This window comes from Quercus robur, chromosome 10 (assembly GCF_932294415.1).
Source record: "Quercus robur chromosome 10, dhQueRobu3.1, whole genome shotgun sequence".
Lineage (NCBI taxonomy): Eukaryota > Viridiplantae > Streptophyta > Magnoliopsida > Fagales > Fagaceae > Quercus > Quercus robur.
The window spans coordinates 17,678,541-17,966,817 of NC_065543.1; the positions used below are offsets into that span (position 1 = coordinate 17,678,541).

General features: G+C 36.2%; 12 protein-coding genes and 3 pseudogenes across 26 annotated transcripts; 6 read left to right on the plus strand and 9 right to left on the minus strand.

The window, feature by feature from the left end:
• Positions 1–17,193: 17,193 nt before the first annotated feature.
• On the minus strand, positions 17,194–24,589 carry LOC126703671 (uncharacterized). Its single transcript, XM_050402721.1, has 2 exons — positions 24,348–24,589; positions 17,194–18,004 (listed from the first exon to the last, which is right to left on the minus strand). The coding sequence occupies exons 1-2, from the start codon at positions 24,495–24,497 to the stop codon at positions 17,372–17,374; spliced, it is 783 nt and encodes a 260-aa protein (XP_050258678.1). The 5' UTR covers positions 24,498–24,589; the 3' UTR covers positions 17,194–17,371.
• Positions 24,590–33,633: 9,044 nt separating this feature from the next.
• LOC126703233 (uncharacterized) lies at positions 33,634–34,983 on the minus strand (annotated as a pseudogene).
• A 14,329-nt stretch (positions 34,984–49,312) lies between these two features.
• Positions 49,313–50,802, minus strand: LOC126703232 (uncharacterized). The gene is made up of 2 exons (XM_050402187.1): positions 50,606–50,802; positions 49,313–50,102 (listed from the first exon to the last, which is right to left on the minus strand). Exons 1-2 carry the CDS (start codon positions 50,753–50,755, stop codon positions 49,470–49,472), a joined length of 783 nt encoding a protein of 260 aa, XP_050258144.1. The 5' UTR covers positions 50,756–50,802; the 3' UTR covers positions 49,313–49,469.
• Positions 50,803–64,659: 13,857 nt separating this feature from the next.
• On the plus strand, positions 64,660–81,648 carry LOC126701801 (uncharacterized). Of its 2 annotated transcripts, none has more exons than XM_050400173.1 (13): positions 64,660–65,035; positions 65,143–65,306; positions 65,972–66,063; positions 70,193–70,306; positions 71,287–71,617; positions 72,160–72,339; positions 73,175–73,255; positions 74,076–74,294; positions 74,504–74,646; positions 77,728–77,894; positions 78,977–79,194; positions 79,356–79,448; positions 80,706–81,648. In XM_050400173.1, exons 1-13 carry the CDS (start codon positions 64,840–64,842, stop codon positions 80,901–80,903), a joined length of 2,196 nt encoding a protein of 731 aa, XP_050256130.1. In that variant the 5' UTR covers positions 64,660–64,839; the 3' UTR covers positions 80,904–81,648. The 2 variants fall into 2 exon arrangements, with proteins under 2 accessions (XP_050256130.1, XP_050256131.1); XM_050400174.1 differs by having other exon boundaries at positions 64,661–65,035; positions 65,155–65,306.
• Positions 81,649–88,972: 7,324 nt separating this feature from the next.
• Positions 88,973–89,554, plus strand: LOC126703912 (uncharacterized). Its single transcript, XM_050402965.1, has one exon. The coding sequence runs from the start codon at positions 88,973–88,975 to the stop codon at positions 89,552–89,554; it is 582 nt and encodes a 193-aa protein (XP_050258922.1).
• A 16,360-nt stretch (positions 89,555–105,914) lies between these two features.
• On the minus strand, positions 105,915–108,948 carry LOC126703197 (G-type lectin S-receptor-like serine/threonine-protein kinase LECRK3). Its single transcript, XM_050402151.1, has one exon. It carries the CDS (start codon positions 108,741–108,743, stop codon positions 106,290–106,292), a length of 2,454 nt encoding a protein of 817 aa, XP_050258108.1. The 5' UTR covers positions 108,744–108,948; the 3' UTR covers positions 105,915–106,289.
• Positions 108,949–112,216: 3,268 nt separating this feature from the next.
• Positions 112,217–113,709, plus strand: LOC126703913 (uncharacterized). The gene is made up of 2 exons (XM_050402966.1): positions 112,217–112,565; positions 112,910–113,709. Exons 1-2 carry the CDS (start codon positions 112,217–112,219, stop codon positions 113,707–113,709), a joined length of 1,149 nt encoding a protein of 382 aa, XP_050258923.1.
• Positions 113,710–123,581: 9,872 nt separating this feature from the next.
• LOC126704402 (uncharacterized) lies at positions 123,582–193,698 on the plus strand. Of its 6 annotated transcripts, none has more exons than XM_050403409.1 (23): positions 123,582–123,703; positions 123,823–123,906; positions 124,008–127,903; positions 128,000–128,130; positions 128,219–128,273; positions 128,641–128,769; positions 130,196–130,303; positions 130,463–130,518; positions 130,597–130,687; positions 132,892–133,029; positions 133,131–133,208; positions 134,520–134,729; positions 134,815–134,886; positions 137,026–137,106; positions 137,195–137,313; positions 138,222–138,333; positions 138,842–138,910; positions 139,018–139,112; positions 140,589–140,632; positions 190,237–190,321; positions 191,175–191,240; positions 191,335–191,467; positions 193,212–193,698. In XM_050403409.1, the coding sequence occupies exons 1-23, from the start codon at positions 123,691–123,693 to the stop codon at positions 193,371–193,373; spliced, it is 6,027 nt and encodes a 2,008-aa protein (XP_050259366.1). In that variant the 5' UTR covers positions 123,582–123,690; the 3' UTR covers positions 193,374–193,698. The 6 variants fall into 6 exon arrangements, with proteins under 6 accessions (XP_050259366.1, XP_050259367.1, XP_050259362.1 ...); XM_050403410.1 differs by lacking the exon at positions 190,237–190,321 and having other exon boundaries at positions 124,008–124,651; positions 124,778–127,903; positions 140,589–140,756; XM_050403405.1 differs by lacking the exon at positions 190,237–190,321 and having other exon boundaries at positions 140,589–140,756.
• Positions 148,820–151,360, minus strand: LOC126704404 (L-type lectin-domain containing receptor kinase IX.1-like; annotated as a pseudogene).
• LOC126704405 (L-type lectin-domain containing receptor kinase IX.1-like) lies at positions 154,377–161,263 on the minus strand (annotated as a pseudogene).
• A 13,461-nt stretch (positions 193,699–207,159) lies between the features above and the next one.
• On the plus strand, positions 207,160–210,490 carry LOC126702775 (pentatricopeptide repeat-containing protein At2g13420, mitochondrial-like). Of its 4 annotated transcripts, none has more exons than XR_007647849.1 (3): positions 207,160–208,860; positions 209,474–209,601; positions 209,781–210,490. XR_007647849.1 is itself a non-coding variant. In XM_050401626.1 (2 exons), the coding sequence occupies exon 1, from the start codon at positions 207,302–207,304 to the stop codon at positions 208,823–208,825; it is 1,524 nt and encodes a 507-aa protein (XP_050257583.1). In that variant the 5' UTR covers positions 207,160–207,301; the 3' UTR covers positions 208,826–208,864; positions 209,781–210,490. The 4 variants fall into 4 exon arrangements, 1 of the variants encoding a protein (XP_050257583.1); XR_007647848.1 differs by having other exon boundaries at positions 207,161–208,864; XR_007647850.1 differs by having other exon boundaries at positions 207,161–208,864; positions 209,998–210,490.
• Positions 210,491–214,224: 3,734 nt separating this feature from the next.
• On the minus strand, positions 214,225–216,481 carry LOC126702873 (uncharacterized). The gene is made up of 2 exons (XM_050401738.1): positions 215,995–216,481; positions 214,225–214,654 (listed from the first exon to the last, which is right to left on the minus strand). The coding sequence occupies exons 1-2, from the start codon at positions 216,225–216,227 to the stop codon at positions 214,354–214,356; spliced, it is 534 nt and encodes a 177-aa protein (XP_050257695.1). The 5' UTR covers positions 216,228–216,481; the 3' UTR covers positions 214,225–214,353.
• A 19,613-nt stretch (positions 216,482–236,094) lies between these two features.
• Positions 236,095–237,102, plus strand: LOC126703915 (uncharacterized). The gene is made up of 2 exons (XM_050402967.1): positions 236,095–236,239; positions 236,417–237,102. Exons 1-2 carry the CDS (start codon positions 236,095–236,097, stop codon positions 237,100–237,102), a joined length of 831 nt encoding a protein of 276 aa, XP_050258924.1.
• A 10,785-nt stretch (positions 237,103–247,887) lies between these two features.
• LOC126702512 (uncharacterized) lies at positions 247,888–252,445 on the minus strand. 6 transcript variants are annotated; one of them, XM_050401220.1, is made up of 3 exons: positions 252,310–252,427; positions 249,927–250,113; positions 247,888–248,737 (listed from the first exon to the last, which is right to left on the minus strand). In XM_050401220.1, exon 3 carries the CDS (start codon positions 248,667–248,669, stop codon positions 248,349–248,351), a length of 321 nt encoding a protein of 106 aa, XP_050257177.1. In that variant the 5' UTR covers positions 248,670–248,737; positions 249,927–250,113; positions 252,310–252,427; the 3' UTR covers positions 247,888–248,348. The 6 variants fall into 6 exon arrangements, with proteins under 6 accessions (XP_050257177.1, XP_050257175.1, XP_050257174.1 ...); XM_050401218.1 differs by having other exon boundaries at positions 249,828–250,113; XM_050401217.1 differs by having other exon boundaries at positions 249,722–250,113.
• Positions 252,446–275,057: 22,612 nt separating this feature from the next.
• On the minus strand, positions 275,058–278,974 carry LOC126701733 (protein kinase STUNTED). The gene is made up of 10 exons (XM_050400073.1): positions 278,553–278,974; positions 278,381–278,463; positions 278,050–278,281; positions 277,111–277,734; positions 276,769–277,017; positions 276,502–276,665; positions 276,342–276,418; positions 276,129–276,261; positions 275,705–275,854; positions 275,058–275,623 (listed from the first exon to the last, which is right to left on the minus strand). The coding sequence occupies exons 1-10, from the start codon at positions 278,719–278,721 to the stop codon at positions 275,387–275,389; spliced, it is 2,118 nt and encodes a 705-aa protein (XP_050256030.1). The 5' UTR covers positions 278,722–278,974; the 3' UTR covers positions 275,058–275,386.
• Between the last annotated feature and the right edge of the window lie 9,303 nt (positions 278,975–288,277).

Below are 288,277 nucleotides of genomic sequence, written 5' to 3' on the forward strand. Positions count from 1 at the left end.
CAATCACTAGTTAAATTCAGATATGTGTCGCATATTCCACACACTGACTATTGCAAACTTACTGTATACACAATATCACCAAGGCTGAATTATGATTTGAAAATACGATTTTACCATTTTAACTGAATGCGATTTTACAAGGAATGTATACAAAGTGTACAACAAGAAGAGTGCAATAAGATTTTTTTTTTTTTTTTTTTTTTTTTTTTTTTGAGAATTGTGCTATTAAATATTTACAATATTTTCAAAATAATACTTAGGTGACAAGTTATTATTAGCTTTAATTTAAACCCACCACTAACGTAACATTTTATTTACCACTTATAGTTAGGGAGACAATATTCCACAACAAAGCCTAGGTATAAGCTATTAATGGTAAATAAATAAATAAATAAAAGTGATGAAGGGGATGCAGATGAGAACTACTAACAGTTTGTCACCTAGGCTTTGTTGTGAAAATATTGTGGATGTAGAACTGTTCTATAGATATAGTACATGATTATTATTATTATTATGGGTTCTAGTCAAGGGAGTCAATACCATACCAGAGACTATTTCGGTTTGATTAAGGAAACAAAATATTTTAGGTATTGGTTGATACCGGTGTACTATTTCGGATTTTACAAGATATATATAAGTTTTTTTTTTTTAATATAAATTATAACATGTATAGGTTTAATATATTAGTCATTATATATTACCCGAGTATATATTAACATAAATAGTATATATTTATATTTAGAAAAAAAAAATTACTATATTTACAATAAACAACAAGTGAAGGAATGAAAGAAAAATGAAAAAAATATAAAAATATAAAAAGAATAAAAAAGAAAAGAAAAAGAAAGATAGATGCACACGTGATGACTCTAGAATGGAAAAAGAAATACTAATTTAGCTCACATTTGAAAGGAGAAAATGAAATGGAATGAAATGAAATGAAATAAAAAGAATATTTTTCCATTCCCTTGTTTGGGAGTTTTAATGGAGAGATGGAAAGTTCATCCTTTTTTTAGGAATTTAAATGAGAGAGAATGAAATGGATAAGAGAGAACACTTATTCCTTTCTATTCCCTTAAAATCTCAAATTTTCATCTCCCCCAAAATTGGGAGGAATTGGAGGGAATGGAATTAGATTTAATGAATTTTTTACTAAAACTCCCAAAATACCCCTATATATTCAACCTTTTATTTTAAAATAAGAATCTAATAGTAATATTGTCATAAAATGATTTCATTCCTTTCCTTCTATGTTACTCCAAACCAAGGTTACTTACATTCCATTCATTTCCATTGCTTTCCATTCATTTATTTTAAAACATCCAAACAATGTTACTTAATTCGATTCCACTCCTTTCCATTCTCTTATGAACTCCCAAATGAAGCTTAAATTGCCACACCACTCCCACTAGTGGTGGATCCAAGAAATTTTTCTAGGGGGCAAGCTAAATGTAACAAAATTCTAAAGAAAAAAGAGAGAAAAAAAAAAAAAAAGTTGACGAGCCCAAATTCCAAGACTTTTTTTTTGCAAAAAAACACCATTTTGCTAACAATTTTGTTAGTTAGCAACATTTCCAAACTATTTAGAAAATTTAGCATCTCAAGTCATTGAGACTTAAGTTAACTGTAGCAACTCGAGTCTCTAAGACTCGAGTTCCATGTGCTTGCAGAGCTGATGTGGATTAAAATCCATGTGGAACTCGAGTTTTAGAGACTCAAGTTCTAGTTCCTGCACTGAGTTTTTGTTCTTCCTTCATTTTTCTTTCTTAAGACTCAAATCAAAGATTAAGAAAATACCTAAAACCCATTGTTCTTCCTTCTTTTTCTTTTCTTAAGACCTAAATCAAAGATTTAGAAAATACCCAAAACCCAAAGGCTCGAGTTCCTGCAAATTTGGTTTAAAGAGAGAGAGAGAGAGAGAGAGAGAGTGTGTGTGTGTGTGTGTGTGTGTGTGTGTGTGTGTGTGTGCGTGTGTGTGTGAGTGTGTGTGTGAGAATCTGAGGTGGAGAAGTCATCATTATGATGGTGGTGGTTTGGGTTTCATCGTTAGATCGAGTCGGCTTAAGAGAAGAGGATTTGGTTTGAGTTTAGAGAGATGAACTTGAGATCGGACCACTGCTGATGGTGGCGATGATGGTCGGAAGAAGAGCCAAGGAGGCTCGGCCATGGAAGTTTCAGAGAGCAAAGGCCGCCACCTGGGTTTAGTCTGAATCATCTCCTGGGTTCAATCCGAACCATGGGGTTGCTTCGCTTGGGGTTCAGTCCCAATCATCGCTTGGTTTCAGTCTGAACCTTGGGGTTGCTCCGTTGTTGCTTCTCTATGTTTGTTGTTTATTGTTGTTTTTGTTTTTGTTGCTTACTTTAGGCTGCAATCTAGTTTAGAGAGAGAGAGAGAATCTGAGGTGGAGAAGTAATCATTATGATGGTGGTGGCTGGGGTTTTGCCGAGAGATTAGGGGTGTCAAATGGATGGGTTTGGGCGAGTTTGGGATGGTCATAATTGGGTTGGGTATATAAAACCCATTCACCCATTAAAACTCATTTAACTAATTGCTGCTAACCCAAACCCAACCCACCTAATTATCAAAATTACTAAAATGTCATAAACACTGTAACAGCACAGAAATAGCAAAATAGAGGAATGTCCACTGTTTGGTTGCCAAGAAAATTTAGAAAAATAAGGAAATGAATTTTGAAAATTGAAATCCAATTATTTATAAACCGAAAACCAACACACACACACACACACACACACACAAAAAAAAAAAAAAAAAAAAAAAAATTCTCCTCCTCTTCCTCTAAAATCCCCAAGCTTATCATCCACCCTAACCCGACCCGAACCTAAATCTACGGCATCGTGTGTCAGGTCAAGTACCTTGTTGACTCGCCGGAGAACATTTGGGGATGCCTCGACGAGTCCATGTTCGTCGTCGTCACCCATCACGAACTAGTGCATGCCTTCGAGCCCAAGACGAAGTGTCTTCGACACGATCCGTAAGATCCGAATTGCAAACTAGTGGCCTTACCGATTCGTGTACGAGAACTTCAAGGTGTCACCGGAGATCGTCATCGGAGGAAGACTCAGATCCTCCTCTTCCTCTGCCTCTTACTCCTCCACCTAATCTCCCTTGTTATCTTTCGTCTTATTCTTCTTCACCATTTGGTCTAGCCAGACTATCCCTCGCATTTCCTTGGGCTCGAACACAATGTTTCGTATCTGGGTAATGTCCACCGTTTGGTTACCAAGAAAGTTAGGGAAACATAAGTAAGAAGAGTCTAATTTTGTAAGGCTGGGTTTTTTATTTTATTTTTATTTTTAAATTAATATCTGGGTAATGTCCACCGTTTGGTTACCGAGAAAGTTAGGGAAACATAAATGGGTAACCCAAACCCAACCCAATCCAATTATAATGGGTAAACCCCAACCCACCCAATTATCAAAATTACTAAAATGCCATAAACACTGTAACAGCACAGAAATAGCAAAATAGAGGAATGTCCACCGTTTGGTTGCCAAGAAAATTTAGAAAAATAAGGAAATGAATTTTGAAAATTGAAATCCAATTATTTATAAACCGAAAACCAACACACACACACACATACACAAAAAAAAAAAAAAAAAAAAAAAAAAAAAAAAAAAAAATCTCCTCCTCTTCCTCTAAAATCCCCAAGCTTATCATCCACCCTAACCCGACCCGAACCTAAATCTACGGCATCGTGTGTCAGGTCAAGTACCTTGTTGACTCGCCGGAGAACATTTGGGGATGCCTCGACGAGTCCATGTTCGTCGTCGTCGCCCATCACGAACTAGTGCACGCCTTCGAGCCCAAGACGAAGTGTCTTCGACACGATCCGTAAGATCCGAATTGCAGACTAGTGGCCTTACCGATTCGTGTACGAGAACTTCAAGGTGTCACCGGAGATCGTCATCGGAGGAAGACTCAGATCCTCCTCTTCCTCTGCCTCTTACTCCTCCACCTAATCTCCCTTGTTATCTTTCGTCTTATTCTTCTTCACCATTTGGTCTAGCCAGACTATCCCTCGCATTTCCCTGGGCTCGAACACAATGTTTCGTATCTGGGTAATGTCCACCGTTTGGTTACCGAGAAAGTTAGGGAAACATAAGTAAGAAGAGTCTAATTTTGTAAGGCTGGGTTTTTTATTTTATTTTTATTTTTAAATTAATATCTGGGTAATGTCCACCGTTTGGTTACCGAGAAAGTTAGGGAAACATAAATAAGAAAATTAGAGTCTAATTTTGTAGGGCTAGGTTTTTTTTTTTTTTTTTTTAAATAATTAATATCTAGGTAATGTCCACCGTTTGGTTACCGAGAAAGTTAGGGAAACATAAATAAGAAAATTAGAGTCTAATTTTGTAGGGTTGGGTTTTTTTTTTTTTTAATAATTAATATATGGAAGGGCTGGGTTGAATTTGGGTATATTATTTTTGGGTTAAATTGGGTTCAATGGGTTTTTAGTTAAAACCCAATAATCATTGGGTCTAATTGGGTTGATGCCCATTCAACCCAACTAATAATTGGGTAGGTTTGGGTTCAATTAGAGTTGGTGGGTTTGGGTGGGCAAATGGGTTTAGGCTTATTTTGCCACCCTTACGAGAGATCGAGTTGGCTTGAGAGAAGAGGATTTGGTTCGGGTTTAGAGAGATGAACTTGAGATCAAACCACTGCCGATGATGGCGATGATGGTCAGAGGAAGAGCCATGGAAGTTTCAGAGAATAGAGGCTATCGCTTGCGTTCAGTCTGAATCATCGCTTGGGTTTAGTCCAAACCGTGGGGTTGCCTTGCCTGGGTTCAATCCAAGTCATCGCTTGGTTTCAATCCGAACCATGGGGTTGCTTCGTTGTTGTTTCTCTAGATTTGTTGCTTCATAGCTGGGGTTAGGAGATTTGAATGGTAGATGTTTTTATTAAAATTACAGAGGTGCTGATTAAGCTATATGCCTACATGGCTCTTGGCACTTCTTTTTGTACTAGTTGGCAATTCGTATGTAATTTGATTGCCTATGGGAAACTCGGTAGTTATCTACATGTAGGATAATATACCCATTTTTCGTATACTTTGTTATCTTGTTGTAATATGATCCTAAAAGAACTAACAACGAGAAACATACTCAAGAATCTTCCAAATGCAACAAAATTTTCTCTTCCAATCTGAATTAATTAATAACCTTCATAATAGTCTGCTTAAAGTTCACAACTTAACTTGTAAATCACAATTGTAGTCATTATATTTTGCATTTTTGATTAGTAACCCTTCGTGATAGCCAACTGAAAGTTTACAACTTAATTTTGGTTAATTACAACTATAGTCACTACATTTTGTATTTGTTAATAATTCAATGACTTCAATCCTTAATGATGAGGAAATAAAGACAAATGAAATATCTTTTGATAATTTAAATTTCAAGGCGAATAATATTAATCAAAAAGCGCAAAGTGCAACCAAAAAGATTTTTGCTCACTATTTTTTGTTCATATTTCAAAAATTATTTTGTATTTCAAGATGAAATTATTTAATGTCAAACTACACATCTAGGCCTTCCTTTAAGCACTTATTTGACCTTCCGCTGAAAAAATAAAAAGAAAAAAGAAAAGAGAAAAAAGAAAAGAGAAATAGTTATTATCTTCAAAGCTGCCATGCCCGAGGTAACCCAAAATCCACAAAGAGCTTGTCTAAGAAATCTAGTTGTGGGAGGATTCTCTGCAGAAATTTCGCTTGAGAATGCTAAAATTGAATCTTGAATTGCTTTTATCCCAAAAAAGTCCAATCTCATCACCTTCTTTTAGTTCCCTCCTTATGACAAATTCCTTGGTCCAATCTTCAATGAAGACATTGCTCCCATTTGTTCTCTGTTTGAAGATCAATTGATGTTCAGACTTGGTATCAAAATCCCAAACAACCACTTGTACCCCATACTTAGTTATGAAATCTTCAATATATTTTTGTTCTAACTCAGTCAAAACATGCTTCTTTACCAAGTCTGTCTCCAAAAAGAGCCTCACCCATTGCTCGTTACTATAGCTTGCCTCAACCCTCTTCCTTACAACGCAAGTATCCTCAAACCCGTCCAATGAAGCACCTCTATGACTTTCTTCCTTTACAACTTCATGGCCATTAACTTTCTTTCTTTTGCTTATTTCACAATCTTGAGACGAAAAAGAGACATTACTAGCAAAGTTTTCAGGTGATTTCCTCTTTTGGTTGATGCAATTAGGAGCATAACCCAACCTCAATTCTGTTGAGACCTCTTCCACTTCATGCTGGTTCTTGGTCTTAGATAGTTTTGCTTCACTAATCTGAGGTTTGCGATCTTTCTTTTCCATTGTAGCAAGAAAATTATAAAAGACAGGTTCTCTTTGTTTCTTTGTAGAAAAAATCAAATTAATCTGATCATTAGTTGGGATATTCTCTGTCATGACCTTGGAAGAAACCGATGGAAGTTCACTCTTTTTGCCATCTCTTAGTTTTTGATTTCGCTGGGCTTGTAACATAGCACTCCTTTGCTTCAACAAGGCTGCAACGGCTGTGTTTCCCTTCTCCAGCGTAGAAGAAAGCAATAAATCCAATGAAAGTTCACTCTTTTCTCCTCCTTTTCTTTGTTGGTTTTTCAGGTCTTGTAGCCTAGCATATTTATGCTTCAAGGCAGCAAGTTTATAGTCAATAGCTTGTCCAGTTCTGGGTTTAGAGAATAAACCCGACTCTGATGGGCACGGTAATGCACATGAACTGGGTATGGAGGACCCTGAAAATCCTTCCATCACGCTGAGAAAAATTTAGAGAGAGAGTTTAACAATTATGGGGGATGGTTTTTGAATGAAAGAGAGAGAGAAGGCAGTGTTGGAGTTAAATAGAAGAAGGGAATAAACGGTGTGGGAGATGTTCAATGCGAACACGGAAAACTAAAACTCAAGAAGTTTGTAATTTGTGTTTCCAAATCCTATTAGGAATTGGCTTAGTCGGTGGTTCTAATTTCTAACGGCTAGAAGAGCTGAACAGATGGGTGTGTGAATTGGGCCTTGATGACTTTTTTTAGCGAAAGAAACCCCACATACCTTCTTCTTAGCATTTGTGATCGTGCCCAGAAACCCCACAAGCCTAAATCACAAAACAAGAAAGACCTAGATGAGGAAACAACTTCTATATCAGAAAACAATAAAGACCCAGATAACAGGTAATAGCCTAAACCAATAAGGAATTTAAAAAAGAAATTGAAAAATGCGAAAATACATTTTTAGTTCTTATATTTTGGTTTGTAAATTGATTTTATGCCTACCTTAGTCCTTGAAATCAAAAAAATGTTTCCATTTTGGTCTCTAACCTCAATCCACCAACAGTAAATACATACTGACAGACGGAATTCCTTGTTTGTACAATAAATATTAATGTTGTTAATAAAATAATAATACTATACTATTTTATTTAACATTTTTTAAATGTCACATTAGCATTTTAATTTTTTTTTTTTAAAGCCAACTCAGAAAATTTAAACAAATAATAAACTAATTAAATTTATTGAAAAAATTAAATCTAATTTAATTAAAAATTGAATATCTGGACGATAGGTGATAGGTCATAAGCAAAAGGTTTAGTGACACTTGGAAACGACGTCGTCTTCCGCGTCCCTGCGGTTGTGCAGTGTCCAAAATCCATTAAACCCTCTGCAATCTGACACGAGGGTTCTAGTTTTATCAGAAAGAACTTTCTACTGGTGCCTGGTGGAGTTCAAAAATTCGCTCTACTCACAGAAGGCATAGGCGAGTTTCTTTCTTTCTCACTCCTTGAATTTCAATATTTCAGAACCCATGTTTTATCATTTTTGCAAAACCATTCTAAATGGTGGTAAACACATTACTATAGCTCAAACACCAATTCACAAACTGGGTTTTCTTCAAAACCCATCTTTATCTTTATCTTTGAAATGCAACTACATTTCAACGACTGCAAATCAATAACCATTTTCAGTCTCATACCACATAAACACACTTGGGTTCTCACAAGAAGCTGCTCTATCAGCTTCCAAGTATGTTCATTTCGAAAGCCCAGAGAAAGCAGATTCTGTGGTTAATTTTTTCAAGAACGGGTTCTCTCAAACCCAGATCTCAAGCCTGGTTAGAGGGGCAAAAATGGCTCACTATCACTGTTTTAGAAATATTTATAGATTTACCGCCTTTTTTAAACTCGTGTTTGCATTGTAACTTGAGTTCTAGAAACTTGAGTTATTTGAAAAAATAAACTTCATATTTGTCGAAAATTTTTTATGGAATTCCAGTACCATAGGAAACTCAATTTCCTTAAAATCGAGTATCCAAAAAGTAGTAGATTCTTACATATTTAGCATTTATTGTGCGAACAAGGCATTATTATTATTATTATTATTATTATGGGTTTTGGGATTGGTTTTGTGGTGTTCTGATGTGGTGGGTTTTCATGTCCCTGATGGTAGGTTGTAGGGGTGGGATGTGAGGGACAGTGCCGAGTTTGTATTTTTTTTTTTTTTTTTGGGTTAATTTTTTAATTTTTTTAAGGACACTTTAGATTATTTTAATATAATCTTAAATAGAACATGTGATATAGGGTGTATTGTTAAATGTTGTCTTAAAATAAATAAAGTAACTTTTAGTGTGTTAAAATGACATATTTTAGAACACCAACATCAGGTGTTTTAAAAAAAATGCTACTTTGACACATCAAAAAGTTATTTTATCTATTTTAATACTATTTTACAATACATCTACATCACATATTTTATTTTAAGATTATAACACATTAAAATAATTTAAAACAAACCTCATCTACATTAACAAAACAAATATATTTATCAAGTAGGGAATAAGAGAGAGAGAGAGAGACTGAGAGGAATAAAAAAATATTGTAGCAATTTAGTTAGCTTTTGATACATCTCATGAAAGTTTTTTTTTTTTGGTATGATATGCTAAATGCTAAAAATTTAGCATTTAGCACACCTTATGCTACTGCTTACACATGATAAGACGGTAGAATTGCAAAACTGTGCTCACACGAACAATAAAATAGAATAATCATACAAGACAATTTTTTTTTTAATTTTTTTATAAGGAATGGCAATTTTATTTCAATAATAAATTTAAAATGGTGGTGAATTATCTAAATTTTCCTCTATTAAAGCCAAAGATAAGACTCCTGTTGCAGTGAAGCGTGATGGGCCAAAGTCTGCAATGCCTTGTTAGAGCACTAGCATCAAAGGTTGCAAAAATATGTCAATTTAACACATCATTTTACAATACACCATACGCCATACATCACATATTTTATTCTTTAATCTCATACATTAAAATAATATTTACAACACATTAAAATAATATTAACTCAAAAGTCAGACCAATACAAAACACAACTAGTGACCACCACCACAACCATTACATAACCACCGCATCCTCCACAACCCAAAACAAACCCATAGTCACCACCACAACCACCGAAATCCTCCAACAAATTTCAAATCTAAAAATTGCAAATAAAAATAAAAATAAAAAACTAAAATCCTCCAACAAGATAGAGATTAAAGAAGAGAGACGAGGGTCATCGTTGCGGTGGTGGGACTCTATCGTGGGTTTCAAGTCACCTCCTCCATTGTGGGACACCCAAAACTCTAATGCAGTGTCTGATATTCGAGAAGAGAGAGAAGAAAGAGAAAGAGATAGTAAGGTTTGAGAAGAAAAAAGAAAAGAGTAAAAAGAGAGAAAGAGAGAGGTCTGAGAAGAAAGAAGAAAAGAGAGAGAGAGAGAGAGAGAGAGAGAGAGAGAGGAAGAAGAAGAAGAAGAAGAAGAAAGAGAGAGGGAGCTTGAGAAGAGAAGAAAGGAGAAAGAAGAGAGAGAGAGATGAGCAAGAGCGAGAAAGAAGAAAGAAAGGCAAAAAGAGAGTAGTGCTGATACCATATTTTGCCTGGCCCCAAAATTGATGGGAATTTTAGATGTCAAATCAAATGTTTCATTAGTTATTTGGGTATAACATTAAAAACTTTTGAATACTATTTATTTTAATATCCAAAAACCAAAATTAGGCTTGAATTGATTGAATTGTTGTGAAAATGGAAAAGTTGCTAGTTAAGAGTTCACCTCTAAAATGAGCTCTGTTATTTAAATTGGTAGTTGATTTCCTTCAAAATGCATATCTAACATGATTACTGAAGTTTGCAAGATTGCTCTGGTGAGCTGCATTTGGAATAGAAATTAATATTGGGCCATGCTCTAGGGATGTAGGCATTTACTTTCCTACTCTATGTGCTAGCATTGTGCATGATGTATGTATATATATACCTGCTCCCCACTTTTCCAGTGTGATTGTCATAGTCCGTGTCACCTAAGGCAAGTGATGCCTGATTTCCGCCGCAAAAGCAATGTGACATGTCACCGGATTTTCGCCGTGGAAATCTGGTACTCTGCCAAATGTCTTAGGAAAGCATAGATTGGGACCACACCCATTCAGAAGCCAAAACCTCAAAGCCCCCGTGCATGCAAACCCCTGAAAGCCAATGCCGAAGTCATGTTTTTACTGCCAATCTCAGAAAATTAAGGTTTTATCAAAACAAAGGACTGTCCTTGGACAGGCGTTGTGGGGTGCCTAACACTTTCCCCACACGTAACCAAACTTCAAGACCTAAGAATCAAGATTTTCTTGCCTTCCATATTAGATTAAGAAAAACGCCCCTTTTTTCTTAACCTAGGATCAATAATAAAATCAACTAGAAACAAGTGAACAATCACACCTTAGAAAAACCCAATGATTGGTGGTGACTCCACTCAACTTAGGTAATCACCTAAAATTTGGCCCAGATTCCTGCCATAAAACCAAAGGTAGACCTACCTAGAGAAAGAGAGAGCACTCAAAGCTCCGCATGCGTGCACCACACCACCAATTCGAGAAGGGCCCTCCAACAGGGCCCCGCACTCGCGGGAGTTGTTGCCACTGTGAGTGGTCGAACGAAGGCCCACAACGGCGGTGGCGGTCTTTCCGCTGCCGCTCCTGACCGAGGCCAAGCGTCGACAAACTGGCGACTCCACTGGGGATCAATAAGAGTTTAGCCTTTAGATATTTTGATAAAACCATAATCTTTGGACATTGGATTTCGAAAACACAGAAATTGGCATTGGCCTTTGAGGCTTTCCTTTTGAAAAAGACTTCTACTATATCCTAGTAGACTATTTTTAAAAGAGCAAAAAAAAATTTCCAAAAAATCTTTTCCAAAAGGGAGGCTTTGAGGTATTTTCAACATGGGGCTTTACCGCTTTCTTCACATGCTTTACCTCTTTCCTCACATGCCTTACAACTTTCCTTCACATGCAAACATAGGATAGCAAAATTTAATTTCCGCTACACCTTTATCTGCTTTCCATATATATATATATATATATCTACTGTGCTTTGAAAAAGTCTTTCCCCTTCATTAAGGATTGCATGACATATACACCCTTTTTGGGCCAAACCCAGGCTCTGCACTACTGGTGTAGTCACATCTCTTTGGGATTTCATCACCCTATCTGCAAATGCCCAGACACACATATCGGTAGTGTTACCCATAGTTAGATTCGGGCTTAATGTCGTAGTTACTTCTGGGTCCATGGGTGGATAGGAGTTGCTGAAAAGGCTCCCTCAATCCTTCCTACCGCGTAACTTCCATGAAGGGAGGGGTATGGCAATTGAGTACCCTAGGACAGGGACAACCTACCAATTAAGCCGTTGCATACAGTTGCCTTAGTTATGTCAAACTCGTGAGGACTAGATCAAGCCCAGAGCCCACTAAGACTAGGTGAAACCTAAAGAGTGAATATCCAAGCCTAGGAAAGGATACCCTTATAGGGCTAGAGGTTAGGGGAAAGTGTCTTGTAACAAGTGCGCCCTTTTTACTTGTGCGAAAGAAATTGTGCTCTATTCCAGGTTCCTTCTATCATGTTTGCACAGCATCCATTATCAAACCCTAGGAAAAGCGACCCCGTTGCTTGTACATGTTAGATCACACCATATCCCTAAAGGTTTACAACCCTACAAGAGCACTAATGCATACACTAATTGGTTTCGTCACCTAATTGTGAAAAGATAAAATTTGTGGCAAGTGACTGAAACTCCGTTCAAGGGGGAGGTGCTTCCAGAAAACTGTCGAGAATCCCAAGACATCATGAGTCCAAGATTTCTCCCAAGAAAAATCCAAAAAAGATTGCTAGGTGGCCAAGGGCTCCCCCAAGAAATCCAAAGGTCCGAGAGATCCATGCTGTCCAAATTATCAAGAGGTTTAAGTGTCCAAGAGCTTCCCCGAGAAGTCCACATCATCAGAAGCCGAGCTTTTCCTCACAGTTACATTTCTTTTATTGTAAAAGGCCCATCATTGGAGCTGGCGAACCCAGCGTTGCAAAAGCAAATATTGTAAAAGCATGTAATCAAAGAATTGGTCCTTCTCGCATTATTGAGCATGTTATGAAAGTTTCTATTACTTGCCAATCTTGTGCATTAATCTTGCATCATAGTAGAAACTCACCATGATAAATACCCAATCAAGAGTGCAAAGCCAATTTTTGAAAATGATAGGAGCATGTCCTTAAGCATTTTGTTTGCAGGGTAGCAATTCTCCAATAAAGGAATGATCTTTACCTGCTTGCATAACATTGAGAAACCCTAGGAGAGACGGTTCTAGAACCGCTTGTGCATTAGAACCCACCTAAGTCCTAAGGGTCCCTGACCCTACAAGGACATGCATGCATTTTTTGATATCTCCCACCTAATTGTGCAGATAATAAATTGGGTGGCAAGCAATCGAGTTTTTCCATAGAAATGTACAAGTGGCTAAGTTTTTCTTCAAAATTGTCAAAAAGATCAAACTTTTTTTTCCTTGTATCAAATGCCTTTGCATCAAAATCCGTTTCTTTGTCCAAGGACCTTTGTGAATATCATTACAAAAACCTTTGCCATACAAATTGTGCCAAAATTTTCCTAAAAGGACAAGGTGTTACACCTAAAAATTTTCATTGTGAAAAAGGGTCTATCCCAAGACTTTTCAAAACCTATGCTAACGCTTAGTTGTTGATACCGTATTTTGTCCGGCCCCAAAATTGATGGGAATTTCAAATGTCAAATCAAAGGTTTCATTAGTTATTTGGGTATGACATTAAACACTTTTGAATACTTTTTTTTTTTTTTAATATCCAAAGACCGAAATCAAGCATGAATTGATTGAATTGTTATGAAAATGGAAAAGTTGCTAGTTAAGAGTTCACCTCTAAAATGAGCTTTGTTATTTAAATTTGCAGTTGATTTCCTTCAAAACGCATATCTAACATGATTACCGAAGTTTGCAGGATTGCTCTAGTGAGCTACATTTGGAATAGAAATTAATCTTGGGCCATGCTCTCGGGATGTAGGCATTTACTTTCCTGCTCTATGCACTAGCATTGTGCATGATGTATATATATATATACCTGCTCCCCCCTTTTTCCAAGGTGATTGTCACAATTCATGTCACCTAAGGCAAGCAATGCCTAATTTCCACCGCGAAAGCAAGGTGACATGTTGCCGGATTTTCGCCGTGGAAATCTGGTACTCTGCCGAATGCCTTAGGAAAACATAGATTGGAACCACACCCATTCAGAAGCCAAAACCTCAAAGCCCCCATGCATGCAAACCCTCGAAAGCTAATGCCTAAGTCACGTTTTAATTGTCAATCTCCGAAAATTAAGATTTATCAAAACAAAGGACTGTCCTTAGACAAGCGTTGTGGGGTGCCTAACACCTTCCCCACACGTAACCAAACTTCTGGACCTAAGAATCAAGATTTTCTTGCCATCTACATTAGATTAGGAAAAACGCCCCTTTTTCTTAACCTAGGATCGGTAATAAAATCAACTAGAAACAGGTGACCAATCACACCTTAAAAAAACCCAATGATTAGTGGCGATTCCACTCACCTTTGGTAATCACCTAAAATTTGGCCTAGATTCGTGCCATTAAACCAAAGGTAGACCTACCTACCTCTACAGAGAGAGAGAGAGCACCTGAAGCTCTGCGCAAAGCACACGCATGTGCACCACACCACCAATTTGAGAAAGGCCCTCCAATGGGGCCCCGCGTGCGAGGGAGTTGTCGCCACAGCGGGTGGTCAAATGAGGGCCTGCAACGGCTGAGAAGGCGGCGGCAGTCTTTCCGCTGCCACTCTCGATCAAGGTTGGACGTCGACAAGGAGAGAGAAATATAATAAATTCTTTTTTTTTAGCATTTGTGTCCATATACTTTTACTAATAGAAGCATACGAATATAAATGGTAAAAAAAAATTAGCATTTGAAATGCGTAATGAAGATGAACTATTGTTTTTGGTGTTTGTTGTGTCAAATGTTAAAACTTTATCATTTGGTACACTTGATACTAATGTTCTAGCTAAAAGCACAACGAGTTGGGCAATCCAAAGTATACACCGATCCAACATTATTTTGAGATCCTAAGTATATAACATGACCCCAAGCACTGAGAGAACAATCATGGCTGCAAATTTCAGAAACTAGCCAACTTGGGTCACCTTTGTAGATAATTTTACTTGAGCTTTCAACAGACACAAACTTGGTGGTGGCTTGTAACAAAGCAATATCTAGGGCATAAGGATTATTCTCCAGTATTTGTTGTGATGTAGATCGGACAACACATGCCTTCTTGGAGTAGTATAAGCGCAGGAAGTCATAACGCAAGATCAAAGGGGGGTGCCAATAGAAGCCATTGGGGTGACAGTATCGGAATTGTATGAAATTAGGCAAATTCTTTCATTAAGGCCCCGAAAACAGTGTTTTTGCTATTTATAGTAATATTTGTTTTTCCTTAATAACTTTTAGTTTAAAAGCCAAAATAAGGCATCGTTTATTTTAGGATGACCCTTAAGGTCAATAGTTTATGATTCTGCATTTAACTCAATTTTGCCATTTTTGGTAAAATTCGGCATTTTATCACCTAACCATGTAATTAGTGTAAATTATGGTTTTTAGATGTTTTTCTCAGTATTTATATGTTTTGTAGCCATCAGAGGCAAGGCAGACTATTATCAATAAACACAGATGTTTTGTCAAATTTTCTTCTGGTAGATTCCAGTTTTATTCTCCTTGTGGATTCCGGGAAACCCCTTCGAGCTTTACTATCAGAAACGAACAATTTTAGTTTCTGTTCCATCAAGAGAGCATCATGTATGCTTTTTTCAGGCTTCCGCAACATCATGTTGGTTACTAAAAGCAGCAATAATTGAACCCAGATGATCACTTGCAAATAAGTTGCAATGATACAACCACAGTAACTGGTGGGACGAAGATTGCACAAGAAAGGCAAGGCACACTTCTACGTAAGCCAAGGCCTAAGAAAGGACCAGGGTTTCAAAGAAAAATTCAAGGCATTCTTTGTTCGGTTTTTTTTTTTTTAGGGAATAGTTCAGTTAATTTAATACAACTTTTTCAAAAGTAAATATAAATAAAAACAAGAAATATGTCATGTCCGAAGAAAGCCAGGTCCAAGTTCAGACATCAGAGCTATGAAGCACGAGTGCAAATTCGGGTTCAGGTGTGGGTACAAATGCGGGTGCGAGACTCGACAATTTTTAAAAAATTAGGGTGTGGGTGCAGTGGGATACGTATACTAATAAATTATTAAATATATTTTTACTTACAAATTATTAAATATATTTTCATATAATAGTAAACATATACCAATTTAAGAGCAATAATAACTACAAATAATTCAGCAATTTCAATTTAAGTTGTTTAACCTACAAATAATTCTGCTCAGGACGTGTGGGCTAGTTATTCATACCATACATTGCAAAAGGGGCTGACTGATCAAGCCACTGTGATGCACCTATTTGAGAACTTAATGCACAAGCTGCCCGGTGATGTACTTTAGCTTTTTCTAGTGCAAAGTTGGCTAATATGGCATCAACGTAATTGGGTTGTGCATGAAGGTATTCTACAGGAACCTAGAACGTTGAATGCACGAGCTAGCAACTTTCTAGAAGAGTATAAGGAGGCCCAATCACAGCTGACGGTCCCTATTTCTATTGGGCTATCACATTTGTGGCAACCACCTGAAGGTCTGATGTATAAACTTAACTTTGATGCTGCGGTTTTCACAAACGTTTCAACCTCTAGTGTTGGAGTGATTATTCGGAATGCAAGGGGGCAAGTCATGGCAGCTTTGTCGTCGAAGGGTCTTGCTGTTACGAATAGTGAAGAGGCAGAGGTTTTGGCATGTCGAAAAGTTTGCTTTAGATGTTGAGTTTTCAGATTTAATTGTGGAAGATGATAATTCAAATGTTATGAGGTCTATTATTTTAGCTCAGCCAGATTGGTCTCGCTTAGGAAATCTCTATGATGATATTCGTTGTTTGGGTGGACAGATGCAACATGTGGAATTTTGGGATATTAGCCGTACTACCAATGGGGTAGCACATTCATTAGCTCGCTTTGCCAAGCACCTTAGTGAGGATATTATTTGGTTGGAGGACTCTCATCCACCGACTTTAGAAGCATTGTATCTAGATTCTATTTCTATTGCTAATTAAATGAAGTTGGTTTAGCTTCCATCAACAACAACAACAAATAAAATAAAATAAAAAACCTACAAATAATTTGACAAATATATAATTGGTAAATAACTAAATAAGAAATCAACTAAAGTTAGTTTTTTTTTTTTTTTTTTTAACATGTACTTTGGCTAGTTTTGGATGATTTTGGCCAGTTTCGGCTCAAAATGGAGCCAAATTGGGGTGAATCGACGCTAAATCAGCCCCCCCCCCCCCCCCCCCCAAAAAAAAAAAAGGGCTAGAGAATCAGCACATCGTTGAGTGTCGGGTGTGGGTGTAGCAATCATAGAGCCGCACCCGTGCTTTCTAGCATCTTCTAGCATCAGAGACAGCAAGTTGAAGATTTGAAGACAAGATTAGGATCAGTGTTAATTAGTTGAATCGAAAGTTACAAGTTTGAATTCAATAATGATTCCGATCAGATCAGAATTGTTTGTTTAGATTAGATTAGTTGTTTTTAATTTCAACTTCAAATTGTTATTATATAAGACTAGTGCCTTGTCTGATATGGCTATTTACACGTATCAGTTGTAATGCAAATCATAAGCAAAAAAAAAAAAAAAAAGAGAGGCAGTCTCTTTTTATCAATGTTCAAGTGATTGGTCTCGAATCGACTAAATTATCATTTTATTTTCCAGTTCATAATAGAATATCAATGGGACATAAAGAGAATAAACTTTTGTATCTTTATTACCGTTACAATATTTTATGCAACAATCATAAACAACCCACTCCCTCTTTTCTCAGTCCCTTACCTGGTTTCTACCCAAAAAGAAATTAAAGCCTAACTTTTCCGGCAAGCATAAAGCCCTTATAGATGATTGATCTGACCAATGTAGGTCCTCCCCAAGCACTCTCAAATTCTTTTACCACGCTTTCTGACAACAAATCAACACCTTGGTCCTTAGCTGTATTTACTGGAGACCATGACCTGAACATATTCAAGAATTTCTCAAGTGACACCTCCTTTGGTATATCTAGTTGTTGTGGTTTCCCCTCACATCCTATACCTACACTTTCAAAAGGAAATGGAAGTATCTTATAATCATCATATACGCCTTTTATTTTTGGGTCCCAATAGGGAAGAAGTGTGTCACGAAAACGCTTCAATATGGGATCAAAAGTGGGGCTAACTTCTATGTCATGATAAGCCCAAACAGCAATTACACCTCCTGGCTTTTTTAGAAGCCGTGTTACTATGGAGTAGAACTTGGGGAGATCAAACCAGTGGACAGCTGCGGCCACAGTAACCAAATCAACTGAATTTTCTCCTCCAATCAAGGCCACTAATTCATCATCTGTCATGGATAATGGAGTGTGGAGATATCGAATGCGAGGGTGTGGCATTGCAAGTTTCAACTGAGCCTCACTCACATCGGTTCCAACTACTTGCTCATAATGCTCAGCAACCTGTCAAGAATAATGTAATGCAATTCTAACAATCTTAGTTTTACTTGATTCTTCACAAACGTCAAGATGCAAGGAGACAATTTTATTTTTGTTAAGAAAGTGTTCAAGAAAATACTGGAAGAAAACCAATTTCTCTGAATTGAAAATAAGAAAAATGAGAAGCAATATTAATTTACACTGTGCCTTTCCCTTATATACACAAAGCAGAAAAAGAGAAAGAAAGAAAGAATCTTAACTACCGAAACTCTAACCACCTAATTAACAAGAGAATGACAGCTGTAAACCACTTAGATTAGTTTATATGTGCCATTAACTACACGTGCTAGCAGATGAGTCTTAAAACTTAAATGCTACGACATCGTTTTAGCTTTCAACTTTACTTTCTTCCTTTTAGTCTCAGCTGTGTCGTTTTGCCCTGCTTTATCTTCAGTGCATTCCTTCAAGTCTTCTTTCTTCTTGACTGCCCCTTCTTGTTTCTTAGCAGAAGTCTCAACACTCCCCCTCAAGTCAGGAACCATAGGTTCAGTGACTTGATTATCAGTAGTCTGAAGCTTTGGTGAGTAAACATCTATTAACCCCAAACAAGTAATTAACCTGCTAAAAGCTGGAAGTCCCAATGCCTTTGTAAAAATATTTGCTGTTTGAAAATGGCTTGAAACATAGAATGTTTTGATCACCCCTTTTGTTATCTTATCTCTCACCAAATGACAATCAACCTCTATATGTTTTGTCCTTTCGTGGAAGACTGAGTTTGCTACAATATGTAATGCAGCCTGATTATCACAAAACAATTGAGCACTACTTAGATGATCAACTCTCAAGTCTCTTAACAATTGAAGAACCCAAACAATTTCACATGTTATGGTGGCCATTGCCCTGTATTCTGCCTCTACTGAAGACCTAGAGACTATACTTTGCTTCTTGGACCTCCAAGAGATTAGGGAATTAGCCAAAAACACACTATAGCCTATTATAGATCTTCTGGTATCTGAGCAGCCTACCCAATCCGCATCACAAAAGGCTTTAACTTGCATACTTGAGCTACTAGAGAAGAACAAACCTCTGCCTAGTGTCCCCTTCAAGTACTAAAGTATCCTATTGACTGCCAACATGTGAGACTCTCTTGGTTCAGATAGAAATTGACTTAACCTATGCAGTGCATAGGTGATATCAGGTCTAGTCAGAGTCAGATATAACAATCTTCCAATTAGCTTCTTGTATTGACTAGCATTTGGAAGAAGTTTACCAACATCCTTTGATAAATGCAAGTTATGTTCCATTGGTGTTCAAACTGGTTTAGACCCTAAAAAACCTATATCTTGCAAAATCTCTAAGCAGTACTTTCTTTGATTCAAACTGATCCCCTTTTCACTTCTGACAACCTCAAGACCTAGAAAATATTTCAGAGAACCCAAATCTTTCAAGCCAAACTTAGTATCAAGTTGGAGCTTCAAAGCACTAATGCAATCAGGATCATTACCAGTGAGCAAAATGTCATCTACATAGACTAGCAGAACTATGAAAGAGGATCCTTTAGTGTAGGTAAAAAGAGAATAGTCAGCCTTGGATTGGACAAAACCAAAATTCAACAATATATAAGAAAACTTGGCAAACCATTGCCTTGAAGCTTGCTTTAAACCATAAAGGAACAGAATGAGGAGAAGTAGAAGGAGGTTGTTTGAAAAGCATTTCATAAGGAGTTTTTTTGTTTAAATGCTTGGAGGGCAACCTATTTATAAGATATACTATAGTGAGAATGCTGTCCCCCCACAGTTTTAAAGGTAAAGAAAAATGGAACCTTAATGCTCTTGCAACATTTAAAATGTGTTGATGCTTTCTCTCAACTATTGCATTTTGTTGAGGAGTATCAACACAAGATAATTGATACAAGATGCCTTTTGATTTGAAAAAATCCTTCATGATAAATTCTGTGCCATTGTCAATCCTAATACAATTAATTTTGGCATTGAATTGAGTTTCAACCATAATAGAAAACTGTTGAATATGAGCTTATGTTTCTAACTTAAATTTAAGCAAATAAACCCAAGTACACCTAGAATAGTCATCCACAATAATAAGAAAGAACATGTAACCCTCGATAGTGGGAACTGAAAAAGGCCCCCAAAGATCGCAATGTACAAGATCAAACATACAATGAGATACATGTTGACTAGTAGGAAAGGATAGTATCTTTTGTTTAGAAAAATGACAAATGTCACAACATACAGTCTTATTAGACGGTAAAACATATACAAGATTATTAAGCAAAGACAACTTGGCATATGAAGGATACCCTAAACGAAAATGCCACAAATTAGCAATGACACTAGTGAATCTGATAGAAGGAATGGAGACAGGAACCTTGGAAGCAACAGCAAGCACACATGGAGGTGGAACTCTATGTTGGAGCAGATATAGGCCTTTTGATGCTTTACCCAGTCCAATCATATTCCAATTGGCTAGGTCTTGGATAAAGCAAAAAGAACCGAGGAACACAAGACAACAAAAAAGGGATTTAGTGAGTTGGCTGACAAATATCAGATTAAATGTGAAGGATGGAACACATAAAACTCCATAGAGTATAAGGTTGTCTGAGATATGAACTGTTCCTATATGAGTAACCAAAGCCTTCTCTCCATTGGGTAAATAGACAAAGGTATTAATGGTGGATGTAATTGTGGTTAGGCAAGAAATTGAATGGACCATATGGTCTGTTGCACTAGTGTCAATAATCCAATCATTAGACTTATAGGCTTGTCTATCTATGATATGGGCAGAAAAAATGGAATGAGAAAGGTTAGGAGGCAACCAAAAAGGATTACTTGAAAAATTGGCAAAGTAAGGCATAGTTGAACTAGTGCTAGCAGTAGAAGCTACATTAGAAAAAGGAGATAGGACTGAGGTAGCCTGATGTGTAGATGTGGGCTGAGATGTGGCAGCTTCCTTGAATGACTGAGAGACAAGGAAGGAAAGTAGCTGCTCACATTGATTCTCAGTAATGGGACACTAAGGAGCACTGAACTGTGATTGTGACAAGTTCAATTAAGACTTTGCTCCTAGAAGTTGTGGTGAGCAATGTGTTATCTTAGACTTGATTAGTAAACCCCAACATGGGTGGAGAAGCAAAATTCCCAAAATTACCATTATTAGAAAAGAAAGTGCTAAGATTTCCATTACCAGACACCTGATGGGCAGAAGCGTTCCCTTTGTGCTTATATCCTGGAGGATAACCATGCAATTTGTAGCATTTATCAGCTACATGACCCACAATTCCACAGTATGTACAGACAGGCCTCTCCTTCTTAGAATTACCACCTTTTGCACCTTGACCTCCATGAGCTCCCCCTTGATTCCAACCTTGATGACCTTGAAATTCTTTAGGATTGGAATTGTTAGCATATAAACTGTTGGTTCAATGACCAAATCGGCTTGACCAATTTACCTACGTTTTTCTTCTTGCAAAATCAAAGAATAGGCCTTATTAGTGCAGGTAAAGGCTCAATGATCAAAATCTGACTAGTGATAGTGGAATAACTGTGATTGAGTCCCATGAGAAAACGAAAAGCTTGATATTTTTGCTGAGCATTCAATTGATTTTGTTGAGAACCACAAGTACAGGTACAAGTGCCAGCAGAAAAAGACTGATAATGCACAAGTTCATCCCACAAAATCTTGAATTTGGGTGAACCTTGTGAAAGCTTTGAAATTTCTTTCTAAACCTCAAAGAATCTTGGAACATTAGGCTCTAAAAACCTATCACGCATGTCAATCTACAAATCCCTCGCAGTGTGAATATACATCACACTAGTAGCAAGATCTTTGCTCAAGGAATTCACCAACCATGAAAGAATGGTGGTGTTTGCTCTGTGCCAAGCATTGTACAAAGGATGAGAGAGATCAGGCATGGAAATCGAACCATCAAGAAAGCCAAACTTATTCCTTCCACTCAATGACAGAAATACAACCCTTGACCAACTGAGATAGTTTTCAGGACCAATCAATGGTTGAGAAACAAGGACAACATCTGTAGGTGGAATGAAGTAAGGGCTTGATGGATTGGTATTTGCATCCTCCATTGGAAGTGCTTGATTGGAAGGTCTTTGGTTTGCAGTATTAGAAGAATTGGTGGGAATTGGATCTGATTCTGAAGTTGTGTTGGTAGCAAAAGCCATGGATGAGCTATTGAAGATTTGATACCATGTTAAGAAAGTGTTCTAGAAAATACTGGAAGAAAACCAATTTCTCTAAATTGAAAATAAGAAAAATGAGAAGCAATATTAATTTACACTGTGCCTTTCCCTTATATACACGAAGCAGTAAAAGAGAAAGAAAGAAAGAATCTTAAGGGGTTGTTTGGTTTTTCTTTTTTTCATCACTCATCACTTCTCACTCAATTTTCGTCACTCATACTCATCACTCATCGCTTTAAATACCCCAATTTCTTATACCCCACCCGTTTGACACATGTTTTCAGCTTCTCATCACTCAAATTTTTCTACTATTTGTGGGACCCATTGCTTGAGCACCATGTCAGTGAGCATAGTTAGCCTACCCGCCTCATAAAGCATTCCCACCAAGCCATTATATGTACCTCTCAAAATGGTTGAAACTTTTCTTTCAATTACTCAAGCACAAATATACATAGAAAACTGTGTCTTAGACAAAAAACCAAAGAAGCAAAAGAGAAAATCTTCAAATTTGAAGAAGTGGGTTTCAAATATACACAGAGAACAACGTGACCTAGAGATATACACAGAGAATGGCATGACCCAGCGGTGCGTGAGAACGGCGCGACCCAGTGGCAACGTGACCTAGCGGCGCAGCCCAGTGGCATGACCCAGCTCTATGTCTTCTTGATTTTTTTTATAGGTCTGAGACTGAGATGATGGTGTCAACGGTGGAAATGGAGAAGAAAAACAGCAATACCCACACACAAACATCCTACCCGGTTTGTTTTTTGTGCAGTTGGGGTTGTGTTTGTTTTGGGTTGAGATTTGTTTTGGAGATTGTTTGAATTGAAAAGTTTGTTTCTTGATTTTGGAAGGATGGAGAAGATGGTGGGTCTGAGCTGATGGTGGCATAGTTTACCAAAAAAGAAGAAGAAGAAGAAGAAGAGAGAAAGAAAGAAAAGTGGAGAAGAAATAAAAAATAAAAAAATAAAAAAAAAAAAGAAAGAAAAGAGAGAGTGACCGGTCAGAATCTAACTTGACAAGACAGTGGGTCCCATTAATGAGTGTTTAATTACGAAAATGTCATTGGAAACTGAGTTTTGGAAACTGAAAAAATCTAAAATGTGTTTTCAGTTTTCATAACTCATCACTTAAAAATCAGAAAATTGAGTGATAGAAACAAAAACCAAACACACTTCTCATCTGTGGGTCCCGTCATTTTTGAGTTATAGTCGATGGAAACAAAGTTATGAGCGATGGAAACACAGAAACCAAACAACCCCTAACTAACTACCAAAACTCTAACCACCTAATTAACAAGAGAATGACAGCTGTAAACCACTTAGATTAGTTCATACACGTCATTAGCTACACGTGTTAATAGATGGGTCTTAAAACTTAAATGCTACGACATTGTTTTAGCTTTTAACTTTACTTTCTTCCTTTTAGTCTCAGCTGTGTCGTTTTGCCCTGCTTTATCTTCAGTGCATTCCTTCAAGTCTTCTTTCTTCTTGACTGCCCCTTCTTCTCCCTTAGCAGAAGTCTCAACAATTTTGCAGAAAAATAACAATAGGTTTTTACTATTTGTGATGCAACCGTACAAAATTCGGACAAGTTCATGAATTTATACCCCATGCAATACCCAAGATGCACTAACTCTTAAATTTCTTTTCTTTTCTTCTTTTTTTTTAAAAAAAAAAATTCTAACTCATGAATTAAAGTTTTTTTTTTTTTTTTTATAATTCTCATTCTTAGCCATTGATCCAAAAATAAAATTTAGCAATATTATCCATCTAAATGAATAACTAAAAAGCACCATCAATTGGAAGCTCAATTGTGATAATCAGACTTCTAAACTTACATTGCAGTTGATAGGAATCTAGGCTAGCTTTAACACTGCAGGTCAAGCATCCTCATTATGCTAGTCAAACTAGCAATTCGGTAAAAGAATAACTAAACACCCATAGAAACAGCACGCATCAAGCAAAATCATCAGCCAATATATTTTTTGTTTATACTTTAACTCGAAATCCTAGCTCTGTTTCTACTTTTGAGAGAATAGTAAGATGCTTCAAGAGAGGTGGGATAGGCATCCTCATTAGAAAAAAGAATTCTAAAAGAAAAATTATAATAAATTGAATTAGAGAGATAGAGGAAGGACAAAAGGGACTAACACCAATAGCAGCTTGACCATTGCCGGTGCCAACATCCCAAGCTAAAGAGTGGTGCGGAGTTAGAGCAGCCAGCATGGAGTACCACTCGGTTGGATAAGTTGGCCTAGCATCCGCGTAAAAACCAGCTTGCTTGTCAAACCTACCGGCCATTCTCTAGATTAAGTTTCGTCTGTGAATTGCTTCTGTTTTCAAACTTTCACTCACTATTCGGATCGAATTGAGAATAATTGGACTGGGTGGTTACCTTCCTGCCACGTGGTATTAACCTAGTCCACACATTTATTCGTTCCGTTTCTAACTTTGTCGGTGACAACTTTTGATCATTATTCATGAATCTATTGATGTGAACCACAAATTTAATTAGCACCTTGTCAAAATTTGTCGGTGGCTATTTTTGATCACCATTCATGAATATATATGTGTAGTTTACCAACAAAAAAAAAATGTGTAGTATATCTCATGTATTGACTATTGCACACTCACCATATATCACGTGGATTGAATCGTGTATATATATGTTGAAAGCATAACTTCATCATTTTTATCTTAAACAGATTTATAAGAGTATGTGATAAGAAGGGTTTCATAAAATTTGGCCAGTGATACATTTATAATATTTTTACAATAAAATATATGTGACAAGTTATTATTGGTTCTAATTTAGGTCTACTACTCACATCACTTTTAAAATTACTACTAATAGTTAATATTAATATTTTCACAACAAAACTTAGATGTCAAGTTGATAATGGTAAATAAAAAGTGATACCAATGGTAGGTCCATATGAGAACCAATAACAGTTTGCCACCTAACTTTTTTGTAAAATTATTATGAAAAGTAAAATGCTAGAGTTACAAACTATTTTACAACATATTTTACAAACTGTGGATGTGATGAGTGGTTATTTGTAATTTGGTAAGAGAAAAAGTGATGGGCCAAATGAGAAATGAGAACAGTAAGAATGATCCCATAAACAATTTGTAAAATAGTTTGTAGTTGTATCATTACTCTTGTGAAAATGTTATAAATGTAACACTATTTTATAGATATATAGTACATGATTATTATCGTGATTCTAATTAGCTTAACTAGTAAAGTCTCCTATCGTCAAATAAGGAATCTAGGATTTGAACCTCGCCTATACTAAAAATAAATGAGAAATGCATGTCCATAGCATTTTTTACAATACTTTCATAACAAATACTAGATGGCAGATTGTTACTGGATGTTATTAGTGAGCGAAAAAATAATTTTGTAGTAGGTTCAAATTAGAACTAGTAACAATCTACCAACTAAAATTTGTTATGAAAGTATTATAAAAATATTGTGAACGTAACAGTTTTCTAAATAAATTGATATTTTATCTAATGATAAAAAGCAATAATTATGAAGTGAAAACTTTAAGTTAAAATTCTATAATAATAATAATAATAATAATAATAATAAAAGGTACATGATTATTATTATTTTTAAGCACAAGAAGATTTTGGAAAATCTTGTGTAAATCAACAAAAATCATATCTTTTAACTTTTCATCCCTTCTTCTCACATCCAACACCCAGTGGTGGAGCCATTTTGTCCACCAAAGTTTTTAATTTATTTTATAACATTTATATGTAATTTTTGAAATTACAATTTAGACATTCAAAAATTTTCCTTGGCTCTCTCTTCAAAAAGTTGAGTTAGCTCCATGGCCCTTCTAAAAAAAAAACAAGAATACTAGCAGGCTAAACCAGTGGCTTTCGAAAGAGGGGTAAAAAAAATGGTCTACATAACCCCTAAAAATATATTTTAACCAAAAAAAAAGGCAGAGTTCGACCACAAAGTTATATTCTTAGAGAATATCAATGGCACAAAAAGAGAAGGCTACTAAATTAGTCTATTACTAGTTACTAGTTACTCTATGATAGAAATAGAAGCAAACAACATTGTACTATGCTGTTGCTAGCTTAAAGAGTTCGACCTCAAGTGATTTTCCATATTGTCTATGTTTACTTTAAACTGATAACTCCAACCTAGGAATCTAATACCGAAATCTCAATTATATTAAATAGTAAACCAAATAATCCTAAAACGAAATTGTAGAAAAGCTCCATTATTTTCTTGAATGGACCAATAGACAATAAGTTTTAGCCCCTAGCTGAAACTCTTAGGTTACTCTAGAACCCAAATTCATCAATGGCTTGTTATCGAATAGAATTATAGAAATAACAAAAACTTCTACAAAATCCTATGTTTACCTTCTCTTTGGACACAAAAATTAATAGAAGGAAGATATTTTTAATTCTTACCCATGCTTTAGATATTTGAAAATCTAATCATGTGTCCTTGCCACTTGATTTGTAGAAAAACAACTTAAGTAGCTCTATACAAACACCAAGACAACTACAGAAACTATCTGCAACTATCTAATCAATACGTTACAATTAAAACCTATACATTACAATTTGAGACTATTAATGCCCATTTTTGACAAAAGGTACCAATGACAGAAGAAGCCCAACAATATGAAAAAAAGGAGGAAAAAAGAAAGCAGTAAAGTAAAAACCATTGGGCCAGAATGATAGAAATAATGGTCCACAGGCCCACAAAATAACAAAGTGGCCCCGAAGAAAGCAAACAAGTCAAAGAAGTCTCAAAGAATGAAGTAGTAAGCCCATGGGAATCGTAAGAAATGGAAAGAAAGCAAAAAGGGGCCGGAGGAGCCCAAAGAAAGGAATTAGTAAATGGGATTGGTTCGAAGGCCAATAAACCCAAAAGCAAATAATGTGGTGATTGGGTCAGGGAAGCCCAAAGGATTTAGCAAAAGCCTATGGGAATGTAAGAAGTAGAAAAGAATGAAATGGGCCAAGGATGTCCAAAGAATGAAATGGACCATGGAAGCCCAAGATGTTGAATGAACTGACCCAATAAGAATGTTGGGCAGTAAAGACTAAAATATGGAATAATATGAGAAACTGGCATGGCAGGCGTTTCAGCTTGCAAGCCCAAAAGTAATAACAAGGTAAACAAAGGTAAATGATATCATAGCAGGAACAATGCAATGGTATGGCAGGAGCACCAGCCTGCCCATGAACAAAGGATGAAAAGAGACATGGGCTGAATTAAAGAAGAGAAAGCCCACACCCAAGCAATGCTCAACCCAAAGAAGAAATGAGATGCAGAGAATGAAGACCCAAGAACTCATTCACATCGCAAGAGTTAAACAAGTACCAAAGCGTGCAGCAAAGTCAAACAAACTTGTAGGCAATGGCAAACGCGTGAGTGCTAAAAAAGCAATGGACTCATATGGAAGTGAAGCACGCACACAAGGCTTAGGCACCATCTACCTGTCCCCAGCCAATATAAGGGAGGTGGGCTATAGGTCAGAGGTAAGAGAGGGTGTGGTTTAGCAATGAAGAGAAAAGGGAGCCTATTTTGGGGTTCCCACTCAAACTCTTTTGGGGAAAATGTCATGCTAGGATGACATCTCACCCAAAAGAGGTAAACATAAGTTGGAATCACTAGGTGCATGCTATAGAGGTTAGTAGGGGAGAAGTCCAGCCCTTATCCAAATGGGAGTGTCAAGGGAAGTAAAAAATAAAACAGAACAAAACAACTTTTGTTTGGGAATGAGGTGTGGCACGACCAACACAGTGTAGTGGTAGTGGCTGGGCAGCTGCCAGACTAATGGACAGTCTTGGAAGGACACCCATAACAGGCCAAAAGCAATTAAGGGGTAAAAATGGTAAATCCTATCACGATAGGCAATATAATAAGGCCATAAATGTGCACAGTAAAAAATAGCAACAACAACGGGAAAAAGAAAGAAAACAAAGAAAAATGAGTAAGAAAAAGAAAGAAAAACAGAAAACCAAGAGTAAGGAGGGAAAGTATGAGTGATAGGAGTAAAAAGATGCACCAATAAGCTACCCACTTCTCTCCCTCTCAATAGCCCACTCTCTAACAAGTCAAGAATCTGAGATTAAGCCACTTAGGTCCATTTTCCAAAGTGAGTAACTTTTACAGCAAAATTCCCTTCTGAGGTTACCCACATTGGAGATTAGTTCCCTTTTTTGGACTAGAATCTGTTGAAAACTCAAGCCCATTCCTTTAGTAAACTAATCTTCTTTTTCTTTTGCCATGGTTAATTAAGGACTGACGTGACTTTTTGCTATTAATCTATTCTTGCTGTAATCACGTTGTGATACTTTTCCTTTGTGGAATTGTTCATGCATTATTGTTGTTAGAAGAAAATACTTTAGTTAACATGTTTTAGTTATCCTGTTGTATTGTGTTTTTCCTGCTATAACATTTTGTAATAGTACTTCCTACTGTGAGCACATGACACACTCAAGACTCTTGCTAGGGCGCGTCGGCACAAGAAAGGCCCAACTTGCACACAAGTTGGCCTAAGGTGTGTTTTAATTAAGTCAGTCCTGACTCTCCTACCCTAGAATCATAGGGTCATAGTACAGCAGGAGCAATCCAGCCCAAGACACAAAAAGGCCCACCACAGAGACAAACCAAACCAAAAATATTATGTTACCCATTGAAATATCTTAAAAAGACACAAACAGATTACTTGGTTACAAACAGATCACTCATATACATGTATCATGTCTAGACAGAGGAGGCAACCTAAGTAGGTTTGAAGAAACATAGGGTTTGAAAGAAAACAGAGCGGATGATTACAGATGTTTACTTTCAACAACCCTATGTAAACATATTAATTGGTCAGGATTGCCCATCGCTTAATCATAAAAATAAACTAATCAAGAAATTCAAGAACCTAAAATCCAAAATCAAAACCCTGAGTAGGACTGTAGGAATGGAAAAGTTAAGAAGTAATTGGAATCTATATATCTACCAAAATTGAAAACCCAAAGAGTTAGAGAGAAAAACCTAAATGGCTATTGTTCCAAAGAGAGAAAGAAAGAGAAAAGATTCAAGCAAAGCCATCGGTGCAAATGGGTGGAAGTGGAGAGTTGTCTCTTGGGTCAATCTGCCACAAATTGGTCATTGTTCAAGTCGTTTTTGGCTCTTGCGTAATCTTCGAATCTCAATGGTTCTATGGAGCCTCTTTGTCGAGTCCTTCTAATGGCATTGTGTAGTCATGGTGAGGGTCTTGGGTTCTACATATTTACAGTGCTACAGGGCTAGATTTTGTAAAGTGGAGATGAATTGGAATAGCAATCTTGTGCTTGATTTCTCATGTTTGTGTTTTTCATGGGAAACAATGGAGAGGCCGAGAGGAAGGAAAAGAAGGAGATGGGACTTATGTTTTGTTTAAGAGTCAAAGAGAGTAGTTTTATCGGGTTTTTGTTTTAGGGGAGAAAGGGAGTGTTTTTTTTTTTTTTTTTTTTTTTTAAATACTATGTTGTCATGGAAAATTATAAAAGCTTCAAATCCTATATGGCAAGCTTTCAGAGAGTCAAAAAAAAGTCAAAGGTTTCAATTTTATAGTATATATAGATTATAAAAATTGTTAAAATACTTTACGCAGCAAATCTTATACAATCACATACAACCCCCACTCCCTCTTTCCCCAAACCTTTACCCTATATTTTACAATAACATTTTAAGAAGTAAAATTAAAGAATAAATTTTCCCACAAGCATAAAAGCCCTTATAGATAATTGATCTGACTAATGTAGGTCCTCCCCAACAAATTCTCAAATTCTTCTTCTTTTTTAATGTTTTCTTTGGTCTTAATGCTTCCTCACACAAGCAAGGCTGGACCCCAACAAGCCCAATAGGTAAGTGTTCTCTAACAAAGGAAATGTTAACAACAAAGAAGTGTGGTGGCTCAAAGAGACAAGCTAGGATGAAGCTAAAGGAGAAATGGTTAAGCCCAAAACGGCGAGTTTAGGTTTTAGGTTTTTTTTTTTTAATTTCTTATTTATTATTATTTTTTTTTAATAGGCAAAATCTAGTACTAGCTAAAATCCTCATCATGGCCGAAATTGGCCACAATGGCCGAAATGACCCAAAATAGGCCGAAATCAGACCCGAGGTGGAACATGAGGTATTCTCGTACCGGTTTGCATACCGTTATGAAATATTTTGGCCAAGAAATCAATAACATTGTTTCAAATATTGCTTTATACATATTTGTTGTCTATTTGGGAACAATTTATTTATCTTAAACTGAAAAAAAAAATTGTAGATGAAGTTAAAAGCTAGCTGAAATAGTACAATGAGACTCATAAATAGTACCAAAAAGTGCAATGGGACCATGAATAGTACTAAAAATAAGCTGAATAGTAGCAAAAATAAACTAAATAATATAATAAAAAATAAAGTTAAAAGAAAAAAAAACTATCTTTTTCAACCAATGCCAACGCAACCTTGATGTGCTATGGTTAATTGGTTAATCACTTACACTTGGACTAATTCTATTAGTTTAGCCTAAAAAAAGTGATTTAGCTATTAAAAAAAAAAAACATGGTTTAAGGTTCAATTATATTGCTAGGATTGCTATAGCATCTTTCAAGCTTTAATCTCCTAAGCATAGTGCAACAGAAATATGTGAATTTAGTCAACTTTTTGATCAAATAATGAGAAAACTAGGCTATCTTAGTCTTATTTTATTATATTTTAATTTGTTGAACAGTTAAGATCGTTGGAACAAGATTGTGAGCTATATGAATCATTATAAAAAAAGATAATTTGGGAGACTTGAATTACAAACACTATAATCTTCACACATGCACACGTTCATATATATTACTTTTAAAAAAATCATGGGCTTTAGGGGCCAATTATGGGCTTTATAGGCCATGGCCCCAAGCCCTTTAGTGGCCTTGCCACTAGATATCATATAGTGCATGATGATGATGATGATGATTATTGTTATTATTTAGCATATTGAAATGGGGTTTTCCTGGCCGGTTAGAGCATTTCCAACCAGTTTTGTCATCTCATCCTATTTTACCATCCCAAAAAACTACTTTATCAATTATACCATACCATTTTACAATACACCCAACATCCTATATTTTATTTTTTCATCCTACATATTAAAATAATATAAATTACACAATAAAATAATATAAAAAATCTCTCTCTTCTCTCTTCATCTCTATTTTTTCATCTCTCTATTTTTCCACCTCTCATCCACCCACCACCAACCCAAACCCAAAACAACCACCCACCAATACACACCTGCAACTTGAAAAAAGTCTTGATTTTTTTTCTCTTCACTGCCAATTCAGCCATACTCACAAAAAAAGAAAGAGCAGAGATAAAATTCAGCCACCATCCATATCAAACCCATACCCAATTTAGCCATACCCACCTCTTTCTTTAGCCATCAATCACAACAAGAGAGAGAGAGAGAGAGAGAGAGAGAGAGAGAGAGAGAGAGAGAGAGAGAGAGAGAGAGAGAGAGAAAAAACAAGATCGCAACTCACTTCGGCAGCAGTTTTTGACACCAGACTCTTCACTTTAGCACCTGCAAACTCGCATTCATCGCTTTCCTCCTATTCACCGCGTTGTTCATTGTCACGCTATCCAATGACGTCATCATAGAGAGATCAATTCGTGTCACAGAGAGATTGACTCGTGTCACTTCGAGCACTGGCAATCTGCATGGACTCAATGGCAGCGACAGACCAAAATCCACGACGTATGGTTTTTGGACCTTGCATCGAAAATGGACCGAAAGTGTTATAGAGAAGAGGGAGAAAGAGAGGAAAGTGTGAGAGACAGAGAGAGAGATGAGCGATGAGAGAGAAAAAAGTTGAAATAAAATATTAATATTATTTTTGGCATAGTGCTACAGTGCCATTTTACATGTAAGATGGTAGTAGCCATCTTACATGTAAAATGGCACTGTAGCACTATGCCAAAAAAATTTACACTTTCCCACTTTTAGCCTTCCAGTTGCTGATCACATTTTGGGCCTAAATGTCAAATGTACCATACATTTGGCATTTGGCCCTCCAGCTGCGGATGCTCTTATGGGTGAAATTTGGTGTTTCAATCTCCCCACCAAGGATTGGGTCTAGCACAAGTCTTGCATGTTTGGGCAGCTTGTGGGTTACTTGTTTGACATTTACTAATGTGTCACTTGTGCTAGTGTGAAATTCTATGTTTCCGTATAATTTAATCCAATTAATTCATTATTTTATTACATATTTAGATGTTTTAATAGTAAGAGTGATAGATAAAGACCCACTTTTTGGATTCTATTTGTAAAAATCACCTAAAAATATCATTTAGTGAATAGATGCTATTTGGTGAATAACACTTTAAAGTAACTCTCAATTGCTGAATAAATACTTCAAAGTAACTATCAACTGAACTCCTTGATGGAAGGAGTGTTAAAGATATCACAAACGTTAAGTTTTTTATTTAAATATTAAAAAAAAAAAAAAAATCTCTAGTTTAACCTTTAAATAGCCTATGTTCTCCATCAAAGGAAATATGAAATTTAGGCCATAGATTAGAAGAATTCCTTTATAACTCAATTATTTTTCATATAAATCATTTAAACAACATGGCTAGAGGTATGTTTTAGTTTCTTCTATAGTTCTAAATTTCTTAGATCCAATTCTTAAAGGCTACAAGTTATAATATTTCACATCCTCTGTCAAGCCTTGTCTTGGAACTGATTTAGGGCTTGTGGTGGTGTTTCTCGATGCCTCTTGTTTGTTAATAGTTATGATGACCTATTGAAAATCCCTTTCAAACTCAACCTGCAAAAAACAAAGTTCCTTCATGAAAGTGATTGCTAGACTTGTTGCCATCGCTTCTGCAAGCTCAACTGAATGTGGATGTTGTATATTTTGGCTTAGAACTGCTATAATATATGCCGTCAGACTCGAAATACCACTTCTAAACCAGCCAATGAAACTTTCGAAAAAAATCAAAGCATCAAAGTTAGCTTTATAAATTCCAACTAGAGGAAAAGACCATCATGTAGGGACCTTGCGATGAATCACCTTAGGAATTCATTGTTGCAACTCAAGAAATTCCGTCAATAGTTCATCTGCTTTCTATACCAATAAAACAAACCTCTCTAATTTTGATCCTCCCTTGCCTCCAAATATGACTTAACCTACATTCCAAAGAAACTTGAAAGAATTATCCATTTACCCACCCACCCCACTCCCTTTTCAAAAAAATTACCAATTTATTTTTTCACCATTTTTTATTTTTTATGGAATCGCCAATTTATTTTCAAGATCAAAGAAAAGTAGGGAATATCAATGGCACGTTAAGAGAAGACTATTAATATATTATACAACAATCAGAAACACATCTCCCCAACCCACCCCCCCCCCCCCCCCCCCACACACAACCTCTTACCCTGTTTTTACATGAAATCTAAAGAAAGAAAACTAAAGTCTAACTTTTCCGGCAAAGCATAAAACCCTTATAAATGACTGATCTAACCAATGTAGGTCCCCCCCAAGCACTCTCAAACTCTTTAACCACACTTTCAGATAACAAATCAACACCTTGATCATTGGCTGTAGTTACTGAAGACCATGACCTTAACATCCTCAAGAATCCCTCAAATGATGTCTCCTTTGGTATATCTAGTGGCTGTGGTTTCCCCTCACATCCTAAACCTACACTTTCAAATGGAAATGGAAGTGTCTTATAAGCATCAAATATGTATTGTATTTTTGGGTTCCAATAGGGAAGAGTGGTGTCATGAAAGTGCTTCATTACAGGATCAAAATTGGGGCTAACTACTATGTCAGAATAGCCCCAAACAACAATTATACCTCCTGGCTTTCTTAGAAGGCGTGTCACAAGAGAGTAGAACTTGGGGAAGTCAAACCAGTGGACAGCTTGGGCCACAGTCACCAAATCAACTGAATTTTATCCTCCAATTAGTGCTACTAATTCATCATCCGTGATGGATAACAGAGTATGGAGATATCGAACACGAGGGTGTGGCATTGCAAGTTTCAACTGTGCCTCACTCACATCAGTTCCAACTACTTGATCATAATGCTCAGCAACCTATCAATAAGAATGTCATCCAATTCTAACAGTCAGTTATTACACAAACTTTTTTTCATTTTTCCTTTTTACTAAAAAGGTAGATATTATACATACTTTAAACAGTTTATTATTATATGCCTAATACTTTTCCTAGTCTTCTTAATAAAAACCAATTAAGATATATTATTAATTGAAATATATATAAAAAATTAAAAAAAACATATACAATTTTTTATGCAGGACCAGACAACATAAAGTTTAACTTCGAAATCCCAAGTTAAAAAAAAATAAATAAATAAAAAAATAAAAACTGTAATGCCAAACACTTATTAGTCAAGTGACCATTTTATTTTTTAAATTGATTAATGAAAACTGGCTAAGGTAGATCAAATTCCAATTTCATAAAAATAAAAAATAAAAAATAAAAAGACCAAACTACAATGTATTAGAGAGAGAGAGAGAGAGAGAGAGAGAGAGGAAGAAGGGAGTCAAGGGACTAACTGCAATAGCAGCTTGACCATTGCCGGTGCCAACATCCCAAGCTAAAGAGCGGTGAGGGGTCAGAGCAGCAACCATAGAGTACAACTTGCTTGGATAAGTTGGCCTAGCATCCAAGTAAATTTCAGCTTGCTTATCAAACAAACCAGCCATTCTCTGAATTAAGCTTGGTGTGGAGCCTATAGACCTTGTGAATATCGAATTTGCTAGTATTTTTTTTTCTTTTGTAGTAGTTGGTAATATATCCGAAATTTCTGACGCATGCGCTTATGCACTTGCATTTATCTCAAAATAAATTAATCAATGACTTTGGACTGGATGGATGACTAGTGAGACTATGGTTTTGACACGAAACTTACATTTGTCGAAGGTAGACAGACAGAGAGGTGTCGCATGCATATGTGAGTCACCGAATATACATTTGTTTATGATATAGAGTTAGCTGACAAAGTTTTTATTCTCCTCTTTTCTAACTTTTTAATTTGGTGACTAAATAATTGTTTCTCATTAATTAAGATCAGTCCAATAAAATAATTAATATAAAAAATTTATTTTGTTTATCGGCTGATATTTGCGCTTAATTAAAACTATTACAATAAAAAAAAATAACTTTATTTGTTAAAATTTAGAAGCCTTTCTACTTGAGGCCTTAGATAACCGTCTCATTTGCCTATATTGTAGAGTCGACCCTACTATCATTTCACCTTGTTTCCCTTAATAAATTCACTACTAAACAATTTGTAGCGTTTTGTTATTACAATGGACAAAGCCAAAGCGGCAAATCCTCAACAGACTAGACCTTGCCTAAGTTTCTTCCAACAGGATAATTATTGGGTATTCCCAAAATACCAAAAATACGTACTCTCACCTCTCACATAATTGTGAGTCCTACTAATTAAATTTATGGTAGGACCCACAATTCATGTGAGAGAGAGGAGTACGTATTTATGGTATTCCCGGAGTATTCAATCATTTTCCCCTCCAACAAATGACCCCATGGATGAACCAATGAAGTCTCATCACCTTGCAAAGCCTTTTAATGACTATTTAAGATCATCATTTATTATTAGAAGATATGTGAAGTATATTTAATGCATTAGCATTATTACTATTGTTGGGTTATCAATATTGACCCTAGTTAATTATCCAATTACCCGAATCGATTAATTAGATCAAATTACATGCAAATCAAATTAGGATACAAACAAATCACTAGTCTAAACTAGAGTGCAACGAAATTAAAATTGACATGGTGATTTGTTAATGAATGAGGAAAACTTTCATGAACAAAAACCTCATCGACTGAATTTCAAGTCATAAGTTTTCTTAATCCCCAATATTTTTTATAGTTTTCTTAGAGAGTTTGCTATTTTCTCCAAATCTAAGAGAGTAAAGACTGGAGAGTGATTGCATGTATGGTTTTTAACCATTACTCCCTAGGTAAACATCATGATTTTTAAACTACTATGCATTTGATGTTAAATAGATAAATATATTATATAACATATAAAGAAAATAAGCTCATTAAATTTATAAAAATATATAATATATTATAAATAAAATAAAATATTTTTAATTAGTTATTTGATTAGGTTTTTTTAACGCATTTCATGATTGGTTGAGACTTAGCTTTTTTATTTAATAAAATGAGTAATGACTGAATTGAGACTTATATAGCTTTGATTTACATATGTTCATGTGATTCCTGAATTTCATGAACATATACTAATTTATTCAAATATTTGTGAAAATTATTCTTTTTTAATGATTAATTACTAAAATGTTTTGAAAAAAAAAAAAAAAAAAAAGACCAAAATTTATTTTTGGGACACCCAAAAATACAATGAACAATTATGGGAGCCTAATACAACTATTTGGCACACCTAACAACAATTTTTGGAGTATGATCATTATCCTCTCATACTAATTTACTCTCAACAATTCAGTTGGGAGCAATTAGCCTGCTTTTTCCTATGAATATTATCACAGTTCACGAAAAACTTTTGTTGGGCACCTATAAAACCTTCAGTAAAGACATGAAATAATGTATGATTTTGAAATGGTAAAGATTTAATACACTCCATAATAACCAATGGGTAAAATATAATAATTTTAATAAATTAAGTAATTTTTATCTTCCAAAGTTGAGTCATTTAACTACATTAAATTTTCTCTCATTTTAAAAGTTGTCATTTATTCATAGAGTTTTTAACAGTATTCTATGTAGTGTGCTCTTTCTTTTTGAAGTATTAATTTTATTTGCAAACATATGCAAGTAATTATCTATGGTAATATTTATATATAGATATGACAATGTAATGTTTTGATTTAGTTAGACATCCTCCAAGATGAGATTGCAAGAAGGATAATCAAGTGTCATACTTTAAAGAGGTTGGGTGATCAATGGAGGAATTGGAAGCGCCCTTTGAAAGCAAAGCACTTTGATGAGTCAAAAACTGCAGCATAAATAATGGCTGAGGCTCCAAATATAGTAACTCACCAAGATTATGTTGAGCTTGTTTACTCTTGGTTTAGAGGAAATACAATAAAAATAATGCACGTGAAAAGATATGTGTTAGGGACATATCTTATGTAATTGACTAATCTTTTGACAAAATGCACTTTACTTGTAATTGGATAGATCTAGGATGGGTTTAAGACTTCAAAAAACATGTTGTTCAAGTCAAGTGTTAAAGTCATGAAGATCTAACCAAGAAACAAGTGAAGAAGAGTTGTTCATTAAAACTCGACAACAATCTCGACAAAAAGACTTCTATCGAGATTTAAAGTCAAAATTTGACAGAAACACAACACAAGCTGTTTCTATCAAGACTTACGAAATCAGAAATTCCAGATCTGATTTTCGGCCCATGCTTATATATTTGTATAGGGTTTCTTTTCTCACAACCCTAAACATATATAAGGCTTATTTTAAAGGCCGTCGCACATGCAGAAAGTGCCCTAGTTCATTATTATCTCTAAAAGAAGCTATTGCGTCTTTACGCCAAAGGTTTTGTAACCAAGGAGCTTCCTGATCTTCATTGTTGATGAAATGAAGAACTTTGTAGACAACAACCTTCTTCAAGTTGCTGGAGTTAGTCACATACTGGATTCGTGCATTGAACTGGAAGATTGCCACTACAATACAAGTCCAATTCGGTATTGGGGTAAGGGTTCGACTATAGGTTGGTATTTTGGGATAGGCCAAAGGGTTTGGTAAGATTCCTTATACTTGTAATCACTTGTGATTGATAATAGTGGATTCCTAAAAGTGGTAACCTAAAAATCACCTGATGAGGTTTTGCCTCGGTGGTTTTCCCATTCGTAAACAAATCACCTATGTTAAATTTATTTTACGCTGTATTTAGATAATTTGGTGATTTGTTTGTGCTGCCACACCATTGCATGTAATTGAACCTAATTAATTAACTTGGGTAATTAATTAATTTGCAAGGGGTCAATACATTTTTACCCTAACAAGTGGTATCAGAGCAAGCACACTCTAATTAGGTTTTAATTTTTGCTGTGTGATCCATTAACCCCTGTTTGTCATGGATAGATGACAGTCTCTTATTATATCTCCTTTATTTTATGGTACTAACTATGTATATTGGAAAGTACGCATGAGAGTTTTCTTGCAGTCTTTAAATGAGAAGGTCTAGCAAGCTGTGGAAATTGGCTGGGTGAAGCTAAAGGAAGTGTCGGCTGATTGGGATGAGGTCAAGATCAAAGCGGCAAACTTTAATAGCAGAGCATTGAATGCCCTATTTAGTGCGGTGACCAATGAGGAGTTTAAGAAAATATCCTTAACTGAAACTGTAAAGTAAGCATGGACCATCCTCCAAACAACCTATGAAGGGACTAAGGCTGTCAAGGATTCAATGCTCCAAAGGCTCACGACTAGCTTTCAAGAGATAAAGAAGGAGGAGGATGAGACGTTCGATAAGTTCTATGCCAAGTTGAAGGACATAGTGAACTCAGCCTTCAATCTTAGTGATCATATTCCTGAGCCCAAGATTATGAGAAAGGTACTCAGATCTCTCCCTGAGAGATTTCATGCCAAGATAACAGCGATTGAAGAATCAAAGGACATTGACACCATTCCTTTGACGGAGCTGATTGGCAACTTGCACGCCTATGAATTGGGTTTGACTAGACTTGGGAAAGGAACCAAAAGTAAGAATATGGCACTGAAGGCCAAAAGTAATGAGATTGATGAGTCTTCAGATGATAAAAATTCCAAGATGAAGTCCTACATCACTAGGCAGTTCAAGAAGTTCATGAAAAATGCCAATGTGAAAGGTTTTGACAAGGACCGTAAGCAATCCAGTTTTTCTCAATTCAAAAGTCAAGACAGGGGGAAGAAAGAGGCTAAGAATGGTGGTCACTATACCATTCCCTCCGGACCAAAGTGTTTTGGATGTTAAGGTTTTGGACACATGAAACAAGAATATCCAACATATCTCAAGTCGATTGGGAAAAGCAAGGCTCTTACTGTTACCTTGAGTGGTACTGAGCCTAAGACTAAGTCAGATGACGGTGATGACGAGGGAATCTTGAGTGCTTTCACTGCCACAGTGGATCCTACTGAAGGGATCGTAGAAGCAGTGGATGAAGAAGAGGACTTAGTGGAATCCAAGATCGAGAAGATGGATGAACAGGATAACATCCATACAGCCTATGCAAAGTAATACAAAGTATCTGAAAAGCATGAGAAGTTCTATAAGCTGTCTACTAAGAAGCTTAGTGAATTTGAGCTAGAATGAGAGGAGCTACCCACAAATGTTGATGAAGCCAATCAAACCATTGGAGCATTGAGGTTTGAGAACAGCTTCTTGGTTGAAAGAACTAAGAAGCTTAAAGCAAAATAGTTCCAAGTTCGAGCTCAGTTGGAGAGGAATTCCAGTGCAAAGCTAGATGAAATGCTGAACCTCCAGAAATCAGCTTCTGACAGAACCAGCTTGGGGTATAAACTCTCTAACTTTTCTCATATTGCCTCCTCTAGTAAGATTGTTTTTGTCTCACCTGCTAATAATGAAAATCTTGAGAAAAATGAAACTAAAACTGAGATAGCTACTGAGTACAATCTAGACAAAGGCAAATCTATTCTAGGAGTACCCCCTAAGATAGAGAAAAAAGAGACTAGAAGCCCAAAAGCAATAAGGCTAAAAATAAGAAGTCTCAACCAAAGAAGCCGCATTTCTGTCATCACTGTGGAGCTTTAGAACACACTCATCCAAATTGCTATAAGTGGTTAGCCACTCAATATAGCAATAGTGTGTTATCATCTAGTAGTCAAGGTCAGATTCCATCATCTTTGGGTCCTCTTGGAGATCTTCTCAAGGCCCCCATGTTTCTTTCGAACTTGAACGTTTCAATTCTTCCCCCTCACCTTTGGAACAAAGGTTCAACTCTAGGAAAGGATCTTCCTCCAAAACCAAAGTATAGAAAGAAAAACGCTTAAAGTGATTTAGTCACTTTTTCTCTCTCCCTTTATGTTTTTGCATTACTTGTTTGTTTTGCTTTCTTGTTTTTGAGTCAATCTAGTTTTATGCTTTGTATATCTACATGCTTTTGTTTGTTTGTTTTCAATTTTGTTTTATTTTTGTTTTACATAAAAATAAAAATAAAAATTTGAAAAATCAGAAAAATACAAAAATAGTATGTGTTTGTGTATATTGGTACTTGTGTACCCTGGATGGCCATTGAAACAAAGTTTTCTTAACTTTGTATCTCTTGTAGCTTAGATGAGCATCTCTGTGCACAACTAAGCAAGTGAGCTTTGTAGCTCATGTTTGTGATGAGTACGATCAAGTGATCTTTCACTCTTTATACTCTAATCACTCTTTTTGAAGGGAAGGACTAGAAAATTCTAAGAGAAAGGCATAAATAACCATCTCACCACTAAAGCCCGCCAATCCTGTATAACATCTGTATGCTCCGGCATAGTAAAATTGTGATGTTTTTGGCTTACATAATTAAGTATTTCTTTTCTCTCTATATATGCCCATGCATGGTATGTTCAAAAAGAAAAATATGCAAAGAACATGAAAAGAAAAAAGATCAAAATGCTTTTAAAAATGGTTGTAAGCGTATTTCTAGGAGATGTGGGAGATATATGATATACCTCAAATATGATAGTCCCCATCAAACGGTTATGATTGTGTGTGAAGTATATTAGATCACCTCATATCTTGAATCTTCATAATATGAGAAACTTTTGTACTCTTGCTATGTTTTCACACACAACACGCATACTTTTTGCTACTTTTGATACATGTGCAAGTACAATGTGTTTTAGTCATCACAAGGGATACATGTGTTAATATATACTTGCTAAACTGCCTTAACTTGTTTTTGAAATATAAAGTTGGTTAGACTTATTTAGTGTGTTTGTGGATCTATGGATGCTTTGCTTATATGTTGAGATATGTTTTTGAGAGCTTAATATGTTGCTTGAATCTTTGGTTGAGTAGCTTGCTTGTTGCATTCATCTTTATGTGTTTTTCCTCCCTTGAAAAACTCCTTTTCTTCAAGCTCGACAGCTTCTCAACAGATCCTTGACAAATTCTCTTTCTATCGAGCCTTCTTTCTCTTTTCTCAATAGATCCTCGATAGATTCTTGATCCATCGAGGAATTTTCCTGTGCTCTCTACCTTCTCAATAGCATTGACAGCTTCTCAATCCATCGAGATTTCTAGGTTCCTGCTCGACACATTCTCGATAGCTTCTTCAATCCATCGAGCCAAATTTCTTTGCTCTCTGTCTGCTCGATAGATTCTCGAAAGATTGTTCGATCCATCGGGGTGATTTTTGCCATCGATAGATCCTCAACAGCACCTCGACAAATTCATTTCTGTCGATATTTAGAGCTCGACAAATCCTCGATCCATCGAGATGCGGTTTCTATATATAGTGAGGCACGATCTGGTTCATTTCATTCTCACTTCTCCTCGATAGAATCTTCCTCTCTCTTGATCCAAACCTCTCTTTCTCATCAAAATCCATCAACCCACTCCTTTCTCGACCTAATCCAAGCTCGAATCACTTGGTAAGACTTCTTAATCCCTCTTTCTACATGCATTCATGCATTCTAGACCTAGGTTTTGAGTTTTGGGGAAATTTTTGGGGTTTTTGAGATTTTTGTGAAATTTATGGGTTGGGGTTTATGATATTGCTATCATATGCTCATGCACTGCATATTCCTTACATTATAACTATGTTTCATGCATTTTAGGAGTGTGTACTTGATTTTTAATGTGAGTGCTGATAGGATTGGATTGGGTTTTTCCCATGATGCTTTTAATTTATGCACGTCACTTGTTCATCCATTCTTCATACATATGTTCTTTCTTTTCTTTCCTATTCTAAGCATGTGTTGTGTTCTCTCTCTCTCTCTCTCTCTCTCTCGGACAGACTATGTCATGGCACCCAAACAACGCAAATCTATTCCGGCTTGGAGTCCTCATGGTTCCGAGTCATCATCTTCTTCTATTTCTCCCGTACCCTCTCTCATATTCGGTTCCGTGATGAGAAGGCCAAGACGGACTTCTTTGAGAACTTCCAGGCCCGTGGTGTTCATTCAAAACGCCAAGTCATTCTGTCAGATTTCTCCGACACTATGCTACCTGAAGTCATTCAGACTCGGGGATGGGAATCTCTATGTGAGAGACCTATGTGTTGTTCCATCATGTTTATTCAGGAGTTTTACTCAAACATACACGACATCGATATCAGTTTGTTACTACATTTAGAGGTACACGTATCGTAGTTACTCTGAATCTTATATCCGAGGTACTACGTGTTCCTAGGGTAGCACATTCTGACTACCCTAGCTGTGATCGTCTATGTACTGTATCCAAAGATAAGCTTATCTCTCACTTTTGTGAGACTCCTTCCTTATGGGATGGTAAGCTAAACACTCCATGCTCGAATTTTGCAAAAGGCTCGAGATTCCTTAACATGGTGATGACATTCACTCTCACACCATTGTCTTATTATAACTCCATCACTAAGCCTCATGCTCGTTTTCTTCTCTCTTTGATGGAGGATCTTACCATCGACCTTCGCTTTCATTTCATCACATCTATTATAGATGTGTATTAGGATACCGTTACTCGTGATAAGCTCATCTTTCCTTTGGCTATCACGCGGATCCTTCAACACTTCTCCATTCCTATTCCTCTCTCTCCTCTCTTCACCATCATGGGTGCCATCAGCACTGGTTCTGTTCGGCGGAGCCAAGCTCAGCTTCAGTCAAAGTGGCCTCGAGTAGAGACGTTCGATCCTGTGACTCCTGCAACTCCACCATCTTCAGCTCCATCTTCTTCCGCTCCTTCTACCTCCGTAACTAGTGGTGTGACCCTCAAAGCCATCATGGCGCAGCTTTAGCAGATGGAGGCTGACTTTGGTGGTCGTCTGGACTATCTCACAGATGAGATGTGTCAGATAAACACCTGAGTTGGTTGCATTGCCTGCAAACAGGCTCGCATGACTAGCTTTGCTCCTTCCCCTCTCTAAAGCATCCCGCGGCCTCTCCTTTAGTAGATGATGAGGATGATAAGGATGGTGTTGGCTTTTTCAGCAATGACAAGACGATGACCTCTTAAAGACTTGCCCTTTGTCATTCGTGACAAAAAAGGGAAGTAGTTTTGGTTTGAGAGTAGTCTTGTACTTAGGGGGAGAGTTAGTATAAGACATTTTTGTTAGGGGGAGTGTGTATATCTTTTTGAGGGATGCAGTGAGGACTTTGTGTACTTTTCCTTCTTTTAGTTTACATTAGCCTCCTATACACCGGTCTTGTGACCATTTTATTACATACATTGTACTTTATTTTCATATATATGATGATAATGTATATTTTTCTTCACCTACCTTTACATGTGTTGTTTCTTTTCTCTCTTTATACACATATCTCTTTATGTATGCAATCCTTATTTCTGTTTCACACATGACGCCTTGATGAGTTTTGTTTAAGTGTTTTAGAAAGACAGATTGTGAAAGTCTATCATGCCGTGAACTCTTTTCTTGCAAAATTTTTCAAGAGTTTGTAATAGGTATAGATTTACTTTGTAATATAACAAGTGGTTTTGAGTTTAGTGATTTAAGACTTCTCTCATGATTATTTGTTTTGTTGTGGTTTTGTTTAAGATTGCCAAAGGAGGAGATTGTTAGGGATATATTTTATGTAATTGGCTAATCTTTTGACAAAATGCACTTTACTTGTAATTGGGTAGATTTAGGATGGGTTTAAGACTTCAAGAAATATGTTGTTCAAGTCAAGTGTTAAAGCCATGAAGATCTGACCAAGAAACAAGTGAAAAAGAGTTGTTCATCAAAGCTCGACAACAATCTCGACAGAAAGACTTCTATCGAGATTTAAAGTTGAAGCTCGACACAAGCTGTTTTTGCTGAGACTTACGAAATTAGAAATTCCAGATTTGATTTTTGGCCCATGCTTGTATATTTGTATAGAGTTTCTTTTCTCACAACCCTAAACATATATAAGGCTTATTTTAAAGGCCTACATGCATGCAGAAAGTGCCCTAGTTCATTATTCTTTTTGAAAGAAGTTATCGCATCTTTATGCCAAGGATTTTGTAACCAGGAGCTTCCTGATCTTCATTGTTGATGAACTGAAGAACTTTGCAGCCAACAACCTTTTTCAAGTTGCTAGAGTTAGTCACGTACTGGGATCCATGCATCATTGGTTAGTCATGTACTAGGATTCGTGCATTAAACTGGAAGATTGTCACTACAATACAAGTCCAATTAGGTATTAAGGTAAGGGTTCAACTGTAGGTTGGTATTTCGGGATAGGCCAAAGGGTTTGGTAAGATTCCTTATACTTGTAACTGCTTGTGATTGATAATAATGGATTCTAGAGAATGGTGACCTAAAAATCACCCAGTGGGGTTTTGTCTTGATGGTTTTCCCCATTCGTAAACAAATCACCTGTGTCAAATTTATTTTCCGTTACATTTATATAATTTGGTGATTTTTTTGTGCTACCACGCCATTGCATAAAATTTGATCTAGTTAATTAATTAATTAACTTGGGTAATTAATTAATTAATTGCAAGAGGTCAATTCATTTTTTAACCCAACAATATGTATTTGTCATCATTTTTTTTCCAAGGGCCATTTGATATTGTTTAGATCATATTTTATGTAATTGGCTAATCTTTTGACAAAATGCACTTTACTTATAATTGGATAGATCTAAGTAGGCCTGTACACGGTGCGGTGCAACCGATTATAGGAGTGTTTTTGGCACCACACCTATAGGGTACGGTTTCCTCTCGTGTTTGATCGCAGCTCACCAGTGGAGGTGTAGAACCGGTCTACACAAGTTGCGGTGCATGATACTGGTTCGGTGCGATTAGTTCGGTGAATTCCTCAATTTTCTCAAGATCCAAAAAATGTAGTTAACATTCCCAAGCCACAACATAATCATTAAATAACCTAAATATTCCCACAAAAAAAAAAAAAAAAAAAAAAAGCAAACAAACAAAAAAAACAAAAACAAACAAACAAACACAAAGGAAAAAAAAAAGCAAAATACAAACAAATTCGCAATCTCAATCTCACTAAGAAAAAGTATTTCATTTCAAATCACAAAAAAATAAATAAATAAACCAAGCCATAAAAGATTTAAAAAAAAAAAAAACTATAAAAAACAAACCTCATAGTAGACTATGGTGACAACAATTGACAGAGGCTGAGGCTTGAGGAGTGAGGGGAGAGAGAGAGTAGAGGCGAAGTGTTGTTGGGACTTGGGAGCTTGGGCGAGAAAAACTAATGAGAAGAGAGAGAGAGAGAGAGAGAGAGAGAGAGAGAGGTGGGAGTAATATAAGGGTTTATAATTGAAATGACGTTGTTTCAAAATTTTTTTTTTTTAATCTGATACGAAAACGACGTCGTTTTGGAATTGACATTAAGATTTATATCATGTTCAAACGACGTCGTTTTGATATTTTAGAGTTAAAATATTAAAACCCTACATTTCTTATATCTCATTCCATCTAGCGCCGTTTGTCCTTCTTTTTTTTTTTTTTTTTTTTTTGTGCAAAGACTTCCTTCTTTATTCTTCTTCCTTCCTTACGTCTCTCAAACTCTCACCTTCAGATCTTTTCTCTACTAAAACCTATGGTAACTCCATATATAAAATTGTGCGGCACGCTAATGTTTTTTGGCTCCCAGTCCTGGATCACGCCATATCTTTTTTTTAAAACAAAATTATGTATATATTAAAAATACTTGGGTCGGTTCGATTCTCGGCGCCGATGGCCACACCGGTCCAACATCGGTACTGAAGAGATGTCACCAACCACCGTGCCGGAAACCTTCGGTGGAGCCCTGAGAGGGGCGGATCAGTGCAATAAAACCGGTTTCAGTCGGTGCTGATAGATCAACGAACAAGCCTAGATCTAAGTTGGGTTTAATACATTAAGAAATATGTTGTTCAAAAATATCAAGTGTTCGTATCAAAGACATGAAGATTAATCCAAGAAACAAGTGAAGAAAAGCTGTTTCATAAATCTCGACAGATAGCTTGACAGATCCTACTATCGAGACTAAATGAGAAGCTCAATAGATGGCTCGATAGAAACTCAATCTATCGAGAATTACAATTTTTAGATTTCCAAATCTGAAATTCGGCCCAAGCTTATATATTTGTTTAGGGTTTCTTTTCTCACAACCCTAGACATATATAAAGCTTATTTTAAGAGCCGTCACACACGGATATAGAGACCAAGAGTTTGTTTTTCTCTATGAGAAGCTACTGCATTTGTACGCTATAGGGTTTTGTAACCAAGTGCTTCCTAATCTTCATTGTTGATGAAGTGAAGAACTTTGCAGCCAATAACATCCATTCAAGTTGCTAGAGTTAGTTACATACTAGAATCCGTGCAAAAGGATTAGTCAGAAATTGGAGATTTGTGCATCAAGAGAAAGAAGGCTACTACAAGATCAAGTCCAACTAGGCATTGGAGCAAGGGTTCAACTATAGATTAGTATTTCGGGATAGGCTAAGGTAGTGGTAAGATTCCTTATACTTGTAACTGCTTGATTGTTAATTAGTGGATTTTTGGGAGTGGTGACCCTTGTAAGGTTGAATTCATTCAATCATGTATTAGCTTTATTCCGTGCTAAATTTGCTTGTATTTTAGCAAATAGATACCCTATATTTAGGTGGCAATCATGTAAGGGTTGTATGTAAGAGAGTGTGAAAAAAACTCAAGATGTGTGCAAATCAAAGGGGTCTTGCGACTGGATCTCACGACTTGCAAGTCGCCAAAGTGGCACACATGTGAAGCATGCAAGAAACTGAAGTGTCACAACAGCTGGAGCACTATAATACAAAAATGTACAGTTTGGCTAGGCAGTTAGCTCGCGACTTGTTCCAGTCACGAGGTTGAGTTGCCAAAATGCCCTGTTTAGATGAAAACTAAATTTTCACATTCCTTACATATACTACTATAAATACCCTTATACCCACGAAATGTAAAGAGTTTCCAGAGAGAATTTTGAGAGAGAAACCCTAGAGAAAAACAAGATTGACTCATCCACAATCTTCATCATTTGATTCTCCAAATTCCTCTACTCTCACCCTCTCCATTAACATATCCTTGAGAGATACATTTTTCCAAATCCTTATCTCACCATACCCATATCAGTGAGGAGGAATTTTGGTGCTTGGGAAGCAATTTGGAGATAACCAATTTACTGGTTGATGCAATGGGCTTATTGCGGGATCCGAGAAACTAAAACAGACAAGGTTAGGCGTAACCTTGTTGGAGATAGAAGCTTGAATAACTTAGGTGCATTGAGTAGATTAAGCTTGGAGGGTCTTCTGCTATTCATATATCCCAACTTTATTCTTTAGTGGATCATTTGACCGTTTGGAGGGCAGCGGAGAGGTTTTTCGCCAAGATCTTCGATTTCCTCTTCGATAACACGTGCCGATGTTATCTTTGTGTTTGCATCTCTCTTTCCTTACTCTTTACCTTTTAATTGCTGTTGTGTTTGTGATTAATTATGGTTTAGAGTGTTTTATCTATTTAGTTATTGCTTATATACATCATTCTGCATATATATTGTTTGTGTATAAACTTGTATTGGTATTGTTAAAATTAGGGGTCTAAACATTCATTAGTGTTTTACACACTAATTGAACTTTAAACTAAAATCACTCAGTGGGATTTTTGCCTTGTGAGAGGTTTTCCTCATTTGTCAACAAATCACCATGTCAAATTTATTTTCCACTGCATTTAGTATTTTTGGTGATTTGTTGGTGCCTCCACAATTTGCATGCAATTTAACCTAATTAATTCAATTACCCAACATATATATTCTATCATATTTGCCCATACAGATAGTTTTTACTAATGCAAATATATGGTTTATTGTACTCTAGGAAACTAAATCAATACATTGGAATATAAAATGAGGCCAAGTTTCATTGTTGGAGTGACTTTTAGCATGCCTCAAAGAGGGAATATTTATAGTCTTAGTTTTTATTGTATGCCATGACTTAAGTACCAAAAAATATGGTTTATACTGTTATTTGGCTATTTGAGATTTCAAACCTCAAATTGTAAGGCTTTATTTATTTAGGATTTCGATCAATATTATTAATTGTTTGCAGTTATTACTTTGTTACTTTGAGTTTTGAAATTGTGGATTTTAATAGCATTTCAAACATGTTATATTACTAATTTTTAGGGAACAAATTAATAACCAAAATTAAATATATTTTTGTAATATTCAATCATTTTTATACCTTCAGTAGCAGCTTTTATAATTGTTCTTATATGAAACCTATAGTAGCAATTCTTTTCTCTACTGCAATAACTAATTTACAACAAAGTGTAAGAACAAATGAACTAGCAATTTTTTAATTTTATAGCAGCGTTCTATAGAAGGTGTTGCCAAAGAATCTCTAATGGCGATTCCCAAAACCGCTATTAAAAATAATTTATGCCAGAAATAATGGAAGAGTATACTACTATTTCTAATTTTTTTTAGTAGTGGTTTACAAAACTACCGCTAAAGAATCTATAGCAATGGTTACATAATCGTTGGTATAAATAATTAATTCCAGAAAAAAGGGATGAGTGTACTAACAGTTTTTAATTCTCTAGCAACAATTCTATGAATTGCTGTAATAGATATTTTCTATACCAACAATTCCTAAAACCGTTGTTATAACTTATAATGACGAAAACTTAACAGCAGTTATTCAAGTTATAGTAGTGGTTCAAAAAACCTTTGACTTTTAGTAGCAGTTTTTAATAGTTTTAGAACCGCTGCTAAAAAAGTCAAGTTTTTTTTTTTTTTTTTGGTAGTGTCTCCATTTCTCTTTCTTACATTTATTTGCTTTACCTTAAATTACCAATTTATTTTCCTTTCAAAAATATTATCAATTTATTTTTCTCACCAATTTATTTTCTCTTTTTTTTCATGGAGTCACCAATTTATTTTCAAGATCAAAGAAAATTAGAAAATACCAACAGCACATAAAGAGAAGGCTATTAATTTATTATGATTGACCATTACAATATATATATATATATATATATATATATATATATATATTATGCAACAATAAGAAACAACATGCCCCTCTTTCCCCAACACATTACCTTGTCTTTACAATGAAATTCGAAGAAAGAAAACTAAAGTTTAACTTTTCCAACAAGCATAAAACCCTTATAAATGACTGATCTGATCAATTTAGGTCCTCCCCAAGCATTTTCAAACTCTTTAACTACACTTTCAGATAACAAATCAATACCTTGATCCTTGGCTGTAATTACTGCAGACCATGACATTAACATTCTCAAGAATCCCTCAAATGTCAACTCTTTTGGCATATCTAGTAGTTGTGGTTTCCCCTCACACCCTAAACCTACACTTTCAAAAGGAAATGGAAGTGCCTTATAAGCATCAAATATGTGTTGTATATTTGGGTTCCAATAGGGAAGAGTGGTGTCATGAAAGCGCTTCATTATGGGATCAAATATGGGGCTAACTACTATGTCATTATAACCCCAAACAGCAATTACACCTCCTGGCTTTCTTAGAAGGTGTGTCACAAGGGAGTAGAACTTGGGGAGGTCAAACCAGTGGACAGCTTGAGCCACAGTCACTAGATCAACTGAATTTTCTCCTCCAATTAGGGCCACTAATTCATCATCTGTGATGGATAATGGAGTATGGAGATATTGAACATGAGGGTGTGGCAGTGCAAGTTTTAACTGTGCCTCACTCACATCGGTTCCAATTACCTGCTCGTAATGCTCAGCAACCTATTAAGAACAAGGTCATGCAACTCTAATAGCCTTAGTGATTATGCATACTCAATACAACATATTATAATATGTCTAATATTCTTCTTACTAAAAACCAATTAAGGTTGTTAATTGAAAAAATAAAAACAAACACAGACAAGAATAAAAATAAAAAGCACTCAACCAATCCTTTATGTGAAATCAAATAACATGACCTCAGTTAAACCCCAATGTTCCTAAAGTTTAACTTTAGATTTTTTAGGTCAATTTTTAATTTTCAATTTTTGGAAATCAAATGCAAATTTTCTGCATCTAAACTTTCACAAGGCCTGCCTACGAATGATTCCATCCCTAACACCCACGTTAACAAAAAATAAATAAAATAAAATAAATGTAAATTGCTCAGTCGAAACTGGCTAAGATGGATCAAACTTCAATTTCCAAAAAAAAAAAAAAAAAAAATTATGGGCCAAACTATAATGTATTAGAGAGAGGGAGAGAGAGAGAACAAAGGGACTAACAGCGATAGCAGCTTGACCATTGCCGGTGCCAACATCCCAAGCTAAAGAATGGTGAGGGGTGAGAGCAGCCAACATGGAGTACCAGTGGGTTGGATAAGTTGGCCTAGCATCCAGGTAAAAATCAGCTTGCTTATCAAACAAACCAGCCATATATTCTCTAGAAATAAGCTCCGTCTGTAGACCTTATGAATGTTGAGTTTACTTCTTATATTTTTTCTTATAGTAGTTGGTAAATATTGGAATCCAAAACTTATGACGCATGCACTTATATATGCACTTGCACTCAGTATCTTTAAATAAATAAACAAGGCTCCTAACGAAACTGAATCAAAACTTACATTAATTTGTTAAAGGTGAGGCAGACAGAGTTGTCGCATGCATATAATATTAAGAATTTACATTTGTTTAAGATATAGAGTTAGCGGACAAAGTTTTATTCTCCTCTTTTCTAACCCCCTTTTTTTGTTGTTGATGATCTCCTCTTTTCTAACTTTTTTTGGTGAGTAAATAACAGCTTTCTCATTAAACTGGGGTAAAGAAAGGAAGGGTTGCTATCAGTCCACCTTGTTTCCCTAGATAAACTCGCAACATGTCTACCTGATCGAACAGTGTGCTGCATGCGCTGTTTGTATTGCGATTTGAGACGGACAAATTAAGCTAAAGAGGCGATACCTCAACAGACTGGAACTTGCACTTGCTTCCTTCAGCAAATGACCCCATGGATGAACCAGTCTCTATAGTCTCTCTCATCAACTTGCAAAGCATCCCTCTTGTTTCGATATTTCAGAAAAAATTAGCTAAAATCAATATCTAAACAATAAATTATATTTTTAATCAAAGATAATTTTCATTTGATATATTTTATTTTCTGCTATCAAACACAAGAAAACACTTAAAATTATTTTCGCAAAAGTTTTATATCAAAACAAACGGTGACAATCTGAGAATCCCCTCGAGCACCACATCTGTTAATGACTATCTTTTTTTTCTTTTTCTTTTTTTCTTTTGAGAAACCTGTTAATTACTATCTAAGATCATCATTTATTATTAGATATGTGAAGTATATTTAATTCATCATTATTGTCATTATTATTATTATTATTATAAGCACAAGAACCTAGAATTTTAGTGAATCAAGGAAAGAAGTCGGAGTTTACTAGGTTACGTTTATTGGTGAAATCTGTTGCTTCACTTTCACCCTCCCAACAGATGCGTCCGATACAAAATAGTGAAAATACAAAGAGCATGCTGCATGCATGTTTGGACCAGCTTGTGGGCCTTTTATATATATATATATATATATATATATATATATATATATATACACATATAAAAAAAAATAACCTTTATTATATACACACCTAAATACAATGACTTATATTTTTCTCTTTCACACTCACGGTAGACTTTATCATGAATTTAATTAATGAGCTCTACTAAGAATGTGAAACAGAGAAAGCACCACATCTCTATAATTTGAAAGTATCAAAGAATTACTCGCCTAGCTCTAGCTCTCCCCTCTCTCTGCCTCTGTGTGGGCCACTTGGTTGATACTCATATATGCCAAGGGCGGCTCCAAGACCAACCCAGGGGTTCAAATGAACCCCCTGACCTGGTCCTAAAAAAAAAGTTATATATAATTTTTTTTTGACCCCACAATAAAAATCTGAAAACCCTAATTTTAAATTTTTTGTTAAACCCAATTGAAATAAGTTTGAACATGATCCTTAGTTTTTCTCTATGTTTAATTTGAATTTATGTTTTCTTAGTTTTTCTCTATGTCCGATCAAGTATTTTGATAAGTGCTTTACACATTTCCATGTCCAAGAAATCTTTTACTGTTTACTCCAATTCCAAGAGAGTGACAGCGTGCATATTTAAAAAACCATACACTTCAAAAGCAAAATTTTATTACTGAAGTATTTTTTTTCTTAGTTTCACACTTACTCTCAGCCCCAGCGCTACTCCTAAGTATGTTACTATTCTTATTTATTTAATATTTTTTATTCAATTGATATAACTTATAAATATAAATATATAATAAGTTATTAATTAGATAAAACTGTATAATTAGTTATTTAATTATATTTGTTTACACATCCAATGATTGTTGTCTTAACGATCTTTCGAATGTTAATATTTTTTAAGATTATTGTACAATATAGTTGTGTTGTATATAACGTGAAAGTTATATATACAGAAAAAAAAATAATAATCATTTTATTTTTTACTCACGCCTCCCCCGCCAATAAATTCATGGCTCCGCCATTATTGACCCCCCTAAATAAAAATCCTGGAGCCGCCACTGATATATGCCACCTTCCAAAGGCGAAAGTCGTTGATCCGATTGATATTATCAGAAGCACATACTGACAATCTCGAGGTACTAGTAGTTCATGAATGAGTTGATAATATTTTTTGAGGTACTTAACACCTTCAATACTGTAGTATCACTTGAGTTTAGATATGTATCAATGAAAAATACCTATTTTAGGTGGAGGGCAATAGATGTAGGCTCGTTGATTATTTCTATTTTTGGAATTTCTTTGGACTTGTTAATTCTTAAAAGGTGATGAAGTGTAATTTGTGGATGCCTAAACTTTAAATTTTAATTTTGTATGATATAAAATAATTTATTATACATACTTAGAGAAAAACTTTCTAAAAAAAAAAAGGCGTAAATGCACTTTTAGTCCCTACATTTTGCATCTTTTCCATTTTCTATATTTTCATTTCACTACTTTTAGTCCCTAAATCAATTAACGCATTCTATTTTGGTCCTTACCGTTACTCATTTAACAGAAATTACTGATGTGACAAACGGAGTGCACTATTAGCTATTAAATGCTGACATGGCCAATAAAATAATATTAAAAATGCCACGTCAGCATCCACATGTCCATTAAAAATAATATTAAAATAAATTATCAATTTTAAAAATTACAAAATTACAAAATTACAAAAAAGAAAAAAACATAATTAAATTTATCAATATTAATTTATCAAATTCTATTAAACTTTTTGGGCAACCAAACACAATAAAAATTATTAAATCTTAAAATCTCAAACAAAATCTCCAAGCTCTCTCTGTGAAAATCTCCAAGCTCTCTCTCCAAGCTATCTCTTTCTACAAAAGTCTCCAAGCTCAAGCTGAAGGTAGAGGTCATTGAAGGTAGGTTTTGGGTGAAGGTAGAGGTGATTGAAGGTGAGTTTTGGGTGAAGGTGGAGGTGACTGAAGGTGGTTTCGGCTGAAGGTGGGTTTTGCCGTTTCCCGGCAACCGTCAATGCCGCCTTTGGGCACCATCCGGAGACAAAATCAGGCCTCAGATTGAGCTCGCACTCCCCGTGGTTAATCAAAAACACCTCCACGACCATCCGATCATCGTCGATCGCATTGGATGAGAAGCTTCTGGAGAAAACCACCGGCGGCATAGAGTGATGCTTCACAATATGGATCTTGAATGGAATTTGCGCCTCCATGAGTGGCTGAGCCAGATCGTTGGCTTGTTTGTGTTTGTATCTTTCTTAGGTTGATTGGTTGGTCTGATCGGTGATCGTTGGTTGGGTTTTTTGTTGGTGTGGGTTTCGACCTTGCTTAAAGTGGGTTTGCTGGGTTTCAACTTACTTGAGATGTGTTTTTCTAGGTTGAGATTTTTTTTGTTTGGGTTGGTCGTGTTGTATTTTTGGATTGATTTGGTACTTTGGGGTTGTGGGATTTGATGATTTTGCTGGGTTTGAGAAAATGGTGCCTTTGAGATTTATGATTTTGTTTTTGAGCTGAAATTTTTTGGATTTTTTGTTTGTTTGTTTCCTAAGAAAATTTATGGGTTTGCTAGTTTGTTATTGGGGAATAACATGATATTCATGTGCTGGGAAAGAAGAAATGTTCTTACAAAAAAAAAAATTAGATTAATGTTCTTTGTGTTTTTAAATTTGAGTTTGTATTTGGTTCTAGGTCTGTGCTCTTATGTTCTTGTGTTGATGTTTAAATTTGTGATCATATTCTTGTGTGTTATTGTTCAAAATGAGTTAGATTTAAATTTATGTATTTTATTGTTTTTAATTCTGTTTTTTCCTTTTTTATTTAGTTCAAATTGATAATTTATTTTAATATTATTTTTAATGGATACGTGGTTGCTAACATGGTATTTTTTAATATTATTTTAATGGCCACGTCAGCAATTAATGGCCAACAGTGCACTCCATTTGCCACATTAGTAATTTCTATTAAATGAGTAACGCACTCCATTTGCCACATTAGTAATTTCTATTAAATGAGTAACGGTAAGACCAAAATGGAAAAAAAATCAAAATATAGGAATTAAAAATGCATTTACGTCAAAAATAAAATTATATATATATATACTTAGAAAGACTTACTATTTTATATATTATTAAGAAAAAAAAATTGTGGGGCTAGTGGGCCATTGCCACCCATGGTCTCACTGTGGTTCCGTCTTTGCATTCCATTCTTCGCACAGTAGAACTACCTTTAATACAACCCCCACCTGGGGCTAAACCCTTCAAACTTGAAAGCTCGAAATGTGTGAAAAACACTAAGTGAGGAATAGTGTAAACACAAGCATACAAACACGAGAGCTACTCTAATCCATTTTTAAAGCAACACAGCAGTAAAATGAAATGAGCAAGAGTAGGGAAGAGAGATGCAAACACAAATAACATCGAGATGTGTTATCGAAGAGGAAATTAAAGAACTCGGCGAAAAACCTCTCCGCCGCCCTCCAAGCGGAAATCGATCCACTAGACAATCAGTTGGGATACATGGGTAAGCAAGAGACCCTCCAAGCCTAATCTACCCTCTGTACCTAAGCCCTCCAAGCTCCTACTCCAACAAGGCTTCTCGGAACCGTGTCTTGTCTAGCTCTCCAGATCCCGCAACAAGTTCCATGTTGCATCTGCCATCCTTGGCTTCTTCCAATGTTTTCCAACAGCACCAAAACCTCACTGGACACTCTCAAAAGGTATGGTAAGTGTTTGGGCTATTAACCTCTCAATGATATGGAAATGGAGAGGTAGGAGATGAGGAAATTCCACAAAACAAATGTGTAGAGAATTGTTGGATAAACAATTTCTAACTCTCAAGTGTTTTAGCTAGAGTTTTCTCTCTGAAGCTCTCTCTTACATTTGTGGGTAATGTATGTATAAATAGTGTAGGCATAGAAAGTGTGTATCAGACTGGACAGGCTGGCAGAACAGAATGTCTCGCGGGTGTCTCACGGGAAGGCCTTACCCGCGAGATACTCGCGAGACACAATTGTCTCCATCTGGCCTGACTCTTCACATTCCAGTCATGTGCAAGGCACATGCTTCCTTTCGCGGGATGTTTAGTCACGATAGCGAAAACTCTTCAGTTTTCAATAACTTGAGTCTTCACACTCTCTCTCACTATCACACAACCCTTACAATAAATTCCCACAACAAATACAGGGTACAAAAGATTAAATAAAATTTACAATCAAATTTAGCATGGAATAAAAGCCAACAAAATATATATTTGTAAATCACAACTTTACAAAACTCTTCACAACAATTTTTATTTTTAAGCCTGTAATTTTATTCTCTAAAAAATTGGAGAAATTATTATGTCCTCCCGGAGTACCATAAATGCGTAATCCTTCTTCTCACATGAATGGTGAGTCCCACTAATTAAATTCATGGTGGGACCCACTATTCATGTGAGAAAAGGAACTACGCATTTATAATACTCCGGAGTATCTAATAATTTTCCCTCTAATGGACAAGCAATATCTAGCTATTTCTTCGTTAAGTAATATTTTTTCCCTTTTATATCAAAGAAATTCCTTACTTGTCCATGGAAAAAACTTTCTTTCCAAACTATAATAAAGGTTGCTACTTTCATCAAAAAAAAAAAAAACAAAAAAAAAACAAAAAAAAAAAAACAAAGGTTGCTACTTACGAGAAAACTTTTTTTATGGACAAGAAAAATTATCGAGAAAAAAAAAAAAAAAAAAAAGCTTCATCAATTCCAAACCTCTGCTATAGGAAATTGTATGTCAAATATTGAAACAATATTTTTTGTTGGAAATACTTATATTTTTTGTTAAAAACCTGATTTGTTTTGGATGGGAGTGTTCCTGCAATACATTTTTTTTGACAGACTTCAAATGTTCATCATTAATAAAATATTATTTACATCAAACAAAAATAAATTGCCAGAAATATTCAAACTAGTGACAGCTTTCTTCTCGTCAAATATAGAAATATACCCTTTTTTTTTTCTAATTGGATTGGCATTTGCAACAAATTTTCTTCCGTCGTAATAGGTAAGTCCTTAAAAAAATTATTATCTACAAATCTAAGAATCCATTGTAATAAATATTATGTTTGATGGTCAAATGGTAATCTTTTGGAGGGAAAATTCTTGCCTTTACTTTTGATATGTTTGATGGCTTTAATATATATATATATATATATATATATATATATATATTAATATTATTGTTATTTATGATACTGATAAATATATTTTAGTTATGTAAATAGTTAAAATTCTCTTAAAAGAAAATAATTAAGATAAATAAAAGACATAACTGTCAAAAATGGTTATTTTTCTTATTGTTTTGTTAGTTTCTACAAGCTTTTTTAGGCGTTAAAATGTTCTATTTTTTTTAATGGTTAGTAGCAACCAAATTTTTGTACCTAACTAAATAAAAAAGATAAAGTAGAAAATGAACTTATATAAATATAGCCTAATCCAACACAATCCAGAATATCTTGGAATAGGCCAAAATTTAGAGACCGGAATTCGTTTGGATGGAACACCAAAATAGTCCAAAACAAACAGGAATTTAGACCGAAACAGAACAAGGGGGTTAGTGCATCGGATTAAGCACCAAAACGGAATATTTTGGTCGGAATGGAACAGAATTTAAAACATTGAGTAGAGGAATATGAAGGAGGCAAGTGGTAATGGGGTTTGCCAAGGGTTTTGATGTGGGTGAAGAAGGTGAGTTAGGATAGTGTTATTGTTTTACGTACCGGTGGGTATTAGGACAAAAGAGGGAGGGTTATTTATTTTTTTGATAGGGAATTGTGGAATTGGATCTCCAAGGTTTTTGTGCTATGGTTATTTCTTTTAATTATTAATTTCATTATATTTTCATAATAAATAAATAATTAATAATAGGAGAAAACATATTTTCTAATGCCATATTTCATTATATATAACTTTGTTATGTTGCAAAATTCTACCTCACATACACACCCATTTTATTTCTCTCATCTATTTCTTTTTCTTTTTCTTTTTTCATTTTCACATTTCTCTTCCTTAATAAACTCTAGCCGATCTTTTTAAGATTTTATTATTATTCTTACTGTATGTACACGTCTAATTTAAGATCCTAAGATGTTTTTATTTTTAGAATGATAAAATTTCAATCATTCTAATAAATAATATATAGTATGTGTAATTATTTTTAACAAAAATTGCATTTTTTCTTTCTTTTTTTTTTTTTATTTAAGGGAAGAAACTATTATCCAATTTAATTGAAATAATTTCGTTTAGCTAATTGCATTTGTCAAATTGCCCAACCCGCTTAACCCGATGACTTAAAACCGTTAAGATTTTCAACCAACCAGCCATATTTATAGATTGGTGGGTTGGTGGTGGATTGGAATTTTCCTAATCCACCATTGATGGGTTGGTTAAAAATATTTCTCTCCACCCACCCAATCTGATCCGCGCACACTTCTACAAGCAACCTTTATGCAAGTAGCAACATCTAATGACATGGCTTAAGCTAATTAGTCCTCACTAGATCCCAAAATCAAGGTCTGATCCAGCATTAAATGCTATTTAATCATGATTGACTAGCAACCAACTACCATAACCAAAGAAGCAAAGATATGTTAAAAGGATCATTTTGGGCCAAAATCAAGGAAAGATATTCTTAAATATCCTTGCTTATTGGACCTAACCCTTTTCCTCTTTTCCTAATCACCCCCTACACACCCACTATAAAAAGAAGGCATTAGAATAAACCCAAAATCAACTATCCATCAACCATTCTATCTACCCATCTATTATTATTATCAAGCAATTATCCTTGCAATCAGAAAATCCCAGCCCATATTATAGCAAGTATCTCACTTATAGTATCATATACCCCTCTCCAAAAATCAAAAGTAGAGCAAAGAAATAAGGATGGCAATTTTGCCCCGCCCCGCTTAACTCGCCCCTCCACATTTCGCCCCATGCAGGTTTTCCCTACCGCACAAAGTTAGTGAGGTAGGGATGGGGCAAGATTTTAGCCCCACACCACGGGGCGGGGTGGGAATGGGTTTAGACTTTTTAGACCCATCCCGCCCCACCCCTCCCTGTCCCCGCCCCACCCCGCCCCACATTGCTAAGGATTATAATTGTAAATTTTTCATATCCTAAAACCCTATTATTTAAACAAACATATCAATATTAGTTTATTTTATTCTACACAAAGTGGTTCTCTGTCTTTATTTTGTTATGTGTTATACTATAAGTTTTTTTTTTTTTTTGGTGATTGTTTTGTTATATGCTTGGATATATTATTTAGTTTTTTCTAAAAATTGATTTGATTTGATGAGATAAATTTAGTTGTAATTTCAAGTATATTTTTATTAATAAAATAGGTTTCATTAAAAAATTGTGCTAGTTGTAGGGAAAATTAACAAAAAGTAGAGTTTTACATGGTGGGGCGAGACTTCACAGGGCCCCAAGGGGCGGGGATGGGGTGAGAAAGTTTTCCCCGTCATGTGGGGCGAGGTGAGGATGGGGAAAGACAAAACCATGCAAGGCAGGGATGAAGACCCCATCCTTCGGTCCCGCCCCACCCCATTCCCATTCCTACAAAGAAACCTTAGCCACCTTATACGGCTAAAAATAGCAAACACTTTACCATTCTCACATACTTATCCATAAATAAGCACTTTTACTCAAAAACAACTCTCATTACAATCTTATGGTATTTTACTCCATATTCATCTCTCTTATAGCCATGTCATGACAAAGAGGGATCCTGCTTGAGACAATGCTATATACAGCTGGACACTTTTTCTCTCCCTTCAACTACACTAAGTTTTCCTCTTCAGTAATTACTAGTCACTAACCCGTGCTATACACGGGAACCTGCCTATTTGTGAGGTAAACTAAAATAAATTTATAAAATCTTAAATTGATTAAGAAACTATACCATTGCATGATTTGCTCTTGTATAGCTTCAATTTGTGTTACAATTCAATGAAGAAGTCGTTGCTTGAACGTGCAATGGCTTACAAAAAATTCAAAAATTAAGATATTAAAAATTCTGAAAGACCAAAAAATATTAAAGAATTAGATGGTTGCTTAGAAATTATTGAAACAAAAAAATATACATATGACTAAACAATAGAGAAATGTAAGAGAAAGATGAGTTACATTCAAAAGAATAATCCATGGCTATAACTATTGAAAGAAATCAAAAGATTCAGAGCTTACAAATTATAGATAATATATATATATATATATATATAGACATTGCATTTTGTAACCCTTACGACTTGGGCCCCCATTCCCCAATGATGCCTAAACTATAAGGCCCAAGGCCAGTTTAAAACCCAATCAGATATTAAATTGACTTGAGGAGTGTTAAAATGTAATATATAACTTTTAAATGAGCAAAAATCTAATTTTGAAAATAAATGACCAAAGTGGCCCTCGGCCCACGTACATGGGCAGCAACCTGCATACATAGGCTAAAGCATGCGTACGCAGGCACACTGCTGCGTACACAGCTAGGGTTTCAGAAACATAAAAAATGCAAGTTTTCTGCAATAATGGCTGAGGTTTGTAATGAATCCCACATCATCTAGGAGCCATTCCAAACTCCATTTTTTCCACTATATAAAGTCTTACACGGTACATTTCCAAAACACACAAAAATCCCATGAGAAAAACCTAAAATTCACTAGAATATAGTAAATCAAAAGGGAGTTTTTCAGAAAACACCTTCAAGTCAATTTTATTTGATTGGGACCTTTTTTGGCCCCCAATCCTTTTAGTTTAATGTTGCTAATCACTTTCTTATTGGTTTATGAATAGATATGATTGAGGAGAACGGTCAAAATCAAGCTTGGAAATCTTTTGTGTGAGGTATCTAGTCTAAATTTTCTTTTTTTCTTTTCTTTTCTTTTCTACCTTTAAATCTTCTTGTTTGCTTTGTTTGGTCGTTAGAATATGTTTTAATATGCTTTTCTAGATTAGGTTTAAGTTTTTGTATGCTTAAAATGCATGTTAGGTTGTTAGAATTTTCATTTTAAAGTTCTGCTCTGTTTCTCTGCTATTAGGTTTTCTGGGCAAGGACTTGCGTACGCATAATTTTGCTTGCACACACATGCTTGATTATGCGTACGCAGGCTTGTTCTTGAGTGCGTCAATTGCTACCTAGAAACCCTAATTTTTATTTGTTTGTTTTGCTTCTGCTTTTACATGTTGTCTTGTTCAGTTTCTTTTTGTGTTTTACGCTTCCAAAATCTCTGTTTCACATGTTTGTTTGTTTATTTGCTATCATATGTTTAGATTAGGGTTTCTTAGTTTTAAGGACATGCCATTCATTCACATGTCCATACATTAATGTCATAAGTGTTGTGTTGCTGAAAGGTAAGTGAAAGTAAGTCATGCATTGGTATGAACATGCATTTGATGATGTATGTCATTTGAATGTTTGTTTTATGTCCAATTGTATGATTTATATGATTTTATAATTGTCATGATGTCTTGCTGCCATGTTTAGGTTGCTGCCTTGTTTTAAGATGTATGATAGGGTTTCACATGCTAAGGTTTCTTATATGCGTTTGGGTTTGGCTCTCTTTCGTTTAAAGGTAGATATGTACGTGGTTAGGGATGAATGATGCCATGTTATACGCTTAGATGTATGCTAGTATGTGTGTGAGTTAGAATACAAGTATTGAATATGTTTTTAATGAGGTTAAGACATAAGACACAATGATGGGATACCAACCTTAGAGTTGGGCAATCTTGGGTGCCTAACACCTTCCCAAGAGCGTATCTAAACTCCAAACCCATATCTCTGGTAGTAAGATCAAAAGGTCTTTTCTCAAGAGAACGCTATATATATATGATTCCTAGACCATTGCAAAAACTAGGTGATGACTCCAAAACCCCCTTATGTCCACAATATGTGTGTGTGTGTGTGTGTGTGACTACACAACAGAGAAATATAAGAGAAAGATGTGTTACCATCAAAAAAAGAATTCAGATGTTAAAACTTTTGAAAAGCCAAAAAATATTAAAGAATCATAATATTTACTTCCTATAAATGTTTGAAACAAAACAAAATGTATATGATTAAACAATAGAGAAATATAAAAGAATAATTGATTACTTTCAAAAGAATAATACATAGAATAATCATTGAAATCTACTAAACATGTTCAAATATTACGAAAACTAACACAAATTCAGATGTTAAAACTTCCAAAATGCCAAAAAAGATATATAATTAAAGAATAAGTTATTGAAACAATTCAAAAAATATATGACTATTCAAAAGAGAAATATAAGAAAAAGAAAAAAATACACGAACCCATAAAGCAATAAGTTTTAAATTTTAATAGGTCTAAACTTTAAACGATGAAAAAAAATCATATACAGTCACAGGTATAGGGTTTGGTGGTTCATGTAGGAAAATCACTTTTTAAAAAATACATGAAAAACCATAAAATATATATATATATATATATATATATAAAGTTAAATAATTTTGTTTTAAAAAAATGATAATGATGTGGCAAGATCTAAAGAGGTTAATAAAAAGTAAAATGTTTTGATTATATATATATATATATATATATATATATCATTGTTGATTGATTTTCTATTTAAGGATATAATGTATTTGTTACTATGTAATTATTCTCTCACATAGAATTGATAATAGAAGAACACATGCTTTGTCAGAAGTGAACACATTTCTAAGTCTGTCTGATATGTGGATGTTTCTCATATTTTACTGCTAGATTGATATTTAAGCACATATTTGTGGTAGATCATCTCTCGTGCTGACTCATTATTTCAGGAGGTATGTTGAGGCCTTATCATAACCCTTGACAAGCATGGTTTGGGCCTTGAGCTTAAGTGCATCTATAACAATACACTGATAGCTATTGGGTTATATTTTAGGCCGAACGTTGAGTTTCAAAGGGCTTCCCAAAATTATCCTTGCAACAAAAACCACCTCAACAATAATTCTACTTTTACCAATGGCGACTCTAAGATTATTTTTGAGGGGGAGTCAATAAGAAACATAAATTATATAAAATTTAAAACAAAAGAGAATTTGAATATATCGATATCAAAAAAAACAAAACCAAAAAAAAAAAAAAAAAACCTAAATACATAAAGTTTTATAATTGTTTTCTATGATGTTTCATATATTAAAATTGTTCAATGATTTTTTCATTATCAATTCTACGAGCTATATCTTTTTTAATGTACACAGCCAAGTAATCATTCATCTATTGATTTCCTATTGATCCATTGGACTCATAAATTTATTTTCCCAGATTTTAAATCAAATAGGTTTGTTATTGAGGGGTTTTTTTTTTTTTTTTTGTGTTAAAAAATGTTAAGATATTGTTAAGAGGATCATATTCAAACTTATTTTAGCTAGGCTTAAAAAAAAAAAAAAAAATCTATGATGAAGGTGTTCAAAATTTTATTTTAGAGAGGAAAAAAAAAATGTATATATATAGTTTTTTTTTTTTTTTTTTTGGGTGGCCAGCAGGGGGTTCATTTGAACCCCTGGGCTCCGAGTGGAGCCGCCCCTGATTTACTCAATAAATTTCAAAACAAAATAAGCCAATGAAACTGAGGACATCCAATAACACTCATTAAGGCTTGTTTGGTAACTTTTATATGAATGCATTTTACATTTTTATAAAGAAAAATGCATTTCATATTTTAGTATAATGGTAAACGAATTAAGTTGTTTTTTAGCAGTTTGGGCTCAGTTTTGGAAAATGCTTATTTATTTTCTTTTATTAAGCAAATGAGCCAAGTCTAAGCCGAAATTTAACCTCAACTATTAAAGGAGCTATGATCAAATACAAAAATGTGTGTGTGAACAAACTCATGATATGTATATATGTATACATATATATAAAAGAGTTAAGTAATTTTACACTACTTAATAACAATTTATTGAATTTAAAATTTAAAATTCTACCATTTGATCACATTTTCAAAATGTTCTTAAGCTTGCATGCCAAATTTCATGCCAATTGAATGTATATACTATATAATCCAAAAACTCATCCTTTTTTGTGTAGTTATAAAATGCAAAGACTTGAAATTAAAACATTTTATAGATAACATAGTTATTGATCTCTAATTATCTATAAATTTTGCACGCGTGTGGGTATAAGAAGAAATGTATTATAACTATGGATTTGTCAAAATTCGCATCTAATAAAAAATATCAAGTAGTTTAACATTGCTTAAAGTTACACTAGGCATAATAGCAAAAAATAGTAAAAAGAGCAATCAATTATCATGGAATGAACACCATAACTTAAAATTATCTATATAAAAATAAATGAATAAAAAGGGTAAAAATACACTAAAGATCTAGGACTTAGAAATAATCCATATGGTCCCTAAACCATATGTTAAATATGACAATTTCATTTTCAAGAGCATATGGTTTAGGGACCAAATTAGTTATTTTTGAAATGTTTTGGACCACTTTAACATTAACTCAAACTTTAGGAATGCTCACTGTATTCTGATTTTTTTTTTCAAAATAATCAAATCCCTCAAATTATTTTATTAGTTAGCCAAGGTTTTAAAACACACTCGAGTTTCAAGTGCAATTTCTCATAGCAAAATCAAGTTCTTTGCACTCGATTTGTTAGATACCAAAATAGTTTCAAAACCTTGGTTAACTAATAAAATAGTTTGGGTTTTATACTTATTCTTGAAAAAAAAAAAAAAAAAAAAAAAAAAAAAAAACCCTGTATTCTATCCTGTATGCCAAAAAGCATTTTGAGAAGGAGACACCAAACACCACCTAAGTCTCATACGGTCTTTACAACGGATAAAATATTGTTTTGGTGCTTACGCCAAGCTACCGTTGGGCCGTTCCTCCACTTAGCCATCTATGATCTATCCATGACCTTCACAACTAATCCGTACACACAGTTTTAGCCTCGTCTTTTTCACAATGGCAGCGACACTCACATTTCATCTTTCCCACCTTGCTCGCCACTTCCCTTTCTCTTCTCCAATTTTTCGTCATCTTCATCCTCCGAAGCCTCACGTCCTCGCCTTCCGCCGTAAGCTTCGCCACCGCTCCCTTTTCTTCAGCTGCCACTTCTCCCGCCGCTGCTTCTCCGTCTCCGCAACTTCGGACTCTGGAGGTATAAGTACAGTTGTTTTCTTTGAGGCATTTTATCAAACATGTTTGTGGCATTGCGGATATTTCAGATATATGCTTCGTTTTGTTGCTGAGAGAAGAAGCGGTAAGTGGGTTTTGCAGATTGGAAGAGTAATGTTGGAGCAGTTGATGAAAGGTTTGATGTGATTGTAGTTGGAGGAGGACATGCTGGGTGTGAAGCTGCACTTGCTTCTGCTCGTTTAGGGGCTAAAACTCTTCTACTCACACTGAATATTGATCGAATTGCTTGGCAGGTTTACATTTCAGCCAATTTAGTTTTATTGTTTTATATAAGTATTGAATATAAGGAATTATGTCACTGCCTCCTATGGTTCCAAAATTTGTTGTTTTCAGTTTGAAAATTTTCTGATAAGTAGCTAGAGAGTGGAAAAAGAATGTGTCAATTAAAGAAGTACCAGAGAGTATGGTTTTGGTAGATTAGGATGTCGAAAAAGAATGCATGTGGCTGACCCAAAAAAAAAAATTGGGATTAAGGCTTGGTTGTTGTTGTTGTAGCTAGGTAGTGAAATTGACAAATTTATAATTTTTAAAGATGTCTTTTAGGCACCAAGGTTCAAGACTTAATTTTTAAGAAGTTTAAGTTTAGATACATGAGATAGAATTTCTGAAATGAATTTATGTACGTAAGTCTTCTTGGTGAAGGGTGAGGATGTGGGTTCAAAACTCACTGAGTGCGTATTTAACTCACTAATGAAAAAAATGGACAAGCTGTTATGATGCAAGGTAACTCTTTCAGTTTGAAACTCAGCCATTGCTACCACAGCTCTCTCTCTCCCCCACACACACATGGGCGCATGCGTGCATGCACACATATAAAATGCACAAAAAATGTCTTTAAATCGTAAGAGTCTTATGTCAAGGCTATAGAAAGAATTTTTGATTGAGAAGTTTGACGCAGCCTTGCAATCCAGCAGTAGGAGGACCTGCAAAATCACAACTTGTGCATGAAGTGGATGCACTCGGTGGTGAAATTGGGAAGCTTGCTGATAGGTAATGCATGTTTCCTTCATTTGTTTGAATGTACTTTGGCCAGTGACATGTGGGAGAGTGCAATTGTTGCTTGCCATTTTTTGTGTCAATAGAGTTACATTTTACCTATGAATACCCTGTTTTCATTATTCCTTCTAGGAATATATACTTCATTGATTAGTGAATATATATATATATATATATGTGTGTGTGTGTATGTTAAACTTTGGTCTTTGGGAAGACCATCATGAAGTTAAGCTTAAGGTGGATTGAAAAATGTAAAAAGAAATTATTAAACATAAGTTTGAACGAAATCTTTTTGAAAACCTATATTTTCTGTGAGAGGCCAAATTCTATGCGTGTAAAGGTGGACAATGAATGGATGAGTAAGAAAGGAAGAGAAGTAGTATGCTTCAATAACTGTTTAGTTGCAAGTATAGTTCAAATTCAAGCCTTTTAAACAAGTGATAATAAATCAATACTAAGGTTAGCATTTGATTAAAATAGTCCAAGTTCAGCCAGGTTTTTGAACTTGGTGCGGTGGCAAGTTCCCTCCACCCAAAGCAGCTAGGCTGGACAGAGTCTTGTTCTCTCCAGATTGGGAGTATAAGTTCCCTACTGTTTGCCAGCGAAGAATGTCAAGGCTCTTATCGGATCATTTTCCGACTTTCTTGGAAGGTGGATCCTTTCATAGGGGCAGGAGGCCATTTAGATTTGAAAATATGTGGCTTAAGGATGAGGGTTTTGTGGAAATGGTGTGATCTTGGTGGGAATCTTATCATTTGCATAGGGCTCTGAGTTTTGTGTTGGCAAACAAACTAAAGCTTTTGAAAAATGATTTGAAAAAATGGAATGTAGAGGTTTTTGGTAATGTAGAAGAACGGGGGAAACAATTGTGGAAGGATCTTAGTGTTCTAGAGACTATTGAGGACAGTCGTGGTCTAACAGAAGAGGAAAAGTTGGAGTAAGAAAGGATCCGAGGAGAGTTAGAAAAAGCTTCTCTTTTGGAAGAAATTTGTTGGAGACAAAAATCTAGAGTTCTTTGTATTAGAGAAGGAGACAGGAATACTAAGTTCTTTCATCGTATAGCCAATTCTCACAGGAGATTTAACTATATTGATAGGCTTATGGTAGATGGAGAATTGTCTTCAAATCTGGAGGCCATAGTAGAATGTATCTCTCGGTTTTATAGGCAACTTTATTCTGAAAATGTGACCCATAGACCTTTCCTAGATGATGTGGAATTCTCTAGAATCTCGGAGGAAGATGCTCTTTGGTTAGATAGGCCTTTTGATGAGGATGAGGTGTTTGGAGTGATTAATGGGTTCAATGGTGATAAGGCTCTTGGTCCAGATGGTTTTTCCATGGCTTTCTTCCAGTCTTGCTGGAGTGTTTTGAAGAAAGAGATTATGGATGTGTTTCAGAATTTCCATACTCAAGCTGTGTTTGAAAAGAGTCTTAATGCTTCATTTCTTGCCCTTATTCCTAAAAAGGTTGATGCTATGGAGATTAAGGATTTCTGGCCAATTAGTTTAATTGGTGGGATTTACAAGATTAGTTCAAAGGTGTTGGCTAATCGGTTTCGAAGGTTTGCACATGGGCTTATTTTAGATTCGCAGAATGCTTTCGTGAAAGGTTGACAAATTTTGGATTCCGTCCTAATTGTTGTTGAATGTATTGATAGTAGACTGAAGATAGGGATTCTAGGGGTGTTGTGTAAGTTGGATGTGGAGAAGGCATATGACCATGTGAATTGGGGTTTCCTAATGTATATGCTCCAGCATTGTGGGTTTTTAGAGAAGTGGAGAAAATGGATAATGTTTTGCATTTCTACAGTTAAATTTTCCATTCTACTTAATGGTAGTCCTTCGGATTTCTTTGGCAGATTTAGGGCAATTCGGCAAGGGGATCCTTTATCTCCGTTGCTATTTGATGTTATCATGGAGGCTTTGAGCCGTACGTTGGATGTGGCTGCAAATACTGGACAGTTGTCAGGATTTTATGTAGGCAATACGGCTAGTATTTCGATGATGGTGACTCACCTCTTATTTGCGGATGACACCCTTATTTTCTGTTATGCTAACCCTAATTAGTTAGTTACTTTGAGGGAGATTCTGACTAGATTTGAGGAGGTTTCAGGTTTAAGATTTAATTTGGGGAAATTAGAGCTGGTTCCAGTTAGACACGTGCACAATCTGGATGATCTGGTGGGATTATTAGGGTGTAGACATTCTTTCCTTCCTTTGAAATATCTGGGCCTTCCTTTAGGTGCAAAATTCAAGGAGCTCTTAATATGGAATCCTATTTTAGAGAAGATGGACCGGAGACTAACAGGTTGGAAGAGGTTTTATTTATCTAAAGGGGGTAAGGTAACTCTTATTAAAAGTACTCTTCCTATTCCTGGAAAGGTGGCTAATCGCATGGAGAAATTACAAAGAGATTTTCTTTGGAGTGGTATTAGTGGTGATTCTAAATTACACCTGGTGAAATGGGCTAAGGTTTGTAGGCCTGTGCAGGTTGGGGGGCTAGGTATAAGACGTTTGAGAAGTTTTAGCTCTGCCTTGTTAGGCAAGTGGTTATGGAGGTATGGCATAGAGACAGATGCTTTATGGAGGAAGGTTATAGAAGCGAAATATGGGAATGTTTGGGGTGGTTGGTGCACGAAAAAGGTGACAAGTGCGTATGGTGTTAGCCTCTAGAGGTTTATTAGAAGTAGCTGGTTGATCTTTTCTAAACTCCTACGGTATGAAGTGGGGGATGGTACTAGAGTGAAGTTTTGGAAGCATGTGTGGTGTGGGGATTGTACCCTCAAAGAGGCTTTTCCAGAACTTTACTGTCTTAGTAAGGCAAGAGATGCTTTGGTGGCAGAGGTGATGGGTTGGTCTGGTGGGAGGATTCATTGGGATGTTTGATTTCGTCATCCACCTCAAGATTGGGAGCAAGAATCTTTTGATCAGTTTATGGGCATTGTCTACTCTTTGACTATGAGAAGGGTTGGCCCTGACAAAGTTTGTTGGAAACCAGCTAGGAGTAGAGGTTTTGTGGTTAGAGGATTCTATCTTTCTTTCTACCCTCCTAGTCTTACTTCTTTCCCTTGGAGAATGGTGTGGCAATCGAAGGTTTCTCCAAGGGTAGCTTTTTTCTCATGGTCTGCTTCCTTAAGTAAAATTCTTACAACAGATAACTTTTGCAAAAGGCGTATTATTGTTCTTGATTGGTGTTATATGTGTAAGAGGTGTGAGGAGTCAGTGGATCGTCTTCTTCTTCATTGCCCCATAGCATTTGAGTTGTGGTCTTTGGTGTTTTGTTTGTTTGGAATTCACTGGGTTATGCCACATAAGGTAATTGAGTTGTTTGAATCTTGGCAAGGTAAGTTTGGGCATCACCGCAATATAGGCCTTTGGAGACTAGTGCCGCATTGTTTGGTGTGGTGTATTTGGAGTGAAAGGAATGCTAGATGTTTTGAGGGATGTGAACGGTCCTTGCTAGAGATTAAGTCTTTTTTTTTTTTGTCACACTCTCCTTGTTTGGAGTGTGGCTTTATCGCATTTTACTTGTTCTTCCATTCCTATTTTATTTGATCATTGTAATTTTGATTCCTGATTTTTGTCCCCATAGTACATCCCCAATGTACTCGGGTTGGCTGCTTTTTTAATAAAATTTTTCGTTATCTATAAAAAATAAAATAAAATAAAAAAGTTCGAGCCTGGAAATCAGCCTCTCCAAAAAAAAAAGGTGTAAGATTGCCTACCAATCACCTCTCCAAGCCCCGCAAAATTAGGAGCTTTATGCACTAGGTATGACCTTGTATAGTGACAACCATGATATTTTGTTCTTGTTATAAAATTTCATTCAGAATCTGGCCGTGGATTTAATCAGATCATCTGTCCAGCTATAATTTTTACTTGGTGAAATGTGCGTTAATACCTTCGCATTCTTGTTTTTATTGTTGATTTTTTTCCAAATTAGTTGGTAATATCTGAAATTCTTTTCATAGTTATATTCCCCATTTATCTCTTTGAGGTTTGTGCATTAATGTGTGTCAAGGGAATTAGGATTTTTTTTTCTACACCATTTTGATATCAATGAGAAATACATTCTTGGATTGTATCATTTGGTACTAACCTTCACTTTTTATTTTTATACTCAGGTGCTATTTACAAAAGCGTGTTCTCAATTCCTCTAGAGGTCCTGCAGTTAGAGCATTGCGTGCTCAAACTGATAAAAGGGAATATGCTATGCAAATGAGAAACATAGTGGAAAGGCAAGTGCATATGTTTAGTTTTTGTGCAGTATTCTTTCTAATGTCTATTTTGTTGCTAAGGTGATGCTTATATGTAATGGTCTAAAAATATTAGTTTTTGGCATGAACAATCTCCTTCATGATACCATATGTGACTGATTTTGAGGTCCATCTTGATTGTTTAGTCAACCACACAAGCATTTCACATCTATTATATTTTCAGCTTTGAACGGCGAAATCTGAAAGGCCATCCCTCATTGCTTGATGTGGTGCCTTTGGCGGGAATGAAATGCTAGGAACTTTGAGGGGTGTGAAAGGATAGTTTTAGACCTGAAATCTCTGTTTCTTAGATCCCTATTTGAGTAGATGACCATGTCAAAATGTATTTTCTTCCTCAAACTTATTAGATTTTATTAATCATTGTAATCTTGGAACTTGTGAGTTGTACACCTAGTATACGCCCCTAGAACTTGGTGCATTTCTTCATCTAACAAAACTCATTATTTATAATAGATATTCAGCTTTGATGCCAATGTGCTCTAGCTCAATTGGCACTTCCTCCCCTTGCGAGTACTAGGTGGAGGGTGAGGTTATGGGTTCAAGACCCATTCGGTGCATGCATAATTTACCAATCAATAGGAAAAAAAAAAATCAGCTTTGATGATCTAGAGGCACTGAGTTTCAATTTGTGATCTATTCTCATAATTTGCTCCAAGATGTTACTTTTCACCTGGAATATTGTGTACAACAGTTCTCCAGTTCTTTTTATATTCTTTTGGAAGAACTTTGAAAACTAGCTCTAACTTGTTTTACCCTGCAACAGACAGAAGTGTGGGATGATGAATCTCTTTTGCCTTTTTTATCTTCTTTAAAACCCTAAACTTTCTTACCTATTTTCCTGCCCAATTTTATTTGCATACTCTTGCACTTGGTTGCGTATATTTGTGGGGATGTGTGTTCTCTTCCTTTTGGTAACTGTTCAGATTTGCTTTCTGTTCCAGCGCTCCAAACCTTTCTATTAGAGAGGCAATGGTGACAGATATCTTATTAGGGAAGAATGACAACGTGGAAGGTGTCCGCACATTTTTTGGGATGGACTTCTATGCTCCTTCTGTTATTCTGACAACGGGCACTTTTATGAGTGGGAAAATTTGGGTTGGTAGGACTTCTATGCCTGCTGGAAGAGCTGGTGAGTCAGCGTCACAGGGACTTACCGAGAACTTGCAGCGCCTTGGATTTGAAACTGATCGGTTAAAGACTGGAACTCCAGCACGTGTGGACTGTCGTACTGTAGACTTTTCTGGATTGGAACCTCAGCATGGAGATGAAGAGGTACTTCCTTTTACTTCCATATGTTCAGTAGATTAAATCATGCTTTGTGCAAGTTTCCAGATCATGCTCCACAAGCTTCTTTCTGCAAACAGATCATAAGTGCATAGTTGATGTACAATCACATTTCATCTAAAGATGTTTTGCCAATACATTCAACAAGTTAATGTAGGTAAGGGTGCCAGGTAATTGGATAGACTGATAACTTTATTACCCTGTCACTGCCTGGGCAGGATCAAGGATGTTTCCTTTACTAGGCAGTCTACCTCTAACTGAGCTTAAGGTCATGATGCAGTATTCTGCATATTAATAGATCCTAGAAATTTAGATCTATCTTATGAGATGATTAATGTGGCCAACCTTGACTATTCTATTGAGGATCCATAGCAAACCCCAAAAATTTAGGACTAAGGCTTGGTTGTTGTTCTTCTTGTTGTTGCATATGAGATGACGAATATCTTACATGTTTGCCTTTTCTTTTAAATGGTGATGAGTGATGAATCTGCTTGATTCCTATGTATTTAATGTGTGTTAATAATTAACAGGTCAGCTGGTTTAGCTTTGATTCTGATTTTCATATTGAGAGGGAGCAAATGTGCTGCTATCTAACACGTACGACAAAGAGCACTCACCAGCTAATCAAAGAGAATTTGCATGAAACTCCCACTTATGGAGGATGGGTTGAAGCTAAGGGACCCAGATACTGCCCTTCCATTGAAGATAAGGTGAGATTGATAGTTTATGTAATAACTTTTTCTTGCATAAAAAATTCTTGTTTTATAATACCCCATTTTCATTGTTCATTTCATGTTCTAACTTATCTTCTTAAGAAAAAGAATGATTGGCAGCTTCAATTGCTGTGGAATAGAACACTTTATCTATACATTTTCTTATGATTATCAACTGACAAATATCCCTTTCAATTGTCACTGCTATTATGTATCTATTGCATTTGGTATTTTGTACGATACATTGTTTTTAATTAGAGTTATTTTTTTTGGTTCCAGATCCCATTATATGAGTTAATAAAAATATGATTTCTTTATTGTATTTGGATTTGGCTTCACCAAGTGACAAGAACTGTTATGGTAGACATGTTCTACTTATTGCACTATTTTCTGATAACAACTTTTGATTGGTATATTCTCAAATTCTGTACAATTTTTGTTAGTTTCTGCATAAAAAGCAAATTAATATAAGGTTATTAATATTTTACTTGCCATCTCATTTATGACAATATTTTGAATATAGTTTCAAAATACCTGAGTTTTTCATATGAAAAATCTCACTGTTTGTTTCTGCAATTTATGTTATAAATATTAGTGAAGAAGAAGTCCTTCTCCCAACTGTTTTGGTGCAGTTGGGAGCATAGACTCTAGGAGCTAAAAAAAGCTACAAGCAGAGACTAATGTTTTTCATAATGTCAGGAGTCTCTTATGGCCTTTCATGACGTAAAACTTGTATTCAATATGATATCGCTCCTCCATCATTTTTCTTGTAAATATGGAATATTTGCTGATGAAATTCACTTTTCTCTTTCTTTTTTCAAATATATGTTAGATTGTGAGGTTTCAAGACAAAGAGTCGCATCAAATATTTCTTGAACCAGAGGGCCGAAATGTGCCAGAGCTTTATGTCCAGGTGTGCCAACATATAACCTTTTTATTTTTTTAAATATTGGCTATTGTTTGGATGGAAAGGTGTGTGTGGTTGAGGTGTGCCCCAGTAAGTGGTTGTGATGTATGTATAACTGTGTGCGTGTGTGCCTGGTTGCTAGAGAGTTATGGTCTTTTGCGGGGTTCGATGGGCAGTACCTCAGTAAGTGGTTGAGGTGTACTTCACTTGGAAAAGTCTCTTTGGAAGGCATAGAAGCAGATTTACTAGGATAGCCACTCCACTTTGCTTTTATGGACAATATGGAGAAAGATAAGAAACCACACATTTAATGACATTGAGTTGTCAATTCTTGAGCTAAAATCTTGATTTTTGCTATCATTGTATGAGTAGTCTACTGGTTTTGGCAGTGTTAATATCCCTTCCTTTGTAGACTTTGTTGATTATTTGAATGTTAGCTTGTAATTATTTAAAGTAAGTCTATATATGCTGCTTGTAAGTATATAAATTTCCTCATTTTCTAATAAAGTTAATATCACCTGTTAAAAAATAAATAAATAAATAATTAAAAAAAAAAAGGCATGAAGGAGGTATTCTTATCATGTATTCTAGTAGTCTGCTTTTTGTTTACGGGAATTTATTATTAAAGAATTTTCTTGGCATTGACCAGATCCATCTTGTTGCATTATCTGCCTTTCTACAGTTGAACTCAACTGTCTTCTAGTCTAGCAAAATATCTGTTAAATGAGTCTTAAAGTGGATTTCTTGTAAACCTTTTTACCTTATATATTGTACAAAAGCATCTAAAAAACATTTTCCCCTTTCCTGGTCTTTTTTTCTTTTACAGGGTTTCTCAACTGGTTTACCAGAGAGGCTACAGTTACCACTCTTAAGAACTTTGCCAGGACTAGAAAACTGTTCAATGCTGAGACCTGCTTATGCTGTAGAATATGATTTTTTGCCTGCTCATCAATGTTCTAGGTCTCTTATGACAAAGAAAATTGATGGACTTTTCTTCTCTGGTCAGATAAATGGAACCACTGGCTATGAAGAGGCTGCAGCACAGGTAATATCTTTTGGAGTAACCTTTGTACTTCTGAAGTATTGCAAGAAACATTATCTGGTGAACTTTTTGATTATTCTGTACTCTTAGGCACATGAAAAGATAGCATCTAATTGGTTTTGCCCTGGTGGAGAAAGAATTTTATGCTATGTGGCCATATTGATATTTACATTATCTAACAAGCCACCTTTCTCATTTTCTCCTTTCTGTAGGGCATCATTTCTGGTATCAATGCTGCCAGACACTCAGATGGTAAGCCCCTCATTGTTCTTGAAAGGGAGAGCAGCTACATAGGGACACTGATTGATGATCTGGTTACTAAAGATCTTCGGGAGCCTTATCGAATGTTGACAAGGTAATTAGCTCAAAATTTCTTGTATCAAATTATAGGTATGACTATTTTCTATGTTTATTTATTGGTTACATGTATTTATAAGATAGTAATTGCTGATGAGTGGAAAACTTAATAATTATTAATTGGGGTTAGTTATTTGGAATTATCAAATAACAAGAAAAAAAAATTCATTTGCTTGAACTGTGTTCCTCATAAGCTCTTACATTTCTCTGTTTATTTGCATCAAGATTGTTGGCTGTTATATGATTAGAACAAGATTTTTTGGTATCCACTTTTCTGTACTCTCCAAAATACTCCTAGCATTTACCAAGAGTCTTATAGCTCAATGACATTGCTCGATTTCCTTTACAAGGAGAGCTAGGGTTCAAATCCCCACCTTGGATTGTTACAATAAGTGAATTAAAAAAAAAAAAAAAAAGAAGACAATTGAAATTTCTTAGAATGAAGCACACTTCATTTTCCTTAAAATCAGCACCCAATCTCTATTAGGAGTGTGATTGATTGCGTTTGTGAGTGGTTTTTTTATGCATGGTTTAATTTCCCCTACTTATTCTTGGGTGGTTATCATATTCTTCAGTTGTCCTCTCTTTGTATTGCAAACTTAATTATTCTTCTTCTTTTTTTTGTCATTTTATTCTTGGAAGAAAAGAGAGGGAGAGACCCTTGATCAAATGGGTAGAGCATGCTCAAGACTAGTAACCTTTTAAGCAATTTGGAATGTGATAGTCCTGATTCTGTTTAACAGACCATTTATCTAATGAAATGTTTCCAACATCAAACTTAAACGAAAAACTGGTGCTTTTATGGTTTTAAGGTGGTATTGACTATCAAGTTACAGGCCAATGATTTTTGGACCTAGTGACATCTTCTCCCCTTGTAAGGCATGGAGATCAATGTCATAGGTTCAATCCTATGTGGACATGTGGACATATCATGGATCTTTTCTACTGATCATATCTAAGAAAATTGACAAATTGATTGAAGGGAAGATGGTTGTGTATTCACCTATCAAGGGGGGGTGGTGGTGTTGGGCTAGGGGGTGGGTGGAGTTGGTTAAAGTATTACCATGTAAATGCAAGTCCTTGCGTGCCCAGAATGAGGCTCGTCTAGTAGCGTGTTTATAAGGGATCCTTAATGCTCTGTGTAGCAAAACATGCCACACGTTTGGCAATTTTGCTAAAGGTCTTTAAGGAGCTCCCCTAAGGCTGAAAAAAAAAACTTTAAGTTAAAACCTAAAGTGTAAGGTTTAGTGTTGAAGCTCTTTAGGGCACTACTCCAGTTTTTGTTAGAAATGATGAGTTGATATAATTGCCCATATTTATTTTTCAAAGTGACACTCAATGCTCACCCATTTTTAGAGAGAGCTAATAATAATTATAAAAAATTGATCATTAATTGAATTATTAGGGCTCAAGTATGAATTTTTTTTTTTTTTTTTGATAATTAAGAAAGAAGTATATTCAAGAAACTACCTCATGAAAACAAAAGGCAGAACAAAGATTACAGAGAAAGAAACAAGCAAAAAAAAAGAAAAGAAACACGAAAAGATACAGAAAACAACAAAGAGCTAATTACAAAGGAGAGAACTAAGAAACAAAGGGAGAGAGTCACTAGAGATGAGTCCTCAAGCCCTAGACCAATCAAAGAGAGAACCACTAAAATAAGCAAGCAACTGGTAATCGGATTTGTCCCTGTCCTCAAAAGTTCGCCAATTTTGCTCCCTCCAAATACACCACATTAGGCACAGCGGAGCTAAATTCCAAATGCTAGAAGAGTGCTTTCCCAACCAATTCCACCAATCGAAAAGCGTATCTGCAACCGATCTTGGCAAGACCCAAGAAATCCCAAAAGATCTAAAAACCAAGCTCCACAAGATCTAAAAACCAAGCTCCACAACTTATAAGCTTTTTCACAATGGAGAAGCAAATAATTCACCGCCTCCCCATTACAATGACAAATAATGCACCAGTCAACAAAATCAAAGCCTCTACATCGCAGAATGTCCCCTGTAAGAATCTTCTCCCAAGTTGCCGTCCAAACAAAGAAAAAGACGTGCGTAGGAGCCTTAACCTTCCAAATACCTTTCCAAGGAAAGAAAATAGGCAAGGGACTTCGAAGCCTATCGTAGAACGAGCGGATGTTAAAATCCCCTTTCTTCGACAATTTCCATATCATACAATCTCCTTGCTCAGATTGAGGTAAATTAGAACCCAAGGTATGAAGGAATTCATCCACTTCTCCCATCTCCCAATCATTTGGATCACTAAGTAACAGAACCTTCCAACTTCTCTGAGTCTCGGTCCCCAACCGTTCGAGAGATGAGGCCACAGATGCCTCTCTATTAGTGGCAATCCCATACACTACCGGGAAGGATAGATGGAGTGGTAGATCCCCACACCACTGATCTGTCCAAAACTTCACTCTATTCCCCACCCCTACCTCAAACCGGATATATTTGCTAAAAACCTCCCAACCTTTTCGGATACTTCTCCATAAACCACAACCATGAACACCCCTACCTAGCTTGGAAGACCATCCCCCCCACTCTTCCCCAAACTTCAAAATACAAAGCTCTTTTGTAATTTCTTACATATAAAAGTTTTTTTTTTATCAATTTGGTTACCAAACGGGAGTAACAACTTCAGAGCACTTTGTCATCGTAGTTTGTCAAACACTCTAAATGCTATAACAGTTTACAGTTAAAAGTTATTTATTGCAAAATTTCTACAATTAAAGCTCTAAAGCTAAAGCTTGACTTCCTAGAGCAATGCCAAATACAATTCTAAAATGTGCTGTCACATCACATGCCATTTTAGAATCTGCAACATTTCTTGTGGATAAGGGGACTAGAAGTCACCTAAAACAGAATGTCGTGATGCATCTTGAGACTTCAGAAATAATATACAACAATGTCACATTACAGAAAAAATAGTGTAGAATGCTTACTCAGAACATGTTGACCTTGCATGTGGCTGACATGATTTTTTATTTTTGAACAGCAACTAGTACATGAGACTGTATGTGCATTGTTATATTCATGAAAATTTTATTATATTAATTTTTTTTTTTTAATCCTCTCAGCCGCTCAGAACACCGATTAGTACTTCGATCTGATAATGCTGATAGTCGTCTCGCACCTTTGGGACATGAAATTGGGTTGATTGATGACAGACGCTGGAAACTATACCAGGATAAGCAAGCTCGCATTTCAGAGGAAAAGAAGCGATTAAAAACTGTCAAGATTTCTGGTTTGAATCATTATTCTTTCTTCTTCTAGTATGTTTGGTGCACCATTGATAAAAGAAAAGAAGGGAAAGTTTAAAAATCTTGATTTCTATTATTTGGTTCATAATAGAAAAGAGAAAATAAAAGAAAGAAGGAAAAGTAAAACTAAATTTTCCACTTGGTCCCACCAATATTCTCTCCAAATTTGGTAATAGGAACCAAAAAGCTACCAAAATTATCCTTTCTTCTTTTTATGTTCCCATTTTCTTTACATAACCATATAGAAAGAAGGATAAATTAATTCTCTGATGATTTTTTTTTTTTTTTTTTTTTTTTTAACATTATAACCAAACAAAGCCTCATTTTTCTTTGGGTTGGTGGATAATTTTGGATGTCTTCCAGCAGAAGATAGAAGGGAACAAAACCCATAGTTTAAAGCAAGGAAACTACTTAGAATCCCATACTTGTTCTAATATTTGTTGCATTTGTTGTACAAGTAGCTCTGGTACCAACAAAATTGTTAAATGAGAATCAACTAAGTTAATGTTCTCTTTCTTCCCTCGCTATTTTTTCTTCAAACAAATAACCAACACAAAGCAGGGGGGCCAAAACTTTGAGCTTTCGTTTGTTAATGATGAACTGCCAGTGTATTCCACCCTCGAATGAATCTTACTCAGACAACAGGGAGATACTTAGCATCCTATGGAAGCTGGGGGTATGAGCTTCTGATCCAATATGATCTTAAATAGGAATACCTACTCCAGCCTCTAATAAAACTTACTTGATACAACAGGGATAAACTTCACATCCTATGGAATCTAGGGGTATTGAACTTCGGATCCAAGACGATCTTAAATAGGAATACCAAAAATGTGGCTGCTAGCTTTTTTTGCACTTATCATAAGACTTGCGTTCAAACATGTCTGAGTATTTACCATCATTCTACTTTGTGTCAAGTTTCAGCCATTGAGCTTTAATTCTTCAACTTTTATTTAAAACATTAACATACATAATCATCATTAGGCAGGGTAACATGTTAGGCTTAGGAGTAAGAAATTAGGCCATATGTTGACTGTGGGGATTTATTATGGAAACCCAATTTTAGGAGGAGATTTGGCTGCTGATGTTACTCGCCTGTCTGGTCAGCCTGTAAAGGACTCTTCAACACTGGAGAGTCTTCTCAAGAAGCCACACATACCATATAGAGTTCTTGATAAGCATGGTCTTGGGAATGAACTTTTATCTAGAGTGGAGAAAGAATGTGTTGAAATTGATATTAAGTATGAAGGCTTCATTACACGCCAGCAAAACCAACTCCAACAGGTGAATAATAAATACAGTGGTTTGTTCAGGATCACCTTAGCTCATGGCATTTTATTTCCTTATTGGATATTTTTTTCTGCATGTTTAGGCATTGAATGTTGAGAATTTCACCAGTTCACTTACTTTATCATGTCACATTGTCCAATTTTTTTTTTTTGTAGATGGTCCATCAACAACATAGACCACTTCCAGAGGACTTGGATTACTATGCAATGACAACTTTATCTCTTGAAGCACGTGAGAAACTCTCCAAGGTGTGTGTAGGATAATTTTTCTTTCTTTCTTCTATGGATTTAGTAGCATATTGGGATTTGGAGGGTAAATGATTTTTCAGAAATTGTGAGAGACTTTTTTTTTTTTTTTGGATAAGTAATAACTTCATTGAAAAAAGAAGAGAAAATACAGAGGGAAAAAAAAACACACACAGACTGTGTTCTGGAAGCAACGGGAAAAAAAACTAACAATGAAAGTACAAAAATCAAGCATATCAAGTAATGAAATAAAAGTAAAAACACTCATAGCATTTGCCTAATCAAAAAAAGTCTGAAAAAAGAGAATCTTCAACTCATGAATCGATCTTTCATTCCCGTCAAAAGTACGTGTATTCCTTACCCTCCAAATGACCCACATAAGACAATGAGTGATCATTCTCCAAAACTCCTTAGATCTGAGTCTATTGAACTTGTTTGACCAACGTGCCAAAAGTTCCGCAACACTACACGGCATGACCCATTGAACCCCAAATAGTGAACACACCATATTCCACAACTCTTGAGATACTGGGCAGCGTAGGAATAAGTGGTCAATAGTCTCCCCATTCTTCTTGCACATACAACACCAATCCATCACCACCACTTTTCGCCTCCTTAAATTATCAATGGTTAAAATTTTCCCCAAAGCCATTGTCCAAATAAGAAAACTAACCTTTGGAGGCACTTTTGGTTTCCACAACGGTTTCCATGGAAAAGAATCTGGATTTGGGGTTGTAAGGCCCTATAATAAGAACGAACATCAAAAACACCCCTAGTAGAGAGTTTTCAACAAATGAGTGAGTGGACGAGAAGTTATCTCATGCATCCTATATCTCACAACTTGTGAGTCCCACTCTAGCGTCCACAGAGGAATCATATATTGGATGTGTAGATAATTATTGGTGAGTGGGTACACATGCACATGTATGTAAGTCTGATTCCAAAAATAATAGAAGTCTACTAGAGGTTGGTGGGGAGAGAGAGAAAGAGAGGCATTTATGTTTGGATTCTGAATTTTTTTTTGTACTGAATATGTTAGGTATTGTACTTTTCAGGAAATCCTCTGGCAATACTGAGGAAGTATTGGATTGTTTCTGTGCCTATTAGAAAATGCATTTTTTTGAACTACATAACCAACAAAAAAAAAAAAAAAAGCGTTTCTTTGAACTAGTGGTCCTCATTGATATCAAACCACTTATTTTTGAAGGATTTTATAACAAATTTTTCTGTTACATTGTTTTTGGTTTCTCCTACTTCCAGGTCAGGCCACAAACTATTGGCCAAGCAAGCAGAGTGGGTGGGGTAAGCCCTGCTGACATTACTGCTCTCCTCATTATTCTTGAAGTCAATCGTAGGAGAGCTCAAGAACAGCGGAGGCACCAGAGATTGAAAGAAGTCATTACAGATACAGATCAACATGTGTCCCAAGTTCCATTGACCGAGACAATCATCTCTTGATATGTCCTGGGTTGGCTACTATTATTATCTGCGTATCAGTTTCCAAATTGAGTTGAATGCAGACTTACACCCCACTCAATTCAAAGAAGCATTAGAGAACTAGGCAAATAAGTGTCAAATTCAACTTCTGAAAATCATGAGACCTATCGGAAAGCTATGTGGTAATTATGTAAAGACGGGTTGTTCAGCAGAATCTACAAAACTAACCACCAAATGCACTTCTGCCCCCATGCAATTCAAGAATTTTGATCATCTTCATCACACTACCACAGCAACAGATGTGAAGGTCAGCTTGGGGCCACTCTCAGACGCAAGTGCAATAGTTGAGTAAAATTTTCTCGGCACTTGATCTATATTTTCAACAATGAATTTGTCTTAAAGCTTCTGCTGTGTCATAGTTTTGTAGTCTCACTGGATCAATGGGTATTGTTTTAGGGAGAATTATTTGGTTTTTCCAAAATACAGGTGTCGTGGTATTCCAAACCAATAAAAGCAAGCCATCTAATATAAATATTAACTTTTTTCATGACTTTTTGAGTTTATATCATATTTTTGTGTTTGGTAACTTGTATTTATTGGTTTGGAGTACTACGTCAATTATACTCTAGGGAGAACTCTTTGTTTAGTATTGTTCTTTGTAATTAGTGTATGTATACAGGTCTTGATTTAAGTGAAACTCTTTATAGTGGCCACAACCTTTGCTTAATAATAATTAATACTCATCAAGAAGATTTCTAGGTTCAAATTCTTTGTACTTGCGGCAAATGAGAAACTGGTGTATGTTCTTTCATTTAGTTTTGGACGTGTTTCATTTGATTCCACTCCATGTAAAGTCAGGTTGCAAACGTGTGGTACACTTATGAATAGTTGTTTCACTACTACTTCCATAATTTGAATATCAAAAATATCAACTAATGTTATGTATTATCATTGACCCAACATACTCTTTAGCCCCTTAGACTTTGATACAACTATCAAAAAATTTTAGTAAAACCTCTTAGCGGTGAAGTAGTGTTTCAGATATCCCTGTTGTATCTGTATGGGTAAGGAGAGTGCTAAGAGAATTCTGTTTCACGTTGAGGAGTTGATATCCAAGCAATAGCATGGTCAGTTTGCGAGAACGGGCAGGGAGGGAGATAGAGTTCTTATTCTACAGTTGGGGCCCAATGCCCATGGCACCTTTTTGTTGTTTTCTGACTTAGATAATGGCCGCCAACGGGGTTCCATTGTCATACCGGAAGGGAAATCGGGGAGTGGTTGGAGAGGTTTTGGAATGCATTTGAGGAAGACAATCCTTCCCATTATTCAACCCATCGGTATTAGGCAAGCGAGAGCCACCTTTAAACCGGTGAGGGTGATGGAGAATTTCCAGCAGAATCCTGGAGGTTTTGGAGACAAAGGAAAAGAGATTTCTTCGGGTTTTCAAAATTTGAAACCGCAGATTTCTTAGGGAGGAAATTCTGGGACTGACAAGGTGGCGGATGTCACGTCGGTCATCAATGGAGCTGCGGATAAAGGTGTGAATACATCCCTGTCCCTGGATATTACCTTGCGTGTGGAACGAGGGGTTGAAGGGAAGTGGATTGTGTAGTCTTCTGATATTAAAGAGGTGGGCCCAGTTACTGTTAAGCCCACTAGAGAGAATAATACACACTTTTAAATCTATGTTGATTAAAGGAAGTGGGCCTAGGCCCCAGGTTGCTTGGAAGCCCAAGCCCAAAGCCCAAAGCATTACTTCTTAAGTCTGATCTTCAGAATCTCAGTCCTAAACACAGCCCCATTACATCGGGTGAAACTCAGCCACATTTTTCAGTCCCTACTGATACAGTGCCAAGTATTTCCTTTCTCGCTTGCAACGCTACCGGCCAAGTGTCTCGGGTTTGTTTCCTAGGTCTAGGTCTTCAGCGCCTCATCCTTTCACTACATGCGACACAGATTTTGGGCCTCCTCCGTTGCTCTCTAGTAAGCTACCAGATCAGCCACCTCTCTTCACATAAAAGGTGGGTATTAACATTCTGACGAGTGACGCAGTAGGAATGGGGTCAGAAGAGGGGAGTAGCAAGACTTCACCACACGATTTTGGTCCTACAATCAGTGATTTTGTTGGTGATTTGAAAACATGGGATAATTCTAAGGATTGGATGCTCGAACTTTAGGACGGGGGGAAATTAGTTATTTCGCTTTCCGCATACCGTTCTTTTGAATCCGTGTTGGATCGGACTGCTTCAGAGGGTGTAGTTAATCCAAGTTTGGCTTCTCTTTTTAATGAGGGACAAATTATTAGTTGGGCTTCTGAGTGTGATGGTGTTGGGAGCTCAGTTGTCTTTGATTTTGGGTCAGAGGGTGAGGCTTGGGACTCTGATGAGAGGCTGTTGGATTGGGAACATTTAGGCAAACCATTAGAAGTAGCACCTCTAGCAATGGATAATTCAGTGGTTACAGAGATTACTAAAGTTGAGGAGATAGGGTGTAAGAGGGATGTAGATAACACCAAGTTGTCACAATGGTAACTAATAGAATTAAAGCTTTCCAGAAATCTGTTGGGACTTCGCTTGAGGGTTTCGAAGAACAAGTTACAGGTTTGCTCTTAGATTTAGAAGCTCGAAGAAATAAGCGAATGCTTGATGTAGCTTCTAAGAGGAAGATAGGTAAGGTTGGGCACAAAGGGCATCATGAATTAAAGAGTTTAATAAGTTCGTGGGGTGATGAGAATGAGTCAAAAAGGAACAGGAGTGCTAGTGCTAGTAGGGATCGAGCTGTTGTAGTGCATCAATGAATTTGAGAATTGTTTCATGGAATGTGAGAGGGTTGAATGAGCTGGATAAGCGGCTTCGAGTCAGAAATTTGATCCGTAAGTGGAAAGCAGATTTTGTTTGTCTGCAAAAAACTAAGATGGAGTTTATTAATAGAGGTGTCGTTTGTAGTTTATGGGGAGGTTAACATGTAAATTGGCTCAACTTAGGCTTTGTGGGTGCTTCAGGTGGGGTTTTATTGATGTGGGACAACAGGGTAGTGGATAAAGTAGAGGAAGCGATGGGCCGTTTCTCTGTCTCTTGTAAATTCAAAAATGCAGTGGATCATTTTGTTTGGGCTTTCACTGGTGTTTATGGTCCCAATAGTGATAGAGATAGAAGTTTCTTATGGGAAGAGTTAGCTAGCCTTCGTAGTTGGTGGGATGTGCCTTGGTGTGTGGGAGGTGATTTTAATGTGGTGCGGTTTCCTTCTGAACGTTCGGGTCCTTCAAATTTCACTTCAACTATGCATCGGTTTTCAGCTTTTATCTCCAAGCAAAGCCTTATTGACTTGCCTTTGGTTGGGGGGAGTTTCACTTGATCTAATTCTAAAAAGGTTGCTTCAAGATCTAGATTGGATAGGTTTCTAGTGTCAGCAGATTGGGAGGAGAAATTTCCATCTATTTGTCAACGCCATCTATCTAGGTTGCTTTTGGATCATTTTCCTATCCTTCTTGAGGGTGGGAATTTACATGGAGGCAAAAAACCTTTTAGGTTTGAGAACATGTGATTAAAGGATGAGGGATTCTTGGAAAGGGTGCGTTCATGGTAGGAGTCCTATTATTTCCAAAGATCTCCTAGTTTTGCTTTGGCTAACAAACTGAAGTTGTTGAAATTGGATTTGAAAAGATGGAATGCGGAGGAGTTCGGCAATATAGGTCTGAGGGTGCAGAATTTATGGGAGTTTAATGCGTTGGAAGTTATTGAAGATGACAGGGTTCTTTCAACAAAGGAAAATAGGGATAAGGATCGAATTCGAGGAGAGCTAGAAAAAACAACTTTGTTGGAAGAAATTTGCTGGAGGTAGAAATCTAGGGCTTTTTTTCTTAGAGAGGGAGATAGGAACACAAAATTTTTCATCGTATTGCAAATTCGTATAGAAGACACAATACTATTGATAGGCTTATGGTGGATGGAGAGCTGGCTACGGATCAGGGGATCATTGAGGGCTACATTACTCATTTCTATAGGCAGTTGTACACAAAGAATGAGGTCCACAGACCTCTTTTGGATGAGGTTATTTTTTCTAGAATTTCTAAGGAAGATGCCACTTGGTTGGACAGACCTTTTGATGAGGAAGAAGTATTTGGAGTGGTCCAAGATTTCAATAGTGATAAAGCGCCAGGTCCGGATGGTTTTACAATGGCATTTTTCTAGTTTTGTTGGTGCTTGGTGAAATAAGATATTATGAAGGTGTTTCATAGTTTTCATGCCCACGCTATGTTTGAAAAGAGCTTTAATGCTACTTTTTTTGCTCTCATTCCTAAGAAAATTGATGTTGTGGATGTCAAAGACTTTCAGCCTATTAGTTTGGTGGGAGGGTTGTACAAGATTATTGCTAAGGTGTTAGCCAATCGAATGCATAGGGTGGTTCACGGCCTTATTTCTAAATCTTAGAATGCCTTTGTGAAAGGTAGACAAATTTTAGATTCTATCCTTATTGCTTCTGAGTGTTTAGACAGTCAATTGAAGGCAAGGGTTTCGAGGGTGCTGTGCAAACTAGATATTGAGAAAGCATATGATAATGTGAATTGGGAGTTTCTCATGTTTCTGTTACAGCAATGTGGCTTTTTTGAGAAGTGGAGAAGGTGGATCAAGTGTTGTATATCAACTGTTAAATTCTCCATTTTTATCAATGGTAGCCCTTTTGACTTTTTAAGGATTTCCAGACGACTTCAGCAAAGTGACCCTTTATCCCCTTTTCTCTTTGATATTGTCATGGAGGCCTTGAGCTGTATGTTGGTTGTAGCTACTGCAGCAGGCAATTTTCGGGCTTCACAGTGGGGAATGTGACTGGTTCCTTGATGACGGTGTCTCACCTTTTGTTCACGGATGACACACTTGTTTTCTGTGATGTTGATAGCAATCATATTACAGCTTTGCGTGGGATTCTCTCTAGATTTGAGGAGATGTCAGGGCTAAAAATTAATTTAGGAAAGTCTGAATTGGTTCAAGTTAGGGATGTGCCTAATCTTCATGAGCTAGTGGAGATTTTGGGCTGTAGGAAGTCGGCTCTTTTGCTAAAATATTTAGGTCTTCCATTGGGTGCTTCTTTTAAAGATAAGACGATTTGGAATCCTATTTTGGAGAAGATGGAGCGAAGGCTAGTTGGTTGGAAGAGGTTGTATTTATCTAAGGGGGGTAAGGTTACCCTTATTAAGAGTACTCTCTCTAGCCTATCTACGTATTTCCTTTCTCTTTTCCCTATCCCAAGCAAGGTGGCTAAGAGGATGGAGAAATTACAAAAGGACTTCCTTTGGACTGGTATGGGGGATGAGCATAAGATTCACTTAGTAAATTGGTCTAAGATATGTAGGCCAGTGAAGTTTGGAGGGATAGGCATTAGGTGTTTGAGAAGGTTTAATTCTGCCTTATTAGCCAAATGGTTGTGGCGCTATGGTTTGGAGAATGATGCCCTTTGGAGAAGGGTCATTGGGGCGAAGTATAGGAATGAGTGGGGTGGTTAGTGCTCAAAATATGTGTCTAGGGCATATGGTGTTTGTTTGTGGAAGTTCATTCGAAGTGGCTAGGGGAATTTTTCCAAGTTCATTCGGAATGAAGTGGGTGATGGAACTCATGTGAAGTTTTGGGATGATGTGTGGTGTAGGGATCGTCCTCTTAAGGAGGCATTTACAGATTTATATAATATTAGTAGGACAAGGGATGCTTCGGTCTTGGAGGTTATGTGCTTTGTAGATGGGAGAGTTTCTTGGGACATTCAGTTTCGTCGTTTAGTGAATGATCAAGAGTCACAATCTCTGGATTTGTTTATGGTTTTGATCTATTCCACAAAGGTGCAGGGTGTTGGTTCTGACAATCTTTGTTGGAAGCTAGCCAGCAGTCGAGGTTTCAAGGTGAGTGGGTATTATCATTCTATTTCTCCTTCTACTGGCATTTCTTTCCCTTGGAAAATGGTGTGGCAATCGAAGGTTCCTCCTCGGGTAGCTGTTTCTCTTGGACCGCGGCTTTAGGCAAGATTCTAACTATAGACAACCTTCGAAAGAGGCATTTTGTTGTCCTTGAGTGGTGTTTTATGTGCAAAAGGTGTGGGAAATCTGTAGATCATCTCCTCCTTCACTATCCTATAGCTTATGAGACGTGGAGTATGATCTTTTGCTTGTTTGGTACTTGTTGGGTGATGCCTCAAAGGGTAGTGGATTTGCTGGATTATTGGACATGCAATTTCAGGCGTCATCGTAATATAGTTATTTGGAGGCTTGTGCCGCACTATTTGATGTGGTGTATCTGGCGGGAACGGAATTCTAGAAGCTTTGAGGGTCGTGAATGGTCCATGATTGAGTTTAAGTCTTTCTTCTTTTTTACTCTTCTCGAATGGTATCTTGTTTTAGCATCTTTTTCTTGTTTTTCCTTCCTGAGTTGCTAGATCTTTGTAATTTGGTTTTTTGATGTTTTTGCCTTTTTGTACAGTTCCTATGTACTGGGCTGTATGTTTTTTATTAAAATTTTTATGTTACTTATCAAAAAAAAAAAAAAAAAAAAAAAACTTTGCTTATACAAAAGTATGTTAACTTTTAGAAAGTAGAAGTTACTTTCAACTTTTTTTTTTTTTTTTTGGTAAAATATTATTTTGGTCCCTATACTTTACAAAAAAGTTTGTTTTTCATCTTTAAACTTTAATAAGTTCATTTTTTTGTCTTTAAACTACTAAAAAGTTTGTCTTTTATCTCAAAACTATTGAAAATGTATTTTTTTCCTTAAACTTTAAAAAAAGATTTTTTTTTCATCCCTAAGCTATTGAAAAAAAGTTCTTTTTTCATCCCTATTTTTGTTCCTAAACTATTGAAAAAACTATTTACAAAGTTTAGGGATGAAAAAAGAATTTTTTTAAGTTTAGGGATGAAAAACAAACTTTTTTTTTTGGTTGAAAAAAGTTGCAGATTTTAGAATGCTTAACCCCTTCCAAGCTGGCTCTTAATTAAGAAGCAGGTGTTTCAAATGCAGTCTGGATGGACTATCGGCCTGACTAAGAGGCATTTTCTTTCTCTTTTTTTTGGCTGGATAAATATGGCTACCAGACGCATCTTTTGGTTGTCAAAAATATAAAGAAAATGAAATGGAAAAAAAAATAATAATAATTGAAGGGAACGAATTAAAAGTGAGCAAGACCAAGTTAATCAAGAATTTGAGGAAAAAAAAGAAAAAAAGAGTAAAATGCAACCTAGCTAGTGCTTCTTATCCTATTCCTCTAAGGCAGAGTGCCCGGAAAGTAAAAAAATTTGACAGATTGTAGATTTTTCTATTTTTATTTTTTAAAGATTTGCTTGGTTCTAGATTTTTTTTTTTTTTTTGATAAGGCTTAGTTCTAGATTTCAAATAAGTGGTTCCCCCAACTTGCACACGCATTTGTACGTCAAATTTATTGGACGTGACACGAGAACAATGGAATCTGTACTGGTCTAACATATATAATAGAAGTTTCAATTAAGTATTATTACGAGTGGTGAACTCAAATTAGAACCAATAAAAATTTACAACTTAAGATTTGTTGTGAATATAGCAATTTTCTTGGATTATCCCAAGAATGTAGGAACTAAGGCTGTAAAGGCTATGATCATTCCAAGTTACCTTCCTAAATTCTATAAATTTCCAAATCATCCGATGTTCTAGAGTCTATATGCGCTGTAAGAACTCAATAAGATTGTAAGGATATAATATAAGATTGTAAGGATATAATAGTCCATGTTTAGTTCTTTTTGCGGCACAAATATTAAGCCATCAACTTTCAATTTGCATTAACTATAAACCGATACCAATTGTCTCTCTCTCTACGGCTTGTGGGCATTGGTTTATTTTGATACAATCCATGTTTTACGTAAACAAACGTTTGAATATGTCCACCATCTGAAAATCCCATCTCAGACCTCAATGCAACAACAGAACCTGGATGATTCGTCTCTCGTGGACCCTGGTCTAACCCTAAGCCAATCTTGATCTTCTTCTCATACAAACGAATATCAATAAAGGAGATGGATGATGAAAAAGACGAATCCTTAATCCAGGGTTAAGATCTTTTTTTGGTTTTCTACATTTACACAAATGCCTGCACCGGATCAAAGGGTCGGAAGCACGTTCATATGGCTTATCACAGTCCTCCTATTTATCTCTATCGCGGCTGGAGGCGGCTGCCTTATACTATACATAATCCAACCGGATGCATCTTATTCATCTTGGCTTCCCTTCGCTGGGGCGGCATTGGTTGGCCTTCCGTGGTTGTTTTGGGTGTTCACGTGCTGCTATCGATGCATGTCCCGTAGATTTGGATTTAGGAGTGGCAGCGCTGCTGGTGGAGGAGTTGGTGTCAGCGGTAGTGCACGTGAAGGAGGCAGCATTACAGGTAGTGTTGGCGGTGGTGGCGGTGGTGGTGGTGGTGGTTCTAATGTTGTGAATGCAGCTGGTAATGTGGCCAATGAGGCTGGTTCCGTAGACCCAATTGTGAGATCTCCAGAAAGTGATGCAAGAAGGCGTGCTCAATTTGAAGCTATCCTAGCATTGGACGATGATGATGATCACGACAGCGAAGAAAGGAAGCCTAAAAAGAGAAGTTCAACGTCGAGCCATGAAATGTCTGTGGCTTCACATGAGAGTGAAATGCCATTGGCCTCATCAATGGCACCTTGATCGCATATGGGTAAGCAATATATATATATATATGGACTCATCGATATCTTCATGCATATGGTTGCATCAGAATGGATCATGATTTGAAAGAGGAGATACTTTGACTGGATCGCACTTTTCACCTTGGAAGCCATTCCATTTCTTGATACAATGCTTGTTTTTGTCTTTATTTTTTTGGGATTTTCCAAGACCTACACATATATTAAAAAAAAAAAAAAATCACGATCTCAGATTACTTGAAGGTACGGCTCTTTCAATACTATAGGTCCTGCCTGAGTCTCGAAGCCTAGACCACACCCACATTGTCGTTGGTGATATAAATGGACTGCAATTTAAACCAAGAGGACCATCAATTCTCACGACCAGCTTTCTTTTGCTCATTGGGAAATTGCATTTGCGTCTGCTCAAACAAAATGGAATTCCTAAGTTTATTGTCATCATGAAGATGATCTTCAAATAGTAGTAGGCACTTTTTGTCTTCATCTATCGCAAAACAACCTTATAGAATCTAATCATTTTTGTTCATTTTTCTGTTCCTTGATTTGTTTATAAGTCATGTAGCAGGACATTTTTAGATATTGTTGATATTTTTTATTGATTGAAGGAAAATAGACAGGTTTATTGTCGTCCTTTTGTATGGTGTGCCACTTCTTTTTACAGTAGATGTTCAGAAAATTCTTAAGCTTCATTTATATCAAATACTCCTATCACGAAATGGGTACATATCAGAGTTGTTTTCCTTAATATATATTATTGATTCTTACTAGTCATAGTCGGAAATAATGTGTACATATGCCCCTCCCTCCCTTTTTTTTTTCCTTCAAGTTTTAATGTGGACAGGATTAACATTAAGAGTATGGATGTGTATTAGACCAATATTAGTGGTAAGGTTATTCAAAAATCTTAAGTGCCTCTCTTGGTATTTCTCTGTCATCCAAAGTTATGGAGTAAGAGATTGGAGGAAGCCCCTCTTGTTCTTGTTGTATGCATGCTATACCAGATCATGTTAAAGCTATCAATAAGTCTAGATCAATCTAAAAACACAACATTTTTGACAAAATTTGCACAATTGCTAACATGGTCTGTTGTGATTGATGCATAATATATAAAGTGATATTAGTGGTGGATCTATGTGAAAATATTGTTGTTCCAATTATTGTTTGCCAATTTTACATGTTCTAAAGCCATATAAGCAAGAGAAGAGATTCTTCGAACTCATCTTATAGGAATTGCTAATTGTTGCATCCCCTTTATTGTTTGCCTCCATCTAAAGCTATGTAGGTTTTCTAATCTCTCGTTATGCCAGGTCAACTACCTATTTTTAACCCTTTCTCTCTCATTTTTAACTCTTCTTCTCCTTTTTATTCTCACCTAACTATTATGCTTCCTCCAACTTTTTTCCTCCCTTTTTTTTTTTTTTTTATCTCTTTTCTTCCCACTATTATCTACCTTATCATTACTCTTCCTTTATTCATTGCTCTTCCTATAATTTTGACTATTCTTCTCCTCATACTCTTTTTTATAAATTTGCCATTCTTTTTCTCATTCTACATATTTTTCTCATGCAAAAAATATGTGATTATTCTCTCTCTCTCTCTCTCTCTCTCTCTCTCTCTCTCTCTTTATTCCTTTTTTTGGTAAATTTTTTTATTCTTTCTTGCAACTCTACTTTAGGTTAATGAAATTGTTTTAATTCTAGAGAGAACGAATTATAAATTATACCACATTACAAAATAATTATATATTCTCACTCATTGTGTAAGTTTGTGACTAGTTAATTTAAACATTTATGCAAAATGATAAAGGGTATATAACGCACTAATATGGATATTAGTTATAGAGTAGTGCTGCAAGTATTATAACTTTTACTACATTGAGCTGTATACAAACCAATGTGTCACCAATTACAAATAGGCAATTCAAATATCATTTATAAGATAATTGAAGCTCACCAATTACATTGATACATTGATTACCACATCAATTTGTAAGTTCAACGTAGTAAAACTTATAATAACGTTATCATTTCCCTTAGTTATATGCTTGGTTAATGAAGATGAAATTTTTTTTTTTTTTTTTAGAATACTAAATATTTTTAACACACACACACACACGGGGAGAAGGGAGAAGGTTTTTAAAGAAACTTACAGTGGTGTATGTCCAAAATGGCCTAACTCTTGAAATTTTGAATGTTGATTGTTGTATTTGTGTTATGGATTTTTGTTGGCATTTAGTTTGGTTGTTGTGAAAATGTGAGAACGGGAAGGGCAAATGTGGAGAATGGTCAATAGTTGAAGTTGGCGATGATTGAGTCGTTCCAAGGTCAACTTGATGCAGTTGAGAGTTTTAGGCGAAAACTAAATTAAGGCATTTTATATATTTAAATATGACTTTAAAAATATAATATTACTTAAACCCTATTCTCTTGTTGTAAATGCAAAATTACTAACTGTTGTGAAAAATGATGTGAAAAATTACTAATGTAGATTTTTTTTTTTTTTTTAGAAAGTCTATAAATACAAAAAGATTTGATAAAAATTTTCACATCTCTGTTGATATACCAGATTGATAGTGGTAAATAAAAAAATGATGTTAGTAGTGGACATAGATGAAAACTAGTAAAATTTTGCCAACCTAACTGTTTTGAAAAATGTTATAAATTTTTTTTGCATATTGCTTTATTTTTTTAGAAGTACTACAATCACAACATTTTCACAACAAATCTTAAATGTTAAGTTGTTATTGGTTCTAATTTGAACCCACCATTAAAATTATTTTTTTGTTCACTAATAACAGCTAATAATAACCTGCAACTTAGGATTTATTGTAATTCTTGAGAAAAATGTTGTGGACATAGAACTTCTCTCTTTTTTTTTCTTGTTTTTCATGTGATAAAAATATTATTTTATATATTGGCTAATATTTGGATTTAATTGGTACTATTACAACGAAAGAAAGAACCCCATTGGACTATTGGTTAAAATTTGAGAACCATTTTTTTACTTAGGAGCCTTAGGCGACCATCGCATTCGCCTATACTATAAAACCGGCTTTGAGTGGCTCTTTTTATACACCTAGAGTAATGATAGGGATGCATTTTTTCATCATTTTTTTACAACGACTGACATGGCTTCTTGTGATTGGAGCAATATCACTTCTACCTAAATTTATCATTAACACTACTTTTATTATACACAAATCACAACAAATTATATTAGCAGAGGAAAAAAAGTTATGTTGATACATCTAAGCTACAAACCTAATATTTTTAGGACAAAATTTAGTTACAAAATTGGTTTTATCTTAAAACTACAATCTTATTCAATATCTTTTTATTGGAAGTGAATTTTGACAAATCCACCATTAAATTACATTTTCTTCTTATATCTTCCATGCTTGCAATTTTTCTAGAAAATTAAAGAACAATAGTTATGTCATCAATAAATTGTTTAAATTGCAAGTTTTTGTAGTTTAAAATTATGTATAAAATATAAGCTTATAGATCATATAGTAAATAATATTCGATTGACACAAAATTTTGACATGTGTATTAAGAACGTAAAGAACATGTAATTTAACAGTTAGATTTTCAAAATATATAGTAAATTTTTTATTTTATTAAGTAAGGTTGTAGCCTTAGGTTACAATTAATTTTGTAACTAAATTTTTTTCATATTTTTATCTCACTTAACTTTTTTTTTATTGCAAGTGTGTGTCACGTAGGCATTCCATTAGGCATTAGGTAAACTTAAGCATTTCCCCTAAGTAAGATGATAGGAAAGGCAAAAATTGAAATAATGTCACAACATGAAGGTGCATAAATTTAAACAAATGAATTTTTAAGGACTAAAATGAAAACACCCTATATTTATGAGGAGAAAATTGATTGTTTACCTATTTTTAAGAGCTTTAATTAAGGACTTAAAGTTGAAAAACAGTTTTAAGCTAAAGTTAGAATTCTGATAAAATAATGAATTAATATAAATTTATGTGTTTTTTTTTTTTTTTCCAAAATGATGCTCAATGCCTACTCATTTTGAGAGAGAGAGAGAGAGAGAGAATAATAATAATAAATGATGATATTAATTGAATTAATTGGGTTTCTTTTTTTCTTTTTTTATACCTACAATAAGATTTAAAACCTATAGCATTTACTTCATGATGCTCTTTGTCACTAGATCAGTATATCAATGGGTTTCTTTTTTGGTGTTGGCATAATTCAAATATTTATTTCACGATAATTAATCTCTAATCATTTGGTCAAGTCACCAATAGTTTTCTTTTCTGGTGTAGGCAAAATCAAACTTATTTCTCTTATTTGATGATAAAAAAAACTTTATCACTTAATAAACTAAAATCCATTCTTTTATCATTTCTCGTATATAAAAGCTATTTCAATCTAGGGTAACATTTTCTTGTTTGCCAAAGGCTCTAAACACTAGAACTTTTAATAGCAAAACCATTACATCTAAAACTTAAATTCCCAGAGCAATACCAAACGGACACACTCTTCAGGCAACTTTTCCTTCACGATCAATATTATATCACATATAAAAGTCTATTTACATATATATAAAGAATCCTTCTATGTTGAGTCAAGTAGTTAGACGTGCAAACCATACCCAATAACAAGATAGAGAAGACAAGACTTAATTTCAATCCAAGCTTTTCATAGTCTACCTTGAATCTCGCCAGACACAATATGTCTGCATCCAATCCAAGGTCTGGATGTGCATCCATATGGCTCCTTTGTTCCGTTTTGTTTATCTCTATAGTGGCCGGAGGCGGCTACCTTATTGTATACATGATCCTACCAAAGTCACAGTCCACCTCTTGGCTTCCCGTTGCTGGGGTGACATTGGTTTGCCTTCCCTGGTTGTTTTGGTTCCTCACCTTCTTATATCAAGTCATTTCATGCGCGTGTCGATTTAGACTTCGTATCCATGGTGTGGATGCTGGAGGAGATGGCGGAGCTCCAAATGTGGTGACAGAGCCTCCTAGCGACTCTCAAGGAAAGCAAGCTGGGCACCTAGGGGTTATGGTTGTGGGAAACCAAAATGGCCATATATGGTGGCATGGAAGGGAAGCTTGGAAAACAAAGTAGGTCGTCAAGCTATGCAAGCAACAATTTGCATGAGAGTGAAATGCCATTAGCCTTATCACTGGTATCTTAATAAAAATATTTGGTGGTTTAGAATATTTGCTTTTTCTTCACATATAGTTGCATGACTTGCTTCAGATCGGATTGCAATTTGAAAGAAGAAATTCCTTGAATGGTTAATGGTTTATTATTTTTCACTAGGGAAGCAATTCTTTATATATTTGTTACAATTTAATTTTCTTTTTAATTTTATACCTCCACAATCCACAAACATCTTCACCATTCTACTGATAATAGAGAAGCTAATAGATGTGCAAATAGCATTAACAAAAATAGGGGTTATTCAAAGAACTGATCTCCTTATTTGAAAGATCCACTGGCTGTTGTGGAAAGTTTGTTAGCTTTTAATAAAGTTGAGCTTTTTTGTAACATACTAGTTATTTCTAGTTAATATTATGTGCTTGTCTAACAAAATAAATAAATAAATAAATAAAAGCTAAAAGCCAAAATGCAGAATTTAATTCCAATACCTAAAAAAATTAAAAATAAAACCCTTCTAGTGCTTTATTTTTTTTTTTTTTTGAGAAATGGATACTTGCTGATATAAATTAAGCCAAGGATGAAGAATCATCCAATACAAAAGATATAATATCTGATGGAACACACTCCAGCCAGATAAGAGAAGAAAAAAATTGTCTCGCTCGCTGGGCTAAGGCGTGGGCGACCACATTACCTTGCCGGCGTACGTGAGCGAAAGAAATACTCCGGAAAGAGTTTGATAGGTATGTAATATCCTGTATGAGATGCCCGCCACGAGAATTCTCCATACCGGTTCGCCTTAAGGAATTTACCACAGACTCAGAATCACCCTCACATATAGCTTGATCAAACCCGGACTTAGTTGTAAAACTTACGGCACGCCTGGCAGCGAGGAGTTCAAGGATTTCCACAGATGGAGGTTTCACAATCTGCTCAGATAAGGCAGCTAACACCCGGCCCTCGCTGTTACGGACTACCACCCCAATACCGGCCATATTAGATTCCGCAAACATGGCACCGTCATAGTTAGTTTTTACTGAACCCGCACCAGGAGGTTGCCAACTGGTAGGAGAAGCTCTGCGTCTGATGGAATGGTGGTTGTCCAGCTCCCTGAACTCACAGAGGTAGTTTTTGGCAAACTCAGCGATATTGCCAATAGGCAGGGGGTTATCACAGAGGCGCGCTTTGTTCCTTTGATACCAGATTGACCACGCCGTAACAGCAAAAAGCGGAAGCAGAAGTGGTTTGGTCTGGATTTTTTGAAGAACTTCCGAGAAAGAAGCAGGGGCCGTTAAACTCCTGTCAACCCAACCGAAATCTGACCCCCAAACCACTTGGATGCCAATGCAACTCCAAAGAGCGTGCACAACAGACTCCGAATCTCCAGAACAGCGAGCACAGACCGATTCCTGAAGGATTTTTCGTTTCATGAGGTTGTCTTTTGTGGGCAGTGAGTTGGAGCAAGCTTTCCAGAGAAAGTGCTTGATCTTCCCAGGCACCTTCAGCTTCCAAATGGATTTCCAGAAGCTTTTCTGGGAGTCTGAAACTTGAGGCCGATTCATATCAACATTATGGAGCTCGCACAGGAGTTTATAACCAGTCTTTACCGAGTAGCATCCCGATTTTTCAGTTTTCCAAACCAAAGAATCGGATTGAGGAGTGGAACACAGGGGAATAGATTTAATGAGACAAGCATCAGGTGGAAAAAAGCACCGGTCAATGAGGTTGGTATTCCACCATCCCGTAGCAGAGTCAATCAAAGAATCAACAGTGGACTCTGGTGTTAGATGAACAGCAGGAGAACAGATTCGCCCATCAGAATTAGGGAGCCAAGCATCTTTAAAAATCCGAACAGATTTACCACTGCCTACTCTCCAGAAGGCTCCCTTGTTAATTAAGTCTCTAGACCACAAAATACTTTTCCATGCAAAAGAGCCCGTAGAATCCTTAGCATCAAAAATTGAGCAACTTGGGAAATACTTTGCCTTGAACACTTTATAAAAAAGAGACTCCTTATCATGAATCAATCTCCACACCTGTTTAGCCAACATGGCTTTATTGAATTTACAAAGGTCTTTGAAACCAAGGCCCCCCTCACTCTTCGGTTGACACAAGACCTCCCACTTTTTCCAATGAATTTTTCTCCTATCACCCCTTTGACCCCACCAGAACTTCCGAATGAGCATCTCAATGTCTTGACAAAGCCCAATAGGAAGTCGAAAACAACTCATTGCAAACGTAGGGATGGCTTGAACCACCGCCTTCAAAAGAACTTCTTTGCCCGCTTGCGACAATAATTTCTCCTTCCACCCTTGGAGTTTACCCCACACCCTATCCTTAATGAAATTTAAGCTCGCCTTTTTTCTTCTCCCAACCACCGTCGGTAAGCCCAAATACCTCTCGTACTCCTTAATTTCGGCCACACCAAGCAAATTTTTTATTTCTTCCCTTGTGTCACTAGATGCATTGTAGCTGAAAAAGAGGGTCGTTTTATCCGAGTTAATTTTTTGACCGGATGCACATTCATATTTCCCCAATATCTCCTGAATTTTTTCCACATCTCCCACCCTAGCTCGGCAGAATAATACACTATCATCCGCAAAAAAAAGATGCGAGATTTTTGGACCATTTCTGCAAAGGGAAACCCCCTCAATATGCTTGTTGTCCACTGCATGCTCAATTAGCCCATTTAAACCTTCAGAACATATTAAAAAAAGGTAAGGGGAAAGAGGGTCACCCTGTCGAATGCCTCGTGTTGGCACAATATGACCTTTAGGTTCGCCATTGACTAAGATCGAATAGGATACAGACTTTATGCACTCCATAATCCATCCTATCCACTTCCAGTCGAAGCCCATTTTTTCCATGATCTTCTGCAGAAACACCCATTCCAACCGATCGTATGCTTTACTCATATCCAATTTTAAAGCCAAATGGCCCATTTTTCCCGTTCTTTTTCTTTTCATGTGGTGCAACGTCTCAAATGCCACCAAGATGTTATCAGATATGGCTTTGTCCGATTGAAAGGCGCTCTGAGATTCTGAGATGATATGGGGTAGCACTTTCTTCAACCTATTTGCCAAAACTTTCGAAACAAGCTTATACAAAATATTACATAAAGCAATAGGACGGAATTCAGTGACAAATTCGGGGCTTTTTACCTTGGGAATTAAAGTAATAAAAGTGTGATTCAAACCTGATTCAATTGAATTCGAATTAAGACAAGAAATCACAGCTTTAACTACATCGTCCCCAATGCTCTCCCAATAATGTTGGAAAAAGATTGGCGGCATTCCATCCGGCCCCGGAGCTTTTAATGGAGCCATTTGCTTCAGAGCTTTCTCCACCTCATCCTTTGAGAAATCTCTGGTAAGACACTTATTCATATCTTCGGACACCACCTTCTTTGTATGTTGGACAACTTCCTCCAAGTCATGCGGATTAGAGGAAGTAAACAATTGGTTATAATGTTCAATAATCATCTCCGAAACTTTTTCTTCACCTGAAACTATTCTACCCCGAGAGTCCCTGAGTTCCGTAATGTTGTTTCTCCTGAAACGTTGAGACGCCCGGTTATGGAAATAGCTCGAATTTTTATCCCCAGAGATCATCCAGTGCACATGACTACGCTGCTGCCACATTTTTTCTTCCACTCTAAGCAATTCTGCCACTTCAGATTTTAATTGAAGAAAAAACTCCACACTCCCTCCTTTCGTTGCATCCTCCTCTGCTTGTTTTAGATTCTTTTTTTTCTCTGCCAACGCACTAACCACATTCCGAAAAGACTTTTTGCTCCAAACACGCAGCTGAGTTCTGCATGTATCGACATTCATCATCACTTTGGGCATAGGTGGTTCCGAGGAAATGGTCTTCCAGGCGTTTTTCACTGTGTCATGGCAGCCTTGCTCTTCTAACCATATATTTTCAAAACGCCAGGGGCGTTGAGGTTTTAAGTTAATCCCATCGGGAAGGACCAAAATAGGGCTGTGGTCCGATGAAGCACACACAAGAGTTTTCACTTTTGTTGCAGGAAAAAGATTAAACCAATCCGTTGTGCATACAGCCCTGTCTAACCTCTCCCAAACAATACCCCCATCCGGATAAGTTTTGTGCCACGTAAATTTACAGCCCACAAAACCAAGATCAAACAACCCACATTCATCTAACGCTTCACAGAACTTCAGCATTTGACCATAAGGTCTCAACCAACCACCCTCCTTTTCCTGCGACTTCAGAAGTTCATTAAAGTCACCTCCAACCAGCCACGGTACTGAGAAACGATTATTTAGCTCACGCAACAAATCCCAAGATTCTATACGAAGCTGAGTTTCAGGAGCACCGTAAAAACCGGTAAAGCGCCATACATTCACTTTTCCACCATTGAACAAGACGTCAATATGATTATGAGATGAGGACATTACCTGCACGTCAACATCCTTCTTCCAAAACAACACCAAGCCACCACCGCGAGTTAACCGAGAAACTCCATGGTGATGACCAAAACGCAGCGAATCGCGTAAACCAGATAGCCTAACCTCATCCAGCCATGTTTCGGCTAAAAACACCGCCGTAGGATCTTGTGCCCGGACTATATCGCCAAGCTCTTGAACTGTCTGCCGGTTCCCAAGCCCGCGACAGTTCCAACATAGAAGATTCATAATTCCCGGCGGAGTTGCTCCGCAACCTCCGCCGATCCTATTGATGAAGTAACCATCGTGCTCTGTTTTTCTGCTACTTCCCCTGTTTTTTGTTTTTTTTCCTTCACTGCATTTGCTTCCTCTCGGGCCTGGTCTTCTCTTATTTTGCGTTTTGGGCCTTCACTCCCATTGGGTGCTTCCTCCATAAACTCAGAACTGATCCTACTTAAAAGTCTAGTCCATTGGCCTTTTTTTCCTTCCTTTTTTGGGCCCAGCCCAACTCCATCTTTATCTGCTCTGCCCGGCCCAGCCAAGCCTTTTTTAATATCAGCTTTTGCTCTTATACTGCTGTCCGTTGCACCCTCCAACCGCACCGTCCCTCTGCTCTGACATCTTTCATCTTTTTGCAGTTGTGAACCTATTTGTCCCTCTAGGCCCCCTACTTTCTCGCAAGGGACACTATCAAACTTTTGAATGTCACTGTCAATTTCCTGCAGTTTTGCCAGGAACGGGTCTCCTTCAGCGTATGTTCCCATGCTGGTTGGAAGAAAAATAGGGTTTAATGTCATGGGTAAGTGTTCCGCAACACCCAACGCGACTCTACCTCCACTAGTATTCACGTCGCTGTCAATGGTTTGGTGTGCGAAAGCTGGTGGTGAGGGAGAGCCAGCTTTACCCTGCCATTCTGTCGTCAAGTCCACATCAGTCTGCGCTCTCGATGCAGCCAGAGGCTCAGTGGCATTTAATGTATCCCCCGTCAGTATCGAGGCTTCCGTTTCAGCTTGTTCTCTAGAGGGAAGATGGCCAGCTTTTTCCGGTGCTGATGAAGTATCCGTTTGGGTTCTTGCGTTCGCCTGTGACCTCTCCCCACTTGATTTCTGACCCCCTCTGTCTTCAAAGAAACCCGATACATGAACAACTGATTTTTTGATGTTACCTATCTGAGAAGCTCGCATAAAAGGTCCAAATTGTTTATCCTGGGATTTAAGAGAACCTTTGCTTTCTATCCACAGGTGGCAATCTTTCTCATCGTGATCCAGTCGCCCACACCAGTAACATATGATGGGTAGTCTTTCATATTTGAAGGAAACCCATACTCGATCGCCTTCTTCCAGATTAACTAATCTTCCCCGGCATAGTGGTTGTGTCACATCCACTTTGACCCTCACTCGCACACAGCATCCTCCAACCTCTGTTGGATGAGTTTCCGAGGAGCACACCTCACCCATCGACCTGCATATATCTTCTGCCACTTCCTTAGATGTGTATCTTATTGGAATGTCGAAAACTTGCACCCAGAGAGATGTCTTGTTAAAACTAATATCTTGTAGAGGAGTGTTTTTCTCATACTTCTGAATCACCACCAGGTGTTTATCAAACGTCCAAGGCTCACTGCTCAGAACCCGGTGGATATCTTCCTGGTTTTCAAAGACAAACAATAGAACATGATTGCCCATATTTTTTATTGTGAACCCCTTCATCGCTCTCCATAAAGGTTTGAAGGTCCTAGCAATAGCATCAACGTTCAATGCTCTTCGGGTTAAGAATTTTGCTGCTATGATGTGTTCCTTGGATCCTTGGCTTTTTCCCAACGTGATCTTGTCTCCCTCTCTGTCCAACAATGAAAATTTGGTCCATTGTTTTGATAGTTCTTCCATAACTAATGAACTCAAATGAGAATGAGTAGAAAAAATGAGAATGAATAAAAAAGATGGTAGTAGGAACTTTCACTATAGAGAAAAGAAAAATAAACTGTTTCCCAGACCCCTTGAAAGGAAGGACCCACTAGCTCTGCAGATAACAGAGTTATCTCAGAGGAAAAACAATCCTTCAGAAGAAGGAACCAACTATTTCACAACCGACGGGAGACTAGGGAGAGCCCAAGTCAAACGCCAGAGGAAAACTAATGCATTGGTAGGACCAAAAGTTATCACTCTCTTTATTTGATATCCTGGTGGAGACACCCTCTTTTGCAATTTGGAGTCAATTAAGGGCAAAATAGTCATTTTAACCACAAAATGGTAAAAATACCATTTGAACCATGGCTGAACATGAAATTAATTCCAAAATACATCAAAGTTCGGAATGATGTGTTTAATAAGAAATTATTTCTATTTCTCATATATAACACTTTTGGGAATTAATTTCAAATATATTATGGGAGATTGAAAATAGAGGAGAATGTAAATTGTCAAATATATAATTATTTTCACAAACTTAAGCACATAGTTTTTTTTTTTTTTTTTTGTATCCGACTAACTATAGTTTTTTTTTTTTTTTTTTTACATAAATAATTAGCACCACCTATACATAATCAATAAGTGAAAAAAAAAAATTCATCAACCCCACTAAACTCTTCTTAAATTTTAAGTACTTTTGTATGTATTTTAAAAGTATGCACAAAAGTTGAGTTTGTAGATCGAAAAGTGAATGAGATAAGACCATCACCCGTTGAATCCTCCAATACCCTCCTAATTTAATTTTTTTAGATGTAAGACATGTGGTGTTTAAAAATCAAATAAATGCCACATGTTGCACATCTAACTAAAAATGGGAGGGAAAATTGTCATACATATCAATTTTTAAAAATCCTTTTTTCTATCATCCAGGGAGATTAGTGTAAATAGTTTGCAATTTTTTAGAAGTGAGAGTTTTGTTCCAAACTAAAAGGGAAGTGTAATAATGGAAAACTACAAGGGAGGCCAGTACAACTTTTCGATGTTAACAATATAGACGACATGTAATCTATTGGTAAGATTTTCAAAATATATTCCATTCAAAATTGACATATACAAAAAGTGGAACTACAAATAAACCATGAAGATTGAGTTGTCAAGATTTCACTTGATCACTAAAAAGTGAATGCAGTCTCTCTCTCTCTCTCTCAAAACTCTTTTCTTTCTCTTGTTGTATTTCTAAAACCCAATTCAGATGGGAAGAGATCCTATTTATACTGGTTGATCCTCCCTTCAGTAGTGGATTATATTAAGAGAGCTCATAAGATACTTGTCCCATTAGGTGTCTCCTCCACTTTTTGAAGAGGTTGAGTAGGTTAATGGGTATGGAGCATTATTCAGACCGGTCATTTAATAATAAACTAATCGATGTCCCGCGCGATGCATGGATACTGTGCAAACCCAAAACAAGACTGTTGGGCTCAACCTCCTTTGGGCTCACAATTTATTTGTAAGGTGGGCCTCAAGATTTCCTACTTTAGGTCGTTCTCGGCACAGAGACTCAAGGTAGTATTCTTTCCTCTCTAAATGACTGTTTTCACTTCTCTCTTTCTGAACCCCTTCATCTTCCCCAACTTCTGCTATTTATAGCTTAGGTTAGTGGGGAGATAATGATTACTACCACCGCTAGTGCAATTGAAGATCCAATATTATCTGTTTTAAGTGGGAGCTTAGGTGAGAGTGGGATGCAACAATTATGGCCTTGGAACTTGGTTCCAGTTCAGGCGAATCTGCTCGGTAATGGTGTTCCCCGAGCATCCCATGACTTGCCCGGACAAGGTTTATATGATTGTTCAGGAGGTACTATGCAGAGCGCATCTCTAGATCCGAGGCCCAAAACTCTCTTTTTTTATGAAGGAAGTTTCAAGAAGGATTTAGGGTGATGGGGCCGTTCCATTGGGCCTGAGCCCAGGGCCCATATGGGTCTTGGGATATAGGTGTCGTACAGATACTTTATATTTTTATTTTGAAATAATTTCTAACTATTCTTTATGGCCCTATAACACTCATCTTATGTTCAATTATATTATACATATCTGTTAGGTTCTAAAGTTTAGGATTTTATGTATTTAGAACTCTAATTTGTATTGTTGGCAAACCATGATCAAAACAATGGGTTTAGAAGTGTTTAAGTCTAGCTCAAAGTTGTGCGTCTATGTAAAGTTGAAATCGAGTTTAAAGCAGGAAAGGATTATGCCTTTCGACCTGGCTCGATCGATCGAAAGACATGCTCGATCGATCGAAACTCGGGCAGAATGTTTTTCTGCAGATTTGTCTAACTCAGCCCTAAGTGTATTAAAACGTTTTTAGGGTTTCTTATTTGTCCTAAGTATAAAAGGCAAACCCTAGCCACGTTTTAGTGTTGCTCATATTTGCGGTTTGTATAAATCTCTTGTGAGATCTAGAGGAGCTTTCCTTTACACAAACTTAGGGTTTTCAAGGAGAAGATTTATCTACGCCTTGATGATCAATTCAGTTGCTGCCATTGAAGCTTAAAGAAAACAAAAGCGGGTGTGCTTGTAGCTAGTGGTGAATCCAAGAAAGAAGGAGTCCGTGGATTCGGAGCTTGCACGTGATCGTGTCAATAAGTTCTACTGGTTGGTAGCAATAAGAAGTCGAGCGTGGGGGCTTGTAAGTCTTATTGTATAAACTTCGATTCTTTCAAGATAGTGGATTCAAGTTTACCTTGAGGATAACTAGGTCAAATCCTCCCTAGGTTTTTACCGGTTTAGTTTCCTGGGTGATCATATCTTGTGTTATTTATTTTCCGCTGCTTTACATGATTTGATCTTTTATATTGTGATAACCTAGACTTGTTTAATTGGACTAAGTAACAACTTGGCTAATTACCTAGGTTTAATCAAGTGTTTAAGGGGTCTAAAAACCAACAATATCATTAATAGGAAGAAAATAAAAAAAGCAAAAATTGTTATAAATATAAATAATTATATATATATAGCCTAAATGAATTCATAATTTGGCTAATTAAAGTGTGCAATTTTCTTTTTCCATTCCTTGAAAGAGAGTGGGCAATTAACTAGACATATAATTTTTTGGCTTTAAGAGTCTTCTACATTAGAAATTAAAACAAAAAACAAATTGAGAGAATTATTGTTTCTATCATATAAACCATTTATTTATTTTTAATAGATTCCACCATATAAAAGAATAGGGGTAGAAATAATCCATTTTTGTGCAAAAATAATATCTGCGATAAAATGATTTATTGAGGTAATTTTAATTATAACATCTTAGGTTGATTCTCTATATATGGATAACATATTTCATTTAAAAAATAGAACCATTTTTTGTTTTTGGCATACAAGTACAGAATAAATTCATAAAATAATGAAAGATCATATTATATACCCCAGAATAAAGCAAAAATTAAAAAGTTTAAATTGTGATTAAAATCCTGATGAAATCACCATCATCCATACCAAAAGTCAAGTTACAACTTTGTTAAAAGAAGCTCTATATTCTCTTCTTCATCACCTGCTATCTTTGCACTAAATCAATTTATCTTTGCCACATCTGAGTGCAAGCTCCGCGTCACTAATTTTTTGGTCCAAGGTCAATAAAATTTGAAAAAAAAAATCTGAAATTGAATTAATTTGTATAGAGAAGATTTTAAATTGCAAACAAACTATAACATTAGGACCAAATTTGATAAGTTCTATCAATCCTAATCTTTACAATTTGATAGCTTCTGTCCTAATTGCAGAAAACAATCCTGATGACTTCCTTGATTTGGAAGGTGTATTTACTGAGGAAGTAATTGCGGAAGAAAGAAGGAATTTCTCAGAAGTGCAGGGAGTCTCCTCAGCAGAGAAGGAATTAGAAGAAGGAGAGATTCTTGAATAATTGAAACTGTAAAAGGAAAGGACCAACTGCCGAGGGTTGTGCTGATATTTATGATTTTTGTTTGTGCTTTGGCATTGAGCTCTGGTTGCTGCAATCATGCCTAAGAAACAAAATTACTTTCTTAGCATGATTGATTGAGAAGCGCATGCTTTCATTCATATCATGTGGAAGGAGGTGTCTCACTAGCTCATAGCGTCTACATTTCCTCTTATACAGATGATGATGCTTTTGGTTGAGACTACAATATCTAGCCTGTCAATTTTCTAGGGAGCATTGCCCACAAGCTAAACAGGACAGAAGCAGATGACATCAATAGTTAAAAGGTGATCTGAATTTGAGGATTTCCCAAGATTTGGATAGCCTGCCTTCCTGATTACAGTTGTGCTTCCTTCAGGGAGCAACTTTAATGCAATGTATTTTGCTACAGCTCACTCAGAACTGCTTATAAAGTCGTCATTAATTGATTCTATTTACTGGTTTAGAGTGTCAAACTCTCGTCTTCTGTCATTTTGGTATAATTTGCTAATATTGATTTCCTTAGATGCTTGGTAAAGTATGATCTACATCTAACGTTTTCTTCTTGTGAAGATATGAAAATTTATCGTAGAGATACGAATGTGTTTTTTACACTGATTCCATGGTCATTTGTTTTTCTTGACTTAAGACCTTGTTGCAAATGAAAAGAAACCCAGAATCTATCCAAAAAGAAATGAAGCATGCTCCCAATCATGTGTAAGGTAAACAGATGCTCACCCAAAATGATTGTCAAATTCCTATATAATTGATTAGTAATAGAATAACCAATTCTTATTTGTCATTATTTGACAGAAACAGCTTCCTGTCAGTTATTACAATTATAAAAGTCAGCATTATGGAAACTGTAGTAGTATTCAGATAATTATTGGATGAGGGAGGAAGTTCAGGATTAGAAAATTCTGGAGCAGAAGGAGATTGATAAATGGAAGCTACGCCCAACATTGAGATAGATGAAGGGAAGTCATCCTCAGACACACTGACAATATTCAATAGAATCAATTTGAAGGACTTACAGTAGTTTAAATTCGTAGATATCCACACTATATATAGACTATAGACAACAACAACCCCCAAAGTTACAACTAAATGTCAAAACACATTTACAAGACAAACATGGTAGTTTACAGTACACAACACAGTTGGTAAGTGGCAGTACTAAGCTTAAATTCAAGACAAGATCTATTGATTAATACAATCTTTCCAAATGACTAAACTTTCAAAGGCAGTCACGAAAATGCTATTTGGAAATTATTTGGCCAATTATGACACTACATCACTTAGACACTACTATTATTTGAAAATCCCATTGATGACTTTTCAGCTTAGGACGTTGAACTGTAGAGGAAAGGACAGGGAGGTGCAGAAATCTCAAGAATTCCTTCTAGCATATGAATGACTTCTCTCATGGAAGGCCTCAATAATGGCACATCCTGTACACACCAAATTGCCACCATTACTAGCCTCTTCACCCACTTCATATCACTAATAGCCTCTTCATCATTTTCCACCAATCTTTCAACTTTCCCTCTACTATAGCATTCATATGCCCAATCTATAAGTATTGCTGCCCTCTCCATCTCAACTTCCACACATCTCCTGCAGCAAACGATCTCCAACAACATGACACCAAAACTATAAACATCCACCTTTACTGAGACAGGTGTGTTCCTAAACCATTCTGGTGCAACATAGCCTTTAGTCCCCCGGATGCCAGTGAGAGTCCGGGCTTGTTGGTTCATCAAAAGCTTTGCCAATCCAAAGTCAGAAATTTTGGCTGTAAAAAAATCATCCAAGAGTATGTTTTGAGGCTTTATGTCGCAGTGAATGATTTGCATGCTGCATTCTTCATGTAAGTACATTAGTCCTCTAGCAATTCCTAATGCAATTTGCATTCTTTGTTGCCAACTTGGTCTTATTACTCCAAATAGGGAACTTGACAATGAGCCATTGTACATAAACTCGTACACCAAAATTCGGTGTTCACCTTCATCACAATAGCCAAGTAACCGTACCAAATTCCTATGATGAGTTTGGCCGATCACAGTTACTTCAGTTTTGAATTCCCTCTCACCTTCCTTTATCATCTTGTCTAGCTTCTTGACAGCAACATATTTGCTATGACTTGATACTAATACCCCTTTATAAACAGCGCCAAAAGAACCCCTACCCAATTCTTCTTTGAATCCACTAGTGGCTTCTTCAAGATCTTTGTATGTAAATGAACGAAGATTCATATCAAGATCTTTTGTATGTAAGGTTCTGTAGAAATGTGGTAGTTTTCCTTGCCACAAACAGAAGAAAACTAGAGAAACTGCAGCTACAGAAAAGAAATTAAAAAATACAGAAGTACCTAGGAGGACTGCAAGGATCAATGTTGCTTGATTCTGTTTTCCTTGGCCTGGATTTGGATTTGTAGGATTTTGTGAAGAGCTGTTCAATTTCAATATCTTGAATAGAGCTTTTCTATCAATGGCACCGCGGTCATACCTCCCATTAGAAAGCGGTAATTTCTTCTTCCAACATCTTCCTGTGCCATTATTATAGTTCGGATCCTGGAAAATGGCAACTGCACAATAACAATCGTGCAGACAAGATTTCTTGCATTCAAATTCTGTTGTGGGTTCTAGTAGTTCATAGGCAGTTAAAGGCCAATCAGCATTCTCCATCTCCAAGATTTCAAATTGATCTTCCGAATTCACAGTACCACCAATCTCGTTACATTCATTTATGTAGCTTACATAGTCTTGTTTGCAGCCACTATACTTGTTATTTACATCCAAAAGAGAAAAGCCTGGAGCGCATTGGCACACTGGCATACCATAAGCTCCTATGATACATATGCTGTTATAACCACAAGGGCCACTTCCAAAAGTGTCAACAATATTCAGACAGATGTTTTTAGGAACATACCGAATTGCAGACCAGGTTTGTTTTCCAGTAAAATTCTTTGGGTGAGTATAGAGTCTGAAAACACCATCAAAGTCAAGTGTTGCCCTGTAGTAGGAGTCTGAGTCTGTCGTCAAGACCTCACCCTCTGATGAAAGGTTGGATATAGCTCCCAGTGAGCTCTTGACTAGAAGGTAGCCTGACTTATCCATGATCAGCTCAGTAACATTAAGTTCAGCATAATAAGCTCCATAAGTATTTTGGGTGTAGACACCTATTTGATTAAGTATCAGATCGTATGAGGAATTTGATATATTTTGTTGTCTGAAACGGAGCTGAAATTTACCCACCCCGTAGCTTTTTTCGGACATGGTAGAGAAAAGGCTGCTCCCAAAACCCAGTACTTGAGTTGGTAACATGGTATTGGTTGGTTCATCGAAGCTATTCCATAAGATGCTTGAGTTTGTGCTTGTTATAGCAAAATTCCCAGTGTCTAGCATAGCCCCATTTGATACTTGAGGATTGTCATTGTTGCTGGACCTCCACAACTCCCATCCACCTGGAACTTTGAGTACAAGCTGTCCAGCTGTGTTAAGCTCAACTTTTGATTCTCTCTCTGCTGGATAGCGTCCGTTTGCAGACCAAACTATAGTTTCATCTGGTATCTTAGCAAACCAGATAGCAAGAAGGAACTGATCTTGTTGACCTGGAAGGCGGCGGAATCCAAACGAAAAATCACCAGATGGTGAAGTCCAAGTGGAGTTATCATCAGTGGCAAAGAGAGCTGAACCCACACTTATGTTGGTATTAACTTGAGCTATTGCAGGAACCAGGAGGGTGATGACAGATACAAGCAAATGAGAGTGAAAAAGAGCAATTATTGAAGCCATTAGAAAAAGATAGAGCTAATACGTAAGTGGTAAATGGTGGTCTTATAAAGAAGAACTTTGTATAGCCATGGTGAATATGATTGAGTTTAGGAGCCTAATTTGATTTTTTTTCAATGGTCAAAATAGTCGGGAAGTCCAGAATGCAGGCAGCAGGAATATTTGCCTAATTGATACGTCTCATATATCACAAAGGCTGCAAAATCTCACTGTTTTGGATTTCCTGTTGGCTGCTTTGCACCGAGGGGTCAAAAGTTAAAAAAAAAAGGTTTTGAAGTTGTTTTGGCTTTGGGCAGTGGCTTAGGCGTGTGGGACACGATCAGTAAAGAAGAGCCAAAATAAAGAAAAGCCATTTGGCCAGTCCCAATGGAATCTCATATACACCTATAAAATGAAATCTCACCTAAAATGAATAATCTTCTCCAAATTTTTATATTACAAATATTTTCAGATAAAGTTTAGTTACAAAATCTTACTCAATAAAATAAACATTACTGTATATTTTGAAAATCTAACCGTTGAATTGCATGTTCTTTACACTCTTATTATGCATGTCAATTTTTTTGTCAATTAGATATTATTTACTATATGATATATAAATTTATATTTTATGCATAATTTTAAACTACAAAAATTACAATTTAAACAATTTATTAATGACATAGCAATTGATCTTTAATTTTCTAGAAATTTTACAAGCTTAAAGGATATAAGAAAAAGATGTAATCCAATTGTGGATTTGTCAAAATTTGGCTTCAATAAAAAGATATTAAGTAAAGTTGTAACCTTAAACTATAAGCAATTTTGTAATTAAACTTTGTCTAATATTTTCTATATTATGTTCATTGCTTAGAAATTTTCTTTCTTCTATTTAATCAGATATTTTGTATTTTGTATTATGTATTGCATGTAGCTTGGAATGTGTTGGTAACGTCGGCTTACAAATAGCCAACTTTGGATTAAGATCTCAAACCAAGGACAAGACTTGACTAATTTAGTGACAGTTTATCACTACTACGTTATGCAGGCTGTGAGTCACTTAAGAATTTGTCTGTGTAAACCTTACGAATTTAGAGAGTCAAACAGCATGGGACATCTTGCAATGTCAAACACAAGTTGACAGCATTGCCATCAGGGTTAAGCTATGCTTTGCACGGGCTAAAACTAATTCAGGTTCATCTCTCTTTCTACATATAGTAGGTATGCAGACTGCCAAAGGCTGTCAAGATGTTTGGAGTTTTTTCGAAATAAATATTGTCATGCTTTGAACCCAAAAGGGTCCAAAGTATGAGGGGGAAAAAAAAAACATCAAGAGAGAAACTGAAGGAGATTTTTTTTTTTTTTTCCCTGAAATGATAAGAATATATAACCATATACTGAAATCTCCACATTACAAATTAGAGCTCTATAACACATTTACAAATGATCATGTGCTTCCATAAAATACATGAATATATTACAAAACTCCAAATGGATTACGCAGTCACAATCTTATCAAGAATAAGCAAGCTCAAGTGCCCAACCTCCAGTAGAATTAATTATGGCCTTGTTGAATGTAGCAAGAATGAGTCACTAATCGTTTACAGCAAAAGTCTCACAATTTAACATAGCACTCCAATCCCCACCAAAAAAAGTAAGCTCCATACCCGAGATATAGTTAATTGATTTGAAAAGCTGTAAGAGGGTGGGATGGGCTAAAGCCTAGTAAGTAGCATAATTAATTGGGGGGAGGGGGGGGGGGATTTAAGTTTCATAATGAGGAATAGTTTACAAAACATGCATAATTGAGAATTTCCATTTAATTTCTGCAAAATCAATTTCATTAACAACATGACAAGAATAATATGAATAATGTAGCACCAAGCTTCCCAAAATAACTATGAAACTACATATTAGTCAATGTGAGCCATAAAAATATCCAATACCATTGCAAAACCCACAATCTCACCCAAGGCTACATGACTAGGTCGTCACACAGACGGGATCGTCACACAAACGGGGACGTCACACAGACAGGTAGTCACATAGATGTGATTGCCACAAAAACAGGGTAATCACCAATATCATGGCACAATGGCAAATATATTGATAGAATTCTACACCAATTTATTTTCCTCATCCTTTCCGGATCAGATTGAGGAAGCTTTAGAAGCCACTCCATTGGTGATCACAAAAGAGATGAATGATGAACTTGCTGCCTCTTTTCAAAGAATTGAAGTGGAATTAGCTATGAAGTAGATGGATCCTCTAAAAGCACCCAGTCCAGATGGGATGCCTCCATTATTCTTCCAACAATTTTGGCCAACCGTAGGGGAGGATATGACAAAGGCAGTCCTAACTTGCCTTAATTCTAGTATGATCCCTCCTTCCATCAATCGAACCTTCATTACACTCATTCCAAAGGTAAAAATCCCGGTAAAAGTTTCTGAATTCCGCCCTATAGCACTTTGTAATACTCTTTACAAGATTATTTCTAAAGTCCTTACAAATAGACTTAAGAAAATATTACCTTGTGTTATTTCGGAATCTCAAACTGCATTTTAGTCTAGTAAAGCTATTTCTGATAATATATTGGTGGCATTTGAAACTCTTCATCATATGAAATCACAAAAATCTAAGAAGACTGGTTTTATGGCTATGAAGTTAGATATGAACAAGGCGTATGATAGAGTTGAATGGAAGTTTTTGATGAAGATTATGGAGAAAATGGGCTTTTGTGAAAAATGGAAGTCTCTTATTTTTTAGTGTATTAGCACTGTGTCTTACTCGATTTTGGTGAATGGTGAGCCTAAGGGAGACATTAGACCTTCTAGAGGGATTAGACAAGGCAATCCTTTGTCACCCTATCTTTTTTTGTTATGCTTGGAGGGGTTAAATAGGTTGCTTCAAGGGGCAGCTTATAATGATAAAATAAGGGGTTTTTCTTTATGCAAAAATGGCCCAAAAATCTCACATTTATTTTTTGTAGATGATAGCTTGGTGTTTTGTCGAGCTACCATGTCTGACTTACATGAAATCCAAGCCATTCTCTCCTTATATGAACATGCTTCAAGTCAAAAGCTCAACTGGGAGAAAACTTCCATATTTTTTAGCAAGGCAATAAATGTAGAAAGAAGGCAAGAGATTTCGGACTTCTTGGGGGTTTCGGAGGTAAAAGAATATGAAAAATATCTTGGCTTGCTGGTGGTGGTTGGAAGGAATAAAATCGAGAGTTTAAGATACATAAAGGAAAGGGTATGGAATAAAATACAAGGGTGGAAGAAAAACTATTATCTCAAGCAGGTAGAGAAATTCTATTGAAGGCAGTGGTGCAAGCAATTCCGTCCTTCGCCATGAGCTGCTTCAAATTACCGGTGAGTCTTTGCAATGAGATCGAGGCTATGATTCGAAAATTCTATTGGGGGCAAAAGGGGGAGCGAAGAAAGATCCATTGGAAAAAATGGGAAACTCTTTGCAAACCAAAGTGGGAGGGAGGCATGGGATTCAAGGACTTGGAAAAATTCAATGATGCTATGCTAGCTAAACAGGTGTGGAGGCTATTAAGGGATCAGAATTCTCTCTTCTTTCATGTCTTCAAGGCCAAATATTTTCCAAAGAGTTCGGTCTTGGAAGCTACAACTTCATCTGGGTCCTATGCATGGCAAAGTATTATGAAAGCTAGGAAGGTAATCTCAAAAGGAATGAGGTGGAGGATTGGAGATGGCAAGAGCATAAATCTTTACTGTGACAATTGGCTTCCAGGTGGGGGGTCCTCAAAAATTATTTCTCCACAGGTACCTAAGTTAGAAGGGGCAAAAGTTTCAACTCTTATATCCCAGGATACAGGTACATGGGACCAGACTCTACTACATCAACATTTTTTCACCTTTGAAGCCCAACGTATCATGGCTATTCCTTTGTGCCTAACAAACCAGAGGGGTGTTTTAATATGGCCGGGTTGCTCCAATGGGGAGTATTCGGTCAAATCAGGTTACAAACAGCTATGTGAGGAGGAAAAAATTTCAGATGCATCGGCCTCGGATGGCTCACTCCAAAAAGCTTTCTGGAAAGGGTGCCAAACAAAATTAAAACATTCCTTTGGCAAGTATGCTCTGATGCACTACCTACAAAAGTGAACTTTAAGAAGAGGAAAATCCTTGAAGACACACGATGTGGCGCTTGCCTTTCAGCTCAAGAGACCACCCTCCATGCTATCTGGAGTTGTGAAGAATTGCAAGAAATTTGGCTCACCTATTTTAGCTGGGTTAGAGCAGAGTACCCGAACATTAGTGAGGTTCAAGAGCTAATTAACCTGGTTGGGATGCAGAAACAAAGGTTGGAATTGTTCGCGGTAGTGGCATGGTTCGTATGGAATCGGAGGAACAAACTACGGCTCAAAGAACCCAGCTTGGATAAGAGTAAAATATTCAGTGCAGCAGCGCAATACCTCTCAGCTTTCCAGTTGAAGTTTCCGATGAAAGTGGCTAAGTCCCCTGCAATTGAGACAAAATGGAGTCCACCGTTGGGCGAGGAGTATAAAACCAACTATGATGGGGCAGTGTTTGAAGACTCAGGTGAGGCAGGGATCGGTGTGGTTGTACGAAATGCTACCAGTGAAGTGCTAGCTACACTTTCAGAGAAAATTCCCTACCCTGGCTCAGTGGATTTGGTGGAGATCCTAGCTGCAAGAAGGGTTGTTCGGTTCATTGTGGAATTGGGCATGTCACAGTCAATATTTGAAGGAGACTCAGAGATAGTTTACAAGGCATTGAAATCAGTTGATGTGGGCCATTCCTCAATCGGTCAATATGTGAAAGACATTATGTCTATTTCCAGTTCGCTTCAAACTTTCTCGTTCTCTCATACTAGGAGGCAGGGTAATTGTGTGGCTCATGCCTTAGCCAAGAGAGCAAGATTTTCTTTTCCGTTGTTAGTCTGGATGGAGCATGTTCCGTCAAACGTGATTCCTATTGTAGTTTCAGATTTATAGTTTTCTAATAATATTTCGTCGTATTGATTCTCAAAAAAATAAAAAAAATAAAAAAAAAGACTATCCAATCAAAAGATCAAGATACATCAAGATCTAACAATTAATGTGCATTCTTGCAATACTGGATCTAGTACATGTGATTATGATTAATTAATTTTAATTGGTTATCAAATAAATTAATTAATTACATGTCAAAATTTCATTGATTTAAATTTTCAAATAAGATTGTAATAAAAGTATTGGATAAATCCTAGGGATAAATAATTATGATTTTTGAAATTTAAATCAATTATCTTTTAAAAAAAACATTCAAATGACTTAATTATTCTCAAACAAATCAGAAAATTGAGCTAAAATCATGCATGAGTTCTTAATATAGAGCCAAAGCAGTATTTTGGTCCAGATAATAAGTGTCAAACGGTACTCAATATTTTGGTCTAGACTCTGGATAATAAGTGTCAAATAGAACTTTGGTCTAGAAACTATAGATTGTTAAACTTTGGCGTCAGTTTTCAAAAACTCCAAAATAGAGGGATGGGAGGGAAAGTTAAACTTCCTAATCCTTTCCCCTTTATAAATACAAGAATAAATAATTAGAAAACAATCTTAAATCTTTGAAGGGGTATCGATGACTAGCATTCAGAATTTCAGATTCAATAGTGTTGTAGAGAGAAATTAGGTTGCATCATATGTTGAATATTCAACATTTGATGACATGGGTTGATGTTTGATTTAATCATGCATATAACATAATGAGCATGCATTCTATGATTAAAATGTGGCTTAAATCTCATGACTATAGGCCTGAGGGGGTCTATGGCCGCACTTTTTAAACGCGGCCTAAAACCAGGACCTATGGCCGCGTTTAAAACGTAGCCTAAAACCAAGACCTATAGTCGCGTTTAAAACGTGGCTATAGGATCGGACCAATGGCCATGTTTAAAACGTGGCTATAGGTCCTCAATCTACAACCGCATTTAAAAAACATGGCTATATACCCTTAAATTTATAAAAAAATAATAAATAAATAAATAAAAACTTTGATTACCAAAAATTAATTTTTGGTAATCAAAAGTTTTTTTTTAAATTAAAATTTTAATTTTTAAAATTAATACTTTCAAACTTTAAAATTTCAATTTTAAATAAATAAAGAAATTCAAAACAAAAATACAAACCCAAAAAATTCAAATTCAAACAAAAACCCAGAAAATTTCAAAATTAATCAACCACAACATGCTCACAATACAAACACAACATGCTCTAAAATATAAGAAAATAGTACAAGAACACAAACAGAACATCTCCTTCAACGAAATCAACCCAAACTGAACACACAAACTATTCAAGGAAAACAAAAGAACAAGCTCAAAAATACAAAAATCCCCATAACAAAAACACAACCAAAAAGAGTCCATATGCTCAAACCAAAAATTAATCAAAACACAATCAAACAAAAGAAAATAATTTTCGGCCATGGGTCAAAGAAAAATAAAGCAAAGAGAGATAATTTTTTGAGGCACTTTAGCTTCATTGATTCAAAATCTTCAGATCTACTGCAAAGAGAGACAGAAAATTAAAGGGAAAAAAAATGAACAAAACTCAAACAACAATGAACAAAACTCCATATTTTCACAAACCCATTCATACAGCATTAGCAAGAAAGAGAGAGATTGAGAGAGTTTTGAGATTAATATGAGTGGTTAAGTCTGTGAGAGAGTTAAAGAGAGAGACTGTGAGGGAGCTTTTTTTTTTTTTTTTTCCTTTTGCTAGGACCATACGAGTGGTTAAGTCTGAGATTTCATATTTTGAAATCTCAGAATTTTTTTTTTATGGAATATTTCTATGGCATATTCCATATTCTCCTTTATGTTGAAGTGCTAAACCCATTCGGTGGGTGTTTTTTTTTTTTTTTTTGTAAGTCTATAGCCACGTTTAAAACGCGGCTATAGACTTAACCTATAGCCGTGTTTTAAACGTGGCTATAGGTCCTCCTTAAATATATAAAATAAAAAATAAAAATAAAAATAAAAAAAAATTGTGTTTACAAGTGCTGAACCCATTCAGTGGGTATTTTTTTTTTTTTTTTTAATTTGTGCTTACAAGTGCTGAACCCATTCGGTGGGTGTTTTTATTTTTTATTTTTAAAGGACCTATAGCCACGTTTAAAACGCGGCTATAGACTTAACCTATAACCGCGTTTTAAACATGGCTATAGACTTACGTAAAAAAATAAAAAAATATAAAAAAAACCCACTGAATGGGTTCAGAACTTGTAAAAACAATTTTTTTTTTTTTTTTTTTTAAGGAGGACCTATAGCCACGTTTTAAATGCGGCTATAGGTTAAGTCTATAGCCGTGTTTTAAACGTGGCTATAGACTTACATAAATAAAATAAAAAACACCCACCGAATGAGTTCAGCACTTGTAAACACAAAATTTTTTTTTTTTTTTTAAAGTAGGACCTATAGCCACGTTTAAAACGCGGCTATAGGTTACGTCTATAGCCGCATTTTAAACGTGGCTATAGGTCCTCCTTAAAAAAAAAAAAAATTGTGTTTACAAGTGCTAAACCCATTCGGTGGGTGCTTTTTTTTTTTTTTTTTTTTTAATGTAAGTCTATAGCCGCCTTTAAAACGCGGCTATAGATTTAACCTATAGCCGCATTTTAAACGTGGCTATAGGTGTATATATATATATATATATATATATATATATATATTTGGCTAGACCTATAGACACGTTAATGAATGCGGCTATAGACTTACTCTATAGCCGCGTTTTTAAAACGCGGCTAAAACCACTTATAAACATGGCTATAGGTTTACTGATAGCCGCGTTTTGAAAACGCAGCTATAGGTTAAGTCAATAGCCGCGTTTTTTAAAAATGCGGCTATAGATTAGATATAGCCGCGTTTTTGAGAAATGCGGCTAAAAAAAACACAACCATAGACCCGTGTGTTTTGTAGTGACTATGCGACATTATTCTCTACAAGGAGCACAACCAGAGATTTATTTTCACTCATTTCCCACCTCCTAAACACCATTTTCTCATCACTCAAGTCAAGTACCACAATCCCAAAACCCTAGAGACAATAGAAGCATCAAATGCCCTAAATACCTGTTGATTAGACTCCAAAAACTTCTTTCGTTGAAGTTCCAGCGAACCATTCTTCACGATTATTATTTCAACCTCAAGATGATAAACTCTTAAAGCCTGTTTCAAGAACACACCATTCATAAACTAGAAGGAGTCAGGTTGCATACCACAAAACAACAACACACAACAACTGTTACTACAAGCACAGCTCCCTCAAACATGCAAGTGAAAGATCCTTGGATTGATCCAAGGGGACCCAGGTAGCAACTCAATCAATATTCTTAAAGGTAATCCACCATCAAATTATTATTTCAACCATCAAATGCATGCAAGTAGGTTTTGGAATTTAGTATACTTTTCATTATAGTTTGATTATTGTAAAGACGCGATTTGTAACGACCCATAATAGTGTTGGGTTCGCACGTAAAAAGGCCCAAACAATATCATTTATAGAGCGTGGGTTTGAAAGGCTAAGCCTTAGTCACCAGACGGTGGGCTTTTCGTGGTGTTCATACATGATTTAAATCATGTTCGCCCTAGGAGTCTTTCTCCTGGAGGCGGGCTGGGAGGCTCTGGTTTTTGGCCATTTTTTCCCATCCTCTTCTTTGGATTGCTTACTTTTCCTTTTATACTAGCATGTGTTCCTTACCCTTCGTCCACGTGTAGGATCGATTTTTCCAAAACTGATACTTGTCCCATCAGCCCATATCCAGAGTGGTTGGGGGTGGTTGTAAAAGCTAGAGAGTATGGCTTTGTCAAGTGCAGAGTATTGAATGGCAGTAAGGACAGCTTTCCCTGGTCGTTTAGACTTTCAGCGTATCTTTCTCTATTGACCTAGATATTTTAGATTTTTTCCAAACTGTTCCTATACCGTTTTTACCCTTCCTTCCAGTGAGACCTCGGACATGCCGAGGACTGAATCATCCTCGGTTGTGTCCCAAGACTATTTTGCACTTGTATTACTGATCCTGGGCTATAACCTTCCTCGGCTCGGGCCTTGGGCCCCAATGAATAAATGGGCCAGGGCCACAAATTACTGGGCCCCACAATAGCCCCTCAAAATCCTACTGTCCGACCCCTTGGTTGGAGAGGAGGGTTTTGGTAATGCCAAGCCTTTATTATGGCTTGTTTAACTCGGTCCTTCATTAATGTTGGTGTCTCTTCATCTACTCAGGAAACATACCGGGCTACGAGACATTCCTCTGAATTCATTCACAATGCGTTCCTGCCGTTTGATTATCCAAAACGCGCCTTTAATGATTTCCCTTTACGAGACCATTTTAATTCGACAGTTATTGACGGTGTGGGGAAGTGGAACGGGTATATTCTCGTTTACAGATTTTCTTGGAAATCTGGACAGATTAAATACCTCCCGTTTTGCCCTTCATATAAGAAGAAAGGCAAGAGGTTATTTTTCTTATACAGAAACCCTTTTAATCCTTCTGGAATCTGAAATCCTTAGCCTCCTCCAGAGTTTACTTTATTCGCTAGTTACACCTTAAATTGTGATACGTTTAAGATAGGAGTGAGTAATGCAGGAACCATACCCTTCCCAGAAATACCACGTTCTTGTGAAGTTCAAATTGGCTCGGTCAGGACAGGGATGGCAGAGGCTTAAGATACTTCTTTCCCTCATTTCAACCAAAATCCGAAGCAGGGACTCGTCGCGTCAATTTTTTGGCGCGGCTGAGCTGGGGTCACCCATTATCAGTACCAGCCGCTCTCTTATGAGCATAGCTAACACGGCACCAGTGTGTTAGGAGTCAGGACTGACGCAGGGACAAAGTATTCCTGCTTCTTCCTCTCTTCCTTCACTGGCGCCTCCTTTTGCCTCTCTTTCTTCTTCTTTCCACCACCAGATCCATCCTAGTGTTTTTCCTTCTTCCTCTTCTTCTCCTCTCCCACCAAGGAAGGTCCTTCTCTCAATATGGATGCTAATGGGACAGAATTTGGAAAGACTTGGGAGCAGAACTTAAAGAGATTTCTGGCTGTTCGCTTGTTTTTTTTTTTTTTTATATATATTGTTTTTGTAACTCGTTTTCTATATAGGCTTGTTTAAGCCCTTCTTTGTGTGCTGTAATACCCCTTTATATTAATAAAAGTCATCATTGCTTTATTTCGTACATTCTATCTCTTCTTTTTGAAGTGGTTATGCCATGAATAGACGTTCTTCTCTTTTTTTTTTCTTTTTTTTTTATACTATGAACGATGCTTAAGGATGAGATCCCAGTTAATAAAAAGACCTTGCTCTGTGCTTATTGAAACTACCCGACTTAATAATACTGAATCGAACAAATGATATTTAGGGCTGAAACCTTTATTAAGAAGAAAGACGTTATCATGCACTTGCGAGAGCTGTTCGGCACAATAATGCCAACTTGAACAACTGACACTTAGGGTTGAGACCCTTGATAAGGAAAAGATATTACTATAAACTTAATAGAGTTGTTTGGCACAATAATGCTGACCTGAGAAAACAACACTTACCCCAAAATAGCCGAGATGATAGCTGAATACTCGGTGCGGCGTAGGAGGTAATCATTCGAGGACATATAACCCAAAAATGAACAGCCCCTACAGGTCGTTGAGTAATAAGGCGTTCCACCATTTTCCTTTCCATAGGTTTGAGTCCGAGGACCATGCAATACCTTGGTTCTGTCCAAAACTTGATTTTGATAAGTAGTTGGTTTCCCCATAGGTTTGAGTCCGAGGACCATGCAATACCTTGGTTCTGTCCAAAACTTGATTTTGATAAGTAGTTGGTTTCCCTATAGGTTTGAGTCCGAGGACCATGCAATACCTTGGTTCTGTCCAAAACTTGATTTTGATAAGTAGTTGGGTACCCTCTCAACTGTGGCGTGGGACCTTGGTTTAAGGGGACTAGCTCCTCGACCAAGCCCCTAGAACCATCTGTGCTACTGACGCTACAAAGCGCAGCCCCTAGTGAAGAAACGTAGCCCCTAGTGGGACTTTACTTCTAAAACACTATATCCGGCTACTGAAAACGATGTGAAAGATTGTCTCCACCCACTGCCTGTGCCAAAATACAAGCCTTCCCCACAGACGGCGCCAATTGTAAGGACACGATTTGTAACGACCCATAATAGTGTTGGGTTCGCACGTAAAAAGGCCCAAACAATATCATTTATAGAGCGTGGATTTGAAAGGCTAAGCCTTAGTCACCAGACGACGGGCTTTTCGTGGTGTTCATACATGATTTAAATCGTGTTCGCCCTGAGAGTCTTTCTCCTGGAGGCGGGCTGGGAGGCTCTGGTTTTTGGCCATTTTTTCCCAGCCTCTTCTTTGGATTGCTTACTTTTCCTTTTATACTAGCATATGTTCCTTATCCTTTGTCCACGTGTAGGATCGATTTTTTCCAAGACTGATACTTGTCCCATCAGCCCATATCCAGAGTGGTTGGGGGTGGTTGTAAAAGCTGGAGAGTATGGCTCTGTCAGGTGCAGAGTATTGAATGGCAGTAAGGACAGCTTTCCCTGGTCGTTTAGACTTTCCAGCGTATCTTTCTCTATTGACCTAGATATTTTAGATTTTTTCCAAACTGTTCCTATACCGTTTTTGCCCTTCCTTCCAATGAGACCTTGGACATGTCGAGGACTGAATCGTCCTCGGCTATGTCCCAAGACTATTTTGCACTTGTATTACCGATCCTGAGCTATAACCTTCCTCGACTCGGGCCTTGGGCCCCAATGAATAAATGGGCCAGGGCCACAAATTACTGGGCCCCACACTTTTTATATCTTATGTTTTAAGTTTGTGAAAAAAAAATTTCCTTTCAATTTAATGAAGAAAAAATAATTTATATATATATATATATATATATATATATTATTAGCCAAAGTTTAGAGAAAAACCAATTAGATTTTAAATATTAGATTCTCAATTTTATGTCACATGTCCAATTTAATTTTTAATTTTGTGTCAAGTGAATTATTGATTGTAAAAATTAAAGAGTCCAAATTCAATTAAATTCAAAATTGGATTTCAATTGAAGTCCAATTTTCTATCATGTGTCCATCTAAGTTTTTAATTTTTATGACAAGTGAATTATTAGTTGCAAAAATCAAAGAGTTTAAAACCAATTACATTATAAATTATATATAATATAATATAAGAAATCATTACATATTTTTGAAATGTATGGTTTTAAAAAATGTAAGCTAATACCATGTATAATTTAAACTTCTTATAAAAAAAAATATAATTTGAATCGTATAATTGTGACTATTTTTAATTGTACCAGACTACCTGCACATATTCACGGAACTACACATTAGTTAATTATAAGTGAAAACACTATTTTAGTCATTACATTTTGGGGTCACCCCTCACGACCAATTTGGTCTCTACATTTTGGTAACAGTCAATTTGGTCACTATTGTTTTTAACTTACAGTCAATTTAATCCTTACCGTTAATTCACTAACGGAAAATGCTTACATGTCAAACAGTTTTCCTTGTTGGCGCACATGTGGCTAACATAATAATATAAAATCAAATAATTAAATAATACAAAAGTCACATAAGCATTTTAACAATAAAGGAAATCCATGTTAGACACAAAATTTCTGAAAAGATTAATTAAAAGAAAAAAATAAACAAAATGATTTTTTTTTTAAGGAAATCCTCACTTTCTTTTATTTTCTTTAGAATTCTTGCAATTTCTTATTGTCCAACACCCAACACCCAGCAACACCACAATATAAAATAAACTCCCAATACCGAGCACTTTCTTAGTTTCCCTCACCTCTCCTTCTCTCTCATTCTCTCACAGACTCACACACAAATCTAAATCTATAATTTCTAATAACCATTGTTGATGGTCAAATTTGTGGAGGTTTTGATAGTTGAATTATTATTATGTGGCTACAAAGAAAATAGAAGAAAAGAAAAGAATTGAAAAGAAAATTGAGTCTTGATATTTGATAAATTATTGTTTGGTTTAAGTTAGATTGTTGTGTTCCTGGGTATTGTGCATAGAAATAGAAACTAAGAAAGTGCAAGAAGTCAAAAGAAAATAAAAGAAATTGAGATTTAAAAAAATTATTTTATTTTATTTTTCTTTTAATTAATCTTTTTAGAATTTTTTTTTTGTCTGACATGGATTTATTTTATTATTAAAATGCTTATGTGGCTTTTTTAATATTTAATTAATTGATTTTATTTTATTATGTTAGCTACATGTGTGTCAACAAGCCAGACCATTTGCCACGCAAGAATTTTTCGTTAGTGAGTTAATGGTAGGGACTAAATTGACTGTAAGTTGAAAATAACAGAGATCAAATTGACTACTATTAAAATGTAAAGACTAAATTAACCGTGACCCTAAAATATAAATACTAAAATGGTGTTTTCACCTACAATTAGGTTTTTTTTTTTTGAGAAACAACTATCATTGGGTTTAGTAATTAGTATTGCTAATAAAGAAGCACAAACTTCTCATAAAAAATATTAAAAAATATAATTTAAAAAAAAAAAAAAAAGAAGAAGAAGATGCAGCACATACTCGTATAAAAGTTTATTTTCTCTGTGATATGAGAGTTACCTAATCATTTACTATAACTTCTCCCAATTGTCATTACCATGATTCATGATAATTAAAATCCTGGAAGTAATAGTTTGAATCAATAACCGCCTACTTGTTTTTTTAAGACTTTCCAAGTCCCAAGAGTATATGATATTACCTACATATTTAGTATTTACAACAAGAGCCATTGCGTGCTTTGACTCCATCTCCAGGTTGCAATTTGTCAAATTGATGTTTCCATTTTCGTGTAAAGATATTATTTTATGAGTGGAATTGGCATATATTATTAAATTCAAAAGCTAAAATTTTAGCTGTAAAATAGAACTATTTTAAATGGAAACAATTACTTTCCTTACAGTGGAGGGGAGGTATTGTGCAAATCAGCTTCCTTCAACCATTCAAATTAGTTAGTTAGGCACGTTTTCAAACAATTTAGAAAACTAACATCTCGAGTTTTTGAAACTCGAGATCCATATTAGAACTCGAGTCTTGAAGACTCGCTTTAGATCTCGAGTCTTTAAAACTCGAGTTTCATGCAAAAAAAATTTAACCTATAGTGGCGTTTTTAAGACTTACAGTGACGTTTTAAAACCCTATAGCGACGTTTTCCTGCAAAAAAATTTTTAGAAGTACAGGTTTAAGGAGTCCTATAGTGGCGTTTTTAAGCCTTATAGTGACGTTTTATAGACCTATAGCGGCGTTTTTTGCAATTTATGAAAATCGAGTCTCTAAAACTCGATTTTCAGCGCAATGTTTTTTCACCAAATCGAGACTTAAAAACTCGAGTTCCATCTGGAACTCGAGTTTTAGATACTCGAGATGTTATTTTTCAAAATTGTTTTGAAATATGACAATTAACTAAATAGTTTAATATTTATTGTTATTTTAAAAAAAAATTCCAGTGGAGGGTGTAAAAATAGACGGCTTTTATAGGAAATCCTTTTAGAATTTAAATTAAGATATATTTTAATTTGAATAATGATGTGAAAAATGTGAGATTCTCAACAACAACAACAAAAAAGGAAAAGATTTTATGCAATATTAGAAAAAGTCAACAAAAACTCAAAGGTTTTCATTTTATATTATACTAATTGAAAACCGGTAAAATGCATGGTAAATTTAACATAATATAATTTTTTTTTCTCTTTTATTTTACTTTTGCTATTACATATCTTAATTAATAATTATATAAAGAGTTTCCTTATATATTTCAAATTCAAATCCTCACACAGCGGCAAAAAATAAAAAAACATGAACCCCAATGACCATTTTTTCTTCACAACTTCTCTACCCTTCACAGCCCAAAAATTGAGAGAGCTTTTCTTCTTATCCTATTCAAAATGGCCTCTTCTGGTATTCCTTCACTTCCTTTTCTCTCTATTAATTTTCACTTTTTCTCTGTACCATTTTTTGTTTTATATATATTTTTGAAAAGTTTGGAGTTTAATATTGTTGATTATTGTTCTATATAGAACTTGAAGTGAAGCCAATCATAGTCATTGACGATGATAATATTCCACGATTCTCAGGAATCACCGATTCCAATTCTCCTCTCGGTAATATATATATATTTTTTCCTCCTGTATCTTGCACGCCATATGTATGTGTAAATTTCTATTTGAGTGTATGAGTGAAAGTATCATTGTTGTCTTTGCAGAGAAAGAGAAACCAACGAAGGTTAAAATCGAACGCAGGCAGTGTCTATGTAAAGTTAGAGATAATGATAGTGATGATAAAAGAGTGGTGGTTGATGAGCCAAATTTTGTTGATATTGCTGATTTTGATTCGCCGCTGAAGGTTAAAATCGAAGGCAGGCGGCGTCTATCTATTGTTTCAACTCAAGATAATGATAGTGATGATAGAAGAGTGGTGGTTGATGAGTCAAATATTGTTGATATTGCTGATTTTGATTTGCCATCGAAGGTTAAAATCGAAGGCAGGCTGAGTCTATCTACTGGTTCAACTCAAGAAAACAATAGTGATGTTAAAAGAGTGGTGCTTGATAAGCCAAATTTTGTTGATATTGCCGAATTTGATTCGCCATTGAAGGTTAAAATTGAAGGCAGGCAGAGTCTATCTATTGTTTCAACTCGAGATAATGATAGTGATGATAGAATAATGGTGCTTGATGAGCCAAATTTTGTTGATATTGCTGAATTTGATTCGTCATTGAAGGTTAAAACTGAAGGCAGGTGGAGTCTATCTATTGTTTCAACCCGAGATGATGATAGTGATGATAGAAGAATGGTGCTTGATGAGCCAAATTTTGTTGATATTGCAGAATTTGATTCGCCATTGAAGGTTAAAACTGAAGGCAGGCGGAGTCTATCTATTGTTTCAACCCGAGATGATGATAGTGATGATAGAAGAATGGTGCTTGATGAGCCAAATTTTGTTGATATTGCAGAATTTGATTCACCATTAAAGGTTAAAACTGAAGGCAAGCGGAGTCTATCTATTGTTTCAACTCGAGATAATGATAGTAATGACAGAAGAATGGTGCTTCATGAGCCAAATTTTGTTGATATTGCTGAATTTGATTTGCCATTGAAGGTTAAAACCGAAGGCAGTCGGAGTCTATCTATCATTTCAACCCGAGATGATTATAGTGATGATAGAAGAATGGTGCTTGATGAGCCAAATTTTGTTGATATTGCTGAATTTGATTTGCCATTGAAGGTTAAAACCGAAGGCAGGCGAAGTCTATCTATTGTTTCAACTCAAGATGATGATAGAAGAGCGGTGCTTGATGAGCCAAATTTTGTTGATATTCCTGAATTTGATTCGCCATTGATGGTTAAAATCAAAGGCAGGCGGCATCTATCTATTGTTTCAACTCGAGATAATGATAGTGATTATAGAAGAGCGGTGCTTGATGAGCCGAATTTTGTTGATATTGCTGAATTTGATTCGCCATTGAAGGTTAAAATTGAAGGTAGGCGGAGTCTATCTATTGTTTCAACTCAAGATAATGATAGTGATGATAGAAGAATGGTGCTTGATGAGCCAAATTTTGTTGATATTGCTGATTTTGATTTGCCACAGCCCAAACATGTTGTTAAGGGTGGTCATGAGAATGGTGGTGGGAATGAGAATAAGGATGTCCTCAATGACTTATTATTGTTTTATTGGATTGTTTTTTTGAATGTCTTTGAAGAGAAAGAGAAGCCAATGAAGGTTAAGACTGAAGGCAGGCAGTGTCTATCTAAAGTTTCAACTCAAGACAATGATAGTGCTGATAATAAACCAGTGCTTAGTGAGCCCAATTTTGTTGATATTGCTGATTTTGATTTGCCACCGCCCAAAAATGTTATTGAGGGTGGTTGTGAGAATGGGGTTGGGGATGAGATTAAGGATATTCTCAATGTCTTATTATTGTTTTATTGGAGTATTTTTTTGAATGTCTTTGTAGAGAAAGAGAAGCTAACGAAGGTTAAAATCGAAGGCAGGCAGTGTCTATGTAAAGTTTTAACTCTTGATAATGATAGTGATGATAAAAGAGTGGTGCTCAATGAGCCAGATTTTGTTGATGTTGCTGATTTAGATTTTCCCCCACCCAAAAATGTTGTTGAGAGTGGTGGTGAGAATGAGATTAAGGATATTCTCAATGACTTAGGTGGTACGTGTGATTTTTTGTCCATTGAGAAGAAGCGTGCTCTGAAGAGGATTGGCCCAAGTGAGGATTGTGTGAAATTGGTGAAAAATAGAAAAATGAGTGAAGTGGAGAAAGCTGATTTGCCAGAATATCCAAGTGTGGGGTCTTTGTTTCTTGCATCTGACATGTTGGATCCCTCCTTGGATGTGATTAAGACGCTCGAGAATGTTGTAGAAGAGCAGGAGGAAAAAAGTGATTTGTGGAATGTTTCTACAGGTAATGGGGTACATAAAGTGAATAACATTGATGAAAGGCTAAATAGAAATGAACCCAAAAATTTATTTTCTAAGGGACTGCCTTTTATGTCTGAAGTCAAAGAAGAGGAGGTTAATTATTTGCATATTGACATGGAGGATGATGATGATGATGAGAATGATTGTGTTGCTTTGAGTGGCAAGAGAATGATTAAGGAGGTGGAGAGGAAAGGCAGTAAGTCCAAAGACGAGTATGATGATTCTGATGGAGTTAATGTATTGGATGATTTTGTTGCAGAGAATGACAATTCTATTACTATGAATTCCCCAAATTCTACTTACAAATTTCCTTATAAGATTGCCAAAATGTTGTATCCGAATCAGTGTGATGGGTTAAGGTTGCCTGAATATGTGAGTGCAGGGTCTTTGTTTCCACATGCATTTGACACATTGGAATCCTCATTTGACTTGATTAAGAGGGCTGAAGGTAGGGTTGAGAATGTTGTAAAAGAACAGGAGAAGAAGAGTGACTTGTGCAATATTTTTGAAGGTAATAAGGTGCATGGAGTGAAGAACGATAGTGAAAGGCTAAATAGAAATGAACCTAAAAAGGTGAGTAAGAAATTAATGTCTAAGGGTTTGCCTTTTGTGTTTGAAGTTACAGAAGAGGATGTTACTCATTTGCATATTGACTTGGGGGATGATGAGGATGAGGATGATTGTGTTGTTTTGAGTGGCAAGAGAATGGTTGAGGAGATCGAGAGACAAGAGACTAAGTCCAAAGACGAGTGTGCTGATTCAGATGGTGTTGATGTGTTGGATGATTATACAGATGGTTTTGTTGAAGAGAATGATGGTAATATTACTTTGAATGGCCCAAAATCTACTTACAAGTTGCCTGGTAAAATTGCCAAAATGCAGTATCCTCATCAGTGTGATGGGTTAAGGATGCGTGAATATGTGAGTGCAGGGTCTTCATTTCTGCCTACATCTGACATGTTGGATTCCTCATCAAACATGATTAAGAAAGTTGGGGGTAGGGTTAGGAATGTTGTAGAAAAGCAGAAGGGAAAGAGTGATTTGTTGAATGTTTTTGAAGTTAATCGGGTACTTGGAGTGAAGAACGAGGGTGAAAGGCTAAAAATAAATGAACCCAAGAAGGTGGATGAGAAATTAATGTCTAAGGGACAGCCTTTTGTGTCTAAAGTTAAGGAAGAGGAGGTTAATTATTTGCATATTGACTCCAAGGGTGATAAGTTTGTAGGTAGGGTACTTGGGACAAAGAAACACGGTGAAGAATATAAGCCTCAACCTGAAAGGGTGGATAAGAAGTTAGTGCCTATTGAACAATCTCTTGTGTCTAAAGTTGAAGAGAGAATGGATGATGATGATGAGGATGCTTGTGTTATTTTAAGTGGCAAGAGAACTGTTAAAGATGTAAAGAGGGAAGGGAGTAAATGCAAAGAGGAGTATGATGATTTGGATGGTGTTGATGTGTTGGATGATTACACAGATGATTCTGTTGCAGAGAATGACTGTTCTATAACTTTGGATGGCCCAAAATCTACTTACAAGTTGCCTGGTAAGATAGCCAAAATGCTGTACCCACATCAGTGTGATGGGTTAAGATGGCTCTGGTCTTTGCATTGTCAGGGTAAGGGTGGAATCTTAGGGGATGACATGGGTCTGGGCAAGACAATGCAGGTAAAGAAATGGATATATAATATTAGGTACTTTTTTTGATATATATATATATATATTATTTATAATTTGTTGATAGTTGTTTGTATCTGATTGCAGATTTGTGGCTTCTTAGCTGGATTATTTCATTCGCGTTTGATTAATAGGGTATTGGTTGTGGCCCCAAAAACATTACTGCCCCATTGGATCAAAGAATTATCAGTTGTGGGGCTCTATGATAACATAAGAGAGTAGGGCTACTTGGCATGTACCTTTGATAGAGATAAAAGATATATATTTATGTTTGAATTATAATTGCCAATGTGTCCTTCCATGCAGATACTATGGGGCTTGTCCAAAAGCTCGACAGTATGAGCTCCAGTATATACTTCAGGTATTAGATATGCTGTTTTTGCTTATTTAATTTGGGTTTCAAACTTGGCATATGAAACCTTTCTGGCAAAATTAATGCTAAGAATGCAACAAGATTTATGCATTAGATTAAATTTGAAGTTTGATGGAGGCTGAAAGAGTTAACACAAGTCTGGAATATGTTAACCTGATTCACAATCTTCCAAAGTTCGAATTTCATTAAATGCTGAACTTGGAAGTTCAAAATTTGTCATCCCTTCCATGTAATGGTTACTTTGCAATTTTGAGAGTTATGGTTTCTAGAGATGTGGTACCATGGGGTTCTGGTGTTCTTCTCCTGGTTTGCTAATTTTTTGTTGGATGTAACATTCTGTGATTGTTACTCTCAGGACAAAGGTGTTCTTCTCACAACTTATGATATTGTACGGAACAACTCAAAATCTTTACGGGGAGGCTATGACTTTGATGATGAGGGAAGTGAAGATAGTGTCACATGGGATTATATGATACTTGATGAGGTATTTTGTTAGATCCTTTCCCTGTAGTTTGACTTTTGAATGGATTGCAAAATTTTTAGAATGCATGATCACTTTACTGTAATGCATACTATGTTTTGTCCCCCCACCCCCAGCATACTCTCTGTACTCGTGGTACATATTTATGTATGTGCTTTTATGTTTGTCTACTTTGATGGAAATATATATATTTGAGTATTTTATCTTTTTGACACAAAGTAAAATTCTTTTGTGAATACCTTATGTCATAGAATGTAATAAATGGGTATAGGAAGAGATTTGTGGAAGCTAGGTAGAAATAAATAATAAATTGGATGCCTGAAGAGGACTAAAAGTCTCAATGGAAGTAAACAATCGTAAATATAAGAAACTCTTTATGCTCTGTTTCACATGTCTTGAGTTAAGCCAATCAGGGAGTCATTATGTTGCCAATGCAAGGGTATTTGATCATTCAGCAGTGCCTATATAATTGAGATTCCATATACGATTAATATGTTATCAATTTCAAGAACAATTAATATTAGGAGTGATTTAACCCTTTAGCATTTCAGGTTGGGATATGAGATAGTTCTTGCAAGCTGTTAACAACTAATTCTGAGTGATTTTTTTGGTATTGCTAGACTTATAGTTAAATGATTAAATTCCTCATTTCCTAATAGCTTAAGCTTTTGGGACAATTGGTAGTTTAACATGGTATTAGAGCAGGAGATCCCGAGTTCGATCCCTGGTTTTACTTTACCTCCCATTTAAAATGTTAAATTCGCATTTGTTGGGCCCCACTTATAAAGGGAAAGTTTAGCCCCACAAGTGAGGGGGAGTGCTAGACTTATAGCTAAATGATTAAATTCACCATTTCCTAATAGCTTAAGCTTTTGGGACAATCGGTAGTTTAACAGGTATCAAAAAAGTTCAAGAAAAACTAGGGAGGTCAGCATTGGAGCTCAGTGATCTTTCTTTGAAAATAAATAACAGTGAAGGAACTTTTGTGACAGTACAGCTGGGGTTAATTTTCAGCTTTGTTGAATGTTTAGAAGGGCTGCACTCATGCCTCTAGGACTGCTGCACGGACTGAATATGAGGTGTATGAATGTCATTTTAAAGTTTCAAATTTGTAGGCTTATACATGGCCGATTGATGGAGAATATACCACTCAGATAAAAGTTCCTCCTGCCTTAACATTGCTTCTTTTCAAGTTGCAGATTGGTTCAGGGAGAGTATTTTTCTCACCGTACAGGATTGCGGAAGGGACCTGTCTTGGCCCGGTTCCATTGCCAATCCTATAATTCTTCATTATATTCAAAATTGGAATTCGCATGAAACTGTTCTCATATTGCCATTGCGCATAATAATATGTTTTACGTGACCTAACAATTCTTTTTTTGTATTTATGACTACTTCATTATTATTTGATCACCCCATTTACTACCAGGGGCATTTTATAAAGAATCCTAGTACACAAAGAGCCAAAAGTTTGCTTGAGATACCAAGTGCTCATCGTATTATCATTAGTGGAACACCATTGCAAAACAATCTGAAGGTAACTTACATGGAATTCATTATGTGATCATTTGTTCTTTTCTAAAATTATACTTCATTAGTTCAATGTTATGTTCATTGATTGGATTTGGATTTTAGTGTGTGATCCTTGTTTAGTTTTCTCTGTGCTTGTGTTTGAATTTTTTTTTCCTTGAATTAGGAGTTGTGGGCCTTGGTCAATTTCTGTTGTCCTGACCTGCTGGGTGACAATAAATGGTAATAATAGTCTTCTTTTTGTGGTCGTCTTGAGTTATGTATGTGCTTCTTGTTTCACTAAAAATTGGAGTTTCCCAGGTTTAAGGAAAAATTTGAGTGTGCCATTCTTCGTGGAAATGAAAAGGAGGCTTCTGATATAGAAAAGCATATTGGTTCTGAAGTTGCAAAGGTAATGATATTTTAGTATGGTTAGATTGTGGCTTGTGCTTTTTGAACCTTGGTTATGTTAGAAATGATTCTGGAGGTCTTTTTTTTTTGGGGGGGGGATAAGTACAATGATTTATTAAAAGAAAGGAAAGCTTGAATGGTGAGCTTACAAACAGACATGGTCCATAAGATCAACTAGAAAACTATGAACAACCCCCCCCCCCCCCCCCCTCCCCCTCCTCCAAAATCACAGTGCAATGTTTAAACTTTAAACAAAGTTTTCAGGAAACTATTCTTAATATCCAGTATTGATTCTCTTCATTATGAAACTTGAAAAGTCCTACGGTTTTGCTCTCTCCTATTGGTCCACATGATGCAATGAGGAGTCAATTGCCAAATAACCCAGTTTCAATGACGTCAAATCTTATGGATCCCCCAAAAAAGGAAAAAGAAGCTGTTAGAATGTTCATTTTGCATTTTCACTTTATGGGTTTCAATAGTTTGATATTGAACACCATATTTGTGTACATTGTATGTATTATATTCCCATCTTTGTGATTACGAATTGCAGTTTTACTGATGGTCAAAGCATCTTACATGCAAAAGGTTCTTAATTTTCTTATAACAATAATCTAAAAAAGGCTATGGCTAATAATAAATGCTGAAATATACTACTTATTGAATAATTTGCAAGTTATGGAAAAGCTCTTGTTCATGTTCCAAATTTTCCCTTATGGGGAGCTTTGAAACATCTAGCTAAGAAGAATTATTCTTATTTGTTTTATGTATGCACGCATACTTATAATCATTGTTGTCAATGCGTATTTTACAATAAGTATTGTATCGTATACAAAAAGTTTTGTATTGTAAGAGCATATCGGAAGTGCTCATGAATCGTATGATACAATAATGCGTATCATATAAATTATATCATATCATACAATTACAAACAAGTGGCTTTAAAATGGGTTTTTCGTATAAATTTATGCTTTTATTTGAATCCAACAAGTTGTTAGATTTGTTTAGTTGTTTTTAACACAAAATTATTAGATTACTTAATTGAGCCCAATAAAATAACATGTCCAGAAGTTTTTTTTTTTCCTCTTTCTCCTACAAAATTTTTACACACTTTGACACTTCACTCTCATATTTGCTAATTTCTTTTCTATACTATGAATAATGTATTAAATAACAATATAATTATTTTTTATTTTGGTCAGTTTTGTTACAAGTCTAAAAGCTAGAATGTCATGAAGAAATTTTTAAAAATTATTAAAATAAAAGAACAAAAAGAGATAATAAATGTTGATAATGATGGAGAAAATTTCAATCAAGAAATAAATATGCAAGATGATGAATATGATGACAACATTGACTTATATGGAGTTGATTAGGAAAGATGATAAATGTGATAAAAATAAATTATTATTTTGGGTCATATGTCATGTATTATCACTTTTGAGTTTAATCAATTTGAATGTGTATGTTATAAACATATGTTAATTTGATTTATTTAGTTAACTTGTTAAATGTTTCTCCAAAAAAAAAGGTTTGATTCTTAAATATTATTACATAAGTGATGATTAATTAGTCATTAGTTGAATATATTCCAAAAAAATGAAAAATTGTTTCATGACACGATTCATGTTTTGACAACTATGCCTATAATATATGACCTACAAATTCCAGATCAGCTGATACTGTTTATTTAAGGTTCTGGCTTAAACTATTATTTAATGCAGGTTGCAGACTTGCAATCTGCTCTGCTATCACAGCAGATGCTTAAATATGAGACCAGAAATTTAATAATTGTGGCCATATCTATCTTTATATAGAAGTTATAATGTTTAAACCTTGAAATTTTTTAACGTTTTTAAATGTTGGCTTTACCTTGTTAATGATGTTTAGGTTTCTAGTGAGGTCCTAAAGTAATGCATAATAGTATAGCCAAGAAGTGTTAGTGATGAACTGCATGGATGGCTGTTTTACAGATCGGTATTCCAAAATCTGTTTAAAAGTGAGGGAAAGAAAAACTGTGTCAAGTCATCCCGTCTTTGATACTTATTGTGTACTATATATTTTGCCCTGTATGCATCTGTTTTATGTCATAAGCTCTTTAACTTGCATCTTATTTTTTATTGCTTTCTCACAGATAGAGGTAGCTGTTAACTTTGTTTCCTTAAATGCCAGACAAGGACAATAATACTGTTCATAATTTTTTGACAGGAGCTCAGAGAACATATTCAACCTTATTTTTTGCGTCGCTTAAAAAATGAGGTATTTGATGAAGAAGATTCCAAAACAATTGCCAAACTTTCTAAGAAGAATGAGGTCATTGTGTGGCTAAGATTAAACAGTTGCCAGGTTTGATCTGCTTTTTCTCAGTGTACTTTTCATTTCATCTCCCATTATGGTTTTATTTAAAATGTCATATTCATTTCCTAGTTTGCACTTATTTGGTGTAGAGACAACTTTATGAAACTTTTCTGAAGAGTGAGCTGGTTCTTTCAGCCTTTGGTGGCTCACCGCTGGCTGCAATTACGGTATCGTTTGTGATCCTTGATCATGCTTCTGCTTCTTCTTTTTTCGGTTAAATTCTTGTTTAAAAAAAAAAAAATCAGTGTCTACTTATATGATTTATTTTTTCTTTTTTGATTGTAATCTAGTAGTGCCTTTGGAAGTTTACTAGATCATGCATCTAGACATATTGTTGCGGACTTCTTTGCTAATTTTGTTCTATTTAAAATAGATGGAGAAGTACCTACTTCTGGAGATTCGCTGTTCTCTAGTACAGTTGAAAAATGTGGGTTTATTTATGTTTAAAAGCGTTGGTTATGACATCCCCAAGGGTAGCAACAGAATTTTAACTTAATATTATTTGTTTTCAAGTTCATCACAATTATTATGTCATTATATATATATATTATATATGAAACTCTTGAATCTTTTTATATGTGTCTTCAGAATTGGCTTAATTGTGGGTTCTAATTAGTTCAATTGATAAACTTTTCGTCAAATAAGGGACTTGGGTTTGAATCCTACCAACACCAAAAACCAATTAGTAACTTGGTTTGATAATAAAGAGTATCATCATGGAATGAATGCCATAAATCAAATCCGATCATATCTATATTAAAATAAATAAATTGGTTGGCTCAGTTGAATCACTTGGTTGATCCAATTTGGACTCGTCTACTAACTTGACCAGATATCAAAACAATTCCATCCCACTTAAAGTACTTTTTATTCTTGCTACTTTTGAATTTCTTAATCTCATTTATTTGAGCTCTAGCTAAAACTGTAGCTCTTCCCCCAATAAGAAAGCGTAGAGGGTAAGTTCGTAGGTTTGAAACCCATTGGATATGTGTGTGACCAATAAAAAATCAGAGGAAGTTCTAATATCTTGTTTAAAAAATCTCGTACATAGTACGCAAAACTTCCACTTTTGTTGGGTTTGGGAGAAGTTATGGTAGGTAGTTTTAACCCCAATTTTGTTTGGAGAGTTCAATTCCCAAAGTTCTGATATCTTGTACGAGAGGAAAAAAATGCCCCCCATTTTTTATTATGATATTTTATGGGTATGAATGAGCTTGTCAGCTTGTGAGTAAGGTTTGAGGTTCAAAACCCATTGGGTGTGCAGGTAGACCTACCAGTCAAAAAAAAAAGGATGTCATTGGATAGTACCATGAATTTGCTATTTTCAATGTGTAGCCAATTTGCACGGACAAAATTGTCATGTACCTGTTTGCTACAATGATCCCCCCACAAAAAATATATATATCAGGAAATTAAAAACTAGTTTATTATTTTTTTTCCTGAAAGGATAACTATAAATATAATTTAATTTGAAACAGATTCTGAAGAAAATATGTGATGATCCACTTCTCTTGACAAAGAGAGCTGCTGCAGCTGTCTTGGAAGGAATGGAATCAATGCTAAAACCAGAAGATGTTAATGTGGCTGAAAAATTGGCAATGCACATAGCTGATGTCGCTGATACAGATGACTTGGAAGAGAAGCATGACAGTGTCTCGTGCAAAATATCTTTCATATTGTCTTTATTGGTGGGAAATGCTGCACATGGATTAATAGATTCCCCGGATATTTAAGTTGATTGCTCAATATGATTTGTTCAATGATTTTTTACAGGATAACTTGATACAAGAAGGCCGTTGTGTTCTTATCTTTTCCCAAACCCGTAAGATGCTTAATCTTATCCAGGTTAGTCTCCTTTTCAAAACTTGTCTTAAATATAGTGGATAGTATGGGGAAGGGGAACAGAAAGTTTTTGTTTATTTAATTATTCCTGTGTAGGGGATAGTCTTAGGACACTCTTCTCAATCAAGGTTTGTCTTTTGAGTCAAGAATTTAATAACGATGGAGTGATGACTCAAAAGACAAACCTTGATCAAGAAAAGTGTCCTAAGACTATCCACTATATTATATGAAGTTTGATGAGGGTCTATTAAGCGTTTAAGTGAGTAGTTGTTTGGCATTGCAGCAAAGTGAAATAAAGATAAATGTCTAGTTTATGTAGGGTTTTTTTTTTTTTTGGTACAGGGTTGTATATATCTGCCACATAATGCTTGTCATAATATGATGCAAGTTGACGTTCAACTCATCATGTGAATTCATCTAGGGGTACATAAGTCTCTCACTAATTGTCTACAATTAGAAGTTTAACCCCTGTCTGATTCATATTATGTGAAAAACAAGCTATTTTTTGTCACTATGCATATGTAGAAGTCGCACAGTTTTTATTCTCATTGAGGCAAGTTGCTGCTTCTATTTTCTTTTAATTCCAAGACATTTATTCGGACACATTTGCACACTCTATCCATAAATGTTAGTGCAATATAGTTATTTGGCATAACATATGACTTTCCTTGTGTGGTATGAATAATTCCTTCACGGTTTCTATGCTAGAGCTAATCTAAAGCTAAATTCCGCTAAGATATATATGCTTGATGTTTGGATAGTTTGTATAAGGTCCCCATGTTAATAGCTAGAGAAACTCATTAGATGTTACATTTACATCCCTGGTTGTACACTAGCTGTAGAACCAACAATTTTGCTTGAATATCGTATAATTGGGAAAGGGATCCTCTCTATTTGAATTCGTTCCATTTCATGGTTGAGATTATATCCCTGGTTGTACCAACCTAAACATGTATAGACTGCCACATCATTTAAATTTTAAATGACACTGCAGTTTGTACATTATTAGATTCGGAATATAAAATTTTGACTGTGAAATGGATGTAATTTAGAGAGGGCTTGAAATGGAGAGGATCATGTTTCCTATTATTAGGGGTAAGATTGCCTACCAATCACCTCTCCTAACCCCGCAAAAGTGGGAGTTTTGTGCACTGAGTATATCTTTTATTTTATAGTGTGTATTTCTACTATAGTATACTTCGACACAAATATTAAGGAAACTACATTTACAGAATTTGAGGTTTATTAGAACTGCCACTTGAAGATGAAACTTCAAATCTTAAGATTTGAAGCTTCTGGTACACTGATTTAACATTATAAATATCTTCTTTATAATGCAGCAGAAAATTCAAGGAGAATTGCAGGAAACGAATAGAGCAGAAAAAAAAAAAACCTAGGAATCAGCACTTAGTGATGAAAATTTGGAATCAACATCTAGGGTTGCCTAGAATCAGCACCAAGCTATTGAAAGAAATCCAGCCTAAAGTTTATCAATCAAGTAAAGCATAACAATACTGAACCTTGGGGCTTTTAAATAAGATTCCTAAAGCAAATAAAATAAAATCTCTAATCTATTAGATCAACAGGTCAGCTAGCAGCGGGCTTCCATCATGCATCCATAGTCACTGGATGGGCCAACTTCTTGTGTCGACATCCATAAACACACATAATTGGAGGCCTATCTAGTGTCTGCACCACCATGAAAATCAAATTTTTTCTTGTTCACCTTGGATGCATGTTTTCACAGTGTTGAAATATAATCGATTGATTATTTTATCGACTTGGTTTTTGTTCTTCAAAGTCACCTTTTTTTTTTTTTTTTTGCCTTTTTTTCAAATGAACTCAATCAAAGTATGATGATTGAACAGATTTAGGAATTGGATATGCTAATGAGCTCTAATTCAAGTGGCATTTTCTCCCCTTGTAAGTTGTAAGAGCAAATTGGCATGTGAGGTTGTGGGTCAAGATCCACCTGCTGCGTGTGTAACTTGCCAATAAAAATATGTATATGAAACCTAAAATGATGAGTTAAGATGGTAATTTGATGTTCTGTTAAGCAACATGTTTTCTTATTGACCTAGAGTTTGTTGTTATATCAGACTTTCCCGTAATTTGACTTATTAGTGATCTTTTGTTTTATAGAATTCAATAGTATCCAAAGGTTACGAGTTCTTGCGCATTGATGGTACCACAAAAGCTGGTGATAGAGTAAAGATTGTTAACGTAAGTGTTGTATATAATCAAAGTGGTTTGATTTTCTTTCAATAATAAAAAAAAAAGTTTGTGATTCTCATGATCCTTCTATCTGTAGGATTTCCAAAAAGGTGTTGGAGCTTCCATATTTCTTTTGACATCTCGAGTTGGTGGTCTAGGCCTTACACTAACAAGAGCAGACCGTGTGATTGTAGTTGATCCTGCTTGGAACCCCAGGTGCTCTTTCTAGTTTTTCTTTCTTTCTTTTTTTCTTTTTAATAAAAAATATGGACGACTTTGACCAACCCACCTTGTTAGTTAGGCAAAACATCATTTTGGATACTTATTTGTCTTTTCTGATGGTCATTCACCAAAAGTTATTACATTTTTGAGTGAATTAGTATGACTCTAAGAACTATACTTTTTCACTGCTTTCATTGGATACTTGCATAATACATTTTTACAACCTTCTCTCCCTCTCTCATAGGGTTCATCATACTTACCAGAAAAGTGGTCAACATCCTGCAACGTCTTTTGTACTGTTTCTATTCTAGTTCTATTTACTTCATCTTTGCTTTATTTTTGTCCCATGAAATAGAAGATGTTTGCTGGTCTGGTCATCAGATTTAGTTGTTTGTTAGGTTACCTATTATATAAAAATTCAATGTGTTCCTCCATAGTGACCAGCACATCCTTTTGGTTTGGCCAAATATGAATCTAATCTTAAAGAAGGGATGGGAGTATTAGCAGCTGTGGAAGTAACAGAGGTCAAGGAAGTTGTTGAGGAATCAGTTTATCAGTTATGAGTTGGGTTGCTGAGTATTTCATGTCTTCCCTTTCACTTCTTTATCTGACTCAAGCTATGGAATTTAATAATATTTGTAAAAAAACCATTTATGTATAGCTGCTTTGTTAATTTACCTTTGCTCGGTAATCTCTTTCTTAAATTTTCAATTCCTCTGTTGTTTGTAGTGGTGTACAATTTATATGGTCTTTGAATTAGTATTCACATATGACTGCTTTCCTCCTTGCTTTCCATTTCTCTGTTTTTTCCCCTGGATTTTTGAGCTTCCCAGTTTGTTAGAGTAATAACCTGTGGATCAAGGTTAGTTAAACTAAATTTTACACCTTTTTTTTTTTTGCAGTACGGATAACCAAAGTGTTGATCGTGCTTATCGAATTGGGCAAACAAAGGATGTCATTGTATATAGATTAATGACGTGTGGAACTGTTGAAGAAAAGATATATAGGAAGCAGGTGAAGTCTATTTCCCCTTTTTCTGTTCAGGATATACAGAGGCAGTATTTGATTATGCCATGGGGCATGAAGTGTGCTGTTGGGACCTACTGTTTGCTAGAAGTTTTAATACCTTGCTGCAAATGGGGAAACATTGCCTTGCTGGGACTATGCTCTAAGTCGTATAAAGCTGTTTAAAGGAAATAGTTAAGATATTTTAGGTTTCAAAATATTTAAAATAAACCTTCCGTGGTTCACATTAAATAAAGATAATATGAGGTGGACATGTGCCTCTTTAAGGTTTGATATGTTTTAACTGGACCGTTTTTCTCTGTTTGTGTATGAAATGCATGCTTCCAGACTAATAGATACATGATCACCCTTTCTTGGGGTTTTTCGATTGTATGACAGGAGATCTTCTTCCTGGCATATCTATTTATTGGTTGAAAGTATGTTCCAACCATACTTTCTAAAATTTGAGGCATTAAATGTAACTGTGTTATTTTGAATAATTGAATATATCATTTAGATATTCAAAGGAGGATTGTTCAAAACTGCAACTGAGCACAAAGAACAAATTCGGTACTTTAGCAAGCAGGTACGCACTTCCAAAAAAAAAAGTGTTGCTTTACTACCTAGATTTCAAGAACGTTACTAATCTAAGGGTTTGATGTTCTTTTCTAAACTTGTGATAATTTTTTGTAGGATCTTCGGGATCTTTTTAGTCTCCCAGAACAGGGGTTTGATGTCTCTGTTACCCAGAAGCAGTTACACAAAGAGCATGATTGCCATCACATAATGTACTTCTGCACATGCTTTTGCATTCTATATCTTCAGTCCTAGAATATGATTCAAATTATATTTTGGGGTTTGTTATTAATCTGAAAACACTTGACTGTAACAAACCCTGTAAAATTCTAACCTCGTGTTTCTTTAGATGCTAGAAAACTCTCAAATTTATTTGAACTTTGACAAGGTATAAAGTTTCGGTCAACCTGATTGAGTTTACTTGTTGCTGATGGTCCTGAACAATGTCATCTTTTTATTGATCTAGGCAGAGTTAAAGGAAGCAAAAGGAGAATGCCAAAGCTAAATTGTTTTCTTTGCTTAACATTTTTTTAGAAATTCTCCTTTTGTTGCTCTTTCTTGGATGCATGTGGAGGCAGGGATAATTATGATACTCTGAAGATAATTTTAGGTGTTTGTTTGTCGTAACATTCTTCTATATGGCATTTTATATGTCTCGAACCCTCATATTATTAGCTTGAGGTACAAAGAAGTTGCATGAAAATTTCCTTATTGGTGATTGGTTTAACTTTTAATACTCTTTCATAAAACAAGTTATATGTGCAGTCCAAATATAATTATGCTTTGAGGAACAAACAAAATGGATAAAAGTCTCCTTATAGGTGTTTGGATTCAGTGTACCTTTTGAGCAGTTGTGTCTTAGCCATACCTAACCCTTTTTTTTTTCCATTCTAAGTAAACAACACTTACTTTCATTTTGATAGTTTCAATAATAAGAGCAAGTGTTATATAATAAATAGCTTGAAGTAGAGCACAAGTGACGTGCATGCTCATACATACCTATCAAATTTTGATGGAGTTGAAGAAATCATCCACACAATGTTCCTTTTCTTGAAAAGACAATATGTCCTTTTTCTTGAAAAGAATGTTGAAATTTCAGGAGTTTTTCTTGAATCAAGGATTGAAATGTCTTAGGGTGAGAGAGAGAAGGTGGAAAGAAAGGTGACTTAGGCTCCGTTTGGTTGGGAGGAGGGAAAATGTTTTAGCTTTCCATCATGTTTGCTTGGTATAGAAGATGGAATAGTGCAAAGGATGGAAAATAAATACAAATTTCCTTTGTTTTGGTTGAGAAGAAAAATGAGAAGATAGAAAAGATAGTTTAAGGAAATATTTAGGTCAAAAGCTTATTTTTTGTTTATGTTCAATTCTTGATTATGATCATGAAGTTTTATTATTATTATTATTATTATTATTATGGACTCCAATATTGGCAATTCCCTTTCTACAGTAGCATAGATGAAGATGGATTATAGAAGTCCATAGAGCTAAGGCTTTGTAGAAGCTTCTAGATATATGAATAGCAGTCTCGCTTAACACCTTTATATAATAATATTTATGCTGCAGAGGCAATATGAAACTTTTATTATGTTGTTTACATGCATTTCATTTGCAGATTTTGTGCAGTTGTAATTCATGAAATCCGCTTCTCTTCTATGTTAAGTCATTAATTATTCTCTTGTTTGTCATAGGGATGACTATTTGAAAGCTCATATAGAGTTCTTGCAAACTCAAGGTATAGCAGGAGTTAGTCACCACAGTTTACTCTTCTCCAAGGCAGAACCTGTACAAGTTGTAAAGGAAGAAGAGGAAGTGACAGCACCTGTACAAGTTGTAAAGGAAGAAGATGAAGAGATTAGGTGATTACCTTTGGTTTGCCGCTTTCTACTTTGGTTGCATTCATTTTAATTTTAAATTTTTTGGTGTCCCCTTTTGGACCATTATGGGACAAAGGTATTTTACATAATATATGAACCCTATCATTTCTTGGGGCTACATCTATGTTTATCTGAAAGATTTACAAATCATGTTACCAGTTCTCTATATTGTAGTGTTTTTGCAATCCCTTTTTTTTGTCTTCCCATTTTTAGGTTTTCTAGTGGATACATGTGTAACCTAACGAGCTTTGGCAAACTATAGAGCTGGTTCAATTAGTTTTGAAGCAATCTTAAAATAAGCTGATGAGCTTTGGCTTAAATTAGATCCCATTCCTTCTTAAAAATGGGATAGAGCATATGGTCCTGGATATAGGACTTAATCTTGAAATAAAAACTAGTTCAACTTTATTCTAGTTTTGGTTTGTTGAAATTATTTTGATTTGTATATAGTTTGTCTAAACCATTTATAACATATATACAAATTTTGGAATAAAAAATGGAAAATTAAGAACTAGTTCTATATTTTACAAAATTTAACAGACATGCACTCGATAAGTCTTGTACCCATGACCTCACCTTTCACTTTACTCTAACACTCCCCCTGAAGTCGGATATAAATCAAACATGTTGAAAGGCAATCATTGTAAGGAGGCACATGCTAATGACTTTGTGAGGATATCACTTTAGCATATATATTTATGTTATAAAAACATGTTGTGATTATAAAAATACTCTTATGCTAAAAAAAAAAAAACTAGAATTAACTGTAGCATTTTACCATGGAAGGATGTGCCATTTGAGTTCATTGGCATTATGTTAAGTTATTCTCGGTTGACACAGTTTATGGTTTGCCAAACACCCCATAAAACTTAAAAGCATGTTTCTATTTGTTTGATTGGTTCCAAAGGAAAGAAAAGAATTAAAAATTGCCACGAGAGCTCATTGCAACTCAAATTGCAGGTATTTTAGCTTGTGTTTGTGCAGGAGAAGGTGTCTTTAGAAGTATATGAAGCACTATGCTTATTTGGTTACCTGTTTGCGTGCAGCAAAAAAGGGACTACGTTTGTAGGATGTTTGCCATCAAGTTCTTCGCTTGAATGTATTGTTGATGGGTATGGTCTATAAGCATATATCATAGTAAGTCTTGTTATTGAAGTTACAAATATACTTGTTCTTGAAGTGAAAACTTGCCTTCTATTTTTATAGTGCTGCATATGATTTCAAGCCAAAGGATGTAAGCATGAACAAGAAACGCTGTTCCCTTGACAGTGGGAGTAATCTGACGAAATTTGAAATTGAAGAGAAAATCAATTGTCTATCTCAAAAGCTTGCAAATAAGGTACATTTTATCTTTCTCTTTCTAGCTAAGTAAATAATTATGATCTTGATGAAACCATGCCAATGTTGGTAAAAGTGCAGGGCACACTTAAGCATAAAGGCTTCCTAGAACTTAAGCACAAAATGCTATTATGTGCCTAATTGAAGTGAAGGGCGCATTTTAAAAATAATAATGTAATAAATTTGAAAATTATCTTGTGCTTGAAAAAATAAACATAACCATAATATTTGATAGCCATGATTAAAATGAAGGCATGAACTACATGGTTGAATAAAAATATACCCTAAAAGCATAGGTCAAAAAGCACTAGAATGTTAAGTAATAATTTCTATGCCTAACAAAAGCAATGCAATTCTAAAGTATCTAATCATCATCCTCATTCAATATACCACTGCCCTCACAAGTTTTGTGACCCTTATAATCTTCTTTTACTTTTTCTAAATTATTAGTCTCTCTCTCAATGGGGAAAAAGGGAAGGTCAATGGGTGTGGGTGGGTTGTGGGTTTTAGGATCAAGCAAAGGAGAGTGTGTGTGAATCAAGGAGAAATAATAAAGAAGAGAGAGAGAGAGAGAGGGAAATATATCTGGTATAAAGGTAAAGTTTGTCTGGCTTGAGTCTCCTTTGGTGAGAATGAGTATGGTCCTGAATGGACTTTTGCATCTAGAATTTGTAACTGGATGGAGGGCTGGGCTTAGATGTATGATATCATACCAGAAAATTGACCTTTGTATAACATTAAGATTTGACAGTTGCATACTTGCATTATACATTTGGTTTTTTTTTTTTTTTTTTTGAAAGAAAAGTAAAAAAGCTCCAGAATTTTTGCAAATGTGCCTCACTTTAGAGGTAAAAAAAGCACTATTTCTGGCACTTTGTGCTTAAGCATGCTTTTTCCAGCAGTGAGCCATGCATATGATTTGTCAAAATTTAGGCCCATTTTGATTGGGCTTTTTCAGCTTTAAGGAACCGAGGCTATCATATTTTCCTGTTTGGTGACAAATGGTGCTTTAGTATGCCACCATTTTTGTGAAGTCGGGTTCAGACTTTCTTTTTTATGATTTTTTTTTTTTTGGCGAAGAAGTCCAGGGATAGATTTAAAAGCAGTTGCATATTGTGAAAATTTACAGCCCTGCCAAACTGATCCTTTATTGATTAATAAATAGCTTCAATTGAAGATAATTCTGCTTGGCTTCTAGTGAAGTTTGCAGGTTGCCTGTAGTTGGAGCTATTCACATAACTGGGTTAATTTAGGATTGTTAACCATCCTAACATTTTGAATATATCGTCATTTTGCTTGCAATCTTCTATATTTTCCTTAACGTCTTAGGCCAGTAATATGTTATTTAGGTTGAACTCTCCAAATTGTAGAAGTGAGCTGTATACCGTCTAAATCCTATAATTCCTTCAAGGGCCTATGTAACCACCCCTCTAAGTAACGATCCTGAGATTTAAATAGACTAGTCTTGACTACGGTATAGCTATCCAACATAAAACACTAAACTGTATTCAAGTGAGTTAGTTTAGTCATTATTCTATAATATCTTTTCTTGATTAAAAAGTAATCTTACTCAGGTTTCTTCTGATTAACTGCTTCATTATTCTCTTTAATAGGGCATGGTTTCCAGATTACCAGACAAGGGAGAAAAATTACAAAAGCAGATTGCTCAACCAAATTTTGGGCTCTTTAAAATTAGAAAAACAGAAAGAACTGAGAACACAGTTATCGATTTAGATGATTAACTGAGGAGCTTAGATCATTTTTGCTGATTAAATAAACATAAACTTTTGAAAAAATTAGTTGTATATGTTTTTTTTGTAGGGTTGATTGATAATATTTGATTTGTGGTATACTTGGTGTAACTCTTTGCAATATTACACCACTCCATAAATTTTTAGTAGATTAATATTTTGAGAATTCTGCCTTTGGATTACATATTTTATGTGTTATGCATATAATATTTTGTATTAGTCGGATCTTGTTTACTTTTTGATTCATAAACTCATGATTTATGAATAATTTTAAATGTCAAAAAAATACTTGACATTGAACATTATATAATGAGATAGTTATTGATCTCCCATCATCTTGATATTTTGCAATCATGGAGAGTATGACAACGCAACATAATTCAACAGTTGCTTTGTCAAATACCCATTCAAAAGAAATTTATGGAGTGATGTAAGTCATGTAAGATAGCAAAAAGTTACACTAAAGTGTTTATAAAGCCTCTGTTTTGTGTTAGAAGTTCTTGCACAATGTTAAGTGACACCATTCATTGTTAGCATAGGCATAGAATTTACATTCTATGAAGTGATTCAAAATAAACGCTGTAAATTTTTGTTTGGCTGCTACATTGGCCTGTGTTTGTTTTTACCTTGTGATAAACGAGAACACAACCAACTGAAGTATGTACTAGGAGTGTGCAATGCCAAAAGGCTACCATAGTGAAGCATTTGTTTTCTCAGTGTCCACCTTGTTTCTTTAACCTTTTCCTTTCAAATTGGATGAATCAAGCCAGTTCGTGTTTTAGAGCCCATATGGGGATTTTATTAACGGTTAAAATTTCTGGTCATACTGCACCTAGATTTGGCCATATGGGACTTTCATTTTTGGTTGTGATTGTTGGAAATATGGACCATAATTGAAATGAGACCAAGATTTTAAATGGTTTCTGAATCTTCTAATGTATTGTAGAAGTAATAACCTTTAGGTCCTGTACATGGCTGTGAGATCATTTTTTTTTTTTTTTTTTCCATGATGGTAGGGTATGTAACTTGTATTAGCTGGTTACAAGTTACACAATTATAATTCTATAGTAGTCCGCTTGTTCCCAAATTCTATATCAACTTCAAGGATAAGCAAGCTTGTATAACGTGTACATAAAGACCCAAATTCTTCCATTATTCACCTAATTAATCGCTAACCCATGCGATACACGGAAAATCCAACAATGAATAAATAGACATTTTGCTAGTTAGTATTTTTTTTTTTTAAATGAAAAAATATTTAATTTCTATACTTTTCCATAGTTTAGAAGTGTTGTTTAACATTGAACGTTATTGAGTTGCAAGTGCATAGTTACCTAAACTTACAAAGTAATTTACAATTCTTAAATTAATAAAGCAAAACTCTCAATAGTTATATATACACACACTCAAAACTAATATAAACTACAAATATATAAACAAAGACCATGATATGAGGAAGACATATCAAGTTTCAAATTTGAGTAGCAATATAATTTTCTTGTAGTAATAACAATATAGACAATTCAAAACATGGAACAATATCAAAATTATAATACTTAATTCCATTATCTTTTATGTTGATGAATCCAAACAAATAATTAATTGAAATTAATCCAAAAAAAAATTAATCAACCAAAAGTCATAGTTTTTAATAAGAAAACAAAAAATCACATGAACTTAAATAAAAAGCATTTAAGGTGAAGAATTAAGATCAACCTATTGAGACGCAAATACCAAAAACTCTTAAGATTTAAAACTTCAAAATTTATAGAATCCCCAAATTCTACTTCAAAACCAAACCAAATTCAACAAATTTATATATAACATACCAAATAAAAATTTATCATTCCTTAGGCTGGAAGATATAGGTTGCAATTTTGATTTTTCTCCAAAAAAAAATAGAGTGCTTTATCTACCATGTACAATATATATAAAAATAAAATTAGTAGAAATTTCAACCTTAAAACCAAACCCACGAAAACAATGTCAATATAAATATGGAGATTAACCCAAATACTAAAAAAAAAAATCAATTCTAAACATAACAAAAGAATAAGATAGAAAGAAAATCTCAGGCACATTTGAAATCAACTCTATCTCTCTCTCTCTTTCTCTCTTTTTCTTAATCTAACGTGAGTCTTCTTTGTTTTTTTTTTTTTTTTTTTGAGTCCTATTTTCAACGTCTCTTTTTTTCCTTTCTTTTTAGTCCTATCAGAATTTTTGTTTTTTATATACATTATCAACGTTTGAGTTTGAGTTTAAGGTGGACTTGTTAAAGAGATAGAGTTTCACTCCTTGTTAAATTTAGACTAAACGAAAAATAATTTTATTTAAATATTGTGCTGACGTGAAAAATTGTGAGAACTTCAGAGGATTCGATTATTTAAATATTATGCTGATGTAAAAAATTGTGAGAGATTCAGAGGTTTCGGTTTTATATATATATATATATATATATATATATATATATTGTGGATGACTAAATTTCTTAGTTCGAAACAAATCAAACAAGTAAACATAGTTTCACAAATGTGAATTTGTATTGATATTGTGGTACAATACTCTGTGATTACAAAAGAGTGATCATCTGATTTGATCTCTTTGAAAGATTTGTTGATTGGAATTGTGGTGATGTGATTTTGATTTGAACACCAAATATACTTCAATTTGGCTGAAGAATGGATCGAAAATCTTTGAAACAGAATTACAATGAATTTCTGGCTATGAACTTGTTAGAAATCCTTTGTTCTTCACGTTCTTTGATTTTGAATGTTTGTGATGAAAGTTATTCGGGACTTTAAAGACATGAATTCATAGCGCTTCACTGATTTGTGGTTTGTTGAGGTTTCTAGAGGCTTTTGACCTTAATTCCAGTGAACTTTGAGATCTAGGAATATGATTTGGATGATTCCTCTTCGAATATTCTTCGTATTTGAAGGTTTGTAGTGGAAGTTCTTCGAGGCTTTGGAGGCTTGAATCTGTTGAGTTTCGCTTGATTTGTGGTTTATTGAGGTTTCTGGAGGCTTTTGAGCTTGATTCCAGTGACTTTTGAGATCTAGGCAGGTAGTTTAGATGATTCTGCTTTGAATGTTCCTTGCATTTGAGGCCGAAGTTCTTGAAGTTCCTGGAGGCTTCAAGGCTTAATTCTAGTAGAGCTTCAATACTTTTGAGTGCTTCTGAATCTTCTCTGATGCTATTTGTGCTCTAGATGGCTTGGTCTGTGTGTTCCAAGATCTCTCCCAAGGTGTCTTGGTCTCTCAAGGATCCTTCCAAATGTCTTAGGAAGGCTTCTATTTATAGGAGTTTGGGGGTGGGTGAGCAACACATGGCGGAGTTTAATTGGTGACATATGTCACAGCCTGATTGGTCTGCTTATGTCATCGTTTACACGCATTGAATTACATATGTCATCGCTTACACATGCTGGACTGTTTATGTCATCGCTTACACGCGCTGATGTGTGATTAGTTTTTGCATGACACTTGGCAAATTTCTGTTGGTTTCTAAGTAGTGATAGCAACACATGGCGGAGTTTAATTGGTGACATATGTCACAGCCTGATTGGTCTGCTTATGTCATCGTTTACACGCATTGAATTACATATGTCATCGCTTACACATGCTGGACTGTTTATGTCATCGCTTACACGCGCTGATGTGTGATTGGTTTTTGCATGACACTTGGCAAATTTCTGTTGGTTTCTAAGTAGTGATAGCAAAACCTAGCAGCAATACGTGGCGCTTTGTAATTGGCTGTATTTTGTAGACTTGGTAGTATGATGTGTCAGCTTGTGATAGGTCAAGAATTTTCCCTCTCTACATATATATATATATATATATATATATAGATTATGAATAAAATCCTTCTTTCAGTTGTCTCCACTTTGTATTTCTCAACATGACAAATTCAGAAGAAGAGGTGAAACAATCACTGCTCATATTTCTTGAGAAATTCGCACCAGCTAATCAAGAAAGATATCCTTATTGCCTTATTGGAGTTTGAATTTGACACTGGACCGGTGGATCCTTTCATGGGAGCAATGGAAGGGTCAAGGGTGTGACATGAATATGCGATGCTCACTCCAACTATGGGATGAAATAGTCCTTGATGCCCCGTTCACTTTACAAGTCACATATGCTTGAGGTAACAAGCTTTAATTATAAAGGAAAATTACATTTTACTTATTAAAATTATACCATTTTTACATTTACTTTTCTAAATTATAAGAATGCACGTTTGCCCCCTAAATTATAAGCTCTTTTACACTTATTCTATAAACTATAAGAATGCACACTTTATGCTCGTAAACTATATCATATTTACACTTATCCCCTAAACTATGAAACTGCACATTTATTTCTCTAAATTATTATCAAGAAAAAAATAAGTTTAAGAAGGGAAAAAGATTAACATTATTGGGCTAATGGATCAGTCTTTTTCAAACTTGGGCTTGGGCGCAATCTAATTGGCTCAATTCTAAGAGCAATCAAGCCTTCTCCGTTTCTATATGTGATTGAAATTTAATTACTCAAAGCCTCTTACATAATACTACAAGTATTTTCACTCTAACTTCAGTGCAAAATTGCAAATGTCATGTTGCCATGTTAAAGTCTCTCATTCTATATATTTAAATATGGTCATTGCCTAGCACGATTATGCAAATTAGTTAGTAACTTAGTATAAGAAATAAATATTTTAATACTTACGTTTCAACATGGTGATACACGGATACAAGTTGATAATTCTACACAAAAACAAAGGGGTAATTAATATTTCACTCTTGAATGTACACTACTTCATACAATGTCTTCTTTTCATACAAGATATTTACATTTGTCAACACTTCGTGCATGATGTAAAGAATAAAGTATAAACACTATTGGATGTGAAACAATCAAGATCCTAAGCAAAGACAAGCAATATAATAGATTTTAGTAGCAAAGATGGTGAACATGTTTAACGACCCTCTCGAAGGCTTGTAGTTAATAAAGGTTGACCCGAGTTGAATAATAGTGGTGTAGGTGCATGATACATTGGAGTAGGCATTTGCATCGGAAGAATCGGCACTTTTACCTCAAACTTAAGAATTTGAATTGCTTGCCTTATCGAGAGCCTTAGATTTCGATCAGGGTGAGCAAACCATAGTCCAACGATCATCAAACACTCTATCTGTTTTTCATCAAAATCTGTTTTTAACTTTCTATCCACAGCCGAAAGAAGATCTCCTCTTCCATAAAGACTCCAAATCCACTCTACCAACCCCATGTCAGAATTTGGTCCCATAAGATTAGATGACCTTCTTCCCGTAGCAATTTCTAAGGCAATTACTCCAAAGCTATACACATTTGAATCTTTACTAGCCCTACCTGTGCTTATATACTCTGGAGCCAAGTATCCTAAAGTTCCAGCCAATCTAGTTGTCTGGAGGCCTAACTCATGATCCATAAGCCAAGCTAATCCAAAATCACCAAGCTTGACGTTGAAATTAGAATCTAGCATGACGTTACTTGATTTGATATCCTGGTGCACCACACATTGCTCCCATTCTTCATGAAGATAGAGCAATTAAGAGGCCAACCCAAGAGATATCTTGTATCTTACTAGCCAAGAGAGAGGACTCCTTGTTCCAAAGAGGTGGGAATCAAGGCTACCATTTGGCATAAACTCATAGACAAGTAAGAACTCAACTCCATCATGATAACATCCTATGAATTGCAACAAATTCCGGTGGCTCAGCTGACTAAAGATCTTCACCTCGGTTATATATTCTTTCTTCCCTTGTTTAGACTCCCTTGAGATTTTCTTCACCGCGACTGGCATGTCTAAGTCAGTTAAGCAACCCTTATAAACGGCACCAAACCCTCCTTGACCTAACTTCATCTCGTTTGAGAAGTTGTTGGTAGCTAAAACAAGATCTCTGTAAGAAAATCTTCTTGGTCCTACTACTTTCTCAAGGTCATCATGAATTGAGGTTACATTCACTATTTCTGCTGTTACCTTTTTATTTCCCTTCCATATCCACAACATTACAAAAACTATAATAATCAACCCAACGACTGCCAGTTCCACTATTAAGCTAATATATTCGGCTTCCTTTCCAGTTGTTTCTTTTATATCCAAGCTTGAACTGAATTCCCAAGACTGAATTGAATTTCGCTCGATTCTCACACCAGTAGCAGCTGAAAATCCAACAGTGACCCTCTCAGGCAGAACCTCCATTAGATCAATTTGATAGGAAAGACTAGTATTCTCCTGAGTATTAGTGGTGTTTTGATAGGTCCAAGAGACGCTCAAATTCTTAGTAGTAGCGTTGTAGATAATCCAAACATCTACCGTATCTCCACTATGGAAGATGGTATTCCAAGGGGTGGAAATGGCAGAAACAATCGAATCGAGTTGTTGTTAATCCCAACATGCGTAAATCGAGGATCCCATTCCTCGTTCACCTTAGAGTCGAACTCAACTAGAACAATATGGTTATGAGGTGAACGCATGGTTGTGACGTTGAAAAAGCCTAGACCTCCCCCTGCTGTATTTGGTGCAATATTGTCAAATCCCGCAGGAGCTAGGAAGAATGCTAGCCCATCACCAAAACCGGAAGTGCCCGATCCAACCGAGCCGATAGTGAAGGAGAAACGTGTACTAAAGTCAGTGAGCTTTCCTGTATTAGAGTCCCAGAGTGGCACCTTCTTAGCCGTGCCGGCTGAACAGTGGAGTAAGAAATGCAGTCGTCTAAGGTCCCAAGTAAAAAAAAGGCCTCCAGATTTTAACCAATAAGGGTATTTATAATCAATAAATAAAATAAAATTTTTTTACCAATTGAAAAACAAATAAAAAAATGGAGAAAAATGCAACATTCACAATATTTTTTACAACACTTTTACAATTATGCTAAGTAATAGGTTGTTACAACCTGTTATTGATGGCAAAAAAATAACTATAGTGATATTTTCAAAGAGAGAGAGAAAAAAAAAAAAAAACTTAAAATCTAGGATTTGTTGTAAAAAAATATTGTGAATGTTGTACTTCTAAAAAAAAATAAGAATAATAATAAGAGTTTAATTAGCAAACTTTTACTAGTTCTCATCTAAGTCTATCACTAACACCATTTTTTTACTTACTATTATCAATTTACCATATCAACAAGTATGGAAAATTTTGTCAAATTTTTTCTGTTTATAAAATTTCTAAAAAAAGAAAAATCTCTATGTAGTTTTTGTTAATTTTAGTAGTAATTTTGCATATAAAACAAGATAATCAATTTTCACCTTAGGCCCCAAATATATTAAGCCGCCCCTGCTTCTTAGCATAGATAACCCAACCAACACGAGCTTGAATATCAACTCTGGTCATGTCAACAACTCCATTAGAAACTACTGCATCACCCAGATATAGTATGTCAGTGTCATTGGGATCAAAGTGAGTTTTTTTGAATTGAACTGAATAAGCAGTAGTAGCGGGAAGAAGTAGTAAAACAAAGAAGAAAAGAGGAAACATAGGTATGTAATATTATTTTAGCTACCAGCTACATTGAAATGTTACTATATCCTTAGTTATATTGTTCGGTTTATATCTTAGTTATATAGATAGTGAAATGAGCTTAATTGAAATGGTACTATATCCTTCAAATAAAATATAAAGATGAAGATTCGTCGCCGGCACAATTGTACGTATACCCACTGGAACAAAAAAAGATTATTGACCCAAAAAAGAAAAGTTTTCGGTTGTGGCGTAGGTGGTAGTGGTACCTGCATGCGACGACCAACAATTGCAGGTTTCAACTGTCTCATACCTCTGCAACAATCACTACAAGAAAATGTCCAGTTTGCTGTTTACGGCACTAGCAATGTGAAAAGAATGTTTCCTTGATCTTAACGGACTTCGTATTTGTCCTCACTGTCTCCTTTTCGATAGGTTTGAGGTTGACCATACTTTTAATTAATTTATATATACAATATGAAATAAAGATATAAAGTTTTTGACTAGGCTTTTGAAGGCATATTCAAGATTTTTCTTTTTCCTTGGATCGGTGTTTGGAGTCTTTTTGTGGCAATTACATGTCTTGTTTTGATGAGTGGCTTACTCACTCCACTGGATTGTCTGATGGCTGCTATCGTCGTGTTTTCTCCTAGAAAATATCATGAGTGGTCAAAATAATGAATTAATTAATGAGGACAATAATTAATACATTTAGTAAGGCTAAACAAATATATTTGCGAGATTTAATAAATATATATATTTGTTAATGCCCAAGTTAATATTCAACATATTTGTTAATTAAATACATTTAGTAAGGAACATTATATAAGATGTGTTACAAATCCTCATTTATATTTACTAGAATCAAGGGTTACAACTTACAACTGCCTTGCATTGCTGCTAATTAATCCTTTATTTATGGAAGAAATGGTGATTTTTTTTTTTTTAGATAAGTAGAAATGCTGATATCGAATGAAGCTCTATTACACAATAGATATAAATTTTTATATTGAGCTCCTATAACACATAGCATCAATCATGGGTCCAATGGTCTCACAAATGTTCGAAGCTCATTTGTCAAACTTTGGGTGTACCCAAGTTGATGTAGAATGACCCTTTTTCTCTCTTTCGGCTGCCTCTCTCTTTAGTGAGCTGTGAACCTGGTTCACATGATAGAGGGAAGCACTTGAATTCTAGTTTGATGTTGTTCCAGCCATGGGCTTTAGTTGGCTGCCACTATTTCTTTATGGGCTGACATTGTGTGCCCGAATCAAATCAATTCCCATTGTTCGTTTGGGCTCTGTGGCAGTGGCTAAATTCACAGACTTTAGGCTTATTTAAATGGGCCTTGGACTGACTTTATGAGCCGTCGTATGTTAATTTGTTGTCCAAACAATTGCCTCTAACAAACTTTTTTTTTTTTTTTTTTTTTGAGGGAATTGCCTCTAACAAACTTAGGAGTTCATTTTTCACGATAAAACTGAAGAAAAGATTATATATAAATAATTTGATATCTATGTACATTGCGAAATTTTTAATCAATCACAAATCGCCACATTATATTTCAAAGTCCACATAGTACATTCAAAACAACCAAATATAAAGTGCCAAGTTTAACACATATGATTGTGTTTTTTATAGTTCTTTTCTAGGCTTATTTCCAACATTGTTTAACATATATGATCGTGTTAGATGGTAATTTAGAATGAAAGCTTTTAACTTCAAATGTTGAAGGGTAATTTTTTATTGGTTCATAATCGATCAGTTACCTAGTATGTGTTAAAATATATATATATATATATATATATATATATATATGCATTTTAGTTAATCTGTTTTATGATGTAATATGGATTATATGTTCTTTAAAAAACATTATGTAGGTTGAGTTACTTTGAGAAGAAGTAAGCAGGGTTATGAAAGTTACATTTTCTTTTAGTAAATAAAACTTTTTGAAATTTGGATAATGGTTAGCTTTTTCTATAGTTCATATCCAAATATTAGATAGGCATATGAATCCACTATTATATAACCATTATTATGGTTTTTCATGCTTACCCAATTTTTCTATTGATGCAAAAAGTAAATTTAGAAGCTATAATTAAAATAAAATAAAAAAAGTTTATTTGCTTATTTTGAAACCAAAAAAAATAAATTATAATTTTATACAAAACTTTAACCTATGCATAGCATGAAAGGGGGAAAAAGAATTTTAGCTTTTTAGCTCCACCAATACTAATGCTCTTATATGTTCCTTATGGATCAGGCTTGTCCATACATTGAGCACAATATAACCGACTCAATTTTAAGAGCAAATATACCTTATACGTTCCTATATGTGTGATAGGGTTTGATTTAGGGTGGATTTCAAGGATAGTTCAATACAGTCAGGCCTCCAAGAAAATTAGAAGAACAAATGAGATTGAGGAGTGAGGAAAAAAAGAATTAGAGAGAAAAACCCTAAATCTAATCTTATTATTTTCATGCTTTGTACAAATTGATCTTATCCTTTTATATCTTCTATATTGATCAACTGATTACCAACTAATTACTAACCATTTAACCAACTCTGGTAGCTCATGTGATGTAATTGCTAACACAAATAAGTCAATAACGACTAAAAACTCACTAAGCACATGGCTGAATTACAACAGACACGTGTCTAATTACAATGCTGACTAAATCTCATTATAATCATACTACAATTCAAGCTACTGAATTAAACTACAGGTGTTGTACGACAATGCAGCAGTTATTGCTACAATGCAAAAATGCTGTCTTGTTCTGCACTGCTGCTGCCAGGTTCTTATCAATGTGTTTCAAATTTAATTGCTAAAGTCTCTTACATAATCTTACAAGTATTTTCACATAATCTTACATAATCTTATAAGTATTACGGTAATACAAAAATACAAGTTGATGATTCTACACACAAACAATTAATGTTTCACATTCCAGAATGTATACTACATACAATTTCTATACTTTGTACATGATGTAAAAGAGTAAGCACTATTGGATGTGAAACAATCAAAACACTAAACAAAGACGAGCAATATAATAAATTTTAGTAGCAAATATGGCAAACATGTTTAACGGCCCTCTTGAAGGCTTGTAGTTAGTACAGGTTCACCAGAGTTGACTACTGGTGGTATGGGTACATGATACATTGGAGTAGGAATTTGCATCGGAAGAGTTGGCACTTTTACCTCAAACTCAAGAACTTGAATTGCTTGCCTTATGGAGAGCCTCAGATTTCGATCAGGGTGAGCACACCAAAGTCCAACGATCATCAAACATTCTACCCGCTTTTCATCAAGATCTACTTGTAACTTCCTATCTACCACCGAAAGAAGATCTCCTTTTCCATAAAGATTCCAAATCCACTCTACCAACCCCATGTCAGAATTTGGTCCCATTGGATCAATTGACTTTCTTCCGGTAGCAATTTATAAGTCAACTACCTCAAAGCTGTACACGTCCGACTCTTTACTAGCCCTACCCGTGCTTATATACTCTGGAGCCAAGTATCTTAAAGTTCCAGCCAATCTAGTTGTCTGAGGACCTAGCCCATGATCCATAAGCCGAGCTAACCCAAAATCACCAAGCATTACATTGAAACTAGAATCTAGCATGATATTACTTGATTTGCTATCCCGATGCACCACACATTGCTCCCACTCTTCATGAAGATAGAACAATGAAGAGGCCAACCCAAGAGATATCTTGTATCTCACTTTCCAAGAAAGAGGACTCATCTTTCCAAAGAGGTGAGAATCAAGGCTACCATTTGGCATAAACTCATAAACAAGTAAGAACTCACCTCCATCATGGCACCATCCTATGAGTTGCACCAAGTTCCGGTGCCTCAACTGGCTAAAAATTTTCACCTCAGTTATATATTCTTTCTTCCCTTGCCTAGACCCCCTTGAGATTCTCTTCACAGCGATAAGCATGTCCAAGTCACTTAAGCAACCCTTGTAAACTGCACCAAATCCTCCTTGACCTAATTTCCTCTCATCTGAGAAGTTATTGGTAGCTGAAACAAGATCTCCATAAGAAAATCTTCTTGGTCCTACCCCTCTCTCAAGGTCATCATTAAATGATGTGAAGTTTTCTCCTTCCACAGTAACTTTTTTCTTTCCTTTCCAACCACAGCATTACAGATACTATAATAATCACCACCCCAGCTGATGCAACTGTCAGTCCCACTATTAAGCTTTCATTTTTTGCTACCTTTCCACTTGTTTCTTTTATATCAGAGCTTGAACTGAATTCCCAGGAATGAAGTAAATGACGCTCTACATTCAAACTAGTAGAAGCCGAAAATCCAACAGTGACCCACTCGGGCAGAACCTTCATTAGATCAATTTGATAGGAAAGACTAGTACTCTCTTGAGTATTAGTGGTCTTTCGATAGGTCCAAGAGATGCTTAGGGGTGTTTGGATTTGCTATTTCCATAACTCATAACTCTGTTTTCATAACTCATAACTTAAAAATGGTGGGACCCATGATGAAAACAAGTTATGAAGCTTGTTTGGATTTTGTTTTCAGTTGTTTCCAGTTTTTGTTTCCATCACTCAATTCTCTAATTTTTGAGTAATAAGTTATGGAAACTGAAAACAGTTAAAAAACTGTTTTCAGTTTCCATAACTCTGTTTTCAATGGCATTTTGATAATTAAACACACATACCTGGACCCACAGTCAAATCACTACACATGAGGCACTGCTTTTTATGGCCTCTTTTTTCTCTCTTCACTCCATTCAGTTCTTTCTCTCTTCACTACACGTGAGGCACTGCTTTTTTTTTTCTTTTTCTTTTTCTTTTTCTTTTTTTTTTTTTTTTGTTTCTTCGCTGCAATTCTTTCTTTCTTTCTTCTTCTTCTTTTTTTTTTTTTTTTTTTTTTTTGTTCTTCATCACAATTTCCATTTGGTCTTTGCTACAATTGTTTCTTTCTTCTTCTTTCTTTCTTTTTTTTTTTTTGTTCTTCATCACAGACCCATTTGGTCTTCACTGCAATTCTTTTTCTTCTTTTTTTTTTGTTTCTTTTTTTCTTTTTTTTCTTTTTTTTCTTTTTTCTTTTTTTGTTCTTCATCACAGAACCCATAAATGGTGCCGCCGCTGGTGACGGTGGAGATCGTCGCAGGTCCGATCTTTCTTTCTTTTTCTTTTTTTCTTCCTTTTCGCTTTTCTCATCTCAGACCCATTTAAAAAAAAAAAAAAAAAAAAAAAAAAAAAAAAAAAAACAACAACAACAACAACAACAACAATTGGGGCAACGAATTGGTTGTTGTGGATTTGTGAATTTTCTGGGTTTGTGCTTCAAGCTCAGAACCAAAGTGGTTGTTGTGGGTATTGGGGGTTGAAGGAAAAAAGAAAAAAAAGGAATGCCTGGGTTGAAGTCTCTGGTTTTGGGAGGAAATAGTGTGATGAAATGGTGTGAGGCGGGTAGGCTAACAGGAATGCCTGACATGGTCTCAGGTATGGGTCCCACAAAAAGTAGAAAAAATTGAGTGATGAGAAGTTAAAAACATGTGCCAAACGGGTAGGGTGTATGGAGTTGGGGTATTTTAAGTGATGAGTGATGGGTGATGAGTGATGAGTAACGAAAATTGAGTGATGAGTGATGAAACAAAAAAGTCCAAACAAGCCCTCAAATTCTTAGTAGCAGCATTGTAGATAATCAATACATCTGCAGTATCTCCACTATGGAAGCTGGTATTCCAATGGGTGTACGTGACAGAAGCAATCGAATTGCTGTTAATCCCCACATGCCAAAATGGAGGATCCCATCCATCGGTCACATTAGAGTCGAACTCAACTAGAACAATTTGGTTCTGAGTTGAAAAATAGTTTGTGTTGTTCAACAGGCCTAGACCTCCCCCTACTATATTTGGTGGGATCAAGGTCGGAGTCAGGACTTGTAGTTAGGGGGGCAAGAAGTATAAACAAAAAAAAATTTGAAACTCTAAATAAACATTCATTTAATAAACCATCAACAAAGAAAAATATACAAAATTATTGTTTTTTAAGATATTACAATGTAGTTATTTATAAAAATGGAACTCGTCGTCTTTTTAAATCTTCAAAATCATCTATGATTAAATTCGTACTAATTGTCGCAGTAATGTCCCATTCAATGAATAACATCATAGCGTCTGACAAAAACTCATCTTCCATTTTGTTATGAAGGTCAGTTTTGATGACATTCATAACTGAAAATGCTCACTCTGTAGTTGCAGTAGAAACAAGAAGAGTAAACACAAACTTGACTACTCTATAAATAAGCAGATAGTATTCTGATTTTCTAGTTCTCACCATCCATTGGCACAATTCAGAAATATTTTTCAAATTCTTGAACCCTGAATGCTAAACTACATCATACTTATAAAGATCAAGTTCCTTTTTCAAATCATTATTTTCATCATTTGTGAAGTCTATTGGATAAAAATTATCTACCAATGAACAAATATCACTGACTCGAAAAGATTCATATGTCTCTCGAGGGTCTAGAGCTGAGCTAAGCGTAAGTAACTTCATGGCATGCTCACTAAACCGATGATTTAGTTCCTATAATTGAGAATCTATTCCTGCATTAAAAATATCTACTTTATAATAATGCTCATTTCTTAAGTCCTCTTGTTGATGACGAGATCAACCAAATCTTGCAACATAACGAGCATTCATATCAGGGACATCTAAACCATGTTCCTTACAAAATGATATCACAATAGCTAGTAAGTCATCCCATTTCTCATCTCTAAACTGTTAAATAAGTTTTTTAGCGGATGAAACTAAATGCATAGCATTTAAAATGTCTTCCGATTGGTTTTGCAAAGCTTGACAAAGTTTATCCATGATCCCCATAGTTTCATTAACAAAATGCAAGATGAAGACAAATTCAAATGAAATTAATACCTCATAAGCGGACCCTGCTTCTACTTTTTGTGAAGAATTTCCTTCATCCATAATTTTCAATAGAATTTCACATGTTGGACTATACAACTTTATCAAGTTAGAAACCGATTTATAATGCGAACCCCAATGAGTATCTCCAGGTCGCTGTAAAGTGACCATTTGATTAAGTCCTTTCCCAGTCTCAAGCTCTTCAATATCAATCAAATATGTAATATCAGAAGCTCTAGCAATTTTTAATAGCTCAATACGTTTGCATGAAGCACGAATATTATTGATAACCAAAATCTATTTAGTGAAAAATCTATTAAGAGGGACAACTGCTTTTGATGCTCCTACTAATGCCAATTGTAAGCGATTCGCAAAACAATGAATGTAGTAAGCATATGGACAATCATTTAAAATCAAAGCTTGTAATCCACTCCACTCACCCCGCATGTTGCTTGCACCATCATATCCTTACCCCCCAAATGTTTTGGATATCTAAGCAATAATTAGAGAACAAATCATATATCTCCTTTTTAAGGGTTACTGCTGCAGTGTCAACAACATGAACAATCCCATAAAATCGTTCTCGCACAAAGCCATTTGTATCAACATATCTTAAAACCACAGCCATTTGCTCTTTCATGGACTCATCACGAGCTTCATCAACCAATATGCAAAACTTTGCATCACCAATTTCTTCCCTAATTGCCTTCTTCACTTTGGTTGAAATAACATGTAGGATTTCTTTTTGAATCTGAGGTGATGTGTAGGTGGCATTTTTTGGAGCTTTTGCCATTATTTCAACAATATTATTATTATAGCCCACCATCAAATCCAATGTCGTAAGAAAGTTTCCCCGATTGGTTGAGGTAGAGCTTTCATCTCGACCTCTAAAAGCAATAGCTTGCAAGGCAAGATGTCGAACAACATCAATTGAAGCCTTCAATCGTACTCGATTATTTGCAATTTGTTCTGAAGTGAAATTGCTCACTACCTTGTCTATGTGTTGAGACTGGTTTATCAAATCTAGACACGCTTTATGGGCAATTTTATGAGTGGAGTTAAGATCTTTCCCCATATGAAGACTAAAAGAACAACTTTCACCATTTCTAACTTTCTTCCAACTCTTAAATTCGTTAACTGTGAATGCATTTTGTCTATCATGCCCAGTTGGCTTATGAAAGAGAAAGCATGGTAGACAAAAAGTGGCATCTTTTTTAGGGGAATATTCAAGCCATGACTTAAAGCGATCATCTTCATACCAAGAACCTTGAAAGCTTCGATCCTTCTCAGATTTTTAAAATTTTTTAAAACGAGGCTGGTATGGACCCAACTTAATGTAACGTCGCCGAATCTTGTCTCATTGATCAACATGATAAGTATATATTTGTCTACGTAATCCAGGATCAAGTTCTAATTGCAACGAACTCATATCAACCTTTTGAAATTTTGTTTGAGAATTTTGCTCAATAGGGACATCAAAATTTTCCTCAACAAGTTCATCAGGATTCCTCAACAGGTTCATCAGGATTTTCCTCAATTGGGACGTCGAGATTTTCCTCAATTGGAACATTAGGATTTTCCTCAACATTAGTGGTTGGCAATGTTGCACCACTAGTATTAGCTTCTAAATCATTTGAAACTTTTCTTTTAAAAAAATCAAATGTGGTAGTTGACTTTTTCATAATCTACAAATAAAATATAATTTGAAATTATTATGTTATTATATGGTCAATAATCTACAATCATTACACACAATAGACAAATACTATGCACACAAACATTCAACAACTAACCAATAAATTTTAAAGTTACAAATAATCTCTTTAATTATTTATCCAACTTTAATGTTTTAAAAGACACTAACTAATAGACAAAAACACTAAAGACAAAACCACCAAAAAAACAAATATCACAAAACATCACAGCCTATTCACTATTGCTAAAGACAAAACTACAAAAAAACAAAAAAAACAAAAAAATATTTACAAAACATCAAATGCAATAAGTGTTGACTGTTACGTGTGGTGTTGTGTTTGTCACTTGTCAGATGCAACTTTTTCATTTATAAAAGAATGCTAAAGACAAAGATGGGTCTTGGATCAGTTTTTTACCTTTCTTTTATCTCTTTCTCTCTAGTATATTCTGTCTTTAAGTCTCAGGTCTCTCCATCCTAGCCCAAGCTCCCAGCCCCAGTGTCCCTGACTGCCATTGCCACTGGCTTTGCTTCTTCAGTTCTTCTGCCACTAGCTGCTGAATTCCTCACGGTGTTCAGCTGTAAGTTAGGTTTTCCTTCTTTTCTTTTCTTTTTTTTTCTTTTTTTTTTCTTTTTTTTTGGTTGAATGGCTTAGAAATCCCCTTCTTTTTTTCCCTTTTATTATATGTGTAAGGTAAGTTGGATGTTTCCTACTCCTAGGCTAGGTAGATATCTAATTAGAACCGACTTTGATTTTTTTTTTTTTTTTTGGGGTGTTGTTTGGGCTTAATTTTTGTTGTTAGGCTAAATTTTTTTATAGCATTTAAAAATATCAATAATATTATTAAGGGGGGCAAAGTGCAATTTTATTGGAACAAATTGCTAAAAATAATATATTATATATATACTAAAAAAATTTTTTGAGAATCTGGGGGGGGGGGGGGGGGCACTGCCTCCCCAGGTCCAAGAATAGCTCTGTCACTAGGTGGGATAATGAATCTCGTAGGAGCCAAGAAGAATGCTAGGCCATCACCAAAATCAGAAGTGCCTGATCCAACGGTGCCAATAGTGAAGGAGAAACGTGTGGTAAAGTCGGAGAGCTTTCCTATGTTAGGGTCCCAGAGTGGCACCTTCTTAGCATAGACAGCCCAACCAACATAGCAGTTTTCAACTCTGTTCATATCAACAAATCCCGTAGAACTTACTGCATCACCCATATATAGTATGTCGATGTCACTAGGATCAAAGTAAGTTTTTTTGAATTGAACTAAATAAGCACTAGTGAGGAGAAGTAAAACAAAGAAGAAAAGGGGAAACATAGAGGTATCTAAATAGTAATCTGTAAAGTTGGTGAACTAGTATTGTGTTGCTTGGAAGTGGTAACTGAATTTTCGGTTTATATCTTGATGATATTGAAGTTTCCTTTCAACTACCAGCTACATAGTTAAATAGTGAAAGAAGTTCATTGAAATGGTACTACATACTTCAAATAAAATATAATGATGAAGATACATCGCCGACAAAATTGCGTCTGACAGGTCAAGAATGTATTGACCCCTTTGGTAACTTAATCAATTAATTAGCCAAGTTAAGTAATTTGATTCAATTTAATGCAATAAGCGCGGTAGCACAAACAAATCACCAACTAAGTTAAATGCAGCGGAAAATAAATTTGACACAAGTGATTTGTTTACGAATAGGGAAAACCACTGAGGCAAAACCCCACCGGGTGAATTTAAGGTCACCACTCTCAAGAATCCACTATTATCAAAACAAACGATTACAAGTAAAGGATTCCCAGTACCTTATACCAACCTACAGTTGAACCATTACCTCAATACACAATTGGACTTGTAATGTAGTGACAATCTCTCCTTTCAATGCACGACTCCAAGTACGTGACTAACCAATTGATGCACGGATCCTAGTACGTGACTAACACACCAACTTGAGAAAGATGTTGGCCGCAAAGTTCTTCAGTTCATCCACATGATGAAGATCAAAAAGCTCATTGGTTACAAAACCCTTGGCACACAAATGCAGCAGCTTCTTCAAGAGAAAGATGAACTAGGGAAAATTGTCTCTAGTCACAATTTGAGTAAATAATCACTTTGCATCAAGTTGCACCACCTTAGACGATAAAATAATCATTATATATATCTAGGGTTGTGAGAAAAGAAACCCTACACAAATAGCTTGGATATGCGTGAAAAACATATCTAGAAATCTGAATTTCGTAATTCTTGAAAGATACAGCTTTTATCGAGAGCTGTCGAGAATCACATATTAAATCTCAATAGATACATCTGTCGAGATATCTGTCGAGTTTTAATAAATAGCACTTCTTCACTTGTTTCTTGGACAAACTTGCATAGCTTCAATACTAGACTTAAACTCTTGTTCCTTGAAATATTAAACACATCATAGATCTACCCAATTACAAGTAAAATGTGTTTTGTCAAAGGATTAGCCAATTCTATATGACAAATGTTCTAACAAGTTCTATATATGTCCAACAATCTCCCCCTTTGGCAATCTGTGACAAAACTACAACAAACAAATGAAGTATGAGAGAAGTCATAAATCACTAAACTCATAATCACTTGTTAAATACAATAAAATCTAATCCTAACACAAACTCTTGAAAAACTTTGCAAGAAGAGAGTTCATGGCATGATAGATTTTGTCTTTCTGAAACACTTTAAACAAAACTCATCAAGACATCTTAGTGTGAAACAAAAATAAAAGATTGCATACATAAAAAACATGTGTATAAAAATAGAAAAGAAACAACACATGGAGAGATAGGTGAAAATGATAACAACATCATAATATATATATATATATATATATATATATATCAAAGATAAGAACAATGTTTGCTATCACTAAGTGGTCACAAGACCGATGTACAAAAAGATAATGTAACTTCATAGAAAGAAAAGAAAAGTACATATATCCTCACTATATCCCTCAAAAGTTATAAACACTCCCCCTATCAAAAAGTCCAATATTAACTCTCCCCCTAAGTACATGACTACTTTCATACCCAAAACTATTTCCCCTTTTTGTCACAATTGACAAAGGGCAAGTTACTAAGAAGTGGTCATCTCCTCAACACTGGAAGAGCTAGCATCCTCATCCTCATCATCATCATCATCATCATCATCACTAGAACCATCATCATCGTCCTCGTCCTCTGAAGCCTGTGGAGATGGAGAGGGAGAAGCAACGAAGCCACCAAGGCGAGCCTGACTGTAACACCCTAGCCTTTATAAAATAAATAAATAAACAAATAAAAATGTTGTTTTGGAAATTATTTGAGTGGGGGCATTTTTGTAATAAGACCTAAGACTAGCCCTAGCCTTATATGTAACCCACGTTGGCTTCCTCCTCTATTTTTCTAAAGTGCTACCTCCCATCACCTTTCCCTCTTTCCTCTAGTATTCTCATTCCCCATGGCCGAAAATCTTCTCTCTCATCCTCATGTGAAGTTTATTTACTTCTGCCTCTTAAATTTCTATCTTGGTTGACTCATGGAAGGTTCTTTTCCAATCAAAATCCGCCACCAAGAGTTCTAGTGGCTATTTTGGCAGACCCATTTGAAAGACCATCCCTCTAAGTATGGTTAATTCAATAGATGAGGTAAAAATCTAAGTTTTTTGTCATTTTCTTCTATGAAATCCTTTGGGCTTTGTTGTTTAATGATGTTTATGACAATTACTTAGTGGGTATTTGAGGTGTTGGGGCATTTAAGACTTTATTTGGAGGCTATGTATTTAATGAGGTGAATTGGATTGATTTTTGAAAGTGAGCTCCTTGCATTTTGGAAAAGATTTTGACATATGTGAAAGTTGATGGTATTGACTATGAAATTGTTTAATTGATATGTACATTATGCTTGTTGTATGCTAAGTGTTTGATGAATTGTCTATATGAGTTATGAGATTGAATTTCTTGCTTGCGTTGTGATGATTGTTATATGAGGTTTTGGGTTGCATTCCTAGTTGTTAATGTGTGCTAACACATGTAGCTTTAAGGTTAACCAAGTCTCAAAGCTTTAGCAATAATATTAAAATCATAGTAATTTTCTTTTGGGACTCTAAATCTGTCCCTAACAGATTTGAGTCAGCTGCGACAGGTGATTTTTAATACATTATAGAAAAATTATTTTGAGCTAAATTTTTTATGGTACATACTACACATATAAGAGCTTATCCCTATTTAATTTCAAGTTAATCGGATGACTTTTCATGGACCAAACAATTTTTACAAAATGGCTGGCCTGCTGTGTATTGAATCTGAAAATGCAATGAAAACGCTGAGATTTTGTGGAATTTACTTCAAATCTTTGTTGAATGGATTGGTTTGTAAATTCATGTACTTTCTTCGACATGTGTTTTACTTAGTTAAGTCTAATAATGGTTTGGTTTAATCATTTATTGCTCTAAAGGGAAACTCATGAGATATGCTACTCATATTATGAATTGATGTGTTTTATGTTATGTTTATATGTGCACATTGCTTGCAGTGGAGAATCAAAATGCTTTGGTTTTGTGCTGTGGCATTATGGGTTTGTATGCTTGTTTGGTTTCCGTTTGGGAATGGGTACTTGTCTTAGGTTGGGCAAGCTAGGCTTTAGTACATTTGATTTGTTTTAGGAGATCCTATTCGATTTTGGAGACAAATGTGATGATAAAATTTACGATAGGCCTTATTATTAATAGGCTTGTTCCTTATATTTCTAGGTTTTGAGATTCTTGGTGATGGACCTAGTGATGGGATTAGTTAATTTTGTGATGCCGGTTGATGTAAAATTGGTTAGCTTTCCGAGGTAAGTAGCTTTTTAATGGGATTTTTGGAAAATAACCATGTTTCATAAATGTTGTTTTTGGGTCAAACCCATTTTGGAAAATTATATATGGATATATGTTTTCTTTAAAAGTGTTGTGTTGTGACCCTATTATATATTATTATATGTGAAAATGCATCATATTTGGTATTGCATTCGGGGAAATACATGAATTTTTTATATGGAAAAATGAGTATCTTTTATTTAATCTTTGATAAGGAAATCACAAATTTTATGCTATATTAGAAAATTTAAAGATGCTTATTTTGTCTTGTTATGTGGGAAATTGATAGAAAATCTTTTGACAATAATGAAGTTAAAAACCTTACAAACTTTTTGGAAGTTAGATTATTTAAGGTTTTTCTAAAATTACCTAGATATAAACTATGTGTTTCAAAGTATATGTAACATGTGAGTTTTATGTGGTTTTAACACCATGTCATGTGTGATTTCCCAGTGATCACCCAATTTGGTTTCCGCAGTCTTTATGACAACAGAATCAGATCCAGGTCATTCCCCTTTCACTTTGGATGATGCATTCTTCCCTGTTACACATAGGGGGAAGAGGTTTCTTGATTGTGTGTGGGTGAGGCTGCTGCCCATGGGGCTAAAAGACCACATGCAAAAGAGGTCCTATTTGACGCACTCCCTTTGCTGCCCATGGGGGGAGAGAAAAACCTTGAGGGTATGGACAAGGCTGCTGTCCATGGGGCGAAGAGTCTGCATACCAAAGATGAAAATATCATGCCAGTTGTGAATGGGTGGATCCCCTGACCGGTCTATGTGATAGTGTGGTATATTTGTAATAAATTACCTTATGTTAGATTTTATGACTTTGGCATAATATTATTAGTACTCACAGATTATAATATATAGTTTCATGGTATTATTTTGAGAAACTTTGTGTTTCATCATTTAATTATTATTGTTACATTATTTTTGAAGCTGGAACCAAAAATTAAGGGAAAAATGAAAACAATCCCAAACGTTATGGGTCAAATGTGAACTTTGGTCTTAGATTTTCTTTTTAAGATGCAATTTTACTAATTAATTATTCTTTCTAATTATGAATTTTATTTGAAAATGTGAAGGAATTATATGAATAACAAATAAATTATTAGGAGTGTACAAAACCAACCGCACCTTAACCAACCAAAACGAACAGCCATATGTGGTCATTGCACTTGTTAACCACGATGGAGGTGTAAAAACTGCACTTGCTAGTGCAGATGCAATGTGGTTTGCAGTTCTATTTTCAAAAACCGGTAACAACTACACCACACCTATTGATAAATAATTTTTATTTTATATTTAATATATGTAATATGAAAAACTATGTTTCTTATATGCCACTTCTTACACATATTTGTATATATAAGTAAGCTAAGCTATATACACATGAAAAATGAACTATTTCCCAAATTTCATTGTTTGCCTCTTTGAATTCTAAATTATTTCCCATTTTCCCTAAGCCAACCCAACAAGTAATTAATTCTTGGCGAAAATGCACTTTTGGTCCCTACATTTTGGGCCTATTCTTGATTTGGTCCCTAAATTGATTTAGCTCCTAGGTTAGTCCATGATTTTTAAAAATCGTTTTTAAAATAATCCCTACCGTCAACCCAGTGACAGACACTTTTGGTCCCTACATTTTGGGCCTATTCTTGATTTGGTCCCTAAATTGATTTAGCTCCTAGGTTAGTCCCTGATTTTTAAAAATCGTTTTTAAAATAGTCCCTACTGTCAACCCAGTGACAGAAAAAGCTAAGGTGGCAAACAGAGGTCCTAAGTGTCAAACTCATTTATTAAAATAATAATTAAAAATTCAGCATGTCCCACTTACACCCACATGACCCCTTACGTGACCCTGCCACCTCATCTCCCGCGGACTTAGCCCTCAGGTGTCCCTGCCCATCAACTACCTTCAACCACCCCTTAGACAGACACAAACAAAGAACCCTAAATCACTCACAGACAAAAACTCTGTCTCACCCACTCATCAAAACCACATTGAAGAGATGGAATCAAGCTCATCATCCTCAGTAAGCCTGAAAAGGAGAGCATCACGCATGTGTTATTGCCCCAGCCCTAGTAAACCAGTTCTAGTGGTGTCCTGGTCGGAGAAAAATCCAGGAAGAAGTTCTATGGGTGTCCTAATTACTGGGTAAGGTCTGAGTTATTTCAAAAAAAATTTCTTTAGTTCTTTTTTTTAGTGGGTTGATTGATTTGGTTTGAATTTCAGGTTGGACGAAAGTGCAAATATTTTCAATGGGTTGATGATGAGATTTTGTCCGCATGGTAAGGTTCTTATCCCAGAATAGAGGCAAACCATTCTCAGACTCGAGGCTGAAGTTTCAACTTGCAAAAAGAGGGAGAAGTGTCTGACAGTGTCTCTGATTTTGGCATTGCTAATGTGTGGGATCTGCCTTTGTGTGATTTTAGTTTTGGTGGTTTAGATGGGTGGGTTAGATGGTGTATGCAGGGTTAACATATGTAGGGTTAAGGTAGATAAATAAAGTGCCTTGTATGAAGCATTTTGTGGAAAACTATATCCCAATTACCTTTGTAATTTCAGTTTGAATGAAATGAAATTATCATGGATTGAACATACAGTGTATATGTTGTTTTAGATAAATTGCTCAATGTTATCTGGTTTTGTAATGAATGAATGAACTTAAGTTGGTCACTGTGTGTAACTTACTGAACTGAAGTTACCAATTCAATCATTGTGTGCAAACTATCCACTGGAAAATACTTGACACTTATCTGGCATGAGTTGCACCTATAAGGTGCCCTGGTCTTACTCAAAGCCAACTAAATGCAGTTATGGTGCTCTATCCAAGCCTTGTCTTATACTAAATCTTGCTCTTGATTTGACAGAAATAACTTACAAAGGGTCATATGGTGAAGAGCCTTTAGACATAAATGATAACCAACAAATAACTAAATACCCGATAAATGTTGGAGTAGGTTGCCATTAGCCATATAATGAACTTAAGTTGGTCACTGTGTGTAACTCACTGAACTGAAGTTACCAATTTAGTCATTGTGGGCAAACAGACTGCACTATATACATGACAGACATGAATCTGTCCAAAATACACAAATCACAATACAGAAAACCCAAGCAATCTTTGCCATATTACATAAATCACAAACCATATAGGCAATCTCTGCCATATTACACAAATCACAATACACAAACCATATAGGCAATCACTGCCATAATACACATATCACAATACACAATTCATTGACAAAACCCAAGCAATCCCTGCCATAATACACAGATCACAATATTACTTGCCAAAAAAAAAAAAAAAAAACTTAGTTGCCATAGTTCAAGCAATCAAGTTACACATTAGCTGCCATACACAAATCACAATACACAAAAACCTTAGTTGCCACAATATTACAATATTATAGGCAATTAAGTTACACCTTAGCTGCCATACACAAATCACAATACAAAACCATTACTGCCACAATATTACAATATTATAGGTAATCAAGTTACACCTTCATTTGCAACTTCTTTTGCATAATTTAGCCCTTGTTCAGGCAACAAAAACTAGTACTTAGCTACCATAGTTCAACACTACCAAAATGTACATAATCCAGCCATAATTCAGCAATAATTACAACCAACAAAAATGATTTTTGCTGCCACTGACAAACTTTCACACTAACTACCACAAAAAAGTTCAAAGAAACAAAAAAAAATGAAATGAAATTTGCCCAATCTCCACCAGCTTATCCCATTGGCCCATGCATAGATGCATTTCTTGATGCATTCAAAGTCTCACTTGTGACACTCCCCTTCTTTCTCTTCTTTGGATTTCCATGTGTGTTCCTGCTTGGATTGGATGTTGTACTATTGAGGGGTGCACTGCTTGTAGCTTGTTTGGTAGGTGGTACCCTTGGTGGATTTGGCTCATTAATGGCCACTCCTCCACTTGCTCCACCAACTCCACTAGCATAAGCCCTATTAAAAATTTGGAACAAGTACAAACAAAAAAAATTCATGCACAAACAAGTATTATACCTATTTTAGCCTAGAACTCCTGCTGTTTGGACCACCACCAGCAGTTGTAGGCAATGAAGAATTCCCTCCAACCTCACATTTGTAACTTCTTTTATTGTGGCCTATCTTCCCACATGACTTGCACCTTTTGGCAATACCCGACCCCTTGCTGTGACCCCTTCTTGGTTCATTGGATTCCCTTGCTCTCTTATTCTTGGGCCTGCTAGGTGGCCTTCTCTTTATTGGAGGCTGCACAAGTGGGAGTCTAGTTGGGGTCCACATATTCTGACCATTAATGGGATCAATGATGGACTCATAGCATGCCTTGTATGTGCTAACTTTGTAGCAGTCATTGGTGTATTTTTCAGCTACCTGGCTGTTGAAGAATATGCATGGAATTGCATGGTAGCATGGAATACCAGTGATGTCCCATTCCCTACAAGTACATGTCCTCTTATCCAAGTCCATAATGAAACTTTGTAGCCCATTCTTAACTTCAAATCTTGTGTGAGAAGACCAACAAGCCAACCATTTACTGCTACTCATCTTCTCCCTATGCAATCTTTTACATACTTTAGGGCACAACTCAGGCTCTACCTTTAAAATACTCAATTTATTTTGTTGGGACCTATTCATCAAATACAACCTAATATCTTCAAGCTGCATACATAAACAACTCACATATTAGTGCATGCTAAAAAATATATAACTCAGACCTACATACATAAAGCATAGGAAATTTGCATACCATGCAATGGGCTTCCCTTTGAATTTTATGATCCTACTGTTGAAGCTTTCACACATATTGTTGAGGACAATATCACTTTAGCCCATCACCCCAGAACATGTGTCTAGCCCATATTGTTGTGGTGTGTCCTTTCAGCCAAATGTATGTACCCTCATCAATATCTTTCATCTCATTCATTACCCTCTCAAATTCCTGTGCATAAGTTGCTTTTGCTGCTCTCCAAAACAATTCTCTGATTAAGAGATCAGGATGTTGCTTCCTTAAGTTGTTGTACAAATGTCTACAACAAATCCTATGTTCATAATGAGACCAGTTCTCTGCAAATGACTGCACTAATCCCTACCAAATGCAGACAACAAGAAGTAAGTATATATACATCACATACAATTGTTGTTCATATTTCTCATGTTATAAACATAAAATATAGAAATACCTTCTGTTGGTCTGATATGAATGTCCACCTCTTGCTATCACCAATGTCAGCTAGCAACAGGTTTATAAACCAAGTCCATGAGTCCTTAGTTTCAGCTTCCATTACTGCCACAACCAAAGAGAAATATTCTTCATTAGGGTCCATTGCCACTGCAACAATTAGCTACCCCCCACCTTGTTTTTAAGATGGTAAGAATCCAATCCAATTATTGGCCTGCAGCCTGCCAAGAATCCCTTCTTACACCCAGCCTAGCAAATGTACAATCTCTCAAAGTAGGGCACTCCTATCTGTAAATCCATTTCAACTGCCAATTCTCCCTCATTATAAGTGTGAGTCTTCATCAGAATTGTACTACCAGGACTAGATCTCCTCAGCTCTACACAATAATCCTAGAGCTGATTGTACTGCTCTGTGTAAGACCCATCAACAAACTCTTGAACCCTTTCCCTAGCCCTTTCCCTAGCCCTTCTGGCCTTCCCAGCACTGATATTCACCACATACTTCTCATGCACTGCTTTTTGAATATCCTTCAGCTTTATATCATGTTGTATCCTTACCTTTTTCATCAACTTCCTTGCAAGGAACTTGGTAGTGCACCTTGGATTTTTGTAACTCCTAGTACATGTGTGCTCCAAGTTTAAGGTCTTAAGTTGGTAACTCATCTTCATTGGCAGCTTTGCTAGGTAAGCTGTAAACTTACAAGGAGGTTGACACTTGGCTCTAACCCTTAATTTATCATTCTTCACAAACTTCACCCCCCATCCACCATTCACTGCATACTCAATGATAGCATCCTTGAACTGTTTAGGGGAAATAAACAACATATTCTTCTCAAACCTCATGTGTTCAAGATTAGAAACTAGTTTAAACACTGGAAACTTCTTCCTCCTAGTGACATTATCCACATGTCCATGAGTAGCATCACCATCAACCTTACTGTCACTATCATCAACCCCTTCATCACCACTAGATGATGACTTAGTCAGACTTAACAGCTCCTCACTGGTGTAATCTGAGTTCATTACACCAGCCCCCATATGATTTGGCAATGTCACCACAACATCATTGTCCCAGCTATCACTACTATCTTCACCCACATACCTTTGGTTGGGTTCATTTCTCTAGTCCTTTCCATTTTAGTATCACTAGAATTCTCATTACTATCAGTGATGATAGCCCCATCCCGTTATGGTTCCTCAACAACTGGTTCCTTACCAAGTCTCCTGCATCCAAGTATTTCAACATCAGAATCACTCTGGATACCATCTCCATTAGTAGGACTAGGACCTTCACCTCTATCATCCCTATCACCCTCATAGAAATACTGATAACCATCAAAATCATCCCTATCATTCTCATCATCCTCATAGAAGTACTGATGACCATCTAAATCATCATCACCATCATAGAAGTCATCTCCATCCTCATAAGCAAGTTCCCCATCACTAGAATTGTACCTTTCAGGCTTAGGCTCAGGCTCTACAACAAGGTCCAATGTCACACCATTACCATTATTAATCAGGATAGGGTTATGTACTGGATGCAGGACATATAGATGAATATGTCCATGACCCCCCACCAAACCAATCATGAACATTACATCCTTGTCATCCTTGATCAAGTGGAACATCCTATCCTCTTGATCATCCCCAGGTCTTGTGTACCACAACCTACTCATACATGTGTACCCAAAATCTTTACAGATGGACTCAATTTCCACCTTAGACCACTTATCAGGATTACAACCATCTACTACCCCCACCTCACCCCCTACATACTCCTGATAATTTTCACTAAAATGTCCACCATGATGCACACACAGAGTAAAAGACTCGTCCATCCTGCATGCATGAAAAATTACTTATTGAATATTTTATTTCAATAAAGACAAAACTAAACTAAACAGTCAAACATGCATTGAAACAATGCCAAAACATATATCATTTACTAATAACAGGGAACACACATGGTCCACCATGATCCTTAAAGGCCAAACAGAAAAATACACCAACCAAACAGGCAACATTATACAAATAAAACCAAATAAAAGCATAATAAAGCACTCAAACTGTGGTCCATAATAGATGAGAGAGACAAAAAGCGTTAAAAGTAAGAGAGAGAGACAAAGACAGATATACACACATTCACACCTTTTTGAAGAGAGTCAGATATACACACATAAATAGATACACACATAGAGAGAAATAGATATGCACCTCTTAGCTTATCAACTGCGGTAAAAGTCTCTATCGTTCTAACTCACTATGATTTCTCAGATTATTAGTTTTCAAGTTTCATGGAAATGGTTTTCTCAAAGGAATATTACGGTTTTCAAGTTGGATGTTAGGGAAGAACACGAGTTGATTTGGGAATGTTAAGGTTTAGTTTCCAGGTGAAATTTGGGGATTTTCAGTGAAGGACTGAAGGTAGTTTATGAGTTAAGTCACGAGAGGGTCAAGCGTGGGCTAAGTCCGCGGGAAAATGACGTGGCAGGGACACGTAAGGGTCACGTGAGGGCTAAGTCTGCGGGAGATGAGGTGGCAGGGTCACGTGGGTGTAAGTGGGACACACTGAATTTTTAATTATTATTTTAATAAATGGGTTTGACACCTAGGACCTCCGTTTGCCACTTTAACTTTTTCTGTCACGGGGTTGAGGATATGGACTATTTTAAAAATGATTTTTAAAAATCAGGGACTGACTTAGGAGTTAAATCAATTTAAGGACCAAATCGAGAATATGCCCAAAATGTAGGAACCAAAAGTGCATTTTCACCTTGATTCTTTTGAAATAAAAGATAAGCTCCTTCACAACCAAGAACCTGCCAGACAATTCTAAATAAACCCAAAACAAAGAGGGAAAAAAAACACATTCATGCTAGCCCAAACCAACCTAAAATTTTTAAAAAAGACCCAACCCAACAGTGACCAAACCACACTACACAATCTAAAACTGCACCGCAATGATGAGGTGACTAAATCAACTAAGGTGAGGTGCTATGTGGTGATAAATATGGCTAAACCTGCACCGCACTAGATCGTGTACATCCACTTACATGAGTATTCTTGCTAAATAATTTACTTGAAATAACCGTTTGATCTTTTTTTATTACACAAGGTAAATTACACGTAGCATATGCGTGGTTAATCCTTAAAATACGGAACTACCTAATAGTTGATTTTGTGACACTTAGCAAATATGTTGTTTCTTTATGCAGCATTTTCTTCCTTGTTGTTTGCTTTATGGGAAATTTCTACTAAGTTCAACTGATTTTGATGATGCAAATAATGTGCCAAGTGCCAATATTACCCAAAAAAAAAAAAAAAAAAAAAAAATTGAAGAAAAAGATAATTTTACTCTTGCATTCTTCTTGTTGGGAAATTTAGATACCGATTATTAGAATAAACAAGTTTTAAACCCAAGTTGTTAACTAGATTTCTTATGAATAAATCTTGTTAAAACAAACAAACATCAATATTATGTCAACATTATGCACAGCGGAATAGTAAATAAGATAAGATATGATGACCAAGGAAAACCAATGAAACAAACTAGTTTCACAGTAAAAAAACCTAGGGGGAAACCTTCCCGAAAAGCAATTCATTATAGTACAGAGAAGTTTCAGATCTAGTACAAAACCTTTGTCCCTAGACTCTACAATCCTCGTAGATGAACTCACAGCAGCAACCTTCTACCGCTTCAAAACCTCTGAGCTCTTCAATATATGAATGCCATCCTTTTGCATGGATCCCATTACGTGACTAACTCCAGCAATTTGAAGATGTTGTTGGCTGCAAAGTTCTTCACTTCATCAACAATGAAGATCAAGAAGTACTTGGTTACAAAACCCTAAGGCGCAAAAGATGCAGTAACTTATTGCAGAGAGAATAAGGCACTAGGTCACTTTCTGTATGTCTTCTCCATGTATAACGGCCTTTAAAATAAGCTTTATATATGTCTCACATATATGTCAGCTAGGGCCAAAAATCAGATCTGGAAATTCTGATTTCGTAGATCTCTACAAATTCAACTTCTATCGAGCGTTGTTCTTAAATCTTAATAGATCATTTTTTCGTCGAGATATCTGTCGAGATTTAATGAACAACTTTTCTTCACTTATTTATTGGTCCAATCTTCATGGCTTTAATACTTGACTTGAACTCTTGTTTCTTGAAGTACTAAACTCATCTTAGATCTACCCAATTACAAGTGAAGTGCATTTTGTCAAAAGATTAGCCAATTACATAAAATATGTCCTTAACACTTCTATCTCTCTCCAGTGTTCTCATTCAAATCTCCATTCGGATTTGTGTATGTTTATGAATTACAAACCTTTAAGATAGAACAATTTTTTTTTAAAAAAAATTATTTTTCAATGGGTATTGTTGGCACTTACCGCATGAAACTACTTTGAAATTAGCAAAAATTTCTTACACTCTATTTCTTTTGATGGAAAACGTTGTGCAAAGACAGTTTTCCAGTGTTTGATAGTATTAAAAAAAATGAGTCAAAGAAAAACTATTTTTGGTCAATATAAAAAGTATGGCTTATTTTTAGAAATTGTTTTCCACTAATTTTGTTTGGAAAACAACTTTATCTCATAGTAAGCTAAATAAGGGAAGTTAAAAAATTGTTTTTCAACTCATTTAGGCCCCGTTTGGTAGAGTGGTTTAACAACATGTTTTCAGTTTTTAAACAACATCACATGCATTTTCATACGCTTTTTCACCCACACGTATTTAAAAAAAAAATACAAACAATGTTACTAGAACAATGTTACCAAACGGTCCCTTAATGTTACAATCAAACATAGGAAAATGAGATAGTTTTTTAGAAAATATTTTTTTGAAAATGGCTAATTTTCTAGAAAATATTATTACCGAAACAAACAGAGCGTTATAAAGCAAAGCACAAGCAAGGTAAATGTCTCCTTAAACAAACTGCAAGAGAGGTAAACGCCATTAAGCAAAACACATGGTAGCTCAGTCTTTTGGAGGGTATTATATGTAATTTGCCCTTCAAATTTTAAAGATATATATATACCAAAAAGGATGTTATCATTTATAAATATTATTATTTTTATTTAAAGAAACCAACTAAAAAGATTGATCTAATGGTTCCCAATGCTTTATAGGATCTATTAAGGTATGAGATTCAAAACTAAATTCAATAATCACTATGTTGTTCGTCTCTATACTATACACACCAGACGAATAGTGGAGTGTTCCAAAATCTCGTACAACAACAATTTCCTTTATTTGGTTTATGCAATAGAAGAGAAAAGAGGAGAAAGCACTCGGGCTCATATTCTACAATCCGCCCATTTTGGGCCGAAAATAGAGAGAAAAACTTCAACCAAAAATAGAGCCTAGCATAATACTCTTTTCATGTACTGGAAATCACATTTTTGCCCATTATTTATTTAATTTTTTTTAACAACTCTCTCAATATCGTGTGGGCATGTAAGTAAAAATATACATTCTTTTTATTATCATTATTTTTGATCTTTCCATTTCTTTTCTCTTTGCAAACCACACATAATAAAGATTTAGACAATGTATTTCAGTTTGATTATTCCGAATAAAATTGGCTTACCTGTTTTTCAAAAAAAAAAAAAAAAAAAGAAAAGAATTATTTATTTATTTTTACTCTTTCCATCCCTATTTCCAAACATACATAAGAGAAATATGTGATTTTTCCCGTTCTTTCTCATTTCCTTTCTAAACTGCATCCACAAACACAGAGGTAATGGAAAATTAACAATAATAAAGCCCACCACTCCATAAGGGATACAAAATTCAAACTTCTCATGAGCGGGAAACAATTTGACCCCCCAAATAACCCCTGAAAGCCCTCAAGAATTACAACAACCCAAAACCCTGCCCCAACCTTTTCTCTCTCCCCTTATGGCTCTGTATATATAAGTAACACTCAGAATGTTCATTTTCAAAAGACAGTCACAGAGATTTGCTTAATATTCCTTCCTTTCTCTTCTCTCTCTGCTTCAAAAATGGCGGACAGAAAGGGCAGCCGGAAGACACCAATGAGCCTCAACGATCGCCATTACCGTCTTCTCCAAGACCTCTCCGCTCCTCCTAAACCCTCCTCCAAGCACTCTTTCGGTACTCATTCCTTCATTTCCCTCTCGCTCTCTCTAAGAAATTATTCAAAATTTACACTGATTATTGAATGTGTCTCTCGCAGACGATGATGGTATTCCCCAATTCTCAGGGATCACCGATTTCGATTCTCCTCCACTCGGTACTCCTCTCTTTCTCTCTCCTCACTTTTTTTTTTTTTTCATGAAATTTTTTGAAATGTTTAAGAGTAATTGTTGATTGATGTACTGTGTAGAAGTAGGAGAAGCGAAGCCAACGATAGTCAATGAAGACGATGATAATATTCCCGATGATTCTGATTCTCAGCTCGGTATTTATTTATTTTCCCCTTTTTATATCTTGTACGCCATGTGTATGTATAAATTTCTGTATGAATAATGTATGAGTGAAAGTGTTTTTGTCGTTTTATTATATGGTTGATTTTTTAATTTTATTTTATTGAATGGGTCTGTAGAGAAAGAGGAGCCAACGAAGGTTAAGATCAAAGGTAGGCGGCGTCTATGTAAAGTTTCAACTCGAGATAACGATAGTGCTGATAAAAGAGCGGTGCTTGATGAGCCTAGTTTTGCTGATTTTGATTCGCCAATGCCCAAAAATGTTGGTCAGGGTGGTGGTGAGAATGGGGGTGGGAATGAGATTAGGGATATTCTCAATGAATTAAGTGCTAAGTTTGATTTTATGTCCATTGAGAAGAAGCAGGCTCCGAAGAGGGTTGGCCTGGGTGAGGAGGAGAAAGTTGGTTTGCCTGAATATGCGAGTGCTGGGTCTTCGTTTTCGTCTGCATCTGACACGTTTGATTCCTCATTGGACGTGATCGAGAGGGATGGAGATGGGGTTGAAAATGTTGTAGAAAAGCATGAAGTGAAAAGTGATTTGGGGAAGGTATATGAAGGAATTAGGGTACATGGAGTGAAGAACGATAGTCAAAGGCTAAATAGAAATGAACCCGAAAGGGTGGGTGAGAGATTAATGTCTAAGGGACAACCTTTTGTGTCTGAAGTTGAGGAAGAGGAGGTAAATGATTTGCATATTGATTCAAAGGGTGACAATTTTGTAGGTAGGGTACATGGGACAGCGAAATATAGTGTAGGGATTGAACCTCAACCTCAGAGGGTGGATAAGAAGTTAGTTCCTGTGGAACAATTTCGAGTGTCTAAAGTTGAAGAGGGAGAAGATGATGATGATTGTGTTGTCTTGAGTGGCAAGGGAATTGCTAAGGAGGTGAAGAGGCAAGGGAGTAAATCCAAAGACAAGTATGATGATTTGGATGGTGTTGATGTGTTGGATGATTATGCAGATGATTCTGTTGTGGAGAATGATGGTTCTATAACTTTGAATGGCCCAAAATCTAGTTACAAGTTGCCTGGTAAGATTGCCAAAATGTTGTACCTGCATCAGTCTGATGGGTTAAGGTGGCTCTGGGCTTTGCATTGTCAGGGTAAGGGTGGAATCTTAGGGGATGACATGGGTTTGGGGAAGACAATGCAGGTAAAGAAAAGGATATATTTTATTAGGAAATTTTGTTTTATATATACACACACGCATATAATATTTGTAATTTGTTGATAGTACTTTTTTTCTTATTTCAGATTTGTGGCTTCTTAGCTGGATTATTTCATTCACATTTGATTAAGAGGGCAATAATTGTGGCCCCAAAAACGCTACTCCCCCATTGGATCAAAGAATTATCAGTTGTGGGGCTCTCTAATAAGATAAGAGAGTAAGGCTACTTGGCTTGTACCTTTGTTAAAGATAAAAAATATTTATTTACGTATGAATCATAAACCAATGAGCTCTAGCTCAATCGGCACCTCCTACCTATATAAGTCCTAGGTGGAGGGTGAGGCTGTCGGTTCAAAACCCATCTTGTACAATTGTAATATACCAATAAAAAAAAATGTAAGAATCATAATCACCAACTTGTCCATGCAGATACTATGGGACTTGTCCAAAAGCTCGACAGTACGAGCTCCAGTATGTACTTCAGGTATATATATTGGTTGGCAACTTGGCATTTAAAATATTTCTAGCAAATCAATACTACACACACAACAAGGTTTATACATTAGATTGAACTTGAAATTTGATGGAGGCTGAAAGAGTTTATGCCAGTCTGGAATACGTTAACCTGATTCACAATCTTCCTAAGTTCAAATTTGGTTAAATGCTGAACTTGGAAGTTCAAAATTTGTCACACCTTCCATGTAATGGTTGCTCTGCAATTTTGATAGTTATGGTTTCTAGAGCTATGGTACCATGGGGCTGGTGTTCTTTTCTTGGTTTGCTCATTGTTGGGTGGGATTATAAGATTCTGTGTTTGCTACTTGCAGGACAAAGGTGTTCTACTCACAACTTATGATATTGTACGGAACAACTCAAAATCTTTACGGGGAGACTATGACTTCGAGGACGAGGACAGTGAAGATAGTGTCACCTGGGATTATATGATACTTGATGAGGTATTTAGTTACATCCTTTCCCTGTAGTTTTGATTTTTAAATGGACTGCTAATTATTTAGAATGCCTGACCGCATTACTGTAATGCATAGTATGTTTTGTTCTCTTCACCCCCCCCCCCCCCCCCTCTAGTTGTACTCACATGTAATATGTTTGCATGTATTGTTTTTATGTTTGTAATTGCTACTTTGATGGGAATATATATATTTGAGTTTTTTTTTTTTTTTTTTAATCTTCTTGACACAAAGCAATCCCTCATGTCATAGAATGTGATAAGTTGGTGCAGGTAGAGATTTGAATCAGTCGTATTGGTTTTGTGGAAGCTAGGTAGAAATAAATGATAAATTGCATGCCTGAAGAGGACTTAAAGTCTCAAATCTCAATGGAAGTATACAATTTTAAATATAAGAAACTTTGATCTGTTTTGCATGTCGTGCATTCAGCCAATCAGGGACTCATTATTTTGCCAATGCAAGGGCATTTGATTATACAGCAGTGCCTATATAATTGAGATTCCCAGTACTATTTATATATTATCAATTGCAAGAATGGGAGGGGTGTAACCCTTTAGCTTTTCAGGTTGGGATATGAGGTACTTCCAAGCTGTCAACAACTAATTTAGAGTGATGTTTTTGCGATTAAAAATGTTCAAGAAAAACAAGGGAGTGAGCATTTGGAGCTTGGCAATCTTTTGTAGAAAACAAATAACCGTGAAGGAACTTGAGTGGGGTTAACATTCTCAGCTTAGTTGAATGTTTAGGCCTGCAAGGACTGCTTTGTGGACTGTACATGAGGTCTATGAATGTCATTTTAAGGTTTCAAATTTGAAGGCTTACACATGGCAGATTGATGGGGAATCTGCCACTCAGATAAAAGTTCTTTCCTGCCCTCACATTGCGCTTTTTCAAGTTGCAGGTTGGTTCAGGAAGAATATTTTTCTCACTGTGCAGGGTTGGGGAAGGGAGAGGCCAGTCTTGACCCTGTTACATTGCGAATCTTATAATCATTTGTTATATTTAAAATTTCACTACTGTTCTCATATTATCATTGCGCATAATAATTTTTTTTTTTGCATGAGCTAACGACCTTTCTGTTGTATTTTATGACTACTACATTATTATCTGACCAACCCATTTACAACCAGGGGCATCTTATAAAGAATCCAAGTACACAAAGAGCCAAAAGTTTGCTTGAGATACCAAGTGCTCATCGTATTATCATCAGTGGCACACCATTACAAAACAATCTGAAGGTATCTTGTATGGCATTTGTTATGTGATCATTAGTTCTTTTCTAAAATTATACTCCTATTTCAATGCTATGTTTTTAGATTTGAATCAAATTCAGATATGTGATCCTTGTATAGTTTTCTGTCTTTTTGTTTTTTTTTTTTTTTTGGAAATAGGAGTTGTGGGCCTTGTTCAACTTCTGTTGTCCTGAGCTGCTGGGTGACAAGAAATGGTAATAATATTCATCTTGCTGCAGTTGTCTTGAGTTATGCTTGTGCTTCTTGTGGCACTAAAAATTGGAGTTTCCCAGGTTTAAGGAAAGATTTGAGTATGCCATTCTTCGTGGAAATGAAAAAAAGGCTACTGATAGGGAAAAGCGTATTGGTTCAGCAGTTGCAAAGGTAGTGATATTTTACTATTTTAGTATGGTTAGATTATGGTTTGTGCTTCTTGAACCTGGGTTCTGGTTGATATAAATTGGATGTCTTTTTATCTTTTTGATATGTATGATGGTTTCTTATGAGAAATGAAAGCTTGAAATGGTTAACTTCCTCAAAGAATTACAAACATAAATTCATATGATTCAACCATAGAACTACTTGACACCGCCCCAATAATGGTGCAATATTAAGATAAAGTTCTCAGAAAACTATTTATAATATCCAGTGTTGATTTCTCTTCATTGTCAAAATTCCTATGGTTATTTTTTCTCTCCAAATGGTCCACATGATGCAATGGGGGATCAATTGCCAAATAACCTGGCTTTGATGATGTCAAATCTGTTGGATCCTCCAAAAAGGGAGAAAAGAAGCTTTTATAATGTTCATTTTGTGTCATTACTTATGGGTTTTAGTAGTTTGATATTAAATGCCATGTTGTTTTGGTTCCTTGTGTACATTGTATATCTTCAATTGCCCTCTTAGCAGTTAAAAACTTCAGTTCTGATGATGCTTAAGGTATCTTACATGTAAAAGGTTTTTAATTTTCTCATAACAATAATCTAAAAATTACTTTGGCAGATAATATTGTGCTTATATAATTTATAAGTAATGGAAATACGTTTGTTCACTAACCAGATATTTCCTTTTGGGGAGCTCTAGCTGGGAAGAATCATTTTTACATGTTTTATATCTGCGCACATACCTATAATATATATTTACAAATCCAGATCCATTGATACTACTGTTCATTTAAGGTTATGGTACAAGTATCAACCAGCTATTTGTTTTATGCTTTTGGATTTTGCTTATTTCAATAATTTTTATCATACATTTTTCATTAGCCTACTAATGAGCGGAGAAATTATTCTTACAAAATTTATGTCCATATCTATCTGTATTTAGAAGTTAGAATGTTTAGCTTTAAATTTTGAATGATGTTTAGGTTTCCAGTGAGGTTCTAAAGTAATGCATTATATAATAGCCAATAAGTGTTAGTGATGAGCTGCAAGTATGGATGGCTATTTTTAAGAATCTGTTTTCCAAATTCTGTTTAAAAGGAATGGAAAGAAAAACTCTATCAATGTCATTTCCTGACTTTGATACTTATGGTGTGCTATATACTTGTAATTGCCCTATGTATATGCATCTGTTGTATGTCATAATCTCTTGCACTTGCATCTTGTTTTTTCTTGCTTTCTAACAGGTAGCTCTCAACTTTTATTATTTGAACAGACAAGGACAATAATAGATTGTTAATATATATATATATATATATATTTTTTTTTTCAGGAACTAAGAGAACGTATTCCCTATGTATATGCATCTGTTGTATGTCATAATCTCTTGCACTTGCATCTTGTTTTTTCTTGCTTTCTAACAGGTAGCTCTCAACTTTTATTATTTGAACAGACAAGGACAATAATAGATTGTTAATATATATATATATATATATATTTTTTTTTTTTCAGGAACTAAGAGAACGTATTCAACCTTACTTTTTGCGTCGCTTAAAGAGTGAGGTATTTAATGAAGAAAATTCCAAAACAACTGCAAAACTTTCTAAGAAGAATGAGGTCATTGTGTGGCTAAGATTAACCAGTTGCCAGGTTTGATCTGCTTTTTCTCAGTCTACATTTCATTTCATCTCCCATTGTGGTTTTATTTTCACTGTCTTGTTGATCTCCTAGTTTTCTCAGTCTACATTTCGTTTCATCTCCCATTGTGGTTTCGTTTAAAATGTCATGTTGATCTCCTAGTTTGCACTTGTATTTTGTAGCGACAACTTTATGAAGCTTTTCTGAAAAGTGAGTTGGTTCTGTCAGCTTTTGATGGTTCACCACTGGCTGCATTAACGGTACTGTTCATGATCCTTAATCATGCTTCTGCTGTTTTTTTTTTTTTTGGTAGTTAAATCATTGTTTTTAAAATAACATTTAATGTCTACTTTTATGATCTAGTAGTGCCTCTACTAGATCATGCATCTGGAGATATCGTCATGGAATTCTTTGTTAATTTTGTTTTATTAAAAATAGCTGGTAATGATAATTGGCAAGAAACAAATTTTAAAGATTCATTTTTCTGTGCTACAGTTATAAAAATTCGGATTATTTATATTTTAAATTGTTGTGTCGATAAATTAGTCATAAGATAATTTACTCATAACATTTGTTGGGGACCACACCTCATGAAGGGGAGGTCACTAGTTTGAATTTCCCTGTCCCCTCCTCTTGGGTGCAAAAATTGCATATAAAAAGCCTTAGGAGATGACAAATGATCCTGTTCTCTTAGTGTCTCATTTTTTTAGTGTTTAAATTCTGTATGCAAACCAAGATACAACAAAATGTTGATCTTAGTCACAATTCATGACCAAGTGGAAAAACTTGAACTTTAAATTAGTTCCAATGTGCTCTTTAAATGTGTGATGAGATTCCAGTAACACATTAAATCTCATACCCTTGTATACTTTTTTGGGTATTTCTATCAAGGAAAATATTTTTTTGGGTATTTGATGCTTGTTATATTTGCGCTGAAAGAAACTACCTAGTCTTTTTGAATAATTACATGATTTTGGCTCCTTTTAATGCATACAAAGAATCTCTTTCTTTTCCTTTTTTGTTTTCAATATTTGGATGGTGGGCATTGTTATATCACTAGCTTTGATAATAATATTTGATCCTCAAGGATGAAGATTTTCTTAATGTTATGTCTGCCATTCTTTTACAAAATAATGCATATTGGTTGCCAAATTCTGTCACCTCTATGTTACCTGGGAGGAAAAATACAAAAATTGCAGGATCATCTAGTAAGCATAGGGATCAAAGATTGAATTTGTGGGAATTGACATTTTAGGTAGTTATGATTAGACTTTGATGTGTTACCTGGTAATTTGACTTCTTGATGTTGGAAAGCTTTCCACCATGGTTGGATACAAAAGCTCCAGTAGATTGATATATTGGCCGATAGTAATGTTCTGAGATGCAGTCTGGTTCCGTTGAATAATTAACTTGGCCTGAACCCAGCCCAGCTACAGGATTGGGTTGTCCATTTAGCCAACTGATCCAAACTGGGTTCTGAACATGAAACTAATAATCTAGTTACAAGGAGATTATTGTATAAAATTCATAAAATTTTGAGTTCATTAAAATGTATTATATGATTCATATGTTAATTACTGGCATGTGTAGACCTACCAATCAACAGAAAATGATTTGTCACTGGACAGTACCATTGATTTGCTATTATTCAATGTGTTGTTCAAACCTTGCCGTTCATTTTTTTCTTTAATAGTTCTTCAATGCTTTTCCCCATTGAGCCAAGTTGCAGGGACAAAATTGTCATGCACCTGTCCAAGCTATTCTATTCTTTAGCCCCAGAAATCAGTAAATTAAACTTTAGTTTACTATTTTTTTTCCCAAAAAGATAACTATAAATATAATTTGATTTGAAACAGATTTTAAAGAAAATATGTGATCATCCACTTCTCTTGACAAAGAGAGCTGCTGAAGATGTATTGGAAGGAATGGAGTCAATGCTAAAACCGGAAGATGTTCATATGGCTGAAAAATTAGCAATGCACATAGCTGATGTCGCTGAGACAGATGATTTGGAAGAGAAGCATGACATTATTTCGTGCAAAATATATTTCATATTATCTTTGTTGGTGAGGAGTGCTGCACATTAATTAATTGATGCTCCAGATATTTAAGATGTTTGCTCAATATAATTTGTGCAATGAATTTTCTTAGGATAACTTGATACAAGAGGGCCATCGTGTTCTTATCTTTTCTCAAACCCGTAAGATGCTTGATCTTATTCAGGTTAGTCTTAACTTTGTTTCCTTTTCAAAATTTCTCTTAAATATAGTTGATAGTATGGGGATATTGGAATGTTTTTATTATTATTTAATTATTACTTTATTGTTTTTGCAAAGATGGATATCTTATTGCATGCATTAGTGTATATTTTAGGACACTTTTCTCTATCAAGGTATCTTTTTTATATTTATTGAATACGCCTGTTTTGTGTGGAATTTATTGCCTCTTCTCATGTATTCTTTCTCAATGATATACTTCATCAACTTGAACCTACAAACCTGCATTCATGTACAGTATAGTTGTTTATATATAGAGCCCACCCCATGCTTGTCATTGCCCTGTTTGCATCTTTGGATGTGTGTATTGGGTGATTGTATTGTTCTAAGGCTCCATTTGGCATTGGATTATAAGCCAATTTTTTTGCTTTTAGCTTTTATGTATGGCTTTTTAAAAGTTCAATTTTTCTTACCTTTTCTCACCTTTTCAAAGTATCAGTATAATTTAGCACACTTTTAGCAAAAATTTTCAACAAAACAAATAGTAGGTAAGACCTTTTGTCCTAAAACTATGTTCATTTGCCAAAAAGAGGGGAAACCAATCTAAAATTATTATTTTGGCTCCATCACCTTGTGTCATGTGCCTTTTGATAGGTTCAACTTCACCCTCTCTCCCCTTCTTCCTATTTCTCCTACATGCCTTAAACGTGATGTGAGTGTGTTGTGTGGGTGTTGATTCCCACATTGGGTGTTTACTAGGTAGATCTTGGGTTTATAAGTGATTATAAGGAATTTTAATTGTAACTTGACTAGTCCTTTTAGAGTGCATGTATGGCTAACGCTTTTCTCGGGAAATTATAAACGGTATCAATCCAAACTTGGTAATGCCATGTGGCTTGGGGGGCATTGCAACAAAACATGGGTCTTGATGAGAACGTCAGTAATTTAAGTGGGGGAGATTGTGACATCCCAAATTGTGGGGATCCAATTAGATTGGATTGGTACTGTGTGTTGTGCAAGCGTGTGTTGCGTCCCATATTGGGTGTTTACTAGGTGGATCTTGAGTTTAGAAGTGATTATGAGGAGCCCCAATTATAACTTGACTAGTCCTTTTGGGGTATAAATCCAGATATGACTAGCGCTTTCTTCGAGTTGTTACATTTAATGTGATTGAAGTCCATTTCCTGTTCTTTATTTAACCTTTAAATGTCTTTCGTCAATTTTTGTCATCTTAGATTCCTGCTTTTCTTGCTTGTCCTCTCTCTCTCTCTCTCTATATATATATATATGTATGTATGTATGTATGTTCTTAGTTCTTACATGTTCCTTGTTTATTCTTTGATTTGTTCTAAACACCTAGTACTTGCCTTCACTAAGAATTGCTTGTTCTGAACTGTCAATGCTGCATTTGCTGCACTTGTATATTGGCTATATTTGCCACATAATGACTTGTCATAATCTGATCCTAGTTGACCTTCAACCCATCATTTGAGCTTGTTTAAGGGTAAATAAGTCTCACACTGATTGTTGAGGAGTAGAAGTTTAACCCGTGTTTGATTGACATCATGTGAGAAACAAGCAATGCCTTGTAACTATGCAATTGTGGAAGTCACTTTTATTCTCATTGAGGCACGTAGCTGCTTCTATTTTCATTTACATCCATAACATTTATTTGGACGCATTTGGACATTTTATCTATTAATGTTAGTATTATATGGTTATTTGGTATAACATAAGATTTTCCTTGTGTGGTAAGAATAATTTCTTCATAGTTTTTATGCTGGAGCTAATCTCAAGGTAGATCTCATTAAGATTGATGGTCCTTATTTTAGGATAGTTTGCATAAGATCTCCTTGGTTTTTAATAATTTTAGCATTAGATTTGTCATTGAAGTTTAGTCCTATGTGGTTATTCATCCATATTGTCATTTGATAAACTCATTAGATGTCAAATTTACATCCTTGGTTGTACACTAGTTGTAGTCAATTCCAATAGAAGTTTTATTGATCAAGTCAAGCATAACAATATAGAAACTTGGGGATTTTAAATAAGATTACCAAAGCAAATAAAATAAATTCCCTAATCTATTAGGTGAACTAGGCCCAACTAGAGGTGAGGTTCCGTCATGCATCCAGAGCCACTGGATGGACCATCTTCTTGCATCAATGCCCATAAACACCCGTGACTGGAGGCCTATCTAGAGTCTTCACCATTGTGAAAATGAAATCTATCCTTGTTCACCTTAGATGCATGTTGGTGCTTGTTCTTTTGCGTCACCCTTTTTTTGAAATGAACTATATCAAAAGTGTGATGATTGAGCAGATTTAGAATTCAGACAAAGCTTTGGTATTTCTTTTAATCATTTAATAAATTTTAGTTTATGGATCATTAAATGCTAGTGATCTCTAATACAAGTGTCACCTTCTTCCCTTGTAAAAGCACTATGGCAAGTTAGGTTTTGGGTTTAAGACCCATTGGCTACGTGTGTAACTACCAATAAAAAAATGTATCTGCAAGTTGAAATGATGAGTTATGATAGTACATTGATGGTTTGTTAAGTGGCATGTTTTCTTATTGACCTGTAATTTGTGCTATATCAGGCTTTCTTGCTAGTTTACTTATTAGTGATTTGTTGTTTTGTAGAATTCAATAATATCCAAAGGATATGAATTCTTGCGCATTGATGGTACCACAAAAGCTAGTGACAGACTTAAGATTGTTAATGTAAGTGTTGTATATAATAAAAATGGTAAGATTTTTTTTTTTTTGGTAAAAATAAATTGATTCTCATGTTCCTATTATCTTTAGGATTTCCAAGAAGGTGTTGGAGCCCCCATATTTCTCTTGACATCTCAAGTTGGTGGTTTAGGCCTTACGCTAACTAAAGCAGATCGTGTGATTGTAGTTGATCCTGCTTGGAATCCCAGGTGCTCTTTATATCCATTTTTTTTCTTTTCTTAAAAAAAAATGGACGACTTTGACAAACCCACCTTGTAAGTTAGACAAAAAAATTAGCTAGAATTTCTTTGTTATATTTTTCACTTGTAACGAACATTGTTTGGTAAACTTCTTTGTCTTGTCCAGTAGTCATTGTCGCCATATAGTTATTCTATTTTTGAGTGAATTAGTATTGTATGAACTGTAATTTTTTGCAGTTTTTGTTGGTTATTTGTATAATAAAGTTTTTTACAACCTCGCTCCCTCTCTTTCTCTCATATGTTTCATCATAGTTGCAAAAAAAGGGTTCATCATGCATCTGTCACATCATTTTACTGTTTCTATTCTAATTCTATTTACTTTACCTTTGCTTTATTTTTGTCTCATAAAATAGAAGTTGTTTACTGTTTATCAGTTTTAGTTGTTTGTCAGGTTACCTATCATTTAAAAATTAAGTGTTTCTGCCTAGAGGGCAGCAGATTTTTTTGGTTTGCCCAAATCTGAATCTAATCTTAAAGAAGTCAATGTAGTCTTGTTAATAATATCATACCATTATTAATGGCAAAATGGAGTGTGAAGAGAAGGGTTGGGGTGTTAGCAATCTGTGGAAGTAATAGAGGTCAAGGAAGTTGTTGAGGGATCAGTTACAAAGTTGCGTTGCTGAATATTTCTTGTCTTCTCTCACTTCTTTATCTGACTCAAGTTGGCATTGAATGATATTTGCAAAAAACCATTTACGCATGGCTGCTTTGTTAATGTAACCTTGCTTGGTAGTCTCTTTGTTAAATTTTAAATTCCTCTGTTGGTTGTAGTGGTGTACAAGTTATATGGTCTTTGAATTATTCACAATTTTCTTCTGTCTTCCTTGATTTTCAATTCACCTGTGGATCAAGATTTGTTAAACTGAATTTAAGTTTGTTTATCCTACAGTACAGATAACCAAAGTGTTGATCGTGCTTATCGAATTGGGCAAACAAAGGATGTCATTGTATATAGATTAATGACATGCGGAACTGTTGAAGAAAAGATATATAGAAAGCAGGTGAAGTTTATTTCCCCTATATGCTCTATTCAGGCTGTACAGATGCAAATATTTGATCATGCCATGGTGCATGAAGCTTGCCGTGGGAACCTCTTGTTTGCTTGAGGTTCAATATGTTGCTGCTAATACGGAAGCATTGCCTTGCCCTTCGCTCTAAGTCATATAAAGCTGCTTGAAGGAAATAGCTAAGACAGTTTAGGTTTCAAAATGTTCAAAAGTAAAAAAAACCCTTGAATGAGTCACATTGAATAAAGATAATATGAGGTCAACATGTTATATTGGACTGTTTTTCTTTGTTTGTGTATAAAATGCATGCTTCCAGACATATATGTTGATCTCTCTTTTTTGGTGTTTTGCAATTATATGGCATGAGATTTGCTTCCTAGCGTATTTATTGGTTGAAAGTATATTCCAACCATACTTTCTAAGGTTTGAGGCATTAAATATAATTGCGTTAATTTGCTGCTTGAATTTATGATTTAGATATATAAAGGAGGATTGTTTAAAACTGCAACTGAGCACAAAGAGCAAATTCGGTACTTCAGCCAGCAGGTATGCACTCAGAAAAAAGTGTTGCTTTACTACCCAGATTTCAAGACCATTACCGACCCAAGGGTTTGATGTTCTGCACTAAACTTATGATAATTTTTTTATAGGATCTTCGGGAGCTTTTTAGTCTCCCAGCACAGGGGTTTGATGTCTCTGTTACCCAGCAGCAGTTACATGAAGAGCATGATTGCCAGCATATAATGTACTGATACTGAGTCTATGGAATTTAAGTTTATATTGTAAAATATTTTTTTTTAAAAGAATAAATTTAATAATGCTTGTCTTAGTAGTCTTTGTGTGCAGAGTTGTGCTTATGAACATGTTTTTGCATTCTATGTCTTCAGTGCTAGGATATGATTCAATTTATATTTTGGGGTTTGTCATAAATCTGAAAACACTAGATCATAATCTACCCTGTAAAATTATAATCGCGTGTTTCTTCATATGCTAGAAAGTCTCATTTTATTTGAACGTTGAGGTGGTATAAAGTTTCAGTCAACCTGTTTGGGTTTATTAGTTGCTGATGATTTTGAACAATGTCAGCTTTGTATTGATCTAGGAAGAATTGAAGGAAGCAAAACGGAAATGCCAAAACGAAATTGTTTTCTTTGTTAAGCATATTCTTAAGAAATTCTCCTTTCATTGTTCTCTCATGGATGCATATGGAAGCTAGAGTAATGGTGATACTCTGAAGATAATTTAGGTGTTTGTCTGTTGTAAGATTCTTCTATATGGCAATTTTATGACTCGAGCCCTTATTACCTTATTATTTACTTATAAAAAAAACCCTGATATTTTTACCTTGAGGAACAAATAAGTTGGATGACAATTTCCTTATTGGTTAAACTAGTAAAATTTGAGCTGTTGTGTCTTTGCCATAACTAACTTTTTTTTCCCTTCTAGGTAAACAACTTGTACTTTCATTTTGACAGTTTCAATCATAAGAGCAAGAGTTATACAATACTAAAGAGCCTGAAATGGGCACCAGTGATATGTGTGCACATTACATACCAATAAATTTGGATGGAGTTGAAGGGATCTTGCACATAAGACTATGCTGATTGCAAGTCGAGTTTTTCTTGAAACTAGGATTGAAATGTCTTAGGGTAACTGGGTGTGTGTGTGTGAGAGAGAGAGACAGAGAGAGGTGTCTTAGGGTGATTGGAGTTCTGGGGTCTGAAAGTTTGAAACAAATATTGAGATGGTGTCTATGTGTAAGTGGGAGACTATTAAGGAAATATCTGTCAAAAAGCCTGTTTTGTGTTTATGTTCTATTCTTGTTATGTTCATGAAATATTATTATTATTAAATAACGGACACCAATAGTGGTGATTCCCTTTTTACAGTATAATTGATGAAGATGAAATATAGAAGTCCATAAAGTTAAGGTTTTGTAGAAGTTTCTAGATATATGCATAGCAGTCTTGCTTAACACCTTTATATAATAAGATTTAGGCCACTGAGGCAATATGAAACTTTTATTATGCTGTTCACATGCATGACATTTTCAGATTTTGTGCGCTTGTTTGGCTTTAGGATCTGTAGTATGATCATGAAATTCACATCTCTTCTATTCTAATTTCAATAATTTTTCTTGTTTGTCATAGGGATGACTATTTGAAAGCTCACATAGAGTTCTTGCACACTCAAGGTATAGCAGGAGTTAGTCACCACAGTTTACTCTTCTCCAAGACAGCACCTGTCCAAGTTGTACAAGAAGAAGATGAAGAGATTAGGTGATTCCCTCTCTTGGCTTGTCACTTTCAACTTTTGCACTCCATTCATTTTAATTTTAAATTTTTGGTGCCCTCATTTGGACCATTATAGGGCAAAGGAATTTACATAAAATCTGTTCCCTATTTTTGCATGGTGCTTTGTCTATGTTTAATTAATAGATTTACAAATCCTAAATTGTCATATAACTAATTCTCTGGACTGGTGCTTTTGCTGCCCCCCCCTCCATTTTGTCTATGTTTTGTTTAATTCCCGTATTTAGCTTTTCTAGTGGGTTACATGTGTAACCTAACAAGCTTTGGCAAACTATCCAACTGGTTCAGTTAGTTTGGAGCAATCTTAAAATAAAGTTGATGAACTCTAGCTTAAATGACATCTCCTTCCTGCATAAGAACATGGTAGAGCATATGGTTGCAGGTTGAAGACTTAATCTTGAAACAAAAACTAGTTCAACTTTTAACTAGCTCCAAATTAACCCCAAATAATGAAGATACCAAATTTTAGCATACGAAAAAACCCAAATTATAGAAATAAAAAAAGAAAAAGAAAGAGTAGCTTCACAAATTAACCAACAACCAAACATAGAGTAGAAATTGCAGCAAAGCACTCCAAAATTTCAAGGCTGGCTAAACTTCTAAAGCCATAAAATAAATCAACAACAAACAGCTCCTCTCGAATCCACAAAACTAGGTACAAAACATTACAAAGTAGCAAATAGCCCTCACCCACGTCCTCATGAGTCCTATTTGGCAGCTATGGAAGTAAACCCAATTGACAAAAACTGCAAGAAAACTGCAGAATTACATATTGAAAAAATGGAGCATCCATGCTTATAGATTTCCTTTTTGGGTGCAGCAAAAAAGCAACTACATTTGTTGGATGTTCATCATCAAGTTCTTCACTCGAACGTACTGTTGACGGGTATGGTCTAAAAGCAACTATCATAGTGAATTTATTTTTTTAAGTTACAAATCTATTTGTTCTTGTGGTGAGAACTTGCCTTATATTTTGGTAGGGCTGCATATGCTTTCAAACCAAAGGATGTAAACATGAACAAGAAAAGTTCTTCCCCTGACAGTGGGGGTAAATTGACGGAATCTGACATTAAAGAGAAAATCAAGCATCTATCTCAAATGCTTGCAAATAAGGTACGTATTCTCTCTCTTTATAGCTAGGTAAATAATTTTGATCTTGATGAAACCATGCTAGTGTTGGTAAAAGCGTGGGTTGCACTTAAGCCCAAAGGCTTCATGGAGTTTAGGTGCAAAATGCAAGTGTGCTCCTAGTTGAAGTGTAGCAAAATTTTTAAAAATAATTTAGTAAATTTGAAAATAATTATTAATGGACAATATAACAATTAAGTGGTCAATTGATCATATAAAATTGAAATATAGCATTTTATATGATTCTCTTATGCTTTACAAAATATACATAACCATGATATTTGATAGTAATGATTAAAATGAAGACATGAAGTACATGGTTGCATCAAATAATACCCCAAAAGCAAAGGCCGAAAAGCACTAGAATGTTAAGTAATAATTTCTATGCCTAACAAAAGCAATGCAATGCAAGCCTAAAGTATTTAATCATGATCCTTATTAAACATAGGACCATCAAAATTGTCATAAAAAGATTTGTAATCTTCATCAATTCTCCACCTACTTTTCTAAATTAATAGCCTCTCCTTAAGGGGGGAAAAAGGAAGAAGAGAAGGTGGTCCTGTCCGTTGTGTTTGTGAATAAAGGAGAATTTAAAAAAGAAGCCAAAGGAAGGAGAGAGAGAGAGAGAGAGAGAGAGAGAGAGAGAGAGAGAAGTAAAAGGTAAAATTTGTCTTGCTTGAGTCTCCTTTGGTGAGATCAATGTTTGGTTTGACTGAGTGGTTTGTGGAATGTGGTCTCAAATCAACTTTTACATATAGAATTGTAACAGAGTGGTGGACGGGTGGGCTTAGGGGTATAAAATTGACTTTTGCATTGTAAATCAACATTATATATCAACAGCATTAAGATCTAACTGGTGAATTTCACATTTAGTTTATATATTATAAAAGGAAATTAAAAAAGCTCCAGAAAGTGTGCCGAAGGTGCTCTTTTGCAAATGTGCCTTGCTTTAGAGATGAAAAGAACTGATCTTCTAGTGCTTTGTACTTGAGCATGATTTTACCAACCGTTAGCCTTGCACAAGATTTGGATCAAATTAGGCCTCTTTTGGAGGGTCTTTTTCAGCTTTATGGAACAGTGGCTATCATATTGGCCTGTTTGGTGGCCAATGGTGCAGTAGTTTGCCATTTTTGTGAAGTTGGCTACAGACTATTTTTATTTTTTATTTTTTGGAGAGGCAGTCGAAGGATAGCTTTTAATAGCAGCTGCAGCTTCTCATATTCTGAAAATTGACAGGCCTGCTATACTGAACCTTGATTGGTTAATAAAAGCTTCAATAGGAGATAATTCTGCTTGACTTCTAGTGAAGGTTGCTAGTTGCACTTTAGTTGGAGATGTTCACATAACTGGGTTAATTTAGGATTGCTAACCATGTTAAACATTCTGAATATCTCATCCTTTTTCTAGCAATATTCTATATTTACGTTAACGTCTTAGGCCAATAATATGGGATTTAGCTCGAACTATCCAAATTGTAGGACTGAGCAGAATATAGTTAAAGTTCAATAATTCCTTCAAGGGCCTAAGTAACTGCACCTCCAAGTAACAGCCCTGAGATTAAACAGACAAATCTTGACCACTGTATAGCTATCCAACATTCATTATGTGTGTTTCATATTAAACCGTATTGAATTGAGTTTGTTTAGTCATTTTTTAGTTATATTTTGTCTTGATTAAAATATAATCTTATTCAGGTTTCTTCTGTTTGTTTCATTATTCTCTTTTTTAGGTTATGGTTTCCAGGTTACCTGATAAGGGAGAAAAATTACAAAAGCAGATTGTTCAACTGAATTCTGAGCTCAATAAAATGAGGAACGAAGAAAGAACTGAAAACCAAGTTATTGATTTGGATGATTTGAGTGGGGAGATTCAAAGGGTTTTGAATGTATAGATTTTTTATGCTGATTAAACAAACGTAATCTTTCGAAAAAGAAATAGTATGTTTATTAGTAGGGTTGATTGATCATATGTTTGTATGATTTGGAGTATACTGCCTCTATTTTGTGTACTTATCCACACAAAAAAGCCTCTGTTTTGTGTCAGAAATTCTTGCGCAATGTAAGTGTCACCATGCATTGATATTATGTGACAGGATTTACGTCCTTTGGAGTATTTATTTAGATTAGATCTGTAATTTTTTGTCTGGCTGCTATGTATTGGCCTGTGCTTGTTGCTACCTTGTGATAAATGAGAATTATGTTTCATTGAGAGTGCCAGTGAACTTGACAATGATTGAGCTACAACCAGTCTCAAATAAGTGCTAGTAGGAGTTTGCAAAAGGGTCATGTTCTGCATCCAACTTCTTTCTTCCCTGCAAATTTGTTAGGTCATGTTCTAGAGCCCATATGGGATTTTATGTTAATCTTTTTGGTCATAGTGCACCTAGATTTGGCCATTCGGAACTTTAATTTTTGCCCGTGATTATGATTGTCAAAATTCCGATTTGGATCTTACGATCCTACGATTTTACTTGCCTAAAATGATCTAGATTTTTCAAGGATCTTAACAATCGTTCAAGATCATACGATTTTGATGATTTTAAACGGTCCTACTTTCTTGTAATCTTCTTTAATTGACAAAAAGCTCAGTTGGACTCAAATGAAAAATAACATCCCAATGGACTAAGTTTTGCTATTCTAATGTAGAGAGATGTGTTAGTTGAACCAAATAAAAATAACATCTCAATAGTGTCATGTTTTGAGATTTTTGGTCTCTTTAAATGATGCTACAAATGGATGTAATAATGTATGATAATTACATCAAATGGTTGCAATTTTTTAGTTTTTTATGAATGTATAATTTATATGATTATTTAACATACTAATTTGTTTTTTGTTTTGTTTTTCTTAAATAATGTAGGATCTTACGATTTACGATCTAATCCTATGATTTACGATCCTTCCTGCCTTCCACGATCTTACGTAGAATCCTAATTTTGACAACCTTTCGTGATCATTGAAATATGGAGTGTACTTGACATGAGACCAAGAAGTTGAATTGTTTCAGATGCTTGGAATTCAACACTAAACTCTTGGCATGAGGCAATCGAAGGGAGAGATGTGCAATGCTCGGTCCAATTGCTCAAGCTACTAAAGCTTTAATGATAATGGTATTAGAGGAAAGATTCCAAAAGAGTTTGTAAATTGCAAATGATAGACCACACAATTATCCTCGTCCAGAAGAGCTAGCTTGGACGAGGATAGAGTGCCATAAAGACGGGTACTTAATGCCCTGACGGTTACATGTAAAGGATGAGACCGTTAGGGCCTCCATTAAGGCCAAATTAAATAGGCCTGAGACGTTACCAAATGAGCCTTCAAGTAACCAATTAAGAAGGACAACGGCTAGTAAGAAGAGCCTATTTATAGGACCTACCAAATCTCAGACAAGGTACATAAACACTAATCATTTTACTCTCATTATTGAATTCCCTCTTCTTTGAGCTCCATTTGCTGACTTTATCATCGGAGACTTTGTGGCCGGCACCACCCTAATGACCACCTGAAAGGATCCCCCTTCTTTCACTAACCTTGCAGGAATCTAGATGAACTTGTATTGGAAGCCATTTGGACGAACCCAACCACTGAAGATCACAGCATCATCAGTTTGGCGCCGTCTATGGGGATGAAAAATTCAAACTTTTGTTTGAAACGCAATCTTGATTGGTTCCAACATCCAGATGAAGTCCAATACCTCACAAGATTCTGCAGTATTAGCTTTGCAAATTTAGACACTTATAGCTAGCGTGGAAGAACTCACCAGGCAAAACCAGGAGATAAAGCTACAATTGCAACAGGAAGAAAATCGTTCACCTATGAGGGTTTGGACTAATAGGAATAACGACGAAGATAGCCATAAAAGAGATGACTACCGACAATTGAACTCTTCGGACAAAGCGAATTTAGACCTCCTCAGAGATATGAGGAAGGAAATGGACGAGCTGAGAAATGCGATGAGGGAAAAAATGGACCAGAATTTGGATGGGATGGTCAAAAGGACGGACTCGCCCTTCACTGCAAAAGTCCTAGAGTGTCCCTTGCTCCCGAAGTTTCGTCTGCCACAACTCGAATCATTTGATGATCTGAAGGACCCATTGGACCATATCATTACCTTTAAAACAACTTTAAGTCTACAGCAACCCCCAGACAAGATATTGTGCCGCTCTTTTCCTACCACCCTTAAGGGAGCAGCGCGAGTGTGGTTCAGTAAACTAACATCATTCATTGACAACTTCAAGCAACTGGGCAATTCCTTCATGCGCCATTTCATAGGTGGGCAACATCAGAAGAGACTAGTGGACCATCTGCTCACCATCAGGCAATGAGAGAAGGAGCCCCTGAGGTCATACGTGAAACGTTTTACCAGAGAAGTCCTAGAAGTTGACGAGGTGGATGACAAGGTGCAGTTAACCACTTTTAAAGCAAGTTTAAAATCCAAGAAGTTCGTAGTTGCCCTCACGTAAAGCCCGCCGAAGGCAATGGCTGAGATGCTGCTGAAAGCCCAGAAGTAAATGAATGCAAAAGACGCCTTAGCTGCAGTAGGGGAAGAAAGCAAGCCTAAAGGGAAGGAAAGTGTTAGGGAAGACCGAAGGGGACATAAGAGGGAAAGGAATGATCGTCAGACTCGCTCTGATGGAAATAAGCGAAGAGACGACAAAATTTCACGGACGGTAAAATTCACTCCTCTAGTGATGCATGTTAGCAAAATTTTAGCGCAAATTAAGGACGATCATCACCTCAAGTGGCCAAAACCACTTCATTCCTCGCTCAATGTACGAGACAAGAGGAAATATTGCTGTTTCCATAACGACCATGACCATTACACCGAGGATTGCAGAGACTTAGAGGAGCAGAGAGAAGAATTGATCTAGAAAGGCAAGTTGCAAAAGTTCGTAAAAAAGGGTGAGTCCAGCCGATCTAGGGACGATTGCAAAGAAAAATCGAAAAACCTGCCCATAGACGAAGACAAGTCATACAATTGTCCGCAAAGCACGATCGAAGAGATAAAGACAATTGCTTGAGGACCATCCACTTGTGGATTTTTCAAATACCTAAGAAGTCCCAACAAAGACTTGTGAACAACGTTCACGGAATGCATCCTTTGAAATAGAGAAGATGAACAAGTATGGACATTCTATTCTCAGAGGAAGATGCTAGAGGCGTGAAACAACCACATGACGACCCCTAGTCATGATGCTTATGATATAGGGATTCAACACCAGACGAATTCTCATCGACAATGGCATCTCTACTGATATTATTTACCTCTCAGCTTTCCAACAGCTGAAGGTGGATCCCAAGAGGTTGCGACCATTCGAATCTCCCCTCGTCAGCTTCAGTGGAAACCAGGTGTACCCCAGAGGAATAGTGACACTAACGGTCACAACAGGATCCTATCCCCGGCAAATCACCAAACAACTTGACTTCTTAGTGGTGGATTGCCCATTATCGTACAACGTGATCATCAGAAGACCCACACTCAACCGTTGGAAAGTAGCAATGTTTACATACTGCTTAAAGGTAAAATTCTCAACTGAACATGGTATAGGTGAAGTCAAAGGAGACCAACTGTTAGCCAGAGAATGCTACTAAGCTGTTCTAGCCGCGAAGGAGAACCACACCTGGATGATTGAGGAGGAAGAGAAAGAGAAGGTGGAAGCCCTAGAAACGGCAAAGTTGGTAGACAAAGAACCAACGAAGACAACGAAAATAGGGACAAACCTGAATGATCGAATGAAGAAATATTGGTGCAGTTTCTTAAGGAGAACCTTGACATTTTCTCATGGAGTCACGAAGACATGCCCCGTATAACGGCAGAGGTTATTCATCATCATCTGAATGTTGATCTAGAAAAGAAACCCATCTAACAAAGACAACGAGTCTTTGCCCCTGAACGTAACAGGGTCATCATGGATGAGGTAGACAAGCTGCTTGCAACTGGCTTCATCCGAGAGGTTTACTACCTTGACTAGCTAGTCAACGTCGTCTTAGTAAAGAAAGCAAACGGGAAGTGGAGGATGTGTGTATGGACTTCACCAACCTGAATAGTGCCTGCCCTAAAGACAGCTTCCCATTGCCAAGGATTGACCAACTGGTAGATTCCACTGCTGGGCATAAGCTCTTCACTTTCATGGACGCCTTTTCAAGCTATAACCAGATCAAGATGTCAGAAGAAGACCAGGAGAAGACTTCCTTCATCACTAGTCAAAGGCTTTACTGTTACAAAGTAATGCCTTTCAGGCTGAAGAATGCAGGAGCCACTTACTAGAGGTTGGTCATTAGAATGTTCAGTAGACAAATCGGAAGGAACATGGAGGTATATGTTAACGATATGCTCGTCAAAAGTAAGGAAGAGAACACAAACCTGGACGACCTTAAAGAGACCTTCATGACCTTTCGTTTGTACCAAATGAGGTTGAACCCTGGTAAATGCACCTTTGGGGTGTCATCAGGAAAATTCCTCGGGTTTATGGTGTCCCAACAAGGAATAGAAACCAACCTGGAGAAGATACGGGCCATATTGGAAATGACCTCTCCAAAGACAGTGAAGGAGGTACAGATGCTAACAAGAAGGATCGCTGCCCTTAACAGGTTCATCTCCAAAGCTACAGACAGATGTCTGCCTTTCTTCAAAACTAGACATGGCAAAACGGGTCAGACCCGTTTGACCCACAACCCGTTTGACCCGTGACTCGTTTTGATCCACGACCCAATTGACCCAACCCGAACCTAACCCGACCCGCCCGTTTTGCCACGTCTACTAACGTTGAGTAGATTGAGATTGAGGTGTAATTTTTATAAAATATTTACTTATTCTTCTTTACTTAATATGTTATTTACTTCATTATAGTTTGTCATTCTTTACTTGCCACTTTCATTTTCTCTTCTTACTTTAAATAGATCGAAGATTATACCAAGATTAGTTTCTAGAAAGCTGGAACAAGAGTTGCACCAAATTTGGGTATCAAGTCAAGTGTTTAGTGGTAATTGGTAATAATATCACTAGTGAGAATCTAATCACAATTAAGAAACTCATAAACAATTGATAGATTGCATCTATTTCAAAAAAAAAATTGTTTGAAAAATACGGGTTAACTTGACTCGACTCGCGACTCGACTCAACCCGCTACCCGATTGACCCGACCCGACCGTTTTGCCACGTCTATTCAAAACCCTGAATTAGGCTTTTGCCTGGACGAGTGAATGTGAAGAGGCCTTCCAAGAGCCGAAACGTTATTTGAGCAGTCCTCCCCTCTTGAGCCCATCAAAGGAGGGGGAGGATTTGTTCTTATACCTCGCAGTGTCAACCACAATCATGAGTGCAGCTTTGATTCGAGAAGAGAATAGGGTACAGCTCCCTGTTTACTACGTGAGTCAAGTGTTCCAAGGAGTCAATGCCAAATGTCCATGCATGGAAAAGATTGTTTTCGCCTTAATTGTAGCCTCGCGAAAGCTTCGTCCTTACTTCCAAGCTAACCCCATTTTGGTGATGACAGACCAACCCATAAAGAAAGCAATGAACAAGCCCGAAACAACAGGGAGGTTAGTACAATGGGCGATTGAGCTAAGTCAATTCAACGTCGAATATCGTCCTAGAACAGCCATCAAAGCTCAAGCATTAGCTGACTTCATTGTCGAGTTTACCCTATTGGACGACGAAAAAGCACAGGACGAATTAGAAAGCTAGACGATATTAACAGATGGATCGTCAGTTTAGAAAAGAGGAGGGGTCGGGGTTATCATCAATACTCCCAAGGGGGAAACCTTCAAATATGGAGTACAGCTTCAATTCCCTGCCACCAACAACGAAGCAGAGTACAAAGTCATACTGACAGGACTCAGTATCGAAAGAGCCTTGGGAGCCAAAAACCTACTCCTCAAAAGCGATTCTAAGCTAGTGATAGGGCAGATAAAAGGAGAATACAAAGAAAAAGAAAATAGGATGCAAAAGTACCTCAAGTTGACGAACCAATTGGTCCAAGAGTTCAACCAAGTGGGCTTCAGGCAAGTCCCCTGAAGCCAGAACTCAGAAGCAGATGAAGTGGTAAGGCAAGCATCATTAAAGGAAGGAATGAGTTCGCCTAATTTGAAAGTGGAAGTGCTAAGACATCCAAGTATTGAAGAACTCCACACTTTCGTGATCCAAAGCCAGAATAGTTGGATGAACCCAATCCTCTCTTTCCTATGAGATGGACGCCTTCCAGCGAGCACAGACGAAGCAAGGAAGGTCAAGAAACGAGTTGCTAGGTTCACAATCCTAAATGACACTCTGTATAAAATGGGCTTTTCCATGCCCTACCTGAGGTGCGTCGAGGAAGATGAAGCCAAATACATCCTGGAGGAGGTCTAGGAAGAAATCTGTGGAGACCACATAGGCTTGAGATCCCTGGTTAGCAAAATCATCAAAACAGGCTACTACTGGCCAAACATGCAAAAGAATGCAAAGGAATATGTGGAGAAATGTTATAAATGCTAGAGATTCGAGAACGTTCAACGTGTCCCGAAGAAAAGATGACGGCCATAACCTCCCCATGGCCCTTTGCTCAATGGGGGATCGACATCAGAGGCCCCCTACCCTAAGGTAAAAAGCAAGTAAAATCTTTGTTAATCGCAATAGATTATTTCACTAAATGGGTAGAAGCAGAAACTTTGTCCTGGATTTGTAGATAAATTGAATATCCAGAACTGCGTAAATTCAATGGGAAATTGTGTACATCAAATGTACGGAATGTTTGGTTTTGAAGAGAAATTGAATATCCAATATTTCGTAAATTCAGCAGGAAATTGTGTACGTTATATATGTACGGAATGTCTGGATTTGCGGAGTAATTGAATATCCAGACCTATGAAAATTCAACGGGAAATTATGTACATTGTACGTACGAAATATCTGCATTTGCAGAGAAATTGAATATCCAGAACTGCGTAAATTCAACGGAAAATAGAGTACATTAAATGTACGGACTTTTTGGATTACGGACTCTTTGGATTTGCGGAGAAATCAAATATCCAAAATTTCCTAAATTCAGCGGGAAATTGTGTACATTATAATTGTACGTAATTTCTTCATTTGCAGAGAAATTGAATATGATCATGGGAGCGAAGGTCTGGAGCTTTGTGTGGAAAAATATAGTTTGCAGGTTCAGCATACCAAGGATGATCATATCAGATAATGGTCGTCAGTTCGACAGCTAGGAATTCATGAGCTTTTGTTCAAAACTCAGAATTTAGAACCAGTTTTCTTCACTAGAACACCCACAAGCCAACGGACATACGGAAGTGACAAATCGAACGTTGCTGAAAATCATCAAAATTCGCCTGGAGGGGGCAAAGGGTGCATGGCCAGAAGAGTTACCAAATGTCTTGTGGGCCTACAGAACCACAGCCAGAACCCTGACTAGAGGAACACCTTTCAAGCTCACCTGTGGTACTGAAGCAGTAATACCAGTTGAAGTATAAATCACCAACATAAGAAGAGAATTCTTTCAAGGAGGCAGCAATGACGTTCAGCTAAAGGTCAACCTGGATTGTCTGGACGAGACAAGAGAGGACGCATCCAAAAGAATGATAAAGTACCAGCAAAAGATGGCCGAATAATACAACAGAAGAGTAAAGCTCAGAAGACTAAACATAGGAGATCTCATTTTACGCAGAATCACACCAGCAATAAAGGACTCAACACAAGGAAAGTTTAGACCAACTTGGGAAGGACCCTACAAGATCATCCACTACTCAAGATAAGGAAGCTATCACTTGGAATCGATGGACGGGAAGAGATTGCCACGATCATGGAACATCGAGCATTTGAAGAGGTATCATCATTAGAGACAAACCACTGTTGTAATTGTAAAAGATTTCCTTTATTGAAGGAAATAGAGCAATAAAAGTATTATTCAGCAAATATTCTCGAAAGTCGCATACAAACAAATCATGGACAATCTTATTATCAAGATAGTAAACCAAAAAAAAAAAAAACCAAGTGATAAGATTCCTTAAATGGATGTAAATCATTAAAAATGGCTAAGTGATAAAATTTCTTAAATGGATGTAAATCATTGAAGAAGCCAAGTGATAAAATTCCTTGATAAAATTCCTTAAACGGATGCAGATCACCTAAAAATGGCTAAGTGATAAGATTCCTTAAATTGATGTAAAACACTGATGAAGCAAAGTGATAAGATTCTTTAAACGAATGTAAATCACCTAAAAACAGCTAAGTGATAAGATTCCTTAAATGGATGTAAATTACTGACGAAGCCAAGTGATAAGATTCCTTAAATAGATGTAAATCACCTAAAAATGGCTAAGTGATAAGATTCCTTAAATGGATGTAAATCACTAACAAAGCCAAGTGATAGAATTCATTAAACGGATGTAAATCACCTAAAAATAGCTAAGTGGTAAGATTCCCTAGATGGGTGTAAATCACTGACGACACCAAGTGAGCTGTAAGCCGCCAAAGAAGAAAAACAAATGATGCAACCCCAGGCGAAGACAAAAGTCATCTAAACAAGGCTAAAAGATTGCCACCTCACAACAAAAGGCAAAAAAGAAAAAAAAGTTCATGCAATAGGAAAAGAACATACTGGGCACCACCACAATAAATAAATAAATAAATAAATAAAAATTATATATATATAAATATATATATATATATATATATACACACACAACAGGAGCAAATAAAAGAAAAAGTGTTTCAGGTTGTGGCCTCGTCCCCACCAACAACATCAACAAAAGCGTCCTTAGGTTCAAGATCGTTGCTTTCTAAAGCGTTCTCTTCGAGAGCAACAGTAGCTTGGGTAGCCTCATCAGCCTCCATCTCCTTGTCCACCTCCTCGAAGTCTAATTCCTCCAAGTTAACTCCAAATGGGTGCTTTACCATGTACCGCCTAAGGAGCTTAGAGGCTTTATAATACCAACTAAAGAGCAGTGTTGTACTCTTCAGTCAGTTGGAAAGCATGAACAACCTTGGCAGCCATGTATTTAACCTTTTGGTTCGCGGCTTGGAACTGTTCATCCTTTTGCACCGTTAATTGCTTCTCGACCCTAAGCTCGTCAACCAACGCCTTGGCGAGCTGTGTTGGCATTGTCCATGGCAGTAATGAGGTCTCTCCTCAGTTTTGTGACTTCAGCTTCCAAAGCCTCCACTTTGGACCCTGCCACCACAACCTTCTCCACCTGGCCAAGGTACTCAGTAGATATGTGGCTTGAAAACCATAAGGGGGGAAGAGTTATGAAGCAACGAGAACCATTCCACGTTGTAAGTTATGCAAAGTGAAAAGAGGTTTACTTGGACGAGCTTATGGATATGGTGGTTCACAAGCTCATAAGAAGGAACGCTAGAAAGTGCCTTAAGGTCTTCAGTAGTAATAGCAGAATGGGCCCTCACCAAGGCAATTCCAGCATCGTCCTAAACATTGGATGCCTGGGAGCCCACTTTCTCCTTCCCCTTTGCCAGAGTCCTCTGTCTCTTTGGTTGAGGAGTGAGCTCTTCCAGGGAAGTTGTAGGAGAGGCTATCCTCGTGGCTTCAGGGATGGAGATAGCCGGGGTGATCAAGGTCCCCTTCTCAACGACCTGAACCACTTTCTTTCCCAGACTTGAAAAAGGCTTGTTCTTCTTGGCCTTCATCCTGGCGTATATCTCCTGATAAAACTTGGTCATCATCTCTGCATAACAAAAAAGGAGATATATATATATATATATATATATTAAAAAAAGGAAAAAACTCAAAACTAAACTTACTTTTTTCTTCAATCTCGATAATGTGTAGGATGAAGGGGGAAGGCTCCGGACCAAGGAAATGATGAGCCAAAGTTAGGGAATCGACAAGGTCATCAAAGCCCTCAATATTCAATTGCCACTTGGACGCGTTCCTTATATCTACTCTTGAGCCTGAGGCGCTCCTTAACTGCGAATGCACAATCAAAGGTCAATATTGAATCAAATTGAAAAAAGAAAGAACTGTCAAATATATATATATATATATATATATAAAAATAAGCAAAGGACAACGCACCTAGCCTCAAGGACCTCCACCGACAAAGCAATCTAGGAACCTCACCCCAAAAGTCATCAGAAAGGGTTTCCCATCCATCTCCAGACACGAAATATTTGGACTTCTAATATCGGAAAGATGAGGGAAGATCCCTGATGATCCCCACCTTCCTGACCCAGGGCACAAGCTCATAGTACCCATACTCCTTGGACTCCTTCAAACGATACAGGTGAACAAACTTGTCTAACCTGATCATGTCACCTTTAGTGATGACCATCCAAATCTCCATACAGCTAATCACTATCCTCCACGAGTTTGGCATAAGTTGCCCTGGAGCGATGTTAAAGTGGTTTAAGAGTTCTGTGATGAACGAATGGATGGGGGACCTAAGGCCACACTAGAAAGCAGCCTCGTAGAAGCACACTTCTCCAGGAGAGAAATGACAAGCTTTTTCCCCTTCACGAGGAAGCCAAACCCTAACCTCCTCAGGGAATTGAAACTTATTTATAAACTTAAAAAGGGTATCAGCATCCAAGGCACACTCCTCCCTAAGGGCATCAAATGGCCTAATCTTCCTTCGTCCAGGCGACGAAAGGTCAGATGCAGCGATATCTCCCTCCGCCTCAACGGGGTCATCACTAGACAACAACCCCGTCTTAAGCTCACTAGACCCCACCTTAGACACTACTTCCCTCTCACCCACCATTTCCTTAAACCAATTGAGAGACTGATGTAGCAAAAGGTGCAAATCAGCCACCACAAAACCTAAACTACTACCACTAGGTACAAAACCCTCATTTGGGAGGCAATGAGTGCTAAAGGAACCTAGAGATGCCCCTAAACAAGCAAAGAAAAATGAAACAGAGGGACAGAGTTGCCTAACCTTGGAGCTATCAACCATGGAAATCAAAAGAAAAGGTGTGAATTTCTATCCCTAAACCAAAAAGGAAAAGCCGAAAAAATTTTGCTATAAAAGGAAAAAGGAAAAAGGAGAGAAACCGTACCTTCAAAAACCAAGCTTAGAAGAGAAAAAGTTGATGGAATTCAAAAAAGCTCAGAGAGGAAAATGCAGAGCAACAATGGCGAGAGAAAGAAGAAAAGTAAAGAAAGAGAAAAGAAGCTAAGTGGTTTAAAGAGCTAGACTTAGAAAACTAAAAATCGGCAGGAAACCCAAAAGTCCCTCGAACAAAGCGTTGCAATCCACCACACAGAGAGCGCCATGTGGCCACGACACGTATGGCGCCGCCACTCCGCATTAAATACGGACACAACAGAAATCTCAAGAGTCACATTTAACCAAATGACCTTTCATATTCTTGAGATCGTTATCACAATTAAGGACGAACTCAGAATAGGGGGGGCAACTGATAGACCAGACTTGTAAAATTACACTGACACTATTTATTTTGTATTTAATTTTTTATTATTTCTTTATGTATCTTGATGATGAAGAAAGAGAGTAAATGGTGGTTGTGTGTGAAGAAAGATGAACAATTAAAAAAAATCAAGAAAATTTGATATTTGAATAAATTACTATGTAAAATAAATAATCTAATGTGTGATGGTTTGAAAAGTAAGTAAAATAGAAAAAAATATGTTCTTATGCTAAAATAAACATAAATTTTATGAATGCTTTAACCATCATTAGGAAGATGACATGTATCCTATCATGTGCAATGTGCATAACTCATTTAATCCAACCAACCAAGTGAGTTATGTGTTGCATATGACAAAGACTAATGTTATCTTACAATTGGGGGTTAGAGCCCAAGGCTGCAGATGTGTTCGGAGTCAAAATCTTTCCATGTGTAAATAACTAAATACCACTACTCATTCCAAATTATGTGGGAAACAACTCCAAACTTGTGCCTTCTATCTACGCATGTTATGTGTCTAGTGTACAAAATACCTACTTTTCCAAGGTTTGAGAGAAATAAAAAAATATGCATCCTCTAATATGTTACACAACAATTTATAAAATCGTGAGCATGGATTATTTAAAGAAGTCATATTACTTATTAAATATATCATTTAATTTTTTAAATAATACTCAAATAATTTATCAATAACTGCCTAGTATGTTAGAGGAAATAGGAAATATCCTTCAAAGTTTAAACTTTTTTTTCCTTAATGTTTTGTTTGAATTGCATCTATTTTATCGTTTGCACTTTGCACAATGCACTGCCATACGCACACAGATATATCACAAATATCAAAGTGTACATTATTTTAAAATTTTAAATGAAATAACATTTTATTGATAATTAAATCCAACAATATTTTTTAGGGGTGTAATCAGTTCAGTTTCGGTCAATTTTCTAAGTGTTGGCTAACCGAAACCGAAATTTTTGGTGTGTGAAATTCTCAACCAAAACAGAACCAAAGTAATTGGAAATCAATCGGTTTCGGTTGTATTTTGGTTTTGGTGGGTTTTTTTGGTTTCCTTATCATTTATTTTCTAAGAAAGCAAACAAAGAAAAAAAACCCATAATATAAAAAAGAGAGAGGAAATTGAAAAAAATAAACAAACCCAGAATATAAACAACCAAGCACATGGGACAATCACAAATTCAAAACCCATTATTATTTTAGCTTCGACAATCATCTAAACCGATCCAAATGCGCCTAGAAAACAAGCATATACGCAAAAATCCGATCTGAGATCCAATCTTTTCAAAAAACAAACAAAACCCAGAAACAAATCTGATTCCACATACCAAAAATATAAAGCTTCGATCTTTTGTAACAATTAGAAATACAATACAGAATCCAAAAAAAAAAAAAAAAGAATTGAAACCAAAGTTTCTTTGATATAAACAGATCGGTGTGTGGAGGCTGGCGTAGGAAGGCCGACGTGTGGAGGCAGCATGTGGAGCAATGAGAGAAGAGGAGGGCTGAATAGTGAACTTTGAAGAGTGAAGGTTGTGAGAATTGAGAATGAAAGTGGGTTGTAGGTAGGGATTTTAACTTTTGTTTTTATAGTTAAATTAGATTAAGTTTAATTAGGTTAATTAGATATCTAATTAGTAATTAGTTTAATTATACTTATTGTAAAAGTAAAATGAATACATGGAAAAGGGGAAAGGGCCGGATCTATTCCTATAATTCATTGATTCCTATCAAACAAGAAAGGGCCAAATTCTATAACCAAAAAAAAAAAAAGAAAAAAAAGAAAGAAAGAAAGAAAGGGCCAAATCATATAGAAGAAAAGAAAGAAGGGCCTAAATGGTTTTAAAAAAATGAAAAGGCCAAACATGTATGGCAGGCCCAAATATGTATAGGAGGCCTCATGCCCAAATATTATATATTATATATTTTATGTAAAATATATTATAATATGTTTGTTCGGTTTCGGTTGGTTTGGTATATTAAAATTGGAAACCAAAATCAAATAGAAATTTTCGGTTTTTAAAAATTAAAAACCGAAATCGAACCAAAACTGAAACCGAACCGAAATTTTGTAACAATTTGGTCGGTTATATATTTTATGTAAAATATATTATAATATGTTTGGTTCGGTTTCGGTTGGTTTGGTGTATTAAAATTGGAAACCAAAATCAAATAGAAATTTTCGGTTTTTAAAAATTAAAAACCGAAACTGAACCAAAATTTTGCAACAATTTGATCCATTTCGGCCAGTTTTTTCAGTTCGTCGGTTTTATACACACACCTAATATTTTTCTCCCAAAAAAAAAAAAAAAAAGTCCAAGAATAAAATTCCATTGTACTTTCTCCTCTTGGAATTTCAATGTATGATTGTACCGGTCGTTCGCTTCATATACATGAGATGAGAGAGTGAAAGAGAGAGAGAGAGACAATCAATGGCGTTAAGAAAACTCCCAACTCATTTCTTCCCTTCCCTCCAACACCAACTCCGACCCTTCTCTTCACTCAACCTCCCGACCTTAGAGCCATCAAACGATGCCGAACTAGTATCCAAAATGCTCCTCCTCCACCACAACCCATTCCACGCCATGGAGTCCTCACTCCAACTCCATGGCATCACATTCACTCCTCATCTCCTCCATCAAACTCTCCTCCGCATCAAACACTCTACCAAAATCGCCCTCGCTCTTTTCAACTATTCCAAATCTCTCCCTTCCCCTCCTCTCACCTCCACTTCCTTTCACATCCTCATTGACCTCTTAGCCAAAGTTCGCCAATTCGACCTGGCTTGGCAACTCATTGTCGAAATGGACCAACTTTCACTCTCTCCCACACCCACCACTTTCTTTATATTGATCCGTAGGCTCATCTCTGCTGGACTTACTCGCCAAGCTATTCGAGCTTTTGATGATATTCAAGGTTATACTCAGACTAAGACTAATAGTGATGATTTTTGTTTTTTGTTGGATACCCTTTGTAAGTATGGCTATGTTAAGGTTGCAACCGAGGTTTTTAACAAAAAGAGAGATGGGCTTTTGCCGGATGCGAAAATGTTTACCGTTTTGATATATGGGTGGTGTAAGATTGGTAGGATTGATATGGGGGAGAGGTTTTTGAATGACATGATAGGGAGAGGGATTGAGCCAAATGTGGTTACGTATAATGTGTTGTTGAATGGGATATGTAGGCGGGCGAGTTTGCATCCAGAAGGGAGGTTTGAGAGGACGATAAGGAATGCAGAGAAGGTGTTCGATGAAATGAGGGAGAGAGGGATTGAGCCGGATGTGACTAGTTTTTCGATCGTGCTTCATGTGTATAGTCGGGCACATAAGCCCGAGTTGTCGCTTGATAAGTTGAGGTTGATGAAAGAGAAGGGGATTTGTCCGAGTGTGGCAACGTATACTTCAGTTGTTAAGTGTCTGTGTTCGTGTGGGAGCCTTGAGGACGCAGAGGAGTTACTCAGTGAAATGGTGAGGAATGGGGTTACTCCATGTGCAGCAACTTATAATTGTTTTTTTAAGGAATATAGGGGGAGAAAGGATGCTGATAGTGCTTTAAAGTTGTATAAAAAGATGAAGGAGGAGGGTTTGTTTGTGCCTAGCCTGCACACATATAACATATTGGTGGGGATGTTTTTGAAGTTAAATCGTTTGGGGATTGTGAAGGAGATATGGGATGATATGAAAGAGAGTGGAGTGGGACCTGATTTGGATTCGTATACAATGTTGATTCATGGTTTATGTGAGAAACAGAAGTGGAGGGAGGCTTGCCAATTTTTTGTGGAGATGATAGAGAAGGGGTTTCTTCCTCAGAAGGTTACTTTTGAGACGCTTTACAAGGGCCTAATACAATCTGATATGTTGAGAACGTGGAGAAGATTAAAGAAGAAACTTGATGAAGAGTCTATAACATTTGGTTCAGAGTTTCAAAATTATCATTTGAAGCCGTATAGGAGATGATACACCCTTGATCTGCAGATGTAATGTGTTCTTCAGTAGGTACTGAACTTTTTGGCTTATTTGTTATTCAAAATTTGGTTTTGACTGGTTGTAGAATTATAAGTGATTTATCTTCTGAAATTGATTAGAGATGTAAAAATGATTCTCGACAAGTGTGTTGATGGCTATTTGAAAATTTATCTGTCCCATATTTTCCATGATTTCAACGAGAATAATTGCATTAAGTCTTCAATCAGCACACTTAGTTTAGAGTTTATTTCATTTCCATTGCTGTAAATTTATAGTAGAATTAGGAAACTGAGATCGACGAGTTGGCCAAATCAGCGATACTATCCATGACGAACTAATATTTCTTTTAAATGAAGTTTTAACTTTTGACATTGAAAAGGGGGGGAAGGGAGAAGAAAAAAGAAACACATGCACAGACAATTTGTATAACTTAGCGAAAATTGCAGTGAGGTAATCATAAATTTCCTACTATTTGACAGATAGAATAGATATCCCTTTCTCTGGTTCATTGTTTTGTTGGCTCCCACATACTTGGACTACTGCTTCTTTATATTCTCTTTTTCCCTTTTCTCTTTTATTTTTTTGGGGGTGGGGGGGAGAGCAAATTATTTTTGAAACTGAGAACTGTTTTCTTTTCAGAAAGTTCTCATCAATTTCACTCTTACTGGTGAGTGGAATGGAAGCTGGAAATGGAAGATTTTCATATTTCTGTTGCCTACAAGTAGATTTCATATACTCAGAGCTCAAGGTTTTTATAATAGATGGAGGTATTTTGAATTTATCTTTTCTGTTTTGCTTAATTGTTGCTTATAGCAGAAATTTTGGTGTGTCACCACTTATTATATGCTTATCATGTGAATTTGTTTGCGAAGGTTGAGTTTTTTTTTTCTTCCCCTTTGCTATTTTTAAGACAAATTGTAAGCTTAATTTGTCATGATTATAACAGGATGATGCTTACTTGGCCAAAACTTCAGCTTTATAATCCACTGTATCAATAATTGGGTGGCCTTGCCCTTGGATTAATTGTGCTGTTGTCCGAGGATTGGACCCCAAAGAAAGAGATCCTAATAGTAGTGGAATCATAACCACATAGGTTGTGCAGGGTGGCAATCTACTAAAAGAATTCTTTTAGTACGTTCTTATTTCAGTTTATTCACTTGCAGAAAAGATTGCAACTCTTGTAATGATAAGGATCGTTTCAAATGAAATAGATAAGACGATATGTGACAGGACATCGGCGTTGGTATCAGATCATAAACAAGTTTCAAGTGGAAGCCCTTGCATGGCCAACTTATCATGACTGGCTTACACCATCAAGAGTACTTGATTTAATTGAAAAGTACAGGAGGAGCGGGGTAGAGCTAAAATGATATGCTGAGAGAGAAGTCATTACGGCACCTTGGTTCAGCAACTGATAGGCCTTAGATGAAGTTTAATAACAAAAGAATGTTCATGTAAGCAACTGTGAATACTATAGATTTAGTAAATGTATTTTTGTTTTTTTTTAAAAATAGGCCTTTAGGTTAGGCAGTGGATTTTGATTTATAGTTTTAACTTCACTATACATTTATGTACTTCCATGTGTCATCATTGGATATTTATTTAGAATCATACAAATCACCATGAAGCCTTGGGTAATGCTTCTCCATTTTTGTTGCCTTAGTTTGTAACAAATACAAATTTATTACACTTATAATACTTGGTGAAAATAGTGCAAGTACCTAACTAATCATGAAATTAATAAGTATTTAAGCTCATAAACCACCTTAGAGAAAATTCTAGTTATTTTGATGTCAAACACCTGATTTGAAAACCAATTACCTACAGCTTGAGTTTGCAAAGTTCGTTCATGCATCTTAAGTGGGACTTTGATTCTCAGTTCCATCAAACTTTTTCTTGATAGGCATCTTAAATTTACATTATGTTTAAGCACTAATGAAATTGGAAATTCTAGACTTTTGATTGTAACACCCCATAATTTATCATTTTAATAATTTATGTCATATTGACTTGGGCACATTATAAGGAGATATTAAAATTTTATGAAAGTGGGAGTGTGCACAATGACAAAAAAAGAAGGGGATTTGTGTGTGTGTCTATATATATATATATATATATATAAAAAGGGAGGCCCACTGGTCCATTGCTTGGGTGAAAATTTGAGTTCAAGGAGTTTAGATGAAGTAGTTAGTTTCTTCTAAAATATATAAATATATATAATAATAATTAGTTTTCGAACAAGAGAAAGTAAATAATTAATTGAGTCTCGATAGACTAAAAACCCTAGCCCAAAATCTAATTAAACGAGAAAATTTATACAATTCTCCCCTATTTAGGCTGCATTTGTTTTTACTGAAATTGATAGCAAGAAAATATTTTTCGCAATTACAGATATTTGGGGTGACTAAAATTGCTGGTCATACAGAAATTATTTTTAAATTGACCTTAAAATAGAGACTTTGGGCGCAAAAAGTTTTATGCTTTTATTTGTGGCATGATGTAAGTAGGGATTGTATCCTCTTTTATATGTTTGGTAAGACCACAAACTCTAATTTCAACTTTTTTTAGAACTGTTTTAGCTTTTTAAAGAGGAGTTCGGGATTTGTGGCTTTCGTAAGTTGGATTATCTTGAGATGGGATTGGGAAACCAAAGACTCAGCGGTGAATTTGGAGTCCAATTAATAGTTTGGCTTTGCCAAAGGAATTGGGATAAAAGGAAAATTGTAGGGATCAGCTTAAGATATAATCTTGATTTTTGTTTATAACTGAAAAATCAGCACAATGGTGCTTTAGTTACCAGCAAACAATACTTAATGGTATAGAAAACCTACATTTGACATTGAGAGTCTTGTTATTGTAAATCTTAAAGGCTAAAGAGTATAGAAAATTTCACCCAACCCATCTCATTATGATATATTTATCAACTCAATTGTGCACAATAGAGGACGAAAGACAATTCAATCTTATACAAACTATACTACTCTGAACAGATTCTCTGACTAGTTTGTATTTTAATAATCTCATTAATTGTTTAAATAGTTTTTTCAATGGAGCATGAGATCACCATGTGGGACATAAGAAAGTTCATATGCAACTTCATGAAAGACAATAAAGGGAAGAAGGGGCTATATGTATTTGGGGTCTAGATGCGCTATCATGTATATATTGCTATCATGTGATATTTACATCAAAACCAAAACTGGGGTCTGTACGTGAACTACAATATGTGGAGGCCAGTAACATTTAGTCACGATCCCCATATTGAAAATAAAGATCATTTATGATAAATGATAATCCTGACATAACTTGTTTATGCAGTTGTATAAGAAAAACATACATATTTCAACACGAATGATACGTATAAACTTTTAATCATTATGAAAACAAAGTGGAATTGTTTAGCTCAGTTGCATACAGATGCAATCAAAATAAACCAAATACAACAAAACCAAAGAAATGCCACCTGCAATTAATACACCAGCAAGTTGATAAAAGTTAATCACCATTTGTATTATTAGTAAGATAATGATAAGGCAGAAACTTTCTAAGTAATAAATTTCTTCATAAAAATTCAAAAAAAAATTTACATTTACTTTAAAGTGTGTGCTAAGGAACCAGTTTTTACAATGACCTTCTGAATCTGTTGACAGTATAAAGGAATAGGGTAATTGACATATACATAAATCAAGAAGGTTGGCCAGTTGGATTCAGACAGTGTTTCTATTCAGTGTGGCATCTTACTCTGTTTAGAAATATGTTCCTCCAAAATTTAAGGTGAAAAGCTTGGTTACAACAGCCATTAACCTGCAGGGAGTGCTTTGGAGGTGCAATCACCTGATCTGCTCAGTTTTTAAGAAAGATATATGTAATTGAATTGAAGTGATGAGGTTGCAAAGGGACATACATACAACATTGACACAAGTTAAGAACCAAACATTAGAATTTATGTATTCTTAATGTTGGCAGTCCTGCTCAGTACAAATGGTTCAGCCACTAAGGAAAAATGGTCATAAAATGAGGGTAGATATGGAGTGGGTATAATGGAAAGACAGAATTAAGTTAATGTTTCTTCTTTTGTCATCATTATTTTGAGAACAGAAGATAGCATTGCCAACATAGGAGACTTTTGATCCAAGTTGAAAGTGGAAATGGGCAAGAGCAATGCCAAAACAAAATTTGAAGTAGCAAGGGAAGACAACAAAGCCAACAAGTTAATAAAGCTTATATCACTAGATACAGTTGACTGTAGAAGAAGGTATTTTGTAGCAGAACTCAACCATTTTGGACAAAACGCTGCAGAATTGATAACCATGTATTTAGATAGGACAAACGAGATATAACTCCATACAGCCTCATCACAACACTTAGACTTGGCTACATAAACCCTAATCCATTATTAAACTCAAGTTAAGGTGTTTTCCAATGTCAAACATAGGCCATCATGTCTTTCCCACAACCTCAATAACAAGTTTTCATTCGGTTTGACATGCCCTCCTACTGCTAGTGCCCCTAACTTGAATCAAACACTCATTTTTCCTAATGCAGTCCTTCACCCTTGCTGCATAGCAATCAAATTGTACTTTGAAATGATTCTGGGATTAAACATTAAGATGTCTTTGTATTACATTGTACTATCATAAAGAAAATGCCTAAATAACTTTGAGGATAAGTTTTCAAAATAAGAAACCCATGAACTAATTTAAATACCAAACACACCCAAAAAATGCCAAAAATGTAAGCGCATCATGGGTAGTTCAATTTTCTTATCAAATATAGAGTTTTAATGGCTTTTTGACTTGAATAAATGAATTACAAAATAAAAATGAGTACGTGATTGTGGGGTGCAGTAAAATTCTTCACAATACAAATTGCATAAATTCTTTTTCTTTCTTTTTTAATCTAAAATATTCAAATAAACTTGCATATTTACATTTGCATTAACCCAGTATGCTGAAAAAAATATTGGAGACAAAAGCCAAAATAAAATTAGAGACGGACCAAAATTAAATATAACTCATAGTTATGGGAGTGGGACTTTAAGAACACAACATTGATGCTTAAACCAAAAATGTGACTCTTGCCATTCCCCTCAACAATAGTGAAGCAAGATAGAACAGAGCATAAAATGCATAGCTTAACTGTAAGGCAGGAAAGCACAGTTTGCTGATGTTGATCTATCATGACAAAAAATAAACAAAGCACAAACCTTGATTGTCCAACATAATGGATTAATGATAATAGGGGATAAGAATACATCATTGAAAGAGAAAAAGTATTAAAAAAGAACAATATATTTTTTACAATCATTCAAAGCCTCAGGGAGAGCAATTGAGAAAAAATTAAGGTCCATGACCCACTGACCTGAGGAAAGTTTACAGTATACACCTTGATTATTTTTTTTTTTATATCAATAGTTTTATTTTAAAAGAAAGATGGTGAACACATGGAGAGTATATAAGAGTACCACCAAAGAATTAACATCTCAAATTATAAATATATATAATTAATTAATTATAGGCTTAATCCCAATATCTTTTTGAAAAGTAGGCTAAATCCCCAATATCCATTAACCATTGAAACAAAGATCTTAAGAATAAAAGTTTCATACAAAGCAAGGAGTCCTCGACCACATCATAGGTTCTAGCATTATGCTCCTTCCAAATACACCACATCAAATACAATGGAATAGTATGCCACAAATCTGAACTTTGATGTTTCATAGTGCCACTGCTCCAACACGCTGAAACCTTCACTGCTCTAATTAATGCAAAAACACTATAGCAGAACACAAGAAAAGATGATTTATTGTCTCCCCAGTCTCTGCACATGCAACACAAATCAATAATAACTATGGTTTGCATACACGCAGTTGATGATTTTACCATGAGATGCTGTTCAAAAATAAAGGCTACTTTCTTATGAGATTTTGTGTTCCAAATTGCTTTCCAAGGGAATCCAATCTAGAGTCTCTTCATAAAGCCAGGTGGTAAGATCTCACATCAAATTTCACATTCTTAGATAAAGACCAACTCATCCTATCCAAGTCTCTACCAGTGCTTTGAATCTTATAGAGAAAATCAAAACAGATTTGAGTTCCCAATCATTCAGAGCCCAAGAAAAAACTTGACACCTTTGAAGAACATTATTTACTTTGACCCTTTCACAGTAACCACTTTTGCATCCACATGTTCACACTATATGTCATGCCAAAAGCGACCACAAGGTCCACAACTTCCATCCCCAACAAAATATCTAACATACTTCAAAAACCTCGACCAACAACTCCTACATGTTTCCACATGCTCACACCATGGACGCCCCAAACCTAAACAAGACACCATTGACCCCTATCTCACCAAATTTACGCCCCACAACCCTAATCCATAAAAGGTTCCTTTCTGTGCCATAATGCCATAGCTATTTCCCCAAGAGAGCTTGATTGAAAAATCCAAGCTTCCGAAGCCTAGCACCCCCTCAACCCCATGTTCCTTAAATTGAGTTGTAGAGCTAACTGTGTCTCAATTCACCTAATAAAATTACCTTTCATCCCCTAAGCCACTCAACAAGAAGTCTCTTTAAACCCCTCCTAACATTTTACAAGAGAAACACAAGCGAAAAGAAAGTGAATTTATAAAATCCACAATAGATCACTAGATGCAAAAGTACAAGACCACTCGAACAAAGATCGTAAAACATGGAGTTGTTCAGTTCAACTTCAAAAATAATAAAAACTTGAGTCTAAAACCCTCTTAGGCATCATGCATTGGACCCGGAAATAATAAAAACTAAAGACCATGGGACCGTTTGGTTAGGCACTTTAGGAGCTTAAAAGAGCGTTTTTTAAAACCCAAAACTCTGTTTTGCAAGCGCAACTCCGCATACCTTTTTTTACTAAAACTCACTTTAAACTCAAAACACAGCTTATACAAACGCAACCCATAACTCATAAGCAATAGCACAATTGAATAACAAAAGCAGTTCATGATAAAATCATACCTCTTCTATTACAAATCTGGATATAGTTATTTTCTGTTGACAGGTTTTTAGCAATCACAATAATAGCAAAAGCAGTTAAAAGTAAAAAAAACTCTCTCACATGGAAATGGAAATGGAAATAATAATGTTGATAGTAGTGGAGAAAAGAAGTTATACATAATTACTGATTATTTATTGGGTATTGGGTTTTGGGTTTTGGCTTTGGCTTCAGCTTCTTGGGGTGTGTTAGCGACAATAGAAAGAGCGTGTAGACCAGAGTGAAGCTCGTCGGCAAGAGCATCATAGACCAAACGATGGCGTTTGAGGAGGCTCTGCCCGTCGAACTTTGGGGAGACGATCTTGACGTTGAAGTGAGTCTCACTCTGGCCTTCTGCAGTGCTGGCTCTGACGGCGGCATGTCCAGCGTGCTGGTACGACACGTCGTCGATCTCCAAAGCGGTGGCTTCCAGTGCCGATTGCAACTTTGCCTTTATTCTATTCGCCCTTGTTACCACTACTCGAGAACCCATTCCTTCCTTCCTTTCTTTTTCTCTTTTTTTTAATATCAATTCAATTTTCAAACCCTCCCTTTTAATTTTGGTTTTGCTATATATCACAGAGAGATGAGGGAGAATGAGATGCTGAGACGAGAGATTTGGAATAAAAGAATAAAGAATAAAATATAATATAATAAATACAGCTAGTAGCAGTTCACTGCATCAAGGTGGTAAATTGCTGGTTTTGTTTTGTGTGTATGTATATATATATATATATATATTTTTTTTTTCAGAGTGTAATTGGTAAAGTATTCGAGCTTGAATAAGAGATTTGGATTTGATTTCTGTTTACACCAAAAACTTATTGGTCTCTTAATCCAATGATAAAGAGTTATCATTAGGAGTTAATATAATTGGTTAAAATTCTCTAAATAAAAAAAAAAAATGTGGTAAATTGTTTTACAATCATCAATGTGAATAATCTAAAACCACCAGGTAAAGTGTGACAAACTTGGGGAAATTTTGAAATCAAACCTACTCTAATCTTTATTTGTTGACCTTGCAACTCAACCCCTCTTTCTCAAGAAATTAATCAATCCTCATGGAGGACCATTAGGTAATAGTGGCATGGTCTTTAGGGAGAATTGAATAATTCCCCACACCCTACTTGAGCATAATTTGAAGAGAAACCTTGTTTGTAAGTAAGAAAATGTTTATTTCCAAACTAGTTTGAAGATAAACCTATTAAACTCCTCTCATTTCTTTTTATTAAATGTGAATTTTGAAAATCTAATGGTTAGATTCACCTCTAATAAAAAGATATTGAGTAAGTTTGTAGCCTTAAACTACAACTAATTTTGTAACTAAATTTTGTCATTTTCTTATTATATTCTCCAGGTAAAATTTCAAAAAGATAAAGAATCAATAATTATATTATCAATCGAATACTTAAATTTCAAGTTTTTGTGGTCTAAAATTATACATAAAAATAAATTTATTACTCGAATAGTAAAAATCATCCTATTTGAATGAAATTTTACATTTATGTTAAGAATATAAAGAACACGCAATAAATCGGTTAAAATTTCAAATTTCACATCTAATAAAAAAATATAGAAGCAGTTTGAAGAATTTCTCTCTAAACTAGCTTAGAGGTTTAAAGAGAAACCTTGTCCTTGTAAGTATTGTACGTATCGTTATAGTCAAAATATTTTGTATCGTAAATGTGTATTCGTAGGGCTTATAAATCGTACAATATATAAGTGTGTATCATATGAGTTTAAGTTGAGTATTTTCCATTAAAATTGAGGCTTTGGATTGTCCAAAAGTTGTTCTACTTGTTTTTAAACAAGATTTTGGGTTAGTATGGTTTAATATAGCAAAGTGACTTATAAAAAAAAAGTTATATGTGTGTGTGTGTGTGTGTGTGTGTGTGTTATTTTAATATTAATATCGTGGCTCTTAGAAAATTTCTGTCATTTGTGTGTTATACAAATGATAAAGTTTGGCAACAAACTTAGTTATAATCTAAGATTACAATTCCACTCAATATCTTTTTATTAGATGTGAATTGTGACAAATTCACCATTGAATTACATTTTCTTCTTATATCTTCTATACTGACAAAATTTACAAAAATTAAAAATTAATAACCATGTCATCAATCAAATATTTAAATTTCATGTTTTTGTGGTTCAAAATTATACATAAAAAATAAGTTATGGATTGAATAGTAAATAGCATTTGATTGGCACAAAATTTGACAGGTTTATTAAGAACATGCAATCTAACGATTAGATTTTCAAAATGACAAAGTTTAGCTACAAATATGGTTGTAGCCTAAGGCCACAACCTTATTTAATATCTTTTTATTATATGTAAATCTTGATAAATCCACCATTAGATTACATTTTCTTCTTATATTCTCTATACTTACAAAATTTTCAGAAGATAAAAAATCAATAGTTATGTCTTTTAGTTGTTTAAATTGCAAGTTTTTATAGTTTAAAATTGTTGGGGGATCACAATTTGACTCTCTACAACTACTTTAAAAATATATAGGTCCGCATGGCGTGATGTCGAATGCCGTAAGAGATTTGAGTGCGTCTTCCTCATCACTAATTGGTTTTAAGGTGGAATGACACAGCTCACGATTCGACAAAAGTTATTCATAAAAAATAAGTTTATGGATCATATAGTAAATAACATTCGATTGACACAAAATTTGACATATATTTAAAATCATAAAGAACATGCAATTCAATAATTAGATTTTCAAAATATGTAACAATGTTAATTTTTTTAAAGGAAGTTGTAATCATAGGCTACAACTAAGTTTCTAGTCAAACTCTATCTTTTACAAAATATGTAGTCATGTTAATTATTTTAGTGGGAGTTGTAGCCTTAGAGTATAGACAAGTTTTTAGCCAAACTTTGTCCTAGCTTTCCTAATTTTCTAGGTACATAGATTGATTATACAAATTCATGTGTTCCTATATGTTTTTGATGCCTAAAAAAAAGTGATAAGAGAAAATGAATTAGGGAAAAGGATTCCAATTGGGATCATTGTATCTGTATTACTGATAGACAAGTAGGCTAAAACTTAAATGTAATTTTTTGTGAAACAAATATTTGAACAGAGTTATATGAATGAGAAACCGCCTGGCAAAAACTTAGAAGGATGTTAAATCATGATTGAAGGTGTCAAAATGATGTTAAAAATTAATTTTCCAAACTTTTGTAAAAAAATTAAGAGGAGAAATGAGTAGCTTGATGGTGATTTTGATGTTGAATGTCTTCAAAAAATAATTACAAAATATTAATGGTGATAATTAAATTTGTCATTAATTGATTATGTATCATGTTTATAATAATAAATAAATAAATCATTTCATATATGTATATTTATAAATTTTTTTCATAAGTTTTATAAAATGTTTGTGTATCTTATAATACACGATACATAAAAATAAAATTAAGAAAACAATTCAGAATGCAATTCACGTTTTGATACTTACAAGAGCGGATGACACTCTAATCTAATCTAAAGAAAGTAGACATTAATGTTTGGCATCATAAAAGGACTTCATTTTCTCCTCTTCTTTTGATTTATGCAAGCAGTATTTAGAGGGTGAGGGGGAAGAGTTCTTCTACAAGCACAACAAAATTTAACAAGTTTAAGTGTCAACCCATCATATGTCAAAATAAAATAAAATAAGATTATACTCAGATCCACCACAACTCAAAACAAGTGTTGTAAAAATGTTGAGAGATTTTATTGTGTTTGACACTTTCTAAAAAATAATTGTTAGCTAAAAATTTCTTAATTAGTTATAATTGTTTTTAGTTTGATTTTTTTTTAAATCATTTAATATTGTACTAGTTATATTTGTTGATGACGTCGAAATTTATCACCAATGGGTCACACCGTACTCGCGACTCGAATCGCACCTGCACGACAAGAACAATCGACGGAAGTCCTTCAGAGAGCACCGGTGTGGTGCCGGCCAAAGGTTCTCCGACGGTCAAATTAGAATTGTTCTTTTTACTTAGAGCGTTAGAGAGGGTCAATTAAAGCGTACCTCGATTCCTGAGGGTGGCAGGCCTTTTATAGTGATAAAGGGTTGACTTTTCTCCTTGGTTTCCAAACCTTTTCAATGTGGGATTCTCATACAAATTCCCTTGAGCGTAGTGAGTCAAGATTTCCGTTTTCGGATCATGGGCCCTTACTGAGCCTGTCAGCGATGGGCCTTCAAAGCACGTGGGATAGCCCTTGCACAGGCCCAACAGTCCCAACCCGTCAGGCCCGTTCAGATGGGCCCGTCAAGCAGGGCCGTCAGGCCCGTTCAGGTAGGTCCGTTGGGACCATCAGATGGGCCCGTCAGGTATACCGTATTTCTAACCGTCTTCAGTTGCCCCCTTCACCCCAATGGTCCGTCAGTTTTTAGGATAAAGGATCAATGGGGTGACGATTCGAATGTGAGGGTATGACGGGTATTTTTACGACGGAAGAAGGCTCATGTGATGGAGAATTTAAAGTTGTCATAACGGGTTTGACGGATCAACGCAAGACAGGATGACGGTTCAAATGAGGAGTCCGTCGATCACATCAATTACAGACAGGCTGTACGAAGGTAATTAATGCCGATGACACGTGTTACAAGCTGATTGGACCTTGTCTCGGATCGAAGCGACGCTTCGACTTCCGTGCATCTCTCTTATAAATAATGGAGTGATTCCTCTCATTTCTTCAGTTTCAGTAGAAATCAAGCTGTCAGAGCACACCCGTCACCCTTGTCAGAGCGCATCCGTCATAACTTGCTGATCCGTTCATTTACCTTAGACGTCAACGCCGTCCTCCGTCACTTCGTTGGCAAAACTGGTAAGTGCTCTTCTTAGAACTTATACTAGTTTTAATTTTCCTTACAATCCACATCCGTTATAGACACATAGACCGTCAGAGTCTTAGGCTCTTGTCGTTTCGTGTAGGAAATGTCTAGTGCGTCGAGTAATCAGTCAGTTATTCGTGACGGGGTGGATTACGAGGAAGTATATCCGTCCAGTCAACGAGAACAAGGTAGTCCAGATGATAGTAGTCCGTCCACATCCTCCTCGTCCTCAACATATGAGGATCTGGAGGTGGTTGATCCAGACGAGGGACATGGTGTTGGTGAGGATCAAGTTGTCAGATCCGTCATTGGTGCTGATGGGCTTAGGAAGTTCGTCATGCTACCAGAGTGGACGGTGAATTTCTTCACGTCCGTTATCAAGGAAAAGCACTTTAAGACATTTAGAGATAACTACCAACTTCCAGAGAATGTTACGATCCGTCTACCATACAAATCAGAGAGGTGTTACTATGACGGGGTAGAGGGAGTCGGGGTTTACGAGCAAATGTTGAAGGCCGGACTTAGATTTCCATTGAGTTCGCTTCACCGTTTGCTCCTCCGTCAGCTGGGGTTATCTGTGAACCAGATTTCCCCTAACGCTTGGAGAGTTTTTATAGCGATGGAGGTACTGTACGGTGCCATGTCCAACGGAGAAAGGAGGCTGACGGTTAGGGAGTTTTTCCACTACTACCGTCCGGACGAGATTGACAAATCCAGGGGGATTTATAGCTTCGTCCCTAGGAGTCCGTTGCTGAAAGTCATCTATGATACGCCGGACTCAAATAGGGATTGGAAGAGTCGGTTCTTCTTCCTAGAAGGCGACGGTTGGATGGGTCGTCCTGGGGAGACAGATTTCATGCCCGTCGACACTACTTGGGGCATATTGGATCCGTCTAGTATGGACTATCCTCCAAACTCTAACATTACTAAGTTTCTCTTTTTTTTTTTTTTTTTTTTTGAATATAATCTAACCGTCCTCTTTCTTCTTTTGCAGTTAGACGACGGCCCCAAATTGACCTTGAGGAGTTTGCTTTCATTGAGAAAATCCTTAAGAAGACCAAGCCGGAGGAAAGGACTTGGGCGAAGCTGGTAACACTAAATACCATTCACTGGTATTGCGACGGACCGGAACCTACAGCGGCTGCCGTCAAGTACGAAACACAGATAAGGAGACGTAAGTTCGTCACCCTTTAGTTAAAGAAATTGTGCATCTTATTTTTTGTTAATTAACTCCCCCGTCCACGTTTCAGAGATGGACAATGCCAAGAGAAGAGCCTTGATTCGGTCAAAGGCTGCAAAGAAGACTGCTGACGACACTCCTCCTGCGACGGGCCCAAGCAATCCGTCTGCTAAGCGGAAGACTCAGCCCAAAGCGGACCGTCAGGCCAAGAAGGCCAAAGTGTCTTTAGATCCCGTCGTGGGACTCATGGCGGAGCCTCCGAAGACGGTCACTCCAACCAAGCACGGGGTTGGCAAGGGTTTGATGAAAGGCCCGTCGAAGGTTGACGATAAGCCGCCCGTCCTTCTTCGAGAGGATTCTAAGCATGCCTTAGAACAGATTTCCTCCATCATCTCGGCGGAGGATTATGAAGACTTAGGCAACCACTCGACGGAGGCCATGGGGGAGACGGGCCTGTTTGCCATCACACAGGTAAGATAGTCCGTCTACTACTCAAATGCAACTTAAATCATCTGTCGAAAGTTTGTTTTATAACTGTGTTGTTATTTTTCAAGCAATGGTCATGATGAAGGGGCTGATGGGACGGTGCCTCAGCCAAGAGACGGCCTTGGATCGTGTACGGGCCAAGGCGGAGAAGACGGAGGAAGAACTCCTCCAACTGCGAAACTGGAGACCTAAAATAGAGAAAAAGCTTGAGCTGTCGGAGAAGGCAAGGAAGAGCCTTGAACAGACGACGGAGGAGGCAAAGAAGGCTCTAGAGAGCAAGGACAAAGAGATAGCCGAGCTAAAGAACGAAATCCGTCAGGCTAAGGACGCGGCGGTCCGTGAATACCGTGACTCCGACGCCCTAATCACTGAGCTGGGCGATTCTTTCCATCAGGGCTTCATGGATGCCCTCCGTCAAGTCAAGCAAGCTTATCCAGACGTGGACCCTTCCAAGTTCAAAGTTGAAGACCCGGTCCAGTCATCCGTCGTGCCTGTTGCCTCTGAGGATACAGACGACCTCTTTGATGTCGACGACGCCGTTGTTGACGGGGCGCCTGCACCAGCAAAAGATGACCAAGCTGAGGCTGACACGGAGACAGTTCCACAGCCCGTCGATAATGCGGACAAGGCTCAGTAGAAGGATTTTTATTTTTATTTTATTATTTTTCTTTTTGGAACAATTCTCATCTGTTGTTGATGATGTGTAAACATTGCCGTTTAATGGCCTATTTTGTTAAATGAATCCGTGCACTTCATTTTATAAGTATGTTTTTGATCTTAAAAACTTATTCTTTGCAAGACCTGTGGAATGCTCCGTCCATCTTTTTGATACTACTTTGTTATCTAAGATGATTAGTCCGTCTTCTTTGCTTCATCTTAATTCCGTCCACGTTGTGGACGATCCGTCCAACCTGTGAACTTTAGGTGGTCATTTTGTGGACTAAGTTATCCCCATTTAGTATAGTCCGTCCATATTTTTAATTTAAGGTTATCATCCGTGTAGGATGATCCGTCCACCTTGTGGACTTAAGGTTGTCATCCCTGTAGGATGATCCGTCTACCTTGTAGACTTAGTGTGATCGTCCTTGTAGGACGATCCGTCCATCTTATGGATTTCTGTTGTGTCCGTCCATCTAGTGGGCTTATATTTTTCATCCGTCCATCTTGTGGACTTAAGGTTATCATCCGTGTAGGATGATCCGTCCACCTTGTGGACTTAAGGTTGTCATCCCTGTAGGATGATCCGTCCACCTTGTGGACTTAGGGTGATCGTCCTTGTAGGACGATCCGTCCATATTGTGGAGTTCATATTGTATCCGTCCATCTTGTGGACTTTAAGGTTATCATCCCTGTAGGATGCTCCGTCCATTTTGTGGACTTAGGGTGATCGTCCTTGTTGGACGATCCGTCCATATTGTGGACTCCATATTGTATCCGTCCATCTTGTGGACTTTAAGGTTATCATCCCTGTAGGATGCTCCGTCCATTTTGTGGACTTAGGGTGATCATCCTTGTAGGACGATCCGTCCATATTGTGGACTTCATATTGTATCCGTCCATCTTGTGGACTTTAAGGTTATCATCCCTGTAGGATGCTCCGTCCATTTTGTGGACTTAGGGTGATCGTCCTTGTTGGACGATCCGTCCATATTGTGGACTCCATATTGTATCCGTCCATCTTGTGGACTTTAAGGTTATCATCCCTGTAGGATGCTCCGTCCATTTTGTGGACTTAGGGTGATCGTCCCTGTAGGACGATCCGTCCATCTCGTGGACTTCATATTGTATCCGTCCATCTTGTGGACTTTAAGGTTATCATCCCTGTAGGATGCTCCGTCCGTCTTGCGGACTTCTATTGTTTCCGTTAACTTTGTGGACCATTGCAATGACATACATACATTCAAGTAGAAGATCAAAATTGCATCTGATTATAGAAATGCGTAAAGGAAAAGTGCCTGCCCCCTTGGGCTTAAAAAAGGCACGACAATATTGTAGCAAAAATAGTTAAACAGTGCCAAAAAAAGTTAAAAGTTAATAATGCCAAAAAGTCTTAAAAGCGAAACTGGTCGTCGTGTCGCTATTACTGGTAGTATTTCCTCAAGTGCTCGGCATTCCACGGATGCGGTAGCTTTTCTCCATCTATCGTTTCCAGGTGGTATGTTCCTTTCCTTTTCCACGACATAACTCTGTAGGGTCCTTCCCAGTTGGGGCCGAGTTTTCCCTGTGTAGGGTCTCTAGTTGTACCCATGACCCTCCTGAGTACGAGGTCTCCTACTTGGAAGCTTCTTTGTCGGACCCGGGAGTTGAAATGTCTGGACATGCGATCCTGGTATCTAGCGATCCTCTGTTCTGCTGTCGACCTGACCTCATCTATAAGGTCCAGCTGTAGCCTCATGGACTCGTCATTCCTTCCCTCGTCGTGGTTGTGAACCCTGTAGCTTATGAGCCCAATTTCTGCTGGGATGACTGCCTCGCTCCCGTATGCCAGTCGAAACGGTGTCTCTCCTGTCGGAGTCCTCGCCGTTGTCCTATACGCCCACAATATGCTTGGCAATTCTTCCGGCCATATGCCCTTTGCCCCCTCGAGCCGAGTCTTGATAATCTTTAGCAGGGATCGGTTTGTGACCTCAACCTGACCGTTAGCCTGAGGATGGGTAGGCGATGAGTAGTGGTTTTTTATTCCTAGCTGTGTACAGAAATCACGGAAGGGGCCGTTATCGAACTGCCTCCCGTTATCTGAGACAAGGACTCTAGGAATACCAAACCTACATACTATGCTCCGCCAGACAAAACTCCTAATGTTCTTTTCTGTAATGGTGGCCAAGGCTTCCGCTTCTACCCATTTTGTGAAGTAGTCAATACCCACTACCAAGAACTTTAGCTGCCTTATCGCCGTTGGGAAAGGTCCCATGATGTCCAGTCCCCACTGAGCGAACGGCCATGGAGCCGTTATGGGGGTTAGCTCTTCTGCTGGCTGTCCGATAAAATTGCTGAACCTCTGGCATTTGTCGCATCTTTTAACGTAGGACTCAGCATCCTTTTGCATGGTCGGCCAGTAATACCCAGCTCGTAACAGCTTGTGTACCAACGACCGCGATCCAGAATGATTCCCGCATATTCCTTCGTGTACTTCCCTCATCACGTAGTCTGCCTCTTCAATCCCGAGACATCTTAGGTAAGGACGGGAGAAACCTCTCTTGTAAAGAACGTCTTTTATCAAGACGAACCTTGCCGCTCGGACTTTTAGCTTTCTCGCTGCCTCCTTCTCTTCAGGCAATATCCCGTCCTTTAAGTATGAAGTTATCTGGGTAGTCCAGTTTCTTTCGGAGCGTATCTCCTGCATGTTGTCGGGGTCTATTAGCGGAAAGATTTGAACAAAGGAAAGTACATTATCCGGTGTTATCATATGTTCTGCTGAAGCGGCTTTGGCTAGCCGATCGGCAGGCTCATTGTCTCCCCTGGGGATCTGGACGAATACTGCTTTTAGCCCGTCGACTCTAGCCCTCACTTGATCAAGATATCTCTTCAACCTTTCCCCTTTGCATTCATAATCTCCGTTTACTTGATTGGTTACGACTTGAGAGTCGCAATGCACGACCACACTTTCAGCTCCGGCGGCTTTGGCTAGGTCGAGTCCTGCTGCTACCGCTTCGTATTCTGCTTCATTGTTGGTAATGGGGAAGTCGAGACGGACCATACATTCAATCTCGTCTCCTTGAGGTGACAGCAATACTATGCCGGCTCCTCCAACTCGCCTATTGGATGATCCGTCGGTGTAGATGTTCCACTGGGGGGTTTCTTCTGCCCCCTTGTCCGCGTCATGCGTAAACTCTGCTATGAAGTCGGCTACAGCTTGTCCTTTAATGGCCACACGTGGACGGTACTTGATGTCAAACTCACTCAATTCTATTGCCCACAGCGTCAGTCGACCTGCGGCCTCAGGATTACTTAGTGCCCTTCGCAAGGGCTTGTCGGTCATTACGTTCACGGTATGGGCTTGAAAGTAGGGCTTGAGCTTGCGAGCCGCCGTGACCAACGCAAAAGCGAGTTTCTCCATAGGTTGGTATCTTTCCTCGGCACCGTGGAGCGCCCGGCTGGCGTAGTACACGGGCTTCTGTGCCCTGTCCTCCTCTCTGATTAAGGCCGCGCTGACGGCCACAGTGGAGACGGCCAAATAGAGGAAGAGCTCTTCACCTGGTTGCGAGGGGCTCAGTAGAGGTGGTGAAGATAGATAGGTTTTTAACTCCTCGAATGCTCGTTGACACTCGTCCGTCCACTCGAATGACTTTTTCAATGTTCGGAAGAAAGGTAAACATTTGTCCGTCGCTCTCGACACGAACCTATTCAATGCCGCTACCTTGCCGTTAAGGCTCTGTACTTCCTTCACGTTTCTCGGGGGGGCCATCTCCATTATGGCTCGGATTTTGTCCGGGTTAGCTTCAATCCCCCTTTGAGATACCATGAATCCTAGGAATTTGCCTGCCGTTACACCGAACGCGCACTTTCCTGGATTGAGTTTCATGTTGTAGGATCGAAGTGTGCCGAATGTTTCCTTGAGATCTTCCAAGTGGTCTTCCTCCTTCCGGCTCTTCACCAGCATGTCGTCGACATAAACTTGGACATTCCTCCCGATTTGCTGTGCGAACATCTTGTTCATTAGTCTCTGGTATGTTGCCCCTGCATTCTTCAGACCGAATGGCATTACTTTGTAACAGAAGAGACCTTGACTGGTTACAAACGAAGTCTTCTCCTGGTCGTCCTCGTGCATGCGGATCTGGTTATAACCCGAGAAAGCATCCATGAAGCTTTGCAATTGGTGTTGAGCCGTCGAGTCCACTAGGATGTCGACCCTTGGAAGGGGATAGCTATCTTTGGGGCATGCTTTGTTAAGATCGGTGAAGTCCACGCACATCCGCCATTTGCCACTCGTTTTCTTCACCATTACCACATTCGCCAGCCAATCGGGGTAGTAAACTTCCCTGATGAAGCTTGCCTCTTGGAGTTTGCGGACCTCTTCCGCTATTGCTTGGTCTCGTTCCGGGGCGAATACTCTCTTCTTTTGTCGGACGGGTGAAAACGAGGGCAACACATTCAACCTATGTACCATGACCGAGGGATCGATTCCTGGCATATCGTCATGGCTCCAGGCGAACACATCCTTATTGCTTCTCAAGAAAGCCACGAGCTCTTGACGGATTGCGGGTTTGGCAAGCGTTCCGATCCTGGTGGTTCGGTCTGGATTGGAACTGTCGAGAGTTATCTCCTCTAGCTTTTCTGTTGGTTCTGCCGTCGTTCGGTGTTCTTCTATGTTCAAGGCCTGGATCTGGTCTTCCACCTCCATCATAGCTACGTAGCATTCTCGTGCGGCAATTTGACTTCCGCGTAGCTCTCCTACCCCATACTCTGTTGGGAACTTGATCATCAGGTGGTAAGTTGATGTTGCCGCCTTCCATGAGTTGAGCGTGGGTCGCCCAATAATAGCATTGTAGGCTGACGAGCAATCGACCACCAAGAATGTTACGTCCTTGGTGATTTGTTGTGGGTAATCTCCTACCGTCACCGATAACGTGACTGCGCCCAAAGGGAATATTCTACTCCCTCCGAAACCAACTAGCGGGGCGTTTGTTGGTATCAGCAGCTCCCTATCAATCCTCATTTGTTGGAACGCCGGATAATACAAGATGTCGGCCGAACTACCGTTGTCGACCAACACTCGGTGGATGTTGTAGTCGCCTGCCCGCAAGGTGACGACGAGGGCATCGTCGTGTGGATGGTGTAATCGCCTTGCATCCTCTTCCGAGAACCCGATAATGGGGCCTTCCCTTCTTGCCATCTTTGGCACTGTACCCGCCAGCTGGACATTCTGTACCATCCGAAGATATGTTTTGCGAGCCTTTTTTGATGATCCGGCCGCACCTGTTCCTCCAATTATCATCCTTATGTCCCCCAATGGGGGCCTTGGTCGCTCGTTCTCTCGACGGGGGTGTTGTTCTTGTGGGGGTTGATCCGTCCTCTCCTTACTGACGAACTTCTTCAATTTCCCTTGTCGGATAAGGGTTTCGATTTGTTGCTTCAAATCATAGCAGTCGGCCGTGTCGTGACCATGGTCACGGTGGAAGCGGCAATATTTGTCTCTGGACCTTTTGTTGGGATCACTCTTCAGCTTTCCCGGAAACGTCAGGGATCCCTTGTCCTTAATCTGCATTAAGACTTGGTCTATCGGGGCGGTCAACGGAGTGAAACTTGTGAACCTTCCGCCCATTGGTTTTGGGCGTCTCTCCTCTCTCCGATCTCCCATCCGTCCTCTCTTCCGCCCCTGGTCCTGTCGGGGGTCCTCCTGTCTGTCCCTTTTCTTGGGTCTGTCTTCTCGGGCTAACAGTGCGTCTTCAGCGTTCATATACTTGGTGGCCCTGTAAAGCACCTCTGACATGGTCTTTGGGTCGTTTTTGTATAGGGAGAACAAAAACTTACCCCCCTTCAGCCCGTTCGTGAACGCTGCCACCAATATCTTGTCGTCGGCTTCGTCTATCGAGAGCGCTTCTTTATTGAAGCGTGATATGTAGGCCCGTAACGTCTCCTCCTCTCTCTGCTTGATATTCATTAAACAAGCTGTGGACTTCTTATACCGATATCCTCCGATGAAGTGCGTAGTGAACTGAGCGCTCAGCTCCTTGAAGGTGCCGATGGAGTTTGGTGTTAGTCGGCTGAACCAAATCCTTGCCGCGCCCTTCAGGGTTGTAGGGAATGCCCTACACATAATTGCGTCCGCCACTCCCTGAAGGTGCATCAGGGTCTTGAAGGTCTCTAGGTGATCGAGGGGGTCCTTGATTCCGTCATAACTGTCCATGCTTGGCATGCGGAACTTACTCGGCAGGGGGAAGGAGTTGACGGACGCCGTAAATGGCGAGTCAGTCCGGTTGACAAGGTCGTCAAGATCGCTGGACACTCGCCCCTTGAGAGCGTTCATCAGGACTTCCATCTGTTCCTTCATCGCCTGCATCTCCGCGATGATGGGTTGTGGAGCTGTATCCGTCACTGAAGGGATGCTAGCGTCCCGTCGCACTTGTTTGCTCGGGGCGTTGCTCTCCTGTGGTCCGTCATTATTTCTCCTTTCCTCACTGTTCCCTTCTTGATCTTCTCCTTGGCTATTCACCGCTGCACTCTTTTGATTCAGCTGCTCTGTCAGGTCGTGGTTTTGTTTGGTGAGGCGCTCCACAGCTGCTGCGAGCGTCTTGACCTGTCTCTCAAGGGCAGTCGTAGGGGCTTCTTCTTGGACGTCATTTGTGGTTGCCATCGAGCGTGTGAGTACCATGTAACTCTTTTGTCTAGGAAAATTCGATTTCCCACAGACGGCGCCAACTGATGACGTCGAAATTTATCACCAATGGGTCACACCGTACTCGCGACTCGAATCGCACCTGCACGACAAGAACAATCGACGGAAGTCCTTCAGAGAGCACCGGTGTGGTGCCGGCCAAAGGTTCTCCGACGGTCAAATTAGAATTGTTCTTTTTACTTAGAGCGTTAGAGAGGGTCAATTAAAGCGTACCTCGATTCCTGAGGGTGGCAGGCCTTTTATAGTGATAAAGGGTTGACTTTTCTCCTTGGTTTCCAAACCTTTTCAATGTGGGATTCTCATACAAATTCCCTTGAGCGTAGTGAGTCAAGATTTCCGTTTTCGGATCATGGGCCCTTACTGAGCCTATCAGCGATGGGCCTTCAAAGCACGTGGGATAGCCCTTGCACAGGCCCAACAGTCCCAACCCGTCAGGCCCGTTCAGATGGGCCCGTCAAGCAGGGCCGTCAGGCCCGTTCAGGTAGGTCCGTTGGGACCATCAGATGGGCCCGTCAGGTATACCGTATTTCTAACCGTCTTCATTTGTTTTAAAAATAATCATTTTTTTTCTTTTGTAATTCACCTTCTTGTGTTTTTAATGGAAACATTCAGCGTTCAAATCTCCCACTCTCCAACTATCGAATTATAACTTAAAAAAACTTGTTAATTTCAAATTTACTCTCTCTAAAATCTTTTATTTTATTTTTATTTTTAGTATTTTCATTTTTCACATGAGTTGAATAGGCTTTCTTGTTGGCTTATAAGTTTAATCTATATAATATGTTAGTGTAGAAATTTCAATTATGTTTTTTTTTTATGAACAGAAATTTCAGTTATGTTGCTTGGTAAGACCAAAGCTTCATGTATACAAAACTTGGTTTATGGGTTTTACTGTGTATGCTCAAATAGTGTGAAAACACTATAGTTTGTTTAGACTCCGAAATAAAACTTATGGCTGGATTGCTTTTACCATACTTAACTAAATGCGGAATAAGAGTAAGAGTAACGCAATGAAACCAGAACAACTCTCTAAAGCATAAATATATACAATAAATAATAAATGTAAAGCTTAAAGAAAATGGAAGAGAGATGCAAACACAAGATAACACCGAAATGTGTTATCGAAAAGGAAACCAAAGTACTCGGCAAAAACCTCTTCACCGCCCTCCAAGCCAAATCGATCCACTAGTGAATAAAGTTGGAGTACAAGGATATCAAAAAGACCCTCTAAGTTCTAGTTACCAACGAGCTTCATCGAGCTATGTCTTCACTAGTTATCTGGATCCCACAATTAGCTCTAAATTGCATCCGTCAATTTATGGCTTCTTCCAATGCTTCCCACATGCACCAAAACTTCTCACAACTCTCAGATTGGTTGAGGAAAGTGTTTAGGTTAAGGACATCTCAAGGATTTGTAATTGGAGAGGTAGGAGTAAAGGAAAACTAAGAGAAATTGTGTAGATGACTGTGAGTTTACAATCTCTAACTCTCAAGTGTATTGCTAGGGTTTTCTCTTTGAAATGCTCCTTACAATTTTGTGGGTAATGAGAGTATATATAGTATGGGTAAAGGATATAAGAGTCACATTTAAAATATCCAGGCAGAGAGTTTCGCGGGTCACTCGTGGGTTAGCCAAGTCGCGAAGTGACTCGCGAAATACAGCCTGACACTTAACTTTTTAGCTTCTAGCATGTGCTTCTCAAGTGACATTTCACGGGTTGTCCACTTCAATCGCGAGCAAGTCGCGAACTTCACTGTCTTGAGCAATCCTCACTAACTTAATACTAAACCCATTACAATTAAATCCCACAAAATATAAGGAAATAAATTAATGCAATTACAACACTTTTTGTCATGAAATAAAGCCAACATAAATGTTATGTGAAAAAACCGTAACTTAACATACTGTAATGTTGCAGCTTATGCTTCTGCTACGCTGGTGGGTAGTCTTAGAAGGTCATTTTCTTGTAATAAGTTCAACCTCCCTGCTTCTATTCCTGATATTTACAGGACTGATTGTTCTACTTTTGTTCTTTAGTTTTTTTCCCTTAATGAAAGTCTAAACTGTCCAGTTTATCAACAACAAAAAAAATCGACAAAGTATTGATTAAGTGGAAAATTTTACAAGAACTAATCTATATAGAGAGAGAGAGAGGTAAAGTTAAGAGAAAGTTCAATTAGAATTTGAAATTAGAATCCAATTTTGTGCCATGTGTTTAAGTTTATGTGAGGACCACACCATAATTATCCACTTAAATTTGTGTCATGTATCCACTAAGTTTTTTTTAATTTTTGTGCCAAGTGAATTAATAAGTGCAAAATACTAAGAATCTAATATGAAAGACGTATAAAATTTATTAAAAAAAAAAATCAATCACATATGCTCAATAAAAATCACCACACAAAAAAGATCACCACACGTTCTATCTTATTAAAAAGTAGGAAAAATAATAATAAGTAGTATTAAATTTAGGTAAGAATTTTAATATGTGACTAATTATGTTTACTTTTTCAAAAAAATAATTTGACTAATTATTTTTATTTTTATGATAAAAATTGTGTTTAATTTTAAATGTATCCATACGTATGCATGTATTACATGCTATTTTTAAAAAATAATTTGACTAATTATTTATATTTTTATAATAAAAAAAATTGTGTTTAATTTTAAATGTATTCATGCATTTGCATGAGTTACATGCTAGTGTTATTAATTAAGGAATATACTACGTGTCAACTACTATACTTTCAATTGCAATCTAACAATAATTTATAATAAAAAAATGGACTTATGTGTCACTATAACCTAAATACTACTAGACACTGCGGCTGATTTTGAGTGTGTCATAGAAAGGGACTTACCTTTGGAAGGGTTAGGATCTAGTGTAATACCCTAGGTATTGCATCAAGTGCAATTCACCTTAACTTTTTTGAATCAATGGTTGAGATTGAAAGTTGCTTTTTGCAATTATCAATCTTAACCATTCATAGAAATTGCATCAGGTGCAATACCCTAGGTATGGTATTGCACCTGATCTCAATCCCCTTTGGAATAGTACTATTTGACATGAATTTTACTTGATTGAACTTGATCATGCTCAAAGAAAAGATAGGAATCTTGTCATCTCTGTGTTTTATATTGCTTTGTTAAATGCATGCACATGCACTTAAACATATGATGAATGTATGTATGTTGCTATTGGAACCCTTTGAGATGGGATTAAGGTTTTCTTAAGTCTGAGAGTTAGAATGCAGATTTATATACTTGAAATGCTGTATTGTTATGCTTTGAGAAACTTTTGTAATGTTAGAAGTAATGAATGACATATTTTAAGTCAAATTTTTTTTTATATTATATTATATATTTATTTAAATATATATATACACACACAAATACATTTGATAGGCGGGTACTCATGACTCATAAGTACCCACTAAAGCTAGGGTGGGGGAAAGAATCCACCCCAAAGCGTGAGTGGGGCAAGGCAGGGAATAGAAAACCCGCCCCATTACCATCCCTAATGGAGGGAGCATTCACTCAAAACTATTTTTTATTCATTTATATTTTATATTTACTAATATTCGTTTGTTAATATTAATATGCTTTATTTAATATTTAGTATCAATATCAATACTATTTCTTATTTCAAGGTGAAATGCCTATAAAAAAAAATTTGGTGCAATAGGTTTCCGAATCAAAAAAATAAAATGAAGCACCTAACAATGTATTTTTTTACAGACTAAGAACTATGAGATTGCCCATTTCATTCAGAAAAAATATATAATAGGTCTCAGATTCTTTCATAAAGTGTGTAAAATAAAGTGTTAAAAAAGATTATCCATGCGGCATAAAGGGAGGAGGGGGTGGGGGGGGGGGGGGGTGGGAAGGGAAGAGCACACTCATTTGACACAATTGTAGTACATAGAATGTAACTTTAATAATGTGTGTAGGACGAGACTAAACATACCCAGGAAGAGAATAGTCAAATACTAGAAAAATTTTAGTCATTCACTTTAACAAGGAAAAAAGAAGAAGCAAACTTAATAATATATATGATATAAAAAATTTCCCTATATATATATATGGATTCAAGTTATATTTGATGTAACTCTAACCAATGTTATACCACTCAATATTTTTTAATTGGATTCAAATTTTGACAAATCTACCGTTAGATTACATTGTCTTCGTATATTCTCCATGCGTGATCAAAGATTAATAGCCATGTCATCAATTTTTTAAAATTCAAGTTTTTGTTGTTTAAAATAATGCATAAAATATGAGTTTATAGATCAAATGGTAAATAACATCCATTTGACATTAAAATTGGCATAATTGCTAAGAACATATAGAACATGTAATTCAACGGTGGGATTTTCAAAAATATGAATTCTATAACAAGTTATTAGGTGGTATAACATTGCTTAGAGTTACACCAGGTGTAACTTGAACACAACCCTCTATATGTGTGTGTGTATATATATATATATATATAGTCTTTTCTTTTTGCTGACACTGGTATGTTACTCAAATGGTATTAAATTACACATTTGGCGACACGAATCAAAATTAATTGAAAAAAGATATTGGTACTCTTGGAACAAAGTGAATTCTTATCCATTTTTTTGATTTAGGGCCAACTTGATATAATTTGAGACTTAAGAATTTTAAGTGAAGTCCTTTCATTTTTTTTATAAGAATATAACCAAATACATCATTAATATTTTTCTTTCATTGTTTTTATGTCTTCATAAAAAGTTTATATATATATATATATATATATATATATTGTGGAGGCCGGTTAATCAATAATTATTAAAACCTTGTTAACTGAGCCTGAGGCTCATCCGAGTACGTAAAACTGTCCGAGGAGGCCCATATCAGGTTATAAGGGTAACCAAATGAAAAGAAGAATAGATATCACATAAGGTGAGTTCAGTATTCGTCCGAGGTCAAAATCCTTCTCGGCAATATGTGTCCGAGGACAACCTGAGCGCCATATTGTTACAAACACACTTCAGAGCTACATTACCACTAAAGGTGGGACATGGGACCAAGGGTAAGAAAGACAAGGTAAACAAATATCTTTAACAACAACTGCCTCTGCATTAATTGCCTTTCAACCAACTCTCTGGCCGCATTAATGTGGAGGTGATGCCTGAACAGTGATGAAGCAACCTTACAGCTGCTGGTTGGAGATTCTAGAAGGTGTTGGATGGGACAGGAAGGGATCCCCCGAACCCAACCTACACATGTGTGGTGAAGATGACATCAAGAAGACAGTATATAACATGAAAGAATGCATTGAGAAAAGGAGATCGGGACTTCTTAACAAGTGGTACTTAGAAGAAAACCTTATGAATAAAGAACTTAACTGGTTTCAAGGAGGAATTGATCGTTATATTAGTGTTAATCTATCTATAAGCATTAAGTTTAATCGTTTTTCTTTAGGAGTTAATCTAGTTCTTTGACATCCACGCTCTATAAATTTATTATTTGGACCTTTAACGTTCGAACCCAATTCGAATTTGGGATCGTTACAAATTGAGTCCTTACAATTGGCGCCATCTGTGGGAAGAGCTTGATCTAACTTAAAAGAAATCTGGTTCAAACATTCATGATGGAGGAAGCAAGCCCACATCGCTACGCAGTAGGACCACATCAGCTAGATGCCAACCCATACCAAGCAAAGTCAAGGGGCTCCCAGCATGGTAATCCGCACCGGAGTCCCGAATGGAGAGAAGGCCGTGAGGGGAGTGTGCGCATAACTCATACCGCCAAAAGTTGCCCTCGTGGGAAGAGTCATGTTTTCCATGCAAAAAATGACAAGAACCTGCAACATGAGATTGACGAGTTGAAAAGAGAGTTGCGCCATGCCCGGCGAGAACGTTCCCCACCTTGCTCCGAACCATCATCCGAGGAGACGGATGGAGCTAGTTATAGGCGAAGATCCAAAACTCCACCTAGCGAGACCTTTTCCTATGAAGAGGGGCACAACCATCGACATAGGTACAAAAGCCCGCCTAGCAAGGGCTTGGGGAACAACGCCATGAACAAAGCGTTAAGCCAAGTTTCCAAATCACCCTTCACAAGGAATATAAAAGATGCGATTCTTCCTCGGCGATTCCACTAGCCTACATTCACCCTGTATGATGGCTGGTCAGACCCAGTAGAACACGTTAGCCATTTTAGCCAAAAGATGGCTATCTACTCCAGGGATGAGGCCTTGATGTGCAAGATCTTTCCATCAAGTTTGGGTCCGGTGGCGATGAGATGGTTCAACGGTTTAAGGGCAAACTCTATTGAGTCCTTTAAAAAGCTTACCCGGGCTTTTGGCGCTCGCTTTATCACTTGCAGTAGGGTTCTTCAACCTTTAGGATCCTTGCTGTCTATGTCCATGCGAGAAGGCGAGACTCTCAAAACGTATTCAAATAGATATTGGGAAATGTTTAATGAAATAGAGGGAGAAAATGATGATGTGGCCATAAGTACTTTCAAGGCTGGCCTTCCAGCTGAGCATGATTTAAGGAAATCTCTAACTGGTAAACCCATTACTAGTGTACACCAATTGATGGATAGAATTAATAAGTACAAAAGAGTAGAAGAAGACCAACTTCAGGGAAAAGGAAAGGCTAAGGTAATCTCGCAGGAGAGGAGGGATTACAGGTTGGACCGTTACAATAGTAACTGACCTCGGAAAGACTTCGTCGGGTAATCAGGTTCTGCTGACACCCAGGTGGTTAATGCAGTGTTTCGGGAGCCGGTGCAGCAGGTATTGGAGAAGATAAAGAATGAGCCCCTTTTTAAGTGGCCAAACAAGATGGCAGGAGAGCCTAAGAGACACAACCCGAACCTTTACTACCACTATCATCAGGATCATGGGCACACAACGGAGGATTGTAGGAACTTATGGGACCATTTGGAGCAGTTGATCCGAGAGGGGAAATTAAAGCAACTCTTGCATCATTCCAGTGGTAGGGTAAGCCAGGCAGGCTTAGAAATGCGTGGGGACACTTCTTTAAGACTCCCCCTTGGTATGATAAACGTTATTTTTGCCGCCCCAAGGAGGACTGGATCTTGTCCTTCCAGGGTACTGTCGGTGTTCCGACCTTCGACCGAGGATCATTGCCAAGCGTTGAAGAGAGCCAGGGTGGACGTCCCCCTGATTTTGGGTTTTTCGGATGAGGACAAGGTTGGAATCATACAGTCCCATGATGATGCTCTAGTGGTCACATTGAGAATTGGTGGGTACGATGTCAAAAGGGTGATAATTGATCAAGGTAGTGCTGTTGATATAATGTACCCAGATTTGTATAAGGGTCTAGGTCTGAAGCTAGAGGACTTAGCAGCCTACAGTTCCCCTCTGGGGAGTTTTGAGGGAAGGATGGTCGCTCCAAACGAATAGATCATACTACCTATGCAAACCGGTATGGATGTGGTGGAAGTGGACTTCATTGTTGTAAACGTTTTCTCTCCATACACGGCTATTATGGGCAGACCTTGGCTTCATACCCTGGGAGCAGTTTCATCTACTCTACATCAGAGAGTGAAGTACCCATTTGGAGGCCAAGTATTGGAGATAGTAGGAAGCCAAATTGCTGCTCGACAATGTCTGGTAGCGGCTATACAACATCGGCTAGAGGCAGAGACCTCGGCTACTGCCGATAATGGATTATCGCAATTAAAACCCCCAGCATTACCCTTGGATGTACCAGCCGACGAGATAAAGTGTGAAGATTTGGAGAGGGTAATTGTTGCTGATGATCCGGAAAGATTCTTCCAGGTTGGGGCTAAACTGTCTTTGCAAGAGAAGGAGAGATTGCTAGAATTCCTCAGAGCAAATGTAGATGTGTTCGCATGGAGCCCATATGAAGCCCTAGGTGTAGATCCGAATTTCGTTTGTCATCGACTCAACGTGAATCCTTTCGTTATTCCCAAAAGACAGCCACCTCGGCGACCATCAAAAGAGCACGCCGAAGCTGTCAGAAGTGAGGTGGCCAAGCTCAAGCAGGCTGGGGCTATCAAAGAAGTTTTTTATCCTCAATGGTTGGCCAATACGGTGGTGATAAAGAAGAAGACAGGAAAGTGGCGAGTATGCGTGGACTTCATGGACCTCAATAAGGCTTGTACCAAGGATCCATTTCCCATGCCGAAAATAGACCAGTTGGTGGATGCAACCGTTGGTCATCCTAGGATGAGTTTCTTGGATGCCTTCCAAGGATATCACTAAATACCGTTAGCATTGGACGATTAAGAGAAAACTGTTTTTGTCACCCCTATTGGAAACTATCATTATAAAGTTATGCCTTTTGGTTTGAAAAATGTCGGATCTACCTACCAACGGATGATGACTAAAATGTTCGAACCACAACTGGGTAGAAGCATTGAAGTCTATATCGATGACATGGTAGTGAAGAGTAAGGTGGTGTCTGAGCATGTGGAAGATCTTATGAACATCTTTGGAATACTGAGAAAGCATAAGCTACGTCTGAATGCTTCAAAGTGTTCCTTTGGTGTAGGCTCCGGAAGGTTCTTGGGATACATAGTGACTCATAAAGGAATTGAAGTGAACCCAGATCAGATTAAGGCCATCAACGATTTACAAGCACCTCGAAATCCAAAAGAGGTGCAGAAATTGACTGGAATGACTGCTGCTTTGAACCAATTTATCTCCAGATCGGCCGAGAGGTGTCGTCCCTTTTTCCTTCTACTACATAAGTGGAAAGGATTTGAATGGACCGAGGAGTGTGTTGTGGCGTTTCAGCAGTTGAAGGAGTACCTGTCCAAGCCGCTTATCATGTCTAGTCCTGAGGTGGATGAGGTGTTGTTTGCTTATCTGGTAGTTGCCCCTCATGCAGTTAGTTTTGTCTTAATACGAGAGGACAGCGGCGTCAAAAGACTAGTTTATTACGTAAGTAAGTCCCTTCATGAAGTCGAGGTGAGATACTTATCATTGGAAAAGGCCATCTTGGCGGTGGTCCATGCAACACGCAAACTTCCACATTACTTTCAAGCCCATACAGTGGTTGTCTTGACTCAGTTACCTCTCAAGTCCATACTTAGAAGTGCAGATTACACTGGGAGAATTTCTAAGTAGGGCACAATCCTAGGTGCTTTCGACATCAAGTATATGCCTCGCACCTCTGTGAAAGGCCAGGTCCTTGCTGATCTGGTAGCTGAGTTCGCTGAGTGTCCAGAAGAAGCTAACATGAAGCAAAGTGACATGGATGAAAAATCGGTTGGTCTGATATCCACATAAGGCGGTTCCTCCTGGAGGGTATATGTGGACAGAGCAACAAACCAACGAGGGGCAAGATTGGGGCTAGTTTTGATATCCCCTGAAGAGATCATCATTGAGAAATCCCTGAGGTTGGGATTCTCGGCTACTAACAACGAAGCAGAATACGAAACTTTATTGATGGGAATGAGTATGGTCCAAAAAATGGGTGGAAAGATAGCAGAATTATTCTCGGATTCAAGATTGGTAGTCGGCCAAGTGAAAGGAGAACTGGAAGCCCGAGATCCAAGAATGCAAGGGTATTTGAGTCAAGTTAGGCGTATGCAAACGAAATTTGAATCTTTCATCTTGTCGCACATCCCCTGAGGTGAGAATACCCATGCCGATTCCCTGGCAACCCTTGCCACCTCTTCAACATGGAATTTTCCTCGGGTGATAACCGTCGAAGATTTGTATACACCCACTTCACCAGAAAAGGACGTACGTCAAGTTCATCAAGTTAATCTAGCGCCGAGCTGGATGGATCCCATATTGAAATTCCTCGAAAGTGACATCTTGCCCGAAGAGAAGATAGAAGCTGATAAAATACGGAGGAAAGCTTCTCGGTTTTGGTTATCCGAGGACAAAAAGCTATATAAACGGTCCTTTTCTGGGCCGTACCTACTTTGTGTACATCCCGAGATGTCAGAGTCACTCCTAGAGGAGTTGCATGAAGGCATTTGTGGAAGTCATACAAGGGAAAGGTCCCTATCACACCGGGCCATTACTCAAGGATATTGGTGGCCACATATGTAGAAGGAAGCACAGGATTATGTTAGAAAATGCGACCAGTGTTAAAGGTTCTCCCCAAACATCCACCAGCCTGGAGGAATTCTTAACCCTCTGTCCAGCCCTTAGCCTTTTGCTCAATGGGGGCTAGATATTGTTGGTCCTTTTCCTAAAGCCTTAGGAAACAAAAAGTATCTGCTGGTCAGCACGGATTACTTTCCTAAATGGGTCGAAGCTGAACTTTTGGCTAACATCAGAGACGTAGATGTTAAGAGGTTTATTTGGAAGAATATTGTTACGCGATTTGGAACTCCGCGCACTCTTGTCTCGAATAATGACCTTCAATTTGATAGTAAGGCCTTTAGGCAATACTGTTCAGACTTAGGTATAAAAAATAGATATTCCACTCCGGCTTATCCTCAAGGGAATGGGCAAGCTGAAGCTGTTAACAAAGTAATAGTCAATGGACTTAAGAAGAGACTGGATGATGCAAAAGGAAAATGGGTAGAGGAATTGCCACATATTCTCTGGACCTATCGATCAATGCCTCGAAGATCAACAGGGGAGACTCCTTTTTCCATGACCTATGGAGCCGAGGCCGTCATCCCTCTGGAAACTGGATTCCCAACGTTAAGAACTAGTACATTTTCCTCAGACAGTAACGATAGGCTGTTGGGGAAAAGTTTAGACTTGATTGAAGAGCGAAGGGAGAGTGCAATGGTCCAATTGGCTTACTACCAACATAAACTCAGGCAAGGCTATGATATTAATGTAAAGTTGAGACCATTAGCAGTAGGAGATCTGGTGCTGAGGAAAGTTCTGGGAACCACCAAGAATCCAACTTGGGGAAAATTGGGGCCTAATTGGGAGGGGCCTTATTGGATTACTTTAGTAGCTGAAATAGGAGCCTATTTTCTGGAAGACCTGGATGAAAAAGCTGTACTCTATCCTTGGAATTTAAATAATCTCAAGAGGTATTATTATTAATGAAAGTAATCGAGTTTGGGTTTTCTTTTAATTTATGCTGATCATGCATCTTGTGTTTGCACATCTAATGGCATCTTGTGAAGTATTAAACAGAAACTAAGTTATGTCAGGTCCTCGAACCACAAACTTAGTGAAAATTAATACCCTATGATATTTACTGAAGTATTAAATAGAAACTAAGTTATGTCAGGTCCTCGGACCACGAACTTAGTGGAAATTAATACCCTATGATATTTACTGAAGTATTAAACAGAAACTAAGTTATGTCAAGTCCTCAGACCACAAACTTAGTGGAAATTAATACCCTATGATATTTACTGAAGTATTAAATAGAAACTAAGTTATGTCAGGTCCTCGGACCACAAACTTAGTAGAAATTAATTCCCTATGATATTTACTGAAGTATTAAACAGAAACTAAGTTATGTCAGGTTCTCAAATCACAAACTTAGTGGAAATTAATACCCTATGATATTTACTGAAGTATTAAACAGAAACTAAGTTATGTTAGGTCCTCGGACCACAAACTTAGTGGAAATTAATATCCTATAATATTTACTGAAGTGTTAAACAGAAACTAAGTTATGTCAGGTCCTCGGACCACAAACTTAGTGGAAATTAATACCCTATGATATTTACTGAAGCATTAAACAGAAACTAAGTTATGTCAGGTCCTCAGACCACAAATTTAGTGGAAATTAATATCCTATGATATCTACTGAAGTATTAAACAGAAACTAAGTTATGTCAAGTCCTCAGACCACAAACTTAGTGGAAATTAATACCCTATGATATTTACTGAAGTATTAAATAGAAACTAAGTTATGTCAGGTCCTCGGACCACAAACTTAGTAGAAATTAATTCCCTATGATATTTACTGAAGTATTAAACAGAAACTAAGTTATGTCAGGTTCTCAAATCACAAACTTAGTGGAAATTAATACCCTATGATATTTACTGAAGTATTAAACAGAAACTAAGTTATGTTAGGTCCTCAGACCACAAACTTAGTGGAAATTAATATCCTATAATATTTACTGAAGTGTTAAACAGAAACTAAGTTATGTCAAGTCCTCGGACCACAAACTTAGTGGAAATTAATACCCTATGATATTTACTGAAGCATTAAACAGAAACTAAGTTATGTCAGGTCCTCAGACCACAAACTTAGTGGAAATTAATATCCTATGATATCTACTGAAGTATTAAACGGAAGCCTATGAACATCATCTAATGTACAATTGAAGTACTGTAGACCCAACTTTTGAACATTCCCTAAAGTGTCAATTGATTAGAGAGAATACGTATGTATCCAAAATATCTCCCTGAGACCTCATGGTATTAATGTTTATCACCCATTTTTAATCGCCAATGGTTGATGTTTATAAGTTATTTTTTTTCTTGCAAACGAAAGATAATCAAAATGAATCCATTCAAATTAAAATAGCACAGTGAACAAGTACAAAAATAAGATAAAACGACAACAACAATAAGTAAATAAACATAAATATCCTTACAAAAGCCCTAATCAAATTACAAAATAAGTACTATTTTTTCAACTTGATTTGGAGCTTTGGAGCTTGGTTGGCTGATTTATCTGCCTCCGAGGTGGTGACTCCCTCTTTATCCTTAATAGCTCCCCCAACTGGCATGACTGTGGAAGCCAAATCCTGTTGAAAGCCCTAAGAGGCCACCTCTACCTCAGAAGCAGCTACAGTCTTGTCCAAAGAGGTTTCTGGAGGGGCATTATTCTCTTTAGCTGGTTCTGGTTGGCCAAGAGGAGGAAGACTTGGAGGCAAAACCTCCTCATTAGGGTTAATGGTTGAGGTAGTGTCTTCAGCTTGACTGGATGGAGGAGCTGAGATGCGGATTGCTTCAGGGTAGAACACGTTCTCTAGCCTCCTTAACTCAGATGAAGCCTCAACCCTAGCTCGGTTAAGGGCTTCATCCCAAGTTTGGGCGTAGTAGATGCGGCACACCATTGGCACCTCTGCCCTTAGTGTCTCCTCCGTCTCAGCCACACCGATTTCGTAGCCTTTCTGCTCGGCCTCATTTGTTGCTTGTTCGGCCTTGGCTTTTGCTCTCTCAGCTTCCTCCCTGGACTTCTCAGCTTGCTCCCTCAGCTTTTAGGTTTCCTCCAAGTACTTCTTAAGGACTGCAACTTACTCCCGGGCAGCTTTTAGTTCTGCATTTGCTTCACGCAAGCGCTTTCCCTGGTCCTTGGCTTGCTTTTGGAATCCTTCCAAGGCCGAGTCAGCGCTCTTGCGAGCTTGCTCCTCGGCAAGTAATTTCTTCTTCGCAGCAGCCAAGTCCTGCTCGAATTGTGTCAAAGTCTGTACAGCCGACGCCCGTTTCTTCTTTTCATCGTCTAGCTGACTGTAGCAGATATTGAGCATCTCATCCAGCTTAAAAGTGTTTTGGATAACCTACAAGGAAGAGATTAATACTATAGTCAGTAAAAAGTACACATCAATGAGTAATGATCACAAAAAGAAAAAGAAAAGAGTTAGAACTATACCATGCCCAAGTATCTTTTATTATTGAGGATGAGTTCATTCTTCCTCACGTTCTTTATTTCAGCCATATCTCTTGGGAGTAACAAAGCCTCCTCTATAGCCGAGGCTGCATGACACCCAACGCCACCTTTGAAGTCCCTAATAGATGCATCATCTCGTAGGGGCTCCCCACCGTGTATGGGTGCTGTCAACCATGCTTGTGGCTCAGAAAGTTAAGTGTCAGACCTTTCCTGGCCTCGCTGAGCCTGGTGGCTAGTTTTTTGCTGCTTTGCAACTCGCTGGGCATCCTCCTCACGGGTCGAACGAGACTTGCCAGCATCCACCACATCCTTCCCCTTCTGCTCCCTGCGCCTTTTTAACTCGATAGCATCAGGTCTAACTGGCTGGGGAGGTTGATGAGAAGATTGGTGAGGAGCAGAAGGAGGAGACCTGGTGGGAAGAGAAGGAATCTGGGATTGCGTTGATTTTACCGACGCATTCTTCCCGGGCTGATTCTCAATCAACTCCATTAAACTTCTTTGGGGCTTCCTTTGTATTCCCATCTCGTCAAGATCTTCCTCAGAGCGTATAGGTTGATCAAAAATCCCAAAATCTTTCGAGGAGTCTGAGAGTTCTACAACTTCTTCCTCTTCTTCCTCTTCTTTTTCGTCTTCCTTTTTCTCTTCTCTGAGGACAGGCTGGGATGAAGAGGCTCCTGTTGAGATGGCGGCCACAAAAAGGGGCTCAGTGCAGGATGTATCCTTGGGAAGTGGAATACCTTCTGGAACGATGAACCCCTTGTAGGCAACACTAATACGGTAAAGCCAAGGATCGCGGGCTCTGATCACGTACTTCGGCGCTTGGAAAGCAAACGAAAAGGGGGTGTAGCCGAGGATTAAATGGGCTACCCGGAGTTGGCCGTCGGCTTCGTTCATGTATATCTCGGCTTTCAATACCCTATCCAAACTTGCTTTATTGACTAACTTAAGGTTGGGCTTGGTGAAACGTCTATCTGCAAAATCATTAAATTGAAATAAAACGTCATTAGGGATAAGAATATTAAGACTCAAAACAAAACAAAACAAAAAAAAAAAAGGGAAAATATGTATGAACTGAACATTATGAATCTATGACTGTGTTCCTTCCTCCGTGGGGCATGGCAAACCATCATGCCATTCCCCAGAGAAGATAAGGAAATCCTTCTTTAAGTTCTTGTTTGAAGTGGGAAGGCACTGAATTAGCCTCACTTCGGGATATCTCGACTGAGATAATACCCCTGCCCCTTCAAATGGTGGAGGTTGTACACCCAATTCACATCATGATGGGTCAGGTTTAGGTCCATTCTCTCGTTCAAAACTTCTATACTTCCTAGGACCCTAAACATGTTTGGGGCACACTGAGTTGGGGATAACTTAAAAACCTAAGGTAGCTCCTAGTAATCTTACCTATGGGGATGGTCATCCCGCCTTCTATGAAGGCAATCATGGGAATAACCACTTCCCCTGTTTTTCTAGCGTCGGCCCATTCCCCTTGGGCTGCATACCTCATACCCATTGTTGAGGGAATCCTATACTTAGTGCGGAAATTTCTCATACTTTCCTCGGACTCAACTAGACATCGAAACTTACCCTCCTTTTTTCCCATTTCCTAAAGGATTTAGTAGAGAAATTAACGAGTTTAAGATGAAAGTGGTAAAGGTTTTAAGAAAACTTACAGGTTTGAAAGAGGGTCCTGAGACAAGATTTTAGTATTTGTAGATGCCAAGAAAACGATGAAAAAGGAGAAGGACAGGTTTAGTGTATGAGCTCTAGAATTGTGTGATCACTGAAGGTAAGAAAGAGAATTGATTTGAGAATTCCTTTATAGTTGTGCAGAAGTTATGAGCGGGAAAGTTCCCACTTGCGAAACGAGATAGACCCCCTACCGTTCGATTTACATTTTACTGTTGAACGTGGGAGACAGGGGCGTCGCCAAAATTTAATGCTGCCACGTTCAGGATGCTGAAGCGTCGGGAGCATGCCCAAAACATAAAAGGGTATGGGCTTGTGACATCAAAATCAGTCTTTTCTCCTGAGGAGTCGAAAAGAAAGATTTGAGGGGCTATTGTGGGGGCCGGTTAATCAATAATTATTAAAACCTTGTTAACTGGGCCTGAGGCCCATCCGAGGACGTAAAACTGTCCGAGGAGACCTATATCAAGTTATAAGGGTAATCAAATGAAAAGAAGAATAGATATCACGTGAGGTGAGTTCAGTATTCGTCCGAGGTCAAAATCCTTCTCGGCAATATGTGTCCGAGGACAACCTGAGCGCCATATTGTTACAAACACACTTCAAAGCTACATTACCACTAAAGGTGGGACATGGGAGCAAGGGTAAGAAAGAAAAGGTAAACAAATATCTTTAACAATAGCTGCCTCTGCATTAATTGCCTTTCAACCAACTCTCTGGCCGCATTAATGTGGAGGTGATGCCTGAACAGTGATGAAGCAGCCTTATAGCTGCTGGTTGGAGGTTCCAGAAGGTGTTGGATGGGACAAGAAGGGATCCCCCGAACCCAACCTACACGTGTGTGGTGAAGATGACACCAAGAAGGCAGTATATAACATGGAAGAATGCATTGAGAAAAGGAGATCGGGACTTCTAAACAAGTGGTACTTAGAAGAAAACCTTATGAAATAAAGAACTTAACTGGTTTCAAGGAGAAATTGATCGTTATATTAGTGTTAATCTATCTATAAGCGTTAAGTTTAATCGTTTTTCTTTCGGAGTTAATTTAGTTCTTTGACATCCACGCTCTACAAATTTATTGTTTGGACTTTTAACGTTCGAACCCAATTTGAATTTGGGATCATTACAAATTGAGTCCTTACATATATATATATATATATATATATTTATTATGTTTGAATATTATTATAATTATGTTAATTGTTATGCAGCATTTTATTTTCTTCTTGTTAAATTTCTTATTAATTGAAGAGATTTTCACCTAACGATTTTTTTTTTTTTTTTTTATTGCTATTATAAAACTTATCAAGAGATCCTTAGTGAGATTTACCTAATTATTATTTTTGCTTTATATACCCACATCCATTTTTTATAATTAAAAAATATTTACAAATAAGAACACACTATCTATAACATAAAATTTTGATATGTTCAAAATAAAACAAATTCTAACGTGTATAACAGTAGAGATTGATTTATCAAAAACACTATTAGCTTCACTTAACAATAGGACCTAATTGTTGAGATTTCTTGTTGCTGAAGTTTTGTTGAAATAATAAATTTAACACTCAGAAAGAAAGTATTAGATACTTTATAATGAATCTCACCATACACAAAAGATTTCTCAATAAAATGGAAGCTTTATCGATACTTATAACATTACACACACCACTCTTCACTATTTTCACTTGCTTCTTATTTCACTTACGTTAGCATTGGCCTACATATTTCTTGCAATCAATGAAAGCCTTATACATAACACAAAGAAGACTACTTCAAGAACAAACCACCAGCCTTTTGCTAGAGTCGGTAATGACTCTTACATAAACCCTATCCTTTACAAACAACAACAATTTACCTAAAATCATATTAATAATAAAAAAAATGCATGTCAATTGTTTATAAAGCTAAATAAATATATAAAATAAACTTATTTACTTTAAATGTGATCTATGTCGATAAGATCAAGGGTAAAAGAGAGAAAAAGTGGTTCAATGGTTGATTGTCAAAAGATGTGATTAGAGAGAGTGAGAGAGACGTTTGATAAGATGGAAAGACTTCTTTGAGAGAGAGAGAGAGAGAGAGAGAGAGAGAGAGAGAGAGAGAGAGGGGGGGGGGGGTATAATAGCTTTTCTATTCGTAGATATACATGGAACACTTCCAAAAAAAAATCAATGAAATTGCAATATATTTTATTGTAAGTAGCTAATTAGTATTGTACTATCGCATGAGACAATTATTTAAGTAACCTAATGAAAGAGCCAACCTTGTTTGATGGTAATGGTGTAAAAAATGGTGTAAAAAAGCTCAAATTTAGTCAATTTCATCCCTTTATTATTAATAATACTATTTAAGTATTGGTAAAAAGAGCTTTATAACTCAATTAATGAATTTATCAAATTTCTCCCCTCATTATAACCATCGAATTTATCTACCTAAAAAAATAACTTGAGGTAAGGAAAACCTAAAAGCTTTTATATAAAGTGAAAGAAGAGAAACAAGCATGAGGTCTTCTCATAGCCTAGAAACAAAGAAAGTTGGTAGATTTCATTAAGATATTTGCTATGTCAAACTTTCCTAATCGACAATTGAGAATAGGGATTTGAAGCGAGGTTCTCCTCATGAGAATTGGATAGTGTCACTACATCTCAAAACTCTTGCCATGCTTTGCAAAACTTCTTGACAATTGTTAGGCAATGGAAATTTTTTTTTGCATCTCACAAACTCAGAATACTATTGCACTTTTAGACTCAAATATATGAGTTTTGAGGGAAAGAGAGTGCGAAGATAGATGCTATAGTAATCTTTTTTTAGTTTTTTACAACTACAAACGAAGGAGAAAACTTGTTGGGAATGATTTGATGGTTAATGCGGATGGTGCCGTTACACATTATCCAAGAGATTCTATAAAAGTCTTTATTGTTGCTATCCGAAGAGCATATACAAAAAGATGATCATCTTTAGACCAAAACAACCTGAAGTCACGAGCTCAACTTTTAACTGATAATAATATAGTCAGATCTCTACATGATACAATTTATTTGGTACTAATGAGTATAGATAGCTTATTTTCAAGCTCCATTTGCCCCGCAACAAATTATCTCTAAACATTATTTCACCAACCATCTATTAACTCTTGGATATCAAAAAAAAAAAAAAAAAAAAACCATCTATTAACTCTTACCACACAAAAAAAATCCTGTCTAAAAAATGACACTGAAATCTAGGAGATTGTCAATTTATGAGAATCTACATCTTGACAATGGCTTAGAATTTGAAAAATATCAAAATTGAATTTATGCATGCTATTGGAAACTATTTTGCATTTGAGGTTTCTCCAATTCTCACCAAACTTGAGTAAGCCCAACCAATCTGTTTCCAAAATCAAGCAATTTTGATGGGTAAAAGAATCTGGTAGAGCCATATAAGCTAACTATTTGGAGGTTTTATCAGGAGCTGGTGGAGCCTTCTCAACTGATTTCGCAGTGCTTGCTGACTCTTCCGTTTCCACAAGCTTGCGTAGTCTCTCTTGAAGCACTCGTACTCTATCCTCAGTCCTACGAAGCTTTCTCCATCTGTAGGCACCCCAGAGAGCAAAACCACCATAAACAACAATATAGGAACCCCACACATAAGGGTAAGTTTCTGCATTCTCCTTGATTTTGCGATATTGTTCTTCTACCATTCCTCTCAAGCCAACAGCTGTGGTACTTGTGACCTGCTGATCATCTTCTCCTTTTTGCTCCGTTGCCATCCTGTTTTAAATCCTTCACAAATCTTTGGCAGACTGACAAACAGTGAAAAGCACAGAAGGAACAGGCCCTGCAAAAGTTTCTTACTTGAGAATTCAAAGAAAATAGCTATATGTTCATAGCCTTCTATAAAATTACTTGAATGCAATCACAATATCAGGACTAATACATAGATGTCCTATCTTTGATCAAAACCAGCCTGCCTAAACAACATCAAACCCAAATATTTCTCAAAACCAGTCAACATACATAATTTATCCATATACACACCATGATCCTCAATGGATAAAATCTGACAAGTTCACATCAAGAATGAAGTAACAATGACAATCTATTTTTTGTCTACGCATCCTTTTCTAAGCATACAGAATAATCAAATTTTTTGAAATAAGCCAACTCTACGGAATTTATTTTAACAAAAGAAAAGCAACACTTCTCAAAACAACAAGGGTCCAACCCCAGAGTTAGCATCTTTCATATGGGATAGCGACGGGACGGGGCCAGATCATGGGTGCCCCAACCCCACCCTGCAGGGAAATTATCCTGCCCCAAACCTGCCCTGCCACGCAGGTTGGGGCAATCCTGTCCCTGACCTGCAAGATCTGCCCCATGCTAAAGGTACATAATTTATATTCAATAACACCTAATAAATTGATGTTCAATAACACATTAAATATTTACCAACTCAATGTTACCAATACATAATCAAATACACAATGCCCACGTCTTTAAGAATCATTTGAGTCACGATACTCTTAGATAAGTCATGATATGCTAAATTAGTAAGCAATACTACTAGCCATAGATGTCAAACAGACATGAAATCCTTTTTTTTTTTTTTTTTATGATCTCCAAAATAAAAACACACTGCAGCATTAGCTTTGATGCAGGGAATATGATAGGCTGTAAGAGGAATTAGAATTAAATGGGATGTGAATTGCTTAGAACAAATTGATAGGTGGTTAGGCATCTACAAAGAACACAAAGTTCTCAAAGAAAAGCTCTCAAGGCTTATTTTCATTCACATATCAAAACTTATTTATAAAGTGCTTACATTCTGGTACTTAATACTAGTTTTTTGGCATTGGCAACCTCCTAGATGATTGACAAGTGTATAAATCTTATTGGCCAATGCTTAAACAATCATCTGACTCACTCACTAATTAGTTACAAGAGGGTTAGGGTGGCCGCTGACTTAGCTACTGTTGCTACTGATTTTGTGTCAAGTCTGCAAATGTAAAACAGCCTCTTGAAATGACCTGCATCAAGCTTGTGTCGCTGTTGGATGATATACGTGTGCCTAATGCAAGTTCAGGGCGTGTGAACACTCCGTTTGATGGAGCAAACTTTGTGTACATGGTGGAACCTGCATCTATATGACATGGAACCTCACCAAGGCAGGGCCCAAAAGGCCTTGGGAAGTAAACCCCAGATACACGAACCCACCTGCAAAAACCGTGTATCAGGTAATTCAAGGGTGCCTACAGATAGAGAATGCAGTTGAACCCCATTAATTGGCTACTGCATGCCCCATCTCAATTTTAGCAGCATCACAGTTTCTTCCAAAGCCAGAATTTATGGTGGTAGAGGATGGGTTGGGTATGACGCAAAAGTAGTCTAACTAAAATGCAAAGTCTGGTTGAGATCAGATACAGCATATGAGAATGAATCAGCAACATATAGCTCCTCTTGAAACAAAAAGCCCAAAATTTTGAAAGCCAAAAATTATCTCAAAACAACAAAACCAAATGTCACGTAATAATTGAATTAGCCTCATATAGTTCCTCTTGAAATCAAATACAGCAGAAGATAATGAATATACCCATTTCAGTAACATATAGTATCAATAAAAAAGTACGCAGACATCAATGAATTAAACTTAGAGATGCGGGGGAAAAGAACCATTCATTTCACCAGGATGAAAAAAATAATAATAATAAATTAAAAAAAAAAAAAAAAAAAAAAAAAACCCATGCATCAACAAACAGCCAGGGTTCAACCATTAATCAAATGAAACAAGATCTCATTCTAAGAAAAAGACAGAGGCACTAACTCTAAGAAGTTGGGTGCTCTCTTTGGCTTTGACTTTGAGAGAGGGGTGGGCAGAGTGAGAAAGGGCTGGGTAGTGGCTGTGAGAGTGTGCTGTGCGAAATGTGACATAGGGTAGAAAGAGGAGAATGAAAGAAAGGAAAGCCTAAGGGTAATTTTGAAATTCTGAAAAATATTTGGATATTTTAGTAGATACATTCGGAACAGAGCAACTAAAATCTGCCCGCACCCCAGTGGTTGGTGTAAATATTTCACCCTTTGGAGCAGGAAAAATCTGTGTGAGAGGGGATTTGAACCCTTGACATCTTTGCTGGAAACACCAGGAAGTTCCAGTTGAGCTACAAGGCTCTTGACCCTCCACTTAAACTAAGCAAAAAGAGAGGAGACCAATATCCTAAACTTAGACGAGTACATGGCCCTATGCTGCATGAAAGCTACCTGTGACACTCTCTACAAAGTGCCACTGTATAATTGAACACATCCACAGGGAAAGATCAATGCTTATGTAAAGCTCCTGTATACACAAACTCAATTTTTTCAATATAATTATTATTTATATAATTTTTTTTTTAAAAAAAACACCAATATAAAGTTGGTGGAGGACTGAAAGTAGAGCAAAAACTTTCTTGTAAAAGCAGGTATTCAGGCATCAGCAATAGCAATAACTCCTTGTATATGTGAGGAAAAAGAAAGTTAACCGTTAAAAAAAAAAAAAATCAGACTACTGTGGTGAAGTACTTGTGTCATTGTGATTTCAAAATTACTGTAGGATCTGTTGGAGCCTGCAACAGCTAAAATCACAAGCTTAGAGTTAAACGTTGTGCCCTTGTGCAGCATTTAACTAGAGAAAAATAATTAACTGCCTAAAATTAGTATATAGATTATACACAATCAGTCAAAATCAGGCATCTCAAGCAACAGCAGGGATGCTATTTTGACTGCCTAAATTTGGTATCTTATCCATTTTTTAGATAAGTAATCATATATTGGTATCTTATCCATGTTACACTAAACGAATCAAATTAGATACATGATCTATAATTGTAAGATATTGAAATCATATTTACAGAATGAACTATAAAAAGTCAACATATAAATCTTGATAACAAACAATAGCCGGTAAAGCATGTCGACACAGTTCAGCTGAAGCACTTTATAGGCTATAACCCAAATATCCTCTCTCTCTCTCTCTCTCTCTCAATTGTTAAGCTACAAACACACCCAATGGGTCTTGAATTCATGACCTCATCCTGCCATTTGAGCTAGAGCTCATCGGCTATAACCCAGATATCCTCTTACTATAAATCAATGAATATAACACTTTCAAAGCAAATGTCTAATCGAGAATTACTAACAGGCACAAATAATAACAATAATTCAAAGAACCCAATACAATGTATTTCCTTTAGCTCTGTTTGGTTGAACAGAATATCAATACTGAAAACCCAGATTTTGTTTGAAGAGAAAAAACCAAAAAAAAGAAAAGATTGAAGTGAATTTTAGCGAAGTACTATTGTGGGATCAAATGGGTTTTTTTTGGGTTATCTAATTTTCCTTTCATGGAACGATAAAAGTGAAGAAATGAAGGATTACCTGCTGAAATGCCAAGTTGCAGAGAGAGAAGGTGGTGTCTTCTCTTCTACACAGAGAGACAGCGCACGCATAAACCCTAAAACAGAGAGGGCTTAGTAATCTCGGGTACTTGGATCCGAAACCCGTAGGTTTTTTTAATGCCCAGTCCAGATTTAAAACTTCACTTTTTTTGTTGGGCCATACATAGCCTGGGCTTTTCTAACACAAATTTCCCAGTTTTACTACTGTTAATGACAGGATTTAAAAAAAAAAAAAAAAAAAACTAGTCACTAACGAAAATTTATTGAGTATGATATATGATTTAATCTTAGTTTATTTTATTACAATTGCAGATATTGAATTTATAAATAACACTATATAGCTCAAACAAATATTAAACAGCTATATGTTATGAAATGAAGAAAAAAAATGTCTTGTATAGTTATTGTTATTAGGGTAAATTAAAAATTACATTCCTAAAGTTTGGGGGTGTTTGGATTTTAGAAACTAAAATTTCAGAATTTGGATTTTATACCCTTAAGTTTGGAGTGTTTGGATTTTACACCCTAACGTTTCATAATTTGGATTTTACTTCCTAAAGTTTGGGGGTGTTGGGATTTTACACCTCCAAATTTTGAAACTTCAGGGTTTAAAATTCAAACACTCTCAAACTTTAGGAAGTAAAATCCAAACACCCCTAAAATATAAGGGGTAAAATCCAAAATCTGAAACATCAGTGTAAAATCCAAACATCTTCAAATTTCATAGGGTAAAATCAAAATTCTGAAACTTCACAATGTTAAATCCAATCACCCACAAAATTTAGGGGTGTAATTTGCAATTTACCCCTATATTGATTATAAAAATGCTATGGAACATAAATATATATACATATATATAAAATTGATTATAAACTAACAAAATTTGTTAACACACCGGAAATTGAATATGTTCCCCAATATAGAGCTCTTGATCTTTTTTAATTAATTTTTTTAAATTGATAAGTGCAGCTCTTGAATCTTGATAAAATAAAATCTACATAAAATAAATCTACAAATTAAGAATTTAACAGTAAATTTATTGTTTAATGAGTGTCTACTATAGTAACCTGTTGCAATACTTGTCAATAAAACCACAAACCCCTTAATCCCACACTATCATTTGATTTGAGAAATTTATTAAAATCCATAATTCATAACCCATAACTCATAGATTCCCAATTTAAATAAATAAAAATAAACAATAAAAAAAACATCAAACATATCAAATTCTATACCCATTTAACAAAATTTGCTTCGTATTGAATATTTTCTGATTATTTAACAAATAGACAATCTCTTCTATAATATCCAACAAAAATACCTTAAAACAACCCAACTTAAAATTTGGAATGATGAATCCTATTAGTGGATAGCAATAACCACAAAGGCACAAAGATTATTCCTTTTGATTGCCTATAACAAAGGCTAAATCACTATAGTAGATTTTTGTATATAGAGCTAAATTAAATGACTAGATTAATAAGAAATTCTCACCAAAAAGAGAAAGAGAGAGAGCAAAATAAAAAACATTTTATATAGACAATTCAAAGAAAGCTTTTAAGAACCTGAGACCAAGATCTTAATCTCCACAAAATAACATAGCTTCACCTAATATGACAGGTAACATAGTTGGGTTTACGGTTTAGTTGTTTACATATTGATTATCTGTAAGACATGGAGCATGTATTGTTGTGTGTGCTTGTTAGACATTGAGCATGCTCTGTTATGTATTCTATAATTGATTAGCAATGTGAGTCAAACTCGAATTCAAGTTAATGAGACCTACAAAAATGGACATGGTACAATTTCCAAAATATAAACAAAAAATCAGGTATTTTGTCAACCAATTTTAGAGCATGAAACATAGAGTCTCGTTATTTAAGTCCACACCAAAATAATAAAGAATTTTTTTTTAGAGGGGTGATTGGCAAAGAGAGACAAACAAATCAAAGCTTCAAAAAAACAAAATAGCCAAGCACTGAATTAAAAAGTGAAATCAAGGTGACCTAATTTTTGCTCTAATTGGGTTAAACAGAGGTCGAGAAAAGTTACCTGCGTGTGGGGGGTTTTAGAGACAAAGAAGACCAATGGTGGAAGTTGTAGGAAGCAATTGTTGAAGCAATTTGAAAGTCGGTGACCTCTTCTATATAAAAGCTCAAAAAAACCCTCTTAACTCTGATAATACTTTGCTTGAAATCCAACGTAATATAATTCCAAGCAATGTCAAACCATTGCAATTGCTTCTGGCCCCTTATTTCTCACATTCATGCTCTCTTTCAATGTGGTGCTTCTTGTTGGGTTTAAATTCAAGGATGTTAAAAGTGGACTTGTTGAAGATTTCGAGAGTGACTCTATAACAGTTTGGTTATGCATGTGGGGTTTTAGGGTTTCTAGAGGCAAAATAATCTTGTAAAATTGTGAGGGTTTTAGGGTTTTCCACAATAATTAGTTAAAAAATTAGTTCTACTTAAACTAAACAATTATAACACTTGATAAGATAATTATACGTTGAAGAGAAATAATAAATGTATAAGATATAAAACCTAAAATAAAAAGAAAAAGAAAATTGTGGTGACGTGGAAAATTGTAAGAGTTCCAAAAGTTTCGGTTTTATATATATATATATATATATATATAGATTTAAGAAGAAAGTAGCAGCTATTATTGAAAGCAAACTTAGTCATAGTCGGCTAAAGTTACAGAAAGTCATGGGTGGCGCTAGCCATGTTCCAGGGGGTTCAAATGAACCCCCTGACTTGGCAAGAAAGAATATATAAAATATAAAATATTTATTTTGTTTTGACCCTCTAAAATAAAAAATTGGAATACTTTGACCCTAATTTTTTTAATCACAACTAATATTTTGGCATTTTTAAACAAAAAAAAAAAAAGTCCAACAACAAGCTAATTTAATCTAAAACCTTGAAAATAAAAATTAGTTACTGAATCTAAAGTGCTTTTAATTTGTTATTTGTTGAGCAGGGATTAGGGGAATGGGATAGGCCAAGAGTGATTGAATAAATACAAAAGCAAATGTTAACACAACAAAAATTTTCTTAGCATCTATTTGGAAATAGTTTATCTAACTTTTTGCTTAAAGTATAAAATAAGTAGAATATCACAAGAGACCCACAAATAGTAGGAAAAAAGATGAAGTAATAAGTTGGCTTATAATCAAGACCCAAACACACTTAATACAATTACAAAGAACAATAGTTGTCAAAATTGAGTTGAATTGTTAAATACAAAAATTGTAAAGAGTTAAAACAAACTAATAGATAAAAGTATTCTGAGCAATGATAATTATAGTTCACTTAGAAATAATAATTTATAATTTTATTGTATTTGAAAACTATGGATATTTTCAAGATTTCTTCTTAGCAATAATAATTACTATGTTCATTGTATTATGAAACTATATGCCAAATAAACTAATAGTTTATATTTTATTTTCTTGCTAGTACTATGGACAAATTTGTGATAAAGAAACATTATAGACCACAAGATTTATTTTCTATCTGTTCGAGGGCCTTTTTCGGTTACCCAGCCACGTGTGGTCCGTTGGAGGGGTAACCTTATTAAGCCCAGGTTCTGTTCGGGGAATTGCGTCCGGAACTCAACATTGGACCACATGGTCCAAGGCTACCGGCGTATTTTTAAGCCTACAAAACCATTAAAGTCAAAGTCTAAGAATCATGATAATGGTCACATAAATATATAATATGCGTTTGATATAATAGCTTTGATTAGTAGTTGTAATAGCAGTTAAAATAAGGTGGTATTTATTTAGAGGTAAAGTAATCATGTACTCAATAATGTAAATTTAAAGATATGGAAGCAACATAACTTATCTTTGTATGGTTTATAGCTCCAGTTGTGTAGCACCAGTGAGCTGATAGAATTCCAGCAAAATGCAAGCGATAGAGGCTAGTTAAGCTTGCCCCTCTTATCATACATTTAAATGAGTTTAAGCCTTGGTTAATAGTTGTAATAGTAGTTGGAATAAAGTAATATATATTTAAACGTGAAGTAATCATGTATTCAATGATGTAAATTTAAAGATATGGAAGCAAAATCACTTATCTTTGTATGGTTTGTAGCTCCAACTGTGTAGCATCAGTGAGCTAATAGGATTCCAGCAGAATGCCAGCGGTAGAGGCTAGTTAAGCTTGCCCCTCTTATCATGCATTTAAATGAGTTAAGCCTTGGTTAATAGTTGTAATAGTAGTTGGAATAAAGTAATATGTATTTAAATGTGAAGTAATCATGGTTCAATGATGTAAATTTAAAGATAAGGAAGCAAAGTCACTTATCTTTATATGGTTTATAACTCCAGCCGTATAGCGTCAGTGAGCTGATAGGATTCCAGCGGAATGACTCCAGCGGTAAAGAGGCAGTTTGCCATGATAACTTCTAGATTGAAGGGGAAAAATGGGTGCAACTAGAAGGAGAGAGAGTATGCCCTGCTGTGTGTAGAAGTTGGTTAAGCTTGCTCCTCTTATCATGCACTTAAATGAGTTTCCTCTTTGACAATGCTCTTTTAGTTGTTGTGAAGTTATGAATAGTGTTGCCTTTCATGAGAAGGGTTTTTGTAAGATGTAATTTGTGCCTTCTAAGGGAAGGGATTTTGTAAGAAGTAGTTGTGCCTTCTAAGAGAAGAGCTTTGATATAACATCTTAGTGCCTTCTAGGAGAAGGGCTTTAGTAATAGAAGTTCATACCTTCTATGAGAAAGGCTTTATTATGAGTGTTTAATATCTCTTGAGAAGTGTGGAGATGGTAAAATATATAGATGTTTTGTGAGATGTAATATTTGTGATATGTATGATATATGGAAGTATGAGAGACATGGAGGTTAAAGACAGTAAAAATATGAGATTATAACTACTGGAGAAGTTGTAGAGATTGCTTCCCAAGATGAAAGATTTTGTAAGAGAAGAATATGGAGATGTGTTTAGGTATTTAGAGATAGGAGTAGTAAGATAGATGTAATTTCTGAACATGGAGAGTGAGAGAATGAGTATAAGAGGGATAATAATGTTGTAGCATGTTTAGCAATGTTGCTGAGATTTTCTGCTGGAGGATGTATGAGGGCTTATGAAGGGCATTTATGAGCTAAAGACTGAAAAGTTTAGTTCCTAATTTAGAAACTAAAAAACTCAGAAGCTTTGAACTTGATTAAGAGCTTTTCAAGATTATTAGAGGGAAAGAGAAGTTTATGAGGGAGTTCTTCTTCTATTAGTGTCCCCCTTTGAGGTGTTGATGAAGGGTTCCCTTTAGAGGTAAGTTAAAGGGAGTATTTTAGTAAAGAATATCAACCAAAATCTGTCTCAATTAGCAACGATTTTTTAGAGAATCTATCTTAAGATTTGACCGAAAATGGTACGTTTAGGTTTAAGGTGTTCTTGTGGTTTTGGGTAAGAGCTGCTGGGAAAAGAGTAGCAAAAAAGGAAGGTATTTTAGCAAGAGAAAAGTAGTTTCTTTAGTTGGTTTTGGTTTTAGCCAAATGTGGAAAAATCAGTAATGCTTAGGTTGCTAGGTCAGCTGTTACATCTATTCTGAAAAAGCCGTCCTAGCTGTCAAGAAAACCTATGATAGCTATCATGAGATAGCTGTCACAACTATCATAAGACAGCTATTGCTTTGGGCAGAAGCAAATGAGGTCAGCTGGGTGATTCAGACTGCTAGAGAGGACATTCAGCATTTATTTCATGGATTTGGCTGAAAATAGTAAGATCTTTTTTAAGGGTATCTTGCTATTTTGGATATAGCAACTAGGGGTGTGCAAAACTTCACTAGAGCTGACCCAATTGACCGGCACCGACGACACCGTCCCGACTGTAGTGCTGACTGAATGAGTCGAGGCCGGCATTTGGACTTTGCCCTCCGTTCCGATGCCGGTGTGGTGAAATCATTGAATTAAGAAATCCGAAACCGAGACTATGCCGAACCAAATCGATATAGGATCTGTAGTTATGTTTTTATTTATATTTTTTTTTTCTATGAAGTTGATAAAACGACGTCGTATGTACTATGTATGGGTGTTTTAATAAAAGCAAAACGATGCGTTTTATGCTAGGTTTTCAGATTCTCACAGTATATAAGTTCATATTTGTCTCAAAGTATCTTTTAACTCTCTCTCTCGCTTTCAGTCTTGAGTCTCGCCTGACGCAGAACAATGGTAAGCTTCTTCAAGTTTTCAGTTTTGTTTGTCTTCCTGTTTTACTGTTTTTTCCTTTTCATTTGTTTGGGAAAGCTGAAAGCATGAAGAAGTATTTTTAGTTGGTTTGAATGTTTGATTAAGTTTAGCAGCTAAGCCTCACTAAGTCACTGTACGCCTACACACTTCTATTTTGGAAAGCATTTTTGGTTGGTTTGAATCTCTCAAAGCAAAGCTTGTTTGAGTGTGTGAGTGTGACTGCCAGTGCCGTCCGTGTCTTTCTATTTTGTGGGGGGTCCAACGTCTCCAAGTAGTTGCTTAGTGCTTACAGAGTTATAGTTACAAGTTTACAACTTACATATATAAATATAATATTATATTAAGGTTGGATGCTTACAAAGTTACATATATAAATATAATATTAAGGTTTTTTTTTTTTTTTTTTTTTGGTTTAAAAGGAATTATTATTAAAAAACAACTAAGCCAAAACGGCTAAGTTAGAGGCAACAAGCCTACTTACACCATCCCCATTAGTATCATAATACACAAAGTTTGCTATTACATCAGATGGGGGATTATCCCAAACAACAAAATTTTCCTGCATCGCTGCTCCAAGCTTAGCCATAGCATCTGCCACTCTATTCGCTTCCCTAAAAGCGTGCTTCACCCTGAAGTGCTGAAGCTTTCCCAGCAGCAATCTACAGTCAGCCAGCAAGGAAGAGTAAAAAGCATTAGAGGGGGAATTGGACTGCATTAGCTCCACTACCACCTTGGCATCTAATTCAATCACAAGCTTCTGCACTCCCATCCGGACAGCCAGCAATAAACCATCCCTTAGAGCCCAAAATTCTGCTGTAATGCTAGTCGTGAAGCCAATAGACCGAGCAAAGCCTCTCACCCATCTACCCTCACTATCTCTAATCACTCCCCCACCTCCTGCTCTTCCCGGATTCCCAAATGCAGCCCCATCAGAATTTAATTTAAACCATCCTAATGGAGGTCTTTCCCACCTAACGCTACAAATCACCATATTCTTCTGGCACCTAGTCTTACCCACACAATAATAATATTCCAAGGCCTGATTTTTACTAACATTATGTAAGTTTTCATTAACAATGCTATTATTGAACACCACAGCATTTCTATGTTTCCACAAGTTCCAAATAGCAAAGGAAAAAACATAAGACCACGGCACAGAGGAGAAATGCAAAATCTTACTTTGGCAATTAACTTTTACCCATTCAAACCAATCCCTACCAGCAAAGGAACTAACCATATCATGGGGTACTCTAAGTTTAAACCAGAAATTTTTAGCCACCACACACTCTTTCAATAAATGACTAATTGTTTCCGGGAAATTTTTACATAAAGGGCAGCAGCTCTCCCTTGTTATTCCCCTCATAGCCAAAACTGATCTAACAGGAAGACTTTCATGCATACACAGCCAAAGAAAATGAATAACTCTTGGTAACATATCTAACTTCCTGTTTGTGTTTGTAGCTGCTTACCTTTACGTATATAATATTATATATATAATATTAAGTATTAACTAGTAACTATTAAGGTTGGCTGTAGCCTGTTTGTAGTTGCGGATGCTTACATATATATAATAATATAATATTAACTATTAAGGCGGATGCTTACATATATAATAATATAATATTAACTATTAACTATTAAGGTTGGTTGTAGCCTTTTTTATTTTTTAATATTTCAAACCGACCAGACCAGCCGCAAAAAACCACACCGCTATAAGTCGAAAAACCAACCTTAGGCGGTGTGCATTAGTTCCAATTATAAAAAAACCAATCTCTATCAGTTCGGTAATAAATTTGAAAAAAAACCGCCCCTACCGAATCGCGCACACCCCTAATAACAGCTAGTTGCTGAGATTTCAGCATTAAATGGCTGATGATATCACTTCCAGCCAGATGTCAAGTGTTGAATACTTTACTGGGGTTCAGCTAAAAATGTTTCCTTTTTCGGGTGTTTGTGCTCTTGGACTAAGGTTCCATTACAACATTTTTTAAGTAAGTAATAGAATGATTGGTTAAAAGTTAATGAAGCTTTAGAGATTTAGTTAAAGTCTCATTGTGTTGTGACTTAATCTTGGTGAGCAAGTAGAGTATTTAATGCTCTATTCTGACAGCTAGTAAAGAAATATATGATCTGATTGTGGCAGACAGTAGTTGGGTATTAGAGATATCATGAATATTTTGTATATAGTTGGAGATTAAAGATAGCCAATCAGATTAGGCCATGTGTTTGAGTTGGATTTTAGTTGAAAGTAGTAATAAAATTTATGTAGAATAATATGATGAAGTTTCTAAATTTGTATAGCAACAGCTAGGGTTTGAATGAATAGTTATTTTCTCAATAGTTAGATAGCTGAAGATATTAAGTATTTGTCACATGATGGATATTAAGTTTTAGGAAAAGAGTAATGGAGAATTTTATCATTTTAAGTGCTATATGATAAGAGATGCTTACTGTTGAGGACTGTTTTTTCGGCCCACGTGGCATTACTTCATTGGCTCCCCATGCCACATCAACATATTATTGGTTTTTTGGGTAAATCTATTTAAAGCCCCAAATAAGCTCATATCTCATTCAATTACATGGATTGGGCTCGCATGGCCCACAGGATCCTTACTTCAAAAGGCGGATTCATGGTCCACATTTCCTCTTCATCAATTAGGATCATAACCCCACGACATTATCAACATCAAAATATGGATTGGGCTTAAGCAATGAATCAAAACTTACAGCCCATATTACCTCTCTTACACTCATGACAAGCGGCTTCTTCAATAAGAGCTTATATTTACACAAAATAACAACAAAACCAGAGGTACGTCATCTCATATTTGGCTTATGACCCAAGCTCATAAGTCTCTTTGGGGAAATTTTGGGAGTCATGGTTTGGAGGGCCAAGAGGTATGTTCAGTAAAGCTCCAATTGTTTAAAGTTGATAAGAGAAACATGTTGCTTGGCATGTCTTCTCCAATTCCCTAAACTTTGACGAGTCCATGTGTAGCGGGTAACATATGGTAAACATCTCTTATCACATAGCACTTTAAATGATAAAATTCTCCATTACTCTTTTTCTAAAACTTAATATTCATCATGTGATAAATACTCAATATCCCCAGCTGTTGCTATACATATTTAGAAACTTCATTATATTATTCTACATAAATCTCATTACTACTTTCCGCTAAAATCCGACTCAAACACATGGCTTATTCTGATTGGCCATCTTTTATCTCCAATTACATACAAAATATTCATGATATCTTCTATACCTAGCTACTGTCTGCCACAATCAGACTATATATGTCTCTGCCAACTGCCAGAGCAAAGCATTAAATACTCTTCTTGCTCACCAAGATTATGTCACAACCCAATGAGACCTTGACCAAATCTCTAAAGCTTCCTTAGCCTTCAACCAATCCTTCTATTACTTGCTAGAAATGTGTTGTAATGAAACATTGGACCAAAAACATAAACACCCGAAAAGGAAACATTTCCAGTTGAACCCTAGCAATGTATTCAGCACTTGACACCTGGCTGGGAGTGATATCATTAGTCATTTAATGCTGAAATCCCAGCAACCAGCTGTTATACCCAAAATAGCAAGGTACCCTTCAAAGAGATCTTACCATTTTTCAGCCAAATCCATCTAATAAATGCTGAATGTCCTCTCCAGTAGTCTGAAAGCACCTATCTGACCTCATTGGCTACTGCCCAAAGCAAACAGCTTTTCCTGACAGCTTTTTCATGATAGCTATCACAGCCTTTGCTGACAGCTGGGACAGCTTTTTCATGATAGCTGTCACAGCTTTTCCTAACAGCTGGAATAGCCTTTTTAGAACAGCTGTGACAGCTGACCCAACAGCCTGAACATTACTGATTTTTCCACATTTGGCTAAAACCAAAACCAACTATTGAAACCACCTTTCTCTTGCTAAAATACTTTCCTTTTCTGTTACTTTCTCCCCAACAACTCTTACCTGAAATAGCAAGAATATATTAAAGCTAAACATACCATTTTTTGCCAAATCTTAAGATGGATTCTCTGAAGATTTATTGCTATTTGGGACAGATTTTGGCTGATATTCTTTGCTAAAATACCCCTTTAAACTCAGCTAAATGGAACCCTTCATCAACACCTCAAGGGGGACACCAATGGAGGAGAACTCTCTCATACACTTCCCTATTCTTTCTCCCTCTAATAATTTTCTAAAGCTCTTAATGAAGTTCTAAACTTCTGAGTTTTTTAGTTTCTAGATTAAGAACTAAACTCTTCAGCCCTTAGCTCATAAATGCTTTCATAAGCTCTCATACAATCCCAACACTTTGCTAAACACACTACAATACTATTATTCTCATATACTCATTATCTCACTCTCCATATTCTGAAAATACATATATTTTGCTGCCCATATCTCTAAACATCTCTTTCTTCACTTCTCTTACACAATATCATACACACTTACTACATCATTACATATAACACATCACAATTCTTCTAAGCTCCACTCTCATACTATCTCACTCTAAAATTCTACTGTTTTGCTATCCATAAACACATCTCAATACTCTTCTACATTTATCTTACTGCTCCTATCTCCAAATACCTAAACACATATTCATACTCTTCTCTTATAAGATTTCTCCTCTTGGAAAGCAATCTCTACAACTTCTCCAGCAGTTATAATCTCATATTTTTACTATCTTTAACCACCATATCTCTCATACTTCCATATATCACACATATTACAAATACTACATCCCACAAAACATTTATGTCTTTACCATCTCCACACTTCTCAAGAGATGCCAAACACTTATACTAAAAGCCTTTCTCATGGAAAGCATGAACTTCTATTACTAAAGCCCTTCTCCTAGAAGGCACCAAGATCTTATATCAAAGCCCTTCTAGTAGAAGGCACAACTACTTCTTACATAAAGCCCTTCTCTTAGAAGGCACATATACTCCATACAAAAACCCTTCTCATGGAAGACAACTCTATTCATAACTTCACAACAATTAAAAGAGCATTGTCAAAGGGAAAACTCATTTAAGCGCATGAAAAGAGGGGCAAGCTTAACCAGCCCCTACACACAGCTGGACATACTCTCTCTCCCTCCAGTTGCACCCATTTTTTCCCCTCAATCTTGAAGTTATCATGGCAAACTGCCTCTCTACCGCTGGAGTCATTCTGCTGGAATCCCATTAACTCACAGAAGCTGTACAGCTAGGCTGCAAACCATCAGAGATAAGTGACCTTGCTTTCTTATCTTTAAATTTACATTATTGAGTATATGATTACTTCACATTTAAATACATATTACTTTATTCCAACTGCTATTACAACTATTAACCAAGGCTTAAATTCATTTAAATACATGATAAACTAGCCTTTACCGCTAGCATTATGCTGGAATCCTATCAGCTCACTGATGCTGCACAGCCGGGCTATAAACCATACAAAGATAAGTGACTAATCAAATACTATATCATTAAGTACATGATTACTTTACTTTTGAATAAATACTATATTCCAATTGTTATTACAACTACTAATCAAAGCTATCATATCAGACGAATATTACATATTTGTTCGACCATTATCGCGATTCTTAGACTTTGGCTTTAATGATTTTATAGGCTTAAAATATATGATAGTAACCGTTGGACCACGTGGCCCAATGTTGAGTTCCAGACACAACTCCCCAAAAAGAACTCGGGCCTAATAAGATTATCCCTCCAACGGATCACACGTGGCTGGGCATCCGAAAAAGGCCCCCGAACACTTACCATATGTTACCCACTACACATGGACTCGTCAGAGTTCAGGGAGTTGGAGAAGACATGCCAAGCAACATGTCTCTTTTATCAACTTTAAACCACTAGAGCTTTACTGAACATACCTCTTGGCCCTCCAAACCATGACTCCGAAAGTTTCCCCAAAGAGACTTATGAGCTTGGATCAGAAGCCGAAGATGAGATGACATACCTCAGATTTTGTTGTCATTTTGTGTAAATATGGGCTTTTGTTGAAGAAGCCATTTTTCATGAATATGAGAGAGGTAATATGGGCCGTGAACTTTGATTTATTGTGTGAGCCCAATTCATTTGTTGATGTTGATGATATCATGGGTTATGATCCCAATTAATGAAAAGGAAATGTGGACCATGAATCTGCCTCTTGAAGTAAGGATCTCACGGGCCATGTGAGCCAAATCCATGTAATTGAATGAAATATGAGCTTATTTTGGGTTTTAAATAGTTTTACTCAAAAAATCAATAATATGTTGATGTGGCATGGGTTGCCAATGAAGTAGTGCCACGTGGGGTGAAAAAAGAGTCCTCAACACTATCTAACTTATCTTCTTATTGACCCCTCTAAAAAAAATCCTGGAGCCACCATTGTAGAAAGTAGGTGTGAAGGAATATCCTCCATCTACACCGATAAATCGCTAACATGTCTAACATGCCTAGCTAGCTTGCTGTGAGTTACAAAGTTGCCTTTTCTACGTATATGTAAGAAAATAACTGCATGAATCTTGACATCATCTACTAAGTAGCCAAACGAGGAAAGGGAGACATCTTCACAACTGAGAGCTTTATGCACTGTTTCAAAATCACCCTCCAAGATTATAGAGCAGAAACCACATTCACTAGCAAATTGAAGAGCTCGAACAACTGCCAAACCATGATGTCAACCGAAGATGAGAGTGTTACCTTGTAAATGACAGGAACATGGTTGGGGAAATGCCTACTGTTCCTACTATATTTTCTTGTTTTATTTTTTGAAAAACACCAGTCCTATGAGATTTTATGTAATTTTTGGTTACACTTTATTAATATTATTTTTTCTATCCATTTTACCTAAAAACAATATGCAAAATAATATACTTGTAATATTAATTATTTAAATTTATACTATTTTGAAGTTATTGGAAATTTAATTGCATTTTTTCAAAACAAGATTTCAGTTAACATCACTCTATTTTATGTGAAAATCGAAAACATGAGTTTTCACACTTAAAATCGTGCTAAAATACGTTTTTTAAAAAGATTCTAAATCATCAAATAATTTTAATATAAATAATATTATTTTACAAATTTTGGCCTCTATAAATATAATCAGGTCAAATGACACCATTCTCTCCAAGAAAAAAGAAGTCAAATGGCACCAATGCTTTTACAACGAATAGAGACAATAAATATAGCTATACAATGGATTTCCCTATTTATATATATATATATATATATATATAACACTATACAATGGATTGTTATCCAATAAATGTTGTAAATATTTATCCCATCGTTTACTATCTAAAAGCACTCACATCCCGAAATGAAAAAAAAAAAAAAAAAAAAAAAAAAAATACAATACAATATCAATGAGCCAATTTACCTATTTTATATAATCACTTTTACAATACACATTATATCTCATTTTTTTTATTTTATAATTTTGCACATTAAAATAATACTACTTTTTTTCTATAAAATAATAATAATAATAATAATAATAATACTTTATACACAACCTAGCAAGTAACAAGTAACAACAAAAGAAAAAGAAAAAAAAAAATTGCAGCCAACCCAAACCTATGGTTTAGACAGTAGAGGAGAGAGTTAATAAAAGGAAACTAAAAACTTTTACTATTGCTAAAGTGAACATGTATGTTTACTGTAGCAAAGATACAAATTTTTTTGCAAAATGCATCATTGGATGTAGGCTTGTGTTTTTTTTTTTTTTTTTTTTTTTTGTGTGAACGGTAACATCTATTTTGCATTTTGATAGGATATGCCTCACTAGATGTAAATGCTCTATACAAATTTGACCTGTACACACTTACTTTATCCCACACGTCAAAACTGAACAAAGTTTTTCAATTGTTGACTCATAAAAGTATTATTTAAAAAAAAAATCACATAATTAATTATATATCATATAATTAAAAGTATTATTTAAAATTCATGTCAAAAGTATTATTTGTCATTCAACATGTAATGGGTTTGATGAATTTTCTTCAAAATTAGTTTGGAGGTTAATTTTTTCTAACTTGTTAAAAAGGAGTCACCAATGAGCCTAAAGAGGCACTTGTTGAAGTGTGCGCAGAATATATTCCTTTAACAATTAATGCAGTGATTGGAATGACTAGTTAATGGAGATTTTACTTTAAAAAAGAAATTATACGTGACCAATCACCAACTCCAATTACACGTCAAGTATAACATAATCGTGAGAATCGGGCTCAATAAATTAGAATTAAAAATTAGTCAAGTCGATTTATTCTTATGGGACGCGTATAAATTACTCTAAAGTCTAAACGGAAACCATACGATAAATCCTAAAATGTCCATATAATAATAATGAGTTTTGAATCTTGACCAAAAACTAAATCCGGAGATCCCTTATTAAAAATGTAGAGATTCGTAATTTAAAAAAAAAAAATATATATATATATATATATATATATATATGTAAGTGCTCAGTCTTATTGAGTTTGGAAAAGCCTTTTTAATAATACTTCTCATCGTATAAGCTTTGCTAAATCTGGGTATTTTATTACAGTCACAATTGCTCATTGGCCAATTTTTTTAGTACTAGGGCTTTACATGAAAGCCCATTTGTTCATAAAGAAGGAGAATATTTAAGGGTAGGTGGAACCGTATACGTAATGAATAAAGGGTTTCTACCAATATGGGTTGGCTCAAGTGGTAAGCAGCTTGTGCCGCTTAAGCAAGGTCTCGGGTTCGAGACCTTGTGTATGCAGAATGCCCTGTTGGGAGACTCACCCACCACAGCCAGGTGTGCGACCCGGGTCGACCAACGGATTAGTCGGGGCGAAGCCCCGAATACCGTGGCAGGCAACCAAAAAAAAAAAAAAAAAAAAAGGGTTTCTGGTTTGTACTTGGAGGAGCACAAAAGGCACAAAAAGACATGGATATTAATAAAAGTGCAAAATTATAAAACCTTTTTTTAGAGGTCTATATTAAACCTCCTCTTTAGTCTTATTTTCAAAACCTATAGTTTCACTTTCATCCATATTGAAATTTCATATAGATGACATTAACAAAAAACAATTACTCCAATAAAAAGACATAAATATCCCCATAAATTAAAACTTCTTTCTTTTTCTGGGTTGAAAATATAGCACGTCATCCTTTCAAATCAATTTAGATAGAAAATTAGAATTTGGATTTATTTACATAGCACTGAAAAGAGTTCCAACTTTGATCATGTCATCATTGAAAATTTATTGTTTTGACATCTCAATTTATATCATTAAGAAGGGCATCAATTTTTTTTTTTTCTCCCTCCTATTTATTACATTTGGGGGGTAAATGTTTCTTTGTTCGGAAATAATGAAAAATTTTATTTACTTAAAAAAAAAAATTGTATTGAAAGGAAGTTCTATAATTTTCTTAGAAAGTCATTGCTTTGACTGCTGTATTGGGATCAAACTTTTAGATCTGTCCTTTTTCTTTAAATTATTCTTCTGAGTTAGTTGTTAATCTTTCATATTTTTTTCCATGTGTAGTATTTGTGGATTTTGTTGCTCTAGGTATTGCACAATCTAACACACACACACATATATATTAATCTTTCATATGATTTCTGTGGGGTACAAAAATTTAATCATGCCACGTGTCATACCCAAGGCTGAGGAGGCCAATGAAGTTTCGAGGAGTCCATACCCTCGGATGGTAAGGCCGGAGAGGTGGGCTATGGCCATGTCAATGGCACATTACAAGAGGGGGCCACACTGTAGAGGAAGAGTCTTAGAAAGGGGGTTAGCCCTGACGTGATTGAAGGGATGGTAGCTGCCACCACATTTAATGTACCTCACCAAACACCTTGGCCGCATTTATGTAGAGAAGACTCCTAAACAGTACTATCTTGGTTGCTACAACTCACAGAAGATTTGGGAGGGTGTCTGATGGGACAAGCACCCAAGTAGTAGCCTACATAGTCAACAAATAAAGGGTTAAGATCAACCAAAGGAGGCTATATAATGAGAGAGATCCTCCAGGGACAGGAGATCCATCGAAAAATCGATGGAGAAAACACTGTAGTAACAAGAAATGAAATTATATCCAGGTCTAAAAGAAATATATTTAAGGGCCACTCTCCTCGAATTTTGCCGAGGAAGGATTTCTTTGACAGAGTTTGTCTTTCTTTGTTTTCTTACTATCTTTAATTCACTGTGCGTGTTGTTCGATCCATTAAAGCCTAGTTTTTAAGCCCACTCTCTACAAATTCATTGTATTGAGCTCTTTGGGCACCAGAATCCAAAGCCTGCACTTACAATTTCCATACCCATATTTTTCCAACACAGTAGCTAATATATATAAAATAAGACGAAGAAAGCTTGATTTTGATTTGGGACTTGGGAGTGCTATTATATAGTATAAGTTTCTAGTGTTTGCTAGCTAATTGCCAATGAAATCTAGTGGAGTGGGACTTGGGAGGTGAAGAGAAACAACATAATTTTTGAAGTCCATGCCCCATCTTCAATGGGATTCTTATGTCGGTTTTTTTTTTTTTTTTTTTTCTTACTACTTGTTATATCGATTCCTAAATATAAAATTCTTTAGGAAAAAAAAAAAAATATATATATATATATATATTAAGAGGACTTAGAAATTTAATTATTGCTTTTTTTTACTTTTGAAAATACCCCTAATTTAATTAATTTATCATTATTCCTAAAAATAAGAAATGAGGTTTGTTGATGCCCATTTTGGCAACCAAAAAAAAAAGCCCAATGACAAGAAGAAGCCCAACAATATAAAAGGGGTGAAGAAAGAAGAATTGGCAAAGTAAGAAAAATTATTAGGCCCGAATGGCAAGAATAATGGTATACAGGGCCACAAAATAGTAAAAGGGCCCCAAAGAAAGCAAATGGATCCAAGGGAGCCTCAAAGAAGGAAGTAGTAAGCTCATGGGAATTATAAAAAGTAGAAAGCAAGCAAAGATGGACCAGAGGAGCTCAAAGAAAGGAATTAGTAAATGGGATTGATTCAAAGGCCAATAAACCCAAAAGTAAAGGATATGGTAATTGGGCCGAGGAAGTTCGAAAGATTTAGCAAAAACCCATGGGAATGTAGGAAGTAGGAAATAACGAGATGGGCCAAGGATGCCCTGAGGAATAAAACTGGCCGAGGAAACCCAAGATGCTATGAGAACTAACCTAGCAAGAATAATGGGCAACGTAAACTAAGGGAAGGAATAATACATGAAACTGGCATAGCAGGCCCAGAGGGAGCCCAGCAGACACAAGTTAAACGATATCACAGCAAAAACAATGCAGTGGCGTGGTAAGAGTACCAATTAGCCCACAAACTAGAAGTGAAAGGAGACATGGGCTGAATTAAAGAAGAAAAAGCCCATAGCCAACCTAAAGAAGAAACGAGATACAAAGAATGAAAACCCGATGACTCATCCGTGCCACAAAGAGTTAAACGAGCAGCAGAACACACAGTAGGGCCAAACAAACCCACAGGCAATGGCAAACACGTGAACACCAAACAAGCAATGGACTTATATGGGAGTGGAGCATACACAAGGCTCAAGCACCACCCACTTGTACCCAGCCAATACAGGGGCGGTGGGCCATGAGTCAGAGGTAAGAGAGGGTATGGTCTGGTGGTAGAGAGAAGTAGGAAGCCTATTTTGGAGTTCCCGCTCAAGCTCTTTTGGGAGAAATGTCCTGCTAGGATGACATACCACCCAAAAGATGTAAAGATGAGCTAGAATCACTAGGTGCATACTATAGGAGTTAGTAAGAAAGAAGCCCAACCCTTATCTTGATGGGAATGCCACGGGAAGTCAGAAAACAAAACAAAACAAAACAAATTTTGTCTGGGAATGAAGCGTGGCACGGCCAGCACAGGGTAGTGGTGGTGGCTGGGCAGCTGGTAGACCAATGGGCAATTCAAGAAGGACACCCACAACAGGCTAAAAGTGGTTGACGGGTAAAATGGTAAATCTTATCACAGCAAGTAATATAAAAAAGGCCTTAGTCGTGCACAGTAAACAATAACAAGGAGGAACGGTAGAAAACATAGAAAAAAAAAACAAAGAAATAGAAAACAAAGAAAACAGAGAGAGGATAAACAAAAAGAAAGAAAATAAGAGAGTAGAGAATGAAGTGAGAAAAACAAGAGTGTGAGGAGTGATAGAGCATGCACCAAAAGGCTACTCATTTTTCTCCCTCTCAATAGCCTACTCTCTGGCAAGTTAAGAGTTTGAGATTAAGCCACCTAGGCCCATTTTCCAAAATAGGCAATTTCTATGGCAGAATTTCCTTGTGAGGTTACTTAGTTTGGAAATTGATTCCCTTTTTGGACTTAAATCTGCCAAGGAGCCAAGTTTAGTAAACTGACCCCCTTCCTTCTTTTATCATAATTTTTCAATGCTAACGTTATTTTTTTTTGTTACTAATTTATTTCTACCATACTCATATTATCGTATTTTCCTGCTGCAAAATCGTTTAAACATTATCTTTTGGTACTCTAGTTAGAATATTTCAACTATCCTGCTGTATTATATTTCTCCTGCCATAATGTTTTGATGATAGCATTCCCTGTTGTGAGCACATGACCAAGATTCCTGCTAGGGGTCCTAGTTTGCGCACAAGCTGGCTTAAGGTGAGTTTCAATTAAGCCAATCCCTACTTTCCTACCCCAGAATTATCAGGCCACAATGCGGCAGGAGCAGTCCAGCCTAGTACACAAAAAGGCCCACCCCAAGGTTAAAACTGTAAATAAACAAAAGTTAAAAAAAATTTAAAAAAAAAATCTACTGGTTATTAACTCCCCACTTGATAGTGAAAGGAAAAAAAAATATTCCATGTTAAAAAAATAAAATAAATGTCAAGAGAATTCAAAAAGTTAGTTATTGCATTTTTTACTTCCAAAAAAACTCTTAATTTAATTAATTTATCCTTATTCCTAAAAATAAGAAATGAGGTTAAAACCGTAAATAAACAAAAGTTAAAAGAAAAAAAAAAATACCTATCAGTTGTTGATCAGTTGTTGATGCCCATTTTTGACAAAGGGCCCAACAGTAGAAGAAACCCAACAATAGAGAAGGTGAGAAGGAAATGAGGGGCAAAATAGTAAAGAAATAAGAAAACAAGCCCAACAAGCTAAAGCAGCAGGATTGATGGCCAGTAGGCTCATGAAAATAAAAAGAGGTAAAGAATGAGTAAATGGACTAAGGAAGCCCAAGGAATGAAGTAATAAGCCCATGAGAATAATAAGAGGTAAAGGAGAAGTAAATGAATTGGGGAAGCCCAGAGAATAAATTGGTAAACTCAATGGGCTGGCTTAAAGACCAATAAGCCCAAAAGAAGGTAATAAGAAGTGAAAGTGCAGTAAAAGGGCTAAGGAAGCCCAAGGAATTTAGCAACAAGCCCATGGGAGTAAAAAGAAATAAACCAAGAAAGCCCAAGGAATAAAGTAGTAAAATGGGCTGGCTTGGTAGGAATGTTGGCAAATAAGTCCAAAAGAGGTAAATACGTGGAAAGTGGGCTAAGGAAGTCTTGAGCAAAGGATTGATGAAGAAGTGGGTTGACATGGCAGGAACATCAGCTCACAAGCCCACAGGATAATAAGAAATAAAAATTTAAAAAAAAAAAAAAAAAAAAAAGGCAAAACTGTAGCAGACACAACCAAGTGATATGGCAAGATTAGTGGCCAAAAAGGCCTACGGCCATAAAGAAGGAAGCATGGGCCCAGCAGGAAGAAGGCTTTTGCCCTAGCAATACCCAATCCAGGAAGGGATGAAAGGAAGAAAATATGAGCCCAAAAGCCTACACACCCGTCATGCCGCAAAAGATAAACATCAACTAGTATGTACAACAAAATCAAACAATGCAAGGGCAGCAAAAATGGTGTGAAGGCCATAAAGAAACAAATTCAGACGGAGTGGAGCATGCACAAAGGGTCAAGGCACCACCTACTTATACCCAGCCAATACATGAGAGATGGGCCACGGGTCAAGGTATTCTGAGAGTGTGGTTTGGTGGTGGGGAGAAAAGAGGGTCTATTCTAGGGTTTCCGCTCAAACTTCTTTGAGGAAAATCTCCTGCTGGGATGGCATCTCACCCAAAAGAGTATGGGCTAGGACCACTTGATGCGTGCCATAGAGGTAGGTGATGAGGTAGCTTAATCCTTATCCACATGGGTAAAACAAATAGATAGAGGTAATAAACAAGACAAGTAATTTTGTCTAGGAATGGAGAGTGGTGCAACCAATACATTCTGAGCATAGATAATGGCTGGGCAGCCGACAAGCTAGTGTGCAGTCTTGGGGGGATTCCCATAAGGAGCCAAAAGCAATTGAGGGACAAAAAGGGTAAATCTTACAATGGCAAAAAAACAAAAAGAATACATGAAAAAAAAAAAAAAAAAAAAAAAAAAAAAAAAAAAAACCAACCAAAGATAAAAGAAGGAAACAAAGATTGGACAGAAAACCAGAGAGAGAGATAGAAATTGAACGGTAGGAATAGAGGCGTGCATCAAGACCATCATTTCTCTCCCTTTTGACAGACCCACTCTCAAAAGATTGAGAATCAAAGCTCAACCCATTTAGGTCATTTTTCCAAATTGTGTAACTATTATGGCAGGAGCCTCTCTTAAGGTTACCCACAATGGAGATTGGTTCCCTTCTTGGGTCTGCTTCTGCTGAAAAGTTCAACCTGTCACTCGGCAGACAAGTCTTTTTTCCCTTTTTACTGGTCGCATTTTATTGGGTGATTCGCCCACCGTTCAGTTATTGAGCTATTTACTTTCCCTGCTATAGTTTTATTTCTATTTGCTGTATTATATTGTTGTAACTCTGTTTACTATCTCCTCGGTATTAGTTTTATTTATTACGTTTAGTATTGTAGTTATCCTGCTGTACTGTATTCCTACCATAACACTTGCAATAGTTATTCTTGTTGTGACCACGCCATACGCTTAACCCACAACACTCAAGCCAGGGCGCATCTACATTGAGTTGGCTTAACTTGCGTACAAGCTAGCCTGAAGCGTAGCCCTAGTAAGGCCAATCCTAACTCTCTTACCTCAGACTAAAGCGCCGCAGCGTAGCAGAAGGGATTGAGGCCTAACAATGCAAAAAGGCCCACCACACCAGTTATTAACTCCCCACTAGATAGTCAAAGGAAAATTTATTCCACGTTAAAAAAATAAAATAAATGTCAAGCTAAACTATCCCACGTTTCTTTTTTAAACTATTACATTATCAATTTTTTTTTTCTTTTGGGTATTTTACATTATCAATTTGGATTTGGATAAACATGCAAAAGCTTCTAATTAAAATAAGAATTCTATTCTCTTCAAAAAAAAAAAAAATCCTGTCTACTTTTTCAAATTGTGATGAAGGAAAAATTATGATACTAAACCCAAAAAAAAAAAAAAAAACAAAAGCCTCCTCACACGTGCAAAGTGCATGTGATGAGGCTAGTCTCTGTGTGTGTGCGCGCGCGTGCATATTTGAATATTTGATTAATAGGGAACTTTATGGCTAACTACTTAGGTAAGATTACCACCGCCCCTCTAGGCAAGTTGGTACCCGGATCCTGTTGTGATCTGTTGCTGGGGGGTTCAATCCCCCGCACTTACCTAGCAAAAAAAAAAAAAAAAAACTACTTAGATAAGATCTCTTATTAAAAAAAATATTGATAAGATATTTTCATAAAAATTTATAAAAGAAAAGGATAAGATCTAGATTCTTGCATTGAAGGATATGAATATTGTCTATTTCATTTCCATGATTACAATTTAATTTTAGTTTTAGAGCTAAACATATACACGGCGTTTCGACATTTGAATTTCATTTTAGTATCAATTAAGGACCAATAATTGATTCTCAAAAAATAAAATAAAATAAAGAGGAACAATAATTGATCTTACATGTCGTAGCATCGTATGCACCCTTCAATTCTGTCCCCAGTTGTTAACGCGGCTCTAACAACTATTAAAATATCAATATAGTAGAAAATGAAAGAAATTAAAATCTATCAAAAAAGTAATAAAATATACAACCCAAGAGACCAAGGTCACGGTCATGCTATGTTTCACAGACCAGTTGGCACTAAAATTTGTCTGTTGTGTTGAATTCAAGATGGAAACGTGCCATTTACACTGTTTGTTTTAACATTTACGTATTCAAATAAAAAGTCATTTTATACTTTCTGAAAAACTATATTACTTGTATTTGGTATTGAGTCTATTGACCTTGAAAATGAGCTGAAATCATTAATGTTGGCTTCCTTTGTTTTGTAGTGTTGTTTTTAAAAAGAATTTAAAGAAAAAAAATCTCTCAATCATACTTTTAATAAGATTTGCATTAATTAAAGATAATTTTCCTTTGACTAGTTTTTCTTGATACAGAAAAACAAAGAAACATATCTTTGGATAAAATTTTCCATTAAAACAAACAAAGTAAGCTTAAACATCAGTTCAGAAAAGAAAAGAAAAAATCATATTAACAGAAAATGATGCATTCAGTCAGTGAAACCAGAAGCTGCACAAAGACCCCAATATTTACTACACATGAAGGCAATGACTTGGTGCTCATGGTAACAGGCTAGTGCAAATTTGCTCTCCACCGAGAAGACTAAACAGACCCCAGCTTTCAATACAAAATCAGCATTGAGAAATAACAAAACTACCAAGTCCAGGATGGGGTCGAACCTCTTGCAAAGATCCACTCTTCCGAGACCCAGTCCAAGTGACTGAACCAAAAATTGTATTTACAAAACACAGGCATATACAAAGAAAGGAAAATGATATACAAAAATTAAAACAAAATAAAAATGTTTGCTTGCAGGATTGCATTCTTCTGCAGACAAACTTAATCGAAGCTTGATGAGCGGCTCCATCTCCCATGCAGATAGTCATCTAATGAGACACTTTGCTCACTGCCACTGCTAGAAAGTGAATCGTCTTCCAAGCCTAGCAATGCCAGGTTAAGATAGGATTGGAGGTTGGTAGGAAATGCCTCCCCATCCAAGTCATCAAATTCTTCCGAAGTGCAGGGTTGCTTTGCCCACCTTGTCACTTCCTCATCACCTTGGAGAAGCTTCAAAACCTTTTGGTGAAGGAAAAAAACATTGATCAGTATATGAAATAATTGCTAGGAGTGGAAAGTTCGAGTATTGAGCAAACTTACAATGCTGATTTGAGGCCGTAATCTAGGTGCACGTTTAATGCAAAGGCTAGCAGCCAAAACCATTCTCTCAATCTGAACATGGTCATAGTCACTGCCCAAGCTTGGATCCAGCAATTTGGAAACCTCCCCACCCTTCAAAATTGGCTTTGCCTAGATATCATCATCAACCACATTAATTGAGATGAATCAAGACATATACTGAGTTAAAGGCAATCAATAAATAATTTCCAAGTTATAAAAAAGAGTTTGCTTCTCTAAAGACCACTGTTTGTCAAAAATGAATTCTTTTTATATATCAGCGACTCAACCTATTGTGTGTCAAATACAAAGTTGTTATTTCTTGTCTGGGTGTAAAGTTCAGAAACAAGATTAGCAGCCAATACTCCTGCAAATGGAGTTAAATTTCATAGAGATAAGAACTTACCCACATTACTAAGCTGTCCTTGCCACTAATTGGCTTTCTACCTGAAAGAAGCTCAAGAAGTACAACACCAAATGCGTAGACATCAATTTTGTCACTCATTTTGCCATGCATGAAGTATTCTGGAGCCAAGTAACTGCCACAGAAGGGAGTATTAGCTGTACATCTAAAGTAACTAAGTAAGAGAAAATAGGAACTAGAAATCAAATTACGTACCCAAAGGTTCCTGCAACATCGGTGCAAGTAACATGGGATGATGTCGAAGCCCAACCAGCAAGTCCAAAATCTGAGAGCTGAAGTAGTATGACGAAAGGTAATGAGCATAAATAGCTTCTTATAATGTAGCAGATAAAATTTAAACAGTTAAATTCAGTACCTGTGGCTCAAAATCATCAGAAAGAAGGATGTTCGAGGATTTCACATCCCTGTGGATCACAGGTTCCACACAGCCGTTGTGTAAAAAATCCAACGCCTCAGCTACACCCACAGCCACATTATATCTTTCTTGCCAACCAAATGCTTTCCCATCCTTCTTATTACCTTATTCAGAGAGCACACACTATGAGCTTTAAATAAAATGGAGAATATAATGAAAATTTTTTCTCTGATTCAAGCAGATAGATACACTAAAAGAAAAGTTTACCATGAAGGTTCTCTTCTAGGCTTCCTCTTGAAAGAAAATCATAGACTAGGAGTAAATTGTTATCCTCAAAACAGAACCCAAATAGAGAGATTATGTTCTTGTGATGTAAAGTTGTAATAATGTCAATTTCCTGAACGAAATCTTTAACCACATCTTCAGATGGCTTCAAGATTTTGACCGCCAATTCCTTGCCATCCGGAAGACACCCTTTGTAAACATTACTACTACCACCCTTACCAACCATATTCTCTGGAAATAAAAAAATGAAACTTTATTAGAAACATTCCAAAATTTGAGGTAAACTTGAAACCAAGCCCATAAAATTAAGGAAAGCAAACGAACCAGGCTTGAAATTGGAGGTTGCCAACAGAAGCTCCTGGTAATTAAACAACCTGCAGGTGGATGAGTATTTCTCATGCAAACCCAACAATTCTTTAGGAAGGTTACCCAAACCATTGCAAGGGGAAAGAGGGAACACAGCGGAAGATTCAAATCGCACAATTGCACCAGTCTCTCCATCAAGTGAGGAACAACGCTCATCATCCTTATCAAGATTATTCTGCTTCTGGTCAGGATAGACCACAGCGGAAGAATGCCAGCTAGGTAATCTCAATACCCACTGAAACACAGACGTCTTTTTCACAGGTTTCTCCACGTATTGTTGGTTTGGTAGAAACACCCGTCGAAGAATCGACCAACCAGATTTCAACTCCGGTGGTTCATCTACAATCACAACGGAACTTGAACTCCCAACAGCTTCAGCTGTTTGGTAGGGTACCATAGCCAACAAATTGACATCACCATCATCACCATCCCCAGTCAACTCTTCCGCAGATTGGGTCCCACAATTATCCCGCAACACTGCATCTGGCGAACAACTCGGGCAATTCTTCAGTGTCGTCATCTTCTTCAAACCCGAGCTAAATTCTACCTGACACTGATGACCCTTATCCAAATTCACTCTCCCTGCAGCATCACCCACATTATTTAGAAAGAACTTCCACATTTCTACCTAATTACTTATGAGAAAAGTAACCATAATACTTGCAACAATTATCAAACAACAACAACAACAACAAAAAAAAACAAAAAAAACAAAAAAAAAAAACTAAATCCCACATCAAATTTCTAATAGAAAGATATATGAGCATTAATCTTGAATCAAAATAGTAACATCTAAAATCAGAGTATTTGAAGAACAATTGACAATTTGGACATTTTACCATACCTAATCCCCCCACCCCAACTTCCAAATCATTGCAAACTCAGGGATTTACTTACCGGCGTTTTTGGCCAATCTGTGGAACAAAACTTTGCCATTGTGGACGGCGAAAATGGAAAAGTTCCTCGGCAATTTAGAGGCGCAATACTTGGCAAGGGAGGCCGACGGCCGGATTCCGATACGAGGTTTAGAAACACCCACAATGAGTGTAGCCTCACCGTGAGATTTCGCCTCCCGGACTAGAATTTTCCGGGCCTTTAAGCCCTTAATCAACTTCAACTTCAAATCAACCTAAACGAACGAACAAAAGCAACTCTGTTTGGTTACTAAGAAGAAAAAAAAAACACCAAAACTCGAATTACAGACAAAAACAGAGAAATTGGAAAGCACCTCTCTCAATTTGCAGACAATTTCATACACAGAAAGCATGGAATTAAACTGGTTCGCAAGCGAGAGAAGCGCAGACGTGCTCTCTACAAAACAAGAGAAAAAAACCCATGAATTTCTCGTTAACAACAATCATACCCATTTCACAGAAAATGCTAGAAAACCACACACAGACCAGTGGGGGTGTCGATGACGTGAAGGGCAATGACACGGTCACCGGACTGTGCAACATTGCAAAGTGCCCACGTGAGCAATGTTCGGCTGGGCGAGTCTAACTCCACCCCCACAACCACCGTGCGAGGCTGACCTTCACCGTCACCCTCGCCGCCATCTTCTAACCCCATCTCTCAGCAAAGACTCTCTCTGTGTGTGCTTTGTTGGTTTTGGTTTTGGGTTTGGGTTTGGTGCTTTTCTTACTTTTACTTTTGGGTTTTTTGGGATAGTGAGAGAGAGACAGAGAGAGAGACTGAAAAGTTAACAAAGAGCATATGTATTGGGAATTGCGAGAAATGGGAATCTTCTCTAAAACAATGGAGAATGGAGGAAAACTGTATTGGTTGTGGACTTTGTTGTGCGGGGGGAGAGGGGGCAGTAATCCCTTGTAAACCGTTTGCTTTTGACCTATCGTGTGACCCTCTTTTTTACTGGGTGATTTTGGATCGTTGGATCATTATTATTATTATTATTTTGAGATATATAATTTTGGACAAAGCTGAAGAATAGCTTTGGGAGTTGTCAAGGGACAGTATGGTTTGGTTTGTCACCAAGACAAGACAACAAGTAAGGTTTAAAAGCGGATATACAATACAATACAATACAATGAGGTTGTCTTCCCACGCCAGCTTTACTACAGAGCTAATTCCACTCATACTTGCTGTTTCACTTGACTCTTTTTTTTCTTTTTTTTTTGGAAAAATTACAATTTAACCCCCCTTAAATTATACTAATTTTACACTTACCTCCCTTCAATTATTCGAATACATACTTACTCCCTAAACTATTACCCATGTAAGGGGTATAGTTTACGAGGATAAGTATAAAAGATAATATAGTTTAGAGGGTAAAGTGTGTATTCTCATATTTTATGGAGTAAGTGTAAAATGAGATATAGTTTAGGGGATTAAATTAAATGAAAGCCAAATTCAAGCAAGTTACACACTTTTTATAATGATTTAATAAGGTCATATGACTAGGAAGATAGGAATTATAAATATAAAAAATATACTTCCTAAATTACATTTTAACCCCCCCTAAATTATACCAATTTTACACTTACCCCCTTCAATTATCCTAATATATACTTACTCCCTAAATTATGAGAATGCACACTTATCTCCCTAAACTATTACATGTGTAATACTTTACACCATATTCTCTATGAGTTATTGCTTAGGGAAGTATGTGTGTATTCTCATAGTTTATGGGGATAAGTGTAAAAGATAATATAGTTTAGGGGGTAAAGTGTTTATTCTTATAATTTACGGGGTAAGTGTAAAATGAAGTATAATTTAGGGGGTTAAATTAAATAGAAGCCAAATTCAAGCAAGCTACACGCTTTTTTTTTTTAATGATTTAATAAGGTCATATGACTAGAAAGATAGGAATTATTAAAAAAAAAAGACTATAAAAGGCAAGGAATAAAGAATATACATTTTGTGTGTGTGCATGAGTGTCTTCTATACTACTATTTAAGGGATTTCACTTGTTTGAGATCTTCATTTTTTATGCCTAAAATATCCTCAAATTTACTTTAAATAATAGGGTTAGACATGCAAAATTTTTAATTTAAAAAACTCCTAAATTTTAGCTAAATTAAAATAAAATAAAAATGTCGTTTTTCTTCTCTCTCATGTTAGTCTCCCTTTCACGTTAGTCTCTCTCTCTTTAATAACCCCTTATCCATATCCCTTAAAATTAGTCACTTCCACCTTTGCTTAGTCCTTCTGAACAAATCAAACACAAATAAATGTCTCTCTTCCTCCTGTTTAATCTTTAAAAAATAAAAACCTCTCCTTTTCTCTCTCAAAGGAAGGAGTAGCCTTTTTCTACAAGTTAATTCTCATAGTGCTGTTTCTTTTCTTTCTTTCTTTTTTTTATTTTTTTTTTATTGCTCATATGATTTTGATTTATTTGTTATGGAAATTGTAAGAAAAGAATTTGAAATAATAAACATTGTATAAAACTATTTTTAGGGTTATTTGATCAATTGTAGTTGTTGTATATCTACTTTTATGGAGGCAAAAATAAGGAACTAAGGACAAATGAGATTAAAGTCAGACAATGAAAAAGATTCAAAAGATGGCACTATTTTCTTACCCTATTTGTTTTGTTTTGTTTTACTTTTTCTTTTTTCTCCCTTTTTTTCCCTTTTCAATTCTCCTTAAATTATTATTTTTTGTATATGAGTGAGTTACATGTGTAAATAGATTTTATTTTCATCTTATTTTCATTCTTTTTCTAATTTTGTAACCGTGAACTATAGAATTTTGGGTTAAAAAGTGTAATTATTCACTTTAGTTTATTGCAATCGGTTTGTCTATGATGATAGGTTTTAGAATGGAAGAATGTGGAAATAGGAGAGATAAAGTAGGATGAAATTTCTGTGAAAAACAAGGCCATGAGTCAATTCTTAGTACTAGTAGGAAAACATGTAAACCCAAAAAAAGAAACTCATTGCAAGCACAAAGCGCGTGTGATGAGGCTAGTATATAGTTATAGCGTTATTTTAGAACTACAACAAATTCCACACTTATTTTTACAACTAGTTGCCTGTCATTTTCACACAAATATATCACTTTATTTTTTCACCACTCACAACTAGCCACATCATATAGTTATGAAAATGAGTGTGATCTACGTGGAATTGGTTGATATTCTAAAATTTTTCATAGCTATATATAAAGATTTACCTCAAAATAGTTTTAGCCTTGTGGGTCAGAAAATTCATGGCCCAGGCCCGCTCTATATCAAGGCCCAGGGCCTGATCAGAGGAGACCTATTGTCAAGGATGAGTTTAATGCACGGATAGGATAAGTGAAAAGGCTGCCAATACTGTAGTAGAGAACTCTGTGCCTGATAAGCCCCTATTCTTGACCATGCTATTCAACCTTTACGTCTACTCCCAACCACTTGAGGTATGGGCTGATAGGACAAGTCCTCTGCCCCGAAGGTAGAGCTTACACGTGGACCCTAAAGAGAGGAAGGGATACGAGTATAAAAGAAAACGAAAGCCAAAAGAAGGGGGGAGGGGGAAGAACTTGATGCTCCTCGGACTAAGTCCGAGGAGTCCAACCCTTCAGGCTACATCGCTGTTGGGCTTTGATGTTCAGGCCGAACTCCCTTCTACATGAGCCCCCCTAAAATCGGGACCGGACCATTGCCCAGCGATCAAAGGCAAGCCTTTTAAGCCCATTCTCTACAAATCATATTGTGAGGGATCTTTTATGTATGAGCCCAACGTCATTCTTGGGCCGTTAAAGAATCGTGTCCCTACAAGCCTTTTTTTCTTTTCTTTTTTTCTTTTTATCAAAGTTCTACGTTTGTTACTCCCCTTATCTCATTTTGTTGATTCTATTTTAAAAATTCATTTTTGTTTTAAATTATATAATTTATGTGTTGTTTCTGAATAAAAAATGTCAAAACTATATTCATTAATTTAACTTTTGATTGAAAAATTGTATTGATTTTTTAAAATAAAGGCAATAATAGGTCTTATGGTGTTTACCAACTTTTCAAAGAATATTATATTTTGGACATCTTGAAATACATCTTAAAATGAAATAGGAGATCAATAAAATTAGAGGTATAGAGTTTTTTTTTTTTTTTTTTTTTCTCCATGATAATTACTTTTTATCATCAAGTTAAGATACTAATTAGTTTTTTGAGTAAGCGGGGTTCGAACCTCAAATCTCTTATTAAATAATTAAAAAACTTTACGAGTTGAGTTTTTTTTTTTTTTTTCTTAATGGTTATAAGTCTTAACTTCCTTGTAATCTATATTGATTTATCCATGATTTGTCAAGGCAGTTGACGTTTAAATAATAATAATATTAATAATGTATTTTTCTGAATGAATTGTATGATTGGGAATTTGGGAGCGTGCATGGTCTAATACTCTTACGAATGAATGGTAGGATTCATTAAATAAGAGGAAATAAGTTTACTTTTTGGTTGCTCTCGTCTCAGCGGTGTAGAGCAACGTGTATTTTTATACATAATGAAAGTGAAATCTTCCTTTTTTATTTTTTTTTTCTGAATAATGAAAGATGAATTCTTCATAAGAACCAGTGAGAATCTTAACGTTAATGTTGCATGAATATATAACTAAAGGGGTGCAAGAAGTTGCCTTCACTCAAATACAAAGATGATCTAGATAAAGACAATATTATTTTATTTAAGATGTGCTAGGTTTAAATAAAAAGTATACAATATTATTTAATTCAAAATTTTTAATTTATACTTTGGTCACAAAAGAGAAAAATTAAAAATAATTTTTGAGATACAAACTATTTTACAAAAAAATTTAAAAACTACTGATGTGGTGAGTGATTATTGATAAATAAAAAAGTTATATTAATTGTGGGTTTAGATGAAAATCAATAAAAGGTTGGTCACATTAATATTTTGTAAATATATTGTAAAATAGTTTGTGGCTATAACATTATTGTTAATTAATACCCTCTTTGTCCCAAATTGTTGGTCATTTTTAGAAAATTCAGCTTTTTATGAAATATTATTTAAAGCGTTTTTTTTTTAATTAAAATGATATAAATTTTCAAAACTAGGGTCATTAATTTAAACTCTAGTGAAAGAATGGTATTAATTCTATTGACATTTTAAATAAAGCAAAAAGGTAAACTAGTAAATTTATACATTAACTTTTGAAAGTAGTTTATATTTTGGGACGTTCCAAAATAAAATAAAGGACCAACAATTTGAGATGAAAGGAGCACTGAGTAGTATATTTTGACAAATCTATCATTAAATTATATTTAATTCTTATTCTCTCAATGCTTGCCAAATAATAATAATAATAATAATAGTTATATCATCTACTAAATTTTAAATCACCCCACTAAAAAAGCCTATGAAAATAAGGAACGTTATAAGGAGCTCATTTGTTAGGATTCAGATCCTCTAGATTTCCTAAGGTACTCTACCAATAGGTTTCCTTAAATCTTAATCACTCTTTTATGATTTAAAAGTCTAAATTTTGTTATGTCAGTATTCCACTAATAGTACTTTTAAATAATAAAAAAATGTTGCAAACAAAATAATTAAGATTATTATTAGTAAAATGCTAACATGGCAAAATTCAAACCATTAAATTATTAAAGAATAGTTAAGATTTAAGAAAATATATTTAATAGAGTACCCTAAAAAATTTAGAAAATCTGAATCCCATTTGTGATGCCCCTCTCTTAGTTTAAAGTCGTCTTTGTTTTGCCTAAAACCATGAAAAGCTAAGGGTCTATATGAGATTCGCTTATTTTGTTAAAATTGAAAATTTTTTGTTAAAAGTACTGTAGATAAAGATAAAAATTAGCTGAAATAGTACAGTGGGATCCATGAATAATACCAAAAAATGCAGTGAGATCTATAAATAATAGTAAAAAAAAAAAATTAAATAATAAAATAAACTGATTTTTTAATTTGAAGCGAAGCACATACTAAGTTGTAGTAAACCTGCGTAGCATTTGGAGAACCACTAGTCTCACTCACACGACAAAGTCCTTGGGTTGGTACTAGCTAAAATGGTTGGGTTTGCATCAATCTCAACAAAATCATTCACTCCTCATGAGTTTCAACACAAAACTTTTTGTCTAATAAATTAAGCAAATGTAAGATTAAGGTTTCTCTGCGTTGGGAAGCAAAAACATGAAGTACTCTCTCTCCCTAATCACATCACCCCGAATTTACCCAATTTTGTGATTAGAAAATATATACCGTTGTACTTGATTGGAAATCCGCCTCTTCCTTCTCTTTTGTTCTTCACTTGCTGTATTGATATGGGTAGCAGACTTGACTTCCTCAAAAACCAAGCCAATCAAAGGTTGACACGTATCAAGGCGAGATAAAAACAACCTCGATAACAGTTAGATTGGAACAAATTGCTATTTGTGTTGCTCATATATGTTTTTTCAAGCAAGTTAAAATTCATTGACTGTTACATGTTCAATTTTACAAGGCCAATCCATTTAGGAGACCTCTAGGAGGAAGAAGTATCTCCTACACTAGGTGTCTCACAGCATATAAAGTCTCAAAATATATGGATGATGGATCCCACCAACTTTGGGACACCAAGTTTGTACACCCGTGGTAAGAGATAACTTTTAACTCCCAAAGACGTTTCACGGGGAGGCGTCAAGATTCAAGAAGCATCATTCCTCGAACAAATCATTGGGCATTTAACTTTTAACACAGAACAAGAGAATATTGTTTGGTAACAAGAACAACAAGAAAATTTTGCTAGAATGTGATTTGTGTATAACATTTATTATCAGCATTAAAAGGTGGAAAATGTAATAATTTATTTTCAGCCTATCAATGTGGCAATTGATTGCTAGCAAATAGTATTATATTGACTACTTGATGGAGCTGGGATGGGACGGGATAATGTGCCTTTCATGTGTTCTAAAGGCGACTGATTAGAAAAATGTTAGCAACCCAAAAAATTATAGTACAATTTGTCCGTTCGCATGTTGTGAGTGATAGAAAAAAATTATACTATAATTTGTCCGTTCGCATATTGTGAGTTATAGAAAAAAAAGTGATAAATTTATGTCAATTCACACATTTAATTTTCATAACTAGTCACAAAATTAGTCACAAAATGAGTTACGCTAAAAGTTATGAAATTTTCTGTACTCTCGTCATTGTTCTACCGATTAATTATTACCTGTTTATATGGACGGTGCGTTTGTTCACAACATGCGCAAGATTGCATCATATGGATGTGTCTGCCAGACCGGGTGCTTGTGGGCCTCTCTGCCTTTTCTTAGCAAAGCTATTGTTTAATGGATTAGTGTCATTATCATGTTATAGTTAATTGGCAATCTTATTTAAAAAAATCTCTATCATGATGCTTCTTATATAATATTTTAGCATATCAGCATTTATTTAAAATAAAATTGTGGTTGAGATGTACCTTGTTCAGATTTGGAGAATGCGCATGAATTTTTATAGAGAAAAATGGTTGGTTGTTTAGATGGGGAAAGTTTGTATCCAGACACACATGTTAAACTGATGAAGGGGTTGCGAGAATGAGATTCAGAATATTGAAAAAATAATGTATGAAAAGGAAAATTAGAGAAGAGAAACAAGTTCTCTCTTTTTGAGTTTGTAGCCAAAATTTATGCGCTAAATTTGGGCCACACTCATATCTAGCCAACCATTACTTTTCTTTCTTTTTCCACAACCTATTATGAGTCAAGGAAAAGGGTTTAGCAGCTTTAATTCTTCAATCCAATTATTACATTACTTTACACAGCACCTTAATAATTAGCCATAGAATTAATAAAGTTCTAAAAGTATATCGTAAGATCCCACGACAACTATATAAAATAGTATGATAAAATATCATTTCATTAATCTTTGACTTGAACAAATTAAAATAAATGCACGCAAATGAAATTAAAACGAAATATTTTAATCTTTGGGAGAGTGTGTATTTGAAAACTTATTATAAGCTAGTTTTTTTTTTTTAAATTAAATTATTTACTATTTGCATATCTCATACCAATTTTTATCTTAGATTTATTTCAAATAATTTAACTTTTAATTTCTTTAAAATAAACTAATTTTTAACTTTTTGTCTAACATTGTGCAAATAAATTATCAGAAATAAGCAATTCTTAAACATATACGAAAGTTTGGGATAATAATCATTTTGATTTCTAAAGTTTTAATTTTATCAATCTCGTCCTCAAAACTTTCCCAATGTTGTTAATGTGGTTATTTTGTCCACGATCGTTAGACATTTTCCAGTTAATACTATATCGTAAGCAAAAGAAATGTTTTGGTAAGTCTTTAGGCAAATATTCCTCCATTCGTTTCTTGGGAAGAAAGAAAGATTAGGCTCATATATATGCGAACTCCCACTCCATCCAAAGAGGATCGAACAAAAGCAAATCCAAGCAATTGCTGACATTGATTACAATGTGGCCTTTGGATGTAAGTGTTTCAGACTGCTATCCCACATATCGAAATTCCACAGTATAAAGAGAATGTGAAAATTGTCCTTCATCCCCACAGGACTAAACACCTTTTTCCATTCTTAGATCACCAACAGTGTCCATGATGATTCCACCACAACAAAGGCTACCTTTCCTTGGTGGTTGCATAATGTCCATAGGCCATAGCATTTAGAGAACGTGCCACTGTCTTACAAAGTTTCGCGCCCCACTTTTTCCTTCGCGCCCTAATCAGTACAACTAATAGGCCAAAAGGTTATTAATTTTTCATAAATGGGGACGAAATATAAATTTCATCTTTAATTTTTCTCACCAAAAAAACATTTTGTTGTAATGTTTGGATGAGATCTTGTTACAATAAAAAAATATATATATTAAAAAAAAAAAAACCTTTAATGGAAAAAATTTGCTTTCAGTGCTCCACTGTATTGAACATGACAAACACGTGTCTATATCGAATCATGTCGAAGTACTGAAACACTTGGTACAAGCCAAATCCAACGTACCTGCTTTCACTTTCTCACCAAATTTATTCCGTGTTCACCTTGGCCACGATTCAGAACATTGTCAAAAATATGAACCTTTTGTTCTTATTATCTCCAAAATCACATGTAAAGTTAAATATGCATGTTCCGGGTAGGTTGAACAAGGCAAGAAAACAAGCCATGCTAATCACTAATCAGAAAGACAAAAGAAAGGCCATATATTTTTCAAACATGTGCAAGATCGTACTATGACTGCATTGAAAGAAAGAGAGAAAGGAAAAAAAAGATAAATCATGTGTTATGTGCCCTCTTTTTTTCTTTTTTCTTTTTTTTTGATAATCAAAAACTTTTATTAAAAAGGATACAAACTACAACAAGTCACTGGACTCTCTCAACACAATAGAGGAAAAACAGTCCAGGCTAAATCTGACATCAAAAGAGCCATAAAAATTGCAAGACAAAGACCACTTGGCCCTCATGTGTTATGTGCCCTCAATTGTCTGGTATTTGTGTGGAAGATTATGGGGGGTTTACAGCACTTAACAGTGAAAATTATATATCAAATGTGGAGATGGAGATTATGATTGGCCCCACCAATAGAATAATAGATAACGTTAAGAAATAGAGCGATCGATCATGTCTGTTGGGCTTGGATTTGATGGCCATAATAAATAAATAAATAAATAATATATAAATATATATATGTAATTACAATTTCTCCCCCTTAAGTATAGGGCAATTGCAAATATCTCACTTTGCCACCTAAATAATTTTTATTAAATTAATAGTTTTTCTTTTTTTTGTTGTGTGAGGACCCATACCAAATTGACCTTAATATTCAATGGTGCCATATTACAATTTTTGGGTTCAGTTAACAATTTAACTTTATTTTTTTATTTATTTATTTTTTTTTTGTTTAAGCTATACATTTTGCTACAACATGGTGTACAATTTTTTTTTACCTGAAAAAAAAGAAAATAGACTGATATTATTCTTGCCCCCACCAACTCCCCCAACAGAAAAAAAGAATATAGTTGTATGTGTTTAGATACCGCTTATTTTGCTGAAAACTGAAAATAATAAAAAAAAAAATTTCTGGTTACTATTTATTACTGTTCACTACTATTTAGCACTATTCATTGGCCTAAATACACTATTCATTTTCCATGAATAGTGCATTAAGCGCTGGTTTAAAAAAAAGCCTGAAACGCAAAATGTCCAAA

What these genes read in the sequence shown, in the direction of transcription:
- LOC126701801 (XM_050400173.1), top strand. Translation starts at nt 64,840, where the DNA reads ATGGCAGCGACACTCACATTTCATCTTTCCCACCTTGCTCGCCACTTC. An exon ending in ATGAGAAACATAGTGGAAAG is followed by an intron (nt 70,307 to 71,286) that starts GCAAGTGCATAT and finishes TTTCTGTTCCAG; the next exon opens with CGCTCCAAACCTTTCTATTA. An exon ending in CCTTATCGAATGTTGACAAG is followed by an intron (nt 74,647 to 77,727) that starts GTAATTAGCTCA and finishes TAATCCTCTCAG; the next exon opens with CCGCTCAGAACACCGATTAG.
- LOC126703915 (XM_050402967.1), top strand. Translation starts at nt 236,095, where the DNA reads ATGCGAGAAGGCGAGACTCTCAAAACGTATTCAAATAGATATTGGGAA. An exon ending in TTTAAGGAAATCTCTAACTG is followed by an intron (nt 236,240 to 236,416) that starts GTAAACCCATTA and finishes TCGGGTAATCAG; the next exon opens with GTTCTGCTGACACCCAGGTG.
- LOC126703912 (XM_050402965.1), top strand. Translation starts at nt 88,973, where the DNA reads ATGCCTGCACCGGATCAAAGGGTCGGAAGCACGTTCATATGGCTTATC.
- LOC126702775 (XM_050401626.1), top strand. Translation starts at nt 207,302, where the DNA reads ATGGCGTTAAGAAAACTCCCAACTCATTTCTTCCCTTCCCTCCAACAC.
- LOC126703197 (XM_050402151.1), bottom strand. Translation starts at nt 108,743, where the DNA reads ATGGCTTCAATAATTGCTCTTTTTCACTCTCATTTGCTTGTATCTGTC.
- LOC126702512 (XM_050401219.1), bottom strand. Translation starts at nt 248,669, where the DNA reads ATGGCAACGGAGCAAAAAGGAGAAGATGATCAGCAGGTCACAAGTACC.
- LOC126703913 (XM_050402966.1), top strand. Translation starts at nt 112,217, where the DNA reads ATGGGATTCAAGGACTTGGAAAAATTCAATGATGCTATGCTAGCTAAA. An exon ending in TCTTATATCCCAGGATACAG is followed by an intron (nt 112,566 to 112,909) that starts GTACATGGGACC and finishes CTTGCCTTTCAG; the next exon opens with CTCAAGAGACCACCCTCCAT.
- LOC126703232 (XM_050402187.1), bottom strand. Translation starts at nt 50,755, where the DNA reads ATGGCTGGTTTGTTTGATAAGCAAGCTGATTTTTACCTGGATGCTAGG. An exon ending in ATGGTCAAGCTGCTATCGCT is followed by an intron (nt 50,103 to 50,605) that starts GTTAGTCCCTTT and finishes TGTTCTTAATAG; the next exon opens with GTTGCTGAGCATTACGAGCA.
- LOC126704402 (XM_050403405.1), top strand. An exon ending in GTCTGGGCAAGACAATGCAG is followed by an intron (nt 127,904 to 127,999) that starts GTAAAGAAATGG and finishes ATCTGATTGCAG; the next exon opens with ATTTGTGGCTTCTTAGCTGG. An exon ending in TTCGGTACTTTAGCAAGCAG is followed by an intron (nt 138,911 to 139,017) that starts GTACGCACTTCC and finishes AATTTTTTGTAG; the next exon opens with GATCTTCGGGATCTTTTTAG.
- LOC126703671 (XM_050402721.1), bottom strand. Translation starts at nt 24,497, where the DNA reads ATGGCCGGTAGGTTTGACAAGCAAGCTGGTTTTTACGCGGATGCTAGG. An exon ending in ATGGTCAAGCTGCTATTGGT is followed by an intron (nt 18,005 to 24,347) that starts GTTAGTCCCTTT and finishes TATTCTTGACAG; the next exon opens with GTTGCTGAGCATTATGAGCA.
- LOC126702873 (XM_050401738.1), bottom strand. Translation starts at nt 216,227, where the DNA reads ATGCCGCCGTCAGAGCCAGCACTGCAGAAGGCCAGAGTGAGACTCACT. An exon ending in CAATACCCAATAAATAATCA is followed by an intron (nt 214,655 to 215,994) that starts GTAATTATGTAT and finishes TTGCATGTGCAG; the next exon opens with AGACTGGGGAGACAATAAAT.
- LOC126701733 (XM_050400073.1), bottom strand. Translation starts at nt 278,721, where the DNA reads ATGGGGTTAGAAGATGGCGGCGAGGGTGACGGTGAAGGTCAGCCTCGC. An exon ending in TTGTCTGCAAATTGAGAGAG is followed by an intron (nt 278,282 to 278,380) that starts GTGCTTTCCAAT and finishes TCGTTCGTTTAG; the next exon opens with GTTGATTTGAAGTTGAAGTT. An exon ending in TACGGCCTCAAATCAGCATT is followed by an intron (nt 275,624 to 275,704) that starts GTAAGTTTGCTC and finishes CTTCACCAAAAG; the next exon opens with GTTTTGAAGCTTCTCCAAGG.